The 288,358-nt window shown below is 41.4% G+C and overlaps 2 protein-coding genes and 1 non-coding gene across 3 annotated transcripts; all 3 read left to right on the top strand.

The window, feature by feature from the left end:
• Window positions 1-120,595: 120,595 nt before the first annotated feature.
• On the top strand, window positions 120,596-254,373 carry St8sia6 (ST8 alpha-N-acetyl-neuraminide alpha-2,8-sialyltransferase 6). The gene is made up of 8 exons (XM_041630909.1): window positions 120,596-120,815; window positions 121,312-121,410; window positions 185,965-186,057; window positions 212,855-212,941; window positions 243,129-243,273; window positions 247,453-247,565; window positions 250,355-250,447; window positions 251,738-254,373. The coding sequence occupies exons 1-8, from the start codon at window positions 120,715-120,717 to the stop codon at window positions 252,204-252,206; spliced, it is 1,200 nt and encodes a 399-aa protein (XP_041486843.1). The 5' UTR covers window positions 120,596-120,714; the 3' UTR covers window positions 252,207-254,373.
• Window positions 254,374-274,837: 20,464 nt separating this feature from the next.
• On the top strand, window positions 274,838-274,943 carry LOC121432772. The gene has a single exon (XR_005972226.1). It is a non-coding gene; the product is annotated as a U6 spliceosomal RNA (small nuclear RNA).
• Window positions 274,944-276,169: 1,226 nt separating this feature from the next.
• Window positions 276,170-276,754, top strand: LOC121432575 (40S ribosomal protein S15a-like). The gene is made up of 2 exons (XM_041630610.1): window positions 276,170-276,579; window positions 276,730-276,754. The coding sequence occupies exons 1-2, from the start codon at window positions 276,182-276,184 to the stop codon at window positions 276,752-276,754; spliced, it is 423 nt and encodes a 140-aa protein (XP_041486544.1). The 5' UTR covers window positions 276,170-276,181.
• The last annotated feature ends 11,604 nt before the right edge of the window (window positions 276,755-288,358 follow it).

The following is a 288,358-nucleotide window of genomic DNA, read 5'->3' as shown; positions in this document are numbered from 1 at the left end:
CTCAGGGCTGAAATCTATATTCTGTGTGGTCATCATCAGTAATTCCTAGGATGAGATTGTATTTTCATAGTGCTATCTCTAAACCTTTATTATTGAAACACTGGGATTCTGACAGTTAGGGAGGAGAAGATAATGTCTTTGTGGCATTGGTGTGGAGACGAGAAAGTGGGGAGGACAAAAGTGATTCCGTCTATAATTGCCAGGAGAGAGCCAACTGTCCCAAGAGAGCCAGCTGCCTGTCCCCCCCTTGTCTTCTCTTTATGAGAATCCCCACTTTTATGGTGGTTAAAATTTCACTCTCTGGGTTGGTCACAGTCACTGATTTACTTAACTGCCTGTCGGTTCAGCATAGCATCCACACTGTTCAGTCTTTGACAAGTTTCCCAATTACTGGACACTCGTGTAGAGACTTTTATGTGCATTTGTGGCCAGCCTGAAGCTGGTGGCATTAGATTTAATTTCTCTGATGCACACTCTTCATTTTCCTGTAATAAAAGTCACTGAAGCAAGTGCGCAGCTCCTATATTATCTTCTGCTCTTAGTCCCCAAACCGTAACTTACAGGAAGCCAACTTGAGTGAAAAGAAGCAGCGGTGGTGATGAAGGTAGGTGTGGTGGGGGTTGCCTAGGGTCTTTGCACTCTCTGCTCAGCCTTTCCATACTAGTATTTTCTCTTCATGTAGCAGTATTCACAGGGGCTGAGATTTGAGTTAGCCTCTTTGTTCATATAACTATAAACCTAATGTTCTTTTTAAAATATTTGCAGTTATCTTTAAAATAAGGTTTTTTGAGATTATAATGTAATTACAACATTTCCTTTTCCTCCATCTGAACCTTCCCATATACCCATCCCCACTGTCCTTCAAATTCATGGGCTCTTCCACTCATTGTTATTACATGCACATATGTATATGATATACATGGCTAGGTACATGCATCTGTATATGTACACACATATACATTCCAGAATCTAATCAGCTCGGTCCATATCATGTTACCTTTATGGATGTTTTCAGGTCTGACTGATTGGCACTGGATGATCGGCTCGTCTGCTCTTCCCTGGCAAGGCTGCCTTTCTCACCCTCAGTTCTCCGCAGTTGCCAATCATTGCTTGTGTATGGTTGAGGCCTTATGGACTTTTCTCTTTCTGCTTTGTCATGTCCATCGGTGCAGCCCTTCTTCAGCACACATTTTGGCAGTCATGTTGGTGAGACTGCATGGGTATAGTTTATGACATCACTAAGAGACACTCTCTCACAGCTAACTCCCCCAGGTTTTACAATCTTACTGCCCCTTCTTCCACAATGTTCCCTGAGTCACTGGAACTGGATTCCACAACTCTTCATTTTGCTTGCTTGTTGTTTTCTGTACTGATCTCTACCTGTTGCAAAGAGAAGTTCTCTTGATGTAACTCTTTTTTTAAATTATATTTTTATTATTCAAAACATTTTTAAATTTAAGCATATTTTGATTTTATTCTTTCCCCCAAGTCTTTACATATCCTCTTCCCTCCCAACCCACCTAAATTTCAGTTCTTTCTAAAAAAAACAAAAAACAGAAACTCAATATAACAACCCCCCAACCAAGAAAAGAAAAACAAATACTGCCCCCTAAACCCACCAAATAAAAGCTCTCTCTCTCTCTCTCTCTCTCTCTCTCTCTCTCTCTCTCTCGCACACACACACACACACACACACACCCCAAAACAAACAAATGAAGAAACGGTGGAATCCATTATATGTTAGTGGTTGATATAGCCAGTATCACTCCTTTGGAGAAAATTGATTTTCCTTCTCCCAGCAGGTACAAGTGACAGTTCAGTTGTCAACCTTTACCCTAATGGCTAGGTTTTCATTCATTCATTAATTTTTTTAAATATAGCAAAATAAAATATAATTAGATGAAACAAAAACTATCAATTCAGAGTTGGACAAGGCAAACTGACAGAAGGAAAAGAGTCAAAGAGAAGTCACAGTATCAGAGACACGCTCATTGGCACACTCAGAAGTCCCATCAAAACACTACACTGTAAGTCATAATATACCTGCAGAGGACCTGGCACAGACCTGTGAGGGGCACGTGCTTGCTGCTTCAGTCTCTGTGAATTCATAAGAGCTTTGCTCATGTTGATTTAGAGGACCTTGTTCTCCTGGTGTCTTCCTTCCCCTTTGGTTCCTACACTCTTTCTGCTTCCTCTCCCAAGGATTTCCTGAGCTCTGAGGGGAGGGATTTGATGGAGACATTTTATTTAGGGTGGGGTGTTCTAAGGTCTCTCACCCTTGGTGTAATTTCTGACTGTGAGTCTCTATATTTGTTCCTGTCTGCTGCAAAAGGAGCTTCTCTAATGATAGCTGAACAAGGCACTGATCTGTGAGTATAACAGAACATTATTAGAAGTCTGTTTATCTATCTGTCTATCTATCTATCTATCTATCTATCTATCTATCTATCTATCATCTGTCTATCATCTATCTATCTATCTATCGTCTATCTGTCTGTCTATCTATCATCTATCTATCTATCGGTCTATGGGTCTATCTGTCTATCGGTCTATCTGTCTATCTGTCTATCATCTATCTATCTATCTATCTATCTATCTATCTATCATCATCTATTTTTATGACAGACAGATGTAGGACACTCAGCTACCCCTTTATGACCATATCTTCCTGCATGCTGCCTTACTTCCTGCCATGATGATAATGGACTGAACCCACGAAGCTTTAAGGGAAGTATCCCAATTAATGTCTTCTAAAAAAGAGTTGCTGTCATCATGGTGTTTTTTTCATAGCAATGGAAACCTTAACTAAGACTATGTCTGAGAGTGGTATAGTTAGATCTTGAGGTAGATCAACTTCCATCTTTCTGAGGAACATCACACTATGGAACTATGATTTCCATAGTGGCTGTATGAGCTTGCGCTCCTGCTAGCAAGGGAGGTGTGTTCCTCTTGCTCCACATCCTGGCCAGCATGAGCTGTTCCTTGTGTTACTGATCTTAGCCATTCTGACAGCTCTAAGATGAAATTTCACAATAGTTTTGCTTTACACTTTCCTGATGGCTAAGGATGTTGAACATTTCTTTAAGTGTTTCTCAACCATTTGACGTTCCTCTATTGAGAAATTTTCTGTTTAGATCTAGACCTCAATTTTTAAATGAGATATTTCTTTTATTGATACCCATTTTTTGAGTTTATATATATTGGGTACTAGTCTTCTATCATATGTGGGGTTGGTAAAAATCTTTTCCAATTCTGTAGGCTGTTGCTTTGTCTGAAAATGTGTCTTTGTCATACAAAAGCTTCTCTGTTTCTGTTGTTGGTTGTTTTTACTCTTACTCTTTTACTCTTTTGGGCTCCTATAGCTTTCTGAGGGGGCGTATTCTTAGTTATGAATGCCTAGCTTTAGCTTGGCTTCTTTCTTGCCAGCTTTTCTTAAATTATTCCATCTATTTTTGAACTCTGTGCTTTTGTCTTTCTCTATTCCTGTATACCTTTTCTTTCCTCCTTACTCCATGTCTGTCTGTGTACTGGGTGACTGACCCCTGAAGTCCTTCTCCTTCCTCTTTTGTTCCAAGATTCCTTCTCTTCCAGATTTCTCCTCATATTTATCCACTCTGCCTGCCGGACCTGCCTATTTTTCTCTCTTGCCTGACTATTGGCTGTTCAGCTGTTTGACAGGTGCAGTAGCACAGCTTCACAGAGTTACACAAGTGCAGAATAAACAAAAGTAACACCTTAAATAATATTCTACAACATTTCCCACTTTTTTCTAAACAAAAATGAAAAGTTTTAACTTTATCATAGTAAGACAATAATAACAATTATTAAGTAAAGATTACATTCACAATGTACTGAATTCCAATTAATTTATGTCTGGTAAATTTAAAGGTAATACTTTAGAATCTATTCTATTTTAGTAGATCCAAATTTTTCAACTAAATTACCTTCTATCATATTTAAGGAAAATTGCAAAAAACTATTTAGTCTTCAGCTCCATCAAAGGCACCAGATGGATACAATATTATTTGAATAAATAAAGGTGCATTGCAAATGACTTCCAAAACTCTAGAAATGACAGAGACATCTGACTGCCTGGACAGTCACCTGAAGTTCCTTTGCAACATTGGCACATTCATCTTCAGTCTACGGGTCCATTGTATCTGGCAGAATTTTCAATAAAGCAAGAAACTTGAAAGACTGTTCTGCCTATATTGGCAGTTTGTCCGTCACTTTCCTCTATGTCCTGCAGAATGTCTGGCAGTTTCTTCTGTGAAACAGAAACCATGAATGACAATCCCACCTTGCTTTGGCAAAGTTCAGTGGTCACTTTCCTGTGGGTCCTGTATGTCCAGTTTATATAACATATGGTCAAGCAGTCCAGGCAAGAGCACCTTCTTGCCCAGGTGGATAGGCTTGCCACATTCAAAGCAAACACTATAAGGAGGTTTTTTTTTTTTTTTTTTTTTTTTTTCATGTCCATCATCTCTGAAGTAAATTGGTGCTGCCAGGAGTAGATGTGTCTCACTGTCATGAAAAGTCTTAAGTTAAAAAAAAATTTAAATGCCATATTCTAGAGGTCTTTGAAGTGTTTGAAGATCATTTATCTAAAATATACCTATTTAACCTAAAAGACGTATGTAATATTACTTCAAATTTGATTATTATAGATTAACTACTAACCTCATTTCTTATTTATACATTGCATTTTAAAATAAACTGCATAAGCACAATACCCCAAACAAGAAAAGACACATATATACAGTATGTTATAACAAAAATTACCTCAAATTTATATCACTATACAAAAGTCCATACCAATACAAAATATCTGAGATTAATAGTTGTTTATTAGTTTGTAGTAGATTCAATAATCTACCTTTTTATCTTATCATTCCTATATTCCCTTAAATGATAACAAAGATCCGTAGCCCACAAAATAACCAAAGACTACCCATATCACCCAACACTTGGGAATGTGGATGCATTCCTCTCCATATTACTTCCTGCTGGCTATGGGCAAAGACATCCTCAGGGGCCCCCCGAGAAAAAATTTGAGATAATGACCAAGTCCTGGGAAGACCAGTTATAATCTTTGTTGATTGATATCACCTCTCAAGATTCAGGAGGTCTCCCTTGATCAAACCAGATCCATAACAACCTAGAATAAATCCACAGCCTCTTGTTTCCTGTGGAAACAAAAGCAAAACCACTTCTCCAAAGCATTTTTTGATTTCTATTTGACAACTTTTTGACTTCTTAAGTTAAGTTTTGACTTCTTAAGTTAAGGCTTCTTAAAATATCTAGGCCAGTTTATTTCAGCAGTTCCTCTTTCAATTCCAGGTTTCTTAGCAGCTGTCCTTTACTTTTCAGCAATTAAAAAATTTAAAATTAACACAATAGCATACAGGATTCAGACTCCCTATGTATTTCCCATCCCTTATGTGACTTTTTTCTTTTATATTACCTTTTACTGTCTCTATAAAGACTACTTTTTAAACTACTTATTTCTTTCTATAATATCCATCTTCTTTTTTTTTCCTTAAGCCTATGTACATTGAGAAACACAATGGAGCATATTTAGAGGTTTTTTGTTTTCCATCTGCACCTCTTTTATTGCATAACTTTTAGCCTTTTTGACTGCACAAGTAAATGCTAGACTATTAAGCTACACCTGGATGAGGTTTGCCTCACCAGGAACTGCATTCAACCTTCCTAAATCTCTAGAATGCTGACACTTGCAATGTGCCAGGCAGTTTTACATCATTTGTTTACTTTTTTTGTTCTTACTTAAACTACTAGCTCAAGGGCTCACCAGCAAGGAGAAACTCTTACCAAGGCCATATATTTTTTTCAGCTTTCTCAGGCTCTACATGGAAATATGGGTTCCATGCTGGCATCAAAATGTTGTCGGGTTCCCCCACCCACTCTAGCCCCATGTTGGGTGTCATAATATTACTGCTTATTTTTGCTCTTACTCTTTTATTCTTTTGGGCTCTTTTGGCTTTTTGAGAGGCCCACTAATCCCGATCCCAAATGAATCACACATGGAGACGTATTTTTAGTTATGAGTGCCTGGTCTTAGCTTGTCTTGTTTCTTGTAAGCTTTTCCTAAATTATTCCATCTATCTTTGGCTTTGGAACTCTTATCTTTGCTATTGTATACCTTTTTATTCCTTCTTACTCCACATCTGGCTGTGTAGCTGGGTGCTTGGGTGGCTAGCCTCTGAAGTCCTCCTCTTTCTTCCCTTGTTTCTAGGTCCCTTCACTGCCAGATTTCTCTTTATATTTCTCCTCTCTGCCTGCCAGCCCTATTTATTTTTTTCTCCTGCCTCACTATTGGCTGTTCAGCTCTTTATTAGGCCATCAGGTGTTTTAGACAGGCACAGTAGCACAGCTTCACAGAGTTACACAAATGCAGCAGAAATAATACACCTTAAAATAATATTCTACAACAAATTTCATGAGATACCATTTATTAATTGTTGATTTTAGTACCTGTGCTGTGTTTTGTTCCGAAAGTCTTTTCCTTTGCCAATGCGTTCAAGCTATTCCCCACTTTCTCTTTTATCAGTTTCAGTGTATCTGATTTATATGTTGAGGTCTTTTATCCATTTGGGATCAAGTTTCGTTTAGGGTGATGAGTATGGATCTATTTGCATTCTTCTACATGTAGCCCTCTAGTTTGACCAGCACCAATAGTTTAGGATTTTGTCTCCTTTTTTTCTAGTGTGCATTACTGCAATCTCTATTTTTAAAAAATCACATCTCCATAGGGGTGTGAACTTATGTCTGGGTCTTCAATTTGATTCTATTGATCAACATGTCCATTTTCGGGTCAATGCCATGGTGTTACTATAGCTTTGTAGTACAGCTTGAAGTTCAGGATGGTAATACCACCATCAGGTCTTTCATTATTCAGGCTTGTTTTTAGCTATTTTAAATTTTCTTTTTGTTTCCATACAAATCTGAAAATTGTCTTATCAAGACCTGTGAAGAATTGCCTTGGAATTTTAATGGAGATTGTTTTGAATCTGTAGATTGCTTTTTGTAGAATGGCAATTTTAACCTATGTTAATCCTACTGATCCATGAGCATGGGAGATCTTTCCATTTTCTGATATCTTATTCTATTTCTATCTTCAACTGCTTGAATATTTTTAATTATGCAAGTCTTTTACTTAATTGGCTAGAGATGCATGAAGGTATTTTATATTATTTGAGGCTATTGTGAAAGGTATTGTTTCCCTGATTTTTTTCTCAGGCCACTTGTACTTTTTATATAGGAGGGCTACTGATTTTTGTGAATTACTTTTTTGTATCCAGCTACTTTGCTGAAAATTACTCTTCTAAGGGTTGTCCTTTGTCTTCTACAAAAGAAGTGCATCTTATAAAAATAATCCTCCTCTTTTTCTCTCTAATCCACCATCTTATAGCTCTTGTTAGGAAAGGCCAATAGCACATACAAAGAACAGCCTCCCACTAAATGTCTACCAGGGAAAATTTAATAATGTTATTCTCTAGTGAAATGGCTTTATTAGTAGAATATGAGAATAGACATTTCCTGTTTTTTATGAATATTATACTGTATGTTCTTATTGCTAGAAACATAGAATTGGATCTTGGGGGCACCTTTTGGGATTTTCCAGTTTGTTGTCTTCAAAGACAAAGAATTGGATCAGGGTCACATGTTTGGAAAGAGAAATAGAGATAGTTTATTAAGAAAGGGAAAGTACTTCTGAGAATGAGAATGGGCAAATGAGCCGAGGGAAAAGCATCACCCAAAAGTGGTGGACTACAAGATTCATTATCTGTTATTAGTCATTTACATAGCTCTCGCCTCTCCCTTGTTTGTAAATCCCAGGATTTTGTGAGGGAAATAATGTGAGAGCCATAGTTACATTTTAAATTTTAATTGCTATGCCTAAGAGATCCATGAAACAAAAATGCCCCTGATATGCTAGTCCCAAGTCACATGTCTTCACCCCCCCCCCACCCCAAACATATTTGTTTGACCCAAATACACTAGATGTGCTTCATAAGATGTGGGTGGGAGGTTCACAGCCCGGAAATACATCAGGATGTATGCTTGTCCCTGATTGGATGTGCATAGCCAGGAAATACCCTGAATGGATCTTATGGGAAATACTTAAACACCTGCAAAATGAGACTTGGGGTCATTTCCTGGGAACCCAGATGTGGACCTGGCCAGAATTCATCCACCTGGCCAGTATTTAATTAAATCTTGCTTCAAATTTGACTTTAAACTGTAGTAGTGGTCGTATTGTCAACTGGTGGGATTAATAATACTAATAAACTCTTTCTCCCCCGAGTTGTTTTAATCAGTATTTTATCAATCTAGAATTTCACTTTGTTGGATTCCCATACTTGCACAGGAAAACACACACAATAATGAAGCATGTATTTAACTTTTTGGCCCATAGTTAGCTTGTGGTTCTCTAACTAATGGCCTACTTAATTAACACACTTCTTCAGGAAACAGGATGTGAATTTGTTGTTAATTCAATAATGTGGCAGGAGATTGGGGACTGGAGAAATTACATCAAGATTAACATATGAAAGGATCCAGTTGGCAGAGAAAATCCGGAAACCATTCCCTACCTGGCTTCATACAATAAACAGAGCAATTGTTTATCCCACAAGTCAAGAATAAGACTTCTACTACAGTTTACGTCAAAATTGAAGCAAACTTTAATATTGACCAGTTCCATACTCAGGTTCCCAGAAAATGACGGCAGTCATGTCTTACAAGGGCTTAATTAAATATTGTCTATCAGGTCCAAACAGGAGCAAGCATATATCCTGAGACATTTCCTGCTTGTGAACCTCCCTTCCACTTGTCATTAAGCACAGTTGGTTTAGTTGGGTCAAATAAATATGTTTAGGGGAGTAAAAACATGTGGCTTGTTATCTCCTATAAACAATAGCCTCCAACATTTCAGGAACTATCTTTCCTTGGGTAAGGGTCTTGGGATCAGAGGCATTTTTTTTTATGGATCTCTTAGGCATAGTAATTAAAACAAAATATAACTTTGACCCCTGAGTTGTATTCTGAGTTAAATCTTTGACTCTGTTATGGTTACCTTTTTATATTGGGATCTAATAGCCATCAGCTTAATGGATTCAAGAATCAGCAGCAATTAGTAGAAGCAGAAGGGCCAAATGCCCTATGATGGCTGATATCAGAGTTACAATCTAGAAGGAACCTGGAAATGAGAATGGAGACCAGTCATTTACTTCATCTCAGGACTCCCTTTTTGGAATGATTTTTTTTTAGTATAGTAAGATTATTTCTAATGATTTCCGAGTGGTTTGTATAGAAACAACAATTTTCTCTTAAATACCCTATCATATTGTAGAACTATTTTGGTTGATGAATCTACCTGTTGATGAATCTGGGTCTATTTGGTTTTAACAGGTACCTTTCCTGGTATGACAATAGGCACTATAGGTAGCTATTTTGTCCCATATGCAGGGAGTTTCCTTTGGATCTAACATTCCAGTCTGTTGGGGGACAAGGAACAAAGTACTTTCTTATGTAACTACTTTCAGATGAAACTAGGATCTTATTATCAGGGCCCAGAAAGGCTGGAATGCTAGTCAAAAGCAAGGAAGGAATTCAGGCAAAGGGGCATTCATCAGAAGCATCTGATTCACTGACCCAGCTGAAGAGGCAGGGAACATTCACAGTTGTTGGATTGGTCCACATCAGATTTCAGTAAGTACAGGGCTCACAGTCATTTGGAGCAGGTAGTAGTCAGCAGCAGATGCTTGGATTGTTTCTGTCAGGCAAGTGAAAATCTGCTGAGACAGATATAGACTGTGGACAGAAGTTAAAATGTAGAAACTTATAGTAAACTCTCAGGCCCATAGTCTTAATAGTTGGGGGAGGGTAGGAGTCTTAAGACCAGGAGAGAGAGAGAGAGAGGGAGAGAGAGAGAGAGAGAGAGAGAGAGAGAGAGAGAGAGAGAATCCTCAGGAATAGATAGACGGGGAAACTTAGGCTATACTTATCGGAAGTCCTTTTGACCTGGAAGTGGATCCAAGTCTTATGATTCTCTCGATTCTCTGAAGCTTACATGAACTTTACATGAAAATTTACAAAAAGACATAAAATTTTTAGATATTTGCATTACCAATTTGTACTGAAACCCACTTTGTAGAGAAAAGCAGGTAGCAGGAATCTGTAAAACAGATAAAATGGACTCACACCTCTGAGTCTTAGCAAAAGCTATAGGTTTGGGTTAAAAAGCATGAACATATTTTCCTCTGTCCAGAGAACCAGATATAGACTGGACAGAGATGTCTTTAGCCCAGTGAGAAGCATCTTTAAGTATATGCTTACAAGACAACCAAAGGGAACTTAAAATCTTGAACTTGTAACCAAACAGTAAGTAGTAAGTGCTCTACTATGTTATCAGTACTCCATTATTCAATGTTAAATCTCTGAACTTTTGAAATCTTAGTGTAACAATGGCATAAAAGGGGGAAAGACATCTGAAACATTTCTCATTTTTACGTGCCTTCAATCACTTATATTCATACAACTTGCAATTATACATCTTAAATCATTTTCTGAGACCTTCAGAACTTACTTACGCTTTCACATACTCAGGCCTTTATATATTTTAAAACACTTTCTTAGACCCTCAAAACTTGCATAGAATTAACCTTTTTTTTTCTTTTTGTCTAATCATTTACCAGAGACAGAAGTTGTTATTACTGAGAACAGTCATCACAAATCAGGTTCCTTTAGAGGAAAGTTACATATGAAACCTCTTCTTTTAGTATGAAGCCTATTAGCAAGCCAAACCTGTCTACCTTTTCTCAGCAGGAGCTCTAGTAGGTCTAGGAAAAAAGAAGACCTAATTTTTACATATGAGGTGAGCTAACAGAGTAGCTACAGCCTTGGGGAAGAACTTGGTTGCTTGCTGCCATTAAACTGAAATAGTTATAGTTAACCTAGGAATCAAAACAATCTGAGATCTGAGAAAGATATGTTATGACAGATCTGAGAAAGATATGTTATGACAGAACGCATAAACCAAATGGCCTGTGTATCAGTTAAAATGAAAGAGAGTGTCCATTACCTAGATGGTCATCCCAGGCTCCTGTGGTCTCCATGGCAGTGGGGGCAGAGGTGCCAGAACAGCATTACTTTTGGCCACCAGGCCCAGAAGATGAAAGGGTTTTCTGTTGAGAAGGAACATGGGAGAAGGGAATGACTGACCTTACTTTGTCTAGGCAAAATGGGGCAATCAAATCTCCAGTGTCCTACTTGTCCACAGATTGGGCTGGGTCCTGGTGCAAGTGCTTCATTGGGTCAGTCTTTCCCAGTGTTTAGGATCACCACAATTCAGGTGGAGTTGTCATGATGCCCCATCATCTTCTTTGGAGACCTTGGGGTTATTGCTAGAACTCTTTCATAGTAAGCTTTTTCCATTAAATATTTGAAATGTTATATTTATCTCTGACAAGTTTGAAGACCATTATCTATTAAGTATATCTGAGTTAAACAAACCGAGACCTAACCTTCAAATGTATATATAGGAGACTACATAAAACTTTTTCCTGTAATGAATTTACAAGTACAGTCCTGAACACATTAAAGAATTTGATCCTTTATGAGGTGGCTATTAGCTAACATGTCTTAATCATCTTTAACACTTTAAAATTATAATTTTTATAACATTAGTACTTTATAGCTTTAGCTCTGTTAAGTTTGAGCCTTAAAAAATAACAATTTCTGTGCTCAACTGATGTGGGAGTGTCATATCAATCTGTTGCTTTCATTGGTTAATTAATAAAGAAACTGCTTGGCTGGATAGGTTAGAACATAGGTGGGTGGAGTAAACAGAACAGAATGCTGGGAGGAAGAGGAAGTGAGCTCAGACACCATGCCTCTCCTCTCCATGGCAGATGTGATGGAGCAAGCTGCCAGGTCAGACATGCTGAATCTTTCCCGGTAAGACTGATGCTACACAGATTATTAGAAATGGGTTAGTCAAAATATGAGAATTAGCCAGTTAGAGGCTAGAGCTAGTGGGCCAAGAAGTGTTTAAATGAATACAATTTGTGTGTTGTTATTTTGGGGCATAAGCTAGCCAGGCAGCCAGGAGCCGGGCAGCAGGAACACAGCCCACAGCTCCTTCTACACTCAACATCCTTAGCCATCAGAGAAATGCAAAATAAAACAACTCTGAGATTCCATCTTATACTTGCAAGAATGGCCAAGATTAAAAACTCTGATGACAACTTATGCTGGAGAGGTTGTGGGGTAAAGGGAACACTCCTGCATTGCTGGTGGGAGTGCAAACTGGTATAGCCACTTTGGATATCACTATGATGATTTCTCAGAAAATTAGGAAACAACCTACTTCAAGACCCAGCAATACTACTTTGGGTATATACCCAAAGGATGCTCAACCATACCACAAAGATATATGCTCAACTATGTTCATACCAGCATTCTTTGTCATAGCCAGAACCTGGAAAAAACCTAAATGCCCCTCAACCAAAAAATGGATAAGGAAAAAATATTGTACATTTACACAATGGCGTACTACACAGCAGAAAAAAAACGGCATCTTGAAATTTGCAGGCAAATGATAGCTCTAGAAAGCATCATACTGAATGAGGTAACCCAGACCCAGAAAGACAAATATAATATGTACTCATTCATTAGTGGCTTTTAGACATAAAGCAAAGAAAAACTACCCTACAATTTACAATCCCAGAGAACTAGACAACAAAGAGAATCCTAAGAGAGACATACATGGATCTAATCTACATGGGAAGTAGAAAAAGACAAGATCTCCTGAGTAAATTGGGAACATGGGAAAGGGTAGGAGGGGAGGGGAGAAAAAGGGAGGGGAGCAGAGAAAAATGTAGAGCTCAATAAAAACAATTTAAAATGTATTCTAAAGAAAATTTAAGCAATTTAATAATATTTGATATTTATGCATTAAAACATTTCTGAAAGGAAAGAAGAGGAGCAGTAAGTCTAGGTGTTGGGGGTGGGCACTGAGAAGAGTGAAGGAAAGGAAGGCTGTGGTCTCGATGAATTGTATGAGAGAAGAATAAAGAAAAAAACCTTTCAAAAAATTAACAATTTTCTTAATTGAAGCTCCTTTAGTATCAAAATAAAGCTTTTAACTCATATAGTCCAGAGAGAGTGGACTCTTTTCTGATCCTTTTATAGTACACCATTATAGCATATAACAGTTTCTTATATGACTTGGTTTATCAAAATAGCTTAAACGTAACAAAATTAGCAAAAACCAGGAGGATAGACATACATTCTTAAGCATGAATAGACCTTAGGTAAGGAGAAACATTCTCTAAGGCAGATTCTCAACCTTCCCAAAGCTTCAAGGCTTCCACCCAGTTCCCCATGTTGTGGTGACGCCCCAGCCTTATTATTATCATTCTCCTTATTATTCCACAGCTGTAGTTTTGCCACTCTTATGAATCTCAATGCAAGCATCCAGCATGCAGGTGGTCCGAGGTTACCCCTGTAAAAATGTCTTTCAGCCCCCAAAAGGTTGAGGCGAGGCTGAGAAGCTGTTCCATGTTCTTTGCCAGACACTTAGGCCATTGTCTTGCTGCATCATAAGACTGGAACATTCCAGTTTCTGTTATTTAGTATTTGGTGCTCATAGCTGTGACCTTAATTTTCAGCCTACTTGTTTGTTTTTAAATTTAAATATTAGTAATATAAAACACTTTATAAACTTAAAATGTCTCATAGCTTTATAAATTTAAATATTTTGAAGGCTGTTCCTTACAAAAATAGCCAGCTTTTAAATTTAAATTTTCTGTAAAACTCCAACATTTCCTCTTAAAAAAAATTTAAAATCTCTCAACTGTGTGCTCTTGCAATATCAAAAGTGAAGTACTTGTTTTTTGTTCTTTTAACTTCAAGAGAGAAGGTACAGGGTACAACCATAATTTGCGTAAGGCAAAACCAAGCTCCAAAGTGCAAACAATTCAATGCTCAACATCCGGGATCCATTCACAGTCTTTTAGGCTCTCCAGAGGGATTGAATCACATCTTCGGCCCCATCCTCAGCAGCATAATCATAACCTACCTTCTAGATTCCAGCATGCTCCATATCAGTGTGACTGGTTTTTCTGGTGACTACCACATGGCACTGGAATTTCCAAAACTGCTAGGGTCCACAATTGCAACTGGGCTCTCCTTAGGAAGTCTAGCCCTGCCGCACATTTGCAAATCTCAGCTGCCCAACCCCATAACCCCTTATGTCTTTAAAAGCAATACCACCTATGTGACTCTTTTACAAAGTTTGGCTGCCAGGGCAAGCTATATTCTTACATATGAACATATGGAGGAACCTCTTTAATACCCGAAGCCTGTTTTTAAATCCTAGCTTTCATAAACCTTGTTTTCAGAACAGGGCAGGAATTATTATTTGAAAATTCATCCTAATCCAAATATCTTGGATACCTCTTGTTGCCTCCTTGGTAGGCCCATTCCAGGTGATCACCTTTAATCAAAATGGTGGTGAAGCCACATGATAGCTGCCCCCTTCAAGTCTATCAAAGACGACTTTGAACCACATGGCTACCTATAAGTGGTGATGAACCACATGTTGCTTATATCCAAAAAGGGAATCATGCCCCATGGTTCCTTTAAGATTATCTATGCATAGACTTTTAACTATCAACTCCCAGTGTCACTGGTTTTAAGTTAATTCTTTTTTTCATAGCTTTTACAGATTTTTAACCATGCCCAATAAACTTACAAATCTTGAGTTACAGAATAATCTCATAAACCAAGTCCTTTTTTTTTGACATATCAACCAGTTTCTCCTCCCTCCTCTCCCACCATCTGCTCCCCTTTCCCATGTACTCCCCTCTCCATCCACTCCTCCTCTATCTCCATTCGGAAAGGGACAGGCCTCCCATGGGTTTGCACAAAGCAAGGCAATCAAGTTCAGGCAGGACAGTAATCCAGCATGGGGAACAGGTTACCAAAAGCCAGCTAAGCAACAGGGAGAGGTCCTGCTCTCACTGTTAGAAGACTTACTAAGAGACCAAGCTACAGGATTGTCACATACATGCAGATCTAGGTTGGTCCCATGCAGGCTTTCTGATTGTTGGTCCAATGTCCATGAGCTCCTGAGAGCTCAGGTCAACTGTCTCTGTGGATTCCCCCGTCATAACCTCCTGGCTGGTACAATTCCCCTGGAGCTCAGCTCAGTGCTTCTGTGGATCTCTGCCTCTGCTTTTATCAGTTACTGGATAGAGTATCTCTGATGACAATTAGGGCAGTCCCAATCTTCATATAGCACCCCCTCTACCATTGCAAGGAGTTGGGATCATCCTTATGGGTTCCTGGGGGTTTCCCTGGCATCAGGTTTCTCCCTAACCCCGAAATGCACCCCCCCCAAGACATCACTTTTGTTTCTCTCCCCCTCCAATCTACCTCCTGTTCCCTCTAGTTCCCATCCCTCCGTCTCCCCAACTGTTGGTCCCCAATTTACCCAGATTTTTTTTCTACTTTACCTTCCCAGGGAAATCCATGCCTCCCTCTTTGGACCTTCCTTATTATCTAGCCTCTCTGGGGCTTTGGCTTGTAGGTTGGTTATCCTATATTTACTCCTAATAACCACCTATGAGTGAGTAGGTTCTACGACTGCTTTACTTTCTTTTCCCTATACAGTGCCAGGTGGATCAACTGACAGAGAACACAGAGGAGATTTTTTTTTTAGTTTTTTTTAAATTTATTAAAGATTTCTGCCTCCTCCCCTCCATCACCTCCCATATTCCTCCCCCTCCCCCAATCAAGTCCCCCTCCCTCATCAGCCCAAAGAGCAGTCCAGGTTCCCCGCCTTGTGGGAAGTCCAAGGACCTCCCACCTCCTTCCAGGTCTAGTAAGGTGAGCATCCAAACTGCCTAGGCTCCTACAAAGCCAAATTGGAACACAAGACTGAAATCCCAAGGTCCAAATCAGGAGCAGAAGGAGAGAGAGCATGAGCAAGGAACTCAGAGGAGATTTTTTTAGTGACCAGAGAGCTCAGAGATAAATTCTGAGCTCCAGCCTAAAGCAGCCATGACAACAGTGATCACTGGTTGCTGATGGCAGCAGAGAGAGCAAAAATATCTGACCCATTTCTGTCTCAGCTCCATGCTTCCAACAAAATTCACAGACACACCAGAAAACACAAACAAAACTTCCCATGGGAAACAAACAAAACTTTCCAACCAATCAGAACCAAGTGGGCAGGTGATGCCTTGCTATTTGCCCTGGATGGGAGCATATTGGGGTCCCGTTGAACCCCCTCCATGACCCAAATAGGGATCCCACAAGACAGATCCAGGCTATGACTCCCCAAGAGGTCTCTGTAGGTGCTTGCTGCATTTTTCTCCATGGCAGTTCACCTGTTAGTCCAAGAACTGAAGGAAGTCTCAGAGCCTTGGCAAGTCTCAAGGCAAGTGCTTCCTGATGCCACCCCTCAGTCCTGGAGTTCCGGATTGAAAGTCCAGCTTTAGAAGTTGGGTGGGTGGTCTGAATCTCCCCGGGGGACTCCAGAAAATGTTAATCCCACTAATTGAGAATAAGATCACTACCACACTTTAAAGTCAATTTTGAAGCAAGTGTTAATTAAATCCTGGACTTTGGCCAGGTTCATACCCAGGTTCCCAGGAAATAGCCCTGAGTCAGATCTTTCAGGGGCTTAAGTATTTCCTGTCAGGTCTAATCAGGGGCAAACATACATCTTGATGTGTTTCCTGCTTATGTTCCTTCAGTTTACATCCAATCAGGAGCAAGCCTTCACTCTGACCTGTTTCCTGCCTGAAAACCTCCTGCTCACATGTGATCAAGCACATCTGGTGTAGCTGGGTCAAATAAACTTGATTAGGGGAGTGAAAACACGTGGCTTGTTATTTCCCATAAATGGCAATCTTCAGCATTTCAGGAACTATCTTTCCTTGGGCAAAGGCTCGCAGATCAGAGGCATTTTTGTTTCATGGAACTCTTGGTCACAGTAATTAAGATTTAAAACGTGGCTTTGCCTCTCACATTATGCCACACCCTGATCACCGTCCATTCTGGAGGGAAGTCAGGACAGGAGCAAAACAGGAACCTGGAGGCAGGATCTGAAGCAAAGGCCGTGGAGGAGGGCACTTCCTGGCTTGCTCTCCATGGCTCACTCTGCTAACAGTTTATAAAATGTAGGACTGTCTGCCTAGGATGGCACTACCTACAGTGCCCCTGGCTCCCCTACATCAGCCATCAGTCAAGAAGATGCTCCACAGACTTGCCTACAAGCCAATCAGACTGGGACATTTTCTCCATTGAGGTTTTCTCTTCCCAAATGACCCAAGTTTGTATCAAGCTGGAAAAAAGCCAACTGGCACAATGATCTTTAATTTTATTGCCTAGGAGTTCTAGTATAGTGTGTGTCTGGAAAAAAAGAACCGATTTAGCACCAAATGTTTTCAGTCAAGAGAGGCATAAAGTCAACTTAATCTGTAGTTAGATTTTTCTCATCCTCCCCCCCAAATACTTACAAGTGGAATTAACATAATTATCAAAAACAAAACCAGCTGGATGGAGTATCAAATGACAATTTTTCTCTTTTACATGTATATCATTCCTTGATATATTGGAGGAGCGGCAGGAGAAAATGGTAGAATGATAGAAAATGAACAAACTGAAGGTTCTGAAAGCAAACAACACCAAAAAGAAACCAAATGCTCTGAGACCACATGTTCTGAAGTTAAAAAGAGGAAGTAACACGATTCCTTAAAACTAAAATCAAGTCTCCTCAGGCTGAACCAAGGAACACTCAACCAAATCAACAGAGTCTGAGCCACAGAAAAAAACTCACCAACTTCAACCCCAGGAGGCTTGTGCACAATGGGCCCATGCTGGTCTCTGGTGCCAACCCAGGTGAGTCCTCCAGAGGACGTGGATCATCCTTGGGGCTCCACATTCAGGCACCTAAAAGTGCTAACACAAACACACAGCTCTCATGCCAAAAGGAATAAGAGATTATTTATACTGGAGCTAAGTAAGAGACCACAGCCCAGAGCACAGATTGAAGCTACCCAAAAAGATGTGTCAATGTATTTGGGTAATGAACTGCTAATGAATTTTTCACAGTGTTAAAAGAAAGCAAGTCATAAATCGTGGTGTTTTAAGATTACATCTGTGGAAACATCAGACAACCAAGTTGCAGCAAAGTGGGAAAGTCTCTGTTATAATCTTCAGATGTTATATGGTGACATCTAAACCTTGGGGTTGCTGCAAGCTGAGGGATTTGTTTTTACATTCCAGAGGATTTATCTAGTAGTCTCAAGGATGGATGTTAGGTCACTGTGGGCTGTGAATGGCTTATGGGAACTAAAGATAGCCCAAGATAATTTGGCTCTGGACCTGCAACATTCCAGCAATTGCAGGCGTTCTGATCAGTCAGCCAGCCTTGGGGAAGTTTAACAGAGGTGCAGCCATTTTTCTGGCATCTTCAGTTCACACTTAATTAGTAATAATACTCAATTATTTAAGAATGAAATAACATATAGAAAGTCTATATAAAATATAATATACACATAAATATGCTAATAATTAAGGATGGAGTTAAAGTAATACATACAAACTCCTAAGCTTATTAACTGAAAGTGAATGAGTGTTCAATAAATATTATTTTGTCTTTCATTTTACCTTTCTCATAAGAAATAAACCTCCCTGAGAGCCAAGGAATTTGTCTACCATTGTGCATGGTGTAAAGAGTTTCTTATTAATGGACGGTATAATTGAGCACAGTGGGTTCGCTGGGTGAGTGCATAGCCAAATACAGGGAGAAGACAGTGAAAAGTCTTATTCTACAGCAAGAATGAGACTTCTGGAGCAGTTCTCAAAGTGATGCTTCACTTCCAAAAGAGAAATGAAGAGGAAACTTACACCTGTTAATGTAGCAAAGACTTGACCTCAGCTCTAGAGGCAGACACATTCCTGAGCATGTGCAGTTCACAGTTTGAGGCCAGCCTTCTTCACACATTACCTGTTCAAAATTCCCAGCCTGGAGGCTGGAGAGATGGCTCAGTGGTTAAGAGCATTTGCTGCTCTTCAGAAGGACCAGTTTGGGTTTCCAGCACTCTTGCTGAGTGATTCACGACTGCCTGTAACTCCAGCTCTGTATGATCTGATGCCCTCTTCTGGCCTTTGTGAACACTGCACTTACATCCACATCCCATATACAGACACGTGTATAGAACTAACCTCAAACAAAAGAACAATTTGACAAAAGGTTTTCCATGAGTTAAGAGGCAGTATCTCTTTTCTATAAGTTGAAGAACTTGACACCCAAAGTACCTGTCCAGTTGCCAACAAAGTGCTCAGTGTTCTTTCCACTTAGAGTCCAGCAACCTTTTCTTTGTTTCCCTCTCCTAGGATAGGTGTGATTGCACTGGGTTCCTCTGTGTGAGTCACACTCATTTTATACGGCACATCTCTCAAAGCAATGTCTCCCCAGGTAGGAATTGGGAAGTCTTAAATCTCTTAGACATTAGGATTTAGCTCCCTCTGGCTCAGTTCAAGAAATGAGCTTCAGATAATGAGAAGAGGATCCAGGTGTGACGATACACACCTGTAGCCTGGTGTAGGAGAAGAGGTGATCTCAGGTAATGAGAAGAGGATCCAGGTGTGGTGCACACCTGTAGCCTGCAGTAGTAGAAAAGACAATCTCAGGTAATGAGAAGAGGACCCAGGTGTGGTGCACACCTGTAGCCTGGTGTAGGAGAAGAGGTGATCTCAGGTAATGAGAAGAGGATCCAGGTGTGATGCATACCTGTAGCCTGCTGTAGTAGAAGAGACGATCTCAGGTAATGAGAAGAGGATCCAGGTGTGATGGTGCACACCTGTAGCCTGCTGTAGTAGAAGAACTGTATGGATTCTAGAGTGTTAGCTTGACCTGGGCAACATGGCTAGGGACCTTTTCCAACAACACAAAAGGGGTTTGGACTCATTAGGTAGAGACACTTGTTCATTTCCTGGCCACCCAGACCTGAAATAATCACACAGAAACTGTATTAATTAAAATACTGCTTGGCCTATTAGCTATGGCTTCTTATCAACTAATTCTTACATCTTATCCTATTATTTTGTATTTTACCTCGAGGCTTGTGGTTTACCGGTAAGGTTTGGGGTGGGTATCTTTCTTTTTCAGTAGCTACATGGCTCCTATCTGACTCCACCTTTTTTCCTCCTCTATCTTTGCTTGGAATTCCAGCCTTGCCCTGTTCTGCCCTGTCATAGGCCCAAAGCAGCTTCTTTATTAGCCAATGATAACGAAGCACATTCACAGCATAAAGAGGGGTGCCCCACATCAGTCTCCACTAAGACATCCTCTACTAAAAGCCACTCTCAGGGCTAAACCGTAGAACACTGAGACATAAGGATCTTAGTTTTGGACTACTCTGCCATGACCCAAAGGAACAAGAAATAACATTGTGTGGCTCTAGGAACACCTTCCTCATCTCAGTAAAGTTTGTGGGACTCACGTTGGTCTGCTCACTTAGACTTGGAAACTCATTTCCAATTCCTATTTCCAGGAGCCCAGATCTAATTTCACTCCTTTGCGCCAAGCTCTGTTTACTTATCCTGATATTTGATTGTCTGTGTCAATTTGGTACCCAGATATTTGGTCCAATACCAGTCTAGATGTTTCTATAAAACAATGTTTAAAAATGTGATTAGACCTTTCAATCTGTAGACTTTGAGTAAAGCAGACGATGTGTGCAGACCTCGTCTAATTAAAGGTCATAAGAGAAAGAGACTGATCTCCCCAGAAGGGGAAAGAGTTCTGCTTCCTGGCTGCTTTCTGACTCTAGGTGGAGCACGTGGCTCTCAACTAGGTTGGCATATTTTTTTTTCTCATTCTTGATTTTTTTTTTTATTGAGAAAAGGAAAAAAATAGTTTCCCCCTTCTCCCAGCCTCCCATTTCCCTCCCCCTCCTCCCACCCTTTTCCCCTTCCCCCCACTCCTCTCCCCCTCCCTCTCCAGTCCAAAGAGCAGTCAGGGTTCCCTGCCCTGTGGAAAGTCCAAGATCCTCCCCACTCTGTCCATGTCTAGGAAGGTGAACATCCAAACTGGCTAGGCTCCCACAAAGCCAGCACATTAAGTAGGATCAAAACCCCGTGCCATTGTCCTTGGCTTCTCATCAGCCCTCATTGTTCGCCATGTTCAGAGAGTCCGGTTTTATCCCATGCTTTTTCAGTCACAGTCCAGCTGGCCTTGGTGAGCTCCCAATAGATCAGCCCAACTGTCTCAGTGGACTGGCATATTTTAATGGTCTCGTACTTCTGCAATCACAGGAACCAATTCTTTAAAAATCACCTCCCCCTCTCTTTTTCTGTATGTATAGGCACATATCCCATTCATTCTGCTCCTATGGAGAACCTCTAGCTGATACAATTATCTTACAAAGCCACAGGGACCTAATTCCTCAGCCATACTGACTTCACCCATGGCAAGACTTCAGCATGGAGGTAAATGGATAGTAAACATCTGGGTAAACCACATCCCAGGCTTCCGAAGGACATGGGGCTTCCGTTTGGTATTTCTAAGTGCAATTGGCTTTATAATCACTTTTTAAGGTTGTCTTCTAATTTTATGAAGGTTCTCATTAGTGATTCATAGCCCTATTTACATCTCTTTAGTTTATTTTAACATAGCCTCCTTTATTACACCAAAACAGAAGAGAAATACCAGGAGAATAGGCGCAGGTATGTGCATCTGTGTGCAAGGTTTGATGTGTCTGCAAGGGAGACGTGTGTCTTGCTCTTTAGCAAAAACACTTGCATCCAAGCATCTAGGGTTGGAAAAGGGGGTTTGCATGCTAAGCTAGACAAGGGTAGGTCACAGATAACTACAATATTTCTGTGATGTTGGTTGTTTTACTCTTTACTCTTTTGGGGTCCCACCACCCAGCTCCCAAATCATGACATGATGGCTTATTCTTACTTATGAATGACCAGCCTTAGTTTAGCTTGTTTCCAGCCAGCTTTTCTTAAATTATCCTGTGTACCATTGGCCCCTGGGCTTTATCTTTCTCTATTTCTGTCTACCTTTCAATTCCTTCTTATTCCAAGTCTGGCTTTGTGGTTGGGTGGCAGACCCCTAGAGTTCTCCTCTCCTTGTTCTCTTGTTCGTCTCTTTCTTCCTCCAAGAGTTTTCCTATTTATTCTCTTTGCCTGCCAGCCCCACCTCTCCTTTCTCTTGCCTTGCTACTAGCCATTCAGCTCTTTATTAGACCATCAGATGTTTTAGACAGGCAAATAATCACAGCTTCATGGAGTTAAACAAATGCAGTGTAAAAGAATGCAGCACATCTTTGCAGCATTAAAAAAAAAACCGTTCCACAGCATAAACAAACATCTTAAATATTCTACAACATTCCTGGCTTTTTCCTCCAAGCAATAAAATATCTAATATTTGTTAATAACTAGTTCAAGCATCATCAGTGGTAGATATGAAATGATTTACTAGCTAGCTTAACAATTCTGTCCTATAGCTTGTTGACCTGGAATTAATTAAAATCCAAGTGACTGGCTACGCCCCTGAGGGTTTTGTTTTTCCTTGATTAAATCATCTGAAGTGGATAGATCACTTTTAATCCAGGTCTTCTGAGGTGGGAGGATGAACTTTAGTCTAGATCTTTTGAGATGGAAAGATCCATCTTTAATCTGGACCACACCTCCTGCAGGTAGTCTTTACAAAGAACATGGAAGAAGGAAGCTTTATCTCTTTGTCTGCTCGCTCTCACTTGAAAGTCTATTCCTTCACAGGCATTAGAACCTTCTTCTTCAGGATTCTGACATATACTGATGATCATGTGAGACATCCAGCTTCTTGGACTGAACAGCTACTGGATTTTTAGACTTTCCATTACTTGACATCCATTGTTGGGTCAGCTGGACCACAGCATGCAAGCTGTTCTAATAAATACCATATATATGCATATATACATGCATATACATTCACATACCCCATATATATATATATATATTTGATAAATTCAATTCCTGTAGAGAACACTGAGTTCTCTTGGTATGCAGGTCAGGATCTCTTGGTAGTGATCAGGATGCTACCCAGTAACAACTGAGTGAGAAGGATCATTTTCAGGTTAGGATTGATCCTTACAAAGGATGCTTGATTAAGATGGGTCATTTCAAAGAATGCTCTCAAGTCAATAAACATTTATTTGTGGAAAATTAGAAATTATTGACAAGGAAACAATGTGTACTATCAATTACATGAGTACTTTACTGTATTATCTTTGTTTTAAAATATTTATTTTTGTTATTTTTAAATAGAATAGTGGAGAACCTGTGTGGAAGGTCCTGCAATGGCCAGAAGAGGGAGTCAGACCCCCTTGAGATGGTGTTATAGGAGGTTATGAGTTACCCCACTCAGGTATTGGGAACTAAAGAACATCAAATGCTCTTGATTGCTAAGCATCTCTCTTGATTCATATTTCCTTTGTCTTATAAAACATTGTGTGTGTGTGTGTGTGTTCATTACTGGGGATTGAACCCAGGCCTTTGTGCATGATAGATAGCACTCTACTGCTAAACTACATCCTGAGTCCCCAAAGGCAACCCACTTACTGGGAGAAGATTATCACCAACCCCGCAACTGAAAAGGTCTGATCTCCAAAATATATAAAGAACTCAAGAAACTAGACCGTAAAAGGCTAATCAACCCAATTATAAAATGGGGCACTGAGCTGAACAGAGAATTCTCAACAGAAGAAGTTCAAATGGCCAAAAGACACTTAAGGTCATGCTCAACTTCCTTAGTGATCAGGGAAATGCAAATCAAGACAACTTTAAGATACCATCTTACACCTATCAGAATGGCTAAAATAAAAAACACCAATGATAGCCTTTGCTGGAGAGGTTGTGGAGAAAGAGGTACACTCACCCATTGCTGGTGGGAATGCAAACTTGTGCAACCACTCTGGAAAGCAGGGTGGCGGTTTCTCAGGAAATTCGGGATCAACCTACTCCTGGACCCAGCAATACCACTCTTGGGAATATTCCCAAGAGTGGCCTTATCATACAACAAAAGTATATGCTCAACTATGTTCATAGCAGTATTGTTTGTAATAGCCAGAACCTGGAAACAACCTAGATGCCCTTCAATGGAAGAATGGATAAAGAAAGTATGGAATATATACATATTAGAGTACTACTCAGCAGTAAAAACAAGGACTTCTTAAATTTTGCATACAAATGGATGGAAATAGAAAACACTATTCACAGTTTTCATTTATATAATTGTACCTATAAACTTCCAAATGTTTCCTGCAAGAAATTAAATGTTCTTAAACTCGCAGAAACACTTAAGAAATTGAATCAAAGCAGGTCACACGTTCTTCAACATAGAAAGACCTTTTTCTTAGCCTTATTAAATATTCTGAGCTCATGCTGTATGACCACTGGAGAATGCACAGAATTCTCAATGACTCCGTAAATGTTAAGAAAGGACCTAAGAGAGGAACAGTTGGAGTTCTAAGAAATACCCTGGGAGTGAAAAAGGATTAAAAGCGGGACGAAAGGCCCAGGTCAGGTCTTTCCATAGAAAGAGCGAGAGAAAGAAATAAGGATTAGATATGGTACCTTGTTGATAGCTTTCTGATGATGAAGGGGAATAATGGGCAAAGCTGAAACGAGGAAGGGAGGCAGGCAGGAGGGTGGTACCATGCAGGCACTGATAACCGCAGACATGTAAGTGTCATGGCTTTTTTATTCCATGGCAATTATTTTGGTTGATGTTCCCTTTCACATAAATTTATAGGCTATTAAAATTCCAAGGCAGCTGGGATAGAGATTATCCGCTGCACAATTAAGGATTATGGCTCCTCAGAAGATCTTCATGTTTGAAAAGCACAGCAGTGAACACTGACAGCAGGAATGAAGTGAAAAACAACCTTACCAAGTGGGGCAGAAAGTTCATCCTCAGTTGTTCAGAACGTGACAGCAGCAACCTGTGGGGACTGCCTAGAGCTATAGGATGTAGTTTTAGCCTTAGTTCTGTAAGTAAGAGATAAAAGATGACAGGCCTTATGAGAAGCATCCTTCCCCTTTGCCTTTTAGGCTGGTTACTGATGCAGAGAAACTAAGCCTATAGTGTAAGATGAAAAGGAGTGTGTTATTGAGAGGACTTCCAGGAGGTGTGCAATGCCAAAGTGATGCTTGCCTTTGACAGGCCCATTTAAGTAATGCAGAATGACAACACAGGAAAGGAAGAATTGGAGAGAAAAACCTGAATGTAGAATAATATCTAGGCATGAGTTTACTAGCATTGTTATAATATTGAATAAGTACCCATGGTGTCATGATGTGTGATTCCCCTCTGTATGCTGTGAATATATTTTATTCCCATTGGTTAATAAAGAAGCTGTTTTGGGTTTAAGACAAGGTAGAATAGAGCAGGGTGGGAATTCTGAGCAGAGATCGAGAGAAAAGAAAGTGGAGTCAGAGAGTCACCATGTAGTCGCCAAAAGAGGAAAGATGCAGATCTTTACCCGGTAAGTCACAACCTTGTGGCAATACACAGAATAATAGAACTGGGCTAATTTAAGATGTAACAGTTAGTTAATATAGGCCTAGTGGTGTTTTAATTAATATAGTTTCTGTGTGATTATTTCAGATCTGTGTGGCCAGGATATGAGCGAGCAGTCTTTGCCTACAGTGTCCCTTGATTTTAAAAAAATTATAACATATTCATATAATGAAAAATACTTGCAAAGCATATATTCAGTCAGATAATTCAATTTAGGATATATGAAGTCATTTTTTAATAGCTTACATTTTATTTATTGATATATTTTATTTGATGTATATAGGTGTTTTGACTGATGAACATCTGCAGAGCAGAAGATAGCATCAGATACCATGGGACCAAAGTTATAGACAGTTATGAGCAGTCATGTTGGAGCTGGGAATTGAACTCAGGACTTCTAGAAGAAAAAGCAGAGCTCTTAACTACTGAGCGATCTCTCCAGCTCCCATGAAGACTTCTAAAACTCATTAATGACAAGAAAACTCATTATTAAGATGGACAGATGGTTGAAATCTCTAGATTAACAGATCTCAGAAGAATGTGTGCGATGACCAACAGACACAAGGAAAGATGTTTTCAGGAAGTCATCAAAATCACAATAAAATGCCTATTTATTCCTGCTACAATAGCTAGAATGCCAAAAAGATGGGTGAAAACAAGTATTGGAAAGGATGTCCAGGTCTGGGTCCTTCATACATTATCACGAGATTTATAATATATATAGCCACTTTGGAAAACAGTTTATAAGTTTCCCAAGATATGAAACATCAACAATTCTACTTCTAGGCATATGCCCAGAAATCAAAGCTATGTCACATCAATAATTGTATGCAAATATTCATAGTAATGCTGTTTAATAGCCCCCAAACAGAGGCGTGCAGGTGTCTGTGGATGACGGGACAGATGCAAGGATGTTCTTTTTGGAATAGAATATTTTTGGGCCATAAACACGAATGAAATTCAAATCCACACTACAGTGTGAATGAACCTTGAAAATATTAAGTAAACACTAGTTCTGCAAATAAAATATTTCATGACTGAGACTGTGATTTCTTTTGCAGGTGATAAAAATGTTCTTAAATAAAATAAAGATGCTTGAACTTTAGGAATGTGCTCAGAACCAGGAACCAAATATTCTACAAATGCAGACTTTGTGATATGTAGATTCTGAGAAAACTGTGAAGATGAAAATTCTTAAGACTATAAACAATTCTCCGTAAGTAATGCCAGCAAAGGTTTAAAGTATTGTACTAGCTATTCTTTTTTTTTTAATCTTGCAAATAACTGTATCACCATTGTTTGTCTGGCTGAATATTATCTGACTGACCTAATCCTCATTTTTATTCATTTATTCATTTTTCATTTTCTTAATATTAGGAGATACAGTGAGACTTTATCAAGCTGAAGGAAGCACACTATTTGTCAAATTTAATTACCACCATTCTGTTAGTACCCTAATAAATGTCCAACATTTGTTGGAATACAGTTTTAAGATAATTCAATGTTTGGTCCAGTGAGAAGCTTAGCAGATAAAGGCACCTGCCACCAAGCCTGACAACCTCAGTTTGCTTCCTGGGGCCTACATGATGGAAGGAAAGAAAATACACCTTACAGAGGAAGAGAAGGGACAGCAGAAAGAAAAGATGATTTTATTTCTTCTGTAGAATTTTCCACACATTTAACCATGACAGAATATTCATGCGTATATCTGCCTATGTCAAATTGTCAAACGATTTCTACTTCACTTCAGGTAACCTTGTATCAGGGATGTTCTTTTTCATGTTGACATAAGTTTCAAATTCATTGAAAAACCTTATTTTGTCTGTCTGTCTCTCTTTCTGTGCACGCGTGCACACACACACGCGTGTGTACAGTGGGTGGGAATGCACAGATGCCAGGAGAGGAAATCCAGTGGCCCCCTACATCATCACTCTCTGTTCTTGTACTCTGGGCTCCTGCTTGGCTAATGCAGAAGTCAGAAAGCCCCAGAGATCCATCTCTGCTCCTCTTGAGGTTGGGGCTACAGATATCTGGAGAAAATGCTGGCAGGAAACATGGATGTTGGAATCCAGATTCCAGTCTTCTTGATTATGGAGCAAGCACTGTGACCTGCGGAGTCATCTCTCTACTGCCCTCCTAATCGTTATAGTGTGAAAAAATCACCATTACCTCCTCTGGAATATGTGTGCATCCGAATCCCAGGTGTATGACCATTACCTTACATAGAAAAGACGTTTCAAGTTCTTCGCGACTAACAGGTCTATTTAGATTGTTCACCTGGTTTTGGTTTAGCTTTGGTATGTGGCACTTATCTAAAAAAATGTCCATTTCTTTTGCATTTTCTAGTTTTGTGGCATACAGGCTTTTGTAGTAAGATCTAATGAGTCTCTGAATTTCCTCTGTGTCTGTGGTTATGTCCCCCTTTTCATTTCTGATCTTATTTATTTGCGTGTTCTCTCTCTGTCGTTTAATTAGTTTGTATAGGGGTTTGTCAATCTTGTTGATTTTCTCCAAGAACCAACTTTTTGTTTCATTGATTCTTTGGACTGTTTTCTGCGTTTCTATTTTGTTGATTTCAGCCCTCAGGACCGCGAGGGGTGCACCCACACACTGAGACAATGGGGATGTTCTACTGGGAACTCACCAAGACCAGCTGGCCTGGGTCTGGAAAAGCCTGGGATAAAACCGGACTCTGTGAACATAGCCGACAATGAGGACTACTGAGAACTCAAGAACAATGGCAATGGGTTTCTGATCCTACTGCACGCACTGGCTTTGTGGGAGCCTAGGCAGTTTGGATGCTCAACTTACTAGACCTGGATGGAGGTGGGGGTTCCTTGGACTTCCCACAGGACAGGGAACCCGGATTGCTTTTCGGGCTGGGGGGGGGGGGACTTAATTGGGGGAGGGGGAGGGAAATGGGAGGCGGTGGCGGGGAAGAGACAGAAATCTTTAATAAATAAATAAATTAATAAAAAAAAGAAAACTTAAAAAAAAAAAGAAAAGACGTCTCAAACGTAGTTAGATTGGGCACCATGTTAGGCAGATTCCCATTACTATAGTAAGTGTATGTTCAACTCAGTTTATCACAATAAACTAAAGATTTAGGGGCTGTAGAGATGAATCAGTGATTAAGAGCACTGACTGCTCTTTTAGGGGTTCCAGGTTCAGTTCCCAGTATCCACATGGTGGCTCAGAACTAACTTCAGTTTCTAGTGGGACGACGTCCTCTTCTGGCCTCGACAGCCGCTGCATGCAGAAGGTGCTTGGGCTTCCAAGCAGGCCAAACCACCACACACATAGAGGTAAAGAAGTTTTTCAAATTAGTATTTTCAAAGAATAAAAAGATTTAGCCTTGGCCAAGGGCTTCAACATATGATTGTTTGGCTCCATTTCTTTGGTTTGCAGCAGAATGGATCTACTCATCTTGCGGTTTAGCAGTGAAGCGATTGGGCAAGAGATGTACCCCAGGGGTAGCTCACTTTCAAGGAATGTGAAAGTTTCTAGGTTTGAAACCCAACAAAGGTTTCAAAAAAATAAGACGTTAAAGGGATTGATGAAGGAGTCAGGGGTCCACTGTCCCCTTCAAAAGCTGAGGTCAGGGACCTAAGCACCTTCTCCAGGTTCTACCTTGTAAAGATGCTACTCTGGGGACCAAATTTTTAACACACGGGGGCATTAAAGATACAAATTATAGTATGGTTTTGAGACGGAAGGATTATCCTGATAATGTCACTGAGCCTGATGTAATAACAAGAGTCTTTATGAAGGGACAGGATGTGAGTCAGTGGCAGAGAATTGCTAACGTGCACATAGCTCTCGGTTCCAACCTCAGTACCACCAAAACCAACCAAGAGACCAACCAATCAATTAACAAACAACTTCTGCTACAGAAGGGAGGAGAACATGAGGAGATGTGACCCTTGGAAGCAGAGATCAGAGTGAGGTAGGGACCAAGGACTGAGGCATGCTGGGTGTATCTGGAGCAGATTGTGTTCTAGACCTTCCATGAAAAATACAGCGCTACTGACCAATTATGGACTTCTGACCACCAGAATAATTTGCATTTAAACCTTGATCTGTGTTAATTTGCTACCACAGCAAGAAGCAGCATATGCAATTGTGGTAAAGCATGCTTGACCATTGACCTAATGAACCACAATTTCCCAATCTACCCCCCCCCCCCACCTCCACAAGAGCAAACTTTCTGAAATAGCAAATGAATCAAGGCAGGCAGGGTCTTCATGGACTGACGTTCAGCGCATGAGTGTGAAGCAGACCAGTTTCCATGGCGTGGCCATCAAGGTGGTCCTGGATTTTGTCTAACAACACCACCGTCCGTTTCTAGTCTATGGGGAAGTTGTATTAACACTGAACAGCATCACAGAGTGCTGTGCTCTGCTCTGCAACAGAGTGAAAACCCATTGCTTTCTAAATTATCATTACTTGGGAAACAAACTGCAAGATAAGCACGAACAAAGAGCACAGAAACCAAGCTTTAAATCTTCAGGCTTGGGAAATCTGGAATATGTTGCCATCTATAAAGCTCAGTAAGTGATAGCTTATAATTGCCCAAGTTGATGGGTGATTACGCAGTCGAGGCTGAGGGCAGAACTTGCATTTGCCTCGTTGATTAATTATCCCACCGACCAATTTCTTGTTTGAATGCCAGAAGTTTCTATTATGTTCCTTGAAGTTAGCTGGAGTTCCAACAGATGCTAGCCCAGCGGCAGCTGCAATAGATGGCGGTCGGGAGGGCCTTGTAAACACAAGCAAGCAGTGACTCACCTCCCCACTGTGGAAAGCCCAGAACTTCCTCACATTCAGATTTTACTGGAGGTAAAACGAAATTATGGGGCTATTCTTCCCTGAACGTCTTTAACCCTAAGGGCAGACAGGCTGGGTTCGGCTACACAAGCGATGGACTCTGATGATCCAGCCCACAATGTTCAATTAAACTTAATCAGACACATATGGGCTGCTGCAGACTATGGTTAATAAGCTGCATGGTGATTACGGAAATGGCTATTAGTTCACGTGGATGACTATAATTGGTATTATTTGCACAATGAGCCATTTTAAAACAGTTGGCTTCTGGTTTTCATTTTTGGAGTCCTCCTGAGTCTGTAATCAGGATGAAAATCACTGTTTTCTCTTCTTCTTCTTTTAAAAATCTGAGTCATCAGACAGCCTCTCTTTAGAGAGGCAATGGTGTAGAGGTCCCCAGTTTGTCCTCTGCGTCCTCACTCAAGAGCCACAGTTCCCCTCAGGTTTGGCCCTTGCAATTCTGTTCTCTTCCTGGGGTGCCCTGGAAGTTTGGGCAGCGAGCTTTCATGCCCAGAGGCTCCGACAGTCGACTATGAGTGCACGTAAACAGCAGTGTCGGGGAAGCCAAGCCTTAAGGACAGGATGCACTTTTGTGTGTCTGGTTTCTTCCAACTATGAGAAATAATGTTTTTGATATTAATTTATTATCTTTTTTGCATTTATTTACACGCATGTGACAAAGGGAGAGAGTGGAGGTCAGAGGAAATTGCAGCAGTCAGTTCTCTCCTTTTACCATGTGGGTTCTGGGTTTGAACTCAGGTCATCAGGCATGGCTGCAAGCTTCTTTATCCTCTGAGTCCATTCACTGAACTAAGGTTGATCCATATTCTATTATGGACCATTTTTTTTCAACATTGAGAGGTATCCCATTGTAAGAATATGCAATAATAGGTTTATATATTCTTTTGTAAATGGGCAAGTTAGTTAATTATAACTTGACCCATTATGTTCAAAAGATGAGTGAATATTTCTGGATAAGTCTTTTAGTGAATACACTTGTTTGCTTTTGGGGGGGTAAGAGTAGAATTCCTGAGTCCTAGGACAACTCTTGTCTAACAGTATTACAAGCAGCCAAATGGATTTATATCATCTTATAACCATACCATCAATATTCGTCCATTTCCTTGTAAAGCTTTCACATTACACGGCTGATAAATGCTTATGTGTTGCAAGTTTGACCTCAGTGTGGTGCTACTGGAAGGTGGAGCCGTCTCTAAGAAGTGGGGTTTTGTGGAGGTCTTTAGGGTATATTTTGGGGTCCTGGCCTCCTCTCTTTTTTGCCCCATGTCCATGATAAGAGTTCTTCCTTGTGCTACCATGATGATGTGCTATGATGATGTGCTCCTTGCTATGGGTCCAAAAACACAGAGCCAGCACAATGTGGACTGGATGCTCTAAAATTGTGAATCAAAATAAACCTGTTATTATAATGATTCTCTCTGGTGTTTGTTGTAGTCATGGAAATAGATATCTGAATCTCCAACATCTGGCTGTTGTGCAACCAAACTAAAGACTGACTTAGAATAAAATCTTGGTAGACTGTGGGTTGCATCCCATGCAACAGCATGTGTGTCTCCATTGCCTATGTCTGTATCAGGACTGCTTTTCTTATAGAGCTTTTACATAGTTTTAAAATTAAATTTATTCAAAAGAATGTTATGCTGTTTTATACTATTATACACAGTAGCTTTCCAAAATTTAATTTTCAATTGTTTGTTTCTGGTATAGGGAAATACAATTGATTTATGTGAGTTGACCTTGTATCCAACAATCACATTAAACCGAATCCGTTCTAGCAGTTTGTGGAATCCTTTGGGCATCTAAGCACAAAACTACTTTATCTGTGAATAACAGTATTAATTTTTCTTTCCAATTGTTATAGTTATCTATCTGTATATCTATCTAATCGATCAACTATCTTAATGTAGTCCGATACCGGACAGACATGGTAAGAGTGGACATCATTACATTGTCTTTATATTCCCATCTTAGAGAATATATAGTAGCCCAACATTAAGAATGATCATAACTGAGGCTTTTTATGGACATATTTTATTCAATTGAGGAAATACATTTTCTTATAGGCTTGTTAATAGCTTTAACTTTGGCCTATTGCATTTTCTCAAAGACTTTTTGTTTATGTACTGATGTTTTATTTTGCTAATGTGGTAAATTGCAATGTCTTAGTTTGTCTGTGTAGTTAAAGCAGCTTGTAGTATTTAGAAAAAAGAAGAATTTATTCTCTCTGTTCTGGAAGTTGGAGTGTTCAAGACCAAAGCGCTAGCCTTGTTGGTGCATACTTACATTGCGGAAGGTGGAAGGGTGAGGGAGACATAGCCCACTCCTGCAAGCCCATTTCACAGCAGCATTCTTCACCCATGGAGGTGGAGCCCTCGGGACCTGCCTGCCTCTCCTGGCATATCAGAATTGGTGGCACTGGGGATTAATCTCTAACTCATAAATTCTAGAGGGAATCCATTAAAATGATATTATTCATAATTTGCCTTTGAATGTTAAACTGATTTGCATTCCTAGAATAAATATCTTTGTATCGAGAGATTATCTTTTTGATGTATTGTTGGAATTGATTTTAAATATTTTATTAAAGATTTTTCTCTTTCTGTTTATGAGGAAGATCAATCTGTAGCTTCTTGTAATATTTTTCTCAATGTTTGTGCTGGTTTTATAAACGAGTCTGGGAAATGCTTTCTTCTCAAACACCGAATGGCTTTGAATATTGTTGCAATTATTTCTCCCTTAAAATTGCATTAGAATTTTCATCAACGAATTCTGGTAGGATTTTCTTTAAATCAACATTCAATTTCTTTAGCAGAGTTATATTCTCAAAGGTTTTTGTTTCTTCTTGTCAAGCTTTCTCCAGAGTTCTGTTTTTAAACAGGTTTTGTCCAATCTCAGGGAATGTCTCAAGTGTCCTGACAGCAGAGTTTTCCCAATGTTTGTTTCATTCTGCATTAACATCACAAGACCCACATGCTTTTCTTTTTCTTTCTAGGCTTTATTGGCTTTACTGATTTTAAACGAAAACAATCTTGGCTTTGTTGATTCCTCTACCCTCTGCCCTTTGCTTTATTCCTCGAGACTATTTTTTTCTTTTATCTACCCCTGCTGTTTCTCTAAGTGTCCATGGTTAACTTTGCTGTTAGGATTCTAGCTTCTTTGGGAGAAATCTTAGCTAATTGACTTTGAATATTTTATTTGGAGCAGTAATGTGTCGTCACTCAGCTATGGAGACACATTGTTGAGAGAGAGGCATTGTGAGGTTGCTGTTGTGTTAGCACCGTAGTGTGCCCGTACGTAGACCAGAATGGTACAATATTATTAAGTAATGTAATCTTATGGGGACACCATTATAAATGTACTTTGTGCTGTTGATTAAAACATCATTATATAATACTGGATATATACTACATAATTTGCTTTTCCCTGTGTTCCTTCCTTCTTTCTTTCTTTGTTTAGTTTCTTGTTCAGGGTCTCACTGAATATGGAGTGTCTAGACTGGTTGGCCAGCACGTTCTAAGGATTGTCTATTTCTGCCTCCCCAGAACTGGGATTAGAGGTATGGGGATGTTGTGGCTCTGGACTTGGATTCTCGTGCCTACAGGGCCACCTGTTTACTGACTGAGCAGTCTCCTCTGCTGTGTAGAACTCCCCTCACACACAGCGTCCCTTCTAGCCCACAGATTTCAATGTATCACATCTTACTATCGCTGGGTTGAAAACAGTTTCTGTTTTCCATGGTGAATTCTTCTTGGATCCCTGGCTTACCAACAGGAATTCTGTGTGGTTTTCAGTTGTTCATGGAATTTTCTAATTACCTCATTGATTTGCAGTCTGATTTTTCTGTAACCCACTCTATAGGCAAAATTCAGACTCTCTGAAGTAAAGAACCATTTCTCTCGCAACATGCTTACCCATTTAATATATACAAAAGGATGCCAGCTCTTCTTACTACCTTTATAGAAGTCACGGATGAGTGTTTTGTATGTTAGATCCAATGATATTTTTTACATGAATCATATCAGTTTTGTAGGGTGTGTACTGGACAGTTTTGTGTGTCAACTTGACTCAAGCTAGATTCATTAGAGAGGAAACTGCCTCAGTTGAGGTAATGCCTCCATGAGATCTAGCTGTAAGGTATTTTTTTTTCAATTAGGGATCAATGGGAGGACCCAGCCCATTGTAGATACTGCCATCCCTGGACTGGTGGTCCTGGATTCTACAAGAAAGCAGGCTGAGCAAGCCATGGGAAGCAAGTCAGCAAGCAGCTCTCCTCCATGATCTTTTCATCAGTTCCTGCTTCCAGGACCCCCCCACCGTTTGAGTTCCTGTTCTGACATCCCTCACTGGTGAACAGCAATGTGGAAGTATAAGCTGAATAAACCCTTTCCTACCCAACTCGCTTTATGGTCATGGTGTTTCACTGCAGCAATAGAAACGGTGTGTTGTCCCTAGAAGCATATCCTAGAGGCTTGGTTGTTAGCCTGGGATCCTCTTGGAAGGAGGCACAGAGCCTAGCTGGAGAAACTGGAACACTAAGGATGTTCTTTTTCTTTAAATAAAGATTTTCTTTTTTCCTTTTTAAAGATTTATTTATTTATTATGTATACAGTATTCTCAGTATTCTGTCTGCATGTATGCCTGCAGGCCAGAAGAGGGCATCAGATCCAATTACAGATGGTTGTGAGCCACCATGTGGTTGCTGGGAATTGAACTCAGGACCTTTGGAAGAGCAGGCAGTGCTCTTAACAACTGAGCCATCTCTCCAGCCCCACTAAAGATGTTCTTAAGGGGGTAACCGCATCACCAAATCCGTCCTCCCTTTCCTCTCTCTTTTTGCTTTCTCACCATAATGAAGGGACAGTTTTTCTTGGCTCTGTGTTCCCTACTGTGCTGTTCTCCTCCCCTCAGAGCAGCAGAACAAGCTGGGTATTGGCCGAAACCTCTGAGCCTGTGAGACAGCAAACCTTTCTTCCTCCACGTTGGTTCTCTCAGGCATTGTGGCTCGGAGACAGAAAGCTGACAGGATGAGGTAATTTCGAAGAGTTCAGAGATCTTCTGCAGTATCTACACCATGTTTTAACAGAATGAGCCACGTTCAGAGAGAGGCTGAGCTTTAGACCGCTTGCCAATGGACAGGCTGCGAGTTCCCTTTCTCATGCTGGCTTTCGGGCAAGAGCGTGGAGCAGGAATGGATGGAAAGGCATTTGGAAACTGTGAAGTTAGGGTGCAAAAAGAAGGTGTGCCTCTGCGGTTGTGTGTACACTAAAATGGAGATAGACGGCGAGTTCTGTCCTTTGCCGTGTCTGCACACAGCACACGAGCCAAAGAACAAAAGGAGAAGGGAGGCTTTTTCTGAGGTGTTGATGGTGGTGGTCCAGTGGAGAGTGTTGGGATCAGGGGACAGTTCTAGGCACCTTGTTATTTTTGCCCAAAGAAGCAAGGAAGCCTGAAGTTGAGAAGAGCAGGGCAAAAGCGCTTTCTCGGGCCATAAGGGGAGGGAACATGAATGTGAATCACCTCGTAATAAAAATGAGATGATATTATATGTTTGTTGGGACAAGAATAAAGGATTTAAAAGTAGGAAAAGATAATGCATGAAAGGGGGGAGGGGTGGAATGGAGGAAGCTAAGGCTATACAGGAGGGGGAGCATAAGCAAGAGAGAACGTTGGAGACATGCATAGATCAAAAACACTTTCCCATCCATCACGGCCGTGCCTGGGCAGGAATTGTCATGGGGACTTCGCATTGCATCTGTCAAAACCATCAGGTACTTTTTGCAATGGCTTGAGAAGGGCAGATGAGTGTGTGGACAGCAAACAGCTTTTTAAAAAAGTTAATGTTCTTCTGTAATAGATGGGTCAAGTGCTTAAGAAAGCTAAAAAAGAATATATATATATATATATATACACACACATACATACACACACACACACACATATATATATATATATATATACACATCTAAAGGCTGTTACTGCTTCTAAATATGTTGCCTGTTTCCTTTAGATATTCTCTGTTTCATTGGACCTTATACTAAAAACAGTATATACTTACCGCTTTTAAAGCATTGCTTTCTTATTTTGAAGACATGTGTCTTGGAACAAGGGTGGTGGCAGAGTGGGTAATATGTTTGTTGGGAAGACCCGGAAGCCTGACACAAATCCAGGCATGGTAGTTTGCATCGGTTATCACGCACTGAAGTGGAGACAAGAGTTCCCATGGCTCATTGGCCAGCCAGTCGAGCCTCAAGTTCTGTGAAAGACTCTGCTTTGAAAAGTAGATGGAGAATAGTTGCGGAAGACACTTGACCTCTGACCCCCACATTTCCAAGTATGTGTGTACACACATATAATGCACACACATACACACACACACGGAGGTGGGGGGGAGAGAAAGAGAGGTCTTCATATCAACATAATATCAGGATATAAAGAAAATAAATGCAAACAGGAAAGTTAAGACAGCTAATAGTTCCTTCCTTCAGAGCTTTATTTTTTCATGAAGAGTAACTTATTGATGGTTTGAAACCATGGTGAGCTATTTTGTTTGATTTTTAAGATTTATTTTGTTTTTATTTTCTGTGTAAGGATGTTTCCTCTGTGGTACTATGTGTATGCAGTGCCTTAGGAGGCCAGAAGAGGGCATCAGATATCCTGAGACTGGAGCATCAGACACTTGTGAGCTGCTGTGTGCATGCTGGGAACTGAATCTGGGCCCTCTGAAAGAACAAGTGCTGAGCCATCTCTCCAGCCTCTGCTGGTGGTTTTAGAGGGCCTGTACTAATGTCTCTCAAACAGTGGTCTAGATCAGAAACTCCCAGAACTTTTTGAAACACTGATTCTGTATCCTGCCACTTAAAATATCCACCCTTTATTTCCATCAATTTGCATGCAAAATTCACGATGTCATTGTTTTTTACCACTGAGTAGTACTCTAATATGTATATATTACACATTTTTTTCATCCATTCTTCCATTGCAGGGCATCTAGGTTGTTTCCAGGTTCTGGCTATTACAAATAATGCTGCTATGAACATAGTTGAACTTTTGTCATCTTGAGTGAGGTAACCCAGACCCAAAAAGATGAACATGGGATGTACTCACTCATAATTGGTTTCTAGCCATAAATAAAGGACATTGAGCCTATAATTTGTGATTCTAGAGAAGCTAAATAAGAAGGTGAACCCAAAGAAAAAACATATAGTCATCCGCCTGGATATGGGAAGTAGACAAGATTGCAAAAACTGGGAACTTGGGGGTGAGGTGGCATGGGGGTAAGGAGAAATGGGGTGAGTAAAGTGAGAAGGGGAGGATGGGGGGAGCTTGGGGGAATGGGATGGTTGGGATAAAGGAAGGGTGGATATGGGAGCAGGGAAGTATATATTCTAATTAAGGGAGCCATCTTAGGGTTGCCAAGAGACTTGACTCTAGAGAGGCTCGCAGGTTTCCAGGGAGATGTCCCCAGCTAATACCTTGGGCAACTGAGGAGAGGGAACCTGAAATGACCCTATCCTATAGCCATACTGATGAATATCTTGCATATCACCTTAGAACCTTCATCTGGTGATGGATGGAGATAGAGACAGAGACCCACATTGGAGCACCGGACTGAGCTCTCAAGGTCCCAATGAGGAGCAGAAGGAAAGAGAACATGAGCAAGGAAGTCAGGACCGTGAGGGGTGCACCCACCCACTGTGACAGTGGGGCTGATCTATTGGGAGCTCATCAAGGCCAGCTGGACTGGGACTGAATAAGCATGGGATAAAACCGGACTCTCTGAACATGGTGGACAATGAAAGCTGATGAGAAGCCAAGGACAATGGCACTAGGTTTTGATCCTACTACATGTTCTGGCTTTGTGGGAGCCTAGCCTGTTTGGATGCTCACCTTCCTGGACCTGGATGGAGGGGGGAGGACCTTGGACTTCCCACAGGGCAGGGAATCTGGACTGCTCTTCAGACTCAAGAGGGAGGGGGAATGGAGTAGGGGGAGGAGGAGGGGAGTGGGGAGAGGGGGAAGGGAGTGAGGGGAGGGGAGAGGAGTGGGAGGAGAGGGAAGGGAGTGGGGGGAGGGGAGAGGAGTGGGAGGAGGGGGAGGGAAATGGGAGGCAGGGAGGAGGCAGAAATTTTTTTCAACAACAAAAAAATAAAATGAAAAAGAACACATACTGGAAAAAATATCCACCCTTTACTTTAAACAAAATGCATGCTTCCCTATTCTTTTATATTAATCTGTACTGTTTTTGTTTACATAGGTTTCTCGAGATAAAATATCTGTGGATTTTTGCTAAAATTTCCTGGAAACTTCCTATGTGTGGTCCCTGGTGGCATTGGAGCTACCTTGAGGACAGCTGTAGGATGACAGACAGGCTGTGGGAAAAGCCATCCCATAAATAGTTTTGTAGGTCACTTTTAATTACATTTGACTGAAATGGAAAATGCAGCATGCATTGTATAACAACATCATTGTCATGGAACTATGGGTTTGGGCCTTTGTAGAAATGTCTTTAGGAAGAAGCAATAATGCCTTCTCCAATCTTCTGAGGTGGGGCTATTAGACAAAGGAGGCCAAATGTGGCTACAGACAAGTGAAGGGCCCAATTGTGTAGACCATGCAGCCTTTTGGGAGCCTAGGGGCCTTTCCCTGAGGCAAACCTGGAAGGATTTGAGGCAGGGTGGTGCTGTGTTGGATGTATAGTCTAAGATCACTTCTCAGTGTCCTGTTGAAAGTGGGACAGGGAGAGATGGCAGTGGCCTTGAGACACTTAGAAGGTTAACTGAAGCAGCCGGCTACTCCAGAGAAGCAGAAAACTGGAAGCAAGTGTCCACATATACACCAAGAGAGATGTCTGTGTTATGGAGTGGTTCACCTGCTTATTCAGACTGACAAACCCCAGGATCTGAGGTCAGGAACTGAGATCTAGAACAGCTGCTAGCTGCTATAGTCCCTGACTCTGCCCACAGGTCTGAGACCCAGCAGAAACGATGGTTTAAGCTCTACCGTGAAGGCTGGACAATGGAGGCCTAAGAAAAACTAACATTTCAGTTTAAACCCAAAGGCAAGAAAAGGCCGTATCCTAACTGAGGTGCTGAGGTAGAAGGCATTATTTTATTAAAAGAGTTAGCTGTTCCGGTCTATCCAGTCCTCCACCACCATCAGAGAGGGCTGTCTGTCTGATATAAATAGCCTTCCTGACACTCTTGTAATAACATTGACCAGATGTCTGAGCAGCCCGTTATCTAGTCCAATTGGCATATAATGCTAACCACCATACGATTGCTACTGAAGAGAATGAGGACACAGGCTGGAAGCGATGTGATGGTGAAGGGATAGGGGATGCCTTCATCAGAGACATACAAGGAAGACTGACTCCGACAGAGAGGAAGAAAGAAGAATTTCTGGCTTTCAGCATGACTAACTGGGTGAATGCCCCGCCTTTTATTGAGAGAGATACACTGGTGTGTTAGCGAACTAGAGCGCGAAGGCTTTAACTCACTGCGGACTCCGGATGTCAGCGGTACTTCTAGTGGAGCAGACAGTTGGACGTGAGGTCTGGCCATTCTTTCAGATGCTTTGTTTTTACCAGTGGGCAGACGACTTTCTAAAATGGAAGGCACCATCTCCAGCCCACAGCTTGCTTTTCTGTGGAGTTGATTTTATGGTGGTCCCAACCTCCGGACAGACATTGGAAGACAGGACCTGCCAACACCCGGGGAGGGATGCAGTGCAGGAGAGAGTCCAATAGCATCTTTTATCTCTAAAGTGGACTCAAGCAGAGCAACAGCAGCTGCCCATATGGTTCCCTGGCCCAGACCTTACGTCTGGGACCTGGGAAAGACACCCAGGCAGGCAGAGAATTTGCTTATTCTCATCGGTTGCTGAGGCTCAATTATGTGGCAGTTCCACTGGGTTCCTATTAAGCAGAAAGACCCAGATGCTTAAAGATGGTAATAATGTAGAAAGAGGGACTATTTGTAGGACTAAAAGGGGACAGCAAGAGGCAGTCACAGGGACAAGAGAAGGTGGTGGGAGTGGGAGGCATTTAATATGGTGATCTGGTTGTATAACACTTTTAAGTTAAAAGATAGATTTATTAATTTTTGTGTGTTTTTCTTGCATGTAATGAAGTGTACTCTACGTGTGTTTGGTGCTCTTGAAGGGCAGAAGAGGGCACTGGATGCCCTAAAACGGGGATTACAGATGGTTTTGAACCACAATGTAGGTGCTGGGAATTGAACCCAGGTCCTCTGCACGACCAGCAAGTACTGTTACCTGCTGAGCCATCTCTTCAGGACAGCATATGCACGTTTTAAGGGAGGCACAGGAAGTCACATTTTTCTTTGGTAGATGCACATCACTGTGCATAGAGTGGTTAAGTTCCCCACTTCCTGATTTTTTTTTTTTTAAAAACCCTGCATGAAAAGTAGTGCTGCAGATTAAGACATCTCAAGGTAGCACACAGAAAAGGATGATAAGAGCTGAAGTCCAGCAGGGAAGCCAGGGAAGCTGCGGCTCAGTTGGTAGATGGCTTGCTTAGCACGCACAGCACCTGGCTGAGTAGCTCAGGCCTAGGACACACTGTTTCCCCGGGTAGGTCTGGGACTTGCTGCACTCAGCCTAGCTTTTGAGTGCAGACATTACAGGCACACTCCCCCACATTTAGTTTGTAGCCTTTGTTTTTCAGTTTACACATTGCGAGATCACCACTTAGCGTAAATGAATCCTTCTCTTGTATCAGAGGACTCAGGGTTGAAGAAATAATATTGTGGTGTATCGTTATGTTTTCTTCAAAGCAAGGAATTTGGCATTGTATTCTTGTTAAGACCTTACCTTTTGTTTTAGTTAGCACACCAAATAATGAATTCCGTACGAGCACTCCCCTGTATGTGTGCCAATGTGCTCTGCTCCCGCTAACCTTCCTAGTACTTTCCCTTGTCCCTTCTCTGCTCTCCAGCCTCCTTCTTCCTCAGGAGTAGTCCATCTTGCATGAAGGTCTTGTTCTTTGTGTGGCATCACAAGGGCTACCTACCTTCTTACCTGTGGCTGGTATTCAGCACGTGGCCTGTTCTGTGCATCAGTAGTACACAGCATGGCCTCCCTTCTACCTCCCGATCGCTCTGTCTAACTTGTAGTTTGGAGGATGGCAAAAGGTAGCAGGCAGCAAATGCAAATTGAGTTGGGGTTTCTTCAATGAAAGCCCAGTGGGCCCTAGTACTTTATTTATTAATCTTTCCCCCTGGGGTCTTTGCTTTATGAACCCTTATGAAAATAGTTTTTACCTGATATAATTTGTAAAATATGAAACAAAACCCCACAAGTTTTGATATTTTGACTCAGTGTCATTTAAGTGTAAACAGAAGACCATTTTTTTTTTTTTTGAGACAAGGTGTCTCTGTGTAACAGCCCTAACTGTCCTGAAACTAGCTCTTGTAGACCAGGCTTGCCTTGAACTCACAGAGATAGGCCTACCTCTCCCTCCCGAGTGCTGGGATTAAAGGTGTGCACCACCACCACCTGGCACAATTTCTGCCAGTTACATTCTGTGTTCCCTTCCCCCGTCTTTCTTATATTCATCTTTCTTTCTCTCTTCACATTTTCCCTTTCCCCTTACAAACTAAACAAAATAAACAGCAGGAACAGCAAGGCAAGCACACAGTTCAAAACATTTGACCAAATATGTAGAGCCTTTAATCTACGGCTGCTGATGTAACAAAACTACCTTAAATTCGGCAATTTACAAATAACAGGAATTGATTGCTCCTGACTCTGAATAGGAAGCCCAATCCTAAGGTTCTTACAGATCCAGTGTCTGGTAATGGCTTCTTTGTCCTTTCCCAGGGATGTCATTACTGCGCCCTGCAGAGGGAAACACTGTGTCCTCAAATGGCGGAAAGAATAGGAGAGCAAAGGAGAATGAATCAGGGTTCTCCTGGTAAAAGCCAGGCAGCTGCCTGTAACCTCTTCTCTAATGACATTGGCCCCATCTTTGGGGACAGAATCAATCACTTACCAAGATGGGAGCTACGTAATAATTTCCCACAGAGACCCTCCTTCGTACTATCAACAAGCTGCAGTTCAAGTTCTAAAATAGCAATTGTCACAGAGATGTAGATTCAACCCACAGCACTGATGGAACATGTATATGTCTGTAGCATGTTGTTCACCCTTTAAGGACCTGTATCTGGTGGGATACAACACACCAAGGAAAACCATGAGATGAATGAGCTCACTGGTACTAAATACTGACACATCCTTCCCCTGCTTCCGACTGGAAAAGCTGAGTATGTGGTGTGGTCTTGGCAAGGCTGGGAGCAGGAAAACTGGCCAGATGGAAGGGGCTCTTTGAAATCACCTTAGTGACTGTGGACCAAGTGATTTGCTGACAAAAATTCCCCATTCGGTAGTAAAAATGAGGATTTTTATGATTGAAAAATTTTATGAGTGAAATTAGAAGCCATTAAAAGCACCGCTGAGATGCAAATTACTTCACTTAACCAAGGGCCAAAACGGCTTTGTGGATCACAGTTGTTAATGTGAATAGCACTCAGTGGTGAACTGGGAGCCAGAACAGACTGGAACCCAGTTGCTTTGTGCATTCAGCCAGAGATTCTGAATGGGCGAGCTGCTACCCTCTGAAACTCCAGCACCTTCAACTTGATTGAAGGGCAGTTGCTAATAGAGAGAATTTGATCCTGGCAGAGATCCACCCCAAAATGCATTATGGATAAAGGGAAAATGGTTTTGTGGTTAAATGACTTTGGTAAACACTGAGTAATAGCATAAGTTAAAAAAGATTTTCTGCCTTAAGACCTCTGCCAGATTGTAGCACACCGATAGTAATTGTGAATTTCCGGCCTTATTTCCCACATTGGTTCATCCAGTGAGCCGTTTTCCCCTCAGAGCATCTTTTAAGAGTCGTGTTCCACAAAATATATTGTGGGAAACATTCTATTGGGTGAGTCTTTGAAGACCGGTTATATGTGAGATAACTGTAAAATTTGCTATACAAATATGGGAGCCTTTGAGAGCGTCCAGGGGCAATAAGTAATTATACCTGATAGCAAATACAAACTGGACTATCTTGGGCAAACCAGAAGGTCTGCTTTTCCTAGTTTTAACAACTAAGGGATGGAGCCTCGGCAATACCGCTTTTCTTAAAGCAACAGGGCATAAATAAATTAGGTCATTTCAAGTTCTCTGAAGAGCAAGTAACAGGATGAGCTTAGATGGGCAGGAGACTTACAGGGTGAAACATCTCTGAAGGAGAGAGGAGGAGGAACAGGTAATCGTTTTGCAGAGGAAGGAAAGACAGAGTGGAGATAGGAGCAGAGAAAGGAGCAAAACAAAAGCATCTGACATCTGCTCCATCTAGTTCTTCCTTCTCCTTCATAGGGACTCTCCTCTGATCTAAGTCCAGGTTCTGAAACTTTCTAAGGGGAACTTCAAACTTGTTATTTCTCTGGAGTCTGTTGACATTAGAAACGGAATCTAAGAACTGTTGGGGTGCCACAAATCGAAAGAGACCACGGCTTTGGAGCAGAAGAGAGGAATCTATTTGAAGCAGGGATTTGGGGCTGAGTCTGTGTCTCAGAGATAAGTGCTAACATAGCATGAACAATGCCCTGAAAAGATAAATAGCATGGAGGTGATATCTGGATCTTTCTATGTGTAGAGTTTTCTTCTCAGATGATCTTACTAAATCTATTATATAAAATTCACAGCACTGGGGATGGAGACATGGCTCAGTAGTCAAGAGCTTTTGCTGCTCTGTAGACGACTACAGTTTGATTCCCAGACTTGAGAGCTAGTTCTTTCACAACAGTTCCAGGGAAGGCAACACCATGGTCTGGCTTTGGAGGGTACCAAACATGCACATATTGCACTTATATACCTGCATAAAACATAAATAAACAACAAATTTCAAAGTATTCCAATTATACTGAAATATCATCACCCAAAACTAACATATATTTCTGATTTATCAATGTAGATGTTTTATTGCATGTTCATAACAACATTTTTCACTAAGTCCAGGTAACTAGCAGAAATTTGAAAGGAGTGACTAGATATGTGGGATTCTTTTGAGACGTCTGCAAACTGTGATGGTGTGAGAACGGATGCCCTTTCAATTGATTACAGAGTCACAGCTTTTGATAATACTGCTTCAGCTTGTCAGTAATATTTATAACTAAAGAAAATGCTGGATTTCTCTCACAGGACAGTGAAAATTAAGATGCTTTTTTTGACTCAGAATTCATGGATGCTTGTTTAAAACCATTGTTTTGTTAAAAGTTTTCAGACATTTCTCATCCAAAGACCCTTAAAGTGGATCTGATTCTGTATCTTTGGAGGGATCATGAGGGAGGTCTCTACCCACTAGGACACATAGGTGTTGATTACTCTGTGCAGTGTGTTAATCCCTTTCTTGTGGAAAAAGTCTCTGATCTAAATTTTGGATATTAGGAAGAGATGGTGCTGAGGAAGATGCAATCTTAGATAGGATTTATGGCACTTCCATTCTCTGAGATTAAGGGAGATGTGGTTAAAAACACAGGCTCTATAGCTAGCTTTCTTAGTTTCAAATCTCCAGCCAGATCCTCTTGTTACTAGCTTTGCTATCTCACCTCATTGTTTCCCTTTTCCTTTGTCATAAAAAACTGGGGTAAAAATATTTACCTCAAAGGATTCCTATAAGAATTAAGCAACAGGCATAGAATAGGCTATCAGAATAGAATATCAGCCATTATTAAAAGTCGGTTTGTTACTGAATCATCATTGAGGACGAAGGTGGCTAACTGATGGATATTTGACTGGCTTGCAAAGATGAAAAGGGTTTATAAGATAGAGCTCACATTAGGAAGCAGATTTCTGGGCTGGTTGCCATAAGGCATTGCTTGTTGGTTCAACTGCAAGCTTTGGGTTATAGTAGGAAGGCTACTTGTTGTTTCCCAGTTGCTCAGCCCCGAAATAATAAAACAGAAACTATATTATTTAAATCATTGTTTGGCCCATTAGTGATAGCTTTTTATTGTCTAACTTTTACATCTTAATTTAACCCATTTGTATTAATCTGTGCATCACCATGAGGTCGTGGCCTACCAGCAAAGTTTCAGCACATCTGTCTCCAGTGACACGGCTTCTCCTTTACTCTGCCCTTCTTTCTCCCAGCATTCAGTTTCGTTTTCCCTGCCTATCTAATTTCTGCCCTATCAACAGGCCAAGGCAGTTTCTTTGCTCACCAATGGTATTCATAGTGTATAGAGGGGAATCCTGCATCACTGGGTGAGTCTGGAGATCTCTCTTGCTTCCACTGAGTGCAATGACTGAACAGATCAATGCAAACAGGAAAAAGAAGTACCATTGTGAGGCATCTTTAAGAAGCTACTACCCTGACAGTGGAGTCACTTGTAAAGTAGACCATGGCACACAGTCTTGAAAAATTTTGCTAGCAGCAATATAAAAAATGACAATGACAGTCAGGATTTGCTATGGTTTGAAAGTGATATGTTCAGTGGTGAGATGGTGTGGTGATTTTTTCACCATGGTGTTTTGTATTCCTTAACATTGTGAGTTCAAACAAATCTTTGACTCCTTAAGTTGTTTCATTGAGTATTTGGTCACAGTGCTAAGAAAAGGAAGAAGAACAGGACTTATTAGTTAGGCTCATTGCTTTGTCTATACCTGCTTTTGGGAAGCCAGATTGGTCCCTTTAGGTTAAAGGCATCTTTCAGAATTCTTGGATTACTCTGCTCCAGTGGGTTGAGATTTGTTCTTATTGAGATGACCAATCAAGGCAACTTAAGAAAGGGAATATTTTGGTTCACAGTTTGAATGTTCAACCCATTTTGAAGCATAACTCAAGGACATGGACAGAATGAGGCTAAATCCTTTGCCAAAATGTAACAGGAATGATTCTCCTCCTGCTCCTGGTAGAGTCTTTGTTCCCCTCTGAAATCCCACGAGCTGCTTCCACTGCCCACATTCTTCTTGGTATTCTGGTTTTCTGAACTCTCACCAGATTGGCCCATTAGGCTATGCTTACAACATCCTATGGTTTCTTTACCACAGAGCTCCATCCCATAGACATTTCTCCCATAAAGTAAGTCCAAAGGCTTAAACTCCACATGGTCGGGTTTACTGTAGCAGTTTTCTGTGCTAGTTACTTCTCTCGCTGTTGTGACAAATGCATGATAAAAGAGACTTAAGAATGAAAAGGGGAAGGTTTTTGATTTTGTTGTTGATTTTGTGTGTGTGTTTTTAGGAGTGTATGTGTGTGCTTGTATGTGTATGTGTGCAGGTATATGTGTGTGCATGTCTGTATGTGTATTTGTGTATATGTGTACAGATATGTGAAGGTATATATGTGTGTATGTGTTCATGTGAGTGTATCTCTGTGTATGTATGTGTGAGTATGTGTACATGTGTGTGCATGTATGTGTGTTTGTATATCTGTGTATGTATGTATGTCTGTGTGTGTGTTCCCTCCCAGTTTGAGAGTACAGTCCATCTTAGCATGGAAGTTGTAGCAGGAACATAAGGCATCTGGTCACATTGTAACAATGAAGAATCAGTTGCAGGTCCCATGCCATGGAATGGTATTGCACCCGCAAGATTGGGTCATTCCATCTTAACTGAACTTCTTGAGAAACACTCATGAAGACACACAAATAAGTATGTTTCCATGGTGATTATTGAACTGACTATAAAGATTAATCACCACATGGATATTTGAGCAATTCATTTGAAAATTAAAGTGATATAGTCCTTATTGTGCCTGAAGGTGGCAATATGATCATACTTACAAAAAAATTTATTTGATAATTTTTTATTCATCTATTTATTTTGCATCCCAGCCATAGATTCACTCCCAATCCTTCTCTTATAGTCCCTTTCCCCATCTCCTCCCTTTCCTATCCCTTGGCCCCCATCATTTTCCATCTCCATCCAGGAAAGGGCATCATGAGCATCAATAAAACATGGCATTTTAAGTTGCAGTAAGACCAAGCACCTCCCTTGTATTAAAGCTGGGCAGACTGACCAGTGTGAAGAATAGGGTCCCCAAAGCCAGTCAGAGACATCTTCTGTTCCTGTTTTAGGAATCCCATGAGAGGACCAACTATACAGCTGTAACATATGCAGAATGCCTAGGTCAGCCATGCAGGCTCCCTGGTTGTCAGTTCAGTTTTTGTGAGCCACAGAGCCCAGGTTATTTGGTTGTGTGAGCCCTGCTGTGGTGTCCTTGACCCCTCTGGCTCTTATACTTCCTTTTCTGCCTTCTCCTCCTCCTTCTCTTCCTCTTTGTCCTCTTCTTCTCCTTTTGCTTTCTTCTTCTCCTCCTCAGGATTCCCGATCTCTGCCTAATGTTTGACTGTGGGTCTCTGCATCTGACTCCATCAGTTGTTGAAGGAAGCCTCTTTGATAACAATTGGGCTAGGCACCAGTATGGTCACAGGAGATGATCAGTTCAGGCTACTTATCCTCTATTGTGAGGACTCTAAGCTGGGGTCCTCACTGTAGAGTCCTGGGAGATTCCCCTGTGTCAGGCTTCCACGTGATTCTGACATGACCCCCCCCCAACAGTCCCTCACAGCACTCTCTGTCTCTGTGCTAACCCCATTTTTAAAGATTTATTTTTATTATTTTAAATTATGTGTATATATGTGTGTCTGAGTGTGGGTTATGCATGTGTGCAGGTGTCTGGAAGTCAGACACATCAGATCTCTCTTTAGCTGAGCTGCTTGTTGTAGATGATGAAAAACAAACTTAGGTCCTCTGCATCAGTAGTGCATGATATTAACTACTACACAATCCCGCTAACTTCAGATGTTGGAATTATTTTAATTAAACAAGTATGTCCAATCCCATTCCTCAGACCCTGAAGGTTACAAGCCCCACTCTGCCCCCAAACCCTTCTATCCCCCCACCTCTGCAACCTCAGAGGAACACTGAAACACAAGCTGCAACTACACAGAGAAGACCAAGAGAGAGGACCAAGCGAGGAACTCTAAAGCACAAGCTGTGATGGCACAAAGTGGATCAAGAGAGCACACCAGGAGAGAAGACCAAGAGAGCAGGCCAAGAGAGACCTCAGGGGCTCCCTGAGTCACAGACAGTGTGACAGTACAGAGCAGACCAAGAACAGTTCCCAAAGGCACAGACAGCCACAGCAAGGATTGGACCAAGAGGCAAAGACACTGCTGGCATCAGTTGGAAGAAGAGATGGGTAGGCATCAATGCAAGAACTCATCCAGCAACCTAAAAAGCAACATGGTAACACCAGAACCTCATCAAGCTCTATTATAGAGCTACAGCAAAGAAAACAGCTTGGTATTGGCATAAAAACAGGCAGGAGGACCAATGGAATGGAATCAAAGACCCAGATATTAATCTACACACCTATGAACACCTGATTTTTGACAAAGAAGCTAAAATTATACAATGGAAAAAAGAAAGCATCTTCAACAAATAGTGCTGGCATAACTGGATATCAACCTGTAGAAGAATGTAAATAGATCTGTATCTATTCGCATGTGCAAAACTCAAGTTCAAATGGATTAAAGACCCCAATGTAAATCTGACCACAATGAACCTGATAGAAGAGAAACTGGGAAATAGCCTTCAATGCATGGGCACAAGAGACCACTTCCTAAATATAGCACCAGTCGCACAGACACGGAGAGCAACAATAAATAAATGGGACCTCCTGAAACTGAGAAGCTTCTGTAAACCAAAGGAGACTGTCAAAAAGACAAAAAGGCAGCCTACTGAATGGGAAAAAATCTTCAACCCCACATCAGACAGAAGACTGATCTCCAATAATATATAAAGAACTCAAGAAATTAGCCATCAAAATTTCAAATAATCCAATTAAAAATGGGATACAGGACTAAACAGAGAATTCTCAAAGAAGAATCTCAAATGGCTGACAGACACATAAGGAATTATTCAATATCCTTAGCTATCAGGGAAATGCAAATAAAAACAACTATGAGGTACCATCAGAATGGCTAAGATCAAAACACCAATGATAGCTTATGCTGGAGAAGATGTGGAGTAAGAGGAACACTCCTTCATTGCTGGTGGGAATGCAAACTTGTACAGCCACTTTGGAAATCAGTATGGTGGTTTCTCAAAAAATTGGGAATCAACCTATCTCAGGATCCAGCAATACTACTCTTGGTTATATACCCAAAAGATGCTCAATCATACTACAAGAACATTTGTTTAACTGTGCTTATAGCAGCATTATTTGTAATAGCCTGGAAACAGCCTAGATGTCTCTCAATGGATGAATGGAAAGAAAATGTGACACATTTAAACATTGGAGTACTACTTAGTGGTAAAAAACAACGACATCTTGAAATTTGCATACAAATGGATAGAATTAGAAAAAAAAATCCTGAGAGAGGTAACCCAGACCCAGAAAGATGAACATGGTATGCACTCACTCATAAATGGGTGCTAGCTGCAAAACAAAAGATATTGAGCCTATAGTTCATGATCCTAAAGAAGGTAATTAACAAGGTGAACCCTAAGAAAAAATATATAGATCCACCTGGAAAGGGGAAATAGACAAAATTGCTAAATTGGGAGCATGGGGTTGGGGAGGGAAAGGTGGGTGAAAGGGGAAGAGGAGCAGAGAAGCAGAGGGGAGAGGAGAACATGAGGGAATGGGATAGTCTATATGGAGGAAGGACAGAGATAAGAGCAAGGAAAGAGATATTTTGATTGAGGGAGCCATTATGGGGCTAACAAGAAACCTGACACCAGAGAAATTCCCAGGAATTCATAAGAATGAACCCAGCTAAGACCCTAAACAACAGAGGAGAGGGCACTGGAACTGTCTTTGCCGTGTAGTCAGATTGATGAATATCTTAAATGTCACCATAGAACCTACATCCAGCAACCGATGGAAACAGAGAAAGAGACCCACATTGGAGCACTGGACTGAGCTCCCAAAGTCCACTTGAAGAGTGAGAGGAGTGAGAATATGAGCAAAGAGGTCAAGACTGTGATGAGGATGCCCACTTGAAATAGTTTACCTGAACTAATGGGAGCTTACCAACTCCAGTCAGACAGGGAAGTGTTGTTGGAGGTCCTTCGGTCTATATCTTGTTTTTATTGGTTAATGAATAAAGAAAGTGCTTCGGCCTATAGCAAGGCAGAACTTAGCTAGGTGGAGAAAACTAAACTGAATCCTGGGAGAAAGAACGTGGAGTCATGAGATGCCATGTAGCCCTGCCAGAGACAGATGCTGGGACTTTACCCAGTAAGCCACAGCCTCGTGGCGATACACAGACTAATGGAGATGGGCTAGTTTGGGATATAAGAGTTAGCCAGAAATACGCTTAAGCTATTGGCCAAACAGTATTGCAAATAATATGGTTTCTGTGTGATTATTTTGGGGCTGAGCAGCTGAGAACTAACTAGTGGCCTCCTGTAACAGGGAAGGAACCAGCATAGTTCCAAACTAGTCCCTCAGAATGTGGTTGACAATTGTGTGGCTGGGGCAGACTCTGGGGCCACTGGCAGTGGCATCAGGATTTATCCTTACTGCTTGTACTGCTTTTCTGGGAACCTATTCTCTTTGGATGTATACCTTGCTCAGCCTAGATGTAGTAGGGAGGCCTTGAACCTTCCACAAAGCAATGTGCCTTACCCAATCTGAGGAGTGGATGGGTGGTGTTATGGGGAGTAGATGGAGGGAAAGGGAGGAGAGGAGGGAGTGGGAATTGGGATTGGTATGTAAAATGAAAAAAGATAGCTTTTTTTTCGTTTAAAAAAACATAAAATAAAAAAATAATTAAACAAGTACATTTAGGCTGGAAGTAGTACTGAGGGTGGAGAAAAAAAGAAGGAAACTAAGATTTAAAATATACTTGAGGACTTAGGAGATTAGTAAATGGTAAAACAATTGTCTAGCATGCTTTTGGTTCTTGGTTTGATACTTATTTCCATTGCCACCAAACCTCTCCATATCCACTCATCCACCCACACCACATACAAACTATAAACTATACACACACTACACCACACATACACACCACACATGTATACATACCTCAGATCATATACATACACACACCACACACATACCACACATCAATACACATCAGACACCCTCCCACTTCCCACATATATACCATAAATTACACACACAAACCACACATCATACACACACATACCACGCATATATATACACCACACATCACATACACACCACACACACACACACACACACACACACACCCCACATGTTGTAGTGATCCCCAGCCATAAAATTATTTTTGTTGTTACTTCATTACTGCAATTTTGCTATGGTTATGAATCATAATGTAACTACCTGTGTTTTCTGATGGTCATAGGTGATCTTTGTGAAAGGATCAGTCAACCCCCACAGGTTGAGAACCACTGAATATGGACCAAATAACCATAGTTTCTTTCCAAAGAAACTTTGTCTATTCAGTTATTACAATGTTGTACTATGTCTTTGAATAGAAGGGTTATTATCTTTTAAAATTATCATATTTTTTAATACCACATAAGGAGCATTTATTGTTAATTAAAATTATTTATTAAGAAATTTGTACTGTTAGTACTTCCATATTCCTAGCTAAAGAATTGCTGAAATGTTATCATTAGCAAATTAAAGTTTTTTTTTGCCTATATTATTCTGGTTTCTATGTTATTTTGAAAATGTATGACTTTGATCCTAAATCCTTGGGAATATGTGAACCTGATGCTCTAGTATAGAGAAGGAATTCCTGATGTTACAAAGCCTCTAAAATTCTTGTTTTGTTTCGCAATAGTCAATATGGATTTTGCTGTTGGTCCCTGCTTTTTTAGTCTCTCATTTCTTCTTTTTATCTTCAAAATGCATTTTAAGTATACTATCATAACTGAATCTGCTTATAGGCAGATATTTATCAATTGATTATAATCAATTCCCCTCTTCAATAGTTTTTCTTCCTATAAAAATAGTGTTATTGTTTTCCTTCATCCTTTCTGATTACAGAGTACCACAGTAAGTGGTTACTTTGTTTGTAATAATTTTTGATATGCCTTAGACTCATTATCACAGCAGGGTGTTGGCTCTATTTCGATTCTTAGGGATGCTCTAATTAGAACTGTTATATTTTAGACAGAGAAAGATTTTTAAGAATTAAAACATCAAAAACAAGTGGTCATTACTTCATTTTCATTCAATTATGTCACATACTTGAATCTCTTCTCTAAGGTAGTATTATCTACCTATTGAATAATTACAAATGTAGTAGAATAAATACAATTATGGAAACTTTTATAAAATTACTAGAAGCGAAGTATGTGCTTTTGACAATAAAACCATGTCAATATCTAGAAATTATAAACAACATAGTGGGTTACTATTTACAGGCTATATTTTAGTGAATATCAAGTACATAATGTTGTTCATCAAGGAGTCAATTTAGAAACAAGCACTAAAATGTGCAAATTCTAATCTAAAGATTTGTTTTATTTTACTGTATGCAGAATGTTATTTTGAAGTTGTTTAATACTCAGTTTTGAAGATGTCTGTCATGAAAACAGTAATTCATTTGTCAGATGTTTTGAAGTTTCAGGCTTCTGTGGCTATTATTTTTTATCTCACTACCAAATAAAATTTATGTCCTCATGAAACAGTTTTCACTATCCTAGAAGTCTCTGAGTACTTTGATGTGTTAATTTGTCACTTGACAGCCTATAGGACATTGAGGCATACAGAAGTGAGATATGGCTTCCTCGGTGCAAACCCTCACATACACATCAGCCTTGCACTTCCCTTTTCTGTTGTAGAATTTGCATCAGTTTTGAAAATGGTCACTGTTTGGCTAGTTGAACACTTGGCAAAGATAGAACTTATGAGGTCTATTTCACTGAGGTCTATAGAGCTTAAATGTAAACCTTAATCAATATATGTGTCTGTCTCCACATGATAGGTACCTCAAACATATCATAAAGCACATTCCACTTCCTTTCCTAGTGTCCCTGGAAAACCATCAATACCTGTGTGTGTGTGTGTGTGTGTGTGTGTGTGTGTGTGCTGGAAAACCATCAATACCTGTGTGTGTGTGTGTGTGTGTGTGTGTGTGTGTGTGTGGTGTATGCATGCTTGTGTCTGTCAGAAGACATTCTCTCATTCCAGCTTGGCTTGGATGACTCTGAGGTAGGCTTCCTGGAGTTTCACAAGAAATCTTCAATCACTGGCTCTAGTAATGGGCTTAAGAACTTTGGTTATCTTCATGCCTACTTATCAATTTCTTTTCTCTGTATACACAATATATAGTCATACTAGTTCTTCATTCTACCCAGAGTTGCGTCACTGACTTTGGGAAACAACTCTTGCTATGTTGTGTGTTATTAAACTCTCTGGGATTCCACTAGATGGCATGTGTTAATTAGGGCTTTGCTTTGCTATGACCAAACACCCCAAGAAAGCAACTTAAAATATAAAAGATTTATTCTGATGCATGATTTTATAAGTGTTGTTCCATCATGACAGGAAGGAATCACAGAGAAGTTTATATTATGATGGCAGCTAGGAACCAGACAAAAGAAACAGGACAAACACAAGGTGAGATACAGCCCCCAATCCAATACACTTAGAATATCATCCCCTCAAATGGGTCTCTCCTCCTTTTCATTACCTCTCAATAATGCCATTGTTATATAAATTCATCAAGATACCAGTTTATCCATTAAATCAGAGCCGTAATGACCTGTCTCTTGATAGGCCTTCACAGATACACCGAGGTATGCTTTACAAATCTTCCAGATATTTCTTAACCCAATCACGTTGACTATTAAGATTAACGATCTCGTGACCTGGCTTTAGAAGTAATAGGAAAATCAATCCCAGTTGTTCTCTATTGTAACTTAAGCTTCATCTTCACAGCTTCATACACAACTTTCTCAGGAGTTACATTAAGAGAATCCAATTATAGTACATGTTATTAACCTCAACAGCTTTTTGTAACACCGATACAAGCCTGCATAGCCTTCCCATTCTTGCATGCTTGTAAAGCAACACTTCTCATACACATAGCCAAGTACTGCTCCCAGCTCAAGCTGCCAAGCCCAAAGGAATGGGTCCTTGGTCTACAGCCTCTTCAGCCTTCGTGTGCCTCTGGGGCTAAGGCTGGGAAAACATTTCCCCAGTATGGGCATTTCCAGCAGAATACCTTGAAGCTTTTGCGTTTTCAGGCGCCCTTCTTTCACGTGTGTTCTTATGGGTGGACTCTAGAGCTCTCCATGGGTGCAGCCTTGCTAATTTGCCATTTTTATTGCTCCAATGCAAAGCCTGTGCTTCCTCTTTAACTGTGGGAGCAATGTCCTTGAGAACTGCAGAGACTCTGTCCACAGTGTCGTTTCCTCTCATGTGCTTTTCCATGCCAAACCACATGTTTTTCACAGCTTTCTGTCCTTCTTGTTGTCCTTTTTCAGTGCACAAGTGGCCAAAAGAAGCAAGCAGTCACCACAGAACAGCCTGAATGCCACCCTGTGGTGAAATTTCTGTGACCATGGGAATCGATCTTCACTTCTGAATTCAGTCTCTTTCAAGTTCAAGGGCACAGGAAGAGTACAGATGGATGCTTTGCCAGTATATAACATGCATGATCCCTCGATTCCTCCCTGACAGGCCTGTTCCTGTCGAAAACTTCATGAGTACAGCCTTCACTGGCCACTTTTATAGGGGCATTTGGCTTTCAGGAAAGGCCTGTTAAGCTCTGCTTGGAGCATTCTAGGGCTTCTCAAGGCCACAGCTCTCAACTTCCAATCAGTACAGAAGGTATTAAATACCTGACATGTAATAGCTTAAAGGGTGAATTATTGATTTTGCCTCATGGTCGGAGGTGATACAGTCCTCTACTTCATGGTAGCAGGAGCCTCGGTGGTGGAAGGAGCACATGGCAGCTGCTTGCTAGCAATTGTTGGGCCAGGAAGCAGAGATGGGACAGAGAGTGGAAACAAGGTATAAAATTCAAGGTTGTCTCCCCTAGCGACCCATTTTGTCCAGTTAGGCACATACTGTCCAGAGTTTCACAATCTTGCAAAACAACACGATCAGCTAGCTGGATGCCACATGCTCAAACACACGGGCCTGTGATGACATTTTTATATCCATGCCATAACAGCTTCTCTTTCTTCATGTGGGCTCTCATGACCTTACAGCAATTTTCTTCCAAGATAGCAGAGGTGGGAGGTGCATGGAATCTTTGCGTTGTTGCTCCGAAGTCTTGGTGATTTAACGGAGAAGGTGATAGATGCTCCTGTTGATGGATGGAGTTGCATGCATTACAGGAAGGAGAAAAATTGCTGAAAATTATATACCTTAATATCTAATCACTTTCATTGATAGTCAGCAGCTTGTGTTTTCCACTATCTTAAGTATTCATCTCATGTTTGCCAGAGGTTTTCTCTCCGTTTTCATGGAATGTTCAGCCTATCAGGGTTGATCCCTTGCTGTAGCCTTCTTTAACACAGGGCATTGCAGAATCTGTAGGTGCAGGAGAGGACTGTCCTATATAACTGCCTTGATTTCAATAGTACTTTTGTGCTTGACATTCTCGTTAATTATTTAAGCCAGTAGTTACAGACATGCCAGAAAATACGCATTAAATCTGCTAAATATTTATGTGTAACTGGAGGCCTAGCTATAACTAGTCAAGTGTTCTTGTCATTCTAATCCACTTCTTGGCACTTAATAAGAGCAACGTAAGACCTGAAGTTAGAATTAGCTACTTGCAAATTTTTGCTTCATTTTCCTAGAATTTTAGTGGGTAAGAAATCTAAGAAATTTGCTGGTCGGCTTCTGCAGTAGCTGCTGCAGAAGGGCACATCGGCTTTCTCCTTGGGGAGACCTGTCAAACATTTCTGTCCCATTATCTCTGGGAGTTGGTCCCGATGGGCAAGGTCCATGGACTTTAACATTTCTCCTCCCTTCCCTAACCCTCTCCTCAGAGAGTGCTTCTTGAATTCAAAATGAGTATAAAAACAAATCTTCAGAGTCTTCTTCCCCTTTTGTTATTTATTGGTTGTATTTAAAATCTTTCCCTAGAGCCAATGCAGTTTTTGGACAGTGTTTTGGAGATAAATGTAAAAGTTCTATTTTCTGTATCTTTAGTATTAAATAAAGAGAAGTTATTTACTGTCTGCCCTTTCCTCAGCTGAGAAATCATTATTTTAGATGACCGGAAGCTCTGTCCCCTGGCTTCAATTTATAGATATTTTTGGAATCTCATCTCCAAAGGATTGGTTGAAGGAGCAGATGCATTTGCATATTTAATTTGTCATGTTGTGAGTGTGGAGCGGAGCTATCTGAGGAGCTGATGCCTTCCTCGTCTCATCAGTACCGTTTCATTTCTCACGATTTGCTTAACCACAGCAAAATGGGTCGCATTCCTCGGATGCCTGGACAATTCTACGTAGCGACAGAAATTCATTTAGTGGGAATGTTGGCAGGCAAGATAATGTGGAGGCACCCAGCAAAAGCAGCAGAGTGCACAGATGACTCCCTGTCTCAGCAAGGGAGAAGGCTGGTAGGCACAACTTTTGGAGTCTTAATTGTGGTCCCTTTGGGGCCTTGAGATCTGTCATAGCTAACACAGCTTGCAGGTACCACAGAGGACTTAAGCAGGGACTAATTTGACTGTTGACTATTTTTCCAAAGCCCCATGTGTTGAAGGTTTGGCATAATTGGGGTGAGACCGTTGGTAAGCGGTGACTAGAAGAAGGAAATTGGGTTACTGGGAGAGTGAGATCTGAGCATCTTTTTGCTTTCTTGTCTTTGCATGCTGGGTACAACATGGTGGGCAGGCCTCCACTACTCCAGGATCTCACCCTGAGGCACTGTGCAACAAGATTAACGATACCTTCAAACTATGAGCCAGAAGGAACTTCCTTCCGAAGGCTCTCTTCCAGTACTTTGTGACCACAATGAGAAAATTACTTAATGCAATGGTTTCAGAGGTTCCAGTCCATAGTAACCTGGCCTGCTGCTTTGGACATTAGGAAGGAAGTTCGTTTTGGCTCATAGCTTGAGGATATAGCCGATCATGGTGGGAATGGCATAATGATAAGAGTGGTCCCAGTGTGGTGGGAGGAGTGGGAAGTGCTGTTCACATTGGATTTAAGGTCAGGGACAAAGAAAGTGATGAATGCCGGTGTGACTTGGCTAAACTTCTCTGGAAATGTCCTCACCAAGGTGTGTCTCCTAGGTGACTCTCCATCAGCCAAGCTGACCGTGAAAATCAACCATCACAGGCCCACCAGCTGAGGGACCTGGCTCCCTCTCAAAGTGGATGGTACCTTAAACAGGTGTGAGGAGAAAGCAATGTGTGCCTGCCTGCTTTTGCCTCTTCTTCCTGAGCTGTGCCTCCATCACTGCTCCTGCTGCCATCTTCCGCTGACACCATACTCCATCCTCTGCAGCTGTCCCATACTGACTCGATAGCAGTGACTGTACCAGAAGCCCCAGGCCTTCAGTGCTGGGTTGTGACTGCTGAGGATGTAACCCATGGATTGAGCAGCTCCTTGATTCTGAGGCTTTCTGATCCAATGTGTTTTGTGATTCAAAGTGTTTCCAAGTATGGTCCACATACTAGGTGGAGGGTTTTTTCCTTTTTTTCAGAAAATATTAGATATTTTAAAACAAAAATTCCTTCTGTTATTGGCTCTACACGATGAGGCAAGGAGACAGTAATAGACAGAATGACAGGGATGAGGTTGGATTATAGAGTGGGCTTGAGGGTGGGAAACAGCTCACGGGAGAGGATCAAACAACCTCACTGGCTTTGGCAATGCCTTGGAAGTTGGAACACACATAGACCCCTTTGTATTAACCCCCTACAGTAGCTAGACATGGTCTCTCATTTCCTAAATTAATTATTATTCAAGCCATCCAAACACTTGTTGCTCCCAAGACAGCTGAGAAGGCAAGAAGCAAATGCATAATACTATAGTCTGATTTTCCCCAGCACCAATGTCAGAATGTGATAGGCCCTAACAGAAGGTTTTTCACTCCTACCAAATGGTGGAAACCTTCTCATGCTGGCAGGTGATGTTGCTTTTTCTCTCGGAGCTCATCTCTTCTTCCCCACCTCTGCCACCACCTCCAGTCCCCAAGTCTAGATGGAGTCTCTCTTACATGCTCCTGAGCAGTGTGAGAGATTCTGAGGAAAGGATCATCAGCAGAGAATCTAGGTTTGAAGGCTGAGTTTGTGAAGCACTGCCCTCTCAACTTCACACACGTTTTATTTCCTCCTGAATCACTGGAGGCGCTGGCCCGTTGCTGTCCACCACAGAACCCCTCCCCTCCACAGTTTACCATAACCACCTCCATGGTGCTCACAGCTGTGCCTGAAGCTGAGCCCACAGGGGAAGTGGTCTACGTATGACACATGGACTTGGTTTCACCTTCAACCACTTGAGGGTTCGAGGACTCGAGTCACCAGAAACTGTCCTTATTCATATGACAGGAGGGTGATATTGACTGGCTCCTAGGGATTTTGAATGGACAGGGCTTTTTGAGGTGGCATGAACTTCCTCTCGGTATGACAGTCTCAAGACCTCCCAGAGGGAGTGTTCTAGATAACAGAAGGTGAGGTGTACCCGTTTTTATGAATAACCTCAGTGTCTTGCACCAGCACTTAAAATCTGCAATTGTTTGAAACTCTGTTGGTCACAGCTGAATTGCCGACATGGGTGCATGTGCGTGTGCCCATGTGCATGTGCGTGTGTGTGTGTGCATGTGTGTGTGTGTGTGTGTGTAGAGTTGTGGGGGAGGGAGAACAGGAGAACAGAGATCACATTACTTAAAAGGAGGGCATGGAATATTCTGCAGACTATTTTTTTTTTTTAAGAATAGATACCTGTCTCACCCAAGGGGCTCCTGAAAGTGACATCTATGACCCATGGCTGAAACTTGAGATCTAGGATGGTATCGTCATTATTAGTGCATGTGTGCTGATGCCCATCAGTTCAGTTACTACATTAAGGCTCCTCAAGCTCAGTGCCTCTTTATCCAGAGACCTGTGAAGTAAAGGAACACACGATCGGCCCCTGCTCTCACACGTGAGATGGCCGCATCTTAATTGCTATATATGTTCTGGTTCAAAGTGGTCACACCTGGGAGGCACACAGCAATCACTGGCAGCCATGCTTAGGACCTGCACTGGCCTCCACAGGCTCATTTCCTGAGCGCTTGGTCTCATCCTCTGGTGCTATTTTAAAGTTTATGGATCCTTTAGGAGGTGAGGCATTGGTGATGGAAGCAGGTGACCAGGGGAGGGCCTCTGGTTTCTATTTCCGGTCCAATAAAATGTAAGGAGCCTCTGTCATACGCTCCCACCATACGAGGGCCCTTCCACCAAGCCTTCCCCAGTGCAATAAGCTGAAATCACAAGGCAAAAAGTTAAAGCGTTTCTGCCTTCCGTTCCTCCTGTGAGGCGTTCTGTGGCACAAGAACAGTGACTAATGATGCCCTAGCAAATGCAGTTCTAGGAAGCAGCGGGGCACGCAGTGCCGCTCTCTCGGTAGAGCTCAGTTCTACTTTTTGGGTTTGCATTTCCAGGTCCCAACTCCAGCATCTGAGCTCTTTGCTCCACCTTTGAGATAGCCTTTATTTTCCAGGGACTTAACCCATGTTTGCAAATGAGGGATTTTATTTTCTGCTCGCAGTAGTTGTGGTTTGAGGGCGGAGGTTTTCCTTCATGGTGTATTGTTTCTGTTCCTCTTAGGAGAAACTGACATGTTTCGGTCACTATAATCCCTTTACAACTTCATGGGGCAGGGGGAGCTGATTCAGCACTTCAAAGCATTTACTATTTTTCTCTTTCTTTCTTTTTCTTTCTTTCTTTCTTTTTTTTTCCAAGACAAGGTTTCTCTGTAGCTTTGGTGCCTCTCCTGAAACTAGCTCTGTAGTAATGAGCTGCGGTGGGCTGTGTTCCGGCCGCCCCGCCTCCCGCATGGCTAGCTTATGCCCCGAAATAATTACACAGAAACTGTATTCTTTAAACACTGCTTGGCCCATTAGTTTTAACCTCTTTTTTTTTGATTTTTTTTTTTTTTTCGAGACAGGGTTTCTCCGTAGCTTTTGGTTCCTGTCCTGGAACTAGCTCTTGTAGACCAGGCAACTCTTATTGGCTAACCCATTTCTAATATTCTGTGTAGCACCACGAGCTGGCTTACCAGGAAAGATCTTAACCTGCGTCTGTCTGGAGTGGGAGAATCATGGTGACTGACTGACTTGGCTTCTTTCTCCCAGCATTCTGTTCTGTCTACTCTGCCTAAGCTGCTGTCCTATCAAAAGGGCCAAGGCAGTTTCTTTATTAACCAATAGACATATTACTCTCCTCCATCATAGCTCTTGTAGGTCAGGCTGGTCTTGAACTCACAGAGATCCACCTGCCTCTGCCTCCCAAGTGCTGGGATTAAAGGCATGCGCTACCACCACCCGGCCATACTTGCTATTTTTCCAGAAGGCTAGAATTCAGTGTCCAGCATTCATATTAGGGTTTATAACCACCAGTGAGTTCAGTTCCTGAGAGACATGATGCCCTCTTCTGGACTCCACAGATACACCTCCGCCCCCTCTGTGTGTGTGTGTGTGTGCGCGCGCGCACACACACACACACACACACACACACACACACACACACATTATTCAGTTAGAGTTACAAATGGTTGTTAGTTGGCTGACAAGCATTTTAGGAAATGAACCCTGGTCCTGTGGACGAGCAGCAAGCATGTCTTTCAAGTGGTTTACACTGAGCCATCTCTCCAGTCCCTTGGAGTTTCTTTGTTTCTGTCTGTGAGATCCCAATAGGCATTGCTTTACACCTTTTTGAGGGTGTAACAAATGTTTCCCCATCTCCTGTTTCAGATGAGATCTCCCACTGAAGTCATTTCTTTGCCCTTTGGACGCGTGAGGGATTAGAAACAGTTTTACTTTTGCATCCAGCGATTTCTTCCTCTTTTTTGATTCCGAAGCCTTTGTTTGCAAACTACACAGTTTGTATTTTAGCTCAGAGGTCTACTTTTGCATGTTTGTCATAGGCAGCAAGCAGAAGCCAGGTGGCTCTTTTAATATTTCACAGGAAAATCTGTTTAACTAGGTCATTGAATTCCTTAGGAATGCTGTTTAGGCTTTTTTTTTTTTTTTGCATTACCACATGTAAACAATTTGGCCCAACTCTCTACTACTAGGTTAAAAAGGTTTTGTTTGTTTATTTGTTTGCTTTAATCTTCTAACCTCTTAGAACGATGCCCCGGCTTCTTTTTAATCTTCTGCTAATGCTCGCTCCTGTACTGGCAGGGCTCCACAAACAGTTTAAGAAAGTGGTTCTCGACCTTCCTAATGCTGTGGCCCTTTAACACAGTTCCTCGTTTTGTGGTGACCCTAACCATAAAATTATTTTTATTGAGATCAACTCCAAAAAATCAGTTGCCTTCCTATACACTAAGGATAAGGAAGCAGAGAGGGAAATCAGAGAAGCATCACCTTTCACGATAGCCACAAATAGCATAAAATATCTTGGGGTAACTCTGACCAAGGAAGTGAAAGATCTATTTGACAAGAACTATAAGTCTTTGAAGAAAGAAATTGAAGAAGACACCAGAAAATAGAAGGACCTCCCTTGCTCTTGGATTGGGAGGATCAACATAGTAAAAATGGCAATTTTACCAAAAGCAATCTATAGATTCAATGCAATCCCCATGAAAATCCCATCAAAATTCTTCACAGATCTGGAGAAGACAATAATCAACTTTATATGGAAAAACAAAAAACCCAGGATAGCCAAAACAATCTTATACAATAAAGGATTGTCTGGAGGCATTACCATCCCTGACTTCAAACTCTATTACAGAGCTACAGTATTGAAAACAGCTTGGTACTGGCATAAAAACAGAGAAGTCGACCAATGGAATCGAGTAGAAGACCCTGACTTTAACCCACAAACCTATGAACACCTCATTTTCGATATAGGAGCTAAAAGGATACAATGGAAAAAAGAGAGCATCTTCAACAAATTGTGCTGGCAAAACTGGATGTCAATCTGTAGAAGAATGAAAATAGATCCATATCTATCACCATGCACAAAACTCAAGTCCAAATGGATTAAAGACCTCAATATCAGTCCGAACACACTGAACCTGATAGAAGAGAAAGTGGGAAGTACTCTACAGCATATGGGCACAGGAGAACACTTCCTACGTCTAACCCCAGCAGCACAGACACTAAGGGCATCATTGAATAAATGGGACCTCCTGAGGCTGAGAAGCTTCTGTAAAGCAAAGGACACTGTCACTAAGACAAAAAGGCAACCCACTTACTGGGAGAAGATTTTCACCAACCCCGCAACTGACAAAGGTCTGATCTCCAAAATATATAAAGAAATCAAGAAACTAGACCGTAAAAGGTTAATCAACCCAATTATAAAATGGGGCACTGAGCTGAACAGAGAATTCTCAACAGAAGAAGTTCAAATGGCCAAAAGACACTTAAGGTCATGCTCAACTTCCTTAGCGATCAGGGAAATGCAAATCAAGACAACTTTAAGATACCATCTTACACCTGTCAGAATGGCTAAAATAAAAAACACCAATGATAGCCTTTGCTGGAGAGGTTGTGGAGAAAGGGGTACACTCACCCATTGCTGGTGGGAATGCAAACTTGTGCAACCACTCTGGAAAGCAGTGTTTCGGTTTCTCAGGAAATTCGGGATCAACCTACCCCTGGATCCAGCAATACCACTCTTGGGAATATACCCAAGAGAGGCCCTATCATACAACAAAAGTATATGCTTAACTATGTTCATGGCAGCATTGTTTGTAATAGCCAGAACCTGGAAACAACCTAGATGCCCTTCAATGGAAGAATGGATGAGGAAAGTATGGAATATATACATATTAGAGTATTACTCAGCAGTAAAAAACAAGGACTTCTTGAATTTTGCATGCAAATGGATGGAAATAGAAAACACTATCCTGAGTGAGGTAAGCCAGACCCAAAAAGAGGAACATGGGATGTACTCACTCATATTTGGTTTCTAGCCATAAATAAAGGACATTGAGCTTATAATTCATGTTCCTAGAGAAGCTAAATAAGAATGTGAATCCAAAAGCAAAACACATAGGCATTCTCATGAATATTAACCTTCATCAGGCGATGAAAGGAGACAGAGACAGAGACCCACATGGGAGCACCGGACAGAAATCTTAAGGTCCAAATCAGGAGCAGAAGGAGACGGAGCACGAGCAAGGAACTCAGGACCACGAGGGGTGCACCCACACACTGAGACAATGGGGATGTTCTATCGGGAACTCACCAAGGCCAGCTGGCCTAGGTCTGAAAAAGCATGGGATAAATCCGGACTAGCTGAACATAGCGGACAATGAGGAATACTGAGAACTCAAGAACAATCGCAGTGGGTTTTTGATCCTACTGCACGTACTGGCTTTGGGGGAGCCTAGGCAGTTTGGATGCTCACCTTAGGAGACCTGGATAGAGGTGGGCGGTCCTTGGGCTTCCCACAGGTCAGGGAACCCTGATTGCTCTTCGAGCAGATGAGGGAGGGGGACTTGATCGGGGGAGGGGGAGGGAAATGGGAAGTGGTTGCGGGGAGGAGGCAGAAATCCTTAATAAATAAATAAATTACTAAGTAAGAAGGTGAACCCAAGGAAAAACATACAGTTATCCTCTTGGCTAAGGGAAGTAGACCAAATTGCCGGGGAGAAAATGGGATCTTGGGGGTGGGGTGGGATGGGGGTAAGGGGAGATGGGGAGAGAAAAGGTAGAAGGGAAGGAGGGGGGACCTGGGGAAACAGGAGAATTGGGATAAAGGAAAGGTGGATAGGGGAGCACGGAACCACAATTCTTAGTTAAGGGAGCCACTTTAGGGTGGGCAAGAGACTTGACTCTAGAGGGGCTCCCAAGTGCCCAAGATGAGGTTCCCAGTTAGTTCCTTGGGCAGCTGAGGATTGGGAACCTGAAATGACCCTATCCTAGAGCAATACTGACGAATATCTTGCATATCATCATAGAATCTTCATCTGGTGATGGATAGAGATAGAGACAGAGACCCACACAGGAGCACTGGACTGAGCTCCCAAGGTCCCAATGAGGAGCAGAAGGAGGGAGAACATGAGCAAAGAAGTCGGGACCACGAGGCGTGCATCCACCCACTGAGACAGTGGAGCTGATCTACGGGGAGCTCACCAAGGCCAGCTGGACTGAGACCGAAAAAGCATGGGATAAAACTGGACTCTCTGAACATGGCGAACAATGAGGGCTGATGAGACACCAAGGACAATGGCACGGGGTTTTGATCCTACTTAATGTGCTGGCTTTGTGGGAGCCTAGCCAGTCTGGATGTTCACCTTCCTAGATATGAACGGAGGGGGGAGAACCTAGGACTTACCACAGGCAGGGAACCCGGACTGCTCTGTGAACTGGAGAGGGAGGGGGAGAGGAGTGGGGGGAGGGGGAGAAGGGTGGGAGGAGGGGGAGAAGGGTGGGAGGAGGGGGAGGGAAATGGGGGGGGCTGGGAGGAGGTGGAAACTTGTTTTTTTGTTTACGTTTTTTTTCTTCTTTTCTCAATAAAAAAAAATTATTTTTCTTGCTACTTCACAACTGTAATTTTTTACATGAATTATACTGCAAATGTCTGATATGCCGGATATCTGATATGCGGCATGCAAAAGGGCCGGGACTCACAAATGGAGAACCACTGCCTAAAGGCACTCACTCAGTGAAAACAACGGCCTCCACACTAGTGTCTTGGGTTTTAGGTTTTCATTTAATTTTCTTTTTGCCGTGCTGTGGTTGAACCAGTGCCCTCTGGCATGCTGGGTGTCAGTTGTTTTTTTCATTGCCCTGAGGAGCTGCCTGAGAAGAAGCAACTTATGGGAGGAACAATTTATTGCTCTTCCTGGTTCATGGCACGGACCAGCTCCTATTCACAGAGTGAGGGGGCTTCATCTTGATGGATCAGGAAGCAGAGAAAGAGGAGCACAACAGGCACGCTCCTTTCCTGTTTTCGTCTTGTCCATGGCACAGAGCACCCATACTCAGTGTAAACCCTCTCCCCTCAGTTCATGCTCCCCAGAAAGTCCCTCTCAGGCATTGCTGTCATGGGAGTGCCTCAGTCCAATGAAAAGTGACCAACACACCAGACAAGTACTCTACACTGAGCTCTATGCCCAGTTGTCATTTTTCTTTTGGTTTTGAAACAGAGTCCGATTAAGTTTGGAGAGAGGCCTTGAAATTGTGGTCCTCCTGCTTCAGTCTCCTGGATAGGTGGTCTTTTGCCACCAGGCCTAGAAGGTTTTCAATATCATATACTTCTAGCTACTAAGTTGGCTTAAAATTAACTCAGGCTGGGAAGTATGCTGGCTCAGAAAGAAAGTCAACAAGGGATATTTTTGTGTGGTTGAGAATGGGAGGAGGGAAAAAGTCTTGAGAGTGGGACACTGGACAGGGCACACCCAAGAACTTTTGAGAGCAATTTTATGGGTGGTGCAATGATGATTGGAAGTGGGAAGAGTCAAAGTCTGATTGACAAGGTAGCTTGTTGTGAAGTCTTTGAATGTCACGTCAGGAACTTGTACTTCATTCTGCGACAGTGGCTGCTATGGTTTCTGAGCAAAAAAGCAAAATGATCTCATCTTTGTTTAAGACAGATAATTACATAAACAATGATTATGTAAATTAGGTAGGTCATGTGATCTAATCTGTTTTTAAGGAAGATAATTAATTTTAAGATGCTAGATGGATTATCGTGTGGTAAGACTGCCGGCATACTTCTGGTGGGCAGTTATTAAGCAGGATGCTGTTTCATTTCTGATCTGTTTTTCTATTAAGTGGTTTTTTGTTTTGTTTTGTTTTGTTTTGCCTGAGTTTTACCCTTCTGGAAAAGCTCCATCTCAACTGTATTCTCTAGCAGCTGGCATTATTTATAAGTTCTTACCATTATTTATTTTTGAAATTTATTTCATTTATATTTTATGTACAATGGTGTGAGGGTGTCATATCCCCTGCAACTGGAGCTACGGACAGTTGTGCTCTGTCATGTGGGTGCTGGGAATTGAACCCCGGTCTTCTGGGAGAGCAATCAATGTTCCTGATCACTGAACTATCTCTCCAGCCCCTTACCATTATTTATTCTGCAGAGATTTGCACATGGCTTAAAAGCAATGTATAATGTGGCCATAGTCTGAAAACCCATGGAGGAGAAGACCAGAAGAAATACAAGCACACTAGCAGCGTAAGACCAGCTACAAAACACTTAACCGCAAACAAAAATAACTCTGGTGGACTTTCTTTCTGACCTAGTATACTTCCTAGACTGGGTTAATTTTAAGCCAGTTGACTCATCAGTGATCACGGATATTTTATTACGCCAGCCACCTGTTTTGTCACCCCCCACTTGACAAAAAAAGCCCCAAGTTTCCTGTGATTCATCATTTCCTAGCATATCTGCAGGCTGAACTGCAGAGACCATTGAGTTTAGAGTTAGCTCAATGACTTAATATCACCTTTAAAAGGAAATAATATTAGAGGTTTTCAAAAATGTATCTAAAATGGCTCTTTGAATTTATTAAACCAAATTAGAAGAGTGATACTGAGCATCCTGGTGGCTAATGGAAAAAGAGAAATGTAAACTGCTCTAAAATTCAAACTATCATAGGACAAAACACATGAGGAACCAAGTGACTGGGAGTCATGAGTCTGAAGGCATGAATCAAACATTATATATAACTCACAGAGATCTGCTGCCTCTGCCCCATGAGGGCTAAAGTTAAAGGCCTGACCCACCGTGCTTGACAGTATCAACAGTTTTAAACCATGTTAGAAGGGTTTCAGGAAACTTTATAAATCTCTTATTATGTGTCTATTTAATTTGCAATATCCATGTTTTAAATTTCCATAGTTATGAAAAACATCCTGAGATAAAACACTTGCACAGAATACGTATTTGCTTTAGCTCACAGTGGCAGGAGTTTTCAGTTCAGGGTTGGTGGACCCTGTCATGATACAGTGCACCAAGTTGGGAACATGTGACGGAAGAAAATAGTTTATCTCATGGCAGCCAGGAAGCAGAGGGACAGAGAAGGGGCTAGGGTCTTAATATCCTCCTCAAGGACACTCTCCCAGTGACCTCAGTTCCTTATACTATGGCTCAGATTTCAATGCTTGCAGTGCCTCTCATGGTCGTTGATCCAAACCAAACCGTATCCGTGTAAGGCTGTAAAGGACCATCTGGCTTATCTGAGTGATTTGTAACAGAGTCTAATGATGGTGCTATCCTCGCTGCAATTTTTATCTTTGTAGAATAAATTATTACAAGGTCCCGAGAAGTCAGGAAGCCTACAAAATCAAGCACTGTGCTCCTGTCCATCCTGGAAAACTCCTGTCGGTGTTGATGCCCATCATCAATATTCATTTCTCACTTTTCTCCATTTTTTCCAGCAAAGATCTTGTTTTTGAAATATAGCTGTTCAAGACAAATGGCCAAAGATAATTTTCAAGGAAACACACTTAAAGCGAGACCTTTGACAGCCTTGTGCTGAGCAGTAATGCCTCTGCTGCATGCAGCTGTCTGAGTCCCATGATAGACAGGTTTCTCCCATCATAAAAGAAACCCAAGTCATCAGCATATATCCCCCCACCTCTCTCTCTTTCTTTTGTAGCAGGAACAATTTGATGCTTAAATTTATGGCTTGAATTAAAAGCTTAGAATTCTGAGATCCATAATTTGAGGTATACTATCTCATTCTTATATCCTTTTTTTTTCCCTCCCAAAGACTTCAAAGGAATGCATTATTTCTGTCTAAGCACCGTCTTTCTGGTACATAAAATCCTTTGAGTTTAAGATAGAATTCAATTCTATTTACATTTTCTCGGCTCCTACCTGCCTTATGCAGGGAGTTGTGCTAAGAACCTGAAGTGACATGGCACTGGCATAGCTAAGGAAGGGAAACCAGAGCTTGAAGGAGTCCACAGAGCCACAAGTATAGCCACGAAGCACAGGCCCCAGGCATTATCCCAACCCAACCAGGATAGAGAGAATTGAGGGTAGTGGGATGCTGTGACACACACAGACAGGAACAGGGACTTCAGGGAAATTAAAGTGCACTTGCCACAGCCAAAGTAGGAATGGTGTGGTTAGGAGACAGCTTTGACAATGCCACAGATTTCATAGAAGCCGATATTAGGGGACAGGCATAAATATTTCCTTAACAGAGTTACAAAATGTCAGCAAGCATCACCTCCCAGTGGCTCTCAAAAAGGAAACATCTTATTCCTTTTTCTAGATCATGTAGGAAAGTGTCTGGGAGAGAATTAAGGCAGTGTTACTGACCCATGTGCACAGCAGTTAGAGACAGTAAGCCATGTCCCAACGATTTGAGCTGGCAGAGAGGTCAGCTCCCAAGTGCCTCAGTAAAGGAGAGACTGTTGCACTGTGTCCCCAGGGAGCCATCACCCTCCTTTTCTCTGTCTCCTCAAGCCATGATAGATTTTTTTTTCAGTTTCTCTTTGTTATCTGCAATTCAAGTAAAAAGGAGGTTAGGCATGGTTTTGTGCCTGAACTTTCAAGAGAGGATGAACCTACTCTAAGACGGCGTGACTTTTTATTTGAGGCATGTCACCCCTTTGAGGTAATTTCTAGCAGAAGCTTTGAGAATTTTCTAAGAAACCAACTTGTAGAGAAGCTTAAGCTTTGGTTCAGAAAATCCAAAGTCGTGGAAGAATGGCAGGAGAGAGAATTCAGTGCACATAAAAATGATTAAAAGCCCTTTCCAGTCTTCATTCAGATCGTTGACTGGCAGGGCATTCGTAACCTTGAACCCTCGAACCAGGAGGCTCAGTGGGAGAAAAACTGCATGTGTGTAACATCAATCCATTGGAAAAGTAGGAAAAACCCAAAGAGGAAGCTGACATCTCTAGCTGAGAGATGAGCAAATCTGTACAAGTCCCCAGCAGGGGTGGAAGTGCCTCGTTTGTTCAAACAGAAGCTAAAACAGAATCTTGTGTCATGGTCAGAGAGGGTTGCATGGGAGGTCAGGGGAGTTCCGTTCATCTCAGACATACCCTGCTCGAGTCTGAGTCTTCTCCTTTGAAAATACAAAAATGATAAAAACTGTTAAAAGTCTCCAAGTCTCCCTTAGGGTTCTTTTGGGGGAATAAAGTAAGAACACATACAGGAAATGTCTTGAGAAGGGAAATATGGAAGCAAACATTAACCATCACTGTCGAGTACAGAATGCTTAGCACATACCAGACGCGGGCTTTAAGTGTATCCTCCTTCTCTAGCGCCTCTGTTTGCTGGGTTGGGACACTGAGGTTTAGGGAGAAAAAAAATACTCAAAACAAACATGGAAAAGGCAAAGGGTGAGGCCCCTGCCACACAATTCTGGGTGTGGAAAGATTCAACAGGCTATCACATGCAAGCTCACCATCCTATGGGTCCTCTCCATATTCTGTTATTTCTTCTTCATTCCAAGCCAGGCTTCTCCGCTGTACACTGGCTCTTCCCTTCAACCTCACTGAATTCACGTTTGTTCCTAACACTTCTGCCTCCCTCCATTGCACCAACCCTCCGAGATTTCTCCCCCAGGCCCTCTGTGGAGAATCAATACTGTGCTCACCTCTGTATTCCTAGCTTCTGCCTGAATCTGGTCACTTGGGAAGTCCGTAAATATTTAGTCAATGAAGGATTGAATGAAATGAATTAAGTGGGTCTATACCACCAGGCCGAGTGTATCTAATCAAATGCCAGTCTTTCTCCAGTATCGCTGGAATCTAAAGTTATGGCTTAGTTTAAAATAATGTACTTAGCACTGGAATATTTAAATCAAAAGCCATTAATTAAAATCTCAGTAGTTTCCTAAGTTAGTCATGTACTATAAAAATAAAATGATATACTATTTTGGTCATGGGAAATCAGCTGGAAGGAACGCTGAACTGAGAGCTGGGACTAGCTAATGACATGGGAGTTTGAAGCTGGAAGCAATCTGCAGATATTTGAGAAAAGGCTTGGGGCTACTTCGTATTAATTTTTGTAGCATATGGAATATCTTGTCTCAATCTCATTTGAAGAATACTAAATTTTCCTTCCTACTTAGCTATGCACAGTTCATATTCTGCGAGAGTACATGCCATGTTGTAAAATGCTGGAAGAAGAATCAATGCAAGAATAATTTTTATGTAAAGAGAAGTTCAAAATAAGTTTAGTTGAACATTAATATGTAGGCAACACTGTAATTTTAAAATGAAAAAAGTATTTTCATTTACAGCCATGTCTTAAAATATTGGAAGATGACAAATGCAAGAATAATTATTATGTAAAGAAAAGTTTTAAAAGATTAAGTTTATGTGAACTGTAATATATAGGCAATATTGTCATTTTAAAATGAAAAAATATATTTTCATCCATTAAGAAATGACATAATTTCAAAAGTGATTTCATCATGCCAGAATATTGATAGAGAGTGTTACTCATGTCAGTGAGATAATCTGGTTTCTCTTTTGTCTGTATAGTATAAAGCAATCACTATGCCACCTAGCATTTATTAAAATTCATTGACAAATGATATACAACGTCATCAAGGGAAATATGTCTCACTTACAGTATGATTTATCCTCCAATGTGAGGCCCATTTTCAAATGGCTTGGTAACCCAGACCATTAATTCCACATGCTCATTATAGGTGGACCGGCTGGGACAAACTGTGAGTAGTAGAACGGGGAGTGTGTGGACTGAAAACTCTGAACTAGCTTGCTTTCTGTTGCTGTGATAAACCACACAGACCAAAAGCCACATGGGGGAGAAAGCGGGTTTATTTGGCTCATATTTCCCCATCTTGTCCTTCACCAAGGCAAGCCAAGGCAGGAACGTAGGCAGGAGACTGGAGATGGGATCTGAAGTGCAGACCAAGGCAAAATGCTGCTGCCTGGCTGGCTTCCAGGTTCAGGTTCAGTTATTCATCATATTTAGCCTAGGACCGCCTTCCAAGGGTGGTGTGGTCCACAGTGGGCCAGGCTAGTCTAATCAATCATTAGCCAAGACAATTGCCCACGGATATGCCCACAGGCCAATCCGATGGTGTCGATTCTTCAGTTGAGGGTCTTTCTTCCCTAGGTGTATCTAGTTTGTGTTAACGGACAAAAAAATAAAAACCAACCATCACAGACCTCCTGATGTACCATTTCAAGCAAACTTTCAAGCATAGAGCATACATACATGCATATATAATATACAAACCCCACATCCAATCACTTTTTTTGACAATTACAATTTAAAGCCAATTTGGGTTCTTTAATTGTCCTTCTTTTGAGACAGCCTCAGTTTGCAATAAAGTTAATCTTTTATTTGTAATTTAGCCTAAAAGTATATTAGTATGTATTCTTAAAGCATAAGAACTTTTGAAATATAACTGGATCATAATTATTAAACCTACACACACTTAAAATTTTATGTACTGGCTTTGTGGGAGCCTAGCCTGTTTGGAAGCTCACCTTCCTAGACCTGGATGGAGGGGGGAGGACCTTGGACTTCCCACAGGGCAGGGAACCCTGACTGCTCTTTGGACTGGAGAGGGAGGGGAAGGGGAGTGGGGGGTGGGGAGTGGGGGGAGGGGGAGGGAAAGAGGAGGCAGGGAGGAGGCGGAAATTTTTAATAAAAAAAATCATTTAAAAATTAATTTTTGTGTATATGATGTGTGTGTGTGTGTGTGTGTGTGTGTGTGAGAGAGAGAGAGAGAGAGAGAGAGAGAGAGAGAGAGAGAACATAGAAATCAAAAGCCAACCTTAAGTGTCATTCCTAAAGATTCACACACCCTGTCTTTTGAGACAAGGTTTCTCACTGGAACCGGAAGTTCACAAATTAGGCTTGGCAAACTGGCTGCTGAGTCCCAAGGATCGTTCCTGTATTTGTCTCCCCAGTCGTGGGATTACAAGCACATGCATCATGCTCAGACTTTTAACATGGGTGCTGGGAATTAAATTCAGGTCCTCATATTCATGTGGTAAGCACTTCACAAGCTAAGCTATCTCTCTAGCCCCCAATTTCTTTTTATGCACACATTTCTTTTTTTTTAAAAAAAAAAACTTTCATTGATTATTTTTATCAGCTCTTTACTTAGTGTTCAAATTAGTCTTGTTATATCATAATTTTAAATAGGTGACTTGTTTGAATTGAGACACAAATAAAGTCTGTAGAATTTATTGATGCTGAGTGGTGGTGGCACAAGCCTAAGCCTAATACAAAACTATATATCCCAGCACCTGGGAGGCAGAGGCAGGCAGATCTCTGTGAGTTCAAGGTCAGCCTGGTGTACAAGTGCTAGTTTCTAGGACAGGTTCCAAAGCTACACAGAGAAACCCTGAAAACTATCCCTGCCCAGAAAAAACGAATTTATTGGTGTATCTCATATTCTTTTAATCTGTTTGTATTTCATTTTTCCCTGGCTTGCCTCAAATCACTGCTCTCTTGCCTCTGAGTCAGGAAAGCTGGGATAATACGTGTGCGCCAACATACCCAACCATGAATTACTAATTCAGGAGATCAGACTCCTTATTTGTTAAGCTTCCATATCTATGCTTTTCTGGTGTCATCTTCACAGTATCTGCTGTAAAAATGCTCCTCTTCCTTGCATTTCCCAGGAGCCTGGTAGTAAGGCATAGAAGTTGAATATTTCAAATTCAAGTTTTGATAGCAATACTTTCTTTTCAAAATTTTTTATTTTGTATTATTTAAATAACATTTTTTTCATTTATTTTACATACCGACCACAGTTTCCCCTCCCTCTTCTCCTCCTGGTCATCCTGTATTCCCCCACCCCACCCCACCCCACGCCATCTACCCCTTTCCACCTACCCACCTCCCCTTCCACTCCTCCTCTGCCTCCATTCAGAAAGGGGGAGGCCTCCCAAGAGCTTGAACAAAGCATGGCACATCAAGTTGAGGCAGAGTCAAGCTCCTCCCTTTGCATCAAGGTTGGGCAAGGTAATCTAGCATGGCGAATCGATTCCCAAAAGTTTAACTAAGTGCCGGGTACAAGACGTGATATCACTGCTAGGAGCTTTAAGAAGAGAACAAGTTATGTAACTTCACATGTATGCAGAGGACCTAGGTTGGTTCCATGGAGTTTCCCTAACTGTTGGTCCAGAGATCATGAGCTCCCACGAGCTCAGGTCAGCTGTCTCTGTGGGTTCCTACACATGATCCCCCTGGCTCCTGCAATCCCTCCTCCCTCTCTTCAGCAAGACTTCTGGAGCTCTGCCCAGTGCTTGGCTGTGGATCTCTGCATTTGCTTCCATCAGGACAGAGTGGGAGAGCAACAAAAGAGACATCTTGAAACAAGGGGCATTTTGGGATTAGGGAGAAATCTGGTCCCAGGGAAACTCCCAGGAATTTACAAGGATAACCCCAGCTAACATTCCCAGCAATCGTGCAGAGGGTGCCTGAACTGGCCATCTCCTGTAATCAGATTGGTGACTACCCTCATTGTCATCAGAGATGCTCTATCCAGTAATTGATGGAGGCAGATGGTAATACTCTCCTAGTGTCTTTGCATCCCTCCACAAGGAGGTACTGAGTGATGTCAACCATGGTTGCTGACTGGGTCCAAATCTACTTGCTATAGGTTACAAAAGGCTGTTTAACTCATATATGCTAATAAAATCTTTTGTTTTAAAGAAGGAATAGTGTTTACGATGTCCTGTACTGAGAACCCAGGTTTCTGTGAAAACAGGACTCAAGTAGTTGCTTTAAATGAGGGATAACTTTCTGTGAGGGATGATGATTTTGAAGAATACGGAGCATTACTGGCAAATGTGGTTCTGTGGCCTGTTTTCTCCAAAATGTCCAGCTGGTGACTACATGCTGTTATGCTTTTCTCAGTTTCTTATTTTATTTATGCAAAGCACAAGAAAATAAAAAACTGTATCTTCAATTAAAAATTCAAGATTTTGCCAATGGCATGATGTTGTGGTTCTACCATTTTCCTTCATGTATTAGCCATATAACATCTCCAAATTTTTCCTTTATTAATTACAAGTATGAGGTACAGTTAAAACATGTAGACCAAGATGACTCTTTGATTTCATGGCACCTTCACCAGTTTTCAAGTTAAGAAGTTGGTGCCCAGCATCTTCTACATGCAAGCAATGACATTTTTTTTAGGTTCAACATTGACTAATGGCCTAACATGCTTTTGATGTGCTTCAATTAACTACAACTGCTATTTCTTTGTTGTTAAAATAATCCATGATTGGTCAGTTGGAGATCCTTCAGCTTGACTCCTGCAGTTTTTTGGGTTTTTTTTTTTTTTGCCATAACGCCTTAGACTTCTATTAAGAATCACAATATTTTAGGCTTACCTTATACATTTGTTGCTCTAGAACACCAGGCAGCCATTTATAAGAACAAGTGTGGTTTCTTTTTTTTTCCTTTTTTAAAAAATTGATTCTTTTTTTAAAAATTTATTTATTTATTAAGGATTTCTGCCTCCTCCCCGCCACCGCTTCCCATTTCCCTCCCCCTCCCCCATCAAGTCCCTCTCCCTCATCAGCTTGAAGAGCAAACAGGGTTCCCTGACCTGTGGGAAGTCCAAGGACCGCCCACCTCCATCCAGGTTTAGTAAGGTGATTCTTTGGTAATTACACATCATGCATTCCAATCCCACTCATTCCCCAGTCCTTCCATATCTGCCCTCTGCTCTTACAGCCTCCCCACAAAACAAAAGAAAAAATAAATGCTAGTCTAAAATTATTGCTTTGTTTGGATCCCATTCCTGGATAGTGAATCTATTCCTGCCATGATGGCCTTCATCCACTGATGCGGGCAGTGTCCTCATGACATCACCACTTAAAGGCCCCTCTTAATATTCAGTTGAATTTCAAGCTGAGTCTTGGAGAGAACCTTCAGATCACAGTTCCGAGTGATGATTTATTGCATCTCACTTCAACACTTTCCATTCTTTTACAAATTTTGGTTCTATTTTTCATTTTCTCCAATCCCCCTTTTCCTCATCATTTTCTTTATTACGTTCGTCTACTTTTCACCTTGTTCTACTTTAGTCTGCATTCCTGAGCTTATTTATTTTTTTTTACTTTGAATTTTTCCTTGAATATTCTCAGTCCATGTTTCAAACTTTTTCTAGGCACCTCATTTTCTAATTCCAAACTATGATCCAAATAAGCTTCTCTTCTCTGTCAGTCATCAAGTCTTAGTTACTATCCCATGGTTTCTACTCTTTTCAAACTCTCAAAGCTCACTTGAAAATAAAGGTTAAGATTTTCACTGTTTTCTGCTCTTATCTTTATAACATGATTTCATTGTCTATAGGAACGATGTTCTGTTATTATCATTTTTTATTTTGTCTCTGAATACACAGTTTTATTTGTTGATCTTTCTGTAGTCTTTGCCAATCAAAACAACAAGATAACATTTAAAGAGGTCACTGCTTATCTTGTTTATGTAACACTAAGTATAACACTTGAATTTATTTATTTATTTATTTATTTATTTATTAAAAATTTCCATCTGCTCCCATCCTCCCATTTTCCTCCCACTCCCCGCACTCCCCTTCCCCCTTGCTCTCCAGTCCTAAGAGAAGTCAGGATGCCCTGCCCCATGGGAAGTCCAACCTCCCCACCATCCAGGTCTAGGAAGGTGTGCATCGAAGCAGACTAGGCTCCCAAAAAGTCAGTACATGCAGTAGAATCAACATCAGGTGTCATTATCATTGGTGTCTCAGTTCTCCCTCATTGTTAGCCACATTTAGAGAGTCCGGTTTGATCACAAGCGCGTTCAGTCCCATTCCAGCTGGCCTTGTTGAGCTCCCATTAGATCAGTCACACTGTCTCCATATTTGTGGGTGGGACATACCCCTCGTGATCCTGACTTCCTTGCTCATGTTCTCCCTCCTTCTGCTCTTCATCTGGGCCTTGGGAGCTCAGTCCAGTGCTCCAGTGTGGGTCTCTGTCTCTATCTCCATCCATTGCCAGATGAAGGTTCTATGGTGATATGCAAGATATTCATCAGTGTGGCTATGGGAAAAGGCCAGTTCAGGCACCCTCTCCTCTGCTGCCCATGGACCTAGCTGGGGAATTCCCCTTGGACACCTGGGAACCCCTCTAGAGCCAAGTCTCTTGCCAACCCTAAAATGGCTCTCTTAGTTAAGATATCTTCTTCCCTGCTCCCATATCCAGCCTTCCTCCATCTCAAATACCTCATTCCCCCAAGTTCTCCCCAACCCTCCCCTTCTCCCTTCTTTCTCCCCATCTCCCATTCCCCCCAACCCAACCCACCCCCCTGCTCCCAACTTTTGCCCAGTGATCTAGACTACTTACAATATCCAGGAGGATAAATATATGTTTTTCTTTGGGTCCACCTTCTTATTTAGCTTCTCTAGGATCACGAACTATAGCCTCAATGTTCTTTGTTTATGGCTAGAATTCAGTTACAGGTGAGTACATATCATATTCCTCTTTTTTGGTCTGGGTTATCTCACTCAATAAAGTTTTTTCTATTTCCATCCATTTGCATGCAAAAATTCAAGATGTCATTGTTTTTTACTGCTGAGTAGAACTCTAAATTGTATATGTGCCACACTTTCTTTATCCATTCTTCTATTGAGGGGCACCTAGGTTGTTTCCAGGTTCTAGCTATTACAAATAGTGCTGCCATGAACATAGTTGAGCAAATGCTTTTGTAATATGATTGGTATATTCCCAAGAGTGGAATTGCGGGATCCTGAGGTAGGTTGACTCCCAGTTTCCTGAGAAACTGCCACACTGATTTCCAAAGTGGTTCACAAGTTTGCATTCCCACCAACAATGGATGAGTGTTCCCCTTACTCCACAACCTCTCCAGCATAGGCTGTCATTGGTGTTTTTTAATTTAGCCATTCTGATAGGTATAAGATGGTATCTCAAAGTTGTTTTGATTTGCAGTTCCCTGATCACTAAGGAGGTTGAGCATGACCTTAAGTGTCTTTTGGCCATTTGAACCTTTTCTGTTGAAAATTCTCTATCCAGTTCTGTACCCCATTTTTAATTGGGTTAATTGGAGTTTTAATGTCTAGTTTCTTGAGTTCTTTATCTATTTTGAAGATCAGGCCTTTGTCTGATGCGGGGTTGGTGAAGATCTACTCCCATTCATAGGTTGCCTTTTTGTCTTAATGACAGTGTCTTTTGCATTACAGAAGCTTCTCAGTTTTAGGAGGTCCCATTTATTCATTGTTGCTCTTATTGTCTGTGCTACTGGGGTTATACGTAGGAAGTGGTCTCCTGTGCCCATGTGTTGCAGACTACTTCCCACTTTCTCTTCTATCAGGTTCATTGTGGTCAGTTTTATACTGAGGTCTTTAATCCATTTGGACTTGAGTTTTGTGTATGGTGATAGATATGGATCTATTTTCATTCTTCTACAGGTTGACATCCAGTGTTGTAATAGGATTGGCGGGCTGAGCTGCATCCCACCACCCGGCTAGCTTTACCCAAAATAATTACACAGAAACTGTATTCTTTTAAACACTGCCTGGCCCATTAGTTCCAGCCTCTTATTGGCTAGCTCTTACATATTGACCTAACCCATTTCTAACAATCTGTGTAGCCCATGAGTTGGCTTACCAGGGAAGATCTTAACCTGCAGCTGTGTCGGGAGTGAGAATCATGGCGACTCCTTGACTCAGTTTCTTTCTCCCAGCATTCTGTTCTGTTTACTCCACCCACCTAAGGGTTGGCCTATCAAGTGGGCCTAGGCAGTTTCTTTATTAATCAACCAATGAAAGCAACGGATTAGAAAGAAATCACTCCCACACCAATCCAGTTATTCCAGCACCATTTGTTAAAGATGCTTTCTTTCTTCCATTGTATAATTTAGCTCCTATGTCAAAAATCAGGTGTTGGTGTTCATAGGTTTGTGGGTTAATATCCAGGTCTTTGATTCGATTCCATTGGTCAACATCTCTATTTTTGTGCCAATACCAAGCTGTTTTCATTACTGTAGCTCTGTAATAGAGTTTGAAGTCAGGGATGGTAATGCCTCCAGACGCTCCTTTATTGTATAGGATTGTTTTGGCTATCCTGGGTTTTTTGTTTTTCCATATAAAGTTGATTATTGTCCTCTCAAGGTCTGTGAAGAATTTTGATGGGACCTTGATGGGGATTGCATTGAATCTATAAATTGCCTTTGGTAGAATTGCCATTTTTACTATGTTGATCCTCCCAATCCAAGAGCAAGGGAGGTCCTTCCATTTTCTGGTATACTCCTCAGTTTCTTTCTTCAATGCCTTAAAGTTCTTGTCAAATAGATCTTTCATTTCCTTGGTTAGAGTTACCCCAAGATACTTCATGCTATTTGTGGCTATCGTGAAAGGTGAAGCTTCTCTGATTTCCCTCTCTGCTTCCTTATCCTTTGTGTATAAGAGGGCAACTGAATTTTTGGAATTGATTTTGTATCCTGCCACATTACTAAAGGTGTTTATCAGCTGTAGGAGTTCTTTGCTGGAGTTTTTGGGGTCGCTTATGTACACTATCATATCATCTGCAAATAATGAAAGTTTGACTTCTTTCTCTCCAATTCCAATCCCCTTGATCTCCTTATGTTGTCTTATCGCTATTGCTAGAACATCAAGCACTATATTAAAGAGGCATGGAAAGAGTGGACAGCCTTGTCTTGTTCCTGATTTTAGTGGAATGGCTTTGAGTTTCTCTCTATTTAATTTGATGTTAGCTGTCAACTTGCTGTATATAGCTTTTATTATATTAAGTATGAACCTTGTATCCCTAATCTCTCCAAGACCTTCATCATAAAGGGGTGTTGAATTTTGTCAAATGCTTTTTCAGTATCTAATGAAATGGTCATATGTTTTTTTCTTTCAGTTTATTTATATGATAAATTACATTGATAGATTTTCATATGTTGAAACAGCCCTGCATCTCTGGGATGAAGCCTACTTGATCATAATGGATTATTTTTCTAATGTGTTCTTGGATTCCATTTGCCAGTATTTTATGAGAATTTTTGCGTCAATGTTCATAAGTGAGATAGGTCTGTAATTCTCTTTCTTGGTTGAGTCTTTGTGTGGCTTTGGTATCAGGGTAACTGTAGCTTCGTAAAAGGAGTTTGGCAATGACTCTTTTCTTTCTATTTTGTGAAATACATTAAGGAGTATAGGTATTAGCTCTTCTCAGAAGTTCTGGTAGAATTCTGCATTGAAACAATTTGGTCCTGGGCTCGTTTTGATAGGGAGGTTTTTGATGACAGCTTCTATTTTCTTGCAGTTTATAGGTCTATTTAAATTGTTCACCTGGTCTTGATTTAACTTTGGTATATGGTACTTATCTAAAAAACTGTCCATTTCTTTTACATTTTCCAATTTTGTGGCATACAGGCTTTTGTAGTAAGATCTAATGATTCTCTGAATTTCCTCTGTGTCTGTGGTTATGTGCCCCTTTTCATTTCTGATCTTATTAATTTGCATGTTCTCTCTCTGCCATTTGATTAGCTTGGATAGGGGTTTGTCAATCTTGTTGATTTTCTCCAAAAACCAGCTTTTGTTTCATTGATTCTTTGTATTGTTTTCTGTGTTTCTATTTTGTTGATTTCAGCCCTCAGTTTGATTATTTCCAGTCTTCTATTCCTCCTGGGTGAGTCTGCTTCTTTTTTTCCTAGAGCTTTCAGGTGTGCTGTTAAGTCTCTAATGTGAGCTTTCTCTGTTTTCTTTATGTGGGCACTTAGTGCTATGAACTTTCCTTTTAGCACTGCTTTCATAGTGTCCCATAGGTTTGGGTATGTTGTGTCTTTATTTTCATTGAATTCAAGGAAGACTTTAATTTCTTTATTTATTTCTTCCTTGACCCAGGTGTGGTTCAGTAGTTGACTGTTCAGTTTCCATGAGTTTGTAGGCTTTCTGGGAGTAGAATTGTTGTTGAATTCTAATTTTATTCCATGGTGATCTGATAAGACACAGGTGGTCAGTACAATTTCTTTGTATCTATGGATGTTTGCTTTGTTACCAATTATGTGATCAATTTTTGAAAAAGTTCCCTGAAATGCTGAGAAGAAGGTATATTCTTTTCTGTTTGGTTGGAATATTCTATAGATGTCTGTTAAGTCCATTTGGTTCATTATATCTTTTAGTTCTCTTATTTCTCTGTTAAGTTTCTGTCTGGTTGACCTGTCCATTGGTGAAAGAGGAGTGTTGAAATCTCCTACTATTAGAGTCTGGGGTTTGATGTATGCTTTGAGTTCTAGTAATGTTTCTTTTACATATGTGGGTGCTTTTATGTTAGAGGTGTAGATATTCAGGATTGAGACTTCCTCCTGATGAACTTTTCCTGTTATGAATATAAAGTGTTCTTCTCTATCTCTTCTGATTGATTTTAGTTTGAAATCATTTTTGTTAGATATTAGTATAGCCACACCCACTTGTTTCTTTGGTCCATTTGATTGGAAAACATTTTTCCAACCCTTTACTCTGAGGTAGTGTCTGTCTCTGAGGTTGAGGTGTGTTTTTGTAAACAGAAGAATGTTGGATTCTGTTTTTGTATCCATTCTCTTAACCTGTGCCTTTTTATAGGTGAATTGAGTCCATTGATATTAAGTGATATTAATGACCAGTGGTTGCGGACTCTGGTTGTGTTTGTGTGTTTCCCTTCTTTGAGTTGTGCTGGTGGAGGGTTGTTAGATGCTTGCGTTATAATGGGTGTTGTTGGCTTCCTTGGTTTGTGGTTTTCCTTCTTAGTATTTTCTGTAAGGCTGGGTTTGTGGCTATGTATTGTTTAAATCTGTTTTTGTCCTGGAATATCTTGTTTTCTCCATTGATGGTGAATGCAAGCTTTGCTGGGTATCATAGTCTGGGCTTGCATCCATGGCCTCTTAGTGTCTGCAGCACATCTGTCCAAGCCCTTCTGGCTTTCATGGTTTCCATTGAGAAGTCAGGTGTAATTTTGATAGGTTTCCCTTTATACGTTACTTGACCTTTTTCCCTTGAAGCTCTTAATATTTGTTCTTTATTCTATATGTTTTTGTTTTGATTATTATATGGTGAGGGGATGCTTTTTTTTATCTAGTTTATTTGGTGTTCTGTATACTTCTTGTACCTTCATCGGAATATCCTTCTTTAGGTTGGGAAAGTTTTCTTCTATAATTTTGTTGAATATATTTTCTGTGCCTTTGAGCTGTAATTCTTCTCCTTCTTCTACCCCTATTATTCTTAGGTTTGGTCTTTTCATGGTGTTCCAGATTTCCTGGATGTGTTCTATTAAGAATTTGTTGAATTTGTTATTTTCTTTTTTTTTATTTCTTTTTTTTTTGAAAAAATTTCCTCCTCCTCCCCACCTCTCATTTCCCTCCCTCTCCCCCACTTCTCTCCTCCTTCCTATCCAGTCCAAAGAGCAGTCAGGGTTCCCTGCCCTGTGGGAAGTCGAAAGTCCTCCCTCCTCCATCCAGGTCTAGGAAGGTGAGCATCCAAACATGCTAGGCTCCCACAAAGCCAGTGCATGCAGTAGGATCAAAACCTAGTGCCATTGTCCTTGGATTCTCATCAGTCCTCTTTATCTGCCATGTTCAAAGAGTCCAGTTTTATCCCATGCTTTTTCAGTCCCAGTCATGCTGGCCTTGTTGAGCTCACAATAGATCAGCCCCACTGTCTTAGTCTGTGGGTGCATCAATCACAGTCCTGACATCCTTGCTCATGTTCTCCCTCCTTCTGCTCCTCAATTTGGGCTTTGGGAGCTCAGTCCAGTGCTCCAAAGTGGGTCTCTGTTTCTATCCCCATCCATCGCCAAATGAAGGTTCTATGGTGATATACAAGATATTCATCAGTATGGCTATAGGATAGGGCCATTTCATGTTCCCTCTCCTCAGCTGCCCAAGGAACTAGCTGGGGACATCTCCCTGGACACCTGGAAGCCCCTCTAGAGTCAGGTCTCTTGCCAGCCCTAAGATGACTCCCTTAATTAAGAAATATACCTCCCTGTTCCTCTATAATATCTTCAGTGTCTGAGATTCTTTCTTCTATCTCTTGTATTCTCTTAGTTATACTTGTCTCTGTAGTTCCTGTTCATTTATCCAGATTTTCCATATCCAGCCTTCCCTTGGTTTGTGTTTCCTTCATTACCTCCATTTCATTTTTCAAGTCTTGAACTGTTTCCATTACCTGTTTGATTGCTTTATCTTGGTTTTCTTGGGTATCTTTGAGAGATTTATTCAATTATTCTACCTTTTTGTTTGTCTTCTCCATTTCTTTACAGCAGTTTTTCACATCCTGTTTAAGGTCCTCTATTATTTTCATAATGTTACATTTAAAGTCCATTTCTTCTACTTATTCTGGAATACGGTGTTCAAGTCTTTTTGTTGCGTGATTCCTGGAATCTGGTGTTGTCATGTTGCCTTTCAGGTTGTTGGAGGAATTCTTGCATTGGCGCCTGCCCATCTCTTTCTTCAAATGCAGCCAGAAGAGTCTTGGCGTCTTGGTCCAATCTATGCTGACTGACTCTGGGTGGATCTCCTCAATTCAGGAGCAGGAACTGTTCCTGGGCCAAGGACCTCACAGAAAATAGGACAGACTTGGGGGACGCAGGGTTGTGTGGAACAAAGAAGCCCCTGCAGGAGGAGCTGAGAGGGCCCTATGCTCCTTTCTTGGACGTTCCACCCCGCCCCGGGATGGTATCCACTCACCGGTCTGGATGGTGGTCCTCAGCACAGGGACAGGGACTCCTGGAGGTCCAAGGACCCCACAGACAAAAGGGTGAACTTGGGGGGAGGGGAATGTCGTGTGGCTGTTACTATCATTTCTTATGAGAACATGACACAGCAGTCAACTAGTCATTATTCTGGTTCTCAAGTGTTCCTGGAGAGCACAGAAACAGACAACTTCCTAGATTTGGGGCTGTAGAATCCCATTTTCTGTTGCCAGTATTCTGTGTTTGTACTTCTGCTGTGGTCTTAGCCCTTCTCTTTTGTCTGGGTGTCCCTATTCTGTTCCGTTTCCCCACAATGCCTTATAGTTTTCTGTAGTATGATGATTTGTCCCAATTTTCTAAGGTGACATTGAATTAATTATTTCATCTTTATGTGAATTTTAGGATCACAAAGACTTCCTTATCTTTTAAAATGTATTTTGACTTGAGATTTTGTGAAGGATCTGGAACCTGAAAAGACACACCCCAATTTGGGTTGTTGGAATCAAGAACACTTTAGGACAATGGGCACCATCCACGCTGAAGGTAGGCTTGGCATTGGGCTCAATATAGGCTCTGGATAAACCCTTTCCCTTTGAGACCAGGCCTCATCCATGCTGAGAGTGAACTCTCCTTCTTGGGGTGTTAGCATCATTATTTCCCCTGGAGAGAAGCCCCACATATTTTTATAGTAGACTTCTCCTCCTCTATTGTACTTACTTATGTGGAGGGTAAACTCTTGTCTTGTGATTGGCTACCACTTTTGCTGAAGATAGATTCTATCTGATTAAGACTGGGCGCCTTCCATTCTGAGAATGGTCCTTACTTTTACCTTGGGATTGGGCACTATTCATGCTTAGGGTTGAATTTTCTCCCTTGGGTGTATTCTTCCCCTGGGAATGGTCACCTATTGATAACTCAACATCTAGGCTACTCATCAGATGTCCCTTGCCTTTCCTTAGCCCTTTCTGTTACTTGTGAGCACAGATATCCTGTTGTTCTTGGTGATTTGAAGCCTGCTTCTCATGGGAATACTGTTTTATGTTTGCTGTACATGTCATTTATAGACCTTGTTTTTGTTTTCGGAACAATGTTTCCCTCCATCTTAATTGGGGGGATAGAAGGGAGTTTAAAAGGCAATCATGGGTGCTGCAACAACTGCATTTTTTCCGTTGGATGTTTTACAACAACTGTGGTGGTGCGGACATTTTAAAACATATAAAACCCAAGGTCAGTTGTTTTTTTTTTTTTGTAATAGAAACATCCTTTCTTCTAAGAAGCATATCAGATAATAAACAAGATATGTAGTCAGAGGCTGCTTGTTCATTTCCCAGCTGCCCAGGCCCAAAACAATCACACACAAACTGTATTAATGAAAACACTGTTTGAAAAATCACTTAAGCATATTCCTGGCTAAATCTTATACCTTAAATTAACTCCTTTCTATTATTTTATATTTTACCATGAGGCTCATGGTTTACCAGTAAAGCTCTTTCAGTGGCTACATGGTTTCTCTTTGACTCTGCCTACTCTTTCCTTCTCTATCTGCTTGGAATTTGTGTCTTGCTCTATTCTGTACTGCAATTGGCCCACAGCAGCTTCTTTATTAAGTAATGACATCTACAGCATACAGAGCGCAATCCCAATCAAAGATGCTTTTGGATAATATAGTGAAAAAACACTGAATAAAATCTGAAAAACTTCAAGGATTTCAGAAGAAAAGGCCACCGAAATTAATCCTTCAATCCCTTCCCAAGTAAATTATGAGAATTATGGTGATCATCAAGAAAGCACCACACAGATATGCCTATAGGCAAATGTGATGGAGGCAATTCCTCAATTGAAGTTTTCGCTTCCCAAGTGACTCAAGTTTGTGTCATGTTGGCAAAAAGGAGCCAACGTAGAAGGGAATAAAACAGGTGGTCTTCCCCAGTGTGCAGGGAATCATCTATTTTTATTTTTATTTATTTATTGCAGTACTAAAGATTAAACCGACAGCCTTGCACATGCTAAGCAAGTACTTAACCAACTGAGCTGTATCACAGCACCACAGATGTCATCGAAAGCATTGGAGACCAGGATAGAAGAAAAAAGATGGAACACACCCTCTTTCTACCTGACTTGTGGGAGCTGAAAATTAAGCTTTCTTCTGCCATTGGCATACTGGTCCTTCAGTCTTAGATTCAGACTGTAAACTGCACCATTAGTTCTGTGACTCTCACATGTGACACTCTTGTGGTCTGAATGAGAAATCTTCCGATTCTCTCACTTGTTTGAACACTGATCCTAAATTGATGGGGCTGTTTGGAAGGGGGCAAAACGGTTAGGAAATGGAGCCTTGCTGAAGGAAGTAGGTCATTGGTGGCAGGTTGTGTGTGTTTGTGTAGGTGTGTGCATGTACGCACATGTGCACACACACATGCACATGTTCAGGCTTTGTAACCCAGCTCTACTTCCTGTTTATGATTTATTTATTGAGTATGAGTGCAGCGTGACTCATCAGCTTCCTACTTCTGCCATCATTCCTTCCCTGCCTGCTGTCATTTCTTCACCTCCATGATGGACTGTATCCCTCTAGAATTGTGAGCCAAAGCAAGTCAATTCTCCTGGAAGTTGCTCTTGTCTGGGTATTTATTTACCACAATTGGAAAAGAAGCACACACCCTGGCTTTGCAGTGTCTCTAGATGCAGAAAGCAGACCATAGTACTTCCTATCCTTTTAATCACATGAGCTAATGTTTTACAATAAATCTCTTGATATATTTATTATGTCAGTGTATTTCCTATTGGTTGTCTTATTTTTATGAAATATGACAAATACAGGATTTTGTGTGTGTGTGTGTGTGTGTGTGTGTGTGTGTAGGTAGGTAGACTAGAAATCAACAGCAAGTGTTTCCCCAGTTTATACCTCATTTTTTGAGACCTCACTGAATCTGTAGCTCACTGGCCAGTGAGCCTCAATGATTAGCTTGTATCCTAGTGCCCAGATTCTAGGTGTAAGCTCACATGCCTAGTTCTTTTTGTTTTGTTTTGTTTTGTTTTTGGTGGCTGATAGGGACTGAACTCAGGTCTTTGAGTTCATGTGGCAAGCACATTGTTAACCAAGTCATCTTCTGAGCCCTAATTTCAAATATCAATGCTAATGCAAAACTATCCACAGTGAACAACATATCAACATTTTAGATAAAGTAGGACTCAGTCCCAGTGCCATGATGAGCCATGTTGGAGCCCGAGGCAAAAGGAAAAACACATTATTCATAATGATACTGTCTTTGTTTAAAAATTGGATATTTGTTCATCATGATTCCTCTGCATTAATTTTAATTTACTAAATTGCTAGATGAAAAGCTTATTTCCTGGATTGTCAAGTGTTTTTGAAGCACCCTGAAATTTTGGTGACTGAGGAGAGTACTCCACTGCCCTTGTCCTTGTCCTGAGCCTGCTGCAGTCATTTGGCCCGCCCTCCCTCAGTCCCTCCATCTCCCCCTCCCTCAGCCCATCTGCCTTCCTGTGTTAGTTAGTTGCCTTTTCATCACTGTGACCAAATAACTGACAAACACAGTTTACAAGACGAAGGATTTATTGTGGCTAATGCCTTCAGGAAAGATCAGCTTGTCACTGCAGGGCAAGACCAGCTCCTAGGGTACACCTTGCTGGCATCCCAGCAGACCAGAGCCAGAATGCATAGGTCCGAAGCAAAGGAATCTCTCCTCTCTGGCTCCATCACCCAGCATCCAGGTTCCTTCAGTGAGGCTTCATTTCCTCAAGCTTCTTCATCTTCCCTAAACAGAGCCACCATCTAGGGACCTGGCACTCAACAAACACATGAGCCTAAGGGGCACATTTCACATTCAAACCACACCTTCCAGTACCAGGGTCAGTATGGCGGTATTGGAAGCTCTGGCTTTTTTCTGTTCCCTTTGGGCATGTGGGCTTGATTTTGTCTGTTCCCGAGTCAGTAGAGACTGAAGCATCTTTATCTGCTGCCTCTAGAACCCCCAAGGACCCCTCTCTCTTTATGGAATGCATCTCAATCTCAAAGCCTATTGAGCTTCGAAGCCTGGAGGACCTTGGACAGCACTTCCTTTCTCTGTTCATGCCCCAATTCCCCAGAGTAGCACTAATACAGCACAGGTGTCCAGGGTCAACATTCACAGTAGGTTTAAAATAATGGGAGAGGATAGCACACAGACTTCAAAACCTGAACTGAATAATAGATGCCTTGTTCCTGCCCTGGGGAATTTCTTATGGGCTGTACTCTGATTTGTCGTTTTCTCCCTATTCAGAACACAGTGTGACACTCTAGAAAGTGAGCCCAAACTTTGGACACTGCAACACAAGGCTGTTATCTACAAAGTTCACATTTAAGAACCATGCAATCAAGTTACAAAAAAAAATCACAAAAACCTTATTTATGAATTATGTTTATGCATTTTGTTGCTGGATCCTTTTAATAGCTGTCCTCCCTCACTTGAAGCTGTTTGTACCTGAAGGGTACAGAATAGAGATGAGTTTTTACATATGGAATATGCTGAACTAAAGGCAATTGAGAAAAAGCACACACAAGAAAAGTTCTGTGCCATCTTGCACTGTACTTGTAGAGAGGTTTCTATCACTGTGGAAGATATTTGAGGCAATCAGCTTACAAGAAAGATTTGTTCTGAATCACGGTTTCAGAAGTTTCAGTCCATGGTTGTTTGGCAGAGCATCATGATGGGCAGTATCCAGCCAAAGGAAGTTGTTCACCTCATGATGACTGAGAAAGGGGTAGAGAGAAGAGTAGGAGGGAGAGGAAGATGAGGGGGAGCAGGAGGGAGAAGAAGATGAAGAGGAAGAAGAAGAGGAAGAAGAAACCAAGGTCATAATATTCCTTTCAACTTCCGATCCTCAACAACCTCACTTTCTTCGGGGCTGGGAACCAAGCCTTTAGCACACGGACTTTGAAAGACATTCAGGATGGATGCCAGTGGCGACACATCTTTCAGGAAGGGTGATTTATGGAGGTCAGGGCAGGAAACAGAGCCACAGCAATGGTGGCAGCCTTGCAAAAGCATGTATTTTCCTTTCCACCCTAGAGCCTGTCACCTCTCTGGTCTTCTCACTTCTCTCCAAAATTATTGTTCTTTGTCAAGATGCTACACAAACGCAGATACTAGCCACCTGTCTGGTGCTATCACCATTGAGGTCTTTGTGGGTACATACAATGTTCAGAAACCTTCTTTTGTTAATTTGTATCTTGTCCATCTAATGATAGGGATTCAATCCCATGATATACAGAAAAAAAGCATTTCCTCCCTTCCTCCTGTACTCCCTCTCTCACCCTCCCTCCCTTTTTTCTTTCGTCCCATTCTATTCCACTGTTTAGGATGCTGAGAGTACAGCAGAGAATAAGCCAAGATTCTGTTCTTTATAAAGTTTGTGGTTGACTAAGGACAGATATAAAATAAACAAGACAGTGTGTGTGTGTGTGTGTGTGTGTGTGTGTGTGTGTGTGTGTGTGAAACTACTCCCAGCATGACAGCTGGATAGAGGGGACAGGGAGGGCTGGGGAACAAGACCCACACATTTACATTTTTAGCACAATCTCTCATCAACATTTTCCATATCTATCTTTACTAATATGAGAAGTGTGTCTGTTAGGTCATTTTTCCTCTCTAAGTTATCAAAAACCTTTCCTGCATGCTGCGTTACCTGCTGAAGAATAATCCCCAAACTTTAGCAACACAGCCTGCAGATTAGACAAAGCCAAGTTTGCTGTAGTGTCCAGGAAGGGAGGGAACTTCCTCCACCAGGTTACCAAGGGTCTTTGGGAGAGGGGAAAGATCAATTTCTGTCAAGGGCTGGAAGTTTGGTGAAACTTTCAGAGCTTGATCTGGTTACAGGACAGATTATGTTTGACAATTTAGGGTTGGTGGCTATGCAAAGCAGAGACCCTGAGGCAAAAGGCTCAAGTACTTAAGGAAGCATGATCCTTTCTCTTGGTGTTTTCTACGAAACATTGATGGGTCTATCAGGAATTTTTCATAATGAGCAATCAAATTACTTCCCAGGGTAGGAGTACTCAGGAATGGTAAAGTTACACTAATAAAGCTGTAACGACAATGGGACAATAAGAGGTGTGTTTATGAGGTCACTCTGATTATAATAGTAAATTGAATACATAGCCAAACCAATGTATCTCATTTATTTAATGCAGTGGGAATTGAACCTGGTGCCTTGGGCTTGTTAGGCAAGCACATTGTCACTAAGTTATATCTCCAGCAACACTAGAGTTTGAAAGCTTTGTGTGACTCCCAAAAATCATAATATGAGCTACATTTTTTAAGTTTTAAAGAGTCATGTTTAGAAATATGTGCAATGTCATGATTATAAGTGATTGTCAGTTCCTGTTCTGTCAGTTCGGAGATATTTTGACAGCCATCCCTTTTGTCAGGAACATTTACAGTCAAAAATAGGAAAAGAATGTTGCATCTGCCCCATCCTAAATCTATAGAAATAAAATATATGGAAATGTATTGTTATACTTACTTAAATTGATGGTGGTCTAAACAGATTGGATTTGAAGCCAAAATGTTTACCACTAGATCATGTTGTCATTACTTTTTAAACTTTTTTTCCATATCGATGAATTTGGTTTTTTTGTTTATTTGTTTTTGGTTTGTTTGTTTTTTTGAAGCAGCATCTCACCTTATAGCCCAAACCGACCTTGAACTCACTATGCATCCAGGTTGGCCTGGACTTTTGATTGTCCTTCCATAGAATCCTGGAGTGAGTTTATTTCACCCTTTTAAAACTTGAGCCCTGACTTTACTCAGAGCCTCATGGAAATGTGATCCACTTGCGATGGTGGTGGTACTCAGGATGGAGCAAGGAGATAGGGATGAAAAGGCGTGTTTGGCAAGTTCCCCAAAATACTTTTAAAAATGCTCTAGCCAATTTAGAGAAGTGGGTCATAATTCATGTGTGGCAGACGGGGCCATTCATCCTCTCTGATGCATTTCAGTTACTGCACAGCTGTCAGGCCAAGGAAGTTATAAATCTTCCGATGTGTTCACACTCACGTTTAATTAATACTAATAGGCAAAGCTGTCTCTAGAGGAAGATGATATGATGGTGAGGATAACATCTGGGAAATAGATAATAAAGGTAGTGTGTGAACCAATTATTTCTAGATCAATCTGGTCTGATAGTTAATAGCATTATCCCTTGCTGAGGTTTTTCAATAATTTGTTTTTTTTTAAGAGGAATTCTTCTGTTATTTGTCCTTTTATGCTTCTTTTAAAAGACTGTAGACAGTTCTACCATTTCTTTGGAAAAGGTGGGAAAACCACACTTACACTCATCAAGTTTCTTATGCATTATTCTAGGATTGTCTCTCCCATTCTTGACATCCATCAGTTTCATCCCAGTCCCAGGCAGGTTCTTTGGGGCTCTGGGCTTTGGGCTATGACTGTGCCCAGAGGCTTGATTTCCAAATGGTCCTTGGGCTCAATCAAAGTCAAGTTGACTCAGCAGCATTGAGCAATGAGGCATTCATATTCTTTTAACTACTTCACCTTGCACTTTTGTGTGCTAAAAGATGGTCTGAATGGTGACTTTCTTTCAAAGTCCTTGAATTAGTTTCTATGTAGATAATGAACAGCCCACAGAGATTTCAGAAAACACCCACAGCGTGCATGGAAGACTCACTCTGGCTGTGTTCAATATATAATGAGTTTCTGAGATTCACTGATGGGTGATAAGGAAGAAAGCTTTATCAGACTTCTCTTTTTACACACACACACACACACACACACACACACACACACACACACACAGAGACACACACCCCTCACCTGCACAATTAAGGTAACGTCTGGCTAAGTGGCCATTTGAGGGATTTTCAATGTTAGTCTTTCTCAGACATGGACGGTTTTGAGTAATGTATATCTATCTATAAAGATGAATGAAGTAGTCCAGCTATGTTTCATCTAGGCACATTTTTCTTTCTCTCCAGACCCCAGTGATGGCCTTTTCACTTCATTTTTTAGCTTAAAGGTTCCACTAATCTAAGAGTTGCCCTTTCTATTAACTTCAGTGGATAGATTTAAGGATCTCTGGTGATAAAGCTTATTATCTAAACTAGGTGCAGTGAAAGAGTAACAATAACAGCTATAATAAAATAGGGCAATTGTTATAATATTGTCGTAATAGCTATGTGACTGTGGTTTATCTCTTTCTGAAAATATCTTCTTATACTCTATTCACTGAAGTCTGGACTCTCATCCTACAGAAAGATCAATGTCTGAAAGAAGAGTATTGCAGATTTAGTCAGTGGGTGAAGAATAGGAAATAGGAAGCTGTACTTACAAACCAACTTGTCAGCTCCAAGGGGCTGAAGAGTGACAGACATGGAGCAGGAAGAATAAGGGACACATAGGCTAATAAATGGGAAGAACATTCAGATCTTTTCTAGCAAGAAGCGGGGAGTTTCCAATTATGGTATCAGGTAGGTATCTTAAGTCTTAAAGGGGAAGGAGGAAGACTAGACAAATCTTGTTAACACCATATTCAACATCTAGACAAAGCTTTTATTGCATGATCCATATGTCTATATGTAGAACTGAGTAGGAACTCATCCAAAGGTTAAGGCAGCAAAGAAGGTGAACACATTATAAAAGCTAAGATGCTTGACCTTCATTGTCAATTTAATGGGATTATAATTTCCATGGAAACACATATGTGTATCTATGAGAATGCTTCCAGAAATGGAAAACCTAAATTTGGGCAGCACCATCCTATGGACTGGCGTCCCAGGCTGAGTAAAAAGAATAAAGTGAACCAAGCAAGAGTATTCATCTCTCTGCTTCTGGCTACATATGTAATGTCACCAGCTACTTTAAGTTCTCACTGGCATGACTTCCTTGCCATGGTAGACTACTCTCAAAGGTCGAGCCATAAACCTTTCTTTTCTTAAGTGTCTTTTCTCTGGTGTTTCATACCAAGAAGAAGGTAACTGGTACAAGGGCAAAGACACCAATCCTTCTCAGCTTCTTCAGTCACATGGTGATGTAGGGTGTGTTGGTCCAAGGGAAGCATCAGTGGTTTCAAGAAAGATGGACAATGAGTCCCTGAAAAGTCACTTAGGCCTCCATTATCATCATGACCCGCACATCAAAGGTATCATCTATAGCAAAGCTTTTCAGGAACTAATAATGTATTGTCCAGCCATGCTGTTTCCAAAGTCATTGATTTTTAGAAGTTAGGTAGGAGTTAGTAATACTAAATGATTTATTTAGGTTTTCCCTCCATAATGTTTCTTCTACTTGTTTATCGCTGATAGCTGAAGAAAGCAGGGAAAGTCAAGCGTAAATAAGAGGGGACCACTGAATACCAGCCTGCATCTCCACAAAGTCGCTCTAAAACTCTCTGGCTTTTGGCTTCCCATTAGGAGAATGAAATGGGATGGGTCTGCCGGTTCTCTCTAAATCATCATTGAAGAAAGGAAAAGAAAGTGTAGACCTGAGAAGCAAGTGTGATGATAGCACGAACTTCCTGGGAGCATGGTAGACATGGAATGAGTTGGGAGGGAGGTTGGGGGAAGACAAACAGCCTTGGGAGAACACTGTAGGCTCGTGGGTTAAGAGACAGGTTGGGGAAAGGAAAGCCTGGGGAGAGCATTGTAGATGCATGGGTGGGAAATAGGTTGGGGAAAGAATCACAGCCTGGGGGAGAGCATTGCAGGCTCATGGGTTGGAGAATAGCACTCTAATTGCTTCCTCCTTTTTTGATTTTGGGGCAATGGTTACCAGATAGTCTGTTTCAGACATCAGCTCTTTATAACCAATTCCTGTGGTGCTAGGACCTTAAATGCAATACCAGTGTAGAAAAAGGCCCTGTGAGAGTGAGATATTTATAAAGTTAGATGAGGAGTGACCAGCCACATTTCCTTTATCCTGTCCTTGTAAATCCACAGAGTAGGCAGATTGTGGCCAAGGATGCTGCTAAATCATGACAGCTACCCTTTCAAGTAGTTTACAGATGAATCTCTAACCAGAACAAGCACTCAAAAATGCCAAGCACAGTGTGTGTGTGTGTGTGTACAAAACAACAAACAGCACCGTACTACTTGGGCTGCAGCAGCAAAGTTACAAGCTGAAAGCCTGTCTGAGCTGCATGGAGAGAATCACTAGCAGTAAGGCAGAGCTGACAATGTTCACATGGGGAAGGACAGAAGCTGATGCCTATGCTTGCGTGACTCTTCCCCTCCTATGCAAGGCTCTGATGACAGCTTGCGTACCAGGCACCAGGCCTGCTTGGAAAAAGGTGTCTCTAAAGCTTCCCTTCTGGGCTTACTGGCCAATGGATAACATTTCCTGCCAGAACTGGTTATTTTTTAGCTGCACTGAGCACTGTTCTTTTCTGAAAGAACATGCAAATTGGATAACACAAGGTTTTCATTGCATGAAAGATGCCACGAACAAAAGCAGAAGTGACAGGGATTAAGAAACTGCTTGACAATGCCCCAAACTGACAAGGGACCAACACCTAGAATACAGAATGAACTATGGAGTTCTGCAAATCAACTACAAGGGAGGAACCCTACCATAAAAACAAGCTGAGACCATGAATAGGCAATTTAGAGAGCAGAAAGCCCTAAAGGTTGACACACACTAAAAAGCTGCTTAAATTCATTATTCATCAGCATTTAAGTTACATTACAATGAAAGGGTTCACACACAATAGCCTTGAAAAACAGCAGGGATATGGAATCCTGTGATTATGCATGGCTGATGGGGATATAAATTGACAAAACCATACTACAGAACATTCTGGAAGGAAACAATCAAATTAACCATATGTGTGCTCCAAGGCTCAAGAGTGTTTATTCCTTATGATCTCCTAAAGAAGTTCATGAATAGTATTGCTCAGGAACATGCTTTGTGGGTGTTTATCATGGTGTTTTGCTTTGTTTTTAAAAGTGCTGGAGCAATCAAGGTATCCACTACTGGGTTAAAGGTCAGGGATCATGTTCTATGTCCACTCTGGTATTTAGAGAAGTGGTTAGAACAAGGCATGACATGAACACAAAACAATGCCAACATGTCTTAAATCAGAGTCAATAGTTAGCACAGGAAATAATGCAATATTTAGCATTAACATCTACTACTATGTGAAGTCATAAGAAATATATACAATATCAAAATCAACAATTTATAAGAATAAGCACAAGCATCAGAGTATTCATCAGAGACATTGGAAAAGTTGACACGGTAGTTGAAGGGAAAAAAGAATGGGCAAGGAAAACAATGAGAATACAGTAGATGAAAGGAAAGAGCCTATAGCAAACCCTTGCTTATAGAAATTCTAAGAAAATCTTAGAATGAATTGGTTCATGAAAAGTTCCCAGATCTGAAGAAACACAGGTACAGATGGATGAGAGATAGTATAAGTACATCAATTTGAGATTAGGAGACCTGCCACTCAAAAGAATTCCAGTGAGCAGATTGTGTAAGTTTCCTACAAATGAAAACATCCCAATCTGGAGAGAGGCTTATAGTTAAGACTTGAGAAGTAAACAACTCGTATGTCTCAGGCTTCCTGAAAATTACAAGATTCATAAGATCCTTCCCCATTATGTGAACAAGAACAATTTCTTTGGAGGAGAATCTTCAATAAGCAGAACTGTCTACAAGCTATGTGGGTGATCCATGGAAGCAGCTTATGTGAGTGGTTACCAGTGCTAAGGTAGGCTTTTTATTGATGTATCTGCCTTGAGTGATCCATGGCACTCCAATGTGTGCTAGCTATATCCACATAAAACCTGAGAAAGCTTGAAAAGCAATTCTAGGGGAAAAAAGAACAGAGTTTAGCACAGTTTTTTGGTAGCCACAATTTTTTTTCTAGATGGGTTTGTGGTGAGCAAGGGCACCACAGCTACTTTAAGAGAGGTGCAGTAAAAACTGTGTGGCTTCTTTCAAAATAAAAAGGCAATGGCTTCCTGGTTCACCAGCACAAATGGCTCTAACTCTTTCTCCGGAGCTCTTGCCTATGGTGCATTTAAATGGGGTCTGTGAGCAGCGTGCTACAAACTGCTTAATCACTCAACACAGACCCGCTGCATACTTGAAACTGGGGTGGTGTGCGTGACTTGCAGAGTCATTGAACATGTCTCTACCATACTGGACTGGGTGAAGCAAGCAGGCAGGGCCCTGTTGGCCCTAGTCACACCCACTTAGCATAAAAAAGTGGTTCTGGTCAGAAAAGGATTACAGTTATGCAATAAGGACAGATTCTGGCATAAAAGACCTCTAAATGGGTCACAGTGTATTTAAAAAATGTATGTAGGCTTAGAAGAGAGAAGATAAAAAAGTATAGAGACTCATAAAAGGAAGTAAATGATTTAGAAAAAAATATAAAACAAAGCCTTTAAAGAAACAGAGTACAGGCAGTCACAGATTAAAGGAGTAAAGATAATAAAATAAATATTAAAAAGTAATAGAGTAAAAAATAATAAGCCACATAAAGATGGAAAATACTCAGAGAGTATGGATTATGTATACTATTGTGTTTTCTTTGAATATTTTTTTTCTTTGAATATTTTGACTGTGAAAAAGTTAAGTAACCAACAAAAATACTTTAAAGGTATTCTATCATCAAAATTTGGGTCTAAGGATATGTTGCTTTAGAAAAGAGGTTTTTCTTGTTTCCGCAAAGGATGAGAACCTGTGGAATTCTTCCGGACTAATGTGGTTTGATGGACCAAGAACCCCTGAAAGGTCACCTTGAATACCCCTCAAAAATTAATTCCCCCAATAAATAGCAGGAAGCAGTTTGGAGAGAACTAAACCCCTATTCCCAAATATCGTTGATAAATGTTTCTTTACATTTAAAGGGGGATAGGCTTGAGATGAATACTTTGCATTGGTATGACTCTTGCTTTATTGGTACAAATTTAAAGTCAATTTTTACATGTATATTTCTGTTCTTGATTAAGGTTTTATATTTGTGCAGCTCATTTAAAAATATAATTTATAATTAAGAAATATAGGTTAATAGAGAGTTATCTATAATAGTCAAGCTTTTAGTCATGTTAGTTAGGTTTTCTAGATATTTAGAGATATATTTCAGTTAGATATGTACTCTTCAAACCTTTAAAAAACCTACAGAATATGGCACTTAAAATGTTTTAAGAACTTAGGACTTTTCATGACAATGAGACACATCTGTTCCTGGCAGCACCAATTACTTCATAAGATGATGGGCATAGAAGAGGCTTCTTATGGCATTTGCTAGCCGTTTGGGCAAGAAACTGCTCGTACCTGGATTGCTTGATGTTATGCTGTAAGAACTGGACATGCAGGACTCATAGAGAAATGACTGATGAACTTGCCGAAAGGTGAGATGGTCCTTTGGGGTTCCTCCTTCATGAGAGAGACTGACAGACATTCTGCAGAACACAGAAGAAAGTGACTGACAAACTGCCAATATAGATAGAACTGTCTTTGAAATTTCCTGCTTCATGGGAAAGTTTGCAGGATACTATGAGCCTGTAGGTTGACAATGAATGTTCCAATGATACAGAAGAACTTTGGGTGACTGTCCATGCAGCAAGATATCTCTGTCATTTCCAGAGTTTTGGAAGTTGATTACAATGCACTTCCTGTGTACTTAGTTAATATTATATCCTTCTGGATTCTGATGGAGTTGAAGAAAAAGATTGTTATAGTTACAGTTTTCCTTAGAAATGATAACAGATAAGATAGATATAAATATTGTAACTGTAATTCTTGCTTGGTAACTGTTTTGTTATATGTAATTTTACTATGTTAAAGTTAAAACCTTCCTTTTTATTTAAAGAGAAAAGGGGAGGAGATGTGGGATTCCCCTCTGTATGCTATGAAGACCATTGGTTAATAAAGAAACTGTCTTAGGCCTGTGATAGGGTAGAGTAGAGTTAGGTGGGACAACTAAACTGAATGCTGGGAGAAAGGAGGCAGAGTCAAAGAGAAAGCCATGGAGCCGTTGCTAGAGATAAACATGCTGGAACCTTCCCAGTAAGCCGCATCCTTGTGTTGATACACAAGTTAATGGAGGTGGGTTAATTTAAGATACAAGTTAGCCAGAAATACACTTAAGCTATTGGCCAAACAGTATTGCAAATAATATGATTTCTGTGTGATTATTTCAGGGATGAGCAGCAGGGAACAAATAAGTGGCCTCCTACAACACATGCACCTATGAGTAGTCCCTCGCCCATATTACTATCCACAATCCCTGTAAACTCACTGGTTCACTAAGGTAGACTTGGAGTTAGTTGTTTCTTTAGTCCATTATCAGTGCCCTATATGGGGTGGATAGATTTTTTTTAATTGCTCCCCAGGAAAAGTCACATGACAAGGAAGGAACTAGAAGCCAGAGTGAATGTCACCTCCCTCCTGTTAGTCCTAAGAAAATGAATAATCTTTAGATTGAAAAAAAAAATCAAGGTCAAGTACTAAACTGCACAGGGTCCCTCTTCTTCCTTTAAAAGGAAAGATCTGTCACTGAAGCCTGGAGTACAGGAGACAGTGGGGAGGCTCATCCTACCTCACCAGGGAGGTTCAGAAGCCACAATTAATTGGCTGCACCTGGGCTAATTTCCCCAGGTATAATTTGTCTAACCCTGAGAGGTCAGGCTTTAAAACCGTGAGCAGTATTAAATACAGCAAGGAAAAGAAAGGCTGACGGGAAAACACAGTCATCCCATTTCAAAAATCATCCGTGAAATAGCATTAAATGGTACAATACTGGCGCAGTGCTTAATTTTCCAGAAAATGCTTTATATGTCCATACTTAAAAAAATTAAAGTGCTCCTTTAAAAATATTCCTAAACTCCAAAGTGCTGTGATTTTGAAAGGCTCTTCCTAGAGCCTTGATTTCTTTCTCTGATTTTGCTATTGAAAACAATCTCCCATTGAAAGTTGCAAACAAATGAAGCCCAGTAACATCATAAAAATTACAGAGCATGGCTGCAAAAGCGACCAGTGGAAGAGCATAAATCTCTGTAGACGATCATATCATATAGGCATCGAAAGATGCCCAAATCTGTATCACGCCATTGGTAAATACAAGCAGGTAAGGAAAGCAGCTAATTTGAATTCAGAAAATGACACGTTTTTTAAGTGAGGGTTCCAGGGAAGAGCTGGTATTTGAGGTAGATTTAAAAAAATAGATAGACTTGGGGATGTGGAAAGGGCATTTCATACAAAGGGATCGACTTGAAGGAAAGTTCAAATGTCATGAAAGTGAAGGCGTGTTTGGGAAATGGTAACTGGTCCTGGTATTTAGGTTATAAGTTTGACCATCGTAACGAACAGTGATACGACAACTACTAAATACTCTTGGTACGGTTTTCCCTGGCTCTGAGAGGACAGTCTCAAGTGCAGAAACTGCCCGAGAGTTAGCAACTGGAGTGACACAGTGACAGACACAGAATGCTGACCTCAGGTGTCTGAGTCCTAATCGGTACAAGAGAGTGAAGGTTGGCTGGAGATCGCCAGGTTTGTTCCCAATTGATTGGCAGTTGAGGGATGTTGATGTATTGATTTCAGGTCAGACACAGGACATGGCTTTGCAGGAACTCTAAAGAGACATGTTTTGGTAGTCGAATGTCGAATGGGTCAGATAGGGCATAAGTCCTATGCAGTCAAGGAGACTGTTTACGAGGGAAGGGACATGTGCAGAGGAATGAGGTGTGAGGAAGAGAGAGAGAGAGCCATTAAAGAGGAACCTGGGATATGCATAAGGCTGCTAGCAGCTGTGGTGTCCTTTGATCTAGGGAGGCTGTGGGGAAGGCGCAGCCTGAAGATGAGGAGCTGGTGAATTTAGGAGATGAGGGAGGTAAATGCTGGTGGATAATCAAAGTGACGACGCCCTGGAGGTGTCTAGAAACGGGAGTTCCTACTCATTCAAGAAGAAACAGACAGGATGACCCAGAGAATCCTAGAGAGATACCAGGGAGGACCGGGATTGGGGGAAATGCCCACATGTTCTGATTGATCTCCATCCTCCGCCCACTCTCAAATTCCAGCACACAGCACGCTCACTTCACTAACAGACCATTTAACTGACTGGTTCATGACTTGTGTGAGTTTAGGACAAGGAATGCTGACCAGATTCCCTGGAAGAGCTGTGTCTAGGTGCCGGCTACCCATCCCTCTTCTCTCTGTAAAGGAACCATTCTGTCTTCTTTCTATGGCTCATTCCTGTGGTATGTGTGGGCATGTATACAACCGGTCAAACCACCCACGTCTTCTAGCTACAGACTTTTGTGAATAAGCTCTTATTTCATGCTTTCTTGGGTTCCTGTTTCTGAAAACACTCTTCATGTGTAGGTGGCACCACTTTGCAAATAGAGCTTGTCTCTTCTGACTGGGAAAAGTAACGTTTTAGTCAGGATTGCCCATGGTCTCGGAAGAGAATGTTATACATTTTTGCATCTGCCACGGTGGGGATTCCCACAGGCTCTGCCATTGTAAGACTCACAATTATACTTTTGAGAAATCTAAATAATGCAAAATTTATTTATAAGAAACCATAATAATCAAATGTATTTTTTGGGATAATGTCTCACAACATAGCCCAGGATGGCCTTAAATTCTTGATCCCTGCCTCGACCTCTTGAGTGCCGAATTTACAGTTGTGTGCCACAATATGCAGAAATAATGCATATCTTACAGAGGAACGTGTAATCTGTGCTTAATGAACAGCATCTCACTTACCCATTCATTCTGCAAATGCTTTGTATGGTCTATTTTAGTAAGAGTGCAGTCTTGAGTAATGGAGATAATGTATTCAAGACAGTCAACATTCTCTTCTGCAGAAACACTGGACTTACAAAATTTAACCAATTTCTTTAGAGGAAATGATTAATAGAAAGTGAAATAGGAAAGGGGAGCATGGCTCAATGGATAGGCACTTTGGGTTATCCTTGGGTTATTGAGTTAGAGGACTAGATTTCCCCAACACATACACACACACACACACACACACACACACACACACACACACACACACTACACAAGGTGGTTGGAGAATAGAATATTTGAAATGTGTTCCTCAAAATAAGTTATGCTATCCTGATATTATTATTGAAATGCTATGCTTTCTGGAATGTAGTTTGTTTAAAAATGAGCTGAATCCAGGTGGGGGACTCTTACCTGTGTGGGGACCCATCCGCTCATTCAACTTCTCCCACCTCATCATCGACTCTATAAAGTGATGATTTCTTAAAATGGCAACTCACTCTCTTCCTGTAATTTTAGAATTTGCAATCCTTTGTATTAAAAATTAATTCTCCAGATGTCCTTGCTTTTAATTAAATCTCTAAACATTTTTGGAGGCATTGGTTTGTTCTGACCTCTTGATCTCTACACTACCAACAAATTCCTCCAATTTGTAGGAATGCACCTAAAAAAAAATAAACCAAAGTCAATTCTTTATTTTGTAGGCATTTTTGCTAAAAGCATGGGTCACAATAATATACCAACATTATTGTATTTGTGTAAGCTATTTTTAGGAATAAATTAAAAATAATTAGGATATTAGTAATTCTAAGTCAGGATGAAATCATAAGACCTTGGTAATATGCAGTTGCTCCCAGGAAGAAGGGAAAGGGGTCTTCCTCCAAGTGGACACAGGGTAATGTCTGATGCTTCCTGAGCAGACAGTACAGATGTCTGAGTCCATTGCTGCTAATAACTTTCTCTGGGACCAGGAAAAGAAATCATTTCACTTCCTACTGGCTGGGCTTTCACAGCTGGAATAGAAAGGGTAATGAGCCTTTTGTTTGGATGAGGCAGGAAAGAAAATTCTAGCACCTTTCACTGTTTTACAGCATTCCAAACACAAAGCATAATGTGAGCCTCAGTGTTCTTTGTATGTAGTTCATACTTCATGTACATGTTGCAAGCTTGATAGAAGGAAAACAACATGCTCAAATAAAGCTTGTGAGAAGCAAACAAGCATGAATGTTAGGGGGCCAGGGACAGAGCAGAACACTGGCTGAGGGAAGAGCCAAGTTTAAGTGCCCCAGAGAAGGCAGAAAGAGAACTCAGAGTGGTCTTCATTCTATTATTTTGGTTATGAAGTAACTTTAATTAAATTTGTATTTTAATTAGATAGTCGTAAGATGTTAAATGTCACCGAAACATCTTAATCAACTTAATGAGGTGAGAAAATAGGGCACAGAATTCTAGCTAGGTCAAACTTGTAAGGTCTATTATCAAAACAGAGAAAATGTAATGGTTTCCTTCCCATAACCCAGAGAATCAAGCCATTAAAATCAGGTGCCATTGAGCGCAGGTAGAAAATGAGAATCATTCAGATATGCGAAACATAATTAAAGGAACATTTTCCAAGGGAAAATTAATTAAACTGAATAAACATATGGGTTATCTCATAACTTAAATGTAAAATTACCACTTTGCATCATGTGGACTTCAAGAGAATAGTAATTCTTATTTATTTATTTATTTATTTATTTTAGTTTTTCGAGACAGGGTTTCTCTGTAGCTTTGGAGCCTGTCCTGGCACTAGCTCTTGTAGACCAGGCTGGCCTCGAACTCACAGAGATCCGCCTGCCTCTGCCTCCCGAGTGCTGGGATTAAAGACGTGCACCACCACCGCCCGGCAGTAATTCTTATTTTTAATGTGCTTTTGTAATATTGTGGAGATCACTGTATCTGGTATGGAGTCACTGATCCCCAGAAAGTCAATGACAGAAAGAGAGTAAGAAAATACTGTCAGCTACATCAAAAATGGGTGATCTTATCAACTGCACTCTTAGGGCAATGCTGTTTATGCTCTATGTAAAAGAGATAGAAGGTCTGAAATGTTATATTTCATTATCAAGGGTTTTCTTAGCTAGTCATTCCCAGAACTTATGAAGAGGAGGTAGGAGGATCAGGAATTTAACACTGTCCTTGGCTACCTAATAAGTTTCAAACTGGTACGAGCCACATTGAAATCCTGTCTCTAATTGAAAATACAACAAGAAAGATTTTCCTAAATATCAGAATTCAAGTTCCATTCATGGGATTCAACTTAAAATGCCTCCAAACCTTAATTTTCATCTTCTACCCCAGTGGGCACGAAAGGAGGGTATCTAATTTCTGTGCTATTTCCCAATCACAATAGGGCTATTTGTTAATCCCTAAATGACTGCCTCTGATTTTCCATTTGGATAGCCAGTTTCCCATTTTTAGCTGTTGGAAAAAATTAAGACTCCTTATGGGTACTTGATTTTCCTCTATTGTGCTTTTTCTGGGCTCCGCAGCTTGCTTCTTAAAAACTTTGCTACTGATCCAAGAAACCTATTTCACCTGTGGGAAGAAATGGTGAAATGTGCTGCCCTTTGAATAATTTACAGTATCTTTTAAGGGAAAAAAAGAAGTGAATATTTTATATTCAGCAGCAAATGAAATGTGTACAGTATTTATAAAAACAGCATAAATACTTGATAGACTTCTGGGCCATTACTTTGGATCCCCTTTTACAGGATGCATTAGATACTTAACGGCCATTGCTCCTCCTTTGTGCGGGCTCCTATTCATCAGAGCAGTTGGTAAGCACAGTGGTTTTCACATCACACTAGTCCCTCTGGGTCAGGATTTTTTTTTTTCAAAAGAACTTTCCTCTCCTCTCTGCCTCCCCACCCCCACTCCTCCTCCATTTCAATTCAGAAAAGAGCAGGATTCCTATGGGTATCAACAAAACATGGCATATCAAGTTGCAGTAAGACTAAGTACCTCCCCTAGTATTAAGGCTGGATAAGGTTACCCAGTATGAGGAGTAGGGTCCCCAAAACAGCAGAATAGTTAGAGACAGCCTCTGTTCCCACGGTTAGGAGTCCTACAAGAAGACCAACCTATACAACTGTAACATATATAAGGAGTGCCTACATCAGTCCCATGTGGGCTCCCTGCTTGTCTGCTCTGTGAGCCCCTATGAACCCAGGTAAGTTGATTCTGTGGGTTTTCTTGTGATGTCCTTGACCTCTCTGGCTCATACAGTCCTTCTTCCTCTCCAGTAGGAGTCCACAAGCTTGGCCTAATGTTTGGCTGTGGGGCTGCATCTTTTTGCACCAGTTGCTGGAGGAAGCCTATCCAAAGACTATTGGGTTAGCCATTGGTCTATGAGTACAGGTTTCATTACATGGGCATGTTTTCTTTGGTTGTGTTTGGTTCTATCCTAGGTGTCTGGGTCATCCAGCCTCTGGGTCCTGGAGCTACAGGCAGTGTCAGGGGTGGGCTCACTCTTGTGGCATGGGTCTTAGGCTGGACCAGTCATTGGTTGGCCCCTCCCACAATCTCTGCATCACCCTTACCCCAGAGGGACATGCTCTCTAATGTGTAAAAATGTAAGCTTATTCCAGGGGTGCTCAAACACGTTTTCCAAACTCTCTCTCTCTTCCTCTCTCTCTCTCTCTCTCTCTCTCTCTCTCTCTCTCTCTCCCACCCCCGTGTGTGTTTGTGTGCATTTGTTTACATTTGTAGAGGCTGGAAGACAACCAACCTGAAGTCATTTTTCAGTAGCTGTCCAACTATCTTTTTTCTTCTTTTCTGAGAGAGGGTCTCTCACCAGCCTAGAATTCTTTGATTAGGCTTGGCAGTATATCCCAGGGTTCTGATTGTCTCCATGCTCTGAGGCAGTGTTCTAAAAGTTTTGAGTTGGGGTTCTAAATGTGAACTTGCTCTTGTACAGCCAAGCACTTCACTGACCCTTCCAGTCTTCCACTATTTAGAACTATTGGATTAGATTAGAGCAAGTATTCAGGAACGGGAAAGATAGATGTTGCTCATTCAATCTTTAATTTTTATTTTTGGATGTAAGCACCTTTATACTTCAAAAGGAATACTCAAAAGGATATAGGGCCAAGTTCAGTGATTCAATTTGCTAAGCACATGCTGGATGTATATACCAACACACGTGTGTGTCTGGGTGGTTCCTCTATATTTGAGGGCCCGGGAGGATGAAGGGAGTCTCTGGAAGGGTTGTTATCCCTGCTTTGCCAATGAGAAAATTCATAGAGGGTAAGTAAGGCTGAGCACCACGCACCCAACCTGCTTGAATAGAAGCCTCATGCGTTTTCACTTAATCAAGGGGCTTGTGTGTTGGATTAGGTATAGGCTATGGCACAGACCGTGGGGAAGGCTATTCAAATCCAGCACTTCATTTTTGCATCCCATTTTTTCTTGAGGAAATATGTCCAACTGAAAGTTTAATGAAAAGAAGTACTGAGAAAATGACCTGATAGGATTTTTCATTCTGTGCCCCAAATGTTTAGTTTCTGTTTTTTCATTATAGTTTATTCTGTATCACTCACTGATGGAAGCTTCTTCCGGTTTTCCCTCTTTCATCATAACTATTACTCATTTTCAAGTGTTATCTGAGTACTTTTTCTCAATCTGGAAAGACAAGGCCGTGATATGGAGGGATGTCTGGAAGAAAGATGTCCTCAGTGAGAACGAAGAGTGGAATCCCTATGTCAAGAGAGCTACAAACTCTCATCTGATTCTAAAATCAACTCAATGTTTTGTCATGTAAGTGAACAGTGAGGACCGTCACTCTGGTTCTTTGTCACCGACTGACTATACAGTCAGATGTTTCTCAGCCTTTTCCTCTCTGCATTAATTCTTACCTGGAAGGTAAACACAGGGAAAAACAACTGATGATCTTTCAGTTATTCTGACTTTTAGGGTGGGAATAAAGGTTTTGAATATTTTAAATGGTCTCACTTAATCTTAAAGTTTTAATGAAATTAAGAAACTTGTTTTTAAAATGCTGAGTTGTCTCACAGTCCACAAAGGACCTATGTGGATCATTTCATCCCACAGACATACTGAGATGTTAACTCCTGATCTGAAAGGCATTATTGCTAAAGGGAACGAAGCGTGAGGCCTCCCTTCAAGGTTAGGTTTTATTTATTTTACTATTGCATTAGAATCTGCTATCAAATTCATCTTCAGCTACCAAAGATTTGTTTCCAATTCAGGATATTTTTTGCTAAAGTGGTCATAATTCCATTTCAATCATGGCAAGAAATATTTTCTCACATTGAACCATCCTTGCATCGTGCAAATAAATACCAATAGTGCTGACTTGGGAATCTCAGGGATTTCTGGAAGCGTTAGGAAGTGAGTACTGTTCTTATTAGTTCCATTTTTTTTTTTTTGTTTTTTCGAGTCAGGGTTTCTCTGTGGTTTTGGAGCCTGTCCTGGAACTAGCTCTTGTAGACCAGGCTGGTCTCGAACTCACAGAGATCCGCCTGCCTCTGCCTCCCGAGTGCTGAGATTAAAGGCGTGCGCCACCACTGCCCGGCATTAGTTCCATTTTTTAAAAGATTTATTTATTTACTATGTACACAGTGTTCTGTCTGTCTGTCTGTCTGCAGGCCAGAAGAGGGCACCAGATTCACTACAGATGGCTGTGAGCCACCATGTGGTTGCTGGGAATTGAACTCAGGACCTCTGGAAGAGCAGTCAGTGCTCCCAGCCTCTGAGCCATCTCTTCAGCCCTATTAGCTCCATTTTTACATACAGATCCTGAGAACTTCCACAGCAGGTAAATGCAATGGCTCCGTTAGGAACCCAGGGAATCTACCTTGTGACTTCTTTCCCAGCGTCGGGGTTTTGCCCCCTCTTCTGGAAGTTTGATTCTAGGTACTTTGTATGTGAATTGTCTTCCATCTCAGTCCCTCGGATTTCTGCGCTAGTGTGATGTGAAGGATGAGGAACCTCCTGATCTTCACATCACCAGTCCTGAGGCTTCACTGACTTGGGGTAGGTGTGGGTGAAGATGAAGCAGTCAGAGACAGGTAAGCCCTCCGTATAGTAGGGTACTATGATTAAAAGAAGCATGACCTGGTAGATTTTTGAGAATCCTTTAGAAACATTAAGAAAGTGGAAGGCGCAAATCAGCTTGCTCTCTGCTCGAAGCAAACAGGCGTGAATGCTGGAGGACCCCCGAGGAAAGGTTTCAAGAGGAGAGCCTCGCTTCCAGCTACAGTGAACTCTGATCCAGGGTTGAAAATCCTGGGGTAAAGAGCTACACAGAGGATGGCAACGGTAGACAACATGGAAAATAGCTGTGCAAATATCAAGATTATGATAGGAAGGAGTGGGACTTTGGAGGCTGTCTTGGGGATGTTTGAGACGCTTATTCAAGAATCTTGAGCGCTCAGGGGTCCCTACCAGTCACCTCTAACCTGTGGGCCATGGACTATGGGGGGCCAAGAACAGCTGTGAATGGAGATCAATACAAAATCTTAACCTTGCTTAAAGCATTGGGGTGGGGGGTGGGGTGGCATGTCCTTGATTATGATTGTAAATGGCAGCATCAGGTGGCAGTGTTAACAAACTAGACACATCTGCCCCCTTGAAGAGCCTGAACACATCTGCATCCTTGTGGGTTGGCAGGTACCGCTCCCCCCACTGCTAAAAGAGAGCAGCTTCCCCTTGCCTCACCCACAGCAAAGTCCTCAAAGGTGGAAGTTAATATTATGATATCCTCTTGTAGATCTGCCCTCACCTTCCTCATTGCCTTCAATCTATTCCTAGGGTCCACAGCACGCCTTCAGCAAGACAATGCTGTCTGCACTGTCGGAGGGAAGTGCTGACAACCAACAGCGGTGCAGCGGTAGTGGTACAACATGCCAGCAGTGGTGCAGCGCTCCAGCAGTGGTGCAGCCCCGAACAGTGGTGCAGCCCCGAGCAGTGGTGCAGCCCCGAGCAGTGGTGCAGCCCCCGGCAGGGGTGCAGCGCTCAGCAGTGGTGCAGCCCCCAGCAGGGGTGCAGCGCTCCAGCTGTGGTGAAGCCCCCAGCAGTGGTGCAGCTCCCAGCAGTGGTGCAGCCCCCAGCAGTAGTGAAGCCCCCAGCAGTGATGCAGCCCTCAGCAGTGGTGCAGCCCCCAGCAGTGGTGCAGCGCTCAGCAGTGGTGTAGCCCCCAGCAGTGGTGCAGCCCCAGCAGTGGTGCAGCCCCCAGCAGGGGTGCAGCGCTCCAGCAGCGGTGCAGTCCTCAGCAGTGGTGCAGCTCCCAGCAGTGGTACAGTTCCCAGCAGCGGTGCAGCCCCCAGCAGTGGTGCAGCCCCCAGCAGTGGTGCAGCCCCCAGCAGTGGTGCAGCCCCCAGCAGTGGTGCAGTTCCCAGCAGTGGTACAGTTCCCAGCAGTGGTGCAGCCCCAGCAGTGGTGCAGCGCTCCAGCAGTGGTGCAGCCCTCAGCAGTGGTGCAGCCCCCAGCAGTGGTGCAGTTCCAAGCAGTGGTACAGTTCCCAGCAGTGGTGCAGTGCTCCAGCAGTGTACATCTGGGTTTGGATCTCAAAAGTTCTGGGGCAGATGAGACAGAATAGAAGACTGAAGAAGGGAGAATTTATTTATAAAAGAGAACACTCTTCTGTGAACCAAAGTTTGATCTAGGCATATGATACGCTGCAGGACGCCTGTCACTCATTCTTCGACAACCTGAAAATGCAGTATGCAGCAAGAGCCAATGGCGAGATGCCAGGCTTCCCTCTGGCAGACAATCCTCAGGCACATGCTACTAGGCTCATCAGAGAAGTCCCAGCATGGGTCATTCACTGAGTCTCTAACTTGATGATATATTTTTATACTGGCTTGCTGTCTTCTGCTTTCCTTCCTTCAGGTCTTTTATTAAAAATCCTTTCTCCTGGAGATATACTTTAAGCTACTGCACAAAAGCACTTGTCTCAGCTCTGCTTTCAGATGTGGGAGAAAGAACCAGGGCTGGTGAAGACAGCTCATTGTTTAGGAAAACAGCAACAACAACAACAAAACACTCCACGGCCTAATCTAATGTCCTCATCTTTTAGAATCAGTTTGGGGTGCTGTGTTTCACATTCCCTATGCTTTCTTCTGCCAGATTTTATGACTCTGAGTTGAATACCTGACCTGTTGATTTTCAATGCTGAATTTCAATACATACACTCAAACACTGCATCTCCCTGTTTTCCCTACGGATATATAACTTAATATGTTCTATTCATGACTATTTTCTTTAAACATTTTCTAAACGTAATTAAGGTGATTTCTCTTACCTATAAATTATTAGAAAATGCATTTAAGAATAAGGATAGTTTAATTAATATTTTAAAACTTAGCTTATACATTTTCTGATTTGTGATTCATCTGTCATCTATCTATCATCTATCTATCTATCTATCTATCTATCTATCTATCTATCTATCTATCTACCTATCCATATTTGTGATTTGTTGAGGCTTGCTTTAGAGGCTGAAACATGGCTAGTTTTTAAGAATATTATAGGACAGTTTGAGAAGAATGTGTTCTTCCAAATTGTGCTGTGAAAACCATGGACTTTTTTTCTGTATCTTTTTTGTCTTCTTGAGACAGAAGAAGGTTGACTCTGTGAAACCTGTTTTGTGTGCAGTTTGCATTTGTGTTGTCTGCTATTCCATACGAATTCAGCATCATTATCTCTAGGGAGTGGTACCTTTCGTTATGGAGAGACCTCTTTATTTTCCGCTGTGCTTGTCATCCCTGTGCCTGTTTTTGCTTTCTTTTAGGTAGCAATCCTTTGTATACCATGTTACAGACAACGTTTTACCTTACATGTGATTTTATTTATATTGATCTGGTCTGTGAATTTAACTGGTAATCCTAGTTTATTTACATTCACAAAATAACTGATGCATTTGGATTTATTTATACCATCTTGTTTTTGTTTGTTTGTTTATTACTTTTAAAAACTCCTTTCTCTGTCTTTTCTGTCTTCTATTGAGTGGACTGATTTTCTTTAATTGCATCTTTTCCTCTGTGGTCTTCATAGTCATTAGAAATATTGTTGTCAGCTGTCTTAACATTTTAAATGTTTATATTTAACGCAAAGGTAACTGCTTTCTTTAGTCACGTGGTGAATGCTTTGCCGGACTCCACAAAATCTGCTTCCATGCTGCTACCTTCTGTTGTACCTGGCCCTGTTATATGGTTTCCTCCACAGTGGCCATCCTTGTATTTTATTCAGTCAATGATGCTTACCAGTGTCCTTCTTCACCTGATTTTTTCATCTCTTCTCCTGGGCCCCGTCTCATTCCTCTTGCCATGCTCCTGTCATAGTTTGTCTTTCTGTCCAGTCATCTCAGTGGCATTGCTGCAGCCACCAGCTCTTCAGTTATTAGCACTATCTCTGTTCTCTCTTTTCTTTTGTTTTTCTACCAGTATTCCTGTTACATAAACATTGGATTGTGGTAGATTAAAGACAGCTGTAAGCTTAGGTATGTGTGAGTAACCCGGCCAGAGATAGGAAGCTATAAAATTAAGTAAACAAGGCGTTGGCCCTGTGGAGTGGATATCTTCATGGGCTCCTTGGAATATCTTTGTTGGGAGCCATGAGTCTCTGAGTAAGAAGTTTGGCTACCCTGTGCTGCTTATGGCAACATTCTGGTTGGCAGTACTTGGTGAGCCTGGCTTTTTAGCCAACTGTACAATGAAACTTTACTGGACCCTGCTGACGATGAATGACGTGGTGTGAAATAGTGTTATCTATCTGAGTGGTGCCTGGACTCCTGGCCCGCAGCATATTTAGATATAATAAAATAATTACTGCTCTGTGTCACTGGATGTTTAGTGCACTGTTGTGAAGCTATAGATGACAAGGGCGTAGAGGTTCTTGTTCATTTTTTTCCAGGGTTGTAGGCTTCTTGTTTATTTTTTTCCAGCTCTTGCTGAGCTGGGTAAGCTACCAGGCAGATGGGGTCTAGGGATCTGCCGAGCTCTACCTTCCCAGAGCTAGGATCACAACTGAGCTTCCTTCCCTACACTCAAGCTTTCAGTGGAGACCCTGGGGACCATAATTAGCTTCTCATGTTTACATGACAGCCACTTTAGCCACTGAGCTGGCCTCCCAGCTCCTGAGAGTACTTAAATGGAGTTCATCTTTGTATTAAATTTATTCACAAATTTATTTAAGATTTTAAAAGATTTTATTTATTTTTTAGCATGAGTGTTATGTCTGCATATATGTATGTATACTGCTTGAGTGCCTGCTAACCACAGAAGCCAGAGGTAGCTGCAGATCCCTTGGAACTGGAGTTACAGAGGGTTGTGAGCATCATGGGTACTGGGAACTGAGCCTGGGTCCTCTCCAAGATCTCTTATCTGCTGAGCCATCTCTTTAGTACTTGTTTAAGAAGAGTGTTTGTTATGCAGCTCAGTCTTGACTGTGACTCATTCTATAGTTCAGATACTACTTTAATTCATGATTCTCCTGCCTCAGCTGCTCCTAATGCTGGCATTATAATGGCATGCATTATGCTTGGTATACATCAGTTCTTTGATGTTGTATTTTGTAAAACATTCCTACATATACAAGATCCAAGCATGACCTAAACAGGTGTTCTGGCTCTTGGCTGAGCAGTCGGAGGCTTTTCTTCTCTTCCCTTCCATTTGGTAGATGTTTAGATATTATCTCTTTTAATATTTTCTTAGTAAAATAATGATTGCTTCTTTGACTGATAATGTAGTGATAAGGCGAGCAGGCCTGCTTTTCGTCCTGCCCGGCTCCCTCATGGTTAGCTTTATACCCTAAATAACAACACACAAATTGTATTCATTTAAACACTGCTTGGCCCGTTAGTTCTAGCCTCTTATTGGCTAACTCTCACATCTTGATTAACCCATTTCTAATAATCTGTGTAGCACCACAAAGTGGTGGCTTACCAGGAAAGATTCAGTATGTCTGACCTGGCGGCTGGCTCCATGGCGTCTGACTCACTGCCTTCTTCCTCTCACAATTCTATTCTGTCTTTCCCACCTAGCTATGTTCTGACCTATCAGGCCAAGCAGTTTTCTTTATTAATTGACCAATGAAAGCAACAGATTGATAGAAGACACTCCTACATCATGATAACTTTTATGGTTTAGCCTGAAATAAGAGAAAAGCAATGCACATTCTTTCACACCATCCTTTATTCTTTTTCTTTCATCTTGATCACTAATCACCATGAAATGGAATTTTCTTTCCAAGAAATCCTATATTTATATAGCAACATTTCAGGGGGATGGGGATAGGGATGGCTTCAAAGCTGCTATGCAGTTGAATATGACCTTAAATTTCTGATTATTTGCCTCTATCTCCTGAGTGTTGAGATTACAGGCATGAGTTACCAAACCTGACTTTAGAAGGTTTTGGGGATCAAGTTGGGCTACTGGGCCCATGTATGTTATGCAAGCACTCTACCAACTGAGTTACATCACCAGCCTCTCTGTAGCTGTTTTTAAAGGAATCACAAGGTTTTCATAGTTGAACTCTATTATTTATTCATGATTCTACATAACACTGTGACCTTGCCATATAAGTTCAGATAAAGAGAATTGAAAGCATCACAGATTCCCATATTTTTGGTCTCTAAAATGTTTCTAATGTTTAATTTTTTATGCTTAATTTTAAAGAATCACCCATTTATACATTTATATTTGTATCTGTTTCTGGTGCAAATACTTTCCCCTAATTGATGCATTTTTCTTGTATCTTTCTAAGTGATTCAGTGTTTGCCATAGTTGTTGTTGTTGTTGTTCTCCTCCTCCTCCTCCTCCTCCTCCTCCTCCTCCTCCTCCTCCTCCTCCTCTTTCTCCTTCTCCTTCTCTTCCTTTTTCCTCTTCTTCTATTTCTGTGACAATTCTGAGTTCTACAATGATGGTTTTGTTGCTGTTGTCAGTTTAGTTGTTATCATCTTCTATTGCTTTATAAACCCCCCTCCATTCATATTCCTTCTCTGGAGTCTCCTAAATAGTAGTTACATCCTATTAGTTCCCCAGGGATCATGAATTAGTTGTAGTGTAGGTTTTCTTCTGAACTCTCTTGGAGTAAATCTTTTTCCTAGCACACCTCATTAATTTACTTTCTCTGGTTAGATCCGTTTCCTTTCATCATACACTTTGTAGAACTTTTGAATGGTGTTTTTCTCTGTGCACTAATCCTTGCTAGAAGTCACATCTGTTTCTTTCTGCCACTTTGCAGTTCTTCCTTGTCACAGCTACACTTACTGAAAGTTGGTTTTGCTCAAAGTCTCACTATTGGACATTTGGTGCTGCATTACTTTCTGCTTAGAGTTTAGACTGCATAGAATGAATAGATGGGGAATAAAAAAGGTAAGTTTCTGTACATAATATTCGCATACCCAGCCTTTGATCTTCAATCTATTGCATTAACTGGGCACTCCCTGGCCCTGTAGACTCTGGAATAAACCAGCATCCCCTGACAGAAGTCAGTTTCATATAAAAGCCAATGATTCAAAGGTCTACCTTGTTTGGACAGCTAGGATAGTTTATAATTTTCTACAGTAAATGTTGAGATATCTAGTTATATGTTAGCGTATACCTTGAGCATAGACATGTGTCATATTTTCTCTGGTTGCAGTCATGGTGACATGCATCTATCTACACTGTCACTGGCAACACTATGGGTTTTTATTATTGTTGTTGAAACTTCTGCTCAGGTAAACCCAGGAGACTTTGATTCATTGCAGAAAGGAGTATCAGGATAAGTATCAGGATAAGCCAGAGCAAAACAAAGCTGTAGTTTATTAGGAGATCTTGGTATAGGAGACTTTAAACCGGGGTGAAGATAAAGTTCTCAGGGATAATAATGACCCCTCATGAGCATGAGTTTGTAAAGGAGATTACACCTTGTTTTTTTTTTTTTACAGTGGTTGTATATGATCCTGTGACTGACCAACTTTCATTTTTCAGATAGTCTAATTTACATCAAAGTTTAAAGGTTAAAGATCTTCCCATTGCGAGGGAAAAAGTTGTAAGGTGGATTTACAAAAAACATGGTCCAAAATTAGAATGGGAAGGAGTGCAGATATCAAGGTCACAGACACCTGTGGTGCTACCTGAGCAGTCTCTCCATTGTCTTCCACACCTTGGAGATGTCTTTAGGAAACACACTACCTCTGTGGACAATTTTGGCTTTCTCAGCATTGTTTAACATTTCCTGACTGTTAGAAAAATCTCATCTTTAGGAAAGAGTTTTTCTCTCTTCCTGCTTTTCCTTAGTTTTCTGCCTTTGTATTTTTATCTTGCCTTAATACCTTTTATTCCTGGGTGGAGACATAACTGTTGGGAAAGTCATTAATAGGTAACCACGTAAATGTTGTAAAATCATTATCTAGGCAGAGACGTTCTGAAAAATGATCAAGAAGAGACCATTGCCCTTTCCCATAAACACCCTTCCAGTGATCCTGATACAGTACCTGGACAGGAACCATGCTTCAGGAAATGCTGTCTGTCCTAGAGACTTTAGAAGTAGTCTGGGTAAGTCTGGGGAGAATATATGTCGGAAAGATGGTCTCTCATGCTGATCTCATGCCAAACCTCACCCCCTTGAGAGTGCGCTCTTTTGTACTTTACAATGAATTCCTGATCTGCTTCACTTTGGTTTGTGTGACTCCTCTGAATTCTTTCAAGGGAGTTCACAAGGGCTGGGGAGTCAAGGGGACCCAGAGTAAGATCATAATGACATGTGGACTTTGCTCAGGCAGCACAATATTCTTTTGTAGCTTTTCTCTCCGATATGCATATTATTTGAGGGTCACAGTCACTCTGCCAGAGTCCTCTAGAAGCACTGTTCACGGTCCCTCATCCACCCTGGAACTCTGAAGACAGGATAGCAGTGCAGTGTGAGATCTGGGAGATCTTCCATAAAAGCTGAAGAATGAACATAGGAGAAAACATCTGTGTCAAACAGGAAGGCTACAGACCCCCCCAGTGAGGCTGGCTAGAATGGACTGGAGACAGTCTCCTAGGTGCAGAGACACACTGAATTGTCTAAGGCTGACCTGTACTTCACTATCACCCAAAAGCTTACACCCCTGGGGTGGAGATCAAAGATGATAATAAGACATGTGATGTATGAAATTGTGTGTTGTATACATGTAGCACAGTGTTTGTGAGAAAGTTTTGCAAATGCACATGACCCCCCAAAGCCTGGAATGTGTGACATTAAAGCTCCCATTTTTGAATAGAGCTCCAGTTTGAACCTCTACACATTCTCCCTGCTCTGGCCTGCTTTTCCCTTGGAACCCATGTCCTTCTCTGATAAACTGGCCTGGCTCTACTTCTGATATTGTCCACTTGTCTCTGTCCATCCAGCTCCTTGTTCTGAAGCACAGGAACCTAGAAGACCATTGGAGGTGCCCACTGAACCCTTATACCTGGCAATGCCAACCCTGATCCTTTACAATGATTGCTGGGTGGGTGTGGGTGTGGGTGTGGGTGTGGTTGTAGGTATGGTCTACCCTTGGCTTTTGGCCTTTCACATTGAGTATTACAGGGCTTTAGTAATTTTTTCTGAATCATTCCCAGAGATCTAAAGATACGAGGATAGTACATCTTGAACTTAGCATTCCTGTTCAATTGGTTCAACTTACATAGGTACTCTTAAGAGTTTACTGCATGGAGTTGTGACCTTTGTGTAGCTCTGACCTTATCTGAAACCCTGGTAAGAGAAGAAATATTCTAAAGAGGGGCACCTATGCCCCTTCCCTTTAGCCTTAAGACTGTTTCTCAAAATGAGTGTGCTTAACAGGAATGCGGGAGTCTGTATCTGGAAGTTGACCCTCAAAATAGAGAAAATGGTTTTATACACCATTTATCAAAGGAATGAACTTAGAAGCAAAGACCTCTACCAGTCTTGTAGTGAAGAATTTCATTTTTCCTTTTTTAAAAATGGAGAATCTTTAGACCCCCAAACTGCTTCTATAACCAAGAGAGGAGGCAACAGAAGGTACAGGTTCCTTCTTCCCAGGAAAGGACTGATTAACCTCTGAGCCAAATTTACATATATTCGTAGTCTCCAGTCTGTCTACAAATTGCACACTGGCCAGAGGCTCACAGTGGGAGGGAGTAAATGCTTCTTCCTTTAAGTCAAACTGTAATGAATCTGTTTTACTTTACTGATTTTTTTATGAAACACAGGGATACTGGGCAGTGGGGTCACAAACCTGAGAGCCTAGCGTCAGTCTTCTGGTTTTCAGTAACTGGCTTCCATTTCTCTTGGGTCTTTTATCATCTCTGCAGCGAATTTCAGAGAGCAATGTTTTTTTAATTTTTAATATTTTATATTAAAAATAAAATTTATAAAGTAAATAATAATCCTTATTTTCTTGTGTAATTTTAGTTATTTTTAAAGTTAAAGCAGCTTTTTTATTGAATTTCTCCTATATTTTATATTCAGTTAGCAGTGGACAAAAATCTGCAATAAGACATATTTGAAGAGATATCCCTTATATAAGGTCATTGATTTCCTGAAATTATTTCTGCTTTTATTTATAATCATATGATTTGCTGAAAATATGCAGCCTTGGTTATACTATTCTTATGAATTTCATCTCTAAGGAGTCGTTTTAATGTTATGAATGTGGTATTGTCCTGCAGTTCTCACAAATCTTCTATATTGCAAAAACCGATCAAGCAGTCTGGAGACATCAGAAACTTTCCTTTCTTGACAGAAAGGTAAAAATGTCGCCCAAATGAGGGAACAGATTACCTGGTGCGTTTGTTCTTTATGTCTTACAATATTCATTCCTTTCCTTGTACTGATGCCCCCTATTCGTGGTTCCGTGGAGATCTCTGCATCTGTTTGTTGTCTAGATGTAGAAGGATGTGTTTTTGTATCTATCATCTATCTGTCTGTCTGTCTGTATGTCTATCTGCTACTGAATACACACACACACACACACACACACACACACACACACACACAAAACACACACAGAGTTTAGACTCAGTACTGGGCATCCATCTTCATGAATCCCGAAATCTGTACTTAAGGAACTTGCACGCATCTCTAGTTCCCCTTGAGCTGTCTTTTTGTTGCTCAATGCCATTTTTTACTATTATATAAAACCATATGCCCCAAATACTAACACCTTTAAGTTTCTGGAAGATTTAAAATTACTCAGACAATTTTTAATATATAAAAATGCCCCAATATTTCTTCAGAAAGTTATCTTCTAGAAGTGAGAGAATTCAGGGGAAAAATGAACAAAGAACAGTAAATGCTATGTAAGAAGGAAATGCTGGCCGTGTGGCAGAGTAGTGAGACCGAGAAGGGGATTCAGAATTAACAGCCTGGAGATGGAGAGATACCTCAGTGGGTAGCACTGATTGCTGTGAGAGCCCAAGGACCTGACTTCAGATTCCTAGCACTCATATGAACACCAGGGTGTGGCCACGCCTGCACCTGCAACCCCAGCACTGTGGGGAACCAAAACAGGAGGATCACTGGGGTTTGCCTGTGGGCCAACAGAGTAGCTCAAAGTACAGTGAGATACCCTGCCTCAAAGAAATACAGCAGAAAGTCATAGAGCAGCGCTTCCACATGTGTAAATAAATTTATTTACACGTGTAAATAAATACCTACCTTCCCACCCACCCCACACACATGTACACATGTATACACACACACACACAATTAGCATATGAAAAATCCGCAAACAAAAGAAAAGACTGGAAACCCACTCCTGCTACCAAGGCCAGGGACACAGCATGCATGTTGGGAGTGACAGCTGTTCTTAGCAGTCAACTTGACCACATCTGGAATTAACTAAAACCCCAAATGGAAGGCATAGCTGTGAGGGTTCTCTTGCTTAATTTGAAGTAGGAAAATCCACTCCTAATTTAGATCTTTGAGGTAGGAAGATGTATCTTTAATTCAGACCTCAATTTGGGAAGACACACCTTTAATCCAGATCATTTGTACTGGGAAAACCCACCTCTAGTGTAAGCCACACCTTCTATCAGCCTATATAAGGACATGGAAGAACAGCTTTTGCTGTTTGCCTGATTGCTATTGCCTTGCTGGCAAGCCCATTCCTTCACTGGCAGTAGAGTCTACTTCTTTGGGAGTCTAGCATAGACTGACGACCAGGTGAGATATCAGTCTTGTAGACTGATTTTTGGATTCTTGGATTTTCCATTTATAGCTGGCCATTGTTGAATTAGCTAGACCACAGCCATATCTATATCTATCTATATCTATTTCTATCTATACCTGTATGTATATTTATAAGAAAAGACTGAAACCCATTACTGTATGTATGTATGTATGTATACACACACATATGGAGAAAAGAGAGAGAGATTCTTCTATAAGTTCTGTTACTCTAGAGAACCCTGATTAATACAGTAGGTATCCAAATGCAGGAGAAAGCGGGTACTGTGCAAATGACCCATAAAAGAGCACAACTCTGTCACCCAGAACTTCCAGTCTTTCCTGTTCTCTGGTCCTCAAAATAATCTCTTTCTTAATGAACTGTCTTTGCTTCTTCCACTTTCTACATGTCCCTGGTCCACTTGCAATAAACGGGGAAACTTCAGAAGGTGCTACCTGAACTCCACAAGAGGCAGATTGGCTGAGTTCTCTCTGCTCTCACACTAGCTCGGCTGGATATGGTCTTAGCACATCCCGAAGCTTACCTGGCAGAGATCTCTGGTCAAACCTATAAACAGAAAGTTCATAGCTTTTTTTTGTGTCAGTTTTCAACCGATACATAATATTTAAAACTTTCTGTTTTCACCACTTTCTTGTCTCTTGAGGATGAGCAAGATAATTCACATCTTCCCAGCCAAGGCTCAAATGACAAACCCTATGGTAAAGTTCCCCACTGTCGAATTTTAAGGCTCAACTCTGAATTCCCACTGCAAATTCACACTTGGTTCCCCAATTAAAATGGGCTTTTGTCAGTCCCCTGACTGTAGCCATTGGCATGGCACTAGTTTGCAGCAAGGGTGTTGGGGGAACCCGGTGCAAGGATGATTCTTGCTGTTGCCTTGAGCCCAGCTGTGCTGAAATATTCAGCTTTAGTAACTCAGGTGGAATTGCAGCTTCCTGGCTGATATCCTAACACACTTTTCTTTTTCTGCAGATCATTGTTAGTGTGACTAGTCTGCACAGAAGTACAGTTCAGGATATCTTCCAAAGCCAGGCAGCCCCTCCACTGTCAAGGATAATTGTGCCGCCCCGGTGTGCTTACAAGACGGAATAAACTTTTAACTCTGTAGAACTGTATCGCCATTTCATTTTACACTGCTTGAACTTTATTCTTCAAAATTTGTATTTTACTGTTATAATGTGTGTATGCATATACACAGGATGTGGTTTGCCTGAATGTAGACACGTGAGCCACACGCATGTATGAAGGTCAGGAGACATCCTTAGGAGATGGCTGTCTCCTTCCACTAAGGGGCTCAGGGATCAAACCCAGGTTGTTAGATTTGCACAGCGAGTGCCTTTATCCATGGAGCCATCCTGCCAGCCCCACCCCATCATTTTAGCATTGTCAGAATGGAGCATGCCTTGACATCATATGCAGGGTAAGCAACTGAATCCCTAAAAATGTCAGTGTTGTGTAAAAGCCCTAGCTTTTTCCTCCTTGATTAATATGTCTTTCTTTTAATGGCAGTGTTGAGCTGTAGAAGGAAATCGTATGTATTTTAATGATAGTGGTGAGCTGTGGAAGGAAATTGCATCATTAGTCATGTTTTTTTCAGCTTTATGATGCTTTTTACACTGAGAAACCCTGTCTCAAAACAAATAAACAAACAACAACAACAACAAAAATCACAAAACAAAACAAAAAGAGCAACATTTGTTCCACAGTGGTTTTATTTATCAGCCATTTACTGACCAGCTTCTCTGTGCACACCTCTGATTAGATTTTAACATAGTATTTTACAGTAGATACAGATTAGCACAAGGGAACTAGGAAATATCTCTCTCTCTCTTTCTCTCTCTCTCTCTCTCTCTCTCTCTCTCTCTCTCTCTCTGTGTGTGTGTGTGTGTGTGTGTGTGTGTGTGTGTGTGTGTGTGTGTTTTCAGGTACAGAAGCCAGAGGTTGGTGTTCCTCTATCACCCTCTACCTTATTATTTGACAGGGGGCTTCCCCCGGGCCCTGAGCTAGCCAGTTCAGCTAGACACTGGTCAGTGAAGTCTAGGGCTTGTCTTTCTGCATTAGGGTTGCAGATGTACCCCTACTTTTGTATGGATTTGGCCATCCAACTCAGGTGCTCAGTGAGCCATCTCTCCAGCCTCATGTTTCTTCTGAGAAAGTTCTCCTACTACTCCCATCTTGAGAGAACCACCCTTTGGATCCACCCACACTGGAGACTAGAGTGTCCACACACAGACTGCCTATCAACCTATAACAATGAGAGAAGAAATATTTTATACAAATTAATTTCAGCGATTTACTTGAAATAAGAAGGATTCATGAAATGGCAGCATTCTGAAACAGAAGAGGCCCAGGACCACTTGCTCAGCAGGGGCAGCAAGCCTTTGGGAGGCAAGCACAAAGGGTCTTAGTAGAGCAGGCACATCTGATTGGTTACATCTATAGTTGACTTGTTTTCATGGTGTGATGGGTTGGCTGCCTGATTGGTTGATGTATTTCCCCGTTATTGGCTTGAAAAGCTAATATTAATTATATTTTCAATTTGGGTTCTGGGTTAGGCAAGAATTCAAAATGCAGAGATTGTCCACATTGGCGGTAGGCAAATCCGTTTTTCTGGAAATTCATAGCGTGGTAAATATTTCAGATATTGAGAGCTATAGGTTCTCTGTCATCACTATTCAATTCTGCCTTTATAGTGCTACACAATCTCATGGTCATCGATAATACAAAGTACTGAACCCGAAGATGTCCAATAAAACAGCTTTTAGAAAGCAGGCAGGTGTGGATCTGGGCAAAGGTAGGCGGATTTCCTGGTAACTGGTGTCAGCTGTCACCCTGAATCTGCATTTCATCGACAGAAGGTGATTTCCCTCATGCTATGCCAAGGTCTATTCAAACACCACCACGTCCCTGGTAGCTTCCAGGCACGTGGGAGGATCCAGCCTAGCTGCTCCGTTTGCAAACTTTTTGAAGGAGGTCTTTTCCACTCTTTTCTTCAGCCATCTAGGTCCTAGCTGGGGGTCCCCAGCAACGCAGCAGAGTCTCAGTGTAATTGGGCAGGTGGCTTTGGGCTTCCGAAGAGCTACGGGCGCACTCAGGCGAAGGTGAGAGCGCCGAAAAGTTGGAGCCCAATCAGCGCAGAGTTGAGAGCTCGTGCCCCAACCTTCAGGTGACCCCGCGTGGCGGTGGTGGCGGCGGCGGCGGCAGGAGGCAGAAGCGGCAGCGGCTGCAGCGACCAGAGCCCGCAGCGCCTGGGAGCGCCTCCGGGAGGACAGGCGGCGAGCTCGGAGGATCGTCATCGGCTTAGCCGATCGCGAGCTTCGGCGGCCAGTGGCTGGCTTGGAAGAAGTGAACGAGCCGGGGCGCTGCTTCCTCGGCTCAGTGCTCGGCAACCCTGTTGCAGGCTGGGCTCGGGGCAGTCCCCGAGAGTACGGGCCCGCGCCACCGCCTTTGAACGCTGGGGGTGTGCGTGGCAGCGGCCGCGGTGGCGGCGGCGGCGGCCGCAGCGGCCGGAGCGGCGAGTCGATGCCGCCCGCGCTGCGCTTCGCCCAAGCAGCTTTGGCTGCGAGGGCGCCAGTGGCTCAAGATGAGACCAGGCTGCACGCTGCTTGCCTTGGTAGCCAGCCTGATGCTGTTGCTCCTGCTGCGTCCGCTCTGGCGCCCTCCGGACACGCCCGCCCGCTCCAGGTAATTCCCCGGCATCAGCTCTCCCCACCTGCAAGGTCCCTCGCACCCACGCTGCGCCGCGCTGGGCTCTGCTTCCCGGGGAGCCCCGGCTCAGATTTGTGTGACTGGCTGCTCGCTCGCAGACTTTTGGCCAAAAGGCTCCTTGAGGGTGGGGTAGGGCTCGGGGGCCTGAAAAAAGACAGTTAGCTGGATGTCATGACGTGAAGTGGAAAGGGACCCATCCGGGTTGGGAGGGCTTCAGACAGCGTCTCTGTGGGCTAGGGAGCTGTGGAGCGGAACCTGCCGTCGAGGTTTCCCGCCAGGCTCTAGGACTCCCCCATTCTGCTCCCTGTTTTCTTGTCTTAAGGGTTTTTTTTTTCCTTCCTAACTCCAAGATTGGGGATCCATCCCGGGAGTAGGGGTGCTCAAAGATGCCATGGTTGTTTGGAATGTCGAACCTGCCAGTCAGTGGCTCCCAAGGCGGTATAATAACTTAGTTTTCTCACTGTCTGCGCAGGCTGTTGGTGGAGAAAAGCAGAGAGATCACCCCCGGCACCTCGGTAACGCTGAGGACGCTCAGGAGCCCGGTCACCTCAGTACCTCACACCAGGAACAGGTATCGGGGCTCTTTGGGGCGGGTGAGCAAGGACTGGGCAAGGCTACACCAGTGGGATTCGCTTGAGTGGTCTGCTTGGGACAACACTACTGAGAGGTGTGTGTGTGTGTGTGTGTGTGTGTGTGTGTGTGAGAGAGAGAGAGAGAGAGAGAGAGAGAGAGAGAGAGAGAGAGAGAGAGAATATCCATGCATGTCAGTCTTTGAAAACCCATCCCTCCGTGTCAGGATTCTTTCAACCAAGACACTAAAAAACAGCCATACTTTAAAAGCTGGGTGCTGAGTTCCGTTAGATAATGGTGTGTGGAAAACCCCAGAGAAATCACTTGCCTGTCTTCACTGAGGGGTTTGGTTGGTGTAATGTTTTCTGTGCTTTAAAATGCATCTGTGTTGAGGTTCAGGCTTGGAGAAATGCAGTTTTCCTGTGTGTTGTGAAAGTGTTTGTCCAGGGCAAATGAGGACTTAATTTTTTTCCTTATTGTATAAATATATTTTATGTACAGTAATTATTGGATCTTTAATTTTTATGGTTATAGAAACAGTACAACTTCATGCATAAAGGCATAGGGGAAATATATAAAAGAAATGAATATTTCAGATATTTTCAGGTTGGAAGTGGTTTATTCTTTGCTCCTATGGTGTCTACTTCCTACATATAAAAAGTACGTGTGAGATTGTGCTTTGCAATTTGTGCCTCGTCCTTTGCCTTAAAGGATCATAGACCCAGACACAATTTTGCTCCCCCTGCACCCCCCACCCAATGCTGTTTGTTACTATTCACCGGATTAATATTCTGTAGTCAACTTAAAAACTTTCGTCTTTACCCACTTAAAGGCTTCCCTAGTTTCACGTTGTTTTGTTGGCTAGGAGACAGTCTATTCAATCCATCCTTGTATGTAAATCTTCATCTTCATTTCAGAGTCGTTTCCTGAGGACAGACAGAAAGGTAGATCACCGGGGGCAAAGTGAACGTGCATTTGTCGGTCCATATCACATTTCTTTCCTGTTGCTTCCTAGAAAGTCTGAATCAATTTCTGCGTCCACGAGCAGAACATGCTGTGCCCCACTCTGCTTTGCTATTACGGTGGCGATTTTGTATATTGTCCCCCCCTTTTCTTTCTGTCTCTTTTCCTCTTCGTCTTCTTGTGTATTCTTGGCTCTTGGGTCCACCTTAATCTTCTGATTGCATGAGTGGGCATGCCTTCCCTCAAGGCTCGGGGCCTGATCCTCAGAAAGATCTGGAAGTACCTAAAAGAAACTCTCTGGTGAGGAGGATCTATTACAGCCTGCCGAAGACACTTGACTTGAATCCATAGTCTGTTAGGGGCATAGGAAATCCTGGAGTAATGAAACTTGAGTAAAACACTGCTATGGAGCTCAATTTTGGTCAACTTTATTCACATAGAAGGTGAAACTTTCCCTATGAACTGAGGTGGGGCAGGCCTTCAGTCTGCAAGTCATTCAGCTACTTCTTGTCCCAGGTCTTCCCTCTGAAAAGTTCAAAAGCATGTATGTGCTCCTGCAGTTGTCCGGTCCCTGGTTTTTCCTGAGGCCACTGATGGATTTTTATTTCTTTGGCATCCTTCTCTTCTATTTGGCATACTTCTTGAACTAATATAGGTAATTCATATTTTTATTGAATGTGGTCCATTTTATTAAGATTCTTTCATTTAAGCCAGACTGCTGTGTTTGTAAAATGCCTCTTTGTCCTTTGATCTATTTTATATCTTTCTCATTCATGATTTTTATTATTCATGGAGCGGGGAAGCAACTTTCAATTCACTACTGCTTGGCTATATAGAGAAATTGCTATTTCTTCATTTCTCGGTGGCTGGTCGGTTCTTCCTTATTACTGATGTTAGCAATAATAAGACTAGCCAATATGCCATGAATGCCTCTTGTGCAGCAGACACTGACCTAAGCATTTTATATTCATTAACTCATCTATGCCTTCAAAATGCTAAAAGAAATGGTGATCCTCATTTTATAGATTGAGAAATTGAAACATACAAATGAATTTCCTGATGTCATAGAGTTGTGCAGCCAAACCCAGGCCACACGGAGAAAAAAAGCCCATCCTCAAACTCACTCCTGTGTGTGTTTTCTAGAGGTGCTAGGCTGGGCAAAGTGGTGTGTGTGTGTGTGTGTGTGTGTGTGTGTGTGTGCACGCACATGCGTGCTTATGACAATTTAAGTATCTCATTGTGATGGCGTCTGTTCTCTCTTGAAATACATCCTCAGCATGAAAGGACCAATATCTACACAAGGCACCCCAAGACTACCTTCTTAACACAAAGGAGATTTATTTACCCTACAGAGACAAAGGGCAGGGAACAAGAGTCAAAGACGGGAGATACAGGAAGAGGGAGAAGAAGGGGAAGGACTATTTGTCTCTCTGGTACAAAATGCTGCCTCTGGCTGGATAGAGAGGAGACAGTTATGGCCCTTAGGAAAATGGTGGTTTATAAAGTTTAAAACGAAAACCCCGTGCTAGGATAAGGTATTTAATTTGGATGGGATAGGGTAATTAGGGCATCAAAATGGGGACTTTTGATTGCTGGACTTCAGTATTTTGATAACTGTATCTTGGTAGTCAGCCTCAGGAGAAGTAAGTAGCCACATAAGGGAGTCGACCTTTGTGACTAGCTTTAAAAATGTAACCTAATGGTTTTGAACAAGAGGAAAGAGGGGAAGGGCAAGGCCTTGCAGAGCTGTGTTTGCCATGCTCGGGCTTGCTAGACCCTGTCGCAGTGATTTTTATCATTGCTGGTCACTATAAGATGATATCTAGAGACAGGGCAGGGGCAGTAGAGGCTAGAGTTCAGGAGCATGATATGCCTTAACTCCTCTACATCCAAAGTAATGCCCTTTTTCTGTTTTATGGTCAATCACCCAGTCCCTTTTATACTACTTGGTGTCCTTCTTGCTGTCAGTGACAGTTATATAATAACAGCTTGTGGCCCCTTCTTTCTTTTTTGGCATTCCCCTTGTTGAAGGCTCAGCAGCCGGAGAGCCTCCTGATGCTGTCTCTTCAACATCTGTTGAAGATTTTCTTTCAGCTGTATTTTAGTCTGTCATTGGAACCTTGGCTTCTGTCACTCAGTTCCAGCGAGCTAGCACCATAGCCAAAACTGGGGGAGGTGGCAACCCTCTTCTGTCATTGTTACCTTGAACTTACCCAGGTATTGTCGTAACCGTAGTCCAACCTTTCTCTCATTAGTCCAGAACCCATGCCTGCCCTTTTTGCCCCAATGCAAATTCAGCCTTGATAAAGCATAAGCTTTAATGGTAAGTTATGGGAAGAAGAGGGAGGGGCTGGGAAATGTCTTTCCATGAGGTCTTTGTTTCGAAAGAGGTGAATGAGCGCCACCTGGACAATTCTCTGGAAACTGCGGCAAGATCTGTTGTCTGGCTCCCTTCAGTAAAAACTCCTCAGGTTCTTCATGTCCCCACAGGATATTTCCAATTGATGAGGAGAAGGCTAGGCATTAAAGACAGAAGAGAAAATATACTAAAAAATTTCAAAATATAACAATGAATTCTTTCTTTCTCACGTAAACTTTGTGAAGGTCTGCCCTTGGCTTTTGGGGTCATACAACGAGCTTCTAGACTTGTTTCTACTTGAACATCTTTGTGCTCTATTTTCTTTATGTTTAAAATTGTTATCCCTCTTTTCCAGTTTCTTGAAGTACAGGCTTGAGTTGTTATGTGCTTTTCCCTTTCTCCTTACAAACGAAATATTTAATACTATGAATTTTCCTTTGAATGCAGCTTTAGGCTTACTTCAAAAAATATTTTTACTTATAATATTATGAATTAATTTCATAGCTTCATGAATGTTAGGTTGAACCACTGAGCTATATTCTAGCCAAAGACTCATTTATTGAGTTTTAATTCATAGTATTCAGACTTTAAATATATAATAATTATATTTATTATATATTGTGCATATTATAAATGCATATGTTCTAGGGACTCGAAGGGTGGCTCAGTGGTTAAGAGCATGTACTGCTTTTGCAGAGGACCCAGTTGGGTTCTCAGCACCCATTTTAGGTGTCCCACAGCCACCTTTAACTTCAGCTTCTGGGAGATCTGGTGCTTCTGTGAGCTCCAGCACTCGCAAGCACAGACCCATGTACAGATCCCTGCGCCCCACACCACATAATTAAAACTAGTCAAGCAAATCTTAAATAGATTCTCAGTTGAGGATAAGAGCATTCATTTGCAATAACATTTAAAACATTTCTGTTATCTCCTAGTTCTTTGTAGTATTAATTTAAAATTTTTAAGATGAGTTTTTCTTAAAAATTAATGTTTACTTAAATCATATTAATTTCATCTTTATAAGAGAAATCTAGTAAACTTCTGCTGCAGTATCAATAAGTGATTTCCTAAATAGTCAATTATTAGAAATGAGAAAGTGAATGGTTAACTCAGACCTCTGTGACAGCTGAACTGGAGTTCCCAGAATCCTTCATATGCTCAGTGTGGTTTGGTACCCATTTGTAGCAGCCTTCACTGGGGCTTCAACATCAGTGGCGATCAACTGGGGTCCTGTGACTTCCTTGGGCTTTCTGGTTTATTGGTGTCTGTCTTGGTCCACCCGAAGTATCTGGGTAAGGGATTTTCCAGAGTGTTGGGACTTCGCCTCTACCCTGCTGATCACTCTAATGACCTTTCTCTTTTAGTTATTGTGACCTTGCCTTATGCTTGGCTTGTGCCAGTTTGAGAACCAGAAGGAGGCAGAGTTCATAAGACATAATTATGTTATTACCCTAGTCACATGGAGGACGAGACTTGGTCAGTCGTCCTCATCAATTTAGACTATAAAATTCAATATGGGCAAGTTCAGCAGAACCGCCATAAATGGGCTGCCCATGCATGCATCGCCAGGGCATAAATTTCATTTCTTTTTTTCTGTCACATGACCCTCAGGGGTATTTCTGAGAACTCTTATTACATGTTTTAAATGAATACACAGAAAAGAAAAATTCCCAGTCATTTCAACACCCAAAAGATAACTACTACATATTTTGTTTCCTTCCCAATGTGTTTACATGAATATATCTAGCAATTTTGCTGTATGTGTGTGTGCGTGCGTGTGTGTGTGTTTGGTATAGTGTGACAACATTAAACACATTGGAACTATCATGATATAATTATTTTTCTTCCACAACATATATATTATGCAGATATAGCATATTGAGGATATAATTACTTTTTTCCTACTTTTTGAGGCCCAGTAGTAAATGTAGAGATGTTTCATTAATGTACTTGTTTTGTCCTTTTGCCATGTGGGTTATTTATCATCTTTGATTTTGGCATGTACCTTGAGTGTGTTTAGGCCTCTGATTATTTGGCTAACATCCTAGAAGCAGAGGTGCCTCATTGCAGAGCATCTGAAACGCCGCTGTGATTTACCCACCAATCTTTTGTAATGGCGCTCCTAATTTTAGCAGTGTGCAAGAGGGACAGCTGACCCTAACTTTGAAGTAGTTTGGACCTTTCCCCCATTTTTAAAAATTCATCCTTAAGAAGCAAAATTGATGCTTTAATCTGTATCTGTTTACTCATTGTGCTGGATTTCGAACATTTATGTATTTTCTTTTCTAAATTGACAATTTAACACCAACTATATTTCCATTGTTGTTCTGTTTTTCTTTCTTATTTGTGAGAAGTTGATGTATATCGCACGATAAGATTTATTTGTTTTTTGTTTTTTTTTTTAAAAAAGAGTTTCTCTTTTATTTATAAAAGTTTCTCTTAAACATATCTCAAAGAAAATTAGCTTAAAAATTCTAGACCAATATCCACCAAATGTAGATATAATTAATTATGTATTAATTAAGAAAAGATTTGGGGGAGGTTCATATCTAAGAATCTACCAATTCATCCTTCACTGTGCAAAAAAATGAATATATGGTTGGCAGAATGCATTTAGTTTCTGGCCGTATCTGCAAAAGTTTCATTTCTTAATGTATTTAATGATGTTTGTATATTTAAGCACGATAAGATTTATGCTCTATAAATAATGTGACTCCTAGCGTTTATTAACATATAATTGTGATTGCTGTTACTTCATTCTGTAGATGTTTTCATTCTTCCTGTTGCTGTGTCCCTCATCTTTACCTTTTCTTCGACACTAAAGTCTGTAGCTCTAGTTTTAAATGGCTTCATTTGAGCATACTTAAACTGATCTATGAGAGCTTGTTTTAGAATCAACATAAGACATGGGATTTTTAGTGTTGCTGTTATTTACATAAATGCTTTCTTCTTTGAAAATTATTTTCTAATTTAAATCCAGTTAATGAATGCCTGAATTATGTTATCTTAAATAATGCTTTTTCTTTTTCTTCTTTGTTTTTATTTCTTTCTTGGTCAACTGGCCAAGCCTTCCAACACCTTTAGTCACGGGGTGTACCCGTCAATCTCCCCGAAACCCAGTACTCAGTTCCTGGATAGCAATTTCACTTCATTTCTTTCTCCCCCCTTATAGTTGGTTATTGTTTTGGAATTTAAGGCTGTGTGAATGCTCGGCAAGTGCTCTTGCCACTTTTTCTTTTAAAACCAAAAAAAGAACCTTTTCTAAAGGTTTGTAGACATCGTTTAATATTTTCTGACTTTTATAGCTCTGAGAGAGCTGGGCGATCCTGACAAGAAACCCTACAGGCTGCCTGTTGTGCAAGCACGAGGATCAGAGTCTGGGTCTCCAGACCTCACATGCCAGATGGGCATGTGGCTGACTGCCTCGATTGCAGTTTTCAGAAGGAAGAGCCAGGGAATTCCCAGGTCAAGCTGACTGGACAGTCTAGCTGAATTGGTGAGCTTTGGTCTCAATTGAGAAGCCCATCTTTAATGAATGAGGAGTAGAGTTCTTGAGGAAGGTTCTGGATTTCAACTTCAGGCCTTCGCTTGCTTGTACACACACTGCGGTCCCCTACTCACACAGAAACACACCCACCATACAGACACATGAGCAAACAAACAAAACCCAAACTCACAAGCCAGATGTGGTATCACACCTGTAATCCAGCACTTGGGAAGGGAGACAGGAGGATCCTGTTAAAGTCCAGCCTGGGCTACAAGAGACTGGTTCAAACACCAAAGGCACAACAAAACAAAGCATGCAAACAAACAAACAAAACCCCAAATCTTTCACAGTGATATGTTTACACTGTAGTTTTTTCTTTAGATTAATGTTGTCTGTCTCCTTAGGCATCGGGTTAACTAATTTAAAATTAGGGGGGAAAAACCCTTGCAATTCTGTGTGTGATTGTTTCAGGCATTCCCCTGTGTGCTTGAGCTGTGCGGTGCAGTGTGGTGCAGTGGTGCAGCGCGGTGCAGTGTGGTGCAGTGGTGCAGCGCGGTGCAGTGCGGTGCAGTGGTGCGGTATGGTGCAGTGTGGTGCAGTGTGGTGCAGTGTGGTGTAGTGTGGTGCACTGTGGTGTAGTGTGGTGCAGTGTGGTGCACTGTGGTGCACTGTGGCGCAGTGCGGCGCAGTGTGGTGCAGTGAGGTACAGCGTGGTTTAGTGTGGTGCAGTGCGGTGCAGTGAGGTGCAGCGCGGTTTAGTGTGGTGCAGTGCGGTGCAGTGCGGTGCAGTGTGGTGCAGCGCGGTGTGGTGCAGTGTGATGTGGTGTGGTGCGGTGTGGTGCAGTGTGGTGCAGTGGTGCAGTGTGGCGCAGTGCGGTCAGTGTGGTGCAGTGTGGCACAGTGCGGTCAGTGTGGTGCAGTGTGGTGCAGTGCGGTGTGGTGCAGTGCGGTCAGTGTGGTGCAGTGTGGTGCAGTGTGGTGTGGTGCGGTGTGGTGCAGTGTGGTGTGGTGCAGTGTGGTGCACTGTGGTGCACTGTGGCGCAGTGCGGCGCAGTGCGGTTCAGTGAGGTGCAGCGCGGTTTAATGTGGTGCAGTGTGGTGCAGTGCGGCGCAGTGTGGTGCAGTGAGGTGCAGCACGGTTTAGTGTGGTGCAGTGTGGTGCAGTGTGGTGCAGTGCGGCGCAGTGTGGTGCAGTGTGGTGCAGCGCAGTGTGGTGCAGTGTGGTGCAGCTCATCATTTTCTGCCTCCTCTATCTGCCATTGGTTTCTGCTCCGTGAGGGTCCCTTGACATCTCCTTCCCATGTCTGCTTTCTTTGCCCTTTGCCATGCCTCCAGGGATGGGTCTCATACGTGTTCTCAGTGCTACTGAATTATTAATCCATAACATCAACTCTCATTTTTCTCCCATCTAAATTAGTAAATGGATTACATTTTTGTTCTTTATTACTTTTCCCTTTGTGCTGTATCATAACCACCACTTTTGTCACAGAAAGCTTGTCTTCTTCTTTTTTCTTAAAATATTATTTATGTGTGTGTGTTCATTTGTGTTTGTGTTTGCATATGTGTGTGCAAGTGTGTGTGGGATCCAGAGGTTGGTGTGTGGTGTCTCCCTCGGTCACTCCCCATCTGAGTTTTTGAGGCAGGGTCTCTGGCTGAAGCTGGAGTTCACTGATTCAGCTGGGCTGGCTGCCCAGTGAGCGGAGAGAGTCTTCCCGCCTCTGCTTTCTCACTGTGATTTCAGGCACACACTGCCCTACCCAGCCCAGTGTGTGCTGAAGACCAGGCTCTTGCAATGCTTTATAGGCTGAGCTCCCTCGCATAGCCCTTACTTTTGTGTGTACTTGGATTTATTGAGAACGTGAAACACCGGCTTTCTAAATGTTCCTTCTGTTTCTCACAGGAAATTGTTTTCAAAAGTTTGACTTTCCCAGCAGTTTAAAATCATCTGCCTGTCCCTACAACATAGTTTTAGGATTTTGTGGTATTTTTTTAATAGTTTGTTTGTAGTTGCAATGGTCTGTCCCTACAATGTAGTTTTAGGATTTTGCAGTAACTTTTAATTGTTTGTTTTTAGTTTATGTGTCCCCAAAGGAGGAAGTCTTTCCCTGTCATTCTGTCACCAGGCCAGAGAGATTAGGGCCTCTTGCTCTTAATCAAGAGCCCTCTTCTTATAGCATATACCAATGCAAGTTAGAGCCACAAACCTTCTAAATTTTAAAAGTGTGAATTTGAAAAATACAATGAAATAATTTGCTAATTATGAGCTTGTAAATTCTAGAGCCCAACACTGCATTTTATAGTCATGTTTTGGCTCTAAGGCCTGTCACATGCATGTATTCCTGCGTGATCCCAGATACCTGCTGCTGCCAGGAATGGTGCACGATAAATATCACTTAAATCCTGATTGGACTCAACTCATCCAGTTCTGTGTGTATCTGACAGCACCCTCACATGCCAGGTATAATAACTGATGGTTTTCCTCTCTAATTCTTTCCCTGACTTTATTTTTCTATAAATAATGTAATATATAATAACAACATTATAACATTAATATAATTAATATATAACATAATATATTATAATTGTGGCATGCTCTCAAGGGGATATAGAAAGAGAGCAAGGAGTGACCGTTTGCTCTGGTTAGTTCTCAAACAGCCCTTTTCCTGCTGCAGGAAGCATATCCCTCCTTGCGTGGGAGAAGTGACCCGACTTTCTGGTTTGGGCAGAAAAGCAAGGCCGACAGTGGGTGGGAAATGTATCTCAGCCTCTCTAGCATTTTTCTCTGGACTCGCTCTGTTTCACAGGTGAAATTTACGCCTCCTGCTGGCACTTCCCTCGTGTGCCTCATCCCCACAGCTCATGAATAGATTAGCATGTGTTCTCCCTGAAGGAAATGCATCTCCGAAGCAGCTGAGAGTTGCCACCCATCATTGGGGTTGTCATTTTGGGTAGGCTTATGCATCTTCTCGAAAACGGAAATGGTTTGGGAGAGGAGAAAAAAAAATCACTAACCGTCTACCCTCTATTGTTGTATCCTGAAAATTGTAATACTGTTTGCTTTGACAGTTTATCGTGTATGTTCAAACTGGCATCATAACTGCAGGCTGTAGAACACTCAAGACAAGCATGAACTAGAAGGCGGAGGCAGGAGTCTGTCACTAAGCATCACCCTGCCCTACCTCACAGACAGATGAAGGCTGCTCAATTTCACTTTCAAGAACAGCAAAGCTTTTTCACTTCTGTGTCTTTGCTTCTTTGCTATGAGAAGCAAAGATACAAATGTGCTCTAGTTTTTAAAATTCAGCATGTTTTAAAGTTTCCTTGTGTCTGGCTTCTGAAATCTTTTAAAAGAAGGCTTGGGGTCTTGCATTTTGCCTCCTTGTCTTCTTGTTCTCTCCTCAATTTTACCTTCCTCCCATAAGTATCTCTTGCTTATTCCAGTTTGGATGTGGCTTTCACCGTGCCCTCGAGTCAGACATCTTCTTTCGTGTCCGTTCTTAGACCTCTGTGTCTCTATATTAAGCGGTCCTGTTTTGCAAAAGCTTCAGATCATGTATCCCAGGAAGCTGGCCCAGATAGGCATTAGAGTTTGGGCTGCCCTCCCTCCTGGCTTCTCTCTCTGGGTTTGTTCACCCATGGTAGGAGTGCCAGAGGAGCTTTAGGGAGGAATGTTCTGCTGTTTTCTCCTTTGTCAGGTGGGTGGATGTAGAGCAAGAGTTCCTGAAGAAATGGGATCTCTGTGACCATCTGTCCATAGAGGCTGTTGGAGTCGAAAGTACGAACTTTATGGAAACTTCATTATAATTGTCCCTTGGTGTCCAAGGGAAATGTGTTCCTAGAAACCCAGTGAATATCATCATCCAGATGCTCAAGTGGCTTATACAGAAGTGTAATGTTTGTGCACAGTGTATGCCCGGCTTCTGCATAGCTAAACCACCCCACCATGACTCGAGAGTGTGCAATGCAGTGCAGATGCCGTGTGCAGTTGTTACACTGAGTTGCCTAGAGAATATTGACAAGAAAAATCCCTGACATTTAATATAGGCCCATCCCTCCTCACCCCTCCATGGTGTGTGTGTGTGTGTGTGTGTGTGTGTGTGTGTACACTTGATGCACTATACACATGGAAGGAAGAAGACAGCCTTGAGTGTAACTCTCCACTTTTCACCTTATTTGAAACTGTCATTCTTGCTGTTTTTCTACTACACATGTGAGGCTGGCCTGTTAGCTGCTGGGGCTTCTGTCCCTAGCTCTCATCTCCCCAAAGGAGTGTGGGATTGCAGATGCGCATGCTTTGTATCTGGATTTTGTGGGAGCTCTAGAGACTTGGACTCAGGTTCTTACTCAACGTAGCAAGTGTTTTTATTCATCCCCAAGTGAGCCACCATCCCCAGCTCTCCCACAGATAGTTTCTCTTTGTGGTTGGTGGGACTCCTAGGAACCCACAGATAGGCAGGGCTGACTGCACTGACTGACTTTGCTGCTTTCAACACGGGCACTGCGATGCTTTCCCACGACTTGAAAACAGTTTGTCATCAGACAGTTCCGTTCACATGAGTGGCAGAGCCGCGGCTATTAAACGTCCCTGTTATTAATCCAAACTGACTGTGTTCTGTGGTTGTGTTCCTTAGTTCACTGGGCCATTAATAGTCACTTCCTTGAACTAACAGGGATTGAGATGAGTTTGAAAGACTAAAATCCCTAGTTACCTGTGAGTCATGAAAGAGCTTTCTTGGATGGATAGGAGGTTGAGGGAAGTACAGACATGTTGAAAGATTATTGGCTGACAGCAGAGGTAATGAACAGAGGCCTGGGCACTGACAAAGAACTTGAAGAGAAGAAAGGAAAGAAATGTGTATTAGGGCAATGATTGTGTTTTGTCGATTTTTTTGGTACTGTGGGCATAGGTACCTCATTTGTGGTACTTAGGTACCTCATTTGAAGCAGAAAGAGAACCCCCTGCCAGAGTCCCTGAGGTTTGCGGGATAAAGGGCAGAGAAGGACTCTTCTTCTTGATGTCTTGTCTTATGGTCTCATCTGTCCTTATGATGGTGAGTTAGCCTTCTGTTGTTGGCAAAATAGCTGAGAAAAACAACATAAAAGCTCACGATTCGGAGGGTTCAGTACACAGTCAGCTTGGCTCTACTCTTCCAGGCCTGACATAGAAGCATGGTGGAGATCTGGTGAGGCGTAGATGTTCAGCTCATGGCAGCCACAAAGAACAGAGTCACAGAGGAAAATCTTGAGAAAATATGGATGTTTCAAAGGTTTGCCCCTTAGTGATCTGCTTCCTCCAGCAGGGTCCACCTTCTACCTGTCCATTTTATGATGCCTTAATCCCCTCATGATCCAGTCATGTCTCAAAAGTCCATGGGCTGACAATCAGGTCCTAGATATAGAAGCCTTTGGGAATAGTTTTGATTCAAACAACCGAGATGGCTGTTCTGAAGTGTGCTAATTGGTACACTCTTAGGATGTTGGCCTGCCAAGACACTTAAGTCTGCCTTTGCTGTACTTTTACATTTCTTAAAAAAACAAAATGTTTTTCACCAAACACCGTGAATGATTTATACAGGCTCCAGATACTCTGTCAGTAATTCTTGGGAACATTCATATCCATGACTATAATTATTTCTGAAGATAATTTTGTAGGGCACAACCTCTTCCTCTGCAGTGGTTGTAAGGTAATTGTGTTATCTTACCTTGCTAGTTAGTTGTCATTGTAAAGTACACCATAATTCTTTAACATATAATTTTTTAAGCTATAAAATTCCATGAAATTGAGGTCAGATCATTAATTTTGCAAATGATTAAAGTCTTTCACTGGTTTCTGGACCCTTAATTGGGGCACAGGTGACTCCTTCCCATGATAGCTTGTGGAAGATGTAGGATTTTGTATATTCCTTTTTGAGATTATATATATATATATATATATATCAAATATATATGTATATATAATCTATCTATCTATCTATCTATTGAGATTATACATTTTTTTGGAATACAATACATAATTACCAAACTTGCTGTTATGGTATCTTTTTTAATGTACATTTGTATGTGTGTGTGCATACAGATGTGTGAAGGCATACAGGCATGAACTGCACATGAAGACCAGAAATTAACATCAGACGTCTTCCTCAACTGCTTTCTACCTTAGCTTTTGAGATAGGGTGTCTCGCTGAACCGGGAGCTCACTGATTTGACTCGTCTGAATGGCCAGAAGCCAGAGATCCCCTCCCATTTCCAACTAAGCACTGTGATTAAACACATAAGCTGCTGTGCCTGGCTTTTATGCATAGCTGCCAGAGACTCAGGTCCACAAGTCGTGTAACAAGGGCTTTACTGACCAAGCAGTCTCTGTCACCCTGATAATGCCTTTTGTGCTTTTTTATGTTGAGAGAATGAAATATGTTCCTATTTATAAACATAGTCTTACTATTTGCACATTAATCTTATGGACATATTTTTGTGTTTTTGACTTGAGAATTCACTCAATACTCATGATTCTTTGGGGGATGCCAAAGTACTGCTCATGTTTGAGGAATGCTCTTCGTGCGGCAGACAGTGATACTGTGTAGTCTTTATCAAGTTCACCTCTCTCATCACTGTGTCTCTTCTCTGATCTACAACAGCAGCATGCTGGAATTTGTCCTGTTGCTTCATCTTCATAATGGACTTAAATCTTTATCACTCAATGATACAAGACAGAGACGTGATGAGAGTTACATGGCAAAATATGGTTGCCAAGAAAACCAGGTTTCTACTTTGCATGTGAATATAATAACTTCATAGTTGCTGGAGAAGCTGAATCAATCCCTGGAAGTTCAGACTCATACCTAGGAGACTGGGGAGATGGTCCTCTGGGTAAATCACTGACATGCGAGCATGAGGACTGGAGAGCTCCAGAAGCTATGTAAACTCCAGGCAAAGGTGGCAGCTGCCTGTAATCCATTATTCAGGGGGCAGAAACAGAGGGTCCTTGGGGCAAGCAGGCTAGCTAAACTAGTTAGAACCTGAAGTCAGCTGGAGACCCCATCTCTATAAACAAAGTGAAGAAGAAAGGAGAAAGGTACTAAGGTCTACTTTAAACCTTTACACAATGCACACACATGTATAAATACACACACACCTGTATCCACGCACGTCCCACACACTCATGAAAACACCTCATCTTTATAATAATTTCTTATGGGGAAACACACACACACACACACACACACACTAGTGGAATTTTTACATCACTTTACCCTTTCTGTTCCATTTAACCACAGTCTCAAATTGATGTCCTCATATATATTATATATGTGTATGTATGTGTGTATATACAAACTGCTAAGTCTGCTTAGTGCTGATATGTATCTAATTTCAGGGCTGACCACCCCGTATTGGATAACTAATTAGGGTGCTTATCCCTGGGAGAGATTAATTGTCCCTCTCGGCAGTCATTAGTTGCTTGTAGTTTCTTCTTGGAGTGGGAGCTCATGAAATTTTCTCCTTTTGAGTTTGCATGTTTTCTGTTGTCATTGTTCGGTGTTGTAGGATATTATTTTAAGATGTGTCCTATTTGTTTATGGCGTGGAACATTTGTCAAATGATGCAAAGATGTGTTGTATTCTTTTATGCTGCATTTGTTTAACTCTGTGAAGCTGTGTTACTTAGCCAGTCAAAACACCTGATTGGTCTAATAAAGAGGTGAACGGCCAATAGCAAGGCAGGAGAAAGGTGGGGATGCCAGGCAGAGAGAATAAATAGGAGAAATCTGGGAGAAGATAGAGAAGCAAGAGAAGGAGGACACCAGGGGCCTGCCACCCAGCCACCCGGCTACCCAGCTTCATAGCAAGCTACAGAGTAAGAAGTAAAGAAAAGATATACAGAAATAGAAAAAGGTAAAAGCCCAGAGGCAAAAGATAGACAGGATAATTAGTCAAGAAAAGCTGGCTAGAAACAAGCCAAGCTAAGACAGAGCATTCATAAGAAATAATAAGTCTCCATGTGCACTTATTTGGGAGCTGGGTGGTGGACCCCCCTCAAGGAGCCAACAAGTAAAAGAGTAAAAACAACCAACTACAGTTCAGATCTTGTTTCAGTAGTCATGTTATTGAACTGTCATGAGTGGAACTTCCCTTCCATTCCTAGAAGGCACGATCTCACAGCTGATTTCTCTGTCCTCTGGTCCTTACAATCTTTCTATGACTTCTTTGGAAATGTCCCCTGATCCGTTGGTGCAGAATTGTGCTGCAGTTGATTTGTTGGGAACTGTGCCTTGCCCCCATGATCAGTTGATCTCTGCATTACGACCTGATTTGGCCTAATGTAAACGTCTCTGTTTGCTGGAAAGAGAAGCTTCTGTGCTGTGGGGTGAGAGCCACACTTTTCTGTGAGTCGTGAGAAGTTTCCCCTCTGAGACCATGACCTTTCTAACTGTGGCTAGCCTTGGCATGCTGGTCCTTGCTGTGGTCCATAGGCATCACAGCTGGATGGGGCCATTGGTTTCTTCCCACCCTTGGCATCTTGCACAGCACCTTCTTGTACTATGGAAACTGAATGGAAGGAAAGAGGCTTTCAGGTTAGATCTAGCTCAGATCTTTAGAATCTGATTTTGAAGTGTACAATGTCTTCAGCAAGAGGGGCTTACATTCAACAACAGGGAGGCAACCAAAGGCAACAACAACAGCGTACATTGCTTCAGGAGTTTTTTGGTGAAGCCTCACCAACAACTCAACAGAGATTTCTCATGCTTAAATCTAGGGGCTTGGTTAGATAGTCTATGGCTCTTGAGGGAGTATTGTCAGCCCAAGTGGCATAATTTCATTTAAGGTATATAATACTTGTTTGTATTATATAACTTTAGATAACTATAAAATAATATGATTCCTTGAGTCTTTATTAAATAGCTTTGTTTTTTCTTGTCCCTCCTTTCTCTGTCTTCTATATTGACTTGATCCCTTCCTCCCCAACTAAAGCTTTCCTCCATGGTTTTCCCATCTCCTCTTAAAAAAAACAAACTTTAGAGACTAGCAATCAATTAGTGTGTTAGCCTTACTTGCTTCTGTTGAGTTTTGAACTCTCTGAGAAGCCACATATCACTAGAAACTTTTAGTTGAAATATAACTTTAGATAAATAATGATGAAGAATGCATCTTCAGAGAAAAATGTCTATGTTACTCTGGTTTATACTGGGCTGTTGGTAGAATACTATTTCTAACCAAAATGACATATTTTAAACTAGAAAGTATCCACATAAACTTTTTGATTTTATAGTATATCATTACTGCATGTTCACTGCTCATACACATTTTAACCTTAGACTATTTTCTTATGAAAAGTTGAACCCTGAAAATAATCTTGATTTTATAATATTTTAAATATTGTATAAGATTTTCTCCATTTCTTAAATATTTTGCTAATTTTTATTTAAGTGCATTGGTTTTTTATCTGCAAGTGTGTCTATGTGAGAGTGTCAGATCCCCTAGAACTGGAGTTACAGACAGTTGAAAACTGCCATGTGGGTGCTGGGAATTTGTAGTGATGAGGCAAGCGGGGTTCCTCTGCCACCCGGCTAACATTACCCAAAATAATTACACAGAAACTGTATTCATTTAAAACACTGCATTGCCCATTATCTCCAGCCTCTTCTTGGCTAACTCTCACATTTCTAATAAATCTGTGTATTGCCACATGACTGTGGCTTACTGGCAAGATTCTAGCCTATGTCTGTCTTGGGCTGGAGAGCCATGGCATCTGCCTCACTGCCGTCTACCCAGCATCCTGTTCTGTCTACTCTGCCTACCTAATTTTCTGTCCTATCAAAAGGCCAAGGCAGTTTCTTTATTTAACCAATAAAATCAACACAAAACAGAAGACCCTCCTACATCAGGAATTGAATTTGAGTTTTCTGGAAGAGCAGCCAATGCTCTTAACCACCGGGGGCCATCTCTTCAGCCCCGAAAATAAAATAAATACTGTTGAAGACCCCAATGTAATATGAACATCCACTGTTCATAAATAATTATTGGGGACAATAAAACATTAAAATTTCCATGTACCCTTTCCTATGGAAACAATTAAAATCAAAATACTTTGCTGGTCAGGGATCATCTGAAATGTGGAAGGCAAGATTTATTTATTTATTTATAAATGTGTTTTATTGGGTATGACAGAGTCCTTCACGTGAAATTAATTAAATGAATTAACACCTTTGGAAGTGAGATTTCCAGATGATGGAGAGAGGACAGTCCTTTTTTAACAACGAATTGTGGAACATTTGGATCACTTCACACAATGATACAAACGTCTATCGGTTTCCTGCTTTTGTACCAGAATAGCAAGGACTTGGTCATTTATAAAAAAAAAAAATAGACACCTCAACTAAGACTGAGAGGGAGAAAGAGACAGACATGCCTCCTGGGGTGGCCTGCCCTGGGTGGTGACATGGCAGTCAAGCATTATCATGTTGAGTAAATGCATGGTGAAGTACAGGAGGAAGAGAGAGGGAGAGGCAGACAGACAGACAGAGACAGAATGGTTCACGTTCGGTGAAGACAGGCAGATCTAAAGAGGTGAGGAGTGGGCTGAGGTAGATTGGCCTACTTACCACCCGGGGCCATAGTGATGTTTGCGGTCTGGGAAGCTGCCTTGGTCCATGTCTAGGTCCATGGCCCTGTGGCAGTCACGGTCTGTGTTGATGTCCGTGGCTCCTGTTACCCTCAAAGGCTGAAAGGGTAGGGCTGCACAGAGTTGCCCCCACTCCTCACTGGCTGCAACACTAGAGAGAACTGGTCCTGCCCCTCACTGGCGGCAGCACTCTGGAGAGTGGGTCCTACATTTTGTCTGAGCAGCATAACAGAGCTGACTTTACCCACAGGTAAGCTGGCACTGAGGGTATTAGAGTGGGAGAGCTGGTCCTGCCTCCTCATTTGCCATGTGGCGGCATGGGTGAGGGAAAAATGCCCTACCTTTCTTGTTCTTTGCCGCCTCTGGCAAGTGGGCGATTTGATCCTGACCTTCATCTGCCATAAGGTGATGTAGGGAGGGAGAGATGCCCTTCCCTCATGTCCCCAAACTCTTGCCCCACCCCACCCCCGCCACCTTTCATCACCTGTGGCAGGTGGGAGAGCTGGCCCTGAGGTCATGAGAACAGGAAAGCTGTCCCTGCCCCTCACCAGCTACAGCACTCAGGAGAGTGTCCCCTGAACCTCTCCAGAGCAATACAGTAGAGCCGGCTCTGGTGATATAGGTGGTATAGAGTGAGTAGGCCAGGAAGGTATGGGAACATGGGAACCAGACCCACCCCTTGCTTAGGATGAACTAGCTGGAGGCAATGCTGGAGAGTTCACCCTGATGGTGAGAACAAGGGAGAGCTGGCGGGCTGACCAACCTTGTAACCACGCAGGCCTAGAACCAGGGCTGAGTTGGCCTCTCCCAACCCACCCCATCTAGGATCTGCTGGAGCACATGAAGGGCCTGCCATTCCTGTCAATCCAAAGTCGCAGTATATCGGTGACACAGGGAAACAGCAGGATATCCAAGAGGAGTCCTAGTGGGGGCTGGGCATAAAGAGGCTTTGAACCAGACCAATGAACGACTCTTGCAAGTAAAGATGTAAGGACTAAAGGTTGACTGTGTGACTCACTGTGTCACACTGCAGCTTCTACAGTGAGATTTTTCTTTTTCTGTTCTCTTAAATTTTATTTTATTTTATTCTGCAGGGGAGATTGCAAGGGCAGAGGGTAGATATGAAAGGAAGGGGAGATGAATGGGATTGGGAGGCATGATGTGAAAGCCACAAAGAATAAATAAAAAGTTTTTTAAAAGACTTAAAAACGCTTAAAGACTTTCAGAATTTCAAAAATAGCCTCATTGTAAGTTGTGCAACTACAATTCCAGTTCCTGAAGTGCTTCACCCATCCCCTCCCCATGTTTGTTTATTAAAGAAGCATAAAATAAGAAGGGGGAAAAACAGCATTTAGCATCACCCATTAACAACTCACCCAACTTAATTGTTGTCTGATACATTTCCATTTTAGGTCATGAGGAAATTAGGCCCCTTTTTTAAAAAGAGAGAGAACAGATACCTCACAGGCTGGGAAGTCCGAGGACTTCCTGCTGTGTTGTTCATGGTGGAGAGCAAAGGGCCAGTGTGGCTGTGAAGCAGGGAGATGGGGGAATGAGCTGTGGGGGGGAGGATGAGTGGGAGGCGGGAGCCGCTTCTGTCACTTCCCCTCTCATTATGACTCACCTACTCCCTTGACACTGACAGTAACCTGTCCAGGAGGACTCTGCCCCAGATGGGTGTCATCCCAACACCTTTGCATTGAGGATTTTGAGGATCGTGTTTCCAACACATGAATTTTGGAAAAACATCCAAACCAAAGCAGTGATTTTTGTCTTTTACTTCATATTATATATATTTCAAGTTGAGAAGCAGCTCAGTAGGTAGAGCATTTTCTGTTGTGCTGGAGGGCCTCAGCTCAGATACCCAGAACCTACATAAAGATGGATGCTTGGTAGTCCAGCCCTCCTGTGCTGAGACAGGAAGGCAGACAGAAGTCTTGGACCCCCTGGGCCAGCCAGCCTGGCGTGCACAGCATCAAACAACAAAAAGGAGGTGGAAGGCAAGGACTGATACCCGAGACTATCCTCTGATTGCTACACATGAATGCTGTGGCATATGTGTCTGCAGTCACATGCACGGACAAGCATACACCCACAGACACACACACAAGATTTAAAGAAGTACATACAACATAGACTTAGGCAAAATAAAATGATACTGTATCGGTTAGAACTTTTAGACACAACACTAAAAGTATAGAAAGGTTGATGGTTTTCAGTTCGCCAAAATTAAATGCTCCGTGACTCAACATATAGCAACAAAAAAAGCCATAGATTGGTAGAAAATCCTTGTAAGTTGTTTATTTGTCAACTGACATGTATCCAAAATATATAAAAAGCTCTTAAAATTTAATTACATGAGCATAACAACTCAGTTTAAAAATGGGCAGATGTGGCACACACCTATAAATCCCACCATTAGGGAGACAGAGACATGAAGACAGGGTCAACTTGAGCTATTGAGTTCTAAAAAAAAAAAAAATCATCATCCTAACACTTATGAAGCCCTGGGTTTTAGCCCCAACATTGAAAAACAGGACAGAAAGTTGGAATAATATTTTACCAAAGAACACACACACATACACACAGTCTAATATGGTGATGTAAAAATGTTTAATATCACTAGTCACAAGGGGAATGCAAATTAAAGCTCCAGTGAGGTACTAGTTTCAAGAATGGTATTTAGCATCACACTATGGGGCCGGGAAGTTACTTCCCTAGCTGAGATGCTGAGCCTGGACCTCAGGAAGGAAGCAATTCGGTAGGATCACAGAAAGGAACACATCATATCTCGAGCAGAAAGGGCAGACCTGGAGGTGGAGGGAGGATGACAGTCCAATTCTGGACCCACAATGAGATTAGTCTTGGCCCAGTAGCTTCATGTCGTCTTCTGGAGTCCATGGGGGCCCTGAGACCTTGAGGCAAAGTTTTATATTTGAGGAATTATTACAAAAGTGACTAAAAATCAATACTCTTATGTGGAATATATTCTTATGTCTTATTATTTGAAAACCATGGGTGTTTTTTGCAGATCCTATAGTAATCCCCTCTTCAAATGCCCACAGTGGACTGGAACCGCAGCTAGAACCCCATTTAAGAGCATTGACTCAGTTCTGGGTAGGGTTAAGTCCGTGTTACATGGATGAAGATGTCTATCTATACCTGTATCCTTTACACTTTGAAGGAAAGCAGCCATTGTATTTCTGCTCCCTTTGAATGCCAATGGACTCTTGCCCTTGGGAGAATGAGCCAGCACATGGGTACATCTCTGTTTCCCATGCCAATCCACCTGCATCAACTCACTGAAGAGTTGGGGAGGAAAGGGTTTATTTGGCTTACATTGAAGGCATGACAGACATGGGTTGAGCATGAGGCTTAGTGGTTGCTCACCTGAAATCAGACATCAGGGCAGGCCCCCGTGCAACGAATTTGGCTAAGGTTGGAAGTATCTTCAAAATGTTAAACTTGTCATGAGATTCACTCACAGATGTCTGTAGAAGATAAGTAAAAACTACATGCCAATGCTTGAAAGACTTACTGCGAGCACACAGAGAAATATTTATAACAATCAAATAATGGAAGCAGTGCACATTGGTGAATAGATAACCAAAATGTGGCACATCATGGCATCTTAGCAGTAGTGAAGAGGAACAGGAGACTGAGTCACTCTGCAATGGTCCAGACAGATAGACTTTAGACACCTCGTGCTAAGGGAAAGGATCCTCACATGGAATACCATTCAAAATAAGAAGCAGATCAGCCCTTGCTTGAGGCTCAAGGGCAGAGCTGGGATTGAGTGTAGATGAATTTAAGGGACCTATTTGGGAAGATGTGACTATTATAAAACCAGCTCCTGCTGATGCTTCCGCTGTAAAGTCACTACATATTGTCAATCATGCGATTATATTCAGTGTGCACATGAACCTTTACAGAAAAATATAACCACATCTACAAAAGGATACCTGTGAGCATACAAGCGTCATGTTATTTTACGTGCCTGTGCGGCTGGGTTTAAACAGCAACTACTACATATAAACAAATATTGTGATGTTGAGCTATGCAGAAGACTTAAGTATTTTTAAAGAGGTCTAAATAAAAGCCAGGGTATCCACAAGTAATATACACAGGCGTCCTGAAGTGGGACAGAGGCAATAGATACATTTTCCCCTGTCTTAGGGTTTCTGTTGCTGTGATGAAACATCGTGGTCAAAAAGCAAGTGGAGGAGGATGGAGTTTCTTTGGCTCACACTTCCACATTGCAGTCCCTCACTGAAGGAAGCCAGGACAGGAACTCAAGCAGGGCAGGATCCCGGAGGCAGGAGCTGAAGCAGAGGTCATGGAGGGGTGCTGCTTAATGGCTTGCTCAGCCTGCTTCCTTATACAACCCAGGACCACCAGCTCAGGGATGGCCTCAGCCACAATGGTCTTGGCTCTCATCCATTAACCAATTATTAAGAAGATACCCTACAGGCTTGCCTACAGCCCTGTCTTATGGAGGTATCTTCTCAATGGAGGGCCCCTCATCTCGGATGACTGTAGTTTTTGCCAAGTTTACATGATCTATTCAGAACATCTCCCATTCCAGTTTCTTACATTTCCTCCCACAATTCTAGGCCATTTGTGTCAGGACTAAATTTCTGTTCATGGAGACTCAGCTTCAGAGGTGTGATCCTGAGATGCCCAGGGCTTTGCATCAAGCTCAGTGGACTTAGACACGGTTAGTACTTACTGAGCTCTTACTCTTTGCCAGGTTTCTGAGGCTTTGCATACATGACATCATTCAATCTTTCCAGCAATGAGATTATGTGGGACTAGTGAAATTCCCATTTCACAGCAATGAAAACAAGGACACAGACAAATCCTGGTCACCTGGCCCTGGCCACACTGTTAAGCAATGTTCTAATGTCAGAGGCCGTTCTCCAGTTCTTAAGTTTCTGGTTGGAGAAACAACCCTGAGTTGTATGACCCATGGGACTTGTGGGGTGATTGCCCAAGGCAGCTATGGGGTCTTGAGGTGGGAGGTGGTTGGTGGTCACAAATGACTTAGAATTGCAGGAACAGGAGTCCTGGGGGAGATGTGGGGTGAGGACTCTTGGTCTAGGTGCCATATGTCATCCTGGAGCTGGCTGATCAGCCTAGGGAATCTTTGAATCCTTTCCGACTGTGAAGTCAGACTTAATGAGTCAGATGGGGAACAGCAACTGAGAATACAGAACAGCCCACAGGGAGAGGGGCATTTCAGAGGGCTATCTGCATCTCCTGCATGCAGCCGGGCACAACCTTCACCAGAATGCATTTGGGGGCTCAGTACTGGTTTCTTGATGAACCTGGGAGGCCAGAGCTACCTTGCTTGACTTCTGGATATTTCAGAAAAGCTTTGCAAGTCCTTAAAGGTCAGGGCTGTGTTTCTGGCATCCACTTCCGGTAGCCCTTTCCTGCTGCAAAAGAAGCACAAGCCAGGTGACTGTGTTTCTCCGAGATCCCATTGCTTCACTGAGTACCAGCTTTGTGTGTGACCGCTCTGTCCTTTTAGACAGGCCCAAGGAACAAGCCTGTCTACCTCATTCGCTGTGATTTTCATTAAAAGCCAGTCCCCTAAGGAAAGAATGATTTGTGACCAAACAATTCCACCCAGACTCAAAGGGGTGATTTCCCTTTTTCTTCTGGAAATGTTCTTCCCAGCAGAGCCCAGACTCCAGCACACAGTCAAAGGTTATTAATGACTTCATTCATCCCTTCAGCAGATATTTATGCTGGGCTGTTATCTTAGAGCCCGGACTGCAGGAGAGTAGCTGGGCAGGTGGGACCTAATTCCATTTGGGGGAAAAACATTCCTCTCGCTTTAGGAAGGTGATTGCAGGTTCCCTCCACGGTATCAGCGGTAGAGCACATCAATTACTTAATCTCTAGGGATCTTATGAGACTATGACAGAGTCATAGAGTGGCAGGGTCAGTGACCTGCCACTGAATGAGTGTCCCTCTCTGTTCGGGAAGGGCTCCCCACCCCTGTGTGGGGTCTAAGATGCAGCGCGTGCTGTGACCTCCCAGAGCAAGGTCTGCCCTGGGAACCTGCCCAAGCACAGAAAGCAAGAAGCCTGAGGAAGGAAAGTCAGGGAGTCGATCCTGTCTCAGTACTGTAAAGTTTCACACGTAGACCAGAGACTCAAAGCCTGGGCGTAAAGGACAGGGTGTGTTTGAGAATGAAACATGGTAGTTTGAATGTAATTGGCCCCTATAATCTCATAGGGAGTGGCGCGATTAGGAGATGTGGCTTGTTGGAGTGGGTGTGGCTTTATTGGAGGAAGTGATTCACTGTGGGGCAGGTTTTGAGGTCTCCTGTACTCATGATAGGTAACCCAGTATCTCAGTTGACTTCCTGTTGCCTGCAAATTTTAGGATGCTAGCTACTCCTTCAATACCACTTTTGTATGCATGCTACCATGCTCCCCACTATGATGATAATGGACTGCACCCTGAAACTGTAAGTGAGCCCTCTTCATTAAATGTTTTCCTTATAAGAGTTGCCATGGTCATGATGTCTCTTCACCGTGATAAAAACCCTAACTAAGACAAAACACTTTCAGAGTGCCTGGGGGTGTTGCTTGAATTTAAAGTGTTCTCTGCAGGCTCCTCTTTTGAATGCTGGTTCCCCAGTGGCTGGTGTTATTCAGGGAGCCTTTAGGAGGTGAGGCCTGAACTGTGGGCAGTGGGCATAGAGCTCTAGAGATGGACCTCTGAAAGTTACTGCCCTTGGTTCCGGTCCTGCTGCTGTTTCCTGGTCAGAGGAGATGTGAACAGCCTCCTCCACCCATTTTCACTGCCATTGACTAACTCATTCTGCCACACCTTCCTTGCTGGGATAGACTAAAACCATCTAAAGCCATGAGCCAATGAAGCCTTTCCTCTCTTTATTTCCTCTATCATGTGTCTGGTCATGGCTGCACAGAATTAATTAGTAGAGCTTGAGTCCGTGATGTCCACTGAAGATCAATAAATCTGAGATGGAAAAGCAGACAGTAGTTAGCAAGCAAATGGCGATCCTTGAGAATTGCTTCAGGCGCTCTTTCACAGCCTATGGAAACCCACTGGAAGGTTTCCAAAATGAGCGAGAGATGGAGTCTAATTTGGAAAGGAGAGGCGATTTGGCTTGTAACTGGGCAGCTGCCCTCTGGGATAGTCACCTCAATGATTAAATCTTTGGAGAACCACAGGCCTGAGTTCAGGTCCTGTACCAGACTTTTGTCCTGTGAAGTAGGTGTTTGGTTGAGCAGGTACCAACACTATGAGATCCTGGCCTGAGAAAATGCTCGGAAGACTTTCATAGACAGAAAGTAGGGCATAGCTGAGTCTTCACCCATGATCTGAGGATGGGGTGTGGTTTAAGGACATCCATGAGAGGGGTGACAAAATCAGGGTGCAAAATGAGTGTAAGCAGGTTTGGGGTGTACAGCTGCAGACTGTATTGTTCCTTCAGACTATATTAGCTGTAACAAAGCACTACGAATTGGGTGACTGGAACAGAAGCTTCTTGTAAGGTCTGTTCCAGCCTCTCTTCTTGGCTCACAAATGGCTGCCTTCTCCTTGTGTCTTCACATCATCTTCCCTCTGTGTCTGTGCCCAGTGTCATTACCTCATGGCGACTCCAGTCATGCCAGTCTAGGGTTGTCTTAATGAGCTCCTTTTAGCTCCATTATATCCATAAGGCTTCTGCTCTGACTACAGTTCACATTGACGTAATGGAGACAGGACAGCAACACATATACTTTTAGCAGGCGTGGTTTAGACCAAATACATTCATAAAACAGGATGGGCAAGCTTTTGACAGTTGCCTGCTTTGAAGAGCAGTAAATTGGGCTTGCCTGTACTTCCTGTACAGCAGAATTGACGTGTTATTTATATGGTGGTAGTGGAAAAAATTTAGACAAAAATTTCTTTTTTCCTTTTCTTTTCTTTTTCTGAGATAGCTTCTTACAATTATATTTGTCTGCAATTGGCTTTGAACTCACTATGTAGCTCAAACTGGCCTTGAATGATAGTGACCCTTCAGGGTCAGCCTCCTGAGCACCGAGATTTACAAACATGTACCACCATGCTTGACAAAGTGTAGTTTAGATTACTATTTTCGGGGTTGGAGTTGATTCAAGGCCTGAATAGACAGACATGACAGACAAGGTTTTGATAGACAAGGGCTCTGGTACTGAGCTGGACTGGTTACTACAGGCAAGAGTATTGGAGAAAGTCCATTGATCTAACGATGCCATCCAAGCTAAGAATAGCTTGGGGATTCAAATCACTCATAAGGTGAGTCATGTAGCAAGAGAGAAGCCAACTGCCTGTGGGTGAAGTGCAGTGATTCTGGTGCGGCCATAGGTGAAGGCTTAGAATGCTGAATGCGGAGAGTTGATGCACACAGTGCGCATGTGTGTGAGAGAGAAGAGGGGGTTTTCTGAGCCCAAGTTGGGGCTTTCCTCGTGTGTGCTCACATGGTGAAGAAGATTGGAGATGCAGATGGGTCATGCAGGGAGATGAAGGGAGAAGGAGGAGGGAAGGAAGGTGGGATGAGGGAGTAGAGGAGGGAAGTAGGAGGAGAGAGGGGGATGTCTTTCCTTGTCTGAACTCTAGTCTAATCTACTCAGAACCCCACCATCATGATCTAATCTAATTATAATCCCTTCCAAAAGCCCCTGCTATATTGTGATGGAGTACTGGGCCTTTAGCTGTGGTTTTGAGGAATATTGGACAAGCCCATAACACTGGCCTCAGGAATTTCCTTTGCTATCTTAGTCTATTGGGCTGCTATTACAAAGACCTCTGAATAATTATAAATAGTAGGATTTTATTTCTCATTGTTCTAGAAGCTGTGGCATTCAAGATTAAGGTCTGGTGAGAATCTTTCCTCATGGAGGCTACCTTCTAGCTTCATCCCTTCATGACAGAAGGCCTCAGCAAGCTGCTTGTGGTCTCTCTTGTAAAGGCTCTGTATCCGTGAGTGTTGCTTAGCTATGGTTAAATACTGGTAAACAGAAACAACTTATGGATAAAAGATTTATTTTGGCATATGGTTTTAAGGGGTCTCAGTCTATCAGGGTGGATCGGTGATAATGTTGGCAGAGAAGCTTGTGGCAGAGGCTTCTCACATCATGGTGGACTAGGAAACAGATTGGAACTGGAATGAAGATAGAATCAAACTTTGAAGTTCTACTCATAGTGACTTGCTGGCATAGCCCCTCTTACTTTATGTAAGTCATGGCATATATATGTCTGTACAGAGAGAAAAATCAGAACTCACACACAGGCATATGCACACACACACACATACACACACATGCACACTGTAAATATTTTTTTTTAAATTTCCCTTTCTAATGCTGAGTATGTTGTCACAAACCTGTAATCCCAGCACTTGGGAGACCGAGGCAGAGGATCAGAAGTCCAACACTAATTCCAGCGACATAGCAGATTCAACACTATGTAGGCTCCTGTACTAAAGTAAACTAAATTAAAAATAGTTGTACTTTATATTTAGAATATTTAAATCCTGTGCACTTGAATTACATAGCTTAAAGGCTATTTTACTCTATTTCCGTATTACTTTCTTTTTGCTAAGTAACTCATTAAATGGTTATAAAGCCAAAAGGTATGATGATTTTTTTTTCTCCTAGGATAAAATCCCATGTGTGTGTGACTCAGAGAGGTGCTAGTTGGTGGGTGAGGGGCAGAGTCAGTTTTCCTCTGCATTGCCACCGTTAAAGGACAGTCAGATACATGTGCACTCACACACGTGTATTGTTATTCTCCCCATTTCCAACTCTGCCATGCCAATTTCCAATTAATTCTGTATTCAGCTGCATTACTGTGAACGTAAATATTGTTCACAGCTGAACCGTGCACTGATTACATCTGGTCTTTGTTCCCGTTGTTTTTCTCCAGTTTAATTTTTGTTTGCTTGGTTTTATGAATAGTTGACATAAATTTTATTCTAAATTCTCCAAAAGGGCTATAAACTCCCACCCAGCACAGCCATTCACCCAAATAATCTATCAGTTCAATTTATTTTTTCTAGAAAACACCCTTTCTAGAGCCCATCTGCTGCCCGCCCTCACCAGGACAACCTGTACCCACTTCAGTTTCCATGTGGTGATCCGATGTGCATCTCACGGTCAGCTGAGACTCTCCTCAGTTTCCTGGATCTTTTTTTTTTATTGAGAAAAGGAAAAAAAAAAGTTTCCCCCTCCCCCCAGCCTCCCATTTCCCTCCCCCTTCTCCTACCCTTCCCCCCTCCCCCCACTCCTCTCCCCCTCACTCTCCAGTTCACAGAGCAGTCAGGGTTCCCTGCCCTGTGGAAAGTCCAAGGTCCTCTCCCTCCCCCCTCCGTCCATGTCTAGAAAGGTGGACATCCAAATTGGCTAGGCTCCCACAAAGGCAGAACCTGAAGTAGGATCAAAACCCCGTGCCATTGTCCTTGGCTTCTCAGCAGCCCTCATTGTTCGCCATGTTCAGAGAGTCCGGTGTTATCCCATGCTTTTTCAGTCATAGTCCAGCTGGCCTTGGTGAGCTCCCAATAGATCAGCCCCACTGTCTCAGTGGGTGGGTGCACCCCTCATGGTCCTGACTTTTTTGCTCATCTTCTCCCTCCTTCCGCTCCTCATTGGGACCTTGGGAGCTCAGTCCAGTGCTCCAGTGTGGGTCTCTGTCTCTATCTCCATCCATCACCAGATGAAGGTTCTATGGTGATATGCAAGATATTCATCAGTATTGCTATAGGATAGGGTCGTTTCAGTTTCTCTATCCTCATCTGCCCAAGGAACTAACTGAGGACATTGCCTTGGGCTCCTGGGAGCCACTCTAGGTTCAAATCTCTAGCCAGCCCTAAAGTAACTCCCTTAACTAAGAATTGTGCTTCCGTGCTCCCCTATCCAGCCTTCCTTTATCCCAATCTTCCTGTTTCCCCAAGTTCCCCCCATCCTCCCCTTCTCACTTTTCTCTCCCCATCTCCCCATACCCCCAACCCACCCCACCCCCAAGATCCCACTTTTCTCCCCGGCAATTTTGTCTACTTCCCATAGGCAAGAAAAACTATATGTTTTTCCTTGGGTTCACCTTGTTATTTAGCTTCTTTAGGATCACCAATTGTAGACTCCGTGACCCTTATTTATGGCTAGAAATCAATTATGAGTGAGTACATCCCATGTTCATCTTTTTGGGTCTGGGTTACCTCACTCAGGATAGTGTTTTCTATTTCCATCCATTTGAATGCAAAATTCGAGAAGTCATTGTTTTTTACCTCAGCATAGTACTCTACTGTGTATATATTCCACACATCTTCATCCATTCTTCCATTGAAGGACATCTAGGTTGTTTCCAGGATCTGGCTATTAGAAATAATACTGCTATGAACATAGTTGAACAAATGCTTTTGTCATATGATCGGGCATCTCTTGGATATATTCCCAAGAGTGGTATTGCTGGGTCCAGGGGTAGGTTGATCCCGAATTTCCTGAGAAACCGAAACACTGATTTCCAAAGTGGTTGCATAAGATTGCATTCCCACCAGCAATGGATGAGTGTACCCCTTCCTTCACAGCCTCTCCAGCAAAGGCTATCATTGGTGTTTTTTATTTTAGCCATTCTGACAGGTGTAAGATGATATCTCAAAGTTGTTTTGATTTGCATTTCCCTGATCGCTAAGGAGGTTGAGCATGACCTTAAGTGTCTTTTAGCCATTTGAACTTCTTCTGTTGAGAATTCTCTGTTCAGTTCAGTGCCCCATTTTTTAATTGGGTTAATTAGCATTTTAAAGTCTAGTTTCTTGAGTTCTCTATATATTTTGGAGATCAGACCTTTGTCTATTGCGGGGTTGGTGAAGATCTTCTCCCAGTCAGTAGGTTGCCTTTTTGTCTTAGTGACAGCGTCCTTTGCTTTACAGAAGCTTCTCAGTTTTAGTAGGTCCCATTTATTCAATGTTGCCCTTAATATCTGTGCTGCTGGGGTTATACCTAGGAAGCGATCTCCTGTGCCCATCTGTTGTAGGGTACTTCCCACTTTCTCTTCTATCAGGTTCAGTGTGTTCTGACTGATAGTGAGGTCTTTAATCCATTTGGACTTGAGTTTTGTGCATGGTGATAGATATGGGTCTATTTTCATTCTTCTACAGGTTGACATCCAGTTGTGCTAGCACCATTTGTTGAAGATCCTTTCTTTCTTCCATTGTATACTTTTAGCTTCTTTATTGAAAATGAGGTGTTCATAGGTTTGTGGGTTAAAATCCGGGTCTTCTATACGATTCCATTGGTCGACTTCTCTGTTTTTATGCCAGTACCAAGCTGTTTTCAATACTGTAGCTCTGTAATGGAGTTTGAAGTCAGGGATGGTAATGCCTCCAGAAGATCCTTTATTGTATAAGATTGTTTTGGCTATCCTGGGTTTTTTGTTTTTCCATATAAAGTTGATTATTGTCTTCTCCAGATCTGTGAAGAATTTTGATGGGACCTTGATGGGGATTGCATTGAATCTATTAATTGCCTTTGGTAGAATTGCCATTTTTACTATGTTGATCCTTCCAATCCAAGAGCAGGGGAGGTCCTTCCATTTTCTGGTATTCTCTTCAATTTCTTTCTTCAATGCCTTAAAGTTCTTGTCAAACAGATCTTTCACTTCCTTGGTTAGAGTTACCCCAAGATATTTTATGCTGTTTGTGGCTATCGTGAAAGGTGAAGCTTCTCTGGTTTCCCTCTCTGCGTCCATATAGTTTCCTGGATCTTGACCATTATTTTTTTTAATATGGGACCTCTTTCTGAGATTTTTCAGAAAGGTTATAATGGAAGTCAACTCCTTAAACCGTTGTATATCTGAGAACTGTATCCCACCCTCCCTCTTTGTGAAAGCTGTCTAAAATCTGACGTGGGGAATCCCATTCACACAGATATTAAAGACACTGATCAGCTGTCCTCTGACTCCTTGGGTTGCTGTTGAGTCTCTGCCACCATTCAGATTTCTCATTAGTTCGGGAGCTCATTCGTTTATTTACCCAACAATTGCCCACAGATGTGGTTTTCACCTTATCTATATAGATATAGAATTCATATTCTCCCTTCCTTCTTTGCAGATGGCATTCCAACTCCCTCCTTGAGTTCTGAGCCTATTAGCATCCTAGTAGCTAGTGGGAGGAGGGCTGGGGGGGTCTCCCGTTTACCACCTATACTCACAGATTTTTACTTTGGTTACCCCAAAACCCCCTCCATGTGTCTTTGTTAATATAGCGCCCCTGGCTGAAATGACTCTTATATTGGATGACAACAGTGCTAATCTTCCATTGTTACAATAACAAGTCTAAAATGGCACTTACTTCTCTGCCTAAACTATTTTCTTTTAAGTAGTTTAAAGCATTTAAAGCAAAGGATGGTGACTAAAAAGGACCTACTTGGGACTTTGAAATAAAAATTAAACACAGAAGTGGCCTAAACTATCTATTTTCTTCCGGGGTTCCCACCCTGTACCATGAATTGGGGTTTACACTGGGAGTTAGATCAGAGCAGGAAGGTCTTGGGGTGCTGGTCTGATGCAGGTAAATTGTAGCCTCCCACACACAGAGGCTGCACTCTGAAGGTAAAGCTCATGCATCTGCCCACAGGAGCAGCAACATCAGGGTGTTCTAAGTAGGGGTTCTCTGAAGAGTCTCGAGGACTTGGGTCTGGAGGACCCCACATCATCCTAGCTAGTCTTCAACTGTCAACTTTTCATCACAAGTTCCTTGATTTACATAAAGAAGCCAGGTAATGGTGGGCGTGTACGACTGGGGTGTATTATGCACATGGATGGAAATGTCATAATGAAACCCATTGTGTGTAATTAATATGTATTAACAAAAACATACAACAAAAAAGTTTGGAAAAGGACAAAGATAAAAATAAAGAATAGAGGAACTGGTATGTGGCCTGCCCACAGCCTCACCCTTTTGTTGCCTTGGGTCATAAAGCAGGCCCAGGGTTCACACTACACAGCTGCATTTGTCGGCTCTATTTTCCCTGCCTGCGTGTTTTTAGCAGAAAGGTTGCGCTCTGACCATGGGGATGCATCTGAAGCGCGCATGGTGCCTTGCATCCTAGATCCATAGGCATGCCATCATACTGACCTGATGGACCAGAGAAGGCTCATAACCCCTGGTCTTCCAAACCCCTGTACTTGCCTCAGAGCCCATGCCCTTTCAGTGTCTATTCTTAACATATTAAAAATCTTTTCAAATAAGAACTCTAGGCTGTCACTCTCCTTTAGTAAGTCCCTGATGTACTCATAGCAAAAGCCAAAGTCCACGCTCTAGCCTGAATGGTTACAAAATCTGGCCCAGCTGCCTTTCTGATCTCATTCCATTAGCTCTCTCTATCTGCTCATAAGACTCGGTCGTAAAGAACATGAGGCTATTCCTAGAATGTTCTCTGTCTTGTCTCTAACCGTGTTATGTGCCTAGACTACTGTCTAGCCTGCATCCTTCTTTACGTTTGGGCTTGGGAGGCTGTGGACAGGTCACACCCCACCCAACTTCCTGTCTACCCCGGGAAGGGACCCATGGCTCATCCTCCCCTTGTTTGTTTTCAGCATCTCACTGTTCACCCTGTGACATGAGATATATCCTTCATCTGAGTTGTTATCTGTCCCCACCCACTAGGCAGGATGTTCACCCTGTGACATGAGATAGCCTTCATCTCAGTTGTGATCTGTCTCTACACACTGGGCATGCTCCACATGGGCATGGCTTTTTGCTTGTTTCTTTTCCAGCTATGCCTCAAATGATACCTGAGACACAGAAGAAACTGGTCAATATTTGTTATGTCAATCACTTTTTCATAGAGAAAGAGAGGCATCAAGAAATTGAATGATATGTCTATTGTTACACAGGAGACAGGAGGACTTGAACTCAGGGTACCTTCCATGACTATTTTTAAGAGATCAATAGGATCAACACTGGCGTTCTAAATTTCTTTTTTGTTTTTTTGCAGCAGGTTCTTCCTTGATGCTTTCCAAGTTAATCATTTATTCACTATAGTTTTTGCATCCTACATAGTTCAAAATTTAAATGAATCTACAGTGCAATCATGTCCCTCCCCTCTCTTAAAATGAAACTTTTATTATTCCCTAAAATGACTGCTTTCAAAACAGTATGTCATTATTCTGGTCACACGCTGAAGTGACATGCTTAAGATAACCTTCAAATGAACACTGCGAAGAAATTCTTTCTATACCAAGATAACAAATGTGATCTAAAATCCACGCTCTGACTTCTGCCTGCCTGTTCTTTGCCTGCACCTGACCATCAGAGTAAACACCACTCAGATTTTCTCTAATTTTTGCTATCCTGTCAAAGTAACAGCAGCTGAAATAGCACCATGAGATTGTCTATCTTTGCGATTTGAGGAGCCTCAGCTTTCTCGAAGGAAGGTGGTAGGTGAAGGTGACAGGTAAACCTCCAGGTTTCTCATTCTGGTTCATTTATTGATGCTTAGATTATACCAACTTGGTACACATTGATTACTACTATATGATTTCTTATTAGTTGATATCAAAGGTTCCAGGTTAAGATTGTGGCTCAGTGGTCAAACACTCAGCCTGGGTTTAATATCCAGCACCATGTGCGTGTGTGTTTGTCGGGGTGGGGAGGAGCAACCCAAAAGCAGGAGGATGCAGCAGAAAAGTATTTGCAGACCATTTGCTTAGTCATTTTCCAGCCAGGACCCAGAGGGGCTGCTCAGTCCAGGTGTCCTGGAAGAGCTCACAGTTTTACGGCCCTTTTGCAGGGCCATAAACCCAACCACCATTTGTTACTTGGAGTGTACCGGAAAAGTGAAAATTTTGGATCCTCTTAACAGCTCTAGCATCAGTGAGCTCGGCACCGTGTCCTATGTCCTCCATGCCTGTGGTTTTAACCAAGGTGCCCCCACCAGTCTCACTCTCACCACTCAGCTTGTGTGTTCTTCTTTCTCGCCGAGGTCTCGGGACCCCACCAGTTCTGCATTGTCCATGTGGGATCTCTCCCCGGTCCTCCGCTCTTTCTTAATGCAGCAGGTTGTTCACCTACTTTTATTGGTGTGAACCTGCCATTTTATATGTTCGTGTCCTAGAAAGTTCCTGGATTCTTTGGGACTTTATGCCAAGGAACCCAAATGGTCCAGACACCTATCACATCAGTCTGTGGGATGGTCTGGTAGGATGTATTTGGCATGAATGGTGCTGGAAGTAGCATTGCAGCAGGAACTGTTTATATGAACCTGGAGTTGGTTGGCCAGGGACACAAGATAGCTCCAAGTCTCCCCAGCTTCAGAAACCACAGAGTAACAAGCACCAACCAAGTCCCTGCTTGTGTTGCTTTCAGAAGTAATGGCATCCATGGTTGTGTTAGTCCTTTTGAACACTGAGTGGCAGGAGATAGGAGGTAGTGTGTATGGCTGTCTTTTAGCAGCCGTCCTGAGCTAGCCTGGGTTAGCTCAGCTGCCCCTGTGTTACCATCCCACATGCCTCGGTCTCTGCTGCACTGTGTCCAGCAGAGCTTCTCATCTTCCTATTAGCCCAGTGTGTCTGCCCTTTGTATCGTGCATATTACTTCTGGGAGGAAAATGGAGGGGCAGGGAAGGGCACAGGATTCTCTCCTAACAAGGCTGTGATGATTAATCTTGATCGTTAGTCTGCTGGTGAGGGACTTGGAATCACCCAGAAGACACACCTACAGCCTTGCATAAGAGAACATGTCCAGGGAGGCTGAACTGAAGTGAGAAGACCCACCTTGACTGTGGGCTGCATCCTGCCATGATGGGCTGAGGTCCTGACCTCACTGGAATGAGAATGTGAGCAGAGAATTCACCTCTCTGCTTTCTGACTATGGTCGTAATGAGACCAGCCGCTTCAGTCCTGTTCCCCTACTGTCTACGATGATGGACTGTACCATCAAACCATTAGCCAAACTAAACCTTCAGAAGATCCAGCACTAATTAAGGCTGAACCTCTACTCATGAGCCAAGTGGATTTTCATGAAGTCACCGATAAGACCCAGGGATCTTCCTACAGCAACAAGAAATATAACTAACAATGAGGCATTGCTTTACAGCTGCAAAGAAATTATCACCCCATGATTTCTGCCTAAATCCTTCCAGTCGTCATTGTTATCTATCCAGCTTGGCTGCAGATGAGCCCAGGAGAGTAGTGATCCAGCTTTTGTAGCTTGTGGTCTAGAAGAAGACTAAGGAAAGGGGTCTGTGGATGGTTTGTGGGTTCTAGATCCCTGCTCTGCCACAAGAGGGAATTTCTGATCACTGAGATAATACATTATTAAGGTAACCTAATAGGACAATAATAGTAATATTACTATGGTATTAATAGCAATAATATAACTAATAGAGATGAACAAAAGAGCAGCACCAAGTACAGTATTGCTAAGCAAAGCCCTAAAGCATACAATGCGAGGAACAGATAAAAGTTCAGAAGCTCAGGACTGAATGCACATAGAAGAACTGTTGGCATGGCTAGTGCTGGACTGCGTTCTTCAGGTGGAGAACTGACAGTGTAGCTTTAAGGATAATGGATGTGCTCCGGGCTATAGAGGTGTGCAGAGATTGTGTGGCAATGCTAGATATGAGGCAATGGCTGCGAGACTCTGTGATCTCTAGACTCCTCTCTTAGGATTACGCATACACCAAGGCAACAGGAAATGGGACGGTGGTACAGCCCAGGCCACAAAAGCCACAGAGAATGTTTACCTTCGTTCCTCAAGTTATCACAAGCCGATGTCTGCTCTTACCCACTGCATGGCCCGTCTTTGCAGAGGTTTTAACAACATAATCAGTCGACACTCATTGACCCCGGTATCACTTGCTCACTTGAATTTAGCATCTTCCCTTCCAAAACTGGTTGTCTCCTTGGCTTCCATGATGTCCAGACATGCAGCCTCTCTTATCTGGCCTGCCCTTAATTGGTATTGCTCTGACTCCTTCTCTACCGATGCAGATATAATCTGGGTTTTAGTCTCGTTACCCTTGTTCTGTGTTTCCTAGTCAGCTTGCTTGGCCGCTTTCTTCTGTGTCCCACTGGTATGAAGGCCTAACTAAGTTTCCTTTCTCCTTAGAACATCTTCTGGTTTTCTTCCTGTTAACCCTCTCTCTGTGTGTTTCTCTGCAGAACTCATTTTCACACGTTATGACTAGAATGAAGTGTTCCTCCAAAGACTCGAGCTTGAATGCTTGGCCTTCAGCATGGGGGTATTCTGAAAGCTTGACTGCTTTAGGAGGTGGGGCCTGGTTGGTGGAAGAAGGCAGAAGCCTGTGGGGGAACACTTCAGGTTCTGTTATTTGGAGCAGGACTTTGGGACAAGACTACGTGTATTCTGGCTGTGCTCTCTGCTTCCTGCTCCATCAAGATGTGTGGATCCTGCCTGTATAGCCTGGCCCCCATTGGTTCTAACACAGCTTCCCCACCCTGAGGGACTGAAATCCCTCTGGAAATGTGAGCCAAAATCGCCCTTTTTGCTCTCATTCTTCACTTTCAGGCCATTTGTAGCAGTGCTGAGAAACGTAAGGAGAACTTCACAATAGGAGGAACCAAGTCTTCAGTTCCCTCCATCTTACGTGGGGTATTTTTATAGTTTTATGAAACTATATAGCTTTATAGATCCTGCATTTATCACCTAACATCTGACAAATAAAAGTCAACGTTTGCGAAATCGTTACATAATGAAAGTGTTAGAATTTATAATGCATACAGTTTTACAAGCGGACACAATCATCATGATGGCTGAGGAGGAAGGTGGAGTCTAGGGGAGGGGCAAGACCGAGGAGGCTACAGCAAGAAGGACCCAGATAGGCATTTAATGCATGTAATTTTATTATCATGCAGCCTATGCTATAGTATTTTGTTATGGTATTGAAAGAAATGGACACGGAAAGAAATTGAGCCACTCTGCTAGGATGTGAGAAGGTCTGATAGAGATAACGCTGAAGTTAACAGGGCTTAAAATGAAGCCTAAACAGTGTCTTCAGACACTGGAAATCAGCAAAATGATCTCTTCCCTTTCTTCACACAAACAGAAGGGCTTTTTCAGCCCCTTCCTTCAGTGTGAGTTTAGAAGAAGGAGGCCGAGCAGTACACAGGGCTGCCTTCTCCTGAGCACTTGGCCTTCCAGGAGCCTTAGGTACTAGGCTGCTTTCAGCAGACTTCTGCATCTGTCCCCTTGGGAGTGAAGGATCAAAGAACAAGCTGTCCCCTTTCTCTGGGCTACCGAAAAGAGCCTGTTTTCCAGGAATGAGGGCGACCCTTACTCCGATTTTCCTTTGGAAACTCCCGTTACTCTGTTTCTGAATGAGAACAGCCATGCTCCTCAAGATCTTGACTCATTCACCTGTCATCCTGGAGTATAATCGTGTGTCACCTAACAAGAAACCATGGTGACAGATGCACTCTTGGACAGTTATGCCACTGTAAATACCAGAGAGCATATTCATACAGTCTTATGTTTGTGAGTTAATCACCTGACTGGGCTTTCTAAGCCATCAAGTGAGATGGTGAACACGCATACCTGGGTGTCACCATTACATACCATGGGGCAGTGTTCCACTGTCATACTATAGAAGGTAATAATCTGATTAGAGCACAGCACAGTGTGCTCTCAGGAGGTGGTTCAGAGGGTAAAGTGCTTGATATGTAAACAAGAGGGACTGAGTTCATATCCTTAGCACCCAAAGTAAAAGCAGGGTGTGTTGAGGGCACATCTATTACCCCATTACTAGTGGTGGAGACAGACAGTTCTCTGGGACTCACTGGCCAGTCAGGTTATCCAAAATTCCAGGTTGAGGAAAGAGAAAAATAGTTAGGTGGAAATCCACAGAGGGGATACATGACTTTGGTCCCTGACTTCCACACATGCACGTGTGATTGAGTATATCTGCCTATAAGGATGTACACACACATACAACATACATACACAAAATTTTAGCATACTAAGTATATAAAGTAGTTGTGCTGTTAAGTTTTAGCCAACTTGACATAAATGAGATTCACCTGGGAACAAGGGACCCTCAACTGAAGAACAGCCTCCATCACCTTGGCTTGTGAGCATGTGGATGGGCCGTTTCTTCATTAATGGCTGATGCGGGAGGGTCCTGGCCACTGTGGGCAGTGCCTCATTGGGCAAGTAGTCCTGGGTTATATAAGAAATCGATTTGAACAAGCCATGGAAAACAAGCCAGTATGCACCATTTAGCATTTCTCCTAGGTGTCTCCTTCAGTTCCTGCCTTGATTCCGTAGCTTTCCTCAATGACGCATTGTAACTTGTAAGGCAAATACGTCTTTTCTTCCTAAATTGCTTTTGGTCAGTGTTTTATCACAGTAGAAGAAAGCAAATGATGACAGCAGTAATAAAGTTCTTTAGCCTCAAATATTTTTCATGGAACAATATTTGTGGGTTGTACACTTTCATGATCATGAGTAGTGTGGGTTTGTTTAGGCAAGCACCATCATACAAACTGTTAACTTAGATTGACCATGTCTTCTCCTGGCAATAATCAGTTCCAGCTCCATTATAATCTTATGGGATTTCTGTTGTCTATCTAGTCTGTCATTGACTGGGGCATTAACTATATCACTGACCTTGATGTATGAAAAGACATTCTCATTAAATAGAAGACAGAATAGACAAAGCCACTGAGTTTTCTTCTATGACTTTCCCCCGTGTTTTGATGGCCCATCTCCCATGGAGGAAGCCTACTATGGCATCATTGTGACCGCTATATCCATATTACTCAGCATAGTCTACCTTGGAAGACTTTCCATTGCAGTGTTGGCCTGGCCAGCTGGCCTCAGGGCCAGTAGCATCAATGTCAATTCTAAGACTTCTGAGATCCTCTGAACTGAGACTCATTTGCTAAAGGATTTGGTCCATGCCCCTCTCAGACTTACCTCATTACTGAACACCAGGGTTAAAGGGGCGTTGGCACTGTACTTCATTCCAACCTCGGCATGAAACATTTGTCCTTTTCTCCTCTTTTCATATGTAAATATTTATTTTGACTAAGGAACAAGATCTTTGTATGTGGATTGATAAACTCTCTGGGTAAAAGACTGAAAAAAGGGAGCTTTGGCATAATGGACCACCACTCTTTCCCATGTTGGCAGACAGGGTTCTGCCTATATCCCATCAGGCCTTGGTGTAGCTATAGTGCAGCAAGCCAACTTTTCACCTGACAGTCTCAAATTCCCACTGTTTGTGGGCTGAGTTGTGGGAACAAAAGAATGACCTGGGGGGGCAGACTGGTGTGGGATGTCCTTCCGTATATGTGTTGTTTTAATGGCTAAAGAATAAAGCTATATCAGCCAATGACTTTGCAGAATATAGCAAGGGAGACATTCCAAGCAGAGATAGAGGAAGAGAGAAGGCAGAGTCAGGGAAATGCCATGTAGCTGCCGAAGGAGAAGGACATGTGGGAACCTTCGGAACCTTACCAGTAGGCCACAGCCTTATGACAATACACATATTGATAAGAGTGGGTTAATTTAAGATGTAAGAGCTAGCTAGGAATACGCTAGAGTCATTGGTAAGCTGTTGTAATTAATATAGTTTCTGTGTGATTATTCAGGTCAGGGTGGCTGGGAAACAAAGGAGCAGTCTCCACTTACAGCAGGACTTAATCTAGGACTGACAAGAGCTAGCTGAAAACAAACAGAAAACAAAACAAACAAAAAAAAAACAAACCAAAGAAACAAATAAGAAAACCTCAGCTATTTTACTCCTTAGATTTCCGAGACAGGTTCTGACCACTGCCCTAACTCTCTGGAGGGCTTTCGCTCCAGTTAGCCAGCAAGCCACAGCAGTAACTCTGGGTGCAGTGCACGTCTTAGTCTATGCTTTCCTTCCACTTCTGTTTTAGTTGCTTCCTATTTATCCCATCCATGAGGAAAGGATTCCCACCTCAGGATTTCAGAGAAGCCTCTGCAACAATCAACCCTCCATAGAGATGACTGATATTAATTTATTAGTCACAGCTGATGGGAGGAGGACACTACATACCACACAGGGTCATGTGGAGATTGGAGTGAGCACAGTCTTGTGGCCAGGGGTGAGAGTGTGGAATTTCCCCAGCAGGAGGGTATGTTGTTCTGTTTGAGTAACTTAAGCTTGCAGGAAACAAAAGATTGCTGCTTGGGTTCTGCAGAAACTGGACCTCATTCTTGTGATAAGAAGGGAACAATAAATAGGGGAACTTCATCAATGGAAGAGAGGGGGACAGAGACATTGGATTGGGAGCCTTGTCTCTGGAGCAGAGAGATGGCAATGGTTTGTAGACAGGACATCAGACTCTTTAGCTTGCCCCCAATGTCAAGAGATGCATATTATGGGGCCTCAGGGTTAGACTTTATACTACAGTTAGCTCCCCACCTCCTTCTCATCTTCCCTGGGATCATCTCCCAAACATCTTCCTCCCACATTCATCTTTGCTATATGGTCTGTTTTCAGGTTGAGATGACAGTAGGTGTGATGAATGTCTTTGGTTGTTAAATTGAATACATTTGGAATTTACTAAAATCAAAACATGGAGGGCACAATAGGAAGGTCCACTTCTAATCCAGATCTTGAGTCAGGAAGACACCCATCTTGAATCTGAGAGTTGAGGCAAGAAGACTCACCTCTAATTTGGGTCAGTCACAGCTTCTTCTGGAAGCCTATATAAGGGCGTAGAAGAAGGAAGCTTTCATTCTTTGCCTGCTTGCCCTTGCCTTACTATCAAGTCCTTTCTTCCACTGGCATTGCAGCCTACATCTTAGGGCTTCCAGCTCCTATTGAAGATCAACCGAGACATCCAGCCTCGTGGACTAAGGAACTACTAGATTCTTGGACTTTCTATTCACAGCTAGCCATTGTTGGATTAGCTGGACTGCAGCCTGGTTGTCATCCTAATAAGTTCCATTATATATATATATATATATATATATATATATATATATATATATATTTCTAGAGAACCCTGACTAAAACACTAAGTATACATGGAAGCATATTCTGCTTATAGTGTATATAATACATGTATACATACATAGCTGTAATTTCTGAGAGCCATCTTATTTTAGGAAACATTCTTAGGGAACTGGGAGTGGGGAATATGCATGTAATCCCAGTACTTGGTAATCAGGCAGGGGCATTTCAAGCTGAAGGCCAACCTAGGGTCTAGGGTGAAAGTCCATCTCCTAAAAATAAACAAAACAAAACAAACCCTTAGGTTATTTCTTCAAATTTGAGTTTCAAACAACTTGTGGCAAGGTGAGGTATGAATGGGGTGAGGATGAGGTGAGGAGGAGGGGAGAGGTGAGCAATAGTGGGGCACAGTGGAAACGGGGTGTCAGTGGAGGTGAGGTCAAAATGAAGTGGATGTGAGGTAGAGATGGGGAGTGAGGTGAGCATCACTGAGAGAAGTGCTGAGGTATTACATGCTATTTCTCTCTAAGAGGAAAAAGGAGAATGATTAGCCACTCATAATGTAAGCTGCCAGCCAAAGTTTAATAAGTGAGACAATGGAACGAGCGGGAATAAATGGGCTGAGAGGAACATCTATGTTAAACCTGTCAAAGTGTCCTCTATAATGGAAATCTGGTTTTTCTTTTATGATTGACAGGGAGGGGAAAATGTTTCAATGACTACATTAATAGATGGCAGGGCTGACCCCTCCACCATATTGGACACACTCCGCATTCAACTGTGGCATCTGTTACAAAATGACAATCATGTCCAGATGCGGCTCTGTGAGGGGAGGAGGGGTGACTGGGTTAGCAGTAAAGCACATGCCTTGCAAGCTTGAGGATCTAAATTCAGTCCTCAGAAGCCATGAAAATGCTGGAAACAGTGTTGCACACTTGTGATCTCAGCACCGGGGATGTGGAGGCAGTCCTGGGGCTCACTGACCAGCTAGCCCAGTTTCATTGGTGGGTTTCAGGCCAGTAAGAGCCCTTGTCATGAAAGAAGTGGACAGCTTTCCAAGGATGACACTCAAGTTTGTCCTTTGACCTCCACAGGCCCACATACCTGCATGTGCATACACACTCAGATGTACGCTTCCACACACGCTTAAAAAGATCATAGAGACAGAACCTGGGAGGATGCTGTAGAGGACACTATCCCCTTGTGAAGGTTTAGGAGTCGGCCTAGAGCAGAGGGTGGAGCTGCTGGGAAGAATGTTGATTCAAGCAAACAGATGGAAATTATGAACCTAACCACCGAGAGCCTAAGAGAACTCAGTGAGAACTGATTGTATTTCTGCCGTCAGTGATAGTGGAATAAGTGCTGGGCTTTTGCCCCACTTTACTTCCCTATAAACAGATCAGTAGAATACAAATGGTGTTGTTCTCATGATAATTTCCAAGACAGACAGACAGATGGACAGACAGTACACACACACACAGAAAGAGAGAGTCAGAGAGAGAGAGAGAGTCAGAGAGAGAGAGAGAGGTCTGAACACAACAGAGCATGTGATCTCTTCTGTTGTGCATAATTCACAGGGGTGGGAGAAACTTCCCCTTTTCTGTAAATGTCACATTGTTCTAGCACTGCTGTCTGCTACTGTATTCCCATCAGAGTGGGTAGAGGAGTATCTATAGATAGTGCTAGGAGCAACCAAAAAGAGAGTGAAAAATGAAGAACGTTTATTCATCAACATTCCCTGGGCAGAAACATGGGTCTGATCTATTATTCATTCATTAAATGAACAATTTCTTATTAACTTAAAAGTATATATGGGACATATACAACCACACACTACAGTACTAGGCAAGCAGAAACTCAAACAGATGCGGGGTCTTTGGCCTCCTAGGGCTGTCTGTCAGTCTTGTCATGGCAGGGAAATATTAATTAGTGAATCTCAGGAATGTTATGTTACATGAACGGAAAGAAAATAAGACAATGTGAAAACACGTACCAGGGGAGCGGTTCTGGGGAATTGGAAATTTCCCTAAGGAAGCCATTCCGGTTGGCAAAGAGGAAGAAACAAGGAGACTTCATAACTTTTCCACTCTCGTGTGGCTGGGGTTTGTGTGGTGGCTGCTGTTTCTGGTGCAATGCCAATATTCCCGTGTAATTACTTGCTAATTTGGCTGTATAATATATCACAAACATATTTTTGTTGTTGTTACCCAGGACTCTGTCCTTGGCGCTCGTGCTGCCCACTAAATGTCGCCAGTTATTCAATGAGAAATGGTCCAGATGCATATTTATCTTCTGCCACAATGAAATGGGTTTTCATCATTTTCTCGTTGGCTGTATTCAAAGTGAAATTACCACTGTCTATCATCCTGTCAACCACAAATTGTTAAACCATTTCTGCATTTTTTTTATCATCTGCCTCTCAGGTTGCTTAATATTGTTCCGCTTTTCCTGTTTAATTGTTGAAAAATCTCAGCGAAACTCAGTTGACTTTAAGTGGTATTAAATCAATGAAACCAGGCATTTTGGACAATGTCTAAGTACCATGGACTGTAAAGGCAGAGACACAGCCTCATCATTAAAGTGGAGGAAGATAAATTGTTGCCCCTAAGAGTCACTAAAATAGTTTTTTTCCAGTCCATTTCACTAAGTGTTTAGAATGTGTAGTACCTGATTAATCAGTGTGTCATGAACCATGACACAGTGAATAGATTTTCGGTATGCAGCGCAGGGATAGTAAGAAAGGACTAGAATCATGAAAGGCACTGTTTGCTGTGGAGAGGTATGTTGTCAAGTTCGTGATTAAAGTAGCTCCTGGCCACCTTTGGGGAAAGAGAAGATCTGTGTTGTGGGAAGACAGACAGGAGCGTGGGAAGATTGCCTTTGTATTCACAGTAATTGAACCTGATGGGTGGAATCCTATGCCATAAACCCATTCTTAATTACTTATTGGGTGCTCTAGGCAAATTGCTAACTCACACCATAAATTCATTAATAAGCAAAACAAAAATGATATCTCATAAAACTTGAGGTGTAGTAACTCTGTCAAGTGTAAGCTTTGTCCTAAAGGGATTTTTATGTTGCCTTTTAAATATCAAGATTTTCCTTTAAAAATAGTTAATTCTCATTCTCTCTCTCTCCCCCTCCGTGTGTGTGTGTGTGTGTGTGTGTGTGTGTGTGTGTGTGTGTGTTTGTGTGTGACTCCTAAGCAGAAGAGGGCATCCAATCCCCTGGGAGTGTACTTACAGGTGGCTGAGAACTACCTGACGTGGCTTCTGGGAATCAAACCCTGGTCCTCTGCAATAGCAGCAAATGCTCTTAACCACTGAACCATCTCTCCAGTCCCAAAATTTTCCTTTTGCCACACAAATTGATATTGCTTTGATTGGCTTAAAGGTTTTAGTTATTTTGACTAAAGTGGAAGAATGGACTTAGGGTCACTGTTGGGTGTGCTACGTTAAGTAAATAAATTTAAGATGGAAACTATCATGGAATGGAAGCTATAAAATTTCATATTGTATCCTAAAACATATCTTAAAAGCACTATATAAAATAGATTCTCACGGAACCTTTGTACTTCTGTTTTGCTTCCATTGTACATCAAGGGCTGTGTATCTACGGAATAAAATTATGATTTGTTCTTAGATCTTGATTGCTCTAGGAGAGCTAACTGGACAATATTTATGCACACTTTTTGTCTGTCTGTTAGCAGCCCACGTCAATAAACTGCGTTCAGTACAATGTGTACTGTGTCAGACATGTTGTGAGTTGGGCTCCCTTGGAAGCAGAATCTGGGATGGAGTTTGATACAGGAAATGGATTAGAAAGTGTCCTCAGGAAGAGTACCCATGAAGGAAGCAGAGCTGGATCGTGGGAGAAGATGGACTGTACATCACTCTAAGAGGCAGTTTCATTTCCAGTGGTATCACTGGACTCATTCCAAGCCCAAGGGACTTAGGAGACTAGAGCTAGTGGGGAGGACATTAGCTCTATTCAAAGGGCAGCATCCCAAGAGCACAGAAGGGGACCTCTTTCACCAAAACCACCCTAGTAACTCGGGCAGTGAAAGGGCTTTTATAGAGAGGGAGAGAAGTGGCGGGGGCAGTGGAGCTGGAAGACTGGCACCGCACTGGTGTCCTAATCTAGGGTTTGTGTCTCTGCCCCTCCTACCATGGTCTGACCTTGGCTTCCTTGTACTAATTTCTGTAGTTCTTAAGACAGTCAGTTCTTTTCTGCATGTTAAGCCTTGCAGTAATGTACATGGTGTGTTGATATTCATGTTAAACCTTGCAACAGTGTACATGTTGTGTGTTGAGCTGCGTGTTAAACCTTGCAGCACTGTACATGGTGTGTTGATCTGCACCTTAAACCTTGCAGCAGTATGCAGAATTGGGATGAGGAGGAACCAAACACATTCTGATTCTATCTCACAGTCACCAAATGTTTTGAGGTATTTTTTTGTTTGCTTTTTTTAAGTCTAAAACATTATTTACAAGTTGTTTTCTGAATATTTTAGGCACAGTCTTTTTGTAGAACTTAGAATGCCAGGAAAAAAGGAAAGGGAAGTCAAGGTACAGTCCTCCAAGAACACCATTTGTTTTCCCAGGGTTTTGGAAGTTGGAAAAGCAGTTTGTGCTGTGCCAAGTTGAGGGCTGGAGCACAGTATTACTCACTCACTGCATGTGACTGTCTTCCTGGGTGCAAGACCCTGGAGGGAGCAGCTGTTTCTGCTGAGGCCCGTGGGGATAAAGCCCGTGTAGGCCATTGTCAGACAGATGCCCAGCAGCTGGAAGAATGAAGGAGAGGTGTGGCTGGCACACACAGCATCCCGTGTTATCCCTGTGTGGCATCTCAGTTGGCTCCAGGAGGTACCCAGGGGCATCTTTATGAGTGAGTCTCATAGAACTTCTGGAAAGGACTGCAAGAAATACAGATATCCACAAAGCTTTCTCCAGAGTGGGAAAACATGTTATTTCTTTTAACATATACTTCAGAATTCTCCATCTTTGAGGTAGCAATTTTAAGAAATTAACTGTATCAACTATCATCTTGGTACCTCATTATTGTTTGGAAAACCTGTATATTTAAGACTCCCTGGATAAAGGGACAGCGGGAATCTTCAAACTGAATGTCAACAACACGAAGGCAAATGCAAATGGAAGGATGTTGGTTTTAGCTCCGAAAGCTTGCACGATCTCCTTTTCAGAGAAGCCAGGTGGCAAGGTAAAGAAGTTATAAGAAGGTGTCCACCCCACAGCACTGTAAGAGTGAGAAGCTTGTGTAGGGGTGTCAAGTAAGATGAGGAAGTTCTGATTTTTTTTCAGTTTGGTTTGTGTGCACGTGTGTGTGTGTTTGCGTGTCTGTGTAAGCACACCTGGGTACTTTGATAAGTTTCTGTTCACCACTTAACGGAGAATATAGAGGGCAATGGTACTGGACCCCCTGGAACTGAAGTTATGTGGGTGCTGGTAACAGAGCCCGGGTCCTCTGCAACAGCAATGTGTACTCGTAACCACAGAGCTGCCTCTCTAACTCGTGATTGGATGGTTTGGGCAGGGAAACTTTAGGCAAAAATAAGAATAAGATATATGTTCATCGTTTGGGATATATTGGATATCGCTCCCTGTTGGTAAGAAAACTAGAATCATGCTGTTCCTCTTCTGTTTCCAACTTTCTGAGTCCAATGCTCTTCAAATAGAAAATACAAAGATGAAGAAGAGAGAGAAGAGAAATCCAAGACAGGGAAGAATGAGTCAGGTTCTCTTCAATGTATGTCATTTCTGTTCTTCTGATGAGGATAAGTTAGGTACCAGGTCCCAACTTTACTGGGTATTCACTGTTGGTGAAAAGGGCGAAATCCCAGAGGACAGAATATAGTAAAGCAGATGAGTTGGACATGTGGCTCAGTTTGTAGGGTGTCTACCTCATGTGTGTGAAGCTCTGAGTTCGAACTGTGTGTGGTGGTGCATGCCTTTGGTCCTAGAATTCAGGAGGCAGAAGCATGAGGTTCAAAAGGACATCCTCTGCTACATAGAAAGTTCAGAGCCAGCCTGGGATACATGATCTTCTAGTTATAAACAAACAAACAAAACTCCCTAAACCCAGCCCAAACCCAAACAAAACATTTAACTAAAAGAAGTCAAATGTTACATGGATATCTAGAGGGTCAATAAAAAAAAATGTGGGTTTTTTTGTTTATTTATTTGTTCGTTTTTTGAGACAGGGTTTCTCTATGTAACATACTGTCCTGGAACTTGCTATGCAGACCAGGCTGACCTCAAACTCACAAAGATACACCTGCCTCTGCCTTTGAGTGGTGGAATTAAAGACATGTGCCACCAGTGCCCGGCACAATAAAAAAAAAATTAAGATGACATTTTGGAAACTAGAAATCAATGATCCTGAGTTGAATTACTATGAAAAAGCAGAAAGAAACAATGAGAGCCCATATATCCAAACTCTCATCTCTGCTTTTGGGCAGAAGCAGGTGAAATATAATAAAAACAAGGCCCTTGAAACAGAAGCCTCACTTCTGAATCCTGTGTTCGATGTTTACTCAGGTCACATTGCCTCTCAGAAATGCACTCTTTTTATATGTACCCACATAGTTCAGCCCCAGGAAGCAGGTCTTTGTATGAAACCTAACCTCATATATAGGTCTTTAAAAATTAAAATTAACATACATAAAAAGTAATTCAACTCAATGATCTTCAGTGATGTTGGTTTTTTTTTAAAGTCCCATTTCCTTTAATTTTTCTCAACAGATTTAGATATTCAAATCTGAGAAATATTGCAATTCTGTTGTTTCCTTCTGGATCCTGTGGTTTTAATTCCCTTTGCAATGCTCTCTTTGTCTTCCTATTCCTTAGCTCTTCCTCTGTTTATTATTTTCCACTGATGAGCCATTTCTCTGAGTCTGACTCCTTCTAAGCCTTTCAGGTTCCATCTTCCCCTATTAATTCTCTGTCAATGTTTTACCTTTGATGCACAAAAAGCCCAGGACTTGCTGAGCTAGCTTTCCTTGGGAGATGAGTGGGGGTGCAGAGCAAGTGGAGAGTTGGGAAAAGACAGTCGTGGCCTTCTTTTGGCAGTCTGATGGCGAGGAAGAGTTTGAGCTCATTCTTTCAGTGAGCAGTCCTATGCCAGGGCTGAGCTTGGTGCTGGAGTAGCAGCAAGAAACAGGGCAGAGAAAGCCAAGCCCACTTGAGGAATCATTATTAACATAAGAAGGAAAAGAAAGATGCTTAGGTGTATGCAGAGATCAGCCTTAGACAGAAGGAGAGAAACGTCACTCGAAGGGGCTAACAAATGGGATAAGACCTACAGAATGAAGAAGAATGTCCAAGATAGAAGAACAAACGAGTGAGCCAACCCTGCCATTAGGGTGTGTGAAAAATAGAAAGAGTGGGGGCACTGAGGAAACAAGGTGAAAATACAATAAAAGCAGTTCCTAAGTTAGGGTGTGTGATGGGATGCAAACCTTGGTGAGGACGTTGCATTTTATCCCAGTAATAATCCAGAGCAAGGTTTTTTTTTTTACAAATAAAATATACATTTATTATATTCCTTTACAATATAAGTTGTTATACAGTCATTGGAAGGAAGTCCATAAAAATTTTTAAAATGTATGCTATAAAACCTAAAGCAATCTCAAATAGAATGCAAGGCCGGGCGGTGGTGGCACACGCCTTTAATCCCAGCACTCGGGAGACAGAGAGACAGGCAGATCTCTGTGAGTTTGAGGCCAGCCTGGTCTACAAGAGCTAGTTCCAGGACAGGAACCAAAAGCTACGGAGAAACCCTGTCTCGAAAATCAAAAAAAAAAAAAAAAATAGAATGCAAGAAATAAGTACAGAACATGTAGAAATAAACCAACAATGTAGATAAATTTATAAAAAAAATAATATTTGATAAATAAGATAAACAACTCATAGAGGAGAAAACAAAGGAAAAAATACTTTATTTGATTTCTGAGCCAGAGTCTTTCTGGTCTGGAACATGTGATTATCCTGCTTCAACGTCCCAAATGCTAGGTTATAGACAAGTGTAATGCCAGACTTTTACTTTTATATGCATCACACAAATTTGAAGAGAAATTAACTGAAGGGAAAAGCACAAAGCTTCAACATTTGTGAGAGCCGGTAAAGCAGTTTTTTGTTGGAAATTTAAAGACTTAAATCTGCTGGAATTGATGGGAGGTCCTAAGTCAACAACTGGATTCCCACCTTTAGAAGTCAGAGTAAGAAAAGCAAATTAAGCCATCTGAGGTGACACAAACCTTTAATCTCAGCGATCTCAGAGTTCTAGGTCAGCCTAGTCTATATAACAAGCTCCAGGACAGCCGGGGCTACATACAAAAACAAAACAAAGAGAAAGGGAGGGAGGGAGGAAGGGAGAGAGGGAGGGAGAAAGGAAGGAAGGAAAGAAAGAAAGAAAGAAAGAAGAAAGAAAGAAAGAAGAGAAAGAAAGAAAGAAAACTAAGCCTAGAGAAACCATGAAAAAGGAAACCATAAGATTGGAATAGAGAGGGCTGAGACATGACTCAACAGTTAAGACACAATGAAATTCGTGTCCTGAGAAATTAACGTCCTTTGATAGGCTCTGTTCCTAAGACAGACTCTAAAGTTTTTAGCTCTGCTTCGTTCTCCTCAATGGTAGCGCCCGTACTTATTTCCTGGCCTACATCTCTATGCAGTGTTTTTACCAGCCTTTCAGATCTACTCTTTTTTTTTTTAGTTTTATTGAGCTCTACATTTTTCTCTGCTCCCCTCCCTGCCTCTTCCCTCCTCTTCAACCCTCTCCCAAGGTCCCCATGCTCCCAAATTACTCAGGAGATCTTGATCTTTTCTACTTCCCATGTAGCTTTGATCTATGTATGTCTCTCTTGGGCCCTCATTGTTGTCTAGGTTCTCTGGGGTTGTGATTTGTGGGCTGCTTCTTCTTCTTCTTCTTCTTTTTTTTTTTTTCAGGCAAATAGATGGAGCTAAAAAACATCATTTTGAGTGAGGTAACCCAGACCCAGAGAGACAATTATCACAAGTACTCACTCATTAGTGGTTTTTAAATATATAGCAAAGAAAACCAGCCCACAAATCACAATTCCAGAGCCAGTTTTAAAGATGAGCATGAACATTACATAGAGAATGGACAGCTATTGGGGGCACACGGAAGCTGAAAGACTAGTCAATAGAATGTCCAGACAAGGCTGGGTAAGACAGACAAAAGGGCAAAGTGATGTGGACAGACTAGAGACAGAATAGCCCAGAGCCTGGATAGCAAAGAAGTATAAAATTGATTAAGGATAATCCATTTTCTGCTTAAGCTGCTCATTGTCATCCATGGAGACATAAGTGATTAGAGGGAAAGGAAGACCAGGGTGGTGTTGGGTCCCTGCTACATTTGACCAGACTGCCAGAAGACACCAAGCGGAAAGACCAGCGAGGCTGAGGACCACACAGACAAATCTGGAGCCCAAGGAGCCCAATGGAGGAGTCACTGCACAAATAAATTTAGGTGTCATCACCAGGGAGTATTCAAAGCAGAGGGCAGCAAACTGGCTTAAGTCCCAGTCCATGGCCTTATTGTGTTACACTATGCCCAGATAACTGCTCTAAAGTTGTATGGCTTGGGGAGCTGCTCTCTGCCTTCAACTTAGGATCAGCTTCCCAATTAGAAACCCCACTTTAGGATTTCTCACTGAATTAATAATTTTCTTTGAGTCTTAGGCAAGGGATTGGGCCTGGCCTGGACAGTCGGTCTGTAGATGGGATGGAATGAGACAGTATAATGCCATGATCCATGTTGGAGCCTGAGAAGTAGCTGTCTTCTAGGATAACAAGATCTGAACTGTGGGTGGTGTGAGTGTGGTCACAATAATGGCGAAAGCTCACCAGGAAAGGTCTTAATCTGAACACGGTGGTACATACACTCCCGTTATCTCAGTACTCAGAAGGCTAAGGTGGGAATATCATGAGTTCTAGGCTAGCCTAGGCTACACAAAGAAATTGTCCCCAAATTTAACAAAACAAAACAACAGCAACAAAACTTCGATAGTGTGGTAGTTTGGAAGAAAATGGCCCCTAAAGGTTGTAGCACTATTAGAAGGTGTGGCTTTTTTTGAAGTAGGTGTGGCCTTGTCGAAGGAAGTGTGTCACTGTGAAGGCAAACTTCGAGGTCTAATTTATGCTCAAGCCACACCCAGTGTCTCATACCGCTTCCTGTTGTCTGTGAGTTAAGACAACTCAGCTCTTTTTCCAGCACCATGCCTGCCTATATACTATCTTGCTTCCTTTTATGAGGATAATGAACTAAACCTCTGAACTTTAAGTGAGCCACCATAATTAAATGTTTTCCTTTATAAGAGTTGCTGTGGTCATGGTGTCTCTTCACTGCAATAGAAACCTCAAGACAATTAGTGAAAACTGAGAAAGGATTCTAGCTGAAGGTCTCAAAGTAGAAACTCAGACAGGCTGGAGGAGGGGCATGATAGGGAGAGAGAGAGAGAGAGAGAGAGAGAGAGAGAGAGAGAGAGAGACACACGCAGAGGCCCTAGGGCTGCTGCGACTCTAAAAGGATCAGCTGGGGATCATTGCTTGAAAGCCTCAGGGCTGGGAGAAGACGACTGGCCTTAAAAGCATGCTTTGAAATGCAAATCTGTTCATCTCCAGGCCTGACTTAGAACTCATTGCTGGGTATGACCTCAACTCCTTTTTCAGATGGATAGGAAATAGGAGTAGTAAGTAGTTAAAGAATAGAAGTCCTTCTGGTAGGAGGTGCTTTAGAGGCCAACCTTAGAGGACTTGAAAAGAGGTCCTGGTGACCAATAGAAACAGCTTCTGGGATCGGCCAACTTCGAAGGCTGAAAGGGAAAATCGCAGCCCACCCTAGATAGAACTGTAACAAAACCAAGTAGCTCCCTCCACTTTACCTAGAGTCAGATTATCCTAGATTGTAAGGAAAGTCACCCCAAGACACTGGATCAGCTGGGAAATTGTGAATAAGCAGATGAGAAATTAATACACTTGGATGTAGTTTCAGATTTGTCAAGGAGGTTTATTGCTCCTGAGTTGCCTGAGATGACATTTGATTGACTGCGCTTCTTAGAACCTAATACTATGTTCAGTCACTTTTACTTCATCTTTTCAAAGATTATGTCTTTGCTCTGTTTCCTGCTCTGATTTCACCTGTAATTATATTGCTTCAGGCCGTGAGTGATAGGTCTCTCGGGACACTTTCCTAACCTTTATTAATTACAATGTACCTAAGCACAGTAAATTGGACTGTGCACTTCTCTTAGACTCTTACTAAATATTAATGAGAAAATTTAAATATCTTTACTTAAAATATCACAAAATCTCAATTAAATAGGATTAAGAGATTGGGCTCATCAAATTAACTAATTCTTATAATTAGCAAGGGGTTTATTGGAAGACCCTTGTTCTCAGAGGTTTTCATCTTCCCCCAGAGGAGCTACCCTGAGTCCTCCTGTCTGTCTGGTTATTTATTCACTCCTTGATTTGAGTTTATTAGAAGTTTCAAAAGGCAATGAAACAGCCACACCAGAGAGAGATGTCCCCGTCATGACTCAGGAATGAGACTGGAACTCTGTTTACACGCAGTCTTAGCCACAAACTTGGGAACAGGTGGAAGTTCTTTCTTCAACAAACTGTGATTTCCTATCACCATTTTTTTTTTTTTTTTGATACAAGGTTTCTCTGTAGCTATGGAGTCTGTCCTGGAACTAGCTCTGTAGACCAGGCTGACCTTGAACTCACAGAGATCTGCTTGCCTCTGTCTCCCAAGGTGCTGGGATTAAGGCATGTGTCACTACTGCCCTATCTTATAAATACAGGTTGCAGGGGAAAAGCATAAATTCCAGACAAGATTGGCATGTTCCCCATAAACTGAATGAGCTAGTTCTTCTCTTTCCTCAATCAGAAAATCATTGTTTTTCAGATCTTTCATGTCATTTGATATTTCTGAAATCACAGGAAGATAAGATGTTCCATTTCCTACTTTTTATTAATTTCTGTGACGTACTTTTCTTATTTTATTCAGGACACGAGGTATTTCCCCCAATGTTTAAACATTATTGCTGAAAGTTTCTTTGCAATTATTTTGAACTCTACAAATAAACATAAACAACAATGACAATATTTACAGACACATGTACTTAGCAACTAGTTCTTATAATATTGATGTTTCTGTGACAAATGACTTCCTGAACTCTCTACCTTTATTAGACAGCGCCATCAGGCTACTCTCAGCTTTGCCTGGTTACACTGGTTCCATCTCACAATAATTCAAGAACAGAAAACTCCATTCACAGAAATTTTCAATAGTAACACAGAGCCACTACTGTATGGGTGCACATCTGTACACAGTCAGTATGTAGGAGTGCACAACTGTACACAGTCACTATTGAAGGAGTGCGCATCTGTACACAGTCACTATTGAAGGAGTGCGCATCTGTACACAGTCACTATTGGAGAAGTGCACATCTGTACACAGTCACTATTGTAGGAGTGCACATCTGTACACAGTCACTATTGGAGAAGTGCACATCTGTACACAGTCACTATTGTAGGAGTGCACAACTGTACACAGAGTCACTATTGTAGGAGTGCACATCTGTACACAGTCACTATTGTAGAAGTGCACATCTGTACACAGCCACTATTGTAGGAGTGCACATCTGTACACAGTCACTATTGTAGGAGTGCACATCTGTACACAGTCACTATTGTAGGAGTGCACAACTATACACAGAGTCACTATTGTAGGAGTGCACATCTGTACACAGTCACTATTGTAGGAGGGCACATCTGTACACAGCCACTATTGTAGGAGTGCACATCTGTACACAGTCACTATTGTAGGAGTGCACAACTGTACACAGAGTCACTATTGTAGGAGTGCACAACTGTACACAGTCACTATTGTAGGAGTGCACATCTGTACACAGCCACTATTGGAGAAGTGCACATCTGTACACAGTCACTATTGTAGGAGTGCACATCTGTACACAGTCACTATTGTAGGAGTGCACAACTGTACACAGAGTCACTATTGTAGGAGTGCACATCTGTACACAGTCACTATTGTAGAAGTGCACATCTGTACACAGCCACTATTGTAGGAGTGCACAACTATACACAGAGTCACTATTGTAGGAGTGCACATCTGTACACAGCCACTATTGTAGGAGTGCACAACTATACACAGAGTCACTATTGTAGGAGTGCACATCTGTACACAGTCACTATTGTAGGAGTGCACATCTGTACACAGTCACTATTGTAGGAGTGCACAACTATACACAGAGTCACTATTGTATGAATGCACATCTATAATTCCAACAGCCGGGGGTTGGAGGGAAGAAGCATCTATGTCTGAGGGTAGCCTGAGCTAAATAGCATGTTTGAGACCAGTCTACGCAACAAACATAAGGGGAGAAACCGAGATATCTTCTCATTGATGTCTTGTCTCAATGACTGATTCTCCAAGACTGAGTGAAAAACTATTCAGTTACTCATGTGGATGAGAACATGCTGATTATCATTATACAAACAAGATGGATGCTTCAGTGTGGACATAACTGACATCAGACAGCATCTCCAGTGCTTGCACCCTGCGATGACTTCTCAAAGGTGGCCTGCATCCTCTAGCTGTCATCAGGATTTTGCATAATAGACATTTAAGGGCTGCATCCATACAGCCAGATTCCATGCAGGGCTGCCTGGAGGTTTGCCTTGATGCAGAGCTGCTGGGAGACCAAGCCTTGTAGCTGAGTCAGAAAAGCAATTACGTTGTGTTCTCAGCATGCAAGACACCTCTTACACTATTTTCTTTGTTGTGCTTTTTCATATGGAAAAAAAAGATCTCCAGTTAGTGACATGTGATTTAGCTCATTTTACTCTCATGATTTTCAAGTTATTTTATTGCTTTTCCACCAACATTGCACTTCAGCTGTAAGAAGAATCTCTCACATTACTGGTGTGTGAAGTCTCGCTGTAAGCTGTGTATTAGCAACCTTCCAATCGCTGTGATACCCGACAATAGCAACTTAAGGAGGAAAGGTTCATTTGGGGTCACAGTTGGAGAGTTCAGGGGTTGTGGCGGGAAACTTGAGGTGGAAACACAACGTAACTGCAGTCAGGAAGCAGAGACTCAGAGAGGCTTATGTCTAGATTACTTTCTCCTTTTCAGCCAATTCAGGACCCCGATCCATGGAATGGTTCCCCGTATTGGGCTAGATCTCTCCACATCAGATAATCCTCTGCAGACATGCTCAGGTTCAGCACTTTTTCCCGTGGTTCTTATAAATCCTATCAAGTAGGCAGACAATTTTTGTTTTTTTTTTTTTTTTTTTTTTTGTTCTTTTAAGACACAGTTTCTCTGTGTAACAGCTATAACTGTCCTGGAACTCACTCTGTAGAGCAGGCTTACCTCGAGACTCACAAAGATCGGCCTGCCTCTGCCTCCAGAGTGCTGGGATTAAAGCCATGCACCAGCACCACCAGGTGGCACCAATTTTTAACCATCATGGGCTATTAACAAAGAGACTATGAGGGCAGAAGAACTTGACTTTGAGACTTTTAAGACCTTGTTACCCAACCCACTCTCTCAGTCCAAGAGATTGGCACAACCTGGTAGTCTACTAGAAAAGCAATACCTTAGGTCCCACCCCCATTTACTAAACCAAGATTTATATATTTTGTAAACATTTCCAGGAGACACTAGGGCTTGATGCAGTTGGAGATGCTCCACTTAAAGAGGCAGGTAGCCCAGTGATGAACTGTGCAGTATGCGTTGCTGTGCTGAATGCCACTTACTATGTGGGCCTCCCACTCCCGGGACCGTGCTGAGCCTTTTCATGAATTATCTCTTACAGGCTTCGCATCGCCTCCATGTGAGAGACACTATTATCCCCAGATAGAGAAAGGTTAAATAACTTTCCTTAGGTTAACGGTGCGATGTGTGGCAGAACAGAGATGGGAATTAGTGTCTCCTCAACACCAGTGTTAATCTTGCTCACCCACTCTGTTTATTCAGAAATGACTCCAGCATGCTTGTGCAGGGCATTAAAAGGTAATTTTTATAAGAAGGCAAGAACACATCTCCCACAGATATGAGAACGGACACTGTAAAGGCTCTGTGTAACGTGTCAGTGAGGACACTTGTGAGATGTTATAGCTGATTTAAAGAAGAGTTTATACAACAGACACATTTATCAACTAGGAAGAGCCATGAGTGTGAAGACAAGGCAAAGCCAATGTGTATGTATGGCAGGGATGTCTCTCCATCGGAAATAATTCCTCTGTGAACCTATGAACAAGAATGCTTTTGTTTTGCCATTGTTATCTACAAAGTGAAAAACGGCTCTAAGAAACAAAACTGTTCATGACAATGTTGCAATGGTGAAGCAGATTTTATTTCCATACCTACCACAGTAGATGTTATTCCTGGAGCTTTGTTGTAGACAAACAGCTTCAACTCCAGTGAAGGAAAAGCAGAAATTTATAACTAGAAACCAGGATATGTATGTGTGTATATACGTGTGTGTGTGTGTGTGTGTGCGTGCATGTGTTGTGGGGGTGGGGATCTATTATTAGGGGGAAACAGTTAGGCTCTAGTACAGGATTTTGCTGAAGGCAGATCTGAGGGATCAAATATTCTAGTTGCTTCTCTGTTGCTCTCATAAAAGACTAACCAAAAGGACCATAGGTGAGGGAACATTTATTTGACTTACACTTCCAGATCACCTTCCATCATTGAGGGAAATCGGGATAAAAAATCAAGGCAGAAACACAAACCAGAAGCCATGGACGAAGGCTGCATGCTGGCTCACCCACAGGCTTAGGCTCAGTTTCTTGTGTAGCCCAGGACTTGCCTAGGGATGGTGCTGCCCACAGTGTACGGGGCCCTCTTCTAGCAAGTACTAATCAAGACAACTTCCCACAGACTTTCTCACAGTCCAGTCTCATCTGAGAAACGGTCAGTGGAGACCCCCTTCTCAGGTGACTCTAGGCTGTGCCAAGTTGGCAGTTAAAGCTGACTAAGACAATGTACAATTAGTTTGAGGAGATACTGAGTATACTCAGCAAGAATGTGGGGTGCAGAATCGCCTGGCTGAGCAAGGTTATTGCTAGAGTTGGGCTCTTAAGGGCATGTCCTGTAGTTGGAGCTCCTTGAGCAGAGTTCAGGATAAGGCATAACAGAGTTTGATCAAAAAGAGAACCCTGTAACCCCATAAACTCAGAAGAGATTTAGGAAGGATGGGAATGTGATGCTCAGTGAAAAAGTGCTCCCGTGAAGGAGTGGAGTAGTGGGGTGGCTGAGCACACAGTATCATTTGGTGGCAAGAGATGGCCAGTTGGGGCTCTGTCTCCTCTATTATTTGGTGATTTCATTTAGATTGGCTTTATATAGGTATATATTTTAGGAAGCTTCTATTGAATTAGGTTTTCATACCATGACTCAAATGGCCCTTGATTCTTAGCTGTGTCTCCCTGTGATTTCTCCACTTTCCTTCTCTTCCCTTCCCCTCAGTTCCAGCCTCCCTTTCCCCTTCCATCCATAGCTCTCTATTCTATTTCCCTTTCCTATGGAGGTGCATTGCTCCCTCCCCAGTCCCTTACTCTATGACTAACTTCTGTGCTTCTGTGGATTGTAGTTTGGTTATTGTTGACAACATCCACAGCATATAAGTGAATATATACCATATTTGTCTTTCTGGATCTGGATTACCTCAGTTAGGGTGGTTTTTTTTCTAGTTCCATCCATTTACCTGTGAATTTCATGATTTCATTTTTCAAATGGCTGAGTCATATTCCATTGTATAAATATACTGAGTTTTCTTTATTCATTCTTATGTTGAGAGACATCTAGGTTGTTTCCAATTTCTGACTATTATGAATAGAACAGCTTTGAACATGGTTGAACAAGTAAGTGTCCCTGTGACAGGACGTAGGGACCTTTGGGTATATGCCCAAGAGAGGTATGCCTGGATCTTGATGTATATTTATTCCCATCTTCCCGAGGAACCACCACACTGATTTCTATAGTGACTGTGTAAGTTTGTACTTCCACCATTAATAGGTGAGTGTTCCCCTTACTCCATATCCTACCAGCAAGAGTTGTCATTTGTTTTATTGAGCTTGGTCATTCCAACAACTGTAAGATGAAATCTCAAAGTAATTTTTTTCTTCAGACTATTAGATTCTTGTTATGTTTTGCTTTGTTTTTTCTGAGACAGGGTTTCTCTGTGTAGCCCTGGCTGTCCTGGAACTTGCTTTCTATACCAGGCTGGCCCCAAACTCACCGAGATACACCTCTCTGCCTCCAAAATTCTGGGATTAAAAAACTCAATCAGTTCAAAGTAGTCTTGATTTGCAATTCCCTCTTGACTTAAGATGTTGAACACTTCTTTAAGTGTCTTTCAGCCATTTGAGTTTCCTCTATTGTGAATTCTCAGTTAAATCTATACTCCAATGTTTAATTGGGTTATTTGTTTTCTTGATTTTTTTGATAAATTTTTAAATCTTTATGTATTTTGGATATTAACTCTCAACTGATGTGTAATTGTTAAAAATCTTTTCCCATTCTGTGGACTGCTGTTTCGTTCAAATGTTGGCCTCAAAGGAGCTGGGAAATGTGCTTTTTAGGGCTGGCACTCAGTTGCTCCTTATGCTCAGCATCTTAAACAACCACTAGTCTACGCATTCACCACCGCCATTTCCGAGTGAAGCTTCTTGGATTAAGGCAGAGAGTGACATATGTTTATGGGCGTAAACGTATATGGTTCGAAGACAGTTGGATGTCATATTAAGTTAGTTAGCAATAGTGTGTTATCCCCTGCATAGCGTGGGGCTTGTGATATCTCCAGCCCTAGGTTGTCACCAGATGTATAATTTAAGGCATGATTTCCTCCCATGGATCTTGTTTCAAATCCAATAAAAGAGTGGTTGGTGCTCCCATAACTGTGGTACTACTATTTTGGCTGGCAGATTGATATTACGGTTCATAGAGTCCATAGTTGTGTAAGTGTATGGATGGTTTTTATCTCCGTGTGAGCATGAAAGTTAGCCAGCAGGTTCAGTAGTAAGTTTGCTGTGTTTAGATCCTCCAATTCTGAATTATCTTGGCCTGATCCTCTGGGAGCTCCTTGAGATCTCTAAGATATAGACATCATGCAAACTAAATTTTATCTATAAATATGCAAATTATCTTACCCCTTTCTAAATAGCTTTACCTCCACACATTCATCTCAATATTCTTGATTTATAAATATGTTGGTACTGTGAATGCTTCCTTTAACTAGGTCCCTTATGAGCAAAGTAAAATCTTTCATGTGTACAATTTTGTATATGCACAATAGTTCAGAATTTATAATTTTGAAAATGGTCTTTCCATAATGGGAATGTTCAAGATTACATCTTGATATCTGATTTACTAGTCAAGGGGTGGCTAATTAATCTTCATTGATGGCAAATGGAAACAGATAAGAGCCAAGTAAACAGAGATGATCTGCAGAATATTTAACAATTTAAGTTGCCAGCAGCGTTCATGTTTGAAAGAATAACTCTCTATCTACATTGTCATTTTAAAAGCAGTTCCCATATTTTGAATTAAACGCACAGATTCATGGTTTCTTGAAATTAATGTGATTATGGAAACTAGCTGGCTCCCATGCTGCAGTGTCAGATGGTGTTTGTGCATTTACTCACTTGCTCGCTTGTCCCCCCCCACCCCCCCACCCCCCCCACCCCCGGCAGATGACTTGCACCAAGGCAACAATGTTATGGCTCTTTTCACTGTATCCTCTCAAGTGTCTCAAGTGCCACCCATCTCTCAGGCACCTTGTGTGGACTCCACAAATAACTGGTGAATGATTGAGAAAAGAGAAAGATCAGGATCTGCCCCTCATCTTTGTGGGCACCAAGCCTCCATTTGATCTGGTTTTGAGTATGGGCATTTCAGAAGCAGTATTCATCAACACACATATAAGGATGATATACAAGCCAGGACACTACTTTGTTAGTGGAGAGTAACCGACCACACAGGGTGCTGGGTGTTTGCTATGTTGGCTTCTCTGGAGGAACAGAACTGATGGAGTGAGAACTTGTTATAAAGATTTATCCGGTTGGCTTATACCAAAGGGACCATTTAATCCAACAGTGATTGTGAGATGGAGAATCTGGGAACCTGGTAGCTGCTCAATCCACAACTCTGAGCCTCAGCAGTCTCAGGCTGGAGCTGGAGACCTTAAGAATTCCTGGAAGGCTCATATTTTCAGAAAAAGATGGCTTCTAATGTAAGCCAGACATGGCGGTGACACTGGCAACAGAAGGCTAGAAGCACTGACCAGCATGATGCAAGCACACAGAACTATTTCTTCCTTGAAGCTCTTTTTATCTAGGATTTCTGGAAAGCTCTGCTGATCTGGGAGAGGATCGACTCCATTCATTTCACCCTTCCTACAAACACCCCCACAGACGGCCCAGGGGCTTCTCTCTTAGTTGATTCTAGTTCCTATCAAGTTGAAAGTCAAGATTAATCATCACAACTGCCCTTCTCCTAACAGAAGCCTACACGGGGGTAGGGAAGCATACCATAAGAAATTTTCTTGATGATCTTAGACTCTAACTCGAAGGCTTAGAAGCAGGAACAAGGTCCTACCTGGCCTGAGTCCCAGCCACCGGCCAGCTTGTTAGACCCCTCCACATAGGGTTTTCTGTGAGCCATCTGCATGCTGTCCTGCCTTATCACTTTTGGATGAAGAAAGAATATTAGAAATGTTTAACTAAAATATTCATTCTTTGAGCTTTCTGTTTTTAGAAACCATTCTCCGACTATTATTAATGCATCCATTCCTCCGAGAGAGCAAAACTGATCAGACTTTAAGCTTTATGTTGTGGCACCCATTATGTTACCATAAATAGAGCGTTGCTGTACTTGGCGTTCTGGAGAGCCTTACATGCAGATTGTTCCTTGGGATATTTTCCTTGGCTGGGGTAATGATTGCATGATTGAGTGATTACAGGTCCCACTCAGAAGGTGACATTAATTCTGTGCTGTAGAGGTCTTGGTGGATACCGAGTACCAGTGGCAGTGTTCTGCAGATTTGTTGAACATCGTTCCCTTGAGAGATATTCTCCGCGTTATCAGACTTGTACTGTTTATTGCTTGGCCAAAGCCAGTGCAGAATCCCAGCTTCTTGCTTCTCTGCTGAAATCCCACCAGGTGGATTTGTAAAATGGTCACTTTCAACTCAAGGATGACTTATAAAAACAGATGTTTCACAAAAGCCCACCATCTATAGACGTAACACCGATAGGAGAAAAGCTTCATTTTGTCTCTTCTCCCCTAAGTCTTGTTAAAGAGTTCTTCCTCTGGGACACTGAAGCAATGACAATGTGCCTAAAGGCTTGTTTGCTGGCACAAAACAAACAAATTCTATTATTAAGTAATAAAGGCAGTCAGAATTCATGGTATAAGACTTGCAGGGAATGGAGAGAAAGAGAAATTTGTATCATTTAGTGTTCAGTAAACTGTCATTAAACTCATAGTCAAAGGCCAGCCAGCTAGATGGCTGATGTTTTGGGCTACATGTCCCAAGGGGAAAGATTTGGAGCGGAGAAGTGGCATGATGAGGTCAAATGCACATGTGAGACAGCCCACTGTGGAGCAATGAGAATAGGTGAAGGAAAGGAAGCCTGTGCCGAGGTTTAGGGAGAGCAGGCAGGTGGCGAAGGTGGGAGACCCACAGGCAGTGTAGAGAACAGCACCTGTAGCTGAGTGTCCGTCATGACCTTAGACAGTGCCAAGACATACAGAGCAGCCCAGGAAAGACTCTGCGAAAGGGCTCTGACTGTGGGTGGAACCGGATTTTGTTGCCAGTTGGGAAGTGGAGGAGAGGCACTAAGGTCTCCTTTGACTTAGTGATGCTTTCTGAGAGCCAGGCAGCGAATTTATAAACAGAGAAGATGGGCAGCGGTGGCTTGCCATTAGAATAGGCAATAAAGTGAGGGGGGCGGCAAAGTGAGTTATTTTGCTTTTGATTTTGAGACAGTAGTGACTTGATCATGGCAACGGCAGACAGCGAGAGAGTGAAGATGCTTTCAGAAGAATTGGCGGGAAGGACCCCATCTCAGAGGCGACGCAATGGGATGGGCGGCAGTTGCATTATCATTATCTCGGAGAGGAGGTCTTTCTTTCAGATGGAAGGTCAGGACTGACAGCTATGGATTAATCACACCCAGCAGCACCGTGTCCTCTGAAACAGGCAGCGTGATTGAGTGCCATGTGGGAAGGGCAGTGAATGGTCAAGAGAGGAGGAGATCTGAATGTGTAGAGCGCTCCCTGAGGGAGCTGGGGTTGAAATAGAATTGCTAAGACCTAGCAAATTGGACACTATGGATTTATCAAGTCACTAGTCCTATGGGCCTCAGGTCGAGGGATATCCATGATTGGCGCTTTATTTCTTCAGTCACTTCTTTTGCAAACTGTGGGGGGCTGTCAGTGGAGGAAGGAATCAAGGGTGCTGGCAAGATGTGACAGATGTGATAAATGCTACAGACGCACAGAGACAGGTGAGCAGGGCTGGTCGTCTTGCAGAGGAACACTGACAAGGAGGACCATTGCTGTCATCTCTGCTTGTTGGTTTGGGAAGCATTAAAATCTAAATTAGTCTCCACATTGTAGCACATCTCCAGGGAAAGAATCACTGTGCTACCCAGGACGTGTCTCTCTGATGGTGGATGGGGGACTGTGGCAGGGATGCTTGCTGTCAAGTTTGGTCAGAAATATATGAGCCCATAATTTTCTGTTTTAAATACTTTGGTAAAAAATTTACATCAGAAAATTGCAGTGAACTGGAATTAAACAGCAATATTAAGAACGCAGAGGGGACAGAAACAGAAATCATACTTGGAGCTTGCAGAGTCTACCCTTGGGGTTTGGGGTGGTTCAGACAGCGCCTGGAAGTCCTCTGGATCCTGTTCCTCTTTCTCTCTCTTCCCCAGTGACTCAGACCACACTGAACTAGTGCCAGGAGGATATTTCCTTATTTGTCTCTTAAAATGGGATTCGGATAGCAGACTGTGGTGCCATTTGCTTCTGTGGCTGGCCAGAGCCAAGACTGTTTTCACCCCCACCCCTATTGATACCAGTCCTTTGGGGTGGACTATTCTGACCAGATCTTGCTAGAGAAGGGAAGATGGGGGTCAGCTTATACACCCTCCCTCTTGAACCATGGCAACCTCTGGTTTTACGAGCTGCTCTGACTCAGAGCCTTTGGAGTTCCTACTTTTATCTTGATTGCTCCCTTTCTCTGTTCCTTTTGACTTCTCAGAAAGTTGCCCGCATCAGAAAGTTGCCCGCCAATCAGACGTTAAGGAGGGCTCACCATCACAGCCACTCTGGGCTGCATGCCAGTTATGAGTTTTCTCACCTCAGAGCTTATAAGGTTTTTGGTTTATTCTTTCGGAGTGTCTTAGAAAGGTAGAGGAAAAGGAAGAAACTAAAGGTTTTGAATGAAAAAAAGGGACAGAGAGACACAGAAGGCAAAGGAAACTAGAAGGCTCCTGTCTGTTCTCTGGGGATTGAGTGACTCCCTGCAGACAGAAGGATCTGTAGCCCCTCTGGTGATGAAATACTGACTGGCCTGAGAACAGATTTTAGTGACGATTTTAGAGCAAGAACACACAGTTATCTGATAGCTTCTGTGTGTCAGGTGTTTTCGTAATACCCCGTTTAATCCCCTTAGCTACTTTATTGGGAAGAATTAAGAAAGAAAAACTGTCCGGCTGAAGGCTGAGGTCAGAGTGAAGCCCAGAAGGCAAGGTCAGCTCCGCTAACTCTGAGGACCTCACTCCCTTCTCCAGACTCCATTCTCATGCTGTGTCTGATACTCTCAACTGATTTGCATACAGTCTGCCTGGTTTGTAGCTGGGCAAAGCTAGTTTTGTTTATTAAGAAAGAAGTTCTCCAGTACAAGGAAAGGTGTATGAGACAGTTCTGTTGGCACCTAGTTGTCACTGGTCCACAATTGAGCATTACAAAGCCATCATAATTCAAAGCACCACTGACTGGGTAATTCACTTCATTAGTGGTGCTGCCTGAATAAAATACACAACAAATTAGAGATAACCAAATGCTTAGGAGCGCGATAATACATCCGAATACTGCAGGAAGTGCTGTTAGGGAAAGAGTGAGGGGGGAAAGGAAGTGGTGGGGGAAGAAAGGTCAGACAACTTGGGGGAATCAGTTCTCCCCCTCCACCACGTATTCCAAGAACTGAAATCAGGTCACCAGGCTTGGAGCCATACCCAGTACTGTTAGAAAGCACCTCCGAGAAATATTGTGGAGTTAGTCATGAACCTTTCTTGTTTATCTCTTTACCTTCATATCCCTTCTCTCTTGCCTCTCATACCCAGGGAATAAAGAGATGCAGTCTGTCTGTCTTTGTCTAAATCTTAAGTCTGTTTGCTTGGCTCCTCTCTGGTGGACCCAGACACAGTGTGTCTCCACTGAACACAGTGTCCATGACCCTCACTGTGTCTAAGAGTCAGTTAGTTTAACATGCCTGTGTCCATGAGACTGTTTTTATTTCTGGAAGTCATTTAATCAGCATGCATGTGTCCATGAGGCTCGTCACGTGCAAGAGTCCGTTTCCTTAGTCTTTATGCTGTGCTTGTGGTTTGTTTATGTTCCACCGCTGATTTCTCTGAGTTCATAGAAGTAAGCATGTGGAGCTTGGTACAAGAATCAGAGGCCGGTTCCACCTGAGTTCTTTATGGAAAAAACATTAATTTCCTGTGTCTCTGGGCTTCTTACCCAAGATGGTTATTAACAAAATATAGGCTATTTACATATGGTGATTAGACCACTCAGTATCTTCTTCATTATGAAGACTAACCTGGAAATACAAAAGAAGAGAAAGAAATGAAAATGCAATGCCTTTAACACGACTTCTTTTCATTTCGACTTTATTATGTAGCTTGTAAAAATTTAGACCCACCAAAGGCAAAAACATCAATTTCCTTTTCCAGGGAGAAATTCAATAATGGAATGAAGATCAGACTTCATTTTGATATATACCTTATCAATTAAATCTGATTTTTGTTAATAATCTTACATTCTTTCATTTTAAATCAGTCTTTTTTTTCATTCTCTTTCACAAAACAGCACATATCTGCAGCATGAGACGACACCCCAAGTAACAGAGAAATGCAAAACTCTGCAACATGACTTGAAGTCTTTATCTAACAAGACGAAACGGTAAGTTCCACTCTTCACATCCAATTACAAGTAAGTGTTTTGTATTCAAAGCGTTCCAAAGCATATTTGAAATCATTTGCAAAATAGGGCTGTGCTCATTTCAGGATTGTTGGCTCTGAGACTGTTTCCCTGTTGAGGAGGATGGGGGAAGGACAGACAGTACAGAGAAAGACTGTCCCCTGTGCCCTGGCTATAGGACTCAGCTATCTGCCCTGGAGCCAACTTTATTATACACTATGTTTTCTAGCTGGAATTTAAAGCCCGCACACGCTTCTGAATTTGATGTGTGGCTGAGGCATTATTCAGGGAAAAATGCTCACTTAAACAAAATTTTGCTTACAACATCAAGTTAATGGTTTACCTCTGGCCTCAGTGGGGTTCACTCATCACTCACTGACTGGAGCTTACAATCTCCAATTTCCAATAATCTACTACACCCTCTCCTTCAAACTAGGGCAAAGTCAAGCCAAGATCTCTGCACTTGATGCACGGAAGAGGCATTGGTAGCCTGAGAGTCTGGTCACCGCTTGAGTCATAGCTGGGAAGACTAACTGTGCTGGAGTGAGGTCCTGCACGTGAAGCTTGGAGCTGTGCTGTGCTTGTAATTCCCCTTAAGGAGGCTGGACATATACCTCAAGTATAGGGGCTTGTTTAACACACACAGAGTCCTAGGTTCAACCCCAGTACTGCCCAAAAAAGAAAGAAGTGTGTGTGAGTAGGGGAATCATGGGAGGAAGTGTTCTAAATTTCATTTTGCTATGTGCTCGGCTGACAAGGGGCTGGGAAGAGTAACAGGTAAGAGATGGAGCCGATTTCCTCCCAGGATTGTGTTCCAGGGAGACTGACCCAGGGTCCTTCCTTTCTAGGGAGACTGACCCAGGATCTGTCTACGTCTTTCCTCCCATTCTTTTGTTAATGTGCCCTCTTGCTTTTCAATTATAACAATGGTGCTGGGGAAGGAAGGAGTTGAGCAGGTAATCCACCTTCTCTCTTCCCTGAGTGTGTGGGAGGCTGGCCCGAGAAGAGAAACCAAGGTAGGTGGCCTGGTCCAGTCCACTTGACAATTGCACCTTGGAACAAGCCAGTTTAGGACTTTTACTTAATGCATCGAATTCCCCAGCAGGATGCTTCCTGAGTAAGGTAGAGCTGAGGGTTACCCAGGATCCAGGAGGCAAGGCCCCTTGGAGAACGCAATGCAAGCTGGGCACTTGGGTATGACGGGGAGATGTCTCACAATGGTGCCTGCTGTGTGAAGACTCTCATGCCCTCATATAGAGTTCTCATTGACGGTTCTAGAGCAGGTCCACCAAGGGAAGGCAGGACCAACATGGCAACACTTGATGTTCCATGCCTCTTTTTGTTGTGTCTGAGCCTCCTGACTACCATGATCCTTGAAATTACTAAAAAGCATAACCATGTTAGGCCTCTGAGTTGATCCGTTTGGACAGCCTAATTCTGTACAAGGGATGGACTATTAGGGACGTACCTTCTTTTTCTTCAGACCCAGATGATGAGTGCTAAGCTTGCTGGAGAAATAGCCCATGCTGTGTGACCTCTCTGCCACAGTCAATGCTCTGCTCACGCTTGTAGCCTGTAATAGCTCTCCTGCTTTTGGCCATCTTTGTTCAGAAAGTTGGACCTACACAGTCTTCATCAGCAGGCTCTGGAATCTTTTACTGTTTGCTTATTTGTTGGATTTGAACATATGGGAACATGCATAAGGGATCAAGAGGAGGGAGCAAAGGAAAGGAGTGTTCTCCATGCAATTCCATAATGCCATTCCAAGTTTCCAGGTGAACTATAACACAGCATTGGCAAAAAGTATGAACATGACTCTCTCTCTCTCCTTTCTTTCTCTTTTCTCATCCCTCCCCTCTTTCTTTGTGTGTCTCCCTCTCCCTTCCTCTCTCTCCCTCCTCATTGCCCTCTCCCTTCAACTCAGTACATTTTAACAGTCCCTGTAATCTAACCTCACCCTTAAGAAAAGTTCTTTCTATAAAACTTTAAATTACACAGTTTGTCTTCCCTATGGGTCCTGCAATGACTCTAGTTTACCGTAGATGGATTGGAACACCTGTGTCAAGACTTCTCACCCCGTCCAGCCCACTCACTGGACTCAGACTGGCTCACACATTGTAGATGGCACTTTACCTCTGTTTTGATCCTGTGGGACCTGCTGTGTTGTAGTTTGGCCTGTGGATGTTACAAGGCTTTGGTTTGCATTTCCAGAGAGACTCTCAATTCTAAGTCCTTTGTGGTTCCCTTCGCATATCAGACACATGATGCTAAGAAAGAAGAAAACTACGAGAAGAAAACATTGCTCTTTGTTCCAGCATGCCCCATAGCAATCTCTGTAGCCTCTGCTCAAATACACATCAGCAGACGGCTCTTGCCTCTGAGAGACTTTCTAACTGATCTTGTCCAGTTTTGCTATTTGAAGTCCCCAGGGGAAGGATGATTTGTACCTACACCTCCTGGGAAAGTACTGAGTCAGCAGGGAGATGTTCACTAATGTTGGTCTGAGGTAGGGGAACGGACGATCTGGGTAGGTAGCACTGAGCAGTCAGCTACAGCAGGCTAATGAGAATGACCCGGCACATGCTCTCCTGTGCGTATCCTCGCTCTCACCCTGTTGTCTGGGGCTTGATGGCAAGCCCTTTCCTAACTGCTCTTCTAAGCTTTGCCTCCCTCCCACTACGCACACAGTTTCAGCTAGCCCATATAATGAGCCTGTGCTAGGATTCTGTGCAGCAAAGGTCTCGGGAGCACACACAAATGGCCCACTGCTCGTAAAGTGTTATTCTTGCACACGGGAGACTAATTTCTTTTTCGGTTGTATTGTCTTTTGTCAGGAATTGTACATTCTACAACCAGGGGACAATTAGGAAACTTGCAGGGGACAATTGGGAAAGCAACTCAGTGTATGGTGATAAAAAAAAAGCAATTTCATTTTCTTAGAAATAATTATTTAGCCCTATTTTTGTCATGGTCTGTTAAAGACTTAGAATTTTCTTTTTCATTGGGCAATTTGTTCCTTTCAGGTTGCTAAAATAGGGTTTAGGAGACAGAGTTACAGTGGGAGAAGAAAAAAACCACTCTTTTTTTCTGCCTAGTGTTGATTACATTTTTGAATAAAAGAATTAAACAGTAGAATTAGTATAATCAGTAGAATGAGTCTTATGCACGGCAGTCTATCTGTGTGTGTGTGTGTGTGTGTGTGTGTGTGTGTGTGAGAGAGAGAGAGAGAGAGAGAGAGAGAGAGAGAGAGAGAGAGAGAGGGACTTATTAGTCAGGTTGTATGGACATGTGCATGCATTCACATACATATGCATGGCGGTCAGAGGCGGGTGTTCAGTGTCTTGTCAGTCACTCTCCAGTCCCAGTCTGAGACAAGGTCTCTCACTGAGCCTGAAGCTCATCACTTTGCTAGTCGGTTTGGCTGACTATGTGCTTCGGGGCTACGTCTAGCTCCTCCTCTCCCTGTAACTGGGGTTCAGGCATACAACACGTCTCCTGATTTTTAGGAGGATTCTGGGGCTAAGCACACGTGGCCTTCAAGCTTGCACAGCAGGCACTTTGCCTACATCCCCAGCCCCAAGATGCTTTATTCTCTGTTTAAAACCACGATCTCCAAGGTGAGCAGAGCCTTGTTTTGAGTTTGGCCTTTCATGCCTGTATATAAATTAATTGCTTCTTCAGCATTTATGGAAAAAGTAATTTATTAAGTCTGAAAATTAATTTATTAAATCTGCAAAAATATTTCCTGTACAATATAATCTGTAAATATTAAAAGTTAATCATTCAGTACAGAAGGTTTAACTCTTTGGATGCCATGTTTCCTTAATATGGCTCTTTCCATTGCTTTGGGCTTTTGCCTTTTTGGAATTGATTTTCTAACTGATCCCTTGCCCCTGACTGTCTCCTGGTTTCTCCAATATGATCTTTTTTACTGGGATTTTTTACAAATTGGAAATATTAAACTGTATTTAAAGTATAATCTTACCATTGTTAGTTTCCCCATTTCTCAAGATGGCAAACTTATTATTTATATATTTTTGCTTGTATGTCTAGAAAAATGGTTGTCTGGCTATCCAAGCTGTGTAGTGTAGACTTTATTGCCTCAGACAAATGAAGGCATTTATCTCAAAGCAGTTGCTTCAAAGGCGCTGACCTAGGTAGAGACTTAATTGTCCCTCTCTTGATTCTTTTGACTCTGTTGTTATTAGTCAGATTTTCTTTGCTGTGACCAATACCAAAGACAAATCAACTTAAGAGGAGAACTCTGAGGTCACAGTTTTAGATGCTCTTGTACACGATTAGACAGATAAAAAGAATGTATGCCTCTGGTGGGAAGGCAACATGCTTTGGCAGAACAAAGCTGTTTACCATCTGGCTGGAATGCAAAGTCAAAGAGAATCCCACAATCTTCTTCAGAAACCATAAACTTACTATCAAACTCTAAATTGAAGGTTCTATCATTCTCAAGTGTGCCAAACTGGGGACTGAGCCTTTCATGTATGAGTTTGTGGGATTTTTAACATCCAAATGTAGCAAGTTTTGAACTTTCTCTTCTTTGTGGGTTCCGGACTCCCTCAACAAATGATAGTTATGTTTATTTAGTTTCCATTGTTTGCCAAGAATGATGGGCAACTCTAGTGAAATCTTGCAGAACTCAATGTCTTAATGTGAAATTCTTTCGTCTACTCACAGTGTTCAATCTTCCTTCCTGATGAGGGAGCTCCCATGGGAGTCTTCACCCTCAATATTGACCCAGTGATTCTGATAGTCACCTCTTACAGGCAATGCCCTGGAAAGACAAAGGAAAATCCTGTGCTCTGCATAGCTTATAGAAGACTCCAGTTCTTCTCACATTCTACGGACTGCTTTGACTCAGTAGACTGCAAATGGGTTTGATGTGAGGTTGGTGTTCTGGATGTAGTGTCTGTCTGGGCAGCTGCTTGCAGCAAACATTTTTTCTATGTACAAGGAGAATACTGCCACAGAGGTCAACCAAGCATCTCTACTCCATGTGTTTCCAGTAGCTTTGCCATTCTGATCATCCTAGAAATTATAGGTCTTGTCTTAGTTAGGGTCTCTATTGCTTCAGTGAAACACCATGACCAACAGCAAGTTGGGGACAAAGGGACTTATTTTGCTTACACTTTCTTATCATAGTTCATCATTGAAGGAAGTCAGGACAGAAACTCAAACAGGGCAGGAACCAGGAGGCAGGAGCTGATGCAGAAGCCATGGAGAGGTGCCACTTCCTGGCTTGCTCAACATGGTTTAGTTAGCCTACTTCCTTATAGAAGCAAAGACCACCAGCCCAGGGATGTCACTACCCACAGTGGGCTGGGCCCTCCTCTATCAATCACTAATTAAGAAAATGACTTATTGCAGAATCCTGTGAGGGTATTCTCTTAATTGAGATTTGATCCTCTCAGATGACTTTAGCTTGTATCAAGCTGACATAAGCTACCCAGCACAGTCCTTCTATGGTGTCTCTTCAAACGAAAAGATACCATTCTTTTAAGCAACAGCTTAGGCTGGGGATGCAGCTTATCGATAGAATGCTTCTCTCTCATGTGCAAGATGCTCTGGGTTTGCTGCTAGTACAGCACATAAAATTGTGAGTAATGGTTCAAATCTCTGGACTTGAGTGGTAGGAATAAGTCAAGATTCTCCTCAGCTCTATAGGAAGTCTGAGGCCAGCCTGGGCTAGAGACCCTGTCTAAAAAAAAAAAAGAAAGAAAGAAAGAAAGAAAGAAAGAAAGAAAGAAAGAAAGAAAAGGAAAAAAGCAATCTGGACAGATGATTAAGTGGCTAAAAGCCCTGTCTGCTCATTCAGAAGGCCCTGGTTCCATCCCCTGGAACCACACAATGACTCACAAATGTTTGCAATTCCAGTCCCGGGGGATCCAACACCAGATGAACCCCAAGAGTACACAGACATACATACAGGCAAAATACTCAGATACACAAATCATAAAATAAAAGAATTTAAAAGCAATGTAAAAGTGTAAAAAAGAACCTTGCACATCTTTTGAATCTTTGAGCATTTTACGCAGCCTCTCTAGTGAGAGGATTAGTGGTCATCCTCAGAAGTAAGCGTAAGCCACTGCCTTGTAACTTTCCACAAAACCATCAAAGCATGAAAGACCCACTTTGTATTCAGACAGTCTCCTGGAGTAAGGTACAATGCTCAGAATTATGATTCAGAATTTCTGTCTGGCACTGCGAGGCTGTGACTTTACCATAGACTACCTAGTCAGTATATATGTTACTCTTGTATGCCACTCTGTTTTCAATTACAGTAGAATTTTCTGAAGGATATCTCCTCCGTGGGACAGCATAAAGGTGTTTGTTAAGGGGGTGTGCATAGCAGGGTGAAATGTGAAGTGGATTGAAGACTGGCCCTAAAACTTTGTCATTCTTTATTACCCTGGAGAGAACAACATGACCTGAATTACTGTGTGAAAGGAGATGGTGTAAATTACAGCAGATCGGCCAGAGTGTGAGCATTTCACTTGACAGCCTGCTAACAAAGCAAGGATTCCTAAATCTCAACTTGTCTGGTGGAAGGAGAGATTGTTTTTAGTCATATGCAAGATCTTCTAAAATGATAAATGACTTGTATCCCTTCATCTTTAAATCTACAGTGCCTTAGTTGCTTTTGAAGGTGGCATACACAATTTTGTCTCTCTGTTCTCCTCCGACCTTTTAAACTAGCCCTTTCTTGTTAGCTTTTAAGGACCCCCAAATCTGGCATGCCTTCTTGTCACTGGTGAAGAAAATTAAGTCAGAAAACAGCAAGCGAAGACCAAAAAGCTTATCAACAAACAGAAAATAAGATTTGTAGCTTAAGAGACTGGAGAGATGACTCAGTGGATACGAGTGCTTGCTGATCTTTTAGAAGACACAAATGTGGTTCCCTGGGCCCATATGAAGCAGTTTACAACAGCCCGAATCTCCAGCTGCAGAGGATCTAATGCCCTTTTTGGCTTCTGCAGGCACCTGCACACATGTGAAATACACACAAAAAAGAATCCTTATCTTACACTTCTCCTAGAGACAAAGCAAGGACTGCTCCTGCTGGTATCAACATTTAAGTTAGGAGGCATGTGAGCTGGTATTAAAGTCTGTGACAACTCCGCATTTTCAACAAAACATATTTTTCCAACCCTATTGAAAGGGTGTTTAATGAGGCCCTGCACCTCAACAAGCACAAGAAAGTGAACAATCACGACTGGAGAGCTTGAAGGAATAATTTCTTAAGTTCTTCTAACCAATATGCAATGTTTTGTTTTAGTACATTTGTTTATCTTTTGAAGAAATCTGATTCCCTAAGGTTAAAAAGAAGGAAAGAATGGGACTATGATCTAGGAAGAGTGAAAATAAGTTTCCCCCTGTTGCAAGGAAGGCCGCTTGTTCATCCTGGCCACCCAGAACTGAAATCATCACACAGAAACTATATTAATTAAAACACTGCTTGGCCCATTAGTTCTAGCCTCTTATTGGCTAACACTCACATCTTGATTTAACCCATTTTTATTAATCTGTATATCACCATGAGTTTGTGGCCTACCAGGAAAGATTTGTCATATCTGTCTCTGGTGGCTCCATGGTGTCTCTCTGACTCTGCTTTCTTCCTCCCAGAATTCAGTTCTGTCTTTTCCACCAACCTAAGTTCAGGCCAAGGCTGTTTCTTTATTCCTTAACCAATATAAGCAACACATAGAAAGAAGGACCTCCTACACCATTTCCCCTTTTCTTTTTTTATATTTCTTTTTTTTCTTTATTTTTTTTTGTTTATTATTATTTTTTTAAGTTGTTGAAAAAAAATTTCCGCCTTCTCCCCATTTCCCATTTCCCTCCCCCGGACTGGCTGTAGCTCAGCGGTTACTTAGAGAGCTCATCTGCATGAAACCTACCATCCCCTTTCTGTTTAAACAAAAAGGAAGGCTTTAACTTTACCATAGTAAAATTACATAAAACAAAACAGTTATCAAGCAAGAATTACAGTTACAATATTTATATCTACTTTATCTTTTATTATAACTAAGGAAAACTATAACTATCTATCTATTCTTCAACTCCATCAAAGACTCCAGAAGGTTCTACTATTACCTAAGTAAACAGGAAGTACATTGTAAGCAACTTCCAAAACTCTAGAATTGACAGAGACATCTCTCTGCCTGAACAGTCACCCAAAGTTTTTCTGTACTGTTGGGGCATCCATCTTCAGCCTACAGGCCCATAGTATCCAGCACACTTTTCCATAGCATACAGAGGGGAATCCCACATCACCACTGCAATCCCAGATCCTTTAATCAATACTCAGTCATAGTTACTTGCCGTCATTCACAGTGCAAGCTGTATTATTTTAAATGTTTGCTTCAAATGAAATGGAAAAAAAATGTCTTTTTGGTTAAGGTTAATTATGTGTTTACATCAGTCATATGAAAAAAGGTTTTAGTGGGAAGACTATGACAATAGAAAGCATTACATGTAACGTCACTCTTAGTGATAATTAATCTACTTCTAATTTTAGAATAGCTACAAAGTAAACAAATGTTTTCAAAATCTCCCTCTGGATCACTTATATACTACTTATGGTAGTCAGAAATCCAATATAGTTCTGAAAGCCATCTTAGTGGCAATTGCCATTCCATAAAACCAGTAGGCCAGTGCAAGATGGGATGGGTGACTTTCCAGACTGTGACCTCTGCCTTGCATGGGTTGTGGATGTGACAGAGATCAACTGTTATGCCACGAAGTCTTAGTTTGTTCTTGATGACAAGTACCTGCCACCTACTGTCGAGGGCTCATATCATCTTGTCAGCTGTGTGAGGGGGATGCTTCGATGTAATGAATCTACAGCGTCAAACAATGTCTTGAGGCTGCAACCAAGTGAGAGATGATACATAGTCACTCAGCTAAGCAGCTCACAAATTCCTGACCTGTGCAGTCATAGATGCTTATTATTTTAAGAGACTAAGCTTTGTATTAATTGACCACATACTCATAGACAACTGATTCATTTCTCAATTTCTCAGTGCTTTACATCATTATATTTTCATCACAATGCCAATAGCTGTTATGATCCTGGTCACCAACAGTGATGACCACAACTTTCTCTTTTGTGGCTCCATGATCTTGCAGCTATCTTAAGTACTTTCAATCATTATCCAGAGGAGGTTTTATTATTGTAACCCCTACATGTGACAAATGAGCTCCAAGTGCTTCTTTGGCTTGTAGAGCATCCATGGCTGAGCCAGGATTCCTTTCTTAGGTTCTACTCTTAACATCTCTATGATACAACTTATTGTGAGAACAGGATCGTAGCTCACAAATTTTGACAGAGAAAGGCATTTGATTTTATAATGTGAAGCTACTCAGAAGAATTCATCTCGAAATGCTAGTCATCCATTTCCTCTTTTGTGCTTATTTTCCTTAAGCTTCTCTAATGTAACTACATTGACATAGTATTATTACCTTGCATGAGCTACTTCAGTTGCAACTTGGGTGATCAAGTGTCTTCTCTTGGTTAGAGCATGGTTGGTGGCTAATTGTCATTGTTCAGAATTAATATTTTGAAACTCTACGTTCGAGTCATATATTGCATTATAATTTCCAAGATATATAGCAAATAGTATGTTTTTATGACAGCACAAGGAGAGATACCTTCAGTCTGTACCCTGGTGATATGCCTTAGATTGACACGGGAGCTTTCTCAAAGAACATGGGCTTGAGACTTCCTGAGTAAGGAGCATGTCTGTAAAAACATTCTTTTTAACTGTAGTACTAGGTTTTTAACCTAGAGTACAGACTGAGCTACATCCACTGCTCATGACATTTTTCTCAGCTCACAGTATATTGGGACAGTCAATTATTTAAACATATTTGTGACACATTGGTTTTCCTTCTTGTTTTTCAATACTTATTTCTCCTCATTTTCTCTCATTTTTGACATGGAGTGTGTCCTGGGCTAGGTGTGGTGGCTCATGTCTTTTAAGCTCAGCATTCAGGACGCAGATGCAGGCAAACCTATGAGTTTGAGGCCAGCTTGGTTTATATTCAGAGATCCAAGCAAGTCAAGGATACATAGTGAGACCCTGTCTCAAAAACAAAACAAAGTATGCAATCAATCAAAAACTACCATGACTAACATCACTAATAACAACCAGCCAATCAACCAACCAACCAACCATCCAAACAAACAAACAAAAAACCAAAACCCAGCATGCCCTCCACTGATCTGGACCTTCTCCTGAACTCCACTCTCCAGTTGTTGTCCCCCGCCCATCTCATTTCTAGCTTGTCTATCCTGGAACTGTCTCAGGCTTCTAACTTTGGAATTATCTTCAGTTCTTCTCTTTTCATAAAAGTACATTCAACCTGCCATTAAGCTTTAGCGACCACCATCACATAACATTCAGAGGCCAGAGACTTCCTACCACTATGCCCACTGTGGTCGGAGTCTCTTTCGTCTTTCTTAATTATTCTCTCTTTCACCTCTTTTCTCCTTTAGAGATTCATAACAATTACAACAGATAAATATTATTTTTGCTAGTCAGATTAGATACATTTGCTTCTAACATATTCCAATTTCACTTAAATAAAAGTCAGAGTTTTATATAGGATACAATAACCTTTTTTACAAAACTTTTTATATATAAAAATATATACATGATATATATTTATAAATATACATAATATTTTCATATACGTACATAATGTACCAGTAAAATATAACAAAGCCATAGCATGCTAAGAAATTGACTGGGGCATAATCAGCTAATAATTAACACAATATATCATTATGTTTTTAACACTAACAGTTTCATGTAATAATAATGTCACAAAAAGGGGAATAGATCCATTTAGGAAGAATGTTTTTTTACATCATTGTAATAAGTAGGAGGCTGATTTTTTTGTTAAGATTGTAAAATTGATAAAAGTCATTGGAATTTTCCATAAGATTAGACAAATGCCCTCAAGGCAAGAAAGATGTAAATGAGTCATGCATGTACCACAAAAGAAGAGTCTCAAAACACACAGCAAACAAGTAAAATAGCAGGTGCAAACATAACTATCTAAACAGTGCCATTCCATCTGAATAGAGCAGAGCTTATCAAACTGTGATTAAAAGACATGACACAATCTTTTATTGTCTACAAAACACAGACATTGCACTCAAAAGATAAAACAGACTGAGATTAACAGATGATGTCATCCAAACAGTGACCACATGAGAACTGGAATAACTTTAATGATATCAGACAAACCTGACATTTTTGGAGACATGGTTTCCCAATGTAGCCCAGGATAGCCACAAACTAGTAATCTACCTGCTCCAGCCATCTGACTGTTATGTTCACAACCATTTTCACTGCAAAACAGTCTTTTAAAACAAAATAGTAGCCGGACTCTGATGGAACATGCCTTAAATCCCAGCACTCAGGAGACAGAGGCAGGTGGATCTCTGTGAGTTTGAGGCCACCCTCGTCTAGCAAGTTCCAGGACAGCTAGGGCTGTTGCACAGAGAAGCCTTGTCTTGAAAAACTAGCACAAAGAAACAAACAGACAGACAAACAAAACAAAAAAGCAAAATAGTGTTAATGAATAAAGACAAATATTTCCTAATGACTGAACGACAGGTGTCTCAGGACTGTGTAATAACTATAAATGTGCATCCAATAGAAGAGCACTGCAGTATGAGAAGCAAAGATTAGGTTTACAGCCCTAAGTTGAGAGCTTGCTTAGTGCAATGAGGTTCTAAGTCGATCCTTAGAATTGAAAAGTATGACAGCAAACAAAGGGAACTCAACTGTAGTAATTGGAGCGGGACATGGTGGCTCATGCCTGTGATATCAGCACTTTTGTGACTGAGGCAGGTGAGTTTCTGTGAGTTTTAAGCCAGCCTGGGTTAGATAGTGAGTTCCAGGACACTGAGCTGCAGAATGAGACCCCGTCTCAGAACTGTGCCTTTCCCACCTGCCGGTACAAAAACTCTAATACTCCACTCTCGGTGGTGGATGAACTGAAGCGGTACAAGAAATGCTTGCTCAAAGAACACTATCAATCCGCTAGATTGAACAAGTACCTCTGAACACTGGACTGCAACAGTATATCCCTCCTCAAAACAGGAAACAGTGTCTAGGACAGTGTATGTGCTGGTTCATTAAAAAGTCAGTAGGTTTAAAACAGAAATAATACCAAGTGCATTAGCTAATCACAGTGGATTGAGACTCAAAATCAATAGCAGAAAAATGCTTTTGGAAATTCACAAATATGTGAAAATTAAACAACACTTTCCTTGCATAATATGCCCAGGAAGAAATCAATACAGGAATAAACCACATTTGATATGAATGAAAACAAAGACAATAACCTAAATTTATGAAAAGCAATAGATGATTGGCAAGATCAAGGATTTCTCTCTGGTGGTAATAAAAGCATTGCAAAACTATAATATTGTTGAATATCTATGTGAATACAATAAAAACATTGACTGGTACAGTTGCATGAGTGAATAACATATGCAAATTATATTTCAATAAAGTAGTTAACGTTTAAGTTTTCCTATGCTTACTGTTTTAGGGTTTTATTGCTGTGAAGAGACACCATGACCATGGAAACTCTTATAAAGGAAAACATTTAATTGGAGCTGGCTTACAGTTCAGAGGTTTAGTCTACTATCTTCATGGTGGGAATCATGGCAGCATGCAGGCAGACATGGTACTGGAGAGGTAGCTGAGAGTTCTACACCCAGATCCTCAGGAAGCAGGAAGAGAGAGTGACATTGGGTCTAGCATGGATATTTGAGACCCCCAAATCCCACCCCCTCATGATGCACTTCCTCCAACAAGGCTACATCTGTTCTAACAAGGACACACCTCCACTAATATCACTCCCTAGGAGACTGTAGGGTCACTTTCTTTCAAACCTCCATACCTACATCCACCTGGGGATTTGTTGTAATATAGCTTCTGGTTGTAGATCCAGGACAAGGCCTGAGGTTCCGCACATCCAAGAAGCCTGTGCTATGTGATGCATGATTGCTAGCCAGAGTGAGACTTAAGTGAGGCCCATGACATCAGAGTTATTCTTCCTTCTGACCTGATCTACTGACTCCTTGGTAAATGTCACCCTATCTTGGTCCTTGACTGTCCCTGCTCACCTTTCCTTCTTCTGGCCCTGAAATGTACTCCTCATACCTGCTCCGCATACCTGCACACCCTAACTACCTCCTTCAAGTTTCCGCTCAATCCTTCCTTTTTACTTTAAGAGATTTCCTAGTCACTCTACAGAAATTACCCCCCTGTCCTACTCCCCCCCCATTATCTTGTTTGTTTGCTGTCCATTCCTTAATGCATAGAAAAACTTAAACACGATATTAATCCACGTGCTAGTGAGGTTTACTGTGGTGCCCTCTCCTATTACAACACAAACATCACGAGAGCATGGATTTTTTATTTTTAGCTTGCTGTTTTATTGATGTTCAGTATAGTGACTAATACAGAGCAAGTGCCCAGAAAGTATTTATCAAATAAATATTTGAAAATAAAAGAATCAGTTCTGTAGGTGTACATAGTAAATGAATGGTACACGGCATACAGGAGGGAAGGGCCCACTCTGCAGGTGTGAATCAGACGAATGTGAAGGCAAAGGGTTAACAGTCACTCGAGTGCACATGGCCCAAAAATCTGCCCCTCCAGCTGCTCTGGCTCCTTGACTGTTGTAACTCACTCATCCTATATGATGCTACTCAAGGGCTAAGAAATACTGTATTATCGATTCTCTCATACTGTTTGCAATATATAAGATATTTCTGCAGTTTGACACTGGTCTGCTGGTTTCATCTCTGAATATCCACTTATATGCCTGTAAATTCATTTCCCTAAGATTCAAAAGTAGGCCATCATTTTTATCTTCCAAAACCTCATATTTTAAGAGTGAATGTGAAAATCTTAAACAAGATGCTCCTTCTTGGCTTATTTCTTCTTTGTATCCTGTTGATGTATTTGCATGCTGCAGATATCTGTGCAGAAGGAACTTTCCAGATACTGGGTTACATTTTGTTTTCCTCTGTAAAGGGTCTGATTTATTTTTACATTGTACCAAAAGATGCCACTGAAGCAAAATCCAGATATAATGCTGAGAAATAGGCTTGCATTTGTCTTATGTAGTTCTCACTGTACATCCATGGCTGGTCTCTCTACATTTTGCATCATGGACCACAGTTTCTGGTAAGTGGCCCTGTGCTGGTTAGACTTTTTGTCCCCTTGACACAGCTCAGGTCATCTGGAAAAATGTCACCATCAAACTGACTCATAGGCTACCCTGCGGTGCATTTTCTTGATGATTGATTTGACTGATGTGGGAAGACCCAGGCCGTTATGGACAGTGTTGCCCAGGCAGATTGTCTGGGGTGCTACAGGAAAGCAGGCTGTGTAAGCTACAGAGAACAAGCCAGTAGGCAGCATTCCCCCAGGGCTTTTGCTTCTGCCTCCAGGTTCCTGCCTTGATTCCTGCCCTGACTTTGCTTCATGATAGACTATAAACTGGAAGATGAAGTAAGCCCCTTCCTCTGCATGGTGTTTATCACAAACTAAGACCGGCCCTCTTCACCTGCCACTCTTTCTAGGGACCCAATTGATGTGAAGTGGTAACCGCTTCTCCTGGTCTACCTCTTCACTAGCCCTACTGTGCGTCACCAATTAGTACAGCCCTTATCACAACTTCCCATCTGGCTGGGATCTGGAATATTCCCTCCCAGTTTACTTAGGTTAGTCATAGCTTGCAGAATTTCCTCCCATCTATCTTCATAGTAAGTAAAAATACCCCCAAATTTTAATTTCCTGTGACAGAGGAATCATCCATTCATTTGAAAAAAAAAAATCAATGTCAGACATTTTCAAATAATGTGCTATAGTACCCTGGAGACTTCACCTGGGTTGTGGACAAGTACACTGGTATTTTTAGGAGTTAATTTTCTGAAGCTGTTCAGTAATATTTATTTAACCTGTCAGAAAACCATTAAAAGTTATGGAGAGAATAAAAGTTTGAGATACCCCTCCCCCCCTTCCATGCTGGCTGACAATACCCGTAGCATTCGAATTGGAAGTTAGATCATACAGAGTTGAAAAGCAATGTGAGCCGAAGTCTTCTGTTGTGGATGAAAGTAGCTGAAGTAGCAGTGTTATTGCATGGCTCCACTCACACAGTGGCCACAGGCTTCTTGTCATTTAGTTTCCATGGTTTTGAAAGAGTCTTTCCCAGTAAAAACAATTTTATGAGAGGACTAAATATCTCACAACACTACATTACCTTATAGGATTTAGTTATGCACTTATTTATTTATGTTTGTGTGTACGTGTTTGTATGCACGTGTCTGGGCATGTTCATACAAGGGCCAGAAGTCACAATTAGGTATTTTCCTCAATCACCCACTACCTTATTCTTTGAGGCAGAGTCTCTCGCTGATGCTGGTACTTACTGGTGCAGCTAGACAGGCGTCCTCCTATTTCTACCTCCCCAGGACTAGAAACTGTGATGGGTGCTGCCATGCCTGCTTTTTATGTGTGGGTTCTAGGGATCAAACACAGGTCCTCACGCTTTGGAAGCAAGCAATTTTCAGACTAGTCCTCTTTCTGGCCCCAAAGGTCTTCTTTCATGAAGAGATGAGCTCTGCTAATGGCTACAATGATTGTGAGTCACACAGCATCACACAGCGGCTAACATGGTAGGAATGAACTATCCCTACACACTCCAGTGGGCATGGTAGGTTGTCATTCCACCTGAAGAGACACTATGAGAAATTAAATGAGTATCACAAATAGGCAAATGGGACTAATAAATGAATATCCCCAGGATAACTTCAAGGTACCTAATAAGTGTCCAATAAATACTTAATGCTTCAATTAATTACTCATATATTAAACATTTTAAAGCCCAGTTTTATCTTAATTGACATAAAGCAAGTCACAGCATGTGGCGCTTCATCTTCAAAAAAAAAAACATTTATTGAAAAACCAAGACATTTAATATGATATTTATTTAATATCATTTACTATGTTATTTATAATGTATCTCATTTTTGAGTATTATTAATGATGACTTAAGTAGATAGTATTTATTCTACTGAAATAACTTGCTACATTATTTAGAGTGATTTATTGTGTGTGTTGGGACCAGAAAATGTTTCTGATGAGATTAATTTTCAGTTTCATTATAGAAATAGATGAGATGCGACATGATATATTAGCAAGAGGACTGGAATGTAAATCAAAAGTGCTCAATTCTTAGTCCATCCACTTACAATGCAATATTGAGGAAGCTGTTTGCCTCTGCCGACATTTTAGCATTTTAGCTTTAATCTTTGTAAAAACAGAAACCACAGTGCTGCTTGTCAAGACTTTGGGGTAGCGTTTGGACCTTGTAAAGCAAAAGCCCACTCTAAAGTCATAGTTTTATGGAGGTACTTTATCAGCAAAGTGAGCTGGAGTATGAATGGCATCTTCCAATTTAACAGAAGATGTGCATCCCTAAACTAAATGTCCCGGCATCGTCTTAGGGTTCTATTGCTGTGAAGAGACACCATGACTATGGCAACTCTTAGAAAGGAAAGTATTTAGTTGGGGCTGACTTACAGTGCAGAGCTTTATTCCATTATCATGATGGTGGGACATGGTGGTGTGTGTGCAGATACGGTGCTGGAGAGGTGGCTGAGAACGCCACATCCTGATCCTCAGGCAGCAGGAAGAGACAGTGACAGCAGGTCTGGCTTGAGCATTGGAAACCTCAAAACCCAACCCTAGTGACATGCTCCCTCTAACTATACATGTTTCTGTCACAGATCTATCTTAGTAGTGAATGGCAAATTTAATGTTTACAAACTTAACTTGGTATGGAGGCAAGAATGATTTAAAAATGGTTTAAATCATTTAATAATGATTTTTAAAAAGACTGATTGTTTTTTAGTAAAAACCAAGTAAAATATGTTCAACTTAAGAGAGTTCACACCCGATCTTAGAGAACATGAAATCATCTTTAATATCTCAGGATAACGATTGCCATTTGGATCCTTTAAGGTAGTTTTGTGTGAGTCTTTGAGCCACTCTGAGTCAGTTTTGTTGATGATTCAGGTGTAGCCACACTTGTATTCCTTGGCATGGCTCTGGAATTGCTATGGATAGCTGATGTTGGTGAGTTAGGCTGACATCACACAGCTGTGAGGAAGTGTAGGCATCACAGTGAACTTTGGCACAAGGAGCAGAAGACAAACCATTTTTTTTTTTGCCACATTTGCCAACTCCTGCGGTATGAATGGTCCCACAATGTCCAATTTCAAGCCACCAGTGGTTTATCAAACTGTTCACAAGAGTCCTGGAAGTTAAACAGCTGGGCTATCATATGCGCTGGCTCTGGCTAGTGAGAGAACATGAAGGAAGGGAAGAGAGGCTGCCCACATCCACCTTACACCAACAATGAGGGTCAAGAAAGATTACGTACTCGCAAGTTCAAATGTCAACCAAACTGACGTAGGAGGCATGAGCTGAATGAGGAATGTCGCTGACAGACTTCTGTGTTTAAACATTTGGTTCCTGGATGGTGGCACTGTTGGCGGAAGTTCTGAAGCCTGTGGGATAGGGAGCCTGGTCAGCAAAGGTCGGTACCTCTAAGAAGGCTTTAGGGGTGAAAGTTTGGCTTCCTTCCTCTGTCTTCTCTGCTTCTGGGTTCACTGAGAGCTGAGGAAGTGGCTCTACCTCATGTTTCTGCCATTCTGAATGCTATTACATCCTCTGCGGCAAAACGGACTCTCTGAAACGAAGAGCCCAAGCGGTTCCTCTCATAAGTGGTTTTGGCCAAATATTTCATTATATTGAAAAGGGGTGTACTGTATTTGCTAGTTGCTAGAGGTAAATCTTTCCTGCACAGCTACAGAAATCATTCCTTCATTTCCTGTGTGAAGAATCGAGTAAATTCTGTAGTGGCTGCTAGGAATTCCAAAAGGAAGCTAAATTCAGTCAACATATGAATGACTTACGGATTGAACAAGTCGGTGGAAGTCGGTACTGGGGGCGTTATTAAGTAGAAGACATAAAGCTTGAGGTCCGGGAATGTTGACTTGAGCTTCTTTCAAGGAGCTGATGGTCTCACTTCACACTTGTGTTTAAGCACAAGTTTCCTAAGATGATGAGTATGTCCATATGTCTTAGAGATTGTGCTGGGCTGGGAAGGGCGAGCCTGACAAGCCCTTTGGAGAAAACATGGGAAAGGCAACCAAGGCGCTAGAAATTGAGTGTGAGAAGAGCCATTGAGGAACACTGGTCAAGGTCTTCTGCGGGTTCATGAGAACCAGCTCGAGCTGTCCAGGGAACTCTAAAAATCTTACCATTGAAAATATATACCACGTTCATGATAGAATTCCAAGTATCAGATATTTGATCCAAAACAAGGGCTGATAGAATATTGCCATGTATCATCATTATAGCTAAATACAATTCTTGAAATTCTTACTTCGTTGTTGTGCATATGATATGTGTGGACAGGCACGGACATTCATGTCATGGCACTCGTGGAGGTCAGAGGGCAAATTTGTGGAATCCGTTCTCTCCTTCCACCTCCGGAATCTAACACAGGTCACCAGGCTTTCAAAACCAGTGCCTTTACCCACCGAACTATTCCTTCAGATACCCTAAAATGTAATTTTAGAGCAATTATGAACACTTGAAAAGTTTTTTAAGAAATAAATAAGTTATGTTCACCCCAAACTGAATGTATAATTGGAAGGATCTTTGCATTCACATCTGCCATGACTATAACAAAGGTTCTGAACCTGTCAATAACCTGCAAACATTTTCTGGGCCATTTTTGCAATACATACATCTCCTCCATGGCATCCCTGCTTCTGCATACCAATCCCGTCCCTCGATGACTTCTGGTACATTTTGTCATTCTGGTCAAGTTTGCATTTTTCTGATGCAGCCTGAGCCTTATTTTCTTTTTGTTTCTGGCTTCTTCCCTTTGTTGTAATTATTCCGAGGTCTGTCTATCTTGCTGCCATAACAGTACAGTAGTTCATGCCTTTGTACTGCCGAATAAAAGCAGCATATTCCATTACAATGTATATACAACAATTTTGTGCAAGCCTTTTGGATTACGTTGGACTGTTTTCGATTTTTGTCTGGTACAAATAAAGTTGATTTCTCCAATTGTGTTTGGGTCTTTGTGTGGATGTGTTCCTGTCTCTCTTGAATATTAAACACCCTAGGAGAATGGGAGCAGGGTTTTCATAATATGTTTATGTTTAAGTTTTGAAGGAACCTCAAAATGGCTCACTAAAGTAATAGTCTGTTTTACATTCCCACAAGAAGCATGAGAGTTCTGGGTCTCTGTGCTTGCCACACTGTGTATGATTCATATTGTTAATTTTAGCCACGTTAGTTGATGCGCTGTGGCAAAGCATTGTGGTTTTAATTTGACTTTCTTAGTAGCTAGCATTGTTAAGTATCTTTCCATGTTCTGTTTTGTTGCCACCTATTATCTTTGACAAAGTGTCAATTCAAATCTTTTGCACATTTTTGTAGGCTTGTTTTGCCTCATTGTGAATTTTGAGAGTCACTACCTCCTTGTTCCTTTGCCTTTTAAATTTTTCTTTATCAATTGTACCACAAGGACATGTGCTCAACTATGCTCATAGCAGCATTGTTTGTCATAGCCAGAACCTGGAACAACTTATTCTCAACTGAAGAATGGATAGATAAAGAAAATGTGATACATTTACACAATAGAATACTACACAGCGGAAAAAAATAACATCTTGACATTTGCAGGCAAATGGATGGATCTAGAAAATATAATATTGAGTGAGGTAATCCAGACCCAGAAAGACAAATATAATATGTATAATATAATTCATAAGTGGCTTTTATACATAAAGCAAAGAAAAACCAGCCTCCAATTCACAATCCCAGAAAACTTAGACAACAAAGAGGACCCTAAGAAAGACATACATGGATCTAATCTACATGGGAAGTAGAAAAAGACAAGATCTCCTGAGTAAATTGTGATTGTGGGGACCATGGGAAAGGGTAGAAGGGGAGTGGGGAGGTAGGGATGGGAGCGGAGAAAATATATAGCTCAATGAAAACAATTAAAATTTTTTCTTTATAATGTTTTCCAAATATAATCTTTTTATTTGATAATTAATTTATAGATTTCTTCTTTTAGTCTGCTTACTGCATACATGCCTCAGCCTAGGGAGATGACTCAGTGGGTAAAGCGCTGGCTTAGTGAGCCCAAGAACCTTAGTCCAGATCCCAGCACACATGTTAAAAAGGAAGGGATGGCCGGTCAAGCCTACAGCTGCAGTGCTGGGGGAGGAAACAGGAAGATCCCAAGTGTTGCAGAAAGAACAAGCTCCAGGGCCAGTGAGAGACTCTATCTCTGAAAGTGGGGTGGAGAGTCACTGAGGAAGACACCTGAGGTAGATTTCTGGTATCTACACATATCCTCACAGACAAGCATAACTGCTCACATCTGTGTGAAGTAATAAGAGCGGCGGCGGGGCTGCATCCCCAACACCCCAGCCGCCTGCCCGGCTAGCTTATGCCCCAAAATAATTACACGGACACTGTATTCTTTTAAACACTGCTTGGCCCATTCTCTTCTAGGCTAATTCTCACATATTAATTTAGCCCATTTCTAATCATCTGTATGTAGCACCCCAAGGTGCGCTTACCGGGAAGATTCTAGCCTATGTCCATCCTGGGTCGGATCTTCATCCTGGGAGCAGGGCATGGCGTCTCTCTCAGGCGTCTGCTCCTGAGAGCACAGCTGTCGCGACTCTGAGCTCACTTCCTCTTCCTCCCAGCATTTTGTTCTGTTTACTCCTCCCACCTATCCTCTAACCAATAAAATGGGCCAGGGCAGTGCCTTTATTAGCCAATGACCTTCCTCCATCACATGTGGATGCATGCACACCACACACATGTGCATACACACACACACCTCACATAAATGCTCCTCACATACACACATGTTCCTCACACATACAAACACACATGAATCACACAATGAACTTGTCATACATATACACATATCTCTTATACACACATGTATCATATACCACACACACACGCACACACACACACACACACACACACACACACACACACACACACTGAGGTACCATCAAGGTTTTGTTCTCACACAGCTCTTATATCTAGGTTAGTAAACCATTTAGAGGCAATACTTGAATATTGGGCAAGATGAAAGTTGTTGGTTTGTTGTTGGCATGACTACCAGTTGTTCCAGCAGTCATCGTTGAAAAGATTCTTTTTCTCTTGGCACTGTTTTGTGGAATACCCCTACTAGATTTTCCATTCTTTCAATAGTTTATTTTTCAGTCTTACTGATCATTGGGATGATGAGGCATGTCCGGAATTCAGGTAGTGTAACTCAGCTTTGTTAGTTTTTTTATTCTGCAGGCTATATTTGATCTTTCAATTTCTATGTGAACTTTAGACCCATCTTTTTATTTTTTGTTTTGTTTCTCGAGAAAGGGTTTCACTGTAGCTTTGGAGCCTGTCTTGGAACTAGCTCTTAAAGACCAGGCTGGCCTCGAACTCACAAAGATCCATCTGCCTCTGCCTCCTGAGTGCTGGGATTAAAAGTGTGTCTCACTACCACTCGGTTTAGACCCGCTTTTTTAAATTTTGTAAACAGGGTCTTTCTATGCATCCCTGACTACCTGAAAACATGCTGTGTCATCCAGAGTAGCCTCAGGCTTTGGGATCTTCTACCTCCTCTCTCTAGAGTGCTATAATTTGTCCCTTAATTTATCTTAAAAAAAAAAAACACTGATGTAATTTTTATTTAAATTCACCAAAATCTCTAAAGAAAGTTTAAAAATTGACAATCTTGAGATGTCTGACCAATGGGCATGATATTTGGCTCCATTTACTTAGTTCTTTAATTTAGTTCTTTACAGTATCTTGTACTTTTAATGCACAAGACTTGTACATTTTGATCGAATTTATTCCTCCATATTTCATATTTTTAAATGTCAATTTACGCAAGGATATTGCTCGTCCTGGTTCCAATTATTCTAGGCTGTAGCACAGTGAGAGCGAATATTGATTGTGTTTCTAATCATTGCTTCCCATGTAACTGATTGAGTGTTCTGGGTTTGTGTCTTTCAGATTTGCTAAGTTGCTCATCTTAGTAGCTTTTGTGTAGACCCAGTCGATGACACTGTTATCTCTGAGCTCTGAGTAGAGACAATTTTCTTTCCTTCTTTTAATCTGGTGGCTTTGCTTCTTTCTCTTACATTATTGTACTGGTTGGACCCCCAGCGCAAATGGAAGACAGCCCGGGAGAGTGGGCATCCTTCCATCTTTCTTGTCCTGGGAACCTTGGTTATGAGTATGATCTCAACCATAGGCTGTTTGTGGGCACCTGTCATTTTACCATGAAAATTCCTTCTGCTTTTGAATTTGCTGATTGTGTGTGTGTGTGTGCGTGTGTGTGTGTGTGTGTGTGTGTGTGTGTGTGTATGGTGGTGGTTGAAGGTTAGGCTGGACTGAAAGTTGTTTTTACTTTCTGTGTTAAAATTATCACTAGGTTCTTCTCCATCACTACATCCTGTAGTGAGTTGCATTGGTTGGTATATCTCATAACCAACCTTGTTTTCCTAACACTTATTCATGGAACCTTACTTTTCTTATGTACCACTGCATTTAATTTATTAAGTTTTTGTTGAACATTTTTGCTATGTGTGCTTATAACGAGTATTTGTATTTTTTAAAATAATATTTTTCTCCTGACTTTGGGATCAGAGCAACACTGTTTTCAGAGAGTAAGTTGGGAGATGCCCAGCCCTTCAGGTTTCTTGGAGTTTTTGTGGATGCATAGTTTGTATTAACAGTCCTAAAATATTTGATAAAATCCATGATGCTGTTGTGTGCCTATTTTCTGTTCAGAAAGTATTTTCATTGCAGTTTTGAAATAGCAGTGATACTAGCCATCAACTGTTTGATCTTGAGTGTGTTTTGGTGGTTTTACCTTTTAGTAAGTACATCCATTACATCTAAGTTAGCCAAACTGTTGCTACATTATCTTACCATTAGGATAGTTCTTCTTCAAGCTCTCATTGCCAACATTGCTCATTTGTATCTTCTCTCACTTTTCCTTGCTCAGGCAAGGAAGCAACAGGTTTATAAGTATTGTTTCTTATCTTACTTTATGTTCACGATAATAGTCTTTACTCACTAATATTGATTTTATGTAGCAATATTTCTTGTTTGGCCTATACTGTGGCTATAGCCACTCAAACTTTGTTTTAATTTTCTCTACTGTCATTACTGTTTTATAATCGCTTTTACGCACTTGGCTTGTTTGATGTTCGTCTTGCAAAAAAATACTTTAGCTTTTTAAAACATTTAGTCTGTCATTCTCTGCCTTATGATGGGTGTGTCTCGATCATTTACATGTTACTGGTCATATGGTTATATTTATTCTACCCTCTTGCTATTTGTTTTTGATTTACCTGTTCTTTGCTTCTTTTTATCTGCTTCCTTTTGCTTTGCGTATTTTTATGACTGCATTTGTGTGGCTTACTTTATGTTAGAACAAACATCCCTTTTCCCACTGTAGTCACCTTTCAAAAGTTTTTTACACCTTTGCTCCTGTTTATTGACTCCATCCTTGCCATCTAGGCATTGCTCTATAGTTGTGATTATATTTATTTTGCAAACATTATAACAATTTCCTTCTATAACTATTGCTATCTTTATTTTAAACTGTCAACTTTCCTTTGCTTTTTAATTTTTTCCTTAACTATATTTTGTGTGTGTGTGTGTGTGTGTGTGTGTGTGTGTGTCTGTGTGTGTCTGTGTAGGGGGTGCACATGTCAAAGGACAGAGATCAGTTTTGGGTAGCATCCTTTGAAAGGCTGTCCACCTCCTTTGAGATAGGGTCTCTTATGACTTTGGTCTTACCACACAGGCTGGATTGGTGGCCAGCAAGCCTCAGGAATCCTGCTGTCTGTGCCTTCCTGCCAGGAATACAAACATGGGTGCCATCCTAGCTGTCATTTTTACCTGGATTCTGGGACTCAAACGTAGGTCCTCACACTTGCTAGGCAAGCTCTTTACTGGCTGAGCCATCTCCCAACTGTCAGTTGTCTTTTAAAGGAATGTAGGCAAGAACGGAAAAGGCCCCTGTGTGTGTCCACATGTCCTGTTTTTAGAGCTCTTCATTATGTTTCGCCAGCCTGGACACCCATTTGCCCTCATTACTCTTCTTCCTGGAACCTTCTTCCAACACTGCCGCTGACAAAGTCTTTATCTTACCTTAATCTTTTGGGAAGATTTTTTGAGTATCGAATTCTAGGATGAGCTTTCCCCGGCCCCATTTTGTGGTTTATGTCACTGTTCACTGCCTTCCCGCTCCCATTGTTTCTAACAAGAAGCATGCTGCCGGCTGTGCTTTCTTCGTACGTACTGTGTTGTACTTCATAACAACTTAGGCTTTTCTCTTTGCTGCTGCTAAGAACTTATTCTTATGTTGTCATTTCCTTCATGTTTCTTGTCCTTTGTGTGCATTGGGCTTCTTAGGTGTTCAGCTTTATAGTTTTCATTAGTTTTAGAGATAAATCCCATCAGACTTCAAGATGCTGTCCCTCTCTGTTAGGAGGACTAGAATTATTCATACATCAAACCATTCGAGGTTGTCCATAGCTAATTTTTCTATTCTTTCAGAAGTTCACATTTACTTCTCAATACATTAAAGCAATATAAGGTCTTGATACAGAGCCTGGCTCGGTTCGAACCCATGACCCTTCTGCCTCGGTGCCCCCTGCATACTGGAATTATAGGCTTGTACTACCAGGTCCAGGTTGTTCACGTTTCCTCTAGTTTTCCCCATTTGTTTTTTAATTTTCAATACTTTTTATTGCTCAATCTTCAAGTTCACTAACCTGAACCATACATTATAAAACATTTCATTTCTTTTGTCTTATAAATACCATGCCAATAAAATTTAGACACTGGTACATCTAGTTTGATAAGACAATAGCTTTCTTTTCCTTTATCTTCTGATTACACTTTATATTGGCTTCAAGTGCAATTGCAATTCTTGTTGGTTTAATTGGATGTGTGCTTGGCCTTCCCACTCCCTTATACTTCTTTCTCTGATGGAGCTTAGTAAACACAAGTAATTTGCTTACCTTGGTTCATGGGCTCTTATATGTACAGTGCTCTGATTGTCCCGATAACATCTTGAAATGATGTAAAGCCTTGCCTTAATAATTGATAAGACTTTTCTAGACAAGAAAGATGTCACAACACTAAATCTCTTAAAGATCCAGAAATGAGAATGCTGAATGGGTATTTCTTTTAAGTTTAGCAATAATTTGCAAAAGGTCTTGTAGAGGCAGGTACTACACTTCAGCCAGAAATAGCTCATCTAGATAGCTTGGGCGTCAGAGTGGGGCTCTTATGATGTAGTGCGCTAAGATGAGTACTTGACCCATGCAGTGATCTGAGTCCATCGTGGGGAGAGCTCTGCACCTAAAACTATTTTTAATCTTCTGGTGGAATCTTTGCTTTGCTTTCAGTATTCACTATGTTTTTAGAAGATTTTTCTGGGTTCATTGGCAGGGTCAGTGAAAACCACGTTGATTCCTTGATGCCTGTTACTTGTATTGTAAGAGGAAGAAACCCCAGAGGAAGGTAAATTTCAGCTACAAAGGAGTTCTGTGGTTGACTACACCCCTGCCTGTCAGAAATCCTTCCGTTTAGAGATAACCTTGGGGAGACTTCATTTCCTTCTCATGGGTTATGGACTCATTCTACCAGGAAAAACTTGCACAACTTTTTTCTCACACACTCACCAACACATATTCTCTCTCTCTCTCTCTCTCTCTCTCTCTCGCTGTTGCACGGCTTTGATCTTTAAAGGCTGGCAACCTGATGGCTGAGAGACGAATGGAAGAAAACTCAAGGTGTTTTTTTCTCAACTCAGAGAGATATTTGCATTTCAAATGAACACTCTTAAAGATGAAACAGCATTCTGTGTGTTAGGAATTAATACTTAATGGTGGAATTGAGAGAGATCTAAGGGGACTGGGATTTTTGGCCCACGCCTATCTTATCAGACTGTGTCACTGTCTTTAGCTTTTTATGCCTGTATTCAGCTTTCTCACCATAGCCCAGTCTGGGCTTTTAATGTGTTGCAGAAAATTAAAACCTGGTGATTACAAGCGTGTGTGTATGTATGTGTGTAGTGTGTGTGTGTATGACCATGTGTGATTATATGTAGGGGGTTCTAACTACAAATTTCTATGTGAAGCTATTAACAGAATCCAAACTATATGTTCATGATCAGCATTCAGAAAGTATTTATCTGTCGTTGAGTTAAAGTTAATATAAGATTGCTTTGTGTATGTGCGTGTGAGAGAAACAGAGATAGACAGAGAAAAGGAGACACACAGGGAACATGTTCACTGGTTGTGATGTGAAACCTGACTTATGAGATTTGCAGTATATATATATATATATATATATATATGTATATATACATATATATATTCTTAAACCAGTATAATAATAATAATAATAATAATAATACCTAATTTCAAGCTGTATGTCCCTCCATGCTTAGGAGTGAGCATGATATTTAGTTATTTCTGCTGATTTCAGGGCTAAAATGAGGAGATTTTCAAAGTGTCTCCAGAATGTTCCATGTGAGACTTTCTTATCTAATCTCGTTGCTATTCAATTCCCAGGTATTCTGAGGATGACTACATTCAGATCATCACTAACATAAAGAATTGCCCATGGAGACGGCACGCAGAAGAATATGAAAATTTCAGGTAAAAAAATTTCATAAATAATATGAGTGAAAAAATACATCATTTGATTTTTCCAGAATAAAAGCATCATGTTGTTAAAAAGAAAAGTGGGAGGGACTAAGGGGAACCCAGAAAAGCTGAACTCTACAGTCTTTGGAAACTGTGGTATTCCATTCCCATGGCTGATGCAGGCATTTACAATTTTGCTACTGGAATTAACTCCAAAGAAATCAGAGTTCAAAAGAAAGTTGTTTTTTTTTTATTGTGCCATTTACTGTGGATTAGATTGATGTCAGTTCTCTGTGTCGTTTCTACTTGCTCAATATTTATTTTGTAAATAAAATGTTATAGTATTAGGGGATTCTGGGAAAGCATAGAAGGAAGAGAATTGCCCATGAGCCCATCGCTTTAGAACAAAAACTGGACTGAGGAGATAGTTCAGGGTTTAAAGGACTTGCTGTGTAAGCATGAAGACCTGTGTTCAAATCCCCAGAACCCACATAAGAATCAGGGCATGGTCCTGTGTAGTAGTATCCCCAATGCTGTGCAGAGTGGAGACAGGAAGATCACTGAACTTGCTGGCCACCATACTAGCTCCAAGTTCAGTGAGAGACCCCGTCTCAAGGGAATAAGATGAAGAACAATAGAGTTGGGCACTAAGCATCCTCCTCTGGCCTCCACATTCATACACACTCAAAAGTTAACACACCACATACTTATACACCAAACATACACTTAAACTTAAATAAATTGAAGACTAATAATGTTTTTTTTTTACTTTGTACATATCATCTTCTATTTTTTTTCCTCTAGTTTTTATACCACAAGCAGCATTCGGGGACCCGAATTTCTCCAGCTATTAACCCACTGAAGTGCCGTCAATTTGGCAAAATAATGCTGCCAGGCCACCATTCAAGAGCCCTCAGCAGGATGGATGTATCAGCTTATCCCTGTACCTCTTGCACTAAGACAGTGACAGGAAGATTGCCACAAGTTCTAGATTTACATAGCGGGTCCTAGGCATGGCAAGAACTTTTTCATCCAGTCAGTCCAATCATCAATCAATCAATCAATAAATCAATCGACTAATCAACCAGTTATTTTACTTCTAATGCTGTTACATTTACAGCTAGGTCATTTGTCTCTTTGTGCTTTCCCAGTCATGATTATTCTAGTGTGTTGGGTTGGTTTATTGCCTATACCCCTAGTCTTTGCTCTGCATTCGGCACAGTATTTGGCCTGTGCTAAACTGTTTTTATCACGTGATCTGGAGGCTTGGCTTTCCTTGCCTGTAAGGCAACAGTCTCCATTAAACAGTATGTCTTTCTTATCACCAAGACCGTGCTCTCCTTTTCATGGGAAGGCTGTCCCCCTTGCCTGTGTGTGCTAGGCTCTACCTCTCCCTGCTTCCTTCACTGTGCTCTGAGTGGAAACCCAGTAAGAGAAAACGTCCAGTTAGTCTCCATTGGTCAAAGGAGTAACTTTTTGACTAAGTCACAGCACATGAGTCTCTCCTCTCTGTTAGATAGACATGTGGATGCCAGGGTTTCCTATCGGACCCCGGCTCACATTGGTCTCCCTTCAGCTGTGGTTTCATAAGGCATGCTCTCCCCAAATGTGCATGTTGAGTGCTAGGTTCCCAGTGCCATCGCTGCTTGGGGAGGGGAGGGAAGATTCCAGAAAGTTCAGGAGTCAGGATATGGTTGGGAAAACTAGGTCAACAGGTCACATATCTTTCAGGGTTTACCTAGTCTCTGGTCCTTTTCCTCTGCTTCTCAAGAGCCATGAGGTGATGAAGTATTTCTACTGCATGCTTCAGCTGCAAACATGATCCTTTGATCAAATCCTCTGTGACTGTGAGCCCTCCCAAATAAGAAAAACATAAAAATGAGAATTCTTCACTTTAAAGTGTTTGTCAAGTATTTTATTCATAGCTACACAGAAGTAAACCATACACACTCAGATAGGGATTCCAGTTCAACTGTTTGAGCTCAAAGATATTTTGTCTTGTGCTGTGCAGCTCAGGGCCAGACTTGACACCTTATAGAGAATTGTACCATCATAAGCTAAGCCAGTGAGTGGAAAGAGAGTTAGATTTTAAGAGACCTCTATAGAAGGCAGGGTGGACAAGAGACGAAGAGGGGACACCTGGCCTGAGCTATTGAAGATCAGTCTAAGCTTCTTAGCTAAAAGACAGGGAAAGTGTCTGCAGTAATCAAAGTCGGGCTTTGAGTTTCTTTGCTTCTGGCCATGGATTCAACATAAGCCTCCTGAGAGTAAGGCAAGAAGAACAAGGTGCATGGGCCACCTGTGTGAGGCACCAAAAGCCACGGAGGGAGGAAAGGCAGGGTCTGAGAGCAAAGGAGGAGGGAGCCCAGCCTCTGGGGATGCTCATCCTCACAAGATACTTGCTGAATGTCAATGGGCCAAGAGGCAGAGAAGTTAAGCAGAGCTTCCAGAATCCCTTGGAAAGGCCAGTTCTCAAAAGGACTGGAACCTAAATTAGAATGATTTCCATTCTCGGCTGGATTTAGGGAGATCTGCCCTTAGCCCGGATAACTAATGGAAGCAGAAAGTAAATCCTCTCTGAAAGAAAAGAGGGTTATTCAGAGACTGAAATTGACTTTGCGTGTTCTCACACACAATCTGACACAATTAAAATAATATTTTCTATTCAAGATATGACTCATCCTCTTCCTTTTGAAGATAAAGCCTATATAACTGGCTGTGTAATCAAGGATGACCTTGGTCTCCTGATCTTCCTGCCTCCACCTCCAGAGTGCTGGGTTTACTGGTGTGCACAACCACCGTATTGTGTTTATGTGGTACAGGATTTTGAACCTGGGGTTTCATGCATACTAGCTAAGAATTCTACAAACTGAGCTACATCCTCATCCCCCACTTAAACACAAATCAGCAGTCTCTTTAAAGCTAAAGTTGCACGATGAGCATCCCTGTTGTATATTATGATGGATGGGAACTATATGATAGATGGTACCATTTTGCCTTAGTACCATTTTCACATAAAGAGTGAATCAGTAACCATGGTGATTACCCAGCAGCCTATCCATCCATCCCTTCAGGGCCAGTTGAAGTAAACATCTGGGGCTACACCACTTATTGTTTGTTGCAATTCAAGAGGATAGTCACAGTGACATTTATTCATTTGCTTGAATATGTATTATATTATAATGCTTATTTTATGGACATATTTGTTAGCTAAATGATGCAAACCCTCAACAGAAGTTCGTGCAATTAAATTATAATAACCAAATCTTGGGGCTTCTGCCTATTTATAAATATGGCCTTATAGAACACCCCCTGTTATTATAGATGTCAAGTAGCTAAATAGCTTTCCATCCGATTTATTTATAGCATTTTATGTCAAACTGAAGAATAAAATGTATGGTTTAAAAAGGCAATAACATTCTTTTAGCAGCCATTACAAAAGTGACGTTAAATTCTCAAAAATATGAGCAAGTGAATATATAATAAAATCTATCTGAAACCCAATTGTTGAAACTTTCTAAGGTTGACTCCTGGGGACTATTTAAAATTTATAGGATTTCTATGGTCAAATGAGCTAAAAATATAAGAGCTTAAAAGTATTTTTTCCCCTCTTAAATAAATATGCTAGGAAGAGGGCTACAATTTATTCACCCACAAATATTCCTTTGGACTTACTATGTCAGTATGTACAGTAGCCTTTTTTTACTACCTGGTACAGTATTGTGTACAGAGAAGGCCTCAATAAATAGCTAAATGAAAGGATCCATGAAAATTAATCAAGAAAAATGCAGTTTCTTTATTGACCTCAAAGAATTTTTGGTTAGTTCAGGAAGAAAAATAAGCAAACAAATAAAATGTAAATTTAATTATGACCTAATGTCAGAAAGATTACTTTAGATAAATGCTATGATGACCCAGGCCAGATCACTGTAAGAGGAATTTCTTGAAATGTTTTCTAGAAGGAAACAGAACTTGAGTATTAGCTCTGAGGGTGGATAGAAAGGGACGCAGGGACCAATGTGGGAAGGAGGAGGCCAGGAATTAATTTCAGGTCTGTCTGGGTGGGAGCTATAAACTTGTACTTGGTATAAAGAGATGCTTGTAGGCAGAGTGGGGAGGGCTTGAGGATGCCCAGGGCACTGATTACTAGAGGAAAGTCACTGGGTGTCCTCTGGACACAAAGGACCAATAGAGATATTCCTAGCAGGAGTTCCACAACAGATTTATGGCATTGGGGAAAGTACTCAGTCAGCACACCATTGTGTGAGTTGGGGTGTCAAGTGGGAGTGTGGAGTCCGAATAGTGAGGGGCTGCTTGTAGACGGTGACCACAGGAGTATGGGGATGTGAAATGTAATGGTGCCCACTTGACTGAGCTCTCTGGGCATGGCCTGTTTTATCTTGTGTCTCCAATACTCTGCCATATGAATCTGTGTGGTTGAAAGTCAGTTCTATAATCAAAGGAAAAGAAAGATAAAGTTAAATATGAAAGTATAGATCTGAGTGTTTGGGAAAATCTTGATGCTACTGACCAAAACAGCTTTCAAAAGAAAAATGTTTTTTGAGAAAAGAAGCCCTTCTTGGACACGCTGTGTTTGACCTGGGAGAAGTAGGCATAGAAGACCTTTCTTTATTCTGGAAATATATCGAAGCTAAGAGAAAGTGTGCTCTCCAAGTCAAAAAAACAAGTGGAGGAAAGTCCCTCTTTTCATCAGATTCTCTTTTTAGCTATGATATTTTTTTCTTCTTTTATAGATGCCTAATCTTTACTCATTCAGCATTTAATTGTGAGCCTGAGAACTTTGAAGCCTGGTGTTGGTATCACTTCTTTCTTTTAGATTTTACCTGGTAGGGCTGGAGAGATGGCTCAGCAGTTAAGAGCATTGCCTGCTCTTCCAAAGGTCCTGAGTTCAATTCCCAGCAATCACATGGTGGCTCACAACTATCTGTAATGAGATCTGTTGCCCTCTTCTGGCATACACACAGACAAAATATTGTATACATAAAAAATAAATAAATTTTTTTAAAAAAAGATTTTATGTGGTAATGGGAAGTTTTAATAGGAAAGGTTCTTTATAAAATATCCATATGATTGGTTTCCTGAAGCCTTTAATCCCAGCACTCAGGAAGCATAGGCAGTTTCCAGGCCAACCTGGTCTACACAGCAAGTCTCAGACCAGCCTATCTGAAAACTAAGAACCATGATTATTGAATTATCCTCGCATAATTAGATTCCTTCCCAGTGGATTGAAGCATTCTAAGTACCCCTTTGCTTTGGAGATTCTCTCTGCTGTGGGATTTGACTGTTTATTGCCCCTTGCATGTAGACAGAACACATCCATTTCCTCTTTCCTCCTTCCTCCTCCAGAGAGTCAACATTGTACCTGTAGATCATTCTTATTGAATCTAGCTAAAGTTTTAAACAAAAGTTAAAGATGCTATGTGTCCCTTTTCTCTTGACCTCCAACTTGAATAAGTTGCACAAAGTCAATCATATCGAGGTACCTATCATCCCTGCTTTTAAACTATTTGTTGATCTTATTAAGAGTTTTCCCACTCCCCCAAGGCAGTACATAGACTCTACCTGGGTTTCAATTTGATAAATCGCCATTCTTCCTGGCCTTCCCTCTCACTTTGATAAACCAATGTCTGCTCACTTGTCTGAGCATGACATTGAGATGTCTGAAAATGACACTGAGATATTTGAATATGATACTGAGATGTTTCCTTGAAATTAAACTTTTCTTTCCCCACTTTCTTAATTTCACCCTTGAAAATTCTTTGTTAAGCCCTGGAAACTTCTGATAAACAGGTTCCATCCTAGCAGATCTTTGAGCTGCAGCCATTAGTCTTAGATCCCTAGGCAACTTGCATGGTAACTATCACATTAGCCTCCCTGACTTAAAAAACTCATTTGTTTGTGTAATCAGTTACAGAAATTACCAAGCACAACAACCACACTTATTTCTCATGCTACTATCACCTTTTCTCTCCTAGAAGTACATATGCTATTGTATTGAAGTTAGGTCTGGGAGGCTCTCTGGTAACAACTGATATATTAAGATATACTCATGTTTCTGAGACATTAGATAAAAACTTAATGGCAGAAAACGGTGCTATTGTAGAAATGTTGATGTTTAAGACTCACACAAATGAGATACCTTTCAAATAATTTGGAGAATGGGTATTTTCTGCCTAATTAATTTGTTACTGACAAGGATTACATGGTAATGATTTTATTAAACCTTGAGCTAACTTCCAGGTTTGATTAAATTAAAGCTTCTTAAAAGTCATCCCTATGTGCTGTGAGATAATGGTCTGGTACCCAATGGTCTGGTAATGATTTGTCATTTGTATTTTAATGAAATGCTGATTGACCAGTAGCCAGGCAGGAAGTATAGATGGGACGACCAGGCAGGAAGTAGAGGCGGAGCAACAAGAACAGGAGAAGGGAAAAGGAAAGACCAGTCTGTAGTCATCACGCAGATGTAGAGGAAGCAAGGTGAGAATGCCTCACTGAAAAACGTACCAAGCCACGTGGCTAACACAGACAAGAATTATTGGTTAATATGGAAGATATAAGAGTTAATAAGAAGCCAGAGCTAATAGGCCAACCAGTTTATAATAAATGTAGACCTCTGTGTGTTCATTTGGAACTGAATGGCTGCAGGATCTGGTGGGACAGAAACCACTCTCAACACCTATTCTTGTGTTGAGTGTATGAGAAAATATCCTAAGACTAGTGACAGTGAGATGGTCACCTGAAAAAGGCACTTACCACCAAGCCCGATGGCCTGAGTTCAATCCTAGAACCCTCAAGGTGGGAGGAAAGAACAGACTTCTGAAAGTTGTCCTCCAGCCTCCAAATGTGTGCCATAGTGCACATACATGCACACAGACATACAATAAATAAATACACTTTAGACAAGCTTAAAGACCCTAATGTTGTTTAGTAGATTCACTGAAAGGCCTAAAAGGTATATTTTGAACAAAATAAACATATATAGAATTATATAAATATATATATATATATAAATTTTAAAAAATACATATTTACATTGTCAAGGAAGTGCAATTAAATTTAACTTGGAGTTAAACAAAGTTTGCGAGTAAACAGACCCATTAAATTTAACTTGGAGTTAAACAAAGTTTGCAAGTATACAGACCCATAAGTTACTTGGTATCTTGCAAGAAGTCATGGTACTGGAAATCCAAACTGAGTTTCATTACCAAGTTTTCAGATATCTTTGAAACATCTGTTCAAAGCAACAGTAGTTTTTTTTTTTTTCATTACCGTCTTGTGAGTTTATTCTTTGTCAGGCAGCCAGTACTTCATATTCATGTTCCAGGCGGTTTGTTCTGAAGCACAGATTTCTTGGTGAGAAGCAAGCATCATCTCCACTACCTGCTCCCAATTCTACAAGACCGTGCTTGTTGTTCTGAGCCACTATTTTCCCCCTTTCCAGTCCCTGAAATGTTTGCTGTTTACGATTTGTGCGTGATGACTGTTGATGACAGCTAAAGGCAATGCATATTTTATTCTTGTTCAAATTTAAGCAGAAGCATGCAGTTTATGCTAGGTGTTCTGGGTCAGCTGTCAGACTGAGAAAGCCTCTTTTGGTTTCCTCTGCATCAAGACCATTTTTCAATGTTAAAACCCTGTCATATCATCTTCTGTCTGTCACACCATTCAGCATGTCTGTGCATTTAACAAAGCAACAAAAACCACACCATGTCATTACCTCTGCAGTACTTAATCATAGAAACCACCTCTTGTGCATGGCGACTCGTTCCTCTTCTTAGCATTTTAGAATATAGAGTTTTCCATAAAAATGCATCAAATTTACATGAAATTCACTGGCCTTCTAAATTCTGTTTCAAAACTTGTCTGCCACGCTGAACTCAGTACTTACTACACTGCTTTCTCTAGCTGTGTCAGATGAGCCTCTTTCCAGCCCGCCCTGTCATGTTATAAAGATCTTCTTGTCTTTATTAACATTGCCTACAGTGTCTTCAGTGCTTTACAGCTTGTTTAAGCGTCGCTATTGCAACCCTGCAGATGGGTCTAGCCAGTGTTTCAGCAGTGCCCTTTACACCCGGGCTCTCACCACCATCGGTTTCTGCTCCTTTGCTTTGATGATCACTTTCTCTTGTGTTTTATTTTTGCCTTGGTTTCATTCCTCAAACAGATGATCTGCTCTTTCATAAACTTAAAGGTAGCAGTGCATAAAGAAGCCAACAAGGGGACTGCTCAGTTATCTGTCCTGCTTCAGTTTGGTGTTTATATACTTTCTCATCTTAGACCAAGGCTTGAAATAATTCTATTGAACTTTGGCTCACTTTAAAAAAAAAACATATTTATGTGTGTGCATATGTCACTTGTGTGAGGGGGCCTGTGGAGGCCAGAGATGATGTAAAGTCTCCCAGGACTAGAGTTACAGTTAGTTGCAAACTGCTTGGAATAAGTGCTGGCACCCCAGCTACGGCTCTCTGGAAGATCAAGAAGCACTTTTAACTGCTGAGTCATTTCTCCAGCCTCTTTCTCAACTTAAAAAAATTATTTTAAACTGTGTATGTATGCATGGTGTGTGTGTGTGTGTGTGTGTGTGTGTGTGTGTGTGTGTGTAGACATGCGTATGCCACAACAGAAGTGTCGAGGTCAGAGGAAAACTTGGTGTAATCACCTCTCTGCTCTTACCTTTCTGTGAGTTCCAGGTCGCTGGAGCTACACAACTCCTTTACCCACTGAGCCGTCTCACTAGTACAGTTTGGGGCTTCTCTATGGCTGGCCAGATATGAAGAACTTAAAGGTATTATGAGGTTGAGTGCTCAACAAAACTGTAAAGCGTATTGTACTTTATATTTTATTTATATTTGTATTTGCCTGTTTGCTATCAGGTTCTTGAGTTCCAATTTCCTCTCCCACTTTGTCACCCGCCCATAAATTCTTTCAAGTCCTTCTTTTTTCTTTTCAATGCAATGCCTTGGGTGGGGTACATATACCCTTACAACAAGTCAAGATTTCATGTTCCCAAATGCTATTTTTCTTAATTTCGGTTCTTCTGTGGAGATCTCACTGGCCTCTCATACACTAACTCCTGTCACTCATGAGGAATCGGTGGCCTGCTCTGTAAAGGAAAAGGAGGGACATGAAGACAAACTGAGTGCCTGTCCCATATTGCTATGATTACTTGAACACTGTATAGTTTTAAAAACACACTGTATAATTTAAAGAAAATAATTTAGTATAATTCAGTGTTTTTAGCCTAGTCACATAGCAATACAACAATCAATAATGACTAATTCCAGAACATTTTCATCATTCTCAAATATCCATTCCAATTGACAGGAACTTCCTATTTTTCTTTCCTCTCCAACTTTGGCAGCTAATGATCTACTTTCTGGCTATGCAGGTTTGGCCCCTCAGGAAATCTAATACACACGGAATTATACAACATGGCCAGCATGCTCTCCTTTGTTTACTGGCTTCTACTGAGTGTGATGTTTTTAAGGTCTACCCATTGGAACATGAATCATCATTTGCCTCTATTAAGTTGTCAAGTGATGTCCTACTGTGTGGGCATGCTGTTTTGTGATGTCCTACTGTGTGGGCATGCTGCTTTGTTTACTGTCTTGTTTTAGTTGCTTTTCTTCTTGCTGTGATGAAATGCTCCATTAAAATCATCGTAATGGAGAGGCCTTTGTTTTGGTTCATTTGTTACCGTTGTCTGAGGGCACGGGCAGTTACATCAGCAGGAGCTTCTGGCAGCCAGCCATATGCCAATCTCAGTCACTAGCTGGCTTTTACACAGCCTAGAATCTCAGCCCAGGGAACAGTACCACCTATAGTGTGTGTGTGTGTGGGGGGGGGTTCTTCCCAACTCAATCCAATCAAGATAATCCCCGTGGACAAACTCAGAGGAGTCATTGCGCCTTGGGTTTGCCCAAGGGGGCTTTTTTCTTGGTGATTCTACATCTCATCTAGTTGATGACTGAGACGGTCAGCTGGTGGTTAGGTGAGGAGCGTTTGGTTTCTTTTGACTTTTTGTTTGTGAATATATGTCTTCATTTCTCTTGGTGTACAGGAAGGAGCGGAATTACTGGTCACATGGTAACTGTGTTTAGCATTTTGAGGAACTGAAATTTCTTTTCCTAAGTTACACCATGTTACAGTCCTGAGAGCATGTTAATTTCCTCAATGACATTTCTGTGTTGTGGTTTTGATTTGGGTTTGCCTAGCATTCATGAGGTCAAATGTCTTTGGTGCGCTCAGTAGGTATTTTATATCTACATTAACACAATGCCTAATCCAATCTTTTGTTCATTTTATAAATGAACTACCATCTTACTTTTGAGTTGCTACTGTAAGTTATACATTTGGTAGCAAATTACTAATGATATATATGATTTGAAAGTATTTTTTCCCATTCTGTCAACTCCTTTTCCCCTTTCTTGACCATATCCTGAGAAGTACAACACATTTAAATTTTGATATAAACCAATTCATCCTTCTATTGTCATTGATACTTTTGGTTTTTTAGCTAAGAAAATACTCCCTGACTCAGCTTTTATGACTTTGGTATCACATGAATACATAATGCCTATGGGGACATGGGCTAATGACTTGAAAAATTGATCCCAACATGAAATTTTTGGGGGGAATTATGGGAATATTAGAGGTACATACAGGCTGGAGGAAGTGGTTACTAGGAGCAGTTTTTGGAGAATATTATCCCTAGCAACTTCCTGTCTCATTTTCTGCTTCCTGGATTAACATGATGTGAGCTGAATTGCTTTACTTTATCTTCCCTGCCACGAAGGGCTGAAATACTCTAAAACCATGAGAGAAATAAACTTTTCCTCCTGTAAGCTGTCAGTGTTATGACACAGTGATGGAAATGAAGCTAATCCAGAAAACTGATACCAGTGAAGTGTGATCTTTTCTAGGACTAGAACATAATCATGCAATTCCTATATCTTTAAACTGATTTTAGGGAGGAATTTGGTGATGTTTGGCGGTGTGGGCTAGAAACGCTCTAGGCTAGAAGTGGAGCTAAATTGGTAAGTCTGAGAAGACTCGGAAGACCAGAATTCTGACAAAAAATGCAGAAAGTGTGAAGATGTTTTGTGACATCTCAGATGGGAAAAAGCACAATTAGTGTTATATGTTATAAGAGAAATTTGAGGGAGAACTGACTCTAAAGATGGAAAACCCATTAATTTGATGGAAGCTGTTTCAGGACAACACAGCATTCCAGCTGTGGCATGGCTATTGTTGACTTTAGGTAGGTTTACAGTCAGACTTGGGAACAAAAGGCAGAGTGGATGCATTTGAAATAAAGATCCACTATGCAGGACATCTGGTGTGAGACCCCAAAGGGGTCACAACCCACAGGTTGAGAGCTACACCTCAGAGGATCATGATTAGATTGCTTGGCCCAAGATGGTGGTGCTATTTAGGGGGTGAAACTTTCCAAGATGAGGCTTTGCTGGAGGAAGTCAGTCACTGGCAGCTGCTCCACCCTGGCTGCTGTTATCATTATTATCAGCTACTATGATATATTGAAATCTCTGAAAGTATGAGTAAAGTAAGTCTTTCTGCTTTAACTTGTCTGTACCAGGAAACTGCATCACAATGATAGGAAAAACAAAACAAAAACAAAAACCAAAAAACCTAAGCTGCTCTACTTTCTCCAAAGAGTTTCAGCTTAACCTTTACATTTGGTCCTGTGATCCATTTTGAATCAATATGGTGGCATAAAATAAGTCTCCAAGTTCATATCCATTAACCTGAGTGCGATTTATTGATAAAATTATTCTCACTGCGTTGTTCTGAAAACCTTATGGGAAAAATCACTTTATGGGCCAGAGAGATAGTCAGAGTATAGCTGCTTGCTACGTAGGCTTTGAACTTGTTCCCCATCCCCATGTTTTTCTTCTTGAGACAGGCATGGAGTCTTCTCTGTAGCCTAACCGCTATGTCGGTCTCCGCTGGAATATCACAAACGCACGTTTGTATTTGACCGTTGGCTGTTCATGATGTCATCATCATTTCTACTAGCAAGTTCACTTTCCGTCTCCAGTCCTGTCATTTTATAAAATGGAGATGATATTTACATTTATTTAAAGACGTGTTTGCTATAGTAATATGCTTGGTAGGAAGTAAGTTATCTCTTAGCCTCTCGCCGCACAGCAGCTGCTGTGAGTTCCAGTTTGAAATAATGCTTTATTATTATAAAAAATGTTTAACACTCTTGGTATCTAGAGCAGTCATGGCATGTCTATGAGATGGTAAAAAGGCAGTAACTAACTGACTAAATGACTCCAGATCCAATCCTCTGCTTTAGGGGGAAGTAAAAAAACACATATATGCCCTGGTTTTTCATCTGTGATCATTTTATAGAGATTTTCACCATCCCTGCCATGAGGAACAACACTTCCTATTCAGTTTGTTCCATTAGAACTTTCTTTGATCCTCGCATGATGGAAACTAGGTCACACTGAGCATCAAGTCTAAAGCCTCAGCTTTCTAAGCTGCAATTATCTTGAGCATTATTTTCTACTTCCCACTGAAGGAGCCATTGGCTGTCGGACCTTCATCTTCAACACAGGCGATCAAATCCCATGTCCTAATGTCTAGACAGAAGTGATTAGGAAATGCCAGAACATTAATCAGCAGAATTATAGAAAAATCCTAGAGTTCTACATGCCCGAATTATTTAGCTCACAATTGGGAATAAAAGGGAGATGTAAAACACAGGATGGGGATTGGTCCTTCATATTGCAATGCTGTTGGGCAAAGACTGGGGACAGATTTGGAAAGGAGGGATCTATAAAGAAGCCAGAGAACCAAGGGGAACATGTGTCTAGTGCCCAGAGGCCCAAAGGGAGAGCATGTGTCTACTGCCCAGAGACCCAAAGGGGGACGTGTGCCTAGTTCCCAGAGGCCCAAAGGGAGAGCATATGTCTAGTGCCTAGAAGCCCCAAGGGAGGGACATGTATTTAGTGCCCAGAGGCCCAAAGGGAGACACGTGTCTAATGCCCAGAGGCCAGACAGTGAGAGGGCTGAGCTTGGGACGAAAGCCAAAGAGCAGATGATAAACCGCACAGGGAGTCCTGACATTTGTCTTGGAAGAATGCCTGGCTTTCTAAGAGCAGCGAGAGGACAGTAGTGTACATGAGTCAGCCTCCGTAGGACCATGCCTGCGGCCTCCCTACCTCATCCTCCACTGTGCAAGATGTGGACATCCATCCAGAGAGCAGGACAAAGCCTCCTGAGGCAGGTGTGGGTGACTGTTTGCAGGTGCCTTCTATTCAGACTTAATCTAGTATGTGAAAGTTCCTAACATGAAGAGAGTGTTTGGAAAAGGAAATAGCATCAACACAAAATAAACCAAACTGTTTCTCTTTTAAAAATAAATGTTTCACAGGACCAGGGAATTGGTTCTGTGAGCAAAACGTACTCACGGAACAAGCTACACAATCTGAGTTCAAATCCCTGGAACACATGTAAGACAGCTGGAGCCACTGGCATGTTATATAACCCCAGTACTCCTGTGGTGAGATGGGGAAACCCTGCCAGAAGCTTGTGGTACATCTAATCTAGAATTTGCAGCACAGTGAAAACGAGAGAACCTGCATCAAAACCAAGAGTAGGGATAGGACCCACAGCTGAGGTTGTCCAAGGCTTAGGCTTCTCTGTCTACACACCTGTGATATGCCTGTGTTCTCACATGCAAGCACACACACACACACACACACACACACACACACACACACACACGAGAGAGAGAGAGAGAGAGAGAGAGAGAGAGAGAGAGAGAGAGGGAGGGAGAGAGAGAGAGAATACTTTACAGAGCAGCAGTCTGGGGCCTACAAAACAATAATAGCAGCAAAAGGTTTCTTGGTCCCACTTTCTTTCCCTAAAAACATCTCCCTAAGTAAAATTATGAACTCTGTCAACAAAAGATCAGCACAAATGACTTCTTTTCCTCTTTCATTGAAAATAGATTTTTTTTTCCTACAAAATATACTGATTACAGATTTCTCTCCCTCTATTCATCCTTGCTCTTCCTCCCATTTGTTCCCACAGGTCTCTAAGGGATAATAATAAATCATAGTAAGATAAAATAGAACCAAATAAATCACAATAGACCAAACAACACAAACAGAAGGAAAATATCCTAAGAGAAGGCACAAGATATAGACGCGGAGATCCACTTGTTCATACTTCCAGGAACCCCATTGAAAACACAAACTAGAAGCTGTAATATATATATACAAAACCTGTGGAGTTAAAAAAGATAGGTAAAATAAAAGTAAAAATTAAACTAAAAAATAAAGTGCTGAGAGGACATTATGAGACAAGGGACCTGCAAGGGTGTCCTTGAGTTTGTTTTTGTTGGCGATCTACTGCTGAGCATGCAACCTACCCCTGAGAGTAGTTTGTGCTCCCAGTGAGAGTCCTTTGGAGAAAACTATTTTTTTTTATTTTGATAGAATAATTTTATTCAAAGTTGGAGTACCTTTAAAGTGGATCTCGGGGAGCATAACAATTGCACCCAAAGGTGAATTTTGGTGATTCAATTACCTGTCTTTTTTTTTAGCAGTGTCACCTAGATATCATTATTATTTTTTAACTTTCCTTTTACTTATTCTTTGTGTCTTCCACATGGTACATCTCTATCCCATTCATTTCCCTATCCCTTCTTATCCACCCTCTCTGCTCTTGCAACCCTCCCCCTAACGAAATAAAATTTAAGAGAAAAGGAAGGAAAAAATTGTCGTCATCGAAGCAGCGGCATGACACAGTGAGTCACGCAGCAAACCCTCTTGTCCATGTATCTTTACTTGCAAGTGTTCGTTGCAAAGAGTCATTGGTCTGGTTTGAGGCCTCAGGTTTTGCTGATAAGTGGTTATTAACTGGAGATAGCTCCTTGGTTAGCGTTGGGAACATGTATCCACTTCTTTCAGCTCTAGGATCTAATCTGAGGCCTCGTGAATCCTCAGCCACTGACAGTTCATATGTGTGATAGCCCAGCTGTGTTTTCTATGTAGGCACTTAGTGCTAAGAACTTGCCTTTTAGAGCTGCCTTTATTGTGTCTCATAAGTTTGTGTGCTCTTATATCTATTTTCATTCAATTCTAAAAAGTCTCTCATTTCTTTCTTAATTTCTCTCTTGACCCACTTTTTCTCTGTTCAGATTCTAGGAGTTTGTAAGATTTCTGTTCTTTTTGTTGTTTTGATGTCCAGCTTTAATCCATGGTGGTCTGATAGGATACAATGCGGTTATTTCAATTTTCTCATATCTGATGAGACTTGCTTTATGTCTGAGTAAGAGATCAATTTTGGAGAAAGTGACATAAGGTACTGAGAAGAAGGTGTCCTCTTCTGTGTTTGAGGGAAATGTTCTGTGAATATCTGTTAAGTCCATTTGGTTTATAATGTCAGCTAGTTAGCATTTCTCTCTTTAGTTTTGTCTGGATGGCTTATCTATTGGCTATTGGTTATAGTAGGATACTGAAGTCTTCACTATTAGTGTGAGAGTCGATATGTGATTTAAAATGTAGTAGTGCCACCATCGCCCGGCTACATTGAGCCTATAATTAGTGATCTTAGAGAAGCTAAATAAGAAGGAGAACCCAAAGAAAAACATATAGGCATCCTCCTGAATATTAACCTTCATCAGGCAATGAAAGGAGACAGAGACAGAGACCCACATTGGAGCCCCGGACAGAAATCTCAAGGTCCAAATCATGAGCAGGAGAGAGAGCACGAGCAAGGAACTCAGGACCATGAGGGGTGCACCCACACACTGAGACAATGAGGATGTTCTATCGGGAACTCACCAAGGCCAGCTGGCCTGGGTCTGAAAAAGCCTGGGATAAAACCGGACTCGCTGAACATAGTGGACAATGAGGACTACTGAGAACTCAAGAACAATGGCAATGGGTTTTTGATCCCACTGCACGTACTGGTTTTGTGGGAGCCTAGGCAGTTTGGATGCTCACCTTACTAGACCTGGATGGAGGTGGGTGGTCCTTGGACTTCCCACAGGACAGGGAACCCTGATTGCTCTTTGGGCTGATGAGGGAGGGGGACTTGATTGGGAGAGGGGGAGGGAAATGGGAGGCGGTGGCGGGGAAGAGACAGAAATCTTTAATACATAAATAAATAAATAAAATGTAGTAGTGATTGATTCTTTTATGAATTTGAGTGTTCTTATATTTGAGGCTTAGATGTCCTCTTGGTGAATTTTTTATTTGATGAGTATGTACTATCCTTGCTAATTCTTCTGACTAGTTTTGTTTGGAGTCAGTTTGGTCAGATATTAAAGTGACTATATCAGCTTGCTTCTTAGGTCCCTTTTCTTACCCTGTAGTGATGTCTACCCTTGATACTAAGTGATTCTCGGTTACAGAAGAAGAATGGAACCTGCTTTCACACCAATTCTGTTAGTCTGTGTCTTTTTATTGGGGCCATTGATATTGGGAGATGATAATGATCAATGATTGCTGGTTCCTTTTATTTTGTTGTTGTTATTTGTAGTGGTTATGGTGTTTGTAATGGTGATATTGTTGTCATTATTGGTGGTGGTGGTGGTGTATGTATGTGTGCACCTATTTCCCTTCTTTTGACTTTGTTGGTGTGGAATTATTTATTCCCTATGTTTTCTTGAATGTAGCTAATCTCTTTTGGTTGGAGGTTTTTTTTTTTCTATCACCTTTTGTAGAGCTGGATGGTTTTATCATTGAATGTTGTTCTTTCTCCATCTATTATGATTGAAAGATTTTTGGGTATAGTATATTGGGCTGTCATCTGTGATCTCTTATAATCTGTAGATAATGTGTCTAGGCCTGTCTTAGTTTGAATGTAATTGGTCCCATAAGATCATAGGGAGTGGCACTATTAGGAGGTTGGAGCAGGTGTGGCCCTGTTGAGGGAAGTATATCACTGTGGGTGGGCGCAGGCTTTGAGATCTCCTATGCTCAAGCTATGCCCAGTTTCACAGACCACTTCCTGTTGCCTGTTTGTCAGAATATAGAACTCTCAGCTCTTTCCCCAGGACCATATGATAATGAACTAAACCTCTGAAAGTGTAAGCCACCCAATTAAATGTTTCCTTTTATAAGTGGTCATGGTTTCTCTTCACGGCATCAGACACCCTAAGACTCTGGCTTTTAGAGTCTCCATTGAGAAGTCAAATGTTATTTTAATAGGTCTGCCTTCATATGTTTCTTGGTATTTTTCTCTTGCAACTTTAATATTTTTTTAATTTTTTCTGTATGTTTAGTATTTTTATTATTATCTACAGAGGGAATTTTCTGTTCTGATTGAGGAATATTTCTTTTCTGATCCAGTCTTTTTGGTGTTCTGTGTGGGTTTTGTCCCTTGATAGGCACTTTCTTCTCTAGGTTGAGAAAGTTTTTCTGTGATTTTTTTGAAAACTTTTTCTGTGCCTTAGGCCTGGATTTCTTATCCTCCCTCCATTCCTATTATTCATATACTTAGTTTTTTTCGTAGTGTCCCAGATTTTCTAGATTTTTTTTGTATCTTCAGTTTTTTAGATTTATTGTTTTCTTTGACCAAGGTATCAATTTCTTCTATTGTCTCTTCCATGCCTGAGATTCTCTCTGCCATATTTTATATTCTGATGATAGGGCTTGTCTCTGAGATTTCTGTGCAAGTTTCTAAATTTTTTATTTCCAGATTTCCCTCAGTTGGGTTTTCTTTATTGATTGTATTTCCACTTTCAGGTATTGAATTGTTTTATTCATTTCATTCTAGATATATTTCTTTAAGGGATTTATTTATTTCTTCTTTAAGGACCTCTATCATATTTATAAAAGCTATTTTAAAGTCCTTGCCTTTTGCTTCGGCTATGTTGCATTTCTCAGAGTCTACTATAGTAGTGTTGCTGGGCTTTCGTGAAGACATATTGTCATGACTCTTATTCATTTTATTTTTACACAGGCATTGATATTTGGAGTGGTTATAATTCTAGGTGCTGGTATCTGGTTTTGTCTTTGTTGGGTGGGTATTTTGTGATCTGGGATTTCCCTCTGTATGCTATGAATATGTTTTGTGACCATTGATTAATAAAGAAGCTACTTTGGCCTATGGCAGAGAAGAGCAAAGCTAGGTAGGAAAACTAAACTCAATGTAGGGTAAAGAAGGTGGAGTCAGGCAGATACAATGTAGCTGCCAAAGGAGAAAGATGCCAGAACCTTACCAGTAGGCTACAGCCTTGTGGAGATACATAAATTAATAGAAATAGGTTAATTAAGATGTAAGTGCTAGTTAGGAATATGCCTGAGCCATCGGTTAAACAGTGTTGTAATTAATATAGTTTCTTTGTGATTATTTGGGTCTGGGCAGCCAGGAAACAAAAGCACCATGTTCATTTACAATTTTATTCTTTGGTTTCTGTTGCCCTCTCTGATTCTAGGAGAATTTGGTGGTTGTGTATTGGCTGATAGGGAATGCTTCTGAGATCCTGCTTGGTGTGGCTACTGGGGATCCTGGGTATAATGGGTCTTTAGGTATTGGGAGATGATGGGGATAGGCTGGGGTAATGAAAGCGTCTGTAGGAGGGAGGAAAGCAGGATTCCCCCCCAACCAGGATCTACATAGTCCCTTGGGAATGGGGCAGAGAGTGAAGAGAGGTCATGGTAGGTAGTCTGCTATAGAGCTGGGGATGAGACTGGGGGACTGGATTTGGAGGGAAGGAAGGAGAGTGAAGATCTGAAGCTAGCCCACCTACTTTGTGGGACTATCTGCTTTACTGGTCTATGTTGCTACTGTGTTCCCAGGAAAGGGCTTGATAGGGGAGCGAGAATAAGAGGACGAATGTGGGAGGGAAAGTTGGAGGAGATCTATGAGGTCTTCTAGAGATGGGGGCGGCAGAGAGGCTGCAGTAGGGATCTACTACAGCGCTGGAGTGAGACTGGGAGATTGCATTTGGAGGAGAGGTGAAGACCTGCAGTTCACAAATGACTTCTTTACATCTGCTTCACCCTGCAACAGTGATAGCAACCTGGATGTGTTCCATCTGAAAACTAAAGTACATCTTAAGAGTCACCTTAGTTGGTTCTGTATTTTTAGGCTAGCTTTTCCTCACTTATGCAGTTCACAGTTGACTTTAGCAGTTTGGCAAAAGCCGGGCACGATCAAGCAACTGCAGCACTAGGAACATTCTAGAGAGTTCCATCCGGCCTTGTCTTTGTACTCCTTACAAAAGGCATCTGAAGTCAGTCGAGTGGCTGAATCCCTTTCATGTTTTCAAAGACTCTACGACTCTCCTCTTCCACAGACTCACTGTCCTTTCTGCTGGCACTAGGTGCCCTGTTTCCATTTACAAGTCTCAGTAAGAATTGAAACCATACTAAGTCAGCAGCTGTGTTGTGGGTGAGAGACTACCCTCCTCTCTTTGTCTGGATCTTCCCTGGAGGCCACAGGGCTCTCAGTTGGAAGCTCGGCCATCATTGTTGGACCCTGGCCATCATTCCCTATTTCTATGCAATCACCAAATGTTATCAGTTTCTTACTTTTAATTTGTTTCAAATCTATCTACCCCTTACAACTCTTCCTGGTCTTGTCTTTATCAACATAAATTTTTAATTCACCATGTTGTTCTGGTTTTGAGTCATTCAAGCCATTTGCTTAAATCTTAAATCTGATAAATAATTTTAAAAAATTAATCACAGTTTTTCAAAATTTCCCAGTATCAATTTTCCCCATGAAATAAAAGTCAATCTATGTCTTATGATAGTGACCAGGTGAACCATCTGTGACTTCTGCTATGGTTTTATTTATTTGTACATTTGTAAGACGGAATTGGGAAGGGAAGGATGTGATGACATGAGCTAGGTCCAAATGCTAGTCAGGTTAGCCGTGTGAACTCAGGCCAGTCACTTCTTCTCTAACTTGGTTTCTGCACCTGAAACTCCTGGGGAGAGTGATGTGGTCAGAACCGCGTTCCCTTTCTGGGCTGTTTTGAAGATCAAATAAGTTCATGCTGTAAATGCTTGGAGAAATTCTGTTTGTATTTCCTCATATTACCCATCTGTGTACTGGAGCCTGGGGCTTCTGCTCCTCCTCAGTCTGTTCTTGTCTGGGTGTCTGGTGTGTCTCTTTCTTTCTATCTGCCTGTGTAGCGCTGTGGTTCTGCACATGTCTGCCTCTCTCTCTCTGTCTACACGGCCTCTCTCTCTTTCTCTCTGTCTACACGGCCTGATTTTATCCTCCACTTTTCCTGGTACTTTGTATCTCTCTCCCTTTCCATGACTCTTCCTTTTCCCTCCCTGTCTTGTGCTGTGCCCATTCCCGTCTTTGCCCCATCTTGATTTCTCTACACTTTTAATTTGCTCTGCCCACCTTCTGCCCTTAACAGAGCTGGACATTTAACAACCCAAATAAAAACCTCCTGCTTTCATTAAAGTGTTTTCTATTACCTTTTCAAAAATTTATTAAGTTTATGAATACAGTATTCTCTATGGCTCCCTGGGGAGGAGATTCAGATTGTTCTTTGCTTACACAAGCATCTATTGATTTTCTTCCCCGTGGTTCTGTGACCCTTTGGAGGAGAAAAGATTGCTCATGTGGCTGACCTTTCCTGCTGACCATAGTTAATAAACCATTCATACCTCCATTGCTCTGCTCTGGCCAGGCCTTCTCCATTTTCCTTTTCATTCAAATTGTACTGTGACAGGCACAAGATGGAGACAGGGATGGGCTTGTCATGTTCACTGTCCGTGAATGGGAGATACCCTTGAAGAGTGTTTGTGAAATAAACGGATTCCACCTGCCTTTAGAGAGAGTCTAGAACAGTGGTTCTCAACCTGTGGGTCATGACGCCTTTGGGGGTTGCGTATCGGAGATCCTAAATATCAGATCTTTACTTTGCAATTCATGATAGTAGCAAAAGTACAGTTATGGAGTAGCAGTGAAAATAATTTTTTGGTTGGGAGTCACCACAACATGAGGAGCTGTATTAAAGGATCACAGCATCAGGGAAGTTGAGAACACCTGTCACTCAGCACTTGCCTTGTCCACTAGCAGTTTTTTATCCTTTATCTTTGTTTTCTGAACTCAATTAATGTACCTCAGACCTGTCTTTTCTCCCCTTTGTACCCTAAACTGCTTGCCTGGTGTCAAGCTAAGGTTTGAAAACTTCTTAAAAAGAGTATGTGGATGTATGTGGATGAGTGTTTTGCTCACATGTGTATCTGTGTATCATGTATGTGTGGTTCTCACAGACATAAGTGTATGTGCAAAGTGATGGACTTCACAAGGATACTTTTGTTTGAGTCTAGCATGCGCTCTGTTTTCAGTCCCCATTAATCTTCCTGTCCTCCCTCCTGCTAGTGCCTGCTCTCTTCCACCCCCATCTATTTCCATGGCATATGTATTGATGTATATCTATGCATATAATATATACCCCTCCCCGCACATGTATTGATGTATATCTATACATATAATATATACCCCTCCCCGCACATGTATTGATGTATATCTATACATATAATATATACCCCTCCCCACACATGTATTGATGTATATCTATGCATATAATATATACCCCGCCCCACACAGAGTGGAGGTTCCACACACGAAAGAAAAACATGATTTGTTTTTTCTGGATCTGGCTTATCTCACTACAACACCATATAGTGTTAGACCTGTTCCTGAAAATGGCCTACTTTCTTTTTTATTTATGAATCAAACTCCACTGTGTTTGTACACCACATTTTCTGTATCCATTCACCAGCTGATGGACACCTAGGTTGGTTCCAATTGGCTATTGTTCGCGGTGCTGCAATCAACCCAGATGAGCTATTATCTCTGTAGCGTGCTGACTTAGACTCCTTTGGATATATTTCCAGGGGCGGCTTAGCTTGATTACTTCCCTGCTGGTGGGAATGTAAACCCGTCCCTGTTGTGGAAATCAGTACGGAGGTTCCTAAAAAGAAAAACTAAAAATGAAGTCATCTAAATGTTTGATTAGAAGGTTTTCTTGCAGTAGCCTGCCAGCCACTTCCTTTCTCTGGTCTCCTGCTGCTTTCTGTCCTCTGATAAAAACGTAATATCGTTCCCAAGCTCAGGCTATTAGTTCCCCCAAACACGTACTGAGGCTCTCATCTACTGGACGGTCTCAGTGTCTTTGTAAGTTCTTTCCCTGTGCCCCGGGTTAGTGGTGGGGCTCTAACCATGTGCTCCTCCCACCAGGCCATCTCACTTCAATCTATATTATGTCAGACAATACCAACATACTAATTATAGCTCCCCCTAGGTAAGCAAGTTCCCAGAAGGCAGGTCATGTTTTATCCATGTTCGTATTTAATAATTTGTAAGTTCTAATTCCCATGACCTTGGCCTCAGAAGATTGCCTGCTGGCTTCCCAGTAAAATGTGTGCTGGGTTGCTGCCAGGCACTGACCCTTGTTTAGTCAGCCCCAGCAGCTGTAACAGAATATCACAAGCTGAGGATTTAAACAGCTGGTATCTCTCATATTTCCAGAAGTGGGCAGTCCAAAATCAGGATGGCAGCATAGCTTTACTGAGATCAGATTAGGTCCCTTCTCTAGGGAGCACATGGGAACAACTTCATATCCTTACATCTCCATTTTCATGACCTCATGTATGCATGGTCAGCTTCCAAAGACTCTTTCTCCTAATGGGGTTTTAATCTCAGCTTTGTCATTTAATACCTTATAATTAACTTCTCCTTGTCATTCTCTTTAATAGTCCCTGATCACTGTAAAGGCAGTGATGTTTTATTCACCAATGTATAGACAACCTCTCCCAGTACTAAAGATTTGATAGATACTAAATAGGCACGAATGAATGGAAGGAAGACTGCTGAACGTGCAAGGCCCAATGAATATGATTTGTGACTTCCTTCACTTGGGGAGCATGAATTGACCCCCTCTGCAAAACTGTATTCACTGTGTGCAGTCTGTAGGATCTCTGCTGGACTTAAATTTGGTGCAAAGCATTTGGCAGAAGGTGAGACCACATTAAACATTTGTTGTGCTAATGGTGGGTTATTATTGGTCAGTCAATGAATCGTGTGCTGTCTGTGGCAAGGTGGGGGAGCAACAAGAAAGGAGCTTCAGATACATTTCTACTCAATGTAAATTTAAAGAAATGAAAAGAGTGGCTGGGCAGACCACTCAGTGGTTGAGAGGTCTTGCCGCTCTTGCAGAGGACCCAAGTGTGGTTCCCAGTTTCCCCACAGCAGCTCACAACCTTCCGTAACTGCAACTCTAGCACATCAATGCCCCCTTCTAGCCTCTGCAGGCTCAATGAGCAGGTGTACAGAGAGACATTCATAGATTAGAAAAAGTTAATTTTTTAAAATAAGAAAGTAAAGAGAATACATAGGAAAGAATCAGATGGAGGACTGATTACTTGCCTTAGGTGAGGGCAAAACGAAATTGGGTTATTAGTTGGCAGGGGTTAGGATGGTAAGCAATAAATCCTCTGCATTTGTGCTGATCTTTATGTTTTAAACCTCCTTTCCTAAGATTCTCATTAGAAATACAGAAAGGAGTGAACCCTAGGAATGTAGCTCCTTTTTAAGATGTAGACGGAGCCTGAGCCTTTCTCTTACCCTGAGTGGCCCACACCTCATTAGGGAATCTCACAGAGTAGTAAACAGAAGGAAAGAGCCCTGGGCCCAGGCTGGAAGGTCATTAGTCTGCAGACTGTCCTGTACTGTCCTGCCCACTGTCTGCCCTAAGGAGTGATTAACATTTCATGGAGAACTCAAGCAGTATTCCTCTTAGAACCAAAGGAGAAATTTGCTTGAGATTCCATACAAATAAAATAATAACATAAAGCAAATAAAATAAAATAATAAAAGGAAGGGAGCAGCACTTACGATGGAAAGGAAAAGGCATCTCAACCACATCGGAGACACACATTCTTTTTCTCAAAAGTGTGCATGAGGCCATCTGAGAAGCAAAGATACATTTGCACATTTTGAGATTCCATCTTTAGAGGTCAAAGCTAAACATCCTCAGCTGGGTTCTCCAGGACCAGCTTGCTCTTTGGAAGCTAAGTGTTGCTGAGAAACTCATGACCTTTCCTGACTTCAGGAAACTGGCATGCTCCAAGGAGAGGGGACAGGAGGGGAGGGTGAGCATGCTCTCCTCTTTAAATTTTGTATGGAAGAAGTGGCTGTAGGTGGCACCCAGCAAGAGTTTAGGGCACAGTGACAGGGTCACCTGATGGTGCTGATTCAGTCCAGGCCTCTGTACCTTCTCCATGGGAAACAAGAGCTCAAGGGTTGCAGCTATATGCAAACAGCTTGGGGCATTTAATATGCATAAGCTGTACAATGGCCTGTAAGGCATGCCTGGATAAGCACACAGCAATATGAGATGCTGCCTGCCTGAAACTGTGAGTACCTGTGTCCTCGTAGAAATATTTTTGAAATGTGTTCCCACAGAAGAGGCTTAATCCAGAGGCGTAAGAAGCAGCATTTCTCCCTAATTTTTATGTATTCTCATAGACTGGAAAGAATATCATCAGACAGCTTCAGCTGCGTACAGTCAGCATTTCTTGGTCTCCCTTAATTCTCTCCCTCCGTTCTTCACTTCTCCTCTCTAAGATTTTACTGTGTAGCCCATGTTGGCCTCAAATCCACCACATAGTCAGGCGTGGCTTGAATCTGACTAACCCTCTGCCATAGTGTTGAGATTACAGGGCTAAATCAGACTTCTCGGCCCACTTATATACCAGCTGCAGCTTGCTTTCTTGTTGGACTCGCTTTGGATTGCCAGCCCGCAAATAATGACATGGAGACTTATAATTAATTGAGAAAGTTTGGCCTTAGCTTGGGCTTTTTCTCCACTAGCTCTTATAACTCAAACTAACCTGCTTCTATTAATCCATATTCTGCTGCATGACTCAGTTCCTTCCCTCTGTACTATATGTCCTACTTGTTTCGAGTCTCTGGCATCTCCACCTTTTCTCCCCAGAGTCCTCTCTCTCCCCCAAAGTCTTCCTAACCTCTTCCTCCCTAGCTTTTGGCCATTCGGCTCTCTCTTAAACCAATCAGAAAGTGCCTTGACAAAGACACATCTTCACAGTGTATACAAATATTCCACAACAATTGAACCCCGTTTTTAGGTCTAAAAATGGGTTTAATAATCATGTCTACCACCCTTTCAGCTGTGGGAACTGAGTGGGATAATGTGTGTCTGCCAGTTCTCAGGAAAGTACACAGGGCTTTACAGGTGTGTGGCTCATGAATCTCGACACTTACTGTAGAAGGCTGTGAAACCTCTCACGGCAGATGGTAAGGAGCCCAGAAGTGAGGTTGTAATTAACATCATCAGCATTCTCTATTTCTTAATGTGTCCTCACTTCTCACAAGAAGGGCAGAATCAGTAAACCTATCACTGCGGCACATGGTTGACTTCAGATCATCCCATCAGGACTTACTGGTTTTAGGGGGATAGAAAAGGAATAGCAGTTTCTTTGTTGTTATTTTGTGTTTTTTGTTTTCTGGTTTCCTTGGTGATTAGCAGCAGCTTAGTCTTTTGTTACTTCTGCATAGACAAGATGGGGTAAAACAAAGCATGTTCAGTTATCATTCTCTTGTAGACCACGAGAGGTCTGCAAGTCTTGTCAGCCTAAAGGCAGGCATGGAAATGTTACTCTGATGTGTTGGTGTTTCCCAGGAGGGCAGTTTTCATCACTAGCTGTTCATATTGGTCTTTTCTGTTTGTTTTGTTTTGAAACAAGGTTTCACTATGCAACCCAGGCTGGCTGTGAACTCTGATCCTCCTGCCGCAGCCTCCTGGGTGCTTGGATTATAAGAATGAACTACCCGGTTTCCATGCACCATGCACCTAATGATGATCATTTTTATTGTGATTTCCTAAAGAATGTAAGGTCAATGGCTAAACAAACGTGGTACACAAATGAAACAGAATTCTGTAATAGCAAAACCAGTCTAAAGTGAAAAATAACCACAAAAGTGGTTGCTGCTTGTCTTAGAGTTTTGGTGATGTGAAGAGACACAATGACCATGGCAACTTTTATAAAGGAAACATTTAATTGGGGCTGGCTTAAAGTTCAGAGGTTAAGTTCATTGTCATCATGGTAGCGTACAGGCAGATACAGAAGGAGGAGGAGGAAGGAGAAGGAGCTGAGCGTTCCACATCTTGATCCACAGGCATCAGGTGGTGTGTTTGTGTGTTACAGTGGGTGTAGCTTGAGCATAGGAGACTCCAAGCCTGTCTCTGCAGTGACGCACTTCTTCCAGCAAGGCCATACCCACTCCAACAGGGCCACACCTCCTAATAGTGCCACCTGATAGGACAAGCATGCAAACACATGAGTCAGTGGGTGGCCATACCTATTCAAACCACCACACCACTGGGGACAAAAGTGTTGAAAGCTGAGTCATAATGAGACCTTCAGTTTGGATAGATGAAAACAACAGTCACTATGGACAGACAGATAAACAACAGTGTATATGACTTACAGATATGCACAGTGTATATTTAGTAAAGAGTTAATTGTAGAATCCAGCTGGTGGTTACTCAAGTGCTCATTTTTCAACTTCCAACTTTCCTGTAAATTTAAAAATGTTATTACAATCCACTTAAATAGTATAATTCCAGAAATACCTATTGGTATAAAAAAAAACACTAGTTGGAAACCCTGGTTAGCATTTTTTGTTTTGTAGTATTCTTGTAAGCACTGAATATCTTTAATAAATTACTTTTCAAAAGTAAATGAGAATTTATTATATTGCCCTTTCTTAGTACACTGGATTAAGGAGACATTTAAAGTGATAAGCACAAATGAAGTTTTGAGTTTGCAGAGTGAAAAAGGAATTGTTATCAAATTAAGTTTATAATTAAAAACTACTTAGTATTTTTTATTTCCTTTGTTTTCATTGCCTTGTTTTGTTTGCTTTGATTATCTTCATGAACTTTCTTCTAGAAATGTTAGATCCTAAGGGATGGAAAACAATAAGCAGCTAACAAAAATGAACTAAGAAGAGCACAGCATTTTTATGAAAGAAGTTGCCTGATGAGTGCTGTAGAAGGCCTTGACCTTGAGTACAGATGACTTTACCTGCATACTTCCATTCACTGTTATTCCTGAAATTCGGGAAGGGGAACTTTTAAATAAGCACAACACGTCAGAGCATCATGTCACTTCAAAAGCACAAAACTCAGTAGGAATGAGTCTGTCTAAAAGTGCGTCCCGACAATAAACGTGGAATTGGAAAAGACCTGTTATAATGACTCTTACAGCCAGGTCTCACTTAGAGACAATGTATGTGGTCCCAATTGTATGCATATTTCATAAGTAATATGGAAAAAAGACAAGTTTCAAGAGTGATAAGATGATGAAAGTAATAAAAATGGTTACTATTCAGAAAATACAAAAGGAAGGGGAAATTCTGCAGACTCTCGCAATGCTGAAAGGTTAATCAGGTGCTTGGTTTCCATGTTCAGCTACTCTAAGAGTTCCTATGAAAATGGACAGAGAAAACAGACCTCAGCAAAAAGATATCTTTGTTGTATAAATAGAAGTTCCTCCTGGCTTTAAGATTTATTAATAATCCTGGAATAATTATTAAGAAATGCTTTGACATCAAGGTCCCTAAAGCATTACATAACAACATGTAAGTTATGAAATTTTGACATTGGCCTGTGTTATAATAACCAGGACTTCTAAATGTATTGACTAGTAATTGATATTTTTCTGGAATTTCTTTTGGAATGACCACTCAAATTCATAACTCTCAAAAATCATTGTACTTATCTATTGCTCTCAAATAAAAGGTTATATGTTATTATGTAGGTGACTGCAATGCTACTCAAACTAGTTTTTATATTTTTATAATTATTACACAACAATTGATAAATTCTACTTTTATTTATTGCATTGTTTCCATTATCTCATCCAACTGTTTTCTTGGTCTGCATTAAGGTATTGATACACATCCTCTCTAAAGTCCTTGAACATACTCAGAATTGCCATTTTATAGTACCTGTCTCAAGATTCAGCTGAGTTGCTTTTCTCAGGGTCCATTACAATAGACTTCATGGTCCACCAGACTCTCCCTGCAGCCCCTTTCAGCCATTCTTCCTAACCATCTTCATCCCTTTGTGACTCCCTGCCAACACGCAGAGCCACACTCTACCCACAGTCACCGCACTTAGCTAGTGTGTATCTGGGGAGGCATGTTGATTGACTGTTCATTTGTGTGTTTTTGCACTGGGATCTAGGCATCCGGAGTTGTGGTGATTGTGGTACATCTTGATGTAGATATCAGGTTTCACCTTGATGGGTGGGTATACTGTACTTGGTCCCAGCCAAGGTGGCTGGTGTGAAACCTTGTTAGAGAATGATTCTGTGGGTTGTGGGGAAGTCACAAAGGAATGGAGATGGCATAAAAGAAAGGGCTGAAAGGGACTCTGGGAAAGAACTAGGAGGACCCTGAGTCCTCATTACAAGGCCAAGTCCCAAGGGGGCAGAGGTGGGCTCAGAGGAGGAGCTCAGGCAGGCCTATTACAAAACAATGGTATAGTATTTTTCTTTATTATCCTTGATAGATCCATTTTAGATCCCACCCAGCTATGACTGTCTGAAACTCCAGGTAATGCTGGGCCTTACATATATATATATATATATGTGTGTGTGTGTGTGTGTGTGTGTGTGTGTGTGTGTATATATATGTGTATGTTATATGTGTATATAGTGCATATATAATAGATATGTATATGAAGAATATATGGCATACTATTATATATAATATGTGTACATTATGTATGCACACACATGAAATATATGGCATATATACATAGTATTTATTGAATATACATAGTATATATGTATAGACACATTGTTTATGTATATTACATATATGTATATAGATTGTAGTGCACATATATGTTTAATTTATAAGTTAGACACAGTAAGAGATTAACCACAGTAATTCATGATAAAATACAGTTAAAACTTGGGCTAAACAATTGTCATCATTAAGGCATCATCCAGCACCTGGAGGAGCAGATGCAGAGACCCGCAGCTGAACATTAGGTGGAGTCAGGAGAACCCTGCAGAAGTGGAGAGGGAGGATTGCAGGAGTTGCAGGGGTTGAGGACACCAGGATAACACAGCCTACAAAATCCACTAAGCAGGGCTCGTAGGGGCTCACAGAGACTGCAGCAAGAACACAGAACCTGTATGAGTCTGAGCTATGTCCTCTGTATATGCCTGATGGTTGCATAGCTTGGTGCTCTTGTAGACTCCCAACAATGTGGATGGGGGTGTCTCTGACTCTTTTGCTGCATATGGGATTGGGATTCATCTATGATATGAGGGTTTGTGCCCAGTCTTATTGTATCTTATGAGGCTATGTTCCGTTGATATCCCTGGGAGACCTGATCTCTTTCTTTTAAAGGGAAACAGAGGAGGAGTTGATCTGGGGGAGAGAGAAAGGGCCTGGGAGGAGTAGAGGGATGCAAAGTACAAGAGAAAAATAAAGGTTAAAAAAACAAGCCAACAAAAAACTTGGACTAGAGAGATGGTCCTAGGCTCTACCAGAGGACCCAGGTTTGATTCTTAGCACCCGCATGGCTACTCACAGCCATCTGTAACTTCAGTTCCAAGGGACCTGATGCCCTCTCCTGGCCTCTGCAAGTACTGCATGCAGGTGGTGATCAGGCATACGTGCAAATAAAACAATCATATGCATAAAAATAAAATGTAAAAAAAATTAAAAATGCAACAAATAACAATGTTCTTACTAAAGTTTTGTGGAATGGCTCACCCTCTTGAAATTATCTTGGAGCAGAGTTTCCCATGGGAGACTGAAACCTCACAGAGCATAGCAATGGCTAAGGGACTTCAAGGATGGATTCTTTCACTTCTCTGTTTTTCTTGGCAATCTAATTGCAAGGAAGTTTTTTTATCTCTGCAACTGTTGTGTTCAGAACTGTTGCCTCTGTGAAGCTGGCTTCCACCCAAGGGCGTGCATACACCCCACAAGTCACCATCCTCCCACCCGGGGCTGCAGAGGAGTGATGTCACCTCAGTGCCTGGCCTGCCTTCCTTCTGAAACACAACAGCCCAGATTCTCTTGTGCTGTATCCATTGTCGTGTCCGTGTTTGGTGTCTTCGTCATATTCCTTGGCTTATTCCTTTATTCTCATCCACTGTAGGGCAAAGCTGGCTTCCTGTTGTGACGCAGTTCAGACCTTCGTGGTTTCCCAGAATAACACTCCAATAGGGACCAACATGAGCTATGAGGTGGAAAGCAAGAGGCAAATCCCCATCCGAGAGAACATTTTCCAAATGTTCCCAGTGGTGAGTAGGGCTGGTTACAGGTTGTAACTAATGAATGAGTCTTTTAAAGCTGGGGTGCTATCTCATGGCAAATGGAATGTGTAAAGTGGTGAACCTGCCAGAGTCCGGTTCTTTTATTTTTATGTTTTGCCGCCTTGAGACTAAACCCAGGGCCTTGCTCATGCTTGGCAGGGGCTCTGCCTCTGAGCTACACCCCCAGTCCCTATGGAGGCAATGCAGAATGAGGTGTGGCTCCCTAAGAAGAGAGTTTATTGCATAAATGATAAATTCTTTGAGCCATCCATCCCCAGACTCTTCAGTGAATGAGCTGAGACACGGCATTTCAGGGCTCTATTGATTGGGGCTGGGGAGGTGACCACCACACTTTGCCTAGGATCAGACCCTTTCGGTTGTCATTTTGGATGACTAAGCCCATCCTCGTACAAAAGGCTTACGTGACTTACTTTAGTGATGTCATTATATAAGAATTTGTGGACAATTCATGTAACATCCACAAGACAAAGTATATTGTCTGCTGTGTACGCTGCTGTATCCCAGGCTCCTAAAACATTTCCAAGTGCATATGTACACTCTCTACATGTCTGTAAACAAGCATGTGTAAATGATATGTCCTCTGCTGCTGGGCACAGTGAGAAAATGTAATTTTCATGTACTGCAAGTACAAAATTGAGGGAGATTTTGTCATGAAAAACACTTCATTCCTTATAATCATGAATTCACAGATGTCTTCCTTATGATGTTTAAAAGCAATTAGACCAAACTGATATGATCAGATGGGAATCTCAGTATCTGTGCAGCTTGCTATCCGTAGATAGGGTATCATAATTCATTCTGCCTTTGTTAGATGTTTTACTTCTCAAAACTAGTTTTGTGTGACTTATGTAAGTTAACTCAACATTTTTGTGTTACAATTCAGAGAAAGAATAATTAGTTGAGAATAAATGAGAAATAACTTGAAAATTATATAGAAAAATGCTGCAAATTTTCTAGATGAAAAGGACAGAGAAGTTTCTCATGAAGCAGAGAAGATTTTTTAAAATAAAGATAAATTTGCTGTTTATAAACAGTTAACCAAAGAATGCAGTTTGTTGTAAATAAGTGTACCTCAAGAAAGTTTAAGAAAGAAATCTTTGTTGCATTTGGTAGTTTATGCATGCAATTCTTGCACTTGTAGGTACAAAGTTCTGAGTTTCATCCCCTAACTCCAATTACAGACAGAAACATCCAAAGCAAACAAGACCCTTATGAAACATTTGTGGAATACATTGAAACTACAGTATGAAATCATGCTGGTAACTAAGTGTTGCTATGCCCATGGGAGGCCTACGATAGCCGTGTAAGCAGCATCTCTCCATCTTGCTGGTGTTGACCTTGCTTTCTGCTGCCCAGCTCAGAGATGCTGTCTTTAACATAGCTTGAAAGATGATGAAAGTTGATAATTCTGTTTATTAACAACTGCACTCGTTTCCAACTACCCTGATTTTTGTTTGTTTGTTTTTGGTTGGCAAACAGGAAATTCTGCTGGGTGACCTGGGTAAAACATTGTCACCATGTGCTGCTTCCTTTTTCCCCTTCCATGGCTAGGGATCAGGCTGGAGCCGACCTCCTCCCAGGCCTTCTTCCCATGGTCCACATTGTCTCCCCTGCTCCTCTGTGCTCACACCTCCTAGGACCACCAGACACAGAGCAGCTTGCCAGAAAACTTTTCCATCAAAAAAAAATGTGAAGTACTGCCTCCAAATGCTGTTTTGTTTTGGGGAACATTGAAGTTTGTATTTTATTTCAGCTCCCACTGAACACCAGTTCACCAAACATACGGCTGTTTCTTCCCAATTGACCAAGAAACCAGAGAAAACAGTCATTATTTTGAGGGCTTAATTTGACCTGTGTTTTCCTTAGTAATCTTTTCAATTGTACCATAAAGAGCATATTTGCTGTATTGCATTCCAGCCTGTCTATAAACCTCAGAATTTACTGAAAAACCATGGAGTCAAAACTGTGGAGCCATCCTGGGCTTGGATTTCAAAAATGGGAAATAGCTTTCACTATCCGGGAAACATTCATTAAAAGCTGGCACAACAATGGCCTTCTGGATAGAAGTTCATCCACAGGGATGAACTGCATCATGAACATGCTAATCCACTCACTGGCTAGCAAGAAACTGGACTGGTCAGGGGCTTGGACCAGCCTACCTGGGTCACAAGCCCAGTTCTGCCTTTCCAGAGCTGTTGCTTCAGATCGTTCGTCTACATTTCCATCTTTAAAGCGCTCACAGTGGCTGTGTGAGCTAAATCTGCTAGTAAGTTATGCATGTGGAACAATGTCTCTCATACAATAGATACAATGTGGCAATTAGAACTTAAAGACAAGCTTACAGAAAACTCTGTGTGCCAGCTGGGCATTTCTCAGAGGCAGTGTCATGAGGAGGTGGCAGTGACCGTGGCTCAGGGGTCTTCGAGCACTTTGAGAAGCTCAGAACTTCTAGGATCTTGCCAGAGGAGCCAGTGACTTTGCTCTGGGGATGGCGGGGTGGCGCTTTGGTTCTGTAGCCTCTCCCATACTCTTTGGTTTAGATACTAACATCACGGCCAATTTTCTGTTGTCGGTGATTTAACTGCCAGCACACAGAGTTGCTGAGTGTTGCCCAGTCATCTCTTGCGATGTCAAATGAGCCAGCTCTAACACACAAATGGGATTGTACTAGGGGGGAAGCACTGGACCAGCAAGTGCTTATGGAAAGCGCACTATGAGCACTGCGTTAATCTAGCTCTGGGGTGAGAGATGAGGGGGAATGAAAAATGAAGACATGTGTTCTCTGCCTGTGAGGATGTACACTCCAGTGGAAGGGACAAACAGATCTCATCACTGTGGTGTGTGTGCAAAGCCTAGGACACTCTTTTATGTGAAGGGAATGGATCAGCAAGAGAAACATGTATGTCGAATGGCAAGGTTTTATTTTATACAAGGAGGACGTAGGGGAAGTGGGCAACCGTTTAGGGTAAACAGTATGGGTGAGTCCTAGAAAAGAATACAAGAAAATGTCAGACTAGAGAGTCCCCAAAGCACACTGATGGCCATCTGTAGGGTTGGCCTGCATAAGTCCAGTGACTTCACTGAGCCTGCTTGTCTAAGGATTAGTGAACCAAAGAAAGTATTAATAAATTATCTTTAACTCTACACATTAAAGTTACAGATTTAATGCTGTTTCCCAACTTCTTTATTTTCTCTCTTTTTAACTCTGAACTGCTCACGTTTGGTGGAAATACACAATATATGATTTTCTCATTTTTCTTTAATTTCTCTATGTAGTATGATATGTCCATGGAAGGTAGGGGAAGATATATCAGGCATCCTAGGCCACTCTCAGTTACATAGTGATATTGAACCCAGCCTGGGTTACTTGCTAAAATAGCTTCAACAGAAACACTGTATTAAGCCAGGTGGTCATGGCGCACGCATTTAATCCCAGCACTTGGGAGGCAGAGGCAGGCAGATCACTGTGAGTTTGAGGCCAGCCTGGTCTACAGACTGAGTTCCAGGACATCCAGGGCTGTTATATGGAGAAACTCTGTATTAACTAAAAATTTATATTGTAGTTTATATTATAAGAATATTATTTTTGTCTTATATTTTATTGTATTTTATGTAGTGTTTATCCCTCCCAAGAGAAATGATACAAACTTACGTGATGTTTTTTTAATTATAATAAGTTGATCATATGCTATGCATTTATTTATTTAATTAATTAGACATTGCATGTGTTTAATGTATGGCATATGTGCACACATATGCAAGGGCACTCATATACAAAGAAACCAGCACCAAATGTTGGGTGCCTTCCCCGATCGCTGTGCACCTGCTGTTTTGAGACAGGCTTTTGTGGAACCCAGAGCCCACAGTTTCAGTTAGACTGGCTGGCCCACAAACTGGAGCTCCCAGGATGCACCTGCCTCCTCCTACCCAGGTTCGACTATAGACATGTCTCTGGATTTGACGAGGGAGCTATGGACTTCTAAGCACACATGAAAAGTTAAATTTCGGGAATCCAGCTGATGATAACATGCTTTCTTTTTTCTTGGGGGTGCTGAGAATTAGATGGTGTCAACTTAGCCACATTGTAGCCTTGGTTTTAATTTTCAAGCAATTGTGTCATGATTGGTTTCTGCTCTCTCCTGCTAGTCCCAGCCTTTTGTGAACTACCCTTATAACCAGTGTGCCGTGGTTGGCAATGGGGGAATTCTGAACAAGTCTCTCTGTGGAGCGGAAATTGATAAAGCTGACTTTGTTTTTAGGTGAGTCTTATCAAGATGGTTTCTTGGACGCCAAAGGTCCAAGGGTAATAGAAACAACCTATGTGTCGAGTTTTGCCTTTGTCTTTGTGATTGTATTGCTAGCATCTACAAGTTACCCAGGTAGGCTTTCCTGGAGGTCACAGGACTCACAAGTTCCTCAGTTTGTCCATGTCAGCAGCACAAGGATATGCAAGAAGAAACTGGATGGAATCACAGTGAAAGGTTTGGGACTGCAGGGCTGATTAGAGGCTTCAGCCTGCGGGCGGGTACCATGGTTCCCTTGGAAAGCCTCCCAGGAGGGGCATTTCTCTGTCCTGACAAACCAGTGCAGGGGCATTTGTTCTTCAGTCGCACTAGGAAAGATGCTGACCTAGACTTTGTATAGTCACACACAGTGCCACTTTCCAGCTTGAGAGTTAGCTCACACTGCACATCTGCTCCATGCTGGCCTGGTAACCCAGTTTTGTCTGGATACAAGGTAGTCTATAAGAACAGACACAAAGTTGATTTCTGTGTGTGCTTCATGTTAGTGATCACTGACTTGTCTAGCTGTAATGTGACTTAAAAGAGGGAGCAGCAGGTGTCTGCTTCTTTATGTTCTGGGAGCATCGATTTTGTACATCAGGGCCCTTTGGTCCCCACGGATCGATGATACCTGCTCTACATATTAACAACAACCACAAAGGAGGTTCCCAAACAGCTCCTCCCTCACGCTCATCTCGTGTTGGTGATTTATATTGGTGGTAATTACACAGCGGCTGATCTGATGGTCCAGAAATTACTGAACACTCGTTGTAGTCACGATGGAAGAGTTTTCACACTTTTCCTGTTTTACTTTGACATGGCCCGTACTGGAATGGGTCAGCCATTGTTCACATTCTCAGTGTTTGTGTGTGGTGGGGGAATCACAACGAAGATAAATAATGGTTCATGTACTAGGCTTTTTATAGACTTAAAATTCCCCAAACATCTGTGGTGGGTATTATGCAAAAACATTAATTTGACTTTATAGCAGCCATAGAAAGAACAGCTTAGCCTTAAAGTCCAGGAAAAAACTCTTGGCAGTCATTTGATTGATAACTTTAGGACAAGGCCCAGATTTCCAGGTTCTACTTTAGCTGATGCTAGGACTTTTCTGAACACACTCTTTCTTCTGAAGTTGGCCATTCAAACTGAAATAAAACCTAGGGCTACATATGGCTGGTGTCATTAAAATGTATTTAGTTCTTAAGCCTGTACTTACTTTGCCTATGCTTGTTGGTTACAGATGGAAGTTGCCCATTTGATTTCATTTGAAACACTGGGATACAAATTTAGTGTATAAGGAACAAGCATAGCCATAACTACATTATATAGTAGGCTATAACTATACTGTTACATCTGTGTATGTATTTTATATAAATATTACACACATATAATACACATATACACATGTGTGTGCATCCTGATATTTTCCATAAAGTCTCTTGTTACATTAGAAAGCACTTTTAAGCCTGGCATGGTGGCTCATGCATGTAATCTCAACCGTTGGGAGACTGAGGCAGAAGTGTCTTGAGAACTTAAGGCCACCCTGGGCTGCAGAGTGCACTCCAATCACCTTGGTCTACAAAGTAAAACCCTGTCTCAAACAACAGCAAAACCACTCTGGATTCTTCAAAACAATGTCTGTCTGTCTGTGACTTGTTGCAGGAGGCTACTGTTAAAGTCCTTCTGTGGCCTCCTATCTATAATGAATACATATTTTTGATGTATATTTTATAGCAAAGTGAGAAGTACATATTTCATTTATTACTGTGTTTTGCAGCCTCATCCATATTACAGATGGTGCCAGCTGTATACAGTGCTTCTGTGGGCACTCAGTACTTCCTTCCCATGCTCCCCTTTGAACAGATGTTCTAAGTGAAATTTAAAATATATTCCCTTGGGGCTGGAGAGATGGCTCAGTGGTTAAGAGCATTGCCTGCTCTTCCAAAGGTCCTGAGTTCAATTCCCAGCAACCACATGGTGGCTCACAACCATCTGTAATGAGGTCTGGTGTCCCCTTCTGGCCTTCAAGCATACACACAGACAGAATATTGTATACATAATAAATAAATAAATAAATAAATATTTTTTAAAAAATCCCTTTTTCCTGTCATTGGAATATATCAAAATCAGTATCCTTCATGGTTTTCCAATAAAATAATTAGTACTCGGTTTAAGACAGCTGGATGAAAATTGCTGCAAATTTCCTTTATTAATAACCTAACTTGGTGACGAAGTTATCCATATAGATATCAGAAGATACTAGTGCTCCTATGTAGGTTTTGCTTCTGGGAGACTCTATCACTGTATTTTCAGTGCCTTGGGCTCTTTAAGTCTGTAGTGACTATCCCATTGTGAGAATATAATCAACCTCAATCAATATAGTTAATCTAAGTCACAACATCAGTAAAAAGCCTTGAAAATTCTTCAGAAGCATGGCAAGGAATGAGTTGTCATTTCTGGCTTTGATACTTACAAATGTCAATGAAAATGTTAAAATCACATGCCATTTTGTACAGTGTTGGAACATCATCTGAGAGTCCAGTACTTCTTGTTATTTTCAAGCGGCAATCAGGTAGATATGAAATTCTCACTGGTTTCCCAGGCAATTGCAACAGTTGTCAGATGTGTGTGTGTGTGTGTGTGTGTGTGTGTGTATGTATGGTGTGTGTGTGTGTATGGTGTGTGTGTGTGTGTGTGTGTGTGTGTGTACACATCTGCTTTTATAGATTGTATTTTGAGATTTTTTTCCTTTTTTATTCCAGGTGCAACCTCCCCCCAGTCACAGGGAATGCTAGTAAGGATGTTGGAAACAAGACGAACCTTGTGACTGTCAACCCCAGCATCATAACGTTGAGGTGAGTGCCTGCAAGCTGCTTGTAGCTCCTCAGAACACGGTCTGATCACGTCACACATTTCTCCTGCTGCTGCTGAGGCTGACATGCCCCACAGCTGAGCCAGCTTCTTGGGAAAACACAAAAGAAGCCATCTGCAAAGCTGAACTCTCATCCAGGCTGGGCTTTGTCAGAAGAATGACTCAGTTGTACTTCTAGTGTCGTGAGCTACATGTTTTTAATCCAAGGAGAATTTATCTCTTCAACTTAAAAAATAGGGAGTGCGGTTTCTTCCGTTTTTTCAGAGTCTTCATGCTATGTACAGTTTCTCCTTGAGTGTGTGTGTGTGTGTGTGTGTGTGTGTGTGTGTGTATTTGTGGGTTTTTTTTACAAAACTGTTTACGAGTTTGAGAGGAAGTTCTAGCACAGCCTGACAAACCCCACTGGCTTTCCCTTTCAGTAGTTTGTTATACAGAATACTTTCCATGGCTTCTGTAATGTAACTGTTACAGAAATGTTGATTCCTTCATAAAAATTCCACATATACTTTGTTGCATTTTTTTTTCCTGTCAGAAAGAGACTCTTAGCACACACCTTTAATGCCTGCACTGCAGAAGCAGGCAGATCTCTGAGTTCCAGGACAGCCAGGGCTACAGAGAGAAACCCTGTGGAAAAAACAAACACAGAAGCAAAGAGATAGACTGCTAATCATTAGTAATAGATGAGATCCCTCAAATTGTTCTAAAGTCTCAGAGTGAGAAGAAAACACTGTATCTGCCTTCCCAAAACTAATCATGGAAACATTTTACTTGAAAGAGTTCTTTCTCGGGTATCAGGTGACACAGAAGAGGGTGACAGCCTAAATCAGCAAGGAAATTGTGACAACATCTAAAGGGCATAGGCTCTCTGAACAAAACTATTTGGTGATTAAATGTGTAAAATAGATGAAAAAATTGACTTTTTAATATATATATAGGCTATAATGTTTGGTTAGAAGTAAGTTTAAAGGTATTGAAAAGCAAATGCAGCAGCAGATAATGGATTGTAATACAAAATAATAGAAGAAATGTCTTTCTGCTAATAAGTCTCTGTAGATCAAGAAAGAGGAAGGAAAACCAGGTATTGATATTGACATATTACTTGATCGATGTTTCTAAGTCAGTGGTTTGACTTTTTAATATAATGGATATAAATAGTTTCATTTTTGATCAGATATGTATTTGACATCATATAACTAAAATTATTACTTTGATTATTATTGTTGTTGTTGATGATGATGATGATGATTGTTGTTGTTTTTTTTTAATTTGACAGATACAAGAGCTTGAAGGGTAAGAACACAAAGTTTCTGGAAGACATTTCCAACTATGGGGACACATTCCTTCTCCTGCCTGCCTTTTCCTACAGGTTCAACACAGGCATCTCCTTTAAAGTCTACCAAACCCTCCACGATTCCAAAGTTAAGCAAAAAGTTCTCTTCTTCCATCCCACTTACCTGAGGCGTCTTGCTCTTTTCTGGAGAACTAGAGGGGTGACAGCGTACCGCTTGTCCACGGGCTTGATGATCGCAAGTGTCGCCGTGGAACTGTGTAAAAATGTGACACTCTACGGATTCTGGCCTTTCTCAAAAAATATAGAAAAGGCACCTATCAGCCACCACTACTATGACAACAAGTTACCTAAGCGTGGTTTCCACCAAATGCCCAAAGAATTTAATCAGATGCTCCAGCTCCATATGAAAGGGATCCTCAAACTACAGTTAGGCAAATGTGACGTGGCTTAAAGTTTCTTAATATGAGAATAATTTCAAGAAGATGTGATAGGTGAGTCATGATGTCGGCAAACACTAAAGGAGGGAGGCACAGAGAGTGGAGCATTGCGAAAGAGTTCCCCAAGATGGCTAGGACCAAAACTCCCCACTAACTTCGCAGCCTCCACCAGCCACTCAGTCCAACCTCCAAATTTCTCTGAAATCGAGCTCATGATATCAGACTCAGACAAGAAAATTCTTGGGAGAGTGTTTTAAAGCCTCTTGGCATAGGATTTGATTTGAGGCAGGGCCTCACTGAATGTTTCCTAGTTCCTATTTGTAATAGCCGTTTCCAGTTCTACTGGAGTGGTAATGAAACTGAGCCAAAGATCCCTTTTGAAGAGAATGGCAGAATCACAAGGATTCATCAATTTCTTACTCACAGCCCTTCCTTTATTAATAATATCTTCCCATTATCTTCTCTTTCCTAAAGAGTACTTACAAAAATAGTTCATTAAATAAGAAAGTGTTGATTATTCGGGAAGAAAATTCTTTTTTACTTGGCCCTGTTCCTGCTTTTGACTCAGTTCACTTATGACGTTAGCCGCATTGAGCTGATGGTTGGATTTGGGGGCCTTTCCTTGCCTCTTTTGTCTAAATTTTCTTTACCTATATCATTTTATACTAAATTACTTCTTCAAGGTTCTGCTTTTCTCCTCCCCTCCCCAACTGAAAAAATTCACTCAGTGACATAGGTAGTTAAATACTCATCGCTTCTCACCTTTTATCTTGTTTGTGGAGTTAACTCATCCAATTTTTAAAAATATTGAACATCTATTTGATGTCAGGCCCTGGCACCAGGCTCTGTGGGAGGGTATGAAGACACTGCCATTGGCAGAAAAACAAGTGCACACCATTGATTGTAAGACATCACAATCCGCATCAGGACAGTTACAAACACGAAGCTGGAAGGATCGTAGACGGGAACAGTTAGATCTCTTCTAGTAGAATCAACTTCATTGAAACTAGTTCAGCGAAGAGGTGGTTCCCGAATTAAAACTAGAAAGTAGTTGATTCTTGGCAAATTCAGAGGATTCTAGGTAGAAGGAAGGTAACAGGAAGAGAAAGCCAGTCCCTTGATTCTAATCATCAAAACAGAGGTGCTAGAAGGTAGAACGGGAAGCTGCCCTAAAGCTTTATGTTGGGGGAGAGGACAGGATGTGGAGGTGGTGACTTTTGCACACACTGGTGAAGTGGGAGTAATTCGGATGCAGGCACTTCAGGAAGAAGACTTAGCATGGAAACCCCTCACGTATTTCTCCAGGGAGAGATGAAGGTTTTCATAAGAAATTATACTCGGAAGTGTCAATCCTTAGTAAAATTTGAGTAAACATTAAATATGAGCACTTCACATTCACCCAGTGATGTTCCAGTGATGCCCTTACTGTAAATCATAACACATTTATTAAGTTACTTGACGATAACTATTCATGTGCACACATTCCTGCTTATCCATGGATATTCCCAAGAAATCTAAGACAGAAGTATAGAAGATGAGGTCCACATTCCAAGATAACCATAAATTTTATTTTTAATTCTTACCTGAGCATATCTTATTGCATATCAAATGGGTTTTTGGGAGGATACTGTGCTGTGAACTCTTCATTCTGATATAACCTTGTATTTGACATTTGTGATGTTATTTCTTTTGTTCTTTTATAGCAAATTAAACTTATTAGCTTTTAAATTTATGGAAAGTTCATATATAAATATTTTCAAAAGATAAAAGGCTTTTAAGTTACACAAAATCAAACTTATTTGTCATCGTTCTTCTTCTGGTGAATAGAGACTCTTTTATGCTGCTGCTAATGGATTTAATTAGCTTTAAGTATCTCCTAGAAACATTGGTCATGTTTCAATCATGCTATTAGCAAAGAAATATTTTTTAAAGTGGATCAGAAAACTACCATTTTTATAATTAATAAAAATATTTCTCAAAATATTTTGTGTCTGGCAGAAACAAAGTCTTTTTGATAGTATTGGGAATACATGATTGATGAACAAAAGTAGGCTGTATTGAATTAAGTTATTAAATAAACAGTGTAGAGATATTGCAAAATGTTCTAGCAAAAAATTATGTCTGGTTAGGAAGTTTTGAACTTACTTAGTGTTTTTCCACAAAAGATGCTATTTTAACTCAGGTGATTTTAAACATAAAAAAAAAAAGACCTTTTGGTGTCACATACATGGATTTCAGAAAGTCTCAAGATAACCTGAGGCTAATGATCATCAATTCAGTAAAAAAAAATCCTTGAAACGTCTGTATAGAAAAGCACAGAGTTGTCCACATGGAAATTGTTGATTTGTTTCTTGCTTCGCGCTTGTGTTGCGTTTGGAGATTTCCTGCATAGTCAGACAAGTCCCTGAGATTGCCTGAGTGCTGTCGTCAGATCTCATGCCGCCTAGTCCACAGAGCTACAGGATAGGGTTCGGGGCTGTCTTTGGTGCTTCGCTCAAAGTATGGAACTTGCAGCAATTCACTGCCGTGGGACAAGAAGAACTGTGATTAAACGATTGCCGTTCCCAAAGCTGATGTGCCGTTTGCAGAAACTCACGCATTGTGTTGTGCACCCGATGCATTGTAGGCTACATGCATGTCTCCAACACATTCTGCCTTAAATCTACCTCCCGCATCAGTCTGTAGTTGTGATTTTGCCATAGTTTGAGGCTTTTGGCTAGTACTCAAACTCTTTTTAGAAGAGTCCACATCTAACAAGAGTGGGTGGCTCATTTACATCTGGATATTTTCTACCTGGGTGAGCATGACTTTCCCTTTGTTCCCTTGTGATTTGCCAAGAATGTGCTTCCGTTCCCAAAGCCAATATGACTAAAAACATTCTAAAATATGCTAGTATATGAATTGTGGTAATTCAGGAATATCAAGTATGTAATTTGTAAAAACAAAACTTAGGGTGTTTTTTTTTTTGTTACTTAATGGTGGTTAATACTGTCTCAAGCTTCCACCAAGATCAACACACACAAAAACTCCTGTAGATTAACCACATCAAGTCTGACAACACTGTCAAGGAGTCTGTGTGGTGAGCGTTGCTCAACTGCCGGTAGGTGGATTGAATTTGATATTCTGCTACTAAATTCCAGTCCATCTATAGGCATTAAAGACAGATAGTCTGAATACTAGAGCTAGGTAATGACAGACTTTCAGTTAAGATTTTTAGGATACTTCATGTTTCGAGGTTCTAAGAGACATACTAGCTTCCTTGATTTCATATTGTCTTTGTTGTTTGTCATCATTGGATAATGTTACAGAACAATAAAATTCAAAATAATTTCTTACCAAATCCAAAGGGAGAAAAGAATACACATTCAAGTTGGCAGTGCTGCATGTGAGAACAAGACCGTGGACAAAGGTGTGGTTGGTTGTTGGGTTTTTAACTTTCAAAGAAAGGCAAAGACAGAGCACAAGATCCATGAAAGATTTCATGCTACATGTGAATTTAAACCTAGCAAATGTATGGACTTTGAACAGATAATCAAGGGCATTTTGACCCTGACAACTTTCTTTGCATAGAGTACTGAACTGGGCCATAAATCAGACCCACTTTTGCTTAGATCTTTTTTCCTTGCTTACAAAAAGTCTTGCTAGTTAAATGCTGCATCTTGTCAAGTATTTTGAATCATTCCAGGAAATTCAGGAGACTTTGGGAAAATTTAAAAAATAGTGTGTAATAGGTATACTATGATCTTAAAACTATTATAGAGGTATAGTTTTATGTAACATATATATTATTTACATAATATTATATAAAATATTATTTTGCTATTGAACATTGAAGACATTTAAGAATCTGTTATATCTGAGAGACATATAAAGATTCCTTCCCTATTTGTAACCCAAAAATCCAGATTAATAACATTTCCTATTTATGTGTTGTTCTGAAGGCTGGATAAAATCACCTCTTGACTTTTATTACTCTGAGTCATTTCTCTTCTTGGATCATTCTTCTTTTTATAAAAATATTCAAATGGTAAATGACAAAGACACACTGCTTATATAATGGGGACAAACTCTTTTTTAAAATAATTGATTTTATTTGCATCGGTGTTTTGCCTGCATATATGTCTGTGTGAATCCCCTGTGTCGGATCCCCTGAAACTGACAACTGTGGGCTGTCATGTGGGTGCTGGGAATCAAGCCAGGGTTCACAGGAAGAGCAGTCAATGCTCTTAACTGCTGAACCATCTCTCCAGTCACGACAGACAGTCAAACCCTTTAAAAGAGAGTTTTGGAATACAGATCATTACATGGGAAGAAATGTATACCTACACAGCACCATGGGAGATGAGAAGTCAAGCTCCAGATAGATTAGAGGATAGCAAGGAAACAGCATAAAGCTAAAAAAAAAATATACGTAGTTAAAGACTGCACTTCTGCACATAATGAAAGGAATATTTTAAGTAACTAAGCTAACAAATGACAGATGTGACTATATTAAAATGAAGTATTTCTACTCACTAAATTACATCACAACACTCATAGCCTCATGACAGACATTTCAGGGGAATGCCATCCCAAGTAAAATTTTAAAATGAGCAAATTCTAATGTGGATGTGGTTTGCAAAGGAAAACCTGTGTAGCTAATAAGAACAAGAAATAATCAAACTGACTAGGAAGCTGAGAAGTGAAAATTGGAATGAATGTTACATCCATTGTATTGGCCAAAGTTAGTGACATCATTAATTCCTAGTTTTGGTGGATGCATAAATTAATTCAACATTTTGGAAAGCAGTTGGAGGTGCTGAGTAAAATTCATCCCACAGCTGTGCTATGACCCAGCCATCTCACTAGAGGATTTATGTGCCAGAGAACTTCCAGGAAAAAAAATACTAAGACAGATAATTAGGCAAAAGAACTTTCATGTTGGGAAATTAATGAGTTAAGTTTTGTGGGTACAGTATGTGGAAAATAATAGTTTTTAGAAACAACTGGCTATAGAGAGATGGAGAGAATAATAAGGATAGGTCTTAAGATTTTATCATAAGGAGAAATGATCTATGTCAATGGCATTCTATTGCTTTAAAGTATATACTTTAATGCATATATCTCAAGGTCATATGTCAAATACAAGAAGTGTGTCCACTTAGGAGAGAGTAATGGGAATGGGCTTATGGATAAAACATGTCATGGACACATAGATTCTTATTCTCACATAAAGTATTTTAGTAACATTAAAATAGAATCTGAGACACAAAACTGTAAGTAATTTACATTAAGGTTGCATTATAGGAGCAAAGGTAGCATCAAACTCTCATGTTTGATTATAAAGCCATTTCCCCCACCCAGTATGCAAGTACAGAGAGAAAGGAAAAACCAAGGTCATAGCTACAACTGACATATAACTGATCGAGCATATTGAAAGTGTACAACCTGCGCATACTCATGACACCATCTCCACTATCAATATGCACGTCCGTTTGCCCCCAAATGTTTCCTTGTGCTAATTTGTAATCAGTTCTTCTTACTGTTGATGTTTCTAGCCTACTTCCTAAGAACTCTGAATCTGTTTTTCTATAGACTAGCTTACATTTTTTACAATATAGATGGTTTACATTTTTTTTAGAATTTTGTACAAAAGAAATCATGCTACAAACACTCATGTGCTGTCTTGCTTTTTCTCAAAATGATGCCATGAAGACTGGTTTTGGTTTGTGTATCAGTAGTTGACTTCTTTAATTTCCGGGTAAAGTCTTGTGGAACTGTACCACAGTCTGTTTGTACACCCAGCTGTTTATATACAATCTTGTTGTCTAGTGGTTGCGGATGCTCCTAATAAAGTTATCACCAACAGTCGTGTGCAAGTCTCTCTCGCTGTGCGTTATTTCTGTGGGGTGAAATCTAGGATGGTAATGGCTGGGTCACAAGGTCAGTGTGTGACTAGCATCTTTAACAACTAGTTGACTGATGAAAGTCTTAAAACTTACTTAATTCTAATTTGTTGAGTTTCCATAATTTTTGTTTGAAATTACAAACCCTGCTGGGAGGTGGTAGCACACGCCTTTAATCCCAGCACTCGGGAGGCAGAGGCAGGTGGATCTCTCGGAGTTCGAGGCCAGCCTGGTCTACAAGAGCTAGTACCGGGACAGGCACCAAAGCTACAGAGAAACCTTGTCTCGAAAAACCAAAAAAAAAAAAAAAACCCTTTGCCAAATCCAAGGTCACTGAGGTGTTCTGTGTTTTTGTTTAGAGGATTTATAGCTTAGTCCTTCCAAAGTGTGAGTCACTTTGAGGTAAGATTTTTGTGTCTATTTAAGGTGTGAGGTAAAGTTCAAAGCTAGTATTTTACATATATCAAAAATATTTTGCAAATGTCTTTCAACTTAGCCAGTAAACTTACTGAAGAGATATTTAGACTTATTTACTTGTGGGTTCTATCTACTTCCATTGTTTTTATGCCAATATCTTATTTTCACTGTTGTATGGTGTCATAAGTCTCAAAATAAGAAAGTATGCATACTAATCGTATATCACGTGTGTGTATGTGTGTGTGTGTTGCTATTCTGAAAGGTTTTGTGTAAGTTTGTTCTTTTGTCATTATATGTTTGGTAACATTTACCAACAAAATCATTTGGGATATAATTTTCTATAAAGGAAGATTTAATCTCAGCAATTTCTTAAATAGACATGGGACAATTCAGCTTGTTATTTTCTAGAGCATAATGTTCATCCTTTATCCTCCTACTGTGAGTAGTGAAGCTGAGCGCCACCAAGTTGCTCATAGCTCCCCTTCCCCTTTAACGTGGCCTTTGTCTGCTGTGATCCCCTCTGTCCTTTTCTCTTGTGATTACAACTTGTGTCTTTTTCCCCAACTGACCATCTCAGAGAACCAGATTTTAGATGGCTGATTGGATTGTCAATATTAATTTTTTTCAGTTTCATTCTGTTTATCTCTTATAGTTTTTTTTTTAAAAAAAAAAAACATGGGAATCACATGCTGTGTTTTTCTTTTGATGCCATTCTCCACAACGTTTTTCAATGTTGGAGCTTAAACTCAGGACTTGCACATGGTGGACAAATGCCCCACCACTGAGCTGATTCCCAAGTCCAAGAAAACTTGATGCATTTGGTTGCCGTTTTATTTCCTCCCCCAATACCCCCCACCATGTACATGTCTGGCTGGTTCTCCATCCTCAGTCCCCCATCCTCAGTCCTCCATCCTCAGTCCCCCATCCTCAGTCCTCCACTGTGTTTTCATGACACCTGAGTTCTGCTGTCCTTTCTGGTCTCTTTCTCACCACTCATGATTCCCTTTCTCTGTTCATGACCTATATCTACACACACATGTAAATACATACATATATATATATATATATATATATATATTTTAATCTAAATGCTTCTTGTGAGAAGAAACATGGTATTTGCCTTTCAAAATCAGGCTTATTTGTTTCAAATAATTATTTACAGCTCTACACATTATTTTGCAAAATTTCACTATTTTTATGGCTTTATAAGATACCATTCTGAATAGGTAGTATTTTTTTTTAACCATTCATTGTTGATAGACATGTAAGCTGGTTCTGTTTTCTGCCTACTGTGAATAGAGAAGCAAGAACATGGATGATATGCATCCTTTGGGTATGCTGACCTTATGATACATATCCACATGTGGTACAGCTGGCTCGTAGTCCACTCGCCAACCACACAAAAACTAAGCCTGTACTATCTTGTTTAAAACTAAAATCTTTGTGGTGCTTTATTTTTTCATTTGTCTTTCTGACCAAAAAAAAATCACTTTTAACGATGATTTTTAGGTTGATCTTTGCTTGTTTTGAGGCAGGTTTTATATAGCTCATGCTAGTCTTGAATTCTTGGTCTCTTGTCTCCATGTCTCAAGTTGCCTGTGCCAACACACTTATTATTTCCATTGTATAAAAGAGAAAATTGGGGCTAAGAAATTTGCCTAATATCATATAACATTCAAGCATCAGAGCCAGGATTCAAGTACAGAATGGGTGCCCAAAGACTATGAGATCAGGGATCATTTATACTATTCAGTTTTATTGATACTGGTGGCATTTATTTGAAAAAATATTTGTTACCACGATGTTTAAAATTTTAGAATTTACCATCATTACATTTAATTTTTATTTTGTCATCAGATTCTGTATTAGGGTTTCTATTTTATGGCTTGAGGTATTTTCATTTAAGGACCTATATATATTTAATGTATGTTTTAATATATTTTATATAATTTATGTTTTATTACCTCATATGTTTTAGATATGTTTTACTGTGTGTATTTTATATTTTTGAAACATCCAATGTATTACAGGCTCCGGAGGTTTTCTTTGAAAATGAGTATATAGTGTGGAAACTTAAGACCATGTGGTGCTTTTGAAAGTGTGTGTGTGTGTGTATGATAGCCAATAAAATATCACTGAACTATTACCATATTCGCTGTCTTTTAGTGATCTCAAATAACTTTAACATCTTTAGCTCAACTAATACTGTCTTCTTTGGTGTTTAATACACTGGTTCCATCTGTTATGGAAATACAGATAATCAAAAATCAAGGCAAAAAGTAAACAAAACTAATAGCAAGTTTGTAGGATGGGCACAGACATTTTTCCAAACTTTGATATCATGTTTTGAAGGTTTATGCCATGCCAAGCTCTCCAGATAATGCTTTTCATGTGTTACTATGAATTTTCCCACGATTTCGAGGTGACTTTCTGATTTCACAGATGAGAAACCATGAGTGACTCAAGTTCTTTCCGCTACAAGTATCAAAAGCCCCGTTAATGTGGCCTGAGCTCTTTTGCAATCTTGGTCCAAAGACAGAACAGCTAATCCTCTGATCCTGGCCTCATGTTCCTATGAGTATCTCAATCCAGCTTAATTCAGTGTGTTGATCTCAGCCAACGTCTGTCTTTCGGACAGATGAAAGTCTTGTCTTCAGGGGTTACATTACACATTGATACATGCCCAGAGTGGACAGGGTCACTTCTGGACCAGTTCAAAAAAGGAAAGAATTGACTTTCTTCACAAAGCTCAGCAAACCCTTCCTTACTTCTAGTTGGCTCAGGCTGTTCATGAGCCCAGAGCTGAATCAGTCACTAAAAAAGGATTTTATATATAACCTTGACATTTAGTTCTATCCCAGTGACACAGGTGTCTACGGATCAGAGATAGCAGGGTTATACTGGAAAAGAAGGAGCTGTGGAAGAGGTGCTGTGTTGGCCTCAACCATGTTTGCTAAAATGAAGCATCCTTGTGTTACTCTTCTACTAAGAGTTCAAACTGGATTCTGAACCCAGCATCGCTGACTACAAAGTCAATGGCCATTTTTTTGCCCTAAAATTTACTAGGACACCATCCTGCCAATCACTGAGAGAACATGCTATAACACTTAAATTTTCTTTCACAAAATTAATTGCTAGACACAAAATAAATTCATTCTCCAAGCAATGCTGATATAAAACTACTTTTTAAAAATTCTCTTAGGTCATGAATACCCCTTTTGTGAGAAAACAAATGTAACATATAGGATTAATTCTTATTTGCCTTTCTTATGAGAAAATGGCTTGGTTAATTTTACATCAAATATGTGAAATGAAATATTCACTCTTATGTGAAGCCTGAGAAATTGCTATTAAGACTTCAGCGGGGACTCTGCGCCTTTGATCTCTGGGTAAATATATATTTTAGTAATGTTGTCTAAAGCTGATGGCTTTAGGGGGTGGCAACCTTTTTCTTAGGTACACACATGCTTCTCTTTTCAGAATCATGGAAGTCTCTGCATCCTGAAAGCACCATAAGAACCACTAACTCCAGGGAGTGGTTGGTCCCAAGCAATACATGTCTCTAAGAATTTCTTCTTCCGTTGTTTATCACTAAACCATCAGCTTGTGGAAAATTTATTGCTAACATGATAATCTCATGTCCTGCATTTTCCAGACCATCTTAGTTCCTTCCTGTTCATACTCAGAGGGAGGTGTCCAGTTTTAGTGATAATGGACATACTTTTAAATTAGGTTTTCATAGACAGACTTCCTTATGTTATGCGTAGAACCTTGTAGAAAGTTTGAAGTTCAGATTTTAAAAGACTTCTTCAGTTGGCAAAGTGCTTGCCATGCAAGCATGAGAATCTTAACTCAGATACTCAGCACCAATGTAAATATGAAGCCCAGTGTGGCAGCATGCATATGTAATCCTGGTGCCAGAAAGATGCAGGCAGGGAGATACCTATGGCATACTAATCAGCCAGCCCCGAATCAGTGAACTGCAGGTTAAGTGGAGACCATTCTCAGAAATAAGGTGGAGAATGATTGACAAAGATGTGTGATGTCATTTTCTAACCTCCATGTGTATACACGTGTACACATGCTCCTCAGCACATGAACACATACAACATACGCACATGCCCCTCTTCCCCAGAAATGTAACATTTCTACCTCTCTGGAATTCAAGAAGATAGTGATAAGCCTGGAGAGACAGCTCAGTGGCTCAGTGGTTAACATCGCTGGTTGTCCTTCCAGCGGACCTGAGTTCAATTCCCAGCATCCACATTTGTTAACTCCAGTCCCAGGAAATCAAATGCCCAACTCTGGCCACTACAGGTACCAATCATACATACCTGTGATGCATAGACAGGCAAACAAGCAAAAATACTCATACACATAAAAACAAACTATTTTAAAAGATATTTGGTCATATCTGAATTTTAACTGTCATATTGACACACTTTTCCACCTGGGAAAAGAGTCTTGGGGAGGAAGGGGTTGTGGTGATCAGGGTGACCTCCAGGCATGTCTGTGGACGATGGTCTTTGTTGTCTTAATCGCCTGTCTTCACATCACAGCCTGGAAGTGGGCAGCACCATCCCGTGAGGCCGGACCCTGGATTGTCCGAATGGAGCAAGCTGGCTGAGCAGTAGCCCGGATGAGTTCATTTCTCTCTGCTCACGAGGGAGGATGTGATGTGGCTGTTTCCACAAAATGATGAAATGAAACCTGGAAACAAAAGCTAAAACAATCCCATTCTCCCCTAAACTGCTTCTTGATACGGTAGTTTATCACAGCAGCAGGGATGAAACCAGATCCGGAGTGTGGCGCCCGTCCTGGGAACTGTGGGGCCTCTGGATGTGTTTGCCTACCAAGGGGAAAGGATTTGGGGTATCAAATGTGCCATTTTTGAGAAAGGGTCTGTAAATATCAGAGGCCAGCTCCGGTGCTGTGCATACTTATCTAAAGCTGGTTCCTTTGAGGAAGGTGAAATTTCTAAATATTTTTTATTTTTATTCTTCTTTGTGCTAAAAGATATGCTCCAGGGATTACTTTCATAAATTAAATGTTTCCAACTGTTTAAAGGCACCTGCTTTTAAAAAATCTTAATGTATAACTTTTGTCAGCTTTTTGAAATATTTCTAGGTAAAATTAAGGTTAGACATTAATGCTGATGGAGTAATTATATTATCTCCATAAGGACCAGAAAAGAAAAAGGGAAAATAGTACTGGTCTGAATTACAATCTGGACATCAATCTGATGAAGGGCAGGACCAATACTTATTCTTTCTATAGATAAAAATGTTTCCTTCTCACGGCACCGAGCAAAAGTAAAAGTTTCATTGTTTGTACATGTTAAAAATAATTATTAATGTTTGGGTTGCATCTAGGAAAACAACCCTCAGACATTTATTTATTTATTTATTTATTTATTTATTTCTGTATGTCTGTCTGTCTTCCTTCCTTTCTCTTTCTGTCTTCCTTCCTTCCTTCCTTCCTTCCTTTCTCTTTCTTTCTGTCTGCCTGTCTTTGTTTTCCTTTTCTTCTTCTTTGGTCTGTCTTTCCTGTTTTTTGAGAGGCTGTTAAAATTCTGCAGTTTCTAATTAAATGGTAATTCCTTTAGCTCCTCTATTTGTTTTCAGTTGTAAATATCTTTGGATTAATAAACATTTTTATAATTTGTCTTATCGTTTTTGTTATGGCTTCTTTACAGTGCTTGCATTTGCAAAAATTAAATATTATTGGATATAAATGTCCACCAAATAAATATGGTTTCTTTGTATCATATTACCACAGTGGGAGTATCATGCAATGGATTAACTGCTTATAATTGACCAAAACCAAACTCAAGCCGAAGAAAATAACTCTTAAGATTTTATTAATCTGTACCTAACTTTCCCTGAGCTCATGATCATTTCATTGACTTCTTTGAGATTGCTGCTCATCAGTTTTCCCCTTTCATAGACAAGGAAGGAAACTGAAGTTTCAAAAAAATAGGAACCTGAACTAATCTACACAGCTGAAAATGTAGCTTTTATTTTGAAATAGTTTGTATTTACAGAAAATTATAGGAATAGCATAATAAGCTCTTCATTAACCTCTTCACAAGGAATCACCCTTGATTTGAGGGTAAATGGACGAGGTCATGATCTTTTGCCCTAAACCAGCAAGCGTTCTTTTACATAACCCCAATAAAATTAGCAGTGAATTCCAGGAAGATAATGGTCTTTCTTAAGCAACATGCTGGACTGGTCACCACTTTTAATAACTATGTATATATTCATGGGCATGCACATTACTTCGAAGTTTCAGTAAAGTATTTTTATGGTGCTTTTGCTCTGCTTTAATGCCACTTTGAGTAGTCAGAATACAAGGTGAAAACACTTCAGAAAATCTTCTTCATGACGATTCATTTGTAGAAAGAATTTCAATAGCCTTCTTGGCCTCTGAGATGTAAATTAGGAAGCCCAGAATGGTGGCAGTAAGCAGATTCTATCCCACTCAACAACCCCATCAAGTGAACTTACTGCAGAGTCAAGCAAAGAACACGGCTCTTCTAAGGCTCCTGGCTTCTGGGCGTCTTTAGAGAATATTGAGATAGCTCATTTGTTGTCTTCGACTTTCAACTTCGTTACTAAAGACCACAGGTTTCCTACATTTTCGTTCCACTTCCAACAGGCTTGTGAGTCCTGCTTCAAGCGTATGTGCAATGAGGAAACGCTGTGGCCACCTTGAGACATGCACTGTAAGCGCATGCTCCTCTTTCCACCCAGATGTGGAATGATAAAAACTGATCAATTCTGACATTTCATCTTCAAGCCTTCCAGCACTTTGTGCGTATAAGACAGTGAAGCATGGAAGGTGTCTTTACTGGGTTTTCTATTGCTGTGAGAAACCACCACGACTCAAAGCAACTTGGGGAGGAGAGCATCGACTTCACAAACACTTCCAGGTCACAGTCCATTGCTGAAGGAAATCAGGGCAGAAACACAGGAACCTGGAGGCAGGAACGGGTAGAGATCCCATGGCGGAGTGCTGCTTACTGGCTTGCTTCTCATGACTTGCTCAGTCTGTTTTATTATCGTACCCAAGACCCCCATCCCAGGCATGGCATCACTCACAATGAGTGGGCCCTCCACATCAGTCACTAAAATAATACCCGCCCCCCACACACACACACATACTTGCCTACAGGTTAACCTTACAGAAGTGTTTTTTCAATTAAGACTCCCTTTTCCCAGATATATCAAGGTTTGAATAAAGTTGCCAAAAAAATCAACCAAAGTAACCAGCTCATAAAGGAAGATATAAAACCATGTCACACTCTTACATGATCCATCACGTGACAAGCTTGACTTTTAATTCAAGCTCCTTGGCAGGTATATAGTAAAAGGACCTAAATAATATTGGATCATTGGGCATATGTCTTGACACAAGGTTTAAAAGCATCTTGGTTATGATCAGCCTCATGAACTCTGCTGTTGACACAGGCCGTTTGCAGCTGCCTCCTTTAAGGCATATTCTCAAGGAATTGCATCATTCTTATTTGATTTTCCGGTAGTCTCAGAACCAAAAGATGTTTATTATTACTACTTCATGGTGCTTGGATTAAACCCAGAACTCTGTACATACGTAACTATAACCCTGACCCCAAACTGTCATATTATTGAGATTACTAATGTTTCGACTAAATATCACACTCACTGGATTGATGAACCTAGATTTTCTTCCTTGCTAAGATGGAGATGGGACCTGTTTGGCAAGCTGCCAGTTCTCAGCAGCCCTGCTTGGACAAGGTTGTCGACCTAGACTCTCAAGCTCAGTACTCCCCCAAACCAGGAAGCCAACGGGCAGCACGTTGCCTGAAATGCGGGAGAGGAAAACAGACCACTTTAGAAGCAGATGGCTTTCGGAAGAATTTCAGATACCGCCAATTATTTCCTTAAATTGCCAGAAAAAAAAATCTTCTCCAGTAATTGGCTATAACCTTAAATAAATATGTTTGGCTTCAACATTAAATAATATGAGAAGGCCAATTAGTCCAAGGTGGAGAAAATGAGCAGCAAGAATTGTCATAAGAGCCCAGTTTTTACCATTAAATTCATCTTAATGTGAGCTATGTGTTATGTTTGTTGCCAAATTATTCTATATAGCTCAACTCCTAGGATTTCACGATGAGTTTATGATAGAAAGTTGCTAATTTGAGTTAAATCATCTTTCCCTCCATTTCCTTTCAGCTCTGTTTTCCTTAAAAGATTCATTTGTTTTTATTTTCTGTGTCTGGGTGTTTTGCCTGCATGTTGTGTCTGTGCGCCACATGTGTGCAGTGCCTGCAGAAGCCAGAAAAGGATGTACAGACCTCTAGAAGTGGAGTTACAGATGGTTTTCAACAGCCAATTGCATGCTGGGAAAGGAACCCGAGTCCTCTGCAAAAGCAGCAAGTGCTCTTAACCACTGAGCCCCTCCATTTCCCACTCCATTTCCACCCACTTGTTAACAGGTCTCCTATATCTCAGGCTGGTCTGAACATACTCTGTAGTCAAGAATGGTCTTTCTGTCTCTGCATCCTGAGTGCTGAAATTATAGATGTTTGCCACAATGCCCAGTTTATGCACTGCTGGGGTTTTTAACTCAAGGCTCAAGGCAAGCTAGGTAACACTATACCAATTGACTGGCCATGCTCATCCTCTTAACTTCTTCACTGTGTTGAGGTTTTGAATATGCAATGAGATAGAAAACCAGTTTTAAAATCTAATATGCACAATAACATAAAAACAAGTGCTGTCCTTGGTAATTTTTCAAATGTTAATAGACTAGCTACTCTCTGTGTTTGTGGCTAGACACACCAACACCATCCAATGTATTCTCAAGACACTTAGCTAGGGGTGGAGTTCGGTAGTATAGTGTTAATGTACTAGATAAGAATTCAGTTGCCAGGACCAGGGAAAAAAGAAAACTAGGATTCCAGAATTAAGGTTAATGTGTTTTAACTGTAAGAGAACTTGCAATTTAGGATTAATAAATGTAAAAAAGATAAGATGGACAGTTTCCTAAAATAAATATAATTTACAAAAAGAAAAGAATAAAATAGTATAATTCAGTAATCTTATAAGGGGTTCATGCCCTGAGGATTGTGGGAACTTAGGAGGGATGCTCTTCCTAAGTCTAGAAAGACTTGCAGTCAACAAAAAGACTTTAATATATGTATTTATTGTTACTCATGTCTCACATTATTTTAAGACCTTTTAACATGTGAAGCAGTGATACACTAGAGAGAAAATCAATCCTAAAAGCTGATGATGGGCAAATGCAGCTTCTAGGGAAATAAAGTCGGTTATTACATATGAAATCATATTGACATTGAAATATCTAAGGGAAAAAATTATAGCCTAAAAGAAAATGGATTATCCCTGAGCCCACTATAAAGCACCCTAAGCCCTTTCTTCTGAAGCAGATGAACGGCTGTCTTCTAGTTCTTATTTCTTCTTTCATGAATTTTCTTTACTTAGCCTACGCTCTACTACAGTAGTATTGTTCTAGTGCAATGTCACCTTCAATAGTTTTTAGGAGTTTATACTTCAAGGAAACTCTTTTCGCCCAAAATAAATTAGTGGCAACTGGTTACAAAGAAATCGTAAATTGGAAGGATTTTGAAAACGCTAGCGTTTGAGAGGTGGGATTAATGCACTGGTGCTTGCTTTCAAAGTAAAAATGAAATATTATTAAAATGCTTTTGGTAATTGTGCCTTTGGCTTAAATTCTTGATGTAGAACAAAGATACATCCGGCTCCTTATCATTTTCTCTCAGCGCTGTGGCTGATATTGACTTTTCGCTGTTTGTGTTGTATAATATTCAACCCGCTCCGGGTGCATTTTTATGCGAACAGACGCAAACTCTGAAGCAGAATGTTTGTCCAGTGACTTTTCCCAGAGAGTTCATTTCATGGACGATGACTAGGCGGTAACGTCCTCAGCCTCCTGCTGGTTGGGTTAGAGGAGATTCTTGGAACGTAGCACAACCACGTTATCAGAAAATAATGAGAAGAACTTAGAAAATGATAGCAAAAACATTAAATGCATTAAAATTTTTAAATGCATAATTTAGAAAAGGTCAGAAAGCATCCCCAACACATCTCCAGATGTGTAATGATTCCAGACATGCCTGTTTCCAATTCAGGAAGGTTGGGATTGTGTGTTTGCCATTGACTGGCAGGTCACTCCTAAGCATCAGCCCTTGGCCTTCATCTCTTCCCATCTGAGGGCGTGTCTGTCTTCAGCACGTGGTCTCTAAACTTTCCCATCTGTTCTCACCCCACAGAAGGAGAAAGGACAGGGGCAAATACACGTTTGAGAGGTTTCTTGTAGGTATTGTTTTGCTTTTTAAGGGCTAGACATGTGTGAAGAAAAATGCTTCTACCTGCATGATTGACAGAGCCACCTGCCCTCTAGTAATTGTAAAGAGGGTGACTAGGCAGGAAAAGAAAGGCCAGGTTGCACTGAGCAGCCAGCAGTCTCAAAACATTATATATTTAAATTTATTTTTGCTACTGCCACAAACATACATCCAGTTTTTTCTCCCTATCCCTCCCTTCTCCCTTCTCCTCCTTCCTTTCAGATAAATGAGATTAGTCTCCTTTTGTTCTGAGATTACCACTACATGGCTTTAAAGCACTGTGAATCTGCTAACTGCTTGATTTTAGCAGAAACTCGGAGGATTTGTGAATGTAATTGGTAGTTTCCAGCTTATTTAGTTAATTGCATAAATGAAACAAGCATCTAATTAAATCTATTGCAGTCTTCATTAGATGATAATGTCCTCAGGACTGCAATCAGAATTTAGGAAGAGATGAAAACACACGCTTTTCATCTATAAGTCATGCACCTACCTTGCATCTTCATATACAAATGTGCATATGCACACACAAACAGTCTAATGAAGAGCCCTGAGATTCAGCAGCAGTGCCACTGAGGAGACACAGAAATCTGAGACCTGAGTTTCTATAAAAGTATGCTAGCATGGCTGATAATAAACGTATTTTTACCAATGTACTATTTATCCCTCTTAAGTGCTTAACCTAATTCAAAATCTCTCTTCAACATTGGACTTTATTAAGTATAATCCCAAATTCCTCACAGGAAAGGTAGCATAATGTCAATAATTACCATTTATTGAAGATACTTGCGAACAATCTATAGCTTACCTAACTTTCACAATTACCCCTCTATCCAAATCCTATTCTCTTTGGAGTGTGTGTGAGCATTTTATCTTCCATTAACATGAATTTCACTTCAATATACCTCACACCAAAAAGAAAAAGATAGAAAGAAAAAGAAATTTGCTAAAGCTTAAGATCACATTCAAGAGCTCCATGTATGAAGTGATTTTTTTTTAAACAAAAGATGGAAAACCACCTGACATCCAGACAGACACCACCTTAGCTATTTTCCCTCTTTCTGGGACCACAGATACCACACATCCATGTTCTTAAGTCATTCTGTGTGCTGCCTGGCTTTCTCTGCTTCCCCCTTCGCATGCTAGCTACCCCATCATATCCTGATTCCAGCCACAAACAAGACTTAGTGACTGATGTTTTCTTTCTCTTTTTATTTTAATGCATATTTGTTTGTGCGTACCTGTGTGTACACATGATGTGTGTGTGTTGTGTATGCAAGGGTGCACACACCTCTACACATGCAAAGGAAAGGGCTTCTGGGGTGGTCTGCCCTATTACTCTTGACCTTATTCCTTTGACATAGGGTCCCTAACTAAGCCTGGAGTTAAGCATTCTGCCCATAAGTCCCAAGGCTACCTTCCTCTCTTCACACTGTGGGTTTTACAGGCCCATGCAGCCACACCTGGCTTTTCATAAGAGTACTAAACCTTCATACTTGTGTAGAAAGATTTCCTACTCATGTAACCATCTCTCTAGCCCTTGATATTTCTAAACTCCAGTCTCTCAGAGAAGAAATTTGATGGGCCTGCATTAGGTCAAATGTCCACTGTAGGTAGTAGGCACACAGGACAAAACATGACTACCAAACATTCACCAAAGCCAGGATGTGGAAAGGACCTCAGAGTTCATAGATGAAATGATGAGGAAAACAAATACACATAAATATATACACAATACATACATATATGTATGGTGTAGTGGCACATGCCTGAAATCACAGCACTTGGGATGTACATTATCCAAATTGAAGTTCATCCTCAGCTGTGGAGTAAACTCAAGAACAGCCTCAGGTGTATGAGAACTTGTAATAAATAAATTAAGTAATTAATTAAATGTCAGCATTTATTTAAAAAAATATTTGAACACCTAATGTGTAGTATAGGGTATTTACTTAACAATGACATATTGTTTATTTGATGATTGACAAATTATTCAAATGTTCTTAACAATGTCCATACACACAAATGGTTATGTGTGTGTGTGTGTTCACTAGCTTGATTGTGGTAAATATTTCATAATGCATTTGAATACTAAAACTCACCATACATTTTCATATTATTTGTCAATAGATAAAATTCTATTTGCTTTAATATGCAGGGGGAAAACATAGCTTGCAAAATTACTGTAGAAGGTACGAGTGGAGGAGGAGGAAAAACACTGAGTGAAGCAGATATCATAAAGAGAGATACTACAGCTACTCTTTTAAGCAAATGGTGGCAGAGAATGAGCATATCAGTGGTAGAGTGATTGCTTGAGATCCATCCGAAGGGTGAGGGTTAATTCTGTCAATGTGACAGGATCTGGGATCACCTAGGAGACACCCTCTGGATCCATCTGTAAGGAATTTGTAGGCTAGATTAATTTAGGTAGGAAGACCCGCCCCAAATGTAGCTGACACTATTCTGCATGGTCCTGGACTAAATATAAAGAAATTGAGGTGAGCATCAGCTTTTGTCACTATCTGATTCCTAACTGGATGCCGTGTGATCATCCTCCCCAAGTTCCTGCCACAATGGCTCTTTGTCTTGATGAACTGTGTCCTCAAACTGTGAGCCGGAAAGTCCCCATCCTTTCTTAGGCTGGTATTGTCACAGCAGTAAGAAAAGTAACAGGCCCAGAATCACAAAAGGGGGAGGGATGAAGGGAAGGAGGGAGGCAAGGAGGGAGGGAGAGAAGGAGGTAGAGAAGTAGTAAGTGAGAGATAGAGACAGAGACACACAGGCAGACAGACAGACAGGCAGGCAGGCAGACAGATGAGTCTAAACAATACAGGAAACACTGCTAAGACCAGACCGCAGCAGGACTTTTAGATTCACGTGAATCCAAAGCCTGGGTTGCCTTTGCCCCTCAACATCATGTTTGATATTAGTTGGAAGCCCTAGGAATCAGCATCTTCTGCTCTTATTGTCTGGTGTCAGATGGTTATGAATCCCCCCAAAATAGAAAACTCATTAGGGCCATAATCCCCAGCAATTCAAATGTTTTAATAAATTTCTAGTTATGTGGTCTTTTTTAGGATTTCATTAACACTAAACACCCACTCAAGCAACAAGATTTTAAAGCCTTTCCATTGATTTATTGCCCCACTGAATCCAGTGGATGGCAGGGAGAAAAAAAAAAAAAAATATATATATATATATATATATATATATATATATATATATATATATATCTTTAAAATTACAGAGAAGGAGAACTGTGAGGTCTCTGGGGCAGATGCTGTTGCAATATTGCTCCTTGAGAGTTGAGGCTCCCTCCTGCCATAGTTCCCAATTCTCTGCTAAAGTGGAAAGGAAAAAAAGCCATTGGGAACCAGCCAGTATCCTGGCTAGGACATGTCTGATCTGCAAGGCAAAGTGAAGGCTACAGAAAGTGAAATGCTTGCTGTCAAGAGGAGACAGAGATTGTATGGTTCTGGGAAAACACTAGGTAATGAGAGCAATTCTAGCTGAACGATTCCACTCAGGAAGGCATAAACTTGTAACCCCCCAAGAGAGAAGCAAGCCTGTTCTGTGGAGTTTGAACTTATCTAAATAGAAACAGGCTGCCCCATAAAATCAGTATGAATTCAACATACAATGGCTTTTTTGATGTGAATTTACTATCCTGTAGGGCCCTCTAGGGACTAAACTGCAATCTTAGAAACACGTTTCAATCAGACCCTAGAACCTGAGGTGAAACCCAAATGCTCAGACCAGGCAGGTTGCAGCTCAATCTTGCTGTCAGCAGCTTTTCCTCAATGTGTTACTTGACTTCGCCCACTGGGTGCAAGCCTAACATCTGCAGGATAAAGGAAGGAGGCACCATCAGATTTTGTTGAAGGATTATTGCTCTTTTAGCTGAGAGTAGCTATCATGGGACAGAGGTCTGTATTGCCCCATCGCATGGCAGCTCGGACTGTGATGAAATCCGCTTTGCTCCTCCGCTAAAATGAAGGATTAGTGGAATTGCAGGCGCTGAAATGGCAATTTGATGTAAGCGTCTATTTTCTGGAGTTTGACAGAGCTGGGGATGATTGACTCTGTATGACCCCAGAGGCGCCCTGCAGAAGGTTTACTATGGTCCCACGGAACAGTATTTGCTCCAATAGACAGTTCCTCTTCATCCTATGCAGAATGTGACAAACATACTTTCAACTCTCCAAAACGGAGAAACGGTAGATCACAACCACAGGGTGCTGGTGGAGGAATCTGGCTGAGGAACAGGCTGGCTGGTGACTGTTATGCCCAAATCCGTGGGGTCTCCCCAAAAAGCCAACAAAAGAAACCGAGTCCCATATGTAAAAGCAAAGAGCCTTTGTTTCAATCAAGTTTGCAAACTCGGTCTCTACACATGTTCAACGTATTGGAATATCCAGAGAGCCCCAAGCTCAATTAGATTTGGGTTTCTATAGTAGTAAAAGTGGGGGTGAGGGGGTCTCTGAGGTTCAGGACCCCTGATTGGCTGACATTTGTCTAGGAGTGTCCTGGTGAGGTGTGCTGGCAGGAGTTCCTATCTACAGTGGTTGGATGTCAGGCATTTCCTTTGAATGGTCTGCTTTTGGGTGGAGGTCGGGTAATCTCAGTTTGTGGTGTTTTCCTGCTACCAGTTATTGTTTTAGGATAAACTACTGAGACTCAGGCCTCTTATTTAAATTTATCAATGGCCAGAATCCCAGATGATAATGGTTAGAAGTAAAGAACTTCCTTTGGGTGACCTGCTCAGACTTAGATTATCATGACTGGCCCCCACAGTGACCAAGGTTAGTAGAGATATTCACTCACTTCTATCTTTGAAGGCTTTCTGGGGGTAGTTTGCACTGCTGAGGTCACGGTTCCTCTTTGTTTCATGGGAAAGTGAAATCCTCACCTTGAGTAGGAACAAGATTTCACCCTAAAAAAAAAAAAGGTACAATAGAGAAGGTTCCCCAATTCATTTGCTCAGCCCTCGCCTGAGTCTCCAGAGCTCTTGTGGGCTCTAGGGAAGACAATCCTAAGCACTCTTGTCAGTATCTTTTTTTATAGTGAGTTTTCTATATTATAAACGATCTGGGAGAACTCAAAAATGCTGTTGATTCATAATTTCATCAATGTGGTGTGAGTGACTGGGAAAGTAAAGCATTTCTTTTCAGATAAGCTTGGGCACCTTCAGGGCGGTGTGACCATTTTAACTGAAAAAAACACTCAGTGAAAAGAACGTTCTCTGCTCTTTCTCTCTCTTTCCCTCTCCCCCCTCTTTCTCCCTCTTTACCCTCCCTCCCTACCTCCCCAATTCCTCTCTGCCTCTCTCCCTCCCTCTTCCCCTCCTTATCCCCTAGTCCCTCCCTCCCTCCTTCATGCATGTTGCAGTACACATGTACAGGTCAGAAGACAATTTCAGGAGCTGTTTCTAACCTCCCAACTTGTTCTGGGCAGGACCTCGCTCACCTCTGCTGTCTCCATCCCATATCACCTTAGCAATGATAGGATTACAGACGTGTGCTACCACATCTCGGTTTTTTTTAATATTTAAATTTATTTATTTTTAAAGCAATCTTATCTCATTTTACATACCAATCCCACCACTCCCTCCCCTCCTCCCATCCCCCTCCTTTCCCCCACCCCACACCCCATTCACTCCTCAGAGAGGGTAAGCTTCCCTTAGTGAGGCAACAAAATCTGGCACATCACTTTGGGGCAGGACCAAGGCCCTCCCCCCTATACTAGGCTGAGCAAAGTATCTCTTCAAAGAGAATGGGCTCCAAAAAGCCAGTTCAAGCACTAGGGATAAATCCTGCCTGGTACCACTGCCAGTAGCCCCACAATCTGTCACCCACATTTAGAGGGCCTAGTTTAGGACTATGCAGGTTCCCCTGCTGTCAGTTGGGAGTCACTGACTTCCCACTAGCTCGGGTCAGCTGTTACTATGGGTATCCCCCATCACGGTCTTGTGCTTGCTTCGGCAGCACATACACTACAATTGGAATGATACAGAGAAGATTAGCATGACCAGCTCTAGCTTTTTATGCAAATTCCAAGAACCCAAATTCAGGTTGTCAGGGTTGTGTGTCAAGCACCTATCCACTGAGCCACTTTCTCAGCCTTCCTCTCCTTTCTTGGGCTATGCACTAATCCTCTGATGCTTCTAGCATCTCGAAATGCAGCGTTTCCAAAGAAATGTCTCTCACTTTCTATAGATACACATGTACTTTTGGGTGCTTGTGAGCTACCTTCTGCAGCTGATAATAACTAACTCTAACTCAGGTTCCATCAGCCAACACGAGCCATATTGACCCTATAATATAAAAATCATGTTTATGATACCCAAGTCTATCATATTTTCTACGAGGTCTTAAGGATGGTGGCAGTTAATAAGTAGTTCCAATGAGCAAAATGAAAAATGAATTATACACCCTAACAGTACTCATTCAATATTATACAGAGGGACAATCAAGAAGACATTTACGTGGGGTTGTCCAAGTTAATTATTTATCAGCTGTGTCATTTGTTCAAGCTCCTCTCACAGTCAAGATCAGCTACACTTGAAAGCTGAACCCTTACAATGGTACATAGTAAACCTTGCAGGACATAAAATGATTAGATATGGATCATATTGATGTTGAGCAGATTGGGGGATGTGGCACAGAGAAAACCTATACTTCTACAGCTGAGTGGCCTAGTTCAACTCCATGCTACTGTCAGGATACCAAAGTATTTAGGAATCATGTGGTCTCTTTAACTGTGACATCAATAGAGGGCCGTGGAGACAGTGTGGGGCCATACTCAAAAGGTGTTGAGGGCACTAGCAGTAGCAGAGGAAATTCTCAGGTTCACAAGACAGCATGAATTAGGGGGGCATTTATGGTGGTAAATAACTTCTGATTATCTGCTCTGTGCTACAAGACTTGTGGTCTTTCCAAGTATGTGGTCCCTTATTACATATCCAGGGATAAATCAGAAATGTCTTCTGTGTTCAAGAACATAGCAAGCCCCCTAGTCAAGAAAGATATAGAACACGAATTCTAATAAGCCCCAAAATGAAGAAGCATGGTGTGTAAAAACTGTGGCGGCCATTGCATGCACCACAATCTATGTGGCTCCTTCTCCAGCTGGACACCCTCAGTACAGAGTGTCATTAGCAAGGCTCTCTGGGTACCCTATAGAGATTTTGCCCATGTTCTGCCCACCCTGGTCTGCTCCTTGGCCAATGATGCTATGGTATCAGAGTGCAGTTATTTCTGCTAGTACAAGACTCAAAGTTTAGCTCTTTCGGCCATCTTCCCACGCCGCCACCATGGTGCTCATGAACATCCTGGCTGATGCTCTCAAGAGCATCAACAATGCAGAGAAGAGAGGCAAACGCCAGGTCCTCATCAGGCCCTGCTCCAAAGTCATTGTTTGGTTCCTAACTGTGATGATGAAGCACAGTTACATTGGTGAATTTGAAATCATTGATGACCACAGAGCTGGGAAGATAGTCGTGAACCTCACAGGCAGACTGAACAAGTGTGGAGTGACAAGCCCTAGATTTGATGTGCAGCTCAAAGACCTAGAAAAATGGCAGAACAACTTGCTCCCGTCCCGTCAGTTTGGCTTCATTGTACTGACCACCTCATCTGGCATCATGGACCATGAAGAGGCAAGACAAAAGCACACAGGAGGGAAAATCCTGGGATTCTTTTTTTTAGAGATGTAAAACATAAACAAAAATCCTTTATGGACAAAAAAAAAGACTCAAAGTTTAAATCTTTGCTCTGGGTATCACATGGGCCTGATGAGACTTCACTGAAGTCAGAGGGCACCTCACTCTGCTCCCCTCCATTCTCCTTTCTCCTGTTGCAGATATCGGGTTGTGAGTGTGGGCTGATTTCCTCACTCTGACTTCAAATTCCCCTTAGCTTTTCATAGGTCAGTCTTCTAAATCACTCATACTCCATTCAATCATGACGTTTCTCCTAGACCACTAGAGCCAATGTTTAAAGATACAGTTGCTTGAAGATTTAGAAATGTGATCAAGCTATGTATTCATATGACAGACAGAAGGGAACATCTGAGTGGGACTGATCTGGGACCAGACACGAGTGAGATCAAAATGAAGTCTTCAACACACTCGTAACCAAATTGGAAGCTGTAAGTGGCGATGAATGCCAACACTGCCCTTCGAGGCCACACTGATGCTCCATTCACTTCAGCACCAATCAGTGGAGTTCATCGCTGGGATTCAGAGGCTTTTACCCACTATAATCCAGCAGGTCTTTTTTATCCCTTTCTTCTCTCCCCATCCCCTGTTCTGCAGAGAAGAAAACTGAACAGAGGTCAATTCCCATAAATCATCCAGAGCAGCCCGGTGACAGAATGGAAAAAGATGTTCTCCTAATGATCTCAGCCTTGAAATATCCCACTGCCAGGAGAGGATTAATGACTTTGTCGAGACAACCATTAGTGTCTACTATCTCTTTTCTAGATTAATTTACCACAAACACTCTTTCAAAATACTTCAGAAGTTTTTACTCCCCAAAGAAGATAAGGGGATTACAAGAGTTTGAAAGTGTCCCCATGCTCCCTAAAAAGGAGATGTGGGAGTCTATGAATAAATAAGATCTAGAAACATCTGCGCTAAACCCTATGCTGGTAGAACTTACTGCACATATTAGAATATGGAAAGCCTTGAAAGAGTAAAAGTAAAACTCTTTGTTCACCTTCATTTATTTCAGTGTTTCCAAAACTTACTTTATTATCAAATTCTTAATTTAGCTTGCTTAATTAATATCTCATAGAACTAGGCTTATTTTAGAAAATCTGACCCAGAGAAGGCAAATTTATTATCTGCCTCATATTAACAAAGTATGGAAGAGTTAAAAATCTATATTATAATATTCTATAGGTGGTGGTGCACGCCTTTAATCCCAGCATTTAGGAGGCAGAGGCAGACAGATCTCTGTGAGTTTGAGGCCAGCCTGGTCTACAAGAGCTAGTTTCAGTACTACAGAGCTAGTTCCAAAGCTACAGAGAAACCCTATCTCAAAAAACCAAATAAATAAATAAATATATAAACTAATATTCTATAGGTCCACACCATTTAAGTTTGAAGACTTGACTTTCAGAGATGTCTTTGTACACACAAACATCTAAAATGGTGAATAAATGTCATAATATTATTCCATCAGTCTTGAGCCTCTCCTCATTACCTTGTTATCCCTTTTTTTCTTCCATCCTTCCTCTATCTCTCTCTTTCCTCTCTCCTATCTTCTCTATTCCCTCCTTTTCTTTCCTTCTCAAACACTGGCATCACTACCATTTTCTTCCCCTGTCACTTGGGATCCTAGGACAACAAGCAACTGTATTGTCCCTCTGGACCATACTTCAGACTCCAGGATGACACCTAATCAGGTTAAGTCTAACTTCTGCAGATCTGGCAACTGACCCTGTACATTCTGGAACAACCTGTCTTCAGGTGTGGCCCTTCACTGACTTCTGGGAGATGAACTCTGAACTGCTGGAATATTCACCTGATCCAAACATTTCTGCATACTGAGTTCTTGGGCCACACGGTACAAGTGTAGTGTGATAATTATGTTAGCAACATGATTTCTGGTGAAGCCTGCTTTTATTCTTCATGGCTGAGGTCATTCTCTTAAACTTTAAACGTATTCCTTACAGACAGACTCCCACTTAGTTCTGTGCTCAGAGGCTAAGGTGCACTCCCTGGCTGGTACCTCAGTGGCAGTATCTGGCTTCACCTTGGGGAGAATTAAGTGCAGCCACAGGATGAGAACATCTGCAGTTTGCACCTAGTTTCTCATGGACTTCGCCCTGCAGGTCTTTCATCTTTGTTGATTTAATGCAGATCCTGTCCCTGTGATAAATGACATCTCTGAGCAGAGTAACTTTTCTGAGTCTGACGTGAGCATCCCGTACCCAGCCCTCATGGTTCCCATCTTTCACCAGGCACTGTTTTCACTGTGGTCATCAGTTCTGCAGTGCGGCAACCTTCCTTCCAGGGCTTTCCTGACAGATCAGCTTTCATTTTCAGTTTTTTTTTTTCTCCTGCGAAGTCTCAGAAGTGGATGGCCTACCTCCAGAGTAAGGGGGTCATTCTTCTCTTGTTGAATTTTATTGGCATACAATCATAGAATGTGATTTCTTGACATGTTTCACTTTTGAAAATGTGCTGATTTCCTTTGTCTGTGAAAAAATGCTTTCATAAACCAATACTATTCCTTTACAATTATATAAAAACACACAACAATGTCTATACACCTCAGACACTATTTCTCTCCTCTTCCCATGATGCAGCAGAAATAAAATATGTTTAGAATAGATTTGTTTTTCTTAGACTCCCTCACATTCCCTTCAGTCCCAAGTTTCACTTGATTTCTTTTTACATGTGTTCATTTCTTTGTGTTTTTATGTGTGTGCGTGCCTGTATGTATATATGCATATACATCATGTTGACAGGTATTTCTGTCCTGCCCAGCCCCATAGCCATTCAGTCCCAAAGCAAACACACAGAGGTCTACATTAATTATAAACTGGTTGGCTTATTAGCTCAAGCTTCTAATTAACTAATTCTCACATATTAAATTAGCCCATAATTCTTGTCTATGTTAGCCATGTAGCTTGGTACCTTTTATCAGTGAGGCATTCCCATCTTGCTTCCTCTTGGTCTGGGTGACAACTGCAAACTGAGCCTTTCCTCTTCTCCAAACTCTTTTCTTCTGGTCACCCTGGCTATACTTCCTGTCTGGCTACTGGACAATTAACATTTTATTGAACCAGTACAAATGACAAAACTTTACAGAGTACAAGACCATTGTCCCACAGCAACATCATATGTATTCCCAATGCCCCTAACACATGGAGGACAAAAGAGGGCATCAGGTCCTACAGAACTGGATTTACACCATTGTGAACTGCATATGGATGCTGGGAATGAGCTGGGGTCTTCTGTAAGAACAAGAGCTCTAGTCCCTTAGTCCTCTCTCCAGCCCCATCCAGGTGTCTATCAGATTCGTGTTGACCTCACCCTCACGGTGTGTAGAAGGAGCAGCTTTGCATAGAACAGACATAGCTCAGGTTTCCAAAGGCAGTCAAAGTCATTTATAAAGTTGTTAGGAAAAAGAACTGAGAGGTAGGAGGAGGGGGAGGAACACAGGAACTTTGTAAAACAGAAGAACAAACACAGTGTGTTAGACTCATTGTCACAGGGTCAGAGTGGTCACATTCTGAGTAGAAGGCTATTTGTCACACAGAGGATGAGTTCATTTACAGCTGAAATGAAGAAAAGCAGTTTCCTGTAACAAGCGTTGTTAAGTGTTCTGGTTAAGCCACTGTCTTTTAAGCCTGATTCTCAAATACTTGTTTCTCAGGAAGTCTTAATTTTTGTTGTTTGTTTTTTATTGTTTTTTTTCTTATAATTATCTCATTTAGGAACAGCATCTTGTTTAGCATGTAGTTTTTAACCTTGAAGAATGTGGATACTTCTAGAAAGTATTCAGTTTTGTTTGTTTGCTTGCTTGGTATTTAACAAGCTTTAGGGTCACAGGGGTGTAAGCATTGCTCACCTTCCTCTTCCTTGTCTTGCTAGGAAAGGCAGCATAGGTGCAGTCCCTGAGGCTCCTTCCCCAGGCTTCCTATCAAATGATGAGTTAGATTTCCATATAAGAAATGAAATAAACCTCAAACTTCTAATCTCCATAGTCTACCATTCTTTGTTTACATTCAATAGCATTTAAATTTCAGGGTTCATTGCTATCTTAGTTCAGTGTTACTGTGGCTAAAATCCCTGCTAAAATCTAGTTGAAGGAAAGAAAGATCTGTTTTGACTGAGGTTTTCAGTTTGCCATAGCAGGAAGGCATGACTGAGCTGCTTAGTAACAGCAAAAGCCTGATAAAGGCTGTTTACATTATGACTCAGAGAGATCAGAGACCTCTATGAAAAGCAGAGAAGGCCTGTGCCTAGAGATCTGCTCCGTCAGCTGGCCCCCACTATTTCACAGTAACATCTGCTGAGGACCAAGCATCTAAAGCATGAGAATCCTTGTGTCTTAGTCAGGGCTACTGTTGCTGATGAAACACCATTACTGAAAGCAGCTAGGGGAGGACAGGGTTTATTTCACTCACAGTTCCATGTAACAGCTCATCATCAAAAGCAGTGAGGACAGGAACCCAGAAGCAGGAACTGATGCAGAGGATATGGAGGGGTGCTGCTTAAGAACTTGCTCTCCATAGCTTGTTCAGCCTGTTTTCTTATAGATCCCAGGGACTGCACCGCCCACAAAAGGCTGGGCTCTCCTCCGTCAATCAGTAATCAAGAAAATGTCTCACAGCAGTGGTTCTCAACCTTCATAATACTGTGAGTGACCCTTTAATACAGTTCCTCATGTTGTAATGACCCCAACATAAAATTATTTTTGTTGTGACTTTACAACTGTAATTTTGCTACTGTTAGGAATAGCAATGAGCATTTTATGTTTCTGATGGTCTTAGGTGACCCTTGTGAAAGGCTCATCTTACCTCCAAGGGGGTCCAACCCACAGGTTGAGAATCACTGCCCTCCAGGTTTCTTTATAGCCTGATCTTATAGCTGCATTTTCTTAATTGAGGTTCCCTCCTCTCAGATTACTTTAACTTGTGTCAGGTTGACATAAAACTATCAGCAAACCTTGTGTGGGACACTCAGTTTTAAATCATAGCAGCCACTAGCCTCTGTTTTCTCTTAGCCACTCTCTAGTTTCTGATACTCATTTAAGACATTTGTTATTTGTTTTGGAGTGTTTAAAGAGTGTGTGTGTGTGTGTGTGTGTGTCTGTGTGTCTGTGTGTATGTGTGTTTTCCTGGAATAAGGCACATTATTATGTTTCGAGAATATTATACATATCTAGAAGTATCTTAATATTTGTTGGTACACGAAAAAGTTTTTTTTTTATTTGTATGTCCATAGTCTTCTACTGTGCATTCTACTTAATGCCAGGGTGATTTGTATGTAAACTAAATTTTCTGCCTAGAACAGTTCAAAACAAATGTTGGAATGGTGAGTGGCTCAGTGGATAAAAGCCCTTGCCCTACAAGTCTGATATGAACAATCAATTTCCAAAGGTTGTCTTCTGGCCTCCACCTGCACACTAGTCTTCATTAGATAATCACAAGGATGTGTGTGTGTGTGTGTGTGTGTGTGTGTGTGTGTGTTCAGAATCACAGTTGCTGAGTCAGATTCAGTTGATGTAGTAAATAAAATAAGGATCGCTATAAAGGTTCTCACTTTGAGAAATATAGGTAAGTTATATGATATTATAGGAGGAAGTAAAGTGGTGAGCGGAATTAAAGCTATAGTCACATGACCCTGAGTTGGAAGATTACCCTTGGCTCTCTGGGTAGATCCAATCACCACAAGAGTTCTTCAAATTGAATTAAGAAGGCAAGAAATTCAGAGGCAGACTAATACATATTTTGGAAAATTTACTTTATTTTGATTTATATATGTGTATCTCTGTCTCTGTGTGTGCATACACATGTTACAAACAGTTGTGATCTACCCTATGTGGTATAGGAACTGAAATTAGGTCTTCTGCAAGAGCAACACACTGCCTTAACCACCGTGCATCTCCAGTCCTCCTACAAATATTGAAAGATGTTACTAAGCCAGCTTCAAAGACGGAGATCAGGACCCAAACCACTGAACTCTGGAACAATCATGAAAATGGATATGGTGCTGTAATTTTTAATCCCTGAGACCCAGTTTGGACATCTGAACTCCAGACCCATAAAACAACAAACAGAAAGAGCTTTAAGCCACTAAGTTGGTGAGCATTTGCAATAATAGTAGTAGGAAATTAATGCAGTTGATAAAAGAATGAAAAGAATCTTGCCTGTGCCTCTCTTTGCGCACATCCCCAAAACCTGCAGTGTTGGTTTATGCTGTGGGTAACGGGTGGAAACCGAAGCCAAAGAAGGAAATCGTGGCTGAAAAGATGGCTGTGTCTCTAAAGTACTTACTGTGCAAGTAGAGGACCTGAGCTCCCTTCCCAGTTCACATTAAAATATGGACATAGCAGTCAATGCTTCTAATTTCAGAGCTGGGAAGGTGGGACAAATGGATCCCTGAGGCTCATTGGCCAGTCATCCTAATTAGTGAGCCCCAAGATCCAGTGACCCTTATCTCAAAAATAAAGGTTCAGTTCCTGAAGAAATAGCATCTGAAGTTGACCTCTGACCTATGCAAACACACATACACATACTCTCACATGCACACATACAATACACTCACATACACATATACACACATACATCTACCATACACATACATGCATGCACATACATATGCATACCATAAACACACACATACACACAGAGACATTTACATGTACACATGCAATACACTCACATACACAAACACACACACGTACCATACACATACAATATTCACATACATACACATACCATAAACACACACATACACACACAGACATTTACACATACACATGCAATACACTCACATACACAAATACACACATACATCTACCATACACATACAATATTCACATACATACACATATCATAAACATACACACACTCATATACACATTTACATATGCATGTACCATATACATACACCATAATCCATACACACATGCACAAACACATACATATGCACACATCACACATATATACATAACACACATATACATATGTTCATATACTTATAAAAATACACACATATTGAAGATAATAAAAATTAAAAAGAGAAGAGACCAGCAACCTCTTGGCACTTTATAAAGAAAGGGTCTCATTACACAGTTCAGGATGACCTGGAACTGACCATGCCGTTCAGGAAAACCTTAATTAGTCTGTTATTCTCCTGCCTTCACCTCATACTGCTAGAATGATGGGCAGCTGCCACCAGCTCTGGCTGTCCTTTCCCTTTCCAGTATGTTTTCCTGCCAATTCCTAATGAAATCCTTCCATTTTAGCTTTGAAATCACTTAACCAGCGCGGGTAGGCTGGGGCCTATTCTTTTGTAGTATTTGTTTGAACTTGAGTGTCCAGTTTTGGTATAAACTTAGAGTTTGCAGGCAAAAAGGGAAGATAAAAAGTTCTGAAAGAGAACCCAGGATGGTGAGATGACTCAGCAGGAAGACACTTGTCACCAAGCTAAGAACATGAGGTTTGTCCTGTGGTCAGTGGAGGGGAAGGAGAGGATTACCCTGTGGGTTAGTTATCCTCTGATTTCCGCTCGTACAGTGTGGTGTGCACTCCCTCCCTCAACACATCCCCACACCCCTCGTCACACACACAATTAAGTGAACTGTAATTTAAAAAAAGACAAAGCCATTTCAAGTACTCATTTTGCTATCTGGGAAATAAAACTGGAAGATTGTAGGAAATTTTGACTTTGCTGACCTATGTAGGTTATGATGGCCTCTGCCTGAGGCCACCAAGAATTAGTGGGAATAACTAACGTGACCTGCAGTGCAATCAAGGTTAGCGTAGAGAGAAGTGACTGGAAGGGGCAGAGCCATGCTCAAGATGTCCCGCACAGAATTAAAAAGGAACAAATTGAATTAAGTAGTTTGGCACACCACTGAGAACTTAGAATTTGATTGTTAATCAGAAGTCTTGCTTTATTTAGCAATAATTACTGCTGACTCAAAAATGCACATACGCAGCCAATCAGTTTTTAATGAAGGAGATGCGCTCTCAAACACATTTCTTTATCAAAACCTTGTATCACCACGGGTACAAATAAGTAGAAGGCTTGGGGTTATGTTTTATGTTATCAGACTAAAAGAGAATAGCATTTAAGGAATAAAGTAAAATATCATGAAATGTTCCTGAAAGAATATACGGTTGTGTAAGGGGGAAGGTAGTATGGCCCACGAGAGAAGCCACCAGATAAGGGCTGAGTCAGGGGAAAGAGGCAGCCCTGGGTCTGAGAAGGTGCAAAGTTGGTTAGACCAGACCCTCTCTTAAGGTTCTCCACAGGAGACCCCTCACCACCCAAGAAATTTGTGTATGAAACTAGGTGTACAGATATCTAGCATAAGATGCAAATAAGCACTTGATAAGAGTTTAGCGAAATTCATTTAAAAATAGTTCCTTGATACACATATATTTTGTCATTTATTAAAGGCAAAGCTAAGCTTGAATAATAATGAGGTGATATAAAGAGTTTTGGTCTGAATATTTGATGAAAATAGTATATCTTTATCATCTTTCATAGTTCAACAGTATTTTGATTTTAGAATCATCAATGTTGAGAATGTCATTTCATATATATACATGACACACAAATATATATACACACATATATCTACATATTATATATATGTACACACACACACATATGGAATAATGGATATTCAGTACCATTTCAGAAAATTTTGAAATGTCAAAAGAATCCCAAGTCAATTTCACTGGATTTTTAAAAAATAAATAAAACCTGCCATTCAAACAGCAGAATTTAAATCCAAACATTTGAACACAACACAAGCTAGCATAATACTTGAATGCTGGGAAATGGCAGTAGGGAACTAGTTGTAGTTTTTGATTCCTACAATTAAACCACAGTTAAGCCACTGCTTCTATCAGAACAGAAAGCTTTGTGTGTACCAAAAAAGACACCATTGCCTGGGGCCAGGAAGATGGCTCATCAGATAAAGGTGCTTGCCTCTGAGCCCAAGGACTGGAGTGTGATTGCCGGAAACCAGTTTCTGAAAGTAGTCTCTGACCTCCAGACATTCTGTAGTGTGTAGCACACACACACACTCACACATATGCACACTCACACATATTCACACATATGCACACTCACACAAGTACACATACACTCACACACACACACACACACATACAAGCATAATTTTTGAAATATGCTCGAACACTGTAGTTGATAGCATCTGAACCAAGATGCTTCCAGTAGCACTTTCTGGTTTTAAGACATGTGACCATGTGGCGATAGCTCGCCGTGTGGTCAGAACCCAGGCAGTATGGCGAGCATTTGGGTGTGTTAGATGTTTGACTTTAAATTAGTTTTTGGTTGTGATGTATTCAGAAATCTTTTTCTGTTTCCACTTTTTCCATGACCCCACCCCCTCTTGCACAGCCCAATATGGGGTCATGACTGACATTCAGAAGCCATGCACAGAGCAGAGACAGCAAAGTAAAAAGACTAACACAGTGAAGGTTGCCAGACGAGCAGATCATCAGAGTGCGACAGAGGCACACATACCACATCCCTGGCAAATCAAGTGGAGGAAACGGGTTTGAGGCCAGGCTAAGCTGCCCAGTGAGACCCTGCCTCCAGCAAAGGACGTTAAGATGTTCTTCCAAGCTGGAAATGGGAAGGTGTTGAAAACAGATGCCAGATCCATAGAGGGAAATTTGAGGAAGGTAATTGTATGAATTCTTGTCCTTTTTACTTTCAACCGCAGCAGGAAAAGCTGACGCTTTAAGTCAAAGCAGAATATTTACTTTCAAAGCAGACCCTCACATATGATATAGAGACCCGAGATGTCTTGAATATGAACCTCAGCTTGTTCTAAATAACAGGTATAAATTCCAAATGCCTCAAGTCTAAGATTCCTAAAAACATCTTTCACGTCTCCTCTGAGAGACAGTTCAAAGCAGTCGATCTGATGTGTCACAAATGGCCATTTGGCCAGCGTTTGCAAGTGTTTATGTATAACAGGAATGTTATTCCCAGAACAAGGAGACACTAGTACTTCCTTTGGGAGAACTGAAATATCTTTTGTTGTATACTGCTATTATTATCTTGTTTCAAATTATCATAGTGTGGTCATAGGCTCAGAAAGGAAAAACTGTGTGTGTGTGTGTGTGTGTGTGTGTGTGTGTGTGTGTGTGTGTAGCATGTTTTTAGTGATTTGGTGCTTACTGTCTAAACTTCTGAAGGACAGGATTTGTGAGAGAAATGCTTGTTTTGATTTTGTTTTGTGGGGCAAGTAATTGATTCCATGGCCTTGTTCATGCTAGACAAGGACTCTATCACTGAGGTAAATACGTTGCCTAGAACAAGGTCTTTATATTGTTCAGTTTCACCCTTAACATCTTAAAAATAACCCGACTCACAGTGGGGCCTACATGAGTGTGACATTCTATGCTTGTGACTCTGTTTTTATGATCTGGTTGCTATAAATTTAACTATTTGCACCAAATATTTTACTTTTCTCTCATGTTTCCATCACCACAGAGGACTCTCCAAAAGATGTTAATTCTCAAATCCAATCTTAGCTGCCAATAAAATGAGGATAGAACAGTAGCCCATACGTAAACATATTGATTTCTCAGGCTTTCATTTACTTCTCTTACTTGATTACGTCTTGTCTTACCTATATTCATTTTGCTTCGTCTGCTGAAAATAACATTTCCAGAGTTTGTGCTCACATGGCTTGGGTAGCTGATACTCTCTGAGGAAAAATAAACACTAAATGGTGACTTCTTAGCTTATGCAGCAAGGATCCTGTGTGAGGAAAGGAAAATTCCGTAAGTTTGGGTGAATCTAAAATTCTTCTTCTGTTTCCAAAACATCTTCCTATTCTTTATTTTCCCATCTTTACAAAGAAATAAGTATATTTAAGTGGTAGCTATAGTTAAGGTAGTATTTTAGGGCTGTTGTGGTCTCATCTGTTTGACAAAAGAAATAGTACACATTTTCACATCTTTAAAGTCATTTCAAAGGGTTTAAAGTAAGTACAAGATTAAAAATGAGCTGTAACCTTGATCTACCACAAGCAATGAGTATTTGGAGCTCCACACGGGGAATGATGTACATCGTAGTGCATCATTTGATTCTGAAATATCCCTGACAGGACCATGTTTTGCTCCCTTGTTCCCCAGCTATCAGTGACCTATTGGTGATCCTTTAGTGGGTGACACTTAGCTGGCAGAAATAGATCATTAGGAGAAGCTTTTTCAAGGCTGCTGGTCCTTAGCTCCTTGACTATTATAGTGTGAGCTGCCTCTTTCAACAGCCCTGTTGTCCTGAACTATCTCATGAACTACCTTACCTGCTATGGTGGACTGAAAGCAGAAGTCACAATAAATTGTTCCTCCTCAAAGCTGTGGTAGCAATGATTAAAGGCCATGAATTCGGTGGTCAAATAGGCAAAAGCAAACTTCATTTGCAGTCTTTTAAAGGATTGGTGTATCTCCAAATCACAAATATCCATCACCCCAACATTTTCTAGTTGCTGCTTAGGGAGCTGGGAAGAACAAGAATCCACCAAGGAAGCTGGGTGGTGGTGGCGCACACCTTTAATCCCAGCACTTGAGAGGCAGAGGCAGGTGAGTTCGAAGTAAGCCTGGTCTACATAGTGAGTTCCAGGACAGCCAGGGATACAGAGAAAAACCCTGTCTCAAACAACAACAACAACAAAAAAAAAGAAACAAATGAACAAAAAAGAATCCACCAAGAAGTGGAGACAAATATTGGAGAATTCCATCTTAGTCTAAGATC

Source organism: Microtus oregoni, unplaced genomic scaffold (assembly GCF_018167655.1).
Source record: "Microtus oregoni isolate MIOR12 unplaced genomic scaffold, Mior012 000035F_ref0000213, whole genome shotgun sequence".
Classification (NCBI taxonomy): domain Eukaryota; kingdom Metazoa; phylum Chordata; class Mammalia; order Rodentia; family Cricetidae; genus Microtus; species Microtus oregoni.
Note: the sequence above shows the minus strand (reverse complement) of the source record. Positions and strands in the feature narration are given on the sequence as shown.

Coding starts and splice junctions, on each gene's coding strand:
- St8sia6 (XM_041630909.1), top strand. CDS start 120,715: ATGAGACCAGGCTGCACGCTGCTTGCCTTGGTAGCCAGCCTGATGCTG. Junction 121,411..185,964: donor GTACCTCACACCAGGAACAG/GTATCGGGGCTC, acceptor TTCACAAAACAG/CACATATCTGCAGCATGAGA. Junction 250,448..251,737: donor CCCAGCATCATAACGTTGAG/GTGAGTGCCTGC, acceptor TTAATTTGACAG/ATACAAGAGCTTGAAGGGTA.
- LOC121432575 (XM_041630610.1), top strand. CDS start 276,182: ATGGTGCTCATGAACATCCTGGCTGATGCTCTCAAGAGCATCAACAAT. Junction 276,580..276,729: donor GGATTCTTTTTTTTAGAGAT/GTAAAACATAAA, acceptor CTCCTGTTGCAG/ATATCGGGTTGTGAGTGTGG.